The following is a 285,288-nucleotide window of genomic DNA, read 5'->3' on the forward strand; positions in this document are numbered from 1 at the left end:
AGAAATAATTTCTTATATTAGAAACTCAAATTTACGGTGAAGTAACTCTCATGTCAGAAAGATAGTCTCTAATGGAGAGTTTCTTACACTTAGAAACTCACAAAGCACCTCCGATTGGAGATGCTTTAATATATTTGGCTTGAATGACAATGACGTCTATTATAAGAAGACAATATTAAATGAGATGTATATGTTATGTTTCATTTTTTTTGTTTAGAGCAATTTTTTAAATCTAATCAACAATGATTTGTATAAGTAATAGGATCATGTATTTCTTAATTAAGTAATTTAGGGTTTGAATCTTGATTAATTATTGAATATGAAATAAATTTTGTTGAAAAAAAAAAGTTATTGAATAATTATTTTGTACCAATGATTCGGGAAAAAAATAAACATTGTCAGGACCTAACAGAATCAAAATTAATTTAATTTTCTTATCAGGCCCATCCACCAAATTATTGACAAGAAGAAAAAAGCCTTCTTACCGAACATGACTTGAGCTTTCCATGGAAGAAGAACACGCTGCAAAGGCGCCACTGCCGGACGCTTTCCTTCAGTTCCTGGAGACCAACGGGCTCGACCCTTCCATTTACACTGCTATTGATTCCACCCCACGATACATTCGGTAATTCCAATTTTCGCCATTTTCTCAATCTCCTTGCTTCACTTCATGCCTTTTAATTTGAAACTTATTTTTCTTCTTATTGTGCCTTCAAAGGTTGAAACCCGGTTTCGAATCATGTATTGAAGAGGTTGAAGCAGAGGTGAAATGCAAACTCGAAAAATTAGAGTGGTTACCGGGATTTTACTCTCTTCCACCTCACGTTCAAATTGCTGGTTCTAGGGCATACCGAGAAGGGAAGGTAACTGATCATGGAATATTAGTTTGGCTTTTCATAGATCAACCAAGTAGTTTGGTTGCTACAAATTTTATTTAAAACTCAGGTATTGTTGGATTTTTTATGTGTCAGATATATGGAATTGATGCAGCTTCTGGAGCTGCAGTTATGGCTTTAAATATATCACCTGGGGATCATGTTCTCGACCTGTGTGCTGCTCCTGGTACATATTTCTTTCTTTACCCACTCATGCTTGTATTCTCTATCTTCTTATTGTTGAAAAACAAATGAGTGAGATTAAGATTGCTTTATTTCAGGAATAAAATGTATAAAATGGTTATGTTTCAATGATGATTTTTCATTTTTTTTTTAATTTTTTGCAGGATGTTGTTTTGTTTTTAGTTGAAAGAACAGCTTTGAATGTAATTTATCAGTTTCCTCGAGAAACAATTGAATGTTGATTATTATGGTATTTGTAAACTTCTTTTTTTTTTTTTTTTCAGGTGCCAAACTTTGTATGATTTTGGACCTTCTTGGTGATTCAGGCTCTGTGGCTGGAGTGGATGTTGCAAGGCATCGTTTGGCAGCGTGTAGGACAATGCTGCAGAAATATATGATTGGTGGTCGGTGCCGGCTTTTTGTTGCTGATGGAACAGCATTTTCAGTTATTCCTAGCGGATTTTGTTCTGACTGCAAATCATGTAATTGAAGTTTATGTTGTTATAGAGATGGTCCAGTCTGAAATGTGATACTGCAAATTTAATATCATTTATTTATTGATCAGTATTTCCTGCTTTTGAAATGTTTTCTTTCTATCAAGTATCAAACAGGTGAGTCTGGATTGGAAGGAAGAGTGGATGTGTTCAAGGAGTGGACATCTAGAAGACCATGGAAAGAGAGGAAAAAGGCAAATAAAAGTGGGACTGCACAATTGGTGTCTAGGTCTCAGCCTCCTGAGCTCATTTATTATGGACAACATTCTGGAGTTGTTGGTCTTACTAAAGGAGAATTATATAGGACTTTATCTGACAATGAGATTGCAAATCATGGCTATGACAAGGTAATGTATACTTTCTTTTTGAATTTATCTTGCATAATGCTCTGCTTTCTTCTACCCTGAAAATTTGATTATCTGTTGGGATTTGCGGCAGGTCCTTGTGGATGCAGAGTGCACTCATGACGGTTCAGTTAAACATATTCAGAAGTTTGAAGATTGGGGCTGGGGAACTCTTCAGCGCCGTGTACTAGATGCTGAGAGGACTGATGACTTGCATACTCTTCAGGCAAATGACTCATTTTTCTCTTGAACCATTTATACTTATTCTCTACAATAGAACACTTAATTGGAATTATCATCATTCTTTGCTCTCTCTCTCTCTCTCACATATTCTGACAGAATCTTGTCCAAGAATTAACACAAATAAATTGGCTATTGATGAGATAGTTCAGGATTACTGATTGCGTCAGTATCAAACACTGAACTTTGTATTTTTCCTTTTGGATAGAAAGTCTTCTATGGGGTAATGACATACCAATGGTGAACTGGGGTACTCTTTGGATTTGCATGAAGTGTAATGGCTAAAACATGTTTTAAAATCTGGGTGCTCAAGTGATTAATTGTGGGTATATATATATATTACTAATTCTTTAAACATATGCTTGGGTGATTAAGAGTATGAAATCATGAAACTAGCTAACTCTCTGCAACCTTACCTTTGAACCTCAAAAAAAATGAAAGCCTTCATTTCAAAGCATTGTATGGCCAGGACTATATGAGCATCAAGTCCATCAAAGCATTATAACAAGTGTGTATGAATTTTAAGTATGTACTTGTAAATATGACAAATCTCATTGTCTGTAATATGATAGTATACTATGCTTTCAGTAGTTTCATGTTCACGTAGTTAAATGTTTTGGCGATATTTCCACCCAAAAGAAAAAAAACAAAACGGGATTTCTGAAGAAGATATTGGAGATTGTTCCTATTGCCATTTTCGGCATAATCCATGGGATGCATGCCAATAGTCTTAGATATCACCTTAGTTTAACACACACATACCTTTTGTGTCTGGCTGCAGTTGAATCTTCTCACCAATGGTTTCCGACTGCTAAAAGTTGGAGGGTCCCTCGTCTACAGCACTTGCAGGTACCTTTTACATTTTAACTTGTTGGGCTTTTTTAAATGCAGTCTGCTCGCAGGTGCCAGTGCCATATCATTTTTCATGTCATTTTATTCTAACAAATACCTTGTTGATTGATTAGCTTAACTATTGCACAAAATGAAGATGTGGTGGAACAATTCTTGAAGGAAAACGAAACTGCTGGTAGGATTTTCATGCTTCAATTTATTTCCAGTGTGAAAATGATCTGTTTTGTCAACTATTTTTATTGGTCTATGTTTATTATTTCATGTTATCCATTTCAGTAATATGATTAGCATTTCTACTATGCTTGTGTTTTGTCAAATTTTATGTGCTTCTCTTGTAGAAATTCTCCATTTAGATTCATATTGCCTCTATCCTCAAACCTTTTAACCCTCTTTCCCCCAACCTGATTTTGTCTCAGATTTACAAAATTATCAACTTTATGTAGTTGACCTTTAAGGAACCACGACATCTTTCTCTTTCTTTCTTATTTTGGTAGACACCATTAACTTGCAAAAGGTTATGTCGGATAGTAACAGGCTAATGCTGTTTAAGCTAGGAAGAATTTAGCTGGTGGGAATATTTTCTATTTTCACTTTTTTATATTAATTATTACGAGAATGTCACACGATTTATGCTATATATCTTGTTTTCAAAGATCTGTACAATAAATGATGAAAAAAAAAATGAATTATTAGTTTGCAACTAGAAAACAATAAAATACTGGCATTTTTTGTAGTTATCAGTTAAAATTTAAAATGGACACAGAATACATTTCTAGCAAAACATGCGAGCATAGTTTTTAGCAGTGGTACTCCTTGGATCATATATGCTTGTTGCTTCACGTCTTTGAGTTATAATAACATATTATGTCTTGCGAGCATAATATGTCCTTGGATCATATAATAACATGTTTTTGTAGTCTTAGGTTGTTTTATACAGAATAAGACAAAACATAAATGAATGAAAGAGAATAATAATTTTATAAAATTAACCTTATATTATCATTAATTCATTTATAGATTTTGTTGTCTATCATTAATATTATAAGAAATACAAGTAACAAAAAGTAATTAATATTATATTGAAAAACTAAAATAACAATTATTTTGGGATAATTTTTTTTCTCTTACACCATAATTATAATAATGGAACTAACATATATGCCATTGACATCTTTGTTCCTCATGTTTTTGCGTTCTTATTTCAATCTACAGAGTTGACGGAGATAGATGCTGCCAGTGATTGGCCTTGCAAGGGTGGTCGCATACCGAAAACATGGCGATTTGACCCTTTAACATCACAAACCAGTGGACTATTTGTAGCAAAGTTCACAAAAGTTGTCATTTGATTTTTTTCTTCCGTGCTCAGAAAATATTCTTTTTAAATGCCGGACAGATTTAGTATACTCCTAATACATTAGAAAGTTTCATACAATAGATAATTCTTTCACTATTATTGTTGTTCTTCTTCTTTTGTAGTCAAATACTTATATTTAATTTGTCAAGATACATGAAGATGTTTGTCGACTTATTTAATTTATCAAGATGCATGAAGAAGTTTGTCGGCTTAGAATTATTTATACAAGTTTGTCAATAGAGTGCTCAATTAATTTGGATTGGCACCTGACATATGAATCTGAGTATGATAAAACCAAGTTTGAAAAGAAGTAAATATGGCAAAAAAAAGGATAACGAAGGTCCAACCATTCAGTTTTACAGGTGTTCTAACAATGGAAAGAAAAAAAAACTCATAACATGACTCAAGTAGATCCTAAAAGGTGTATTTAAAGAAATTGATAGAAGACCTGTGATGATCAATTTTTCCCAATGTGCAAGCTAATATAATAGTGTGTTAGATGAAAAATAAATCAACAAAATAAAACGTACTACTGACATAAAATGTGAGTAAGGGAGATAGTGATTGCTAGATACTAGATAGTTGTCAAGGAGATGACTCTGTAAATAAATAAACATTATAGTGAATGAGTTAAAGGCCACTATACAATAAATAAGCATGCCACTATCACCTTTGGATCTTGCTCTATTACAGAACAATATAAAAAAATTATTCAAGGTGTTTTACTATCACTCATGTTGTAGAAAAGGTTAATAATTCAAGTCTGGTGAGCGATTAATATCAAGGCAATTAATCCAAGAACTTGAAGGTTTCAGTTTCACGCCAGAGCAATTAATAACAAGGCCTTCTATCTTCATCACTTCTGCAGTCACAAAACCAATTCAGACCTCATGTATATATCAAATCAAGTTGGTGAAAATTCTATATTAAATGCATAATTATATTATTCTGCTACAATTCTATATAACAAATAAGTAAATTTAGCATGCTTAGAGATATTAAATACAGAATTATTTCAGTGGCCAACTACATTTTTCTTTTTCTTTATACTTTTTTGATTTAAATACCTTCTTATTCCAGTAATTTAGTTTTTTTTTGTTCCGGTAAAAAAATATCTTTATAAAATATGTTTGTTTTATTTTTCGTCCTTAAAGTTCTTTAGATAATACTTTAAACAATGAAAAAAAAACATTATTTAAAGTATATTAAGGACGAAAAAACAAAACAAACATGTTTTAAGGATTAAAATGAAAAAAAATAGAGGAACAAAAATGGAAAAAATATTAAATTACAATGAAAAAAGTGTTTAAGCCTATTTTTTTTATTAGTTGGAATTCTCTTTGACTTAAAAGTCACATGTTCAAATCATATAAATAGTTTTTTTTTATTCACAAAGATAAAGTTACACGCAACTACCCTACTAAAATTGGCCATTCGTATCCTGGAATCATTGTAGTTCTAGCCACATTTGATTAAATAGCAGTAGAGCAAGAGATAGGTGAAGGACTGAGCAAGTGTATGTTTTTAGAAGGCCAAAGGAAAAGTTTACCCATTGTATCACTCATTGGATACTCAACTTCTATGATAGGTATGTTCCTCTTAACTGCATCATTCTTCACAATGAATGTGCTACCAACCTGAAAAACAAAGTTTTAAATCATGGATGCATAAATTATGAAGCCAATATTCTAAACTCATTCACTAAGTGGAATGTAAATACCAAGATGAGATGGAAGGACAAATATAGGCATGGATTGGCATATGAGAAAAATATTCTTAAGCTGAAGGCAACGGTCAGAAAAATATGCATCAAAACCATTCATGCATAAATTATGAAGCCAATATTCTTAAGTCTAATATCCAAAATTCACTTTATGTCTATGCTACCAAAAGGATGGAGTAAGCAAATGAGAAGTTTTTTTTATACCATGTAAATGGGATTCCATGATTCCATTTTGAATGAGTTCATTAACCAAGCAATGGAAGCTGTCTTTGGTACATATACCAATTAACTTAACCAAATTTCTAATGTGAAGACAACTAAGTAACTTAACCAAACAGGTATAATGGTTCTAGTACAAACTATAAATTAAAATTAGAATAATTGAAATTAAGATTAAATTATCAAAACCAATGTGTCTTTTAGATCAAAAGTAGTGATCTGTGTTTGGCCAAAATCCCAAAAAAAACAAGAAAAATATGCTAGCAGTACCAAGTGTGAACTGAGAAAGGATGAAAAAATAAACCCACATTAATCTTATCCCTCAGTATTTAGAAAAAGAAGAAAAATAACAGATATCAAATCAGAATACAACAATTAACAAAAAGAAGTGTAGAAGAATTTTTTTTTTCTCTCCTTGTAAAATTGAAAGAAAGAGAAAATGCCTATAGCAGTGATATAAGATAAGAGAAAATGGTATCTTATTTGAATTGGATGAATGTCTTCGTCATATCTGTTATCTATTCTTCCAAAAATGCTGAAATCATAGAAAAACACTAAAATATATATGTCAATCAATGCACAAAAACACTAAAATGGAACCTTGATATGGTCTTAAATAGTGGTATGTCCCGGTATATCAAATAGAAATTTTATTGTTTATTTCATTAGAAAATTTTTACAGTCTTTTGTGTTAGAATCAGATTGCTTGTAATTTTACACATATAACTTATTTCACAGTATATTTCTATGAAAAATGGAATTAAGGATAAGCATACACTCTCAAGATAGGAGACCGAAAATTAGGACAAACAAATAGATCTAAACTCAAGTTTTTAGGCGAAAGAAAACTTATCAATACAAATTTCTCCAACATTTATAAGAATCACAATTGAATAGTGAACTTCATTTCTGGTTCTCCTTCGTGGTTACCGACACACAACCATAAAAAAACAAAAACAAAAATGAGAAAATGAAACTTTATAAATAATGCACCAAAGTAAACTATAGAGCATAAATACTAAATAACCAAGGGTATGCTACCAGATACCCCAACCGCTCAAGTGCAAAACAAACAGGTTGGGAAAAACTAAAAAAGTCCCTACAAAATAATCAAATAACCAAGGTATGCTGACATAACATTTTTTTCTAACACTTGGTTTATGTCAATAACCGATAACATTTTTAATGGTGAGGACTAATAGAAAAATAAATAAATTCTAGGGACGATTTAAAAAAAGTTTAGAAATACTAAAATAAAAATTTGGATAAATTACAACAACTAACTATATATTCAAGTCTAGTTTTTTCAATTAAAAAAATAACTTTTGATTGGATTTTTTGCTTCACTCCCCTCTAGGTGGAAAACATAAATATAATTTTAGTTCCTTAAATTTGAAATACTTTTAATTTTAGTCTTTCAATTAAAAATTTATATTTTTAGTCTATTAAATTTGCAAAATGTTATTTTTAATCTCCAAGAGTTAATTTAAATGACTAAAAAGAACATATTTTAACCTTTTTATAGTACTGAAACTCAAAAGGGAAGTTTGACTAAAAATAATATTTTACAAATTTGAAGACTAAATTATTTTTTATAATTGAGAGTTCAAAACCGAAAATACCTCAATAAGAGTAAGAGACTAAAAATATATTTAAAAGTCTGTAAAAAAGAAAAAATAAAACTTCTCATATCCATCGAATGTATTTTGCCTATAAACAAGTCCAAATACGAAGCATTATCTAGTTTATTTGGGACAACAGACAAATCCTTTGAACGCCGAGAGTAATACTGTACCATACCAAAATTCAAACAAAGCCGTTCCGAGATGAATATGTCCTTCATTTTTAACAAGATTCAAATCCTAAAATACAAAAAAAGGGAATAGTTTTTTTTTTTTTTCTATTTACTGCAAAAAGGGAATAATCTTATTAATACATTACTAATATTACTTCCAATATACGTTTTTCGCTATATAGATATTATATACCCTTATTGAATAAAATGTATATAAAATTTTCTAATTATAAAAGAAATATACCATGAAAAGTATTTTGCCAATTAATTTTAAAAGTCAAATGGAAGACTTTCTCCGGGAATAATACATAAAGTTTAAGTCTAATCATTATTATTCTTAGGAATCTGATATTTTGGTATAAACATTTACATTTTTTTAAGAATAAGAAAAAAGAAAAGAAAAGCATAAAACAAAAAAAGCAATCTGAGTCATTTTTTTACTGCAGCAATCTGAGTCATGTGGCGTGTCATCTCTCTTTTCTTAAATATTTGTCCACATAATCAAATCGACACATGCAAAAACTATACTATATTACTATATGAATCAGAAACGTCAACGGCGTTTAAGAACAACAAAAAAAAAACACTTTGGTTTTCAAATTACAGCACCATGGCTAATGATCCTGAAATCAACTCACCTCTAAGTTCGTTCCTTCGTTTTCTCTTATTTTTTAAACGCACTTTCGATCTTTTTTTTTTCTTTTGAAGTTGAGCCGCGCATGAGTTGTTGTTAATTTCTGGGAATTATCTTCGATTCTTATTGATAATTTTTTTTAACGCTGCTTTCCTTTGTAATTGGCATATTCATTGATTGATTTTCTTTTTTCAGTTAAAAGGCATGTCAACAACGCCGACGCCAACACCTCGAGCTCGCCGGACGGCGGCGAGAATTCTCCGATCGAGCAGGTGGCGCTGACGGTTCCGGTGGGCGACGATCCATCACTTCCTTCCTTCACTTTCCGGACATGGATTTTGGGAACTCTAGCCTGCGCTCTCCTCTCGTTCCTGAACCAGTTCTTCGGGTACAGGCGGGAGCCGCTTTCGGTGACGGCGATCTCGGCGCAGATAGCGGTGGTGCCGGCGGGGCACCTGATGGCGGCGGCGGTGACAAGGCGCGTGTTCATGAGAGGCACAAAATGGGAATTCACGCTGAATCCGGGGAAGTTCAACGTGAAGGAGCACGTGCTCATTACCATCTTCGCCAGTTCCGGAGCCGCAAGCGTCTACGCCATCCACTTCGTTAGCGCCGTTAAAGTGTTCTACCGGAAGGAGTTAACGGTTTTGGCGGCGTTATTGGTAGTTATAACGACGCAGGTTTTGGGCTTCGGTTGGGCCGGGGTTTTCAGACGCTACCTCGTCGAGCCCGCTACCATGTGGTGGCCCCAAAATCTTGTTCAGGTCTCGCTCTTCAGGTACGCTCGTATATTTACTTGGTCATTGGCTCATTCTCTGTTTTATTTTATGCCACTGTTTTTTTTTCCTAGTCAAACACTAAATATACACTGTTTCTTTTACTTTTACTTTCCCACGTTTCTCTGCTTAAAAAATATCTATTTATTTTTCATCTCATTAGTTTTATTATATTTATCAATTTCTTTTTTTTATTTTTTAATGAGTAGATACGCCTAATAAACTTTCAAAACATCATTAGATTTCTTTAGATATATTATTTAGATAGATAAAAAATGAAAAATAAAGTAGGAACTATATATTATTTAGATACATAAAAATAAAAACGATACCTAACCTATGTTTTTGTTTAATTTTGATACCTGTCGTGCAAATCACCTGAATGTTGAATAATAATTTAAAATGATTTGATCTTGCTAATGTGACACTTTCGTTTCTCACATGAGTAATCAATGAAAATTCATAACGATGGTAGTAAAGTCAAACATAATAATACATGAGATATTAAAATAAAAATAATGATTTGGGTAGCAAAATCAAAACTATTTATTTTATAAGTAATAAAAAGTTTTTTAAGCCTAAATTATACTAAGACTTTTTTTTCTTAAAAAAATTTCTATGAACTGTATATCTTATTTTTCGGGAACGTTGTTAAACATGTTCTGTGGTTAGAGTCCACTGGAACACCAGGGAGAGACGGAGTGAAACATGCTTCCATAAACAAATACACTATAAAATTTCAGAAAAAAAATAAAGAGCTCACAATTTTATATAGAAGACTTTATGGATGAAAATAAGGTAATTGAGTGAGGAGAATCACACTGATGGATATAAATTTTTTAAAGAGAGAGAAACTTTGCAACTCAAAGCAATTTGAAGAATAAAAATGCTGACTAAAGATTATTTTCGTCATTTAACTTTTTTTTTTTTATTTTCATCATTTATCTTTTAAAAAGTTTATTTTAATTATTTATCTTTATAAATTGATTTAAAATGGTCATTTTCATTTTAACACAGTTAATAGTACTCAAATGATGGTTTTTAGTCGTGACATAATATATTTTTCTAAAGATAGAGCTCTTCTTCTTCCACCTTTCTCCCTCCCAAGAAGGACCAAATTCAAACAGTTATAATTTTAGAGGGATCTACAACCTAATTTACCCTAAATAATATGTTAAAATATATATTAGTATCTTTTATTTTAAATTATATGTTTATAATTGTGCATGATAACATGAATTTTGAGAAAAATTATTGATTGCACCAATTACTAGGAGAAAAGAGTTTTTTTGTTTATTAAAATACTCTTATTAAATAATTAAAAATAACTATGCGTTAACTAAATATTTAAGTTACATACTGAAAAATTATAATGTTATTAGAAAAAAAAAATACTTCATATTTTTCCATTCGAAAATATTTTAAAATAAACCAAAACTAGATGGAAATTAATGATATGAGTGTTTAATATATTAGCAAGAGAAACTAATTGAGTTGAGAGATGTGAAAGAATTTAGACAAATTTATTTCAACATATTAAAACGCCTTCTATATATTTTAATATATTTCTTAGTGAAATTTATTATAATAATTTTTTAAAATTTATTTCAATAAATTTCATAGTCAATTTTATAAAAAGAAACTTTTATATGATAAGACTTTATTGAATAAATAATGAATTAAATTATTACACTCTAAACTAGGTTTTCTAAAGTAGCAAAATCTCGTCGCCACAAATGCTAAGTTTTTGTAAATTGAAAACTTTCGATGTATAACTAAAATGTAAAATATCAAGATGCATGGGTTGGTTTAAATTTTTTTCTTATTTATTTTTTATTTTTACGGATAAAAAAATATGTAAAATATGATTCTACGAATTCATTATTAAGTAGGCTTGGAGTCACCTTGCATTTCAGATTTCCATAGTTTCATATACTCGAGCTTAAGCTTAAGGTTTTGTAATCTCGGCTCATTTAATCCTATGTTATTTGTGAACAATAACAGTTAATCACATTACTTTTAATCAAGGGAGGCTAATTTCGTTACTTAAATAATATGCGTGAGTTACTATAAATTTTTTTATACTTGACTTACGTCTTTATAGATAAAAAATAATCGCATGGCTTTTAATTCTACATTGGGTAATGATTTTACAATTCATATACTTCATAATTGATTTCAGGGCGCTGCATGAGCAAGAGAAGAGACCAAAGGGAGGGTTAACTAGGAATCAGTTTTTCCTTATAGCATTCCTTTGCAGTTTTGCATATTATGTCTTCCCTGGCTACTTGATCCCAATGTTAACATCAATTTCGTGGATTTGCTGGGTGTTTCCCACTTCCGTTATAGCACACCAATTAGGTTCAGGGTTGCATGGTCTTGGACTTGGTGCTATTGGCTTTGACTGGTCAAGTATATGTTCCTATCTTGGTAGCCCTTTGGCTAGCCCATGGTTTGCCACGGCTAATGTTGCTGCCGGTTTTGCCATTTTCATGTATGTCATCATGCCCATTGCGTATTGGACTAACCTTTACAAGGCAAGAAGTTTTCCCATATTTTCAGATGATCTATTCATGTCCAATGGTCAAAAGTACAACATCTCAGCTATCACAGACTCCAAGTTTCACCTTGACATGGAGGCTTATGAGCGTGAAGGCCCTCTTTATCTTAGCACCATGTTTGCTATGTCATATGGCATTGGTTTTGCTTGCCTTTCTGCAACCCTTGTTCATGTATTGCTCTTCCATGGGAGGTAAGCCACAATGTTAGAACGAGCAGCACACTCTATAAGACATTCCTATTAACACTTTTTTTTATTGGTTATAATTTATTGAAAATTACAACATTAGAAGAAAGACTCATTAAATAAGATGTGAGACTTGTGTGATTTTCAATGAATTTCAACTAAGAAAAAATAATGTGTTCAAAAGAGTGTTTTGGTGTGTTCCTAGCTTTTCTCAGGTTATAATAGTTCCATGTTTTTTATTGGAACTTTGAATTGTGTGAACTAATGTGACATTGGTTGAAATACGTGTTTTAATGGTGCAGTGAAATATGGCGGCTAAGTAAGTCTGCTTTCCAAGAGAATAAGATAGATATACACACGAAGATCATGAGAAAGCATTATAAACAAGTTCCTGAATGGTGGTTTCTTTGCATTCTTCTGTTCAACATCACGGCAACTATATTTATATGTGAATATTTTAACAATCAACTCCAACTACCATGGTGGGGTGTGGTGTTAGCTTGTATTGTTGCCATATCATTTACTCTTCCGGTTGGAGTGATTAGAGCCACAACAAATCAGGTATAGTCCCACGTTATACACAAGTCATAAAAGTATTGGTAATAGTAAAGTTCATTAATGAAATTTGTGGTACAACCTTGCATTGATGCCTCACATTGGAGAAATTATTAGGTAGTTTAGTACCATTACAACTAAAAATAGTTTGGTTGTTTTTCCTTCATTATCAATCACATGGCTTAACACGATAATTAACTTTCTTTTATGTGAAGGCACCAGCTTTGAATATAATAACAGAGTACATAATTGGATACATCTACCCGGGATATCCTGTTGCCATTATGTTGTTTAAAGTGTATGGGAATGTGAGCATGAAGCAGGCGATTTTCTTTTTACAAGATTTTAAGCTTGGCCATTACATGAAGATTCCTCCAAGAGAAATGTTCTTTGCACAGGTTCGCAAATTGCACACCAAGCCTCCCTAATCAAAACCATGGAAAAAACAAAGAGAAGTGATTTTTTTTTTTACATTATACTATTACCATTCCGCATCTAAGGGCATGTATGGTTTTCAGTTGAGACTCCCAAAATTCAAAAAGCAAACTGAAAAAGCCTCTTATTTGATTTTAGTCCGATCGGGCTATAAACTGAATTTTACAACAATTTTGTCTTGGAACTCAATTTGAAATTAAAGGAAAGGAAGAGTTGTTTTGCAGACTAAATTTATCGATAAAGTTCATTCAAACTTAGGTTTGTAAACTTTAATCCAAACATGCACTAAATAGTCTGGTAAGTACTAATAATTATCTTATTCCCCTACTTGCCCTCTTCCTCTATAGGTACTTGGCACCTTAATATCTGCAGTGGTGCATTTGCTAACAGCATGGTGGCTGATGAACACTGTTCCAAATATATGCGAACGAGAATTGCTTCCAGCAGGTAGTCCATGGACTTGCCCTGGTGATCATGTGTTCTATGATGCATCTGTGGTATGGGGTTTGATAGGACCACGTAGAATTTTTGGAGATCTTGGACACTACTCAGCCATCAATTGGTTTTTCTTGGCTGGAGCTATTGCTCCTTTCTTGGTTTGGCTAGCACACAAGGCTTTTCCAAATAAGCAATGGATTAGACTTATCACTGTGCCTGTGCTCTTGGGAGCATTAGCTGACATGCCTCCAGCCACAGCAGTAAACTACACAAGTTGGGTTCTTGTTGGGTTTCTCTCAGGGTTTGTTGTCTACCGTTACTATCGCGATTGGTGGAGCCGACACAACTATGTCTTGTCTGGGGCACTTGATGCTGGATTAGCCTTCATGGGTGTTTTGCTCTACTTGTGTTTGGGGATGAAACAGATTAGCCTAAACTGGTGGGGTAGTGATCCTGATGGATGCCCATTAGCTTCATGTCCAACTTCTCCTGGTGTTGAATCTAAAGGGTGTTCTGTTTACTGAGTTTGTAAGTGATGTATTGGTATAGTTGCAGCCATGATTTTAAATTGTGGTTGAGGTTGTGTGCGATTTGCAAATATATACACAAATGCTGGCATAATTCTTTCTTCTTCAATGCATGTAGAGGTTGTATATAAATTTTGTAAAATATTGGATTTATTTATGAATAATGATGTAAATTTACATTATATCCATGAAGATGTCTAATATTCAAAAGTGTATGTATGCTTTCATTATGAGGTAAAAATGTAAAATAGATGATGGTTAATCTTTTATTATTATTATTATTGAAGAAAAGTAGAGAGCAGTTGTAAAATATCATTGGGACAAATTTCTAGCGTGTCTAATAATACATTGGTGGAAGTTTTCTTCTTCGTGAGAATATTAGTGTAGATATTCGTTTCTCATAGAGAATGGATGATATGAATCTCTTATTGGAGGTCAATAATGACTTAATAGATGTAACTATCGTCGCAAATGGATGGATGAAACAAACGTGGTTGTTGCTCAATCAAGTAAATAAAACTAAGGAATTTGTCTTTATGATGATATGTCTAAATCCATTATTCCATGCATGATGCATCCCATTGAGGATAATAAGGAACTCAACATGCATGTTTGGAGGACTAAAGTTTTTGAAAGTCTCATACTATACCTCCAAAATCGATAATCCAACAATATTCAACTTGACAAAAGAAGAAAGAGGTAAGATCATACCACTTACACAAATCTCTTGTGGAAAAAAGATTCCTTGAAGTAAATCTAAATGAATTGACATTGACTTGTAAACTAGTTTATAATGTAAATCTATGTTTATTTCTCACTTTGAAAACAACATTACTTACAAACTTTCTAAATGATCCAACATGGAGTTTCAAATAGGTGTTAATCTATTCCTACTTTACATAATACTATACATCACTTTTAAGAGAGAAAATAAAAAAAAAATTATTACTCAATCATTAGTATATAATATGATTAGTAAATATTCATGTATGATGAAAAATCGATAAAAAAAAATTCAATTGACATGTATTTTTTTTGGTAGAAATGTGAAACTTATTTAGGCCTTATAATTAATTTAAAAATATAATGACATGTTTTAATTGTCACAATTTTTTTTAATTTTGTAAATACTAAACCTTAGAATCCTTTAGGTAAAAAAAAAAAAATAAACCTTAGAATCCTTCTTCTTTACAATCCAAAATACACAACACAAATCTCCTATATAAAATCAAATCCAACAAAATTTCCATCCAAAATTCCCGATGGAGTATATATATATTTTTTTCCTTCTTTTTCCTCAGTCTAAAATCTAAACGGCTGTCGTTGAAAAACAAAACGGGAAAATCGCCTTAACTTAACGCTTTGTTCAGAAGAACTAATGCGGGCATCATCATGGACAACAGAACAACGAACGAAAAAGCTTCCTCTTTGAGATGGAAAATCCTTCGCCGCGCACTTCTCTCACGCTCGTCTCCACCACACCCAGGTAATCTCATTTCCTCTTCCGAGATGCAAAAATGCTTCTACTCATGTACATTTTTATTTTTATCTTTTTTTTTTGCAGACGAGCAATCTCAAATGATTACAAAGAGCATTTCACGAAGGACCGGCCATGGATTCAACTTGATACTTTCTCACGTAATCGCCGATAGTTCTTCTTCCACCAGAGACGCTCGCGTTTGTTACACTTTACCCATCCCTGGCGCTCCTCAACTCTTTTTGACGTCAGTTTTCTAGTTTCCTTTTCATTTTTCGTGCTCTTTATGTTGGGAAATTTTCTGTTTTTTTTTTATTTATAAAAAAACTATAATGTTTAACAAAAGAAACTAAACTTTCTTTAATCAAGGATCTAGCTCGGTCCGTTGAGAAGCGTGCGTGAATTGTTGTAATTTGTAATCTTTCAAATACTATGTCTCCCATTCTTACGGATAAAAAATTAAAAGAAATTAAACTTGCTTTTGTGTTTTCATTGTTAGTTTGGTAAACCAATATTATAATTGCTTGTCTTCTTTCGGTCATGCATTGCTTCAGAAGTCATAACCAATATTAGAAATTAGGAAAAATAGTTTTCAGTAGGTAAATTATGTCAAAACAGACATGTTCTGAACTAAATTGATTCTGGTTTTCCTATTGCCATACCTTACATTACATGAGAAATGCTAGCAATTCGCCCTCTACTATTTGCTGAAATTTGTTGGAAATCACAAAATTGTGTGGGTATTCTTATTTAATGCACCTCACTCATGATTTTGAGTTTTCAATAAATTTTGACTAATTGGAGAAAATGTGTTGGAAGGGGTGTGCTAGAGAGTGTGTTACTAGCACTCTTCTTCCTTACATTTAGTTTCTACAAAAGTAAATGACAATCTCATTTCATGTGGGTATATTTTGTTTATGCAGACAAAGAGTGGACAACCGTGCTGACCTCAGTGATTTTGAGATATGTAACAGATACAACATTGACAACACTGGGCTTGTCTGTAAGTTTCTCTTATCATCATCGTCACAACTCACAAGTACTGACTCTAAGGTTACAGGGACCGTTGATATTTGCATAAAATATTTTCATCAATGTTGACTAAGATTTTGTGAATGATTTGCACTCTTCTATTGCCAACCTATTGAAAACAAGATTTTAAATTGCGGTTGTAATTGTGACTGTGTCTCAGTCCTTGATATTGCAGAAAGTTATGGACAAATGCAGTTGATGCAGCCGCAATTGTGGATGCGGAGACTGCAAAAACCTTGACATTGTGGTCAAAATCATGGTCGTAAACTGTTTTTTAAAACCTTGGTTGAAAGTATAAGGTTTAGCATGTTTCAGAATAAAGTGATACATGAGCTACAAGCTTGTTGCCACTTGTCAAAGTAGTTTTATATATTCTATATTGAAGGAAAGTATTTCTTTTAGGAAATGAACAATTTCATTTGGTCTGCAATATAAGCTGCAATTTGGTGCATTTGGTTGGAGCATAACTCTGTATTTTTAACTAGGTCCCTTTCTCTCGGTAACTGACTTGGGATAAGATTAGTGATCAGCTTGTATTTGGTTAGCACATGATTTTTTATATTTTCCCTATGCTTTCTCTTTTCCTTTTTGTTTTTTTGGGTGGGTGATCAGCTTCTATTTGGTTAGCACATGATCTTGTTAAGGCTTTCCCTATGCTTTCTCTTTTCCTTTGTTTTTTTAGGGGGGGGGGGATGTGGGGTTATGAGGTCCACGTAGTTACTTGTCAAACAAAACTTTGGTTGTAGTGATGTAGATAAGGTTCTTTTAAAAATACTTTATTTGAAGTCATTCTCTATGCCAAAATGAATAAAATTTTGTCTGCTGTTGAGGTAATTTTTCATTTCATTCACTAGAAGCAGCATTATATACAATAAGATTTCTACTTGCAGGGGTAAGACTGCATCCACTTACCCTCCCTAAACCTCACTAGGCGGGAGAGCCTTGTGCATTGGGTCACCCTTTTTATTTAAAAGAAAATGAATTGTATGTTATCTGCTCCTAGATTTTGGATGAAACACTTTAATTGATCGTTTCAATGACTTGGGATTTTCATTATTTCTGAATATTAATTCTGGAATTTTTATTTTCAGTGTATGCTTATAAATTCATGATGTCTTCTGCAGGTAATTGGCCATCAGAAGATGTTCTTGCTCACTATTGCTTGTCACATGCAGATATATTCAGGTTTGACCGTTTGAAAACTGTATTTTGTTTTTTCTTGAAGATTTTATTCTGAGAATAGCCAGCATCTTTTCACTGTTATTTTTCTGTTACCTTTTGCTGGTATAATTTTTATTTTTATTTTTTTATCATTGGTATGCATTCAAATTCTTTTAGGTCTAAAAAAGTTATTGAGCTTGGTTCTGGCTACGGCTTGGCTGGATTTGCTATTGCAGCTGCTACGGAGGCATCGGAGGTTGTAATCTCAGATGGAAATCCACAAGTAGTTGATTGTATCCTATTGGTATAGTTGTATGTATGAAAATAGTTTTGAATTTGTGTATTTAAAGGAAAGAATTAATTGTATTTTAAAGAGTTCAATATCTTTGCCAAAACTGGATGTGAGGTAAGGTACCATACTACCATAGTGCCTTCTGGGTATAAATTTAAACAAGTTTCTTTTTCCTTTTAAGCTTTCTTCATGAATTAAAGATCAGGTGTGTTATATATGTTAAATCTAATTTTAATTTGTTAATACCTGTGATGTGATCATTAGTGGATATGTTTGTTCCCTATACCTTGTTTAAAGTCATTTTGCCAAAGTGTTTATTCACTGCAGTGATATTTGCGGTTAACATGGCAGATAGAATGGTTAGTGAGAAATGAACCTGGTAAGAGGCTTTGAATGTTTTACCAGAGAGTTGAAGTTGACCAATCAGATGACTTTAGTAGCAATTTTTGATATCTTGTTGTGCTCCTCTATAGATGTATATGTCCTACTCTTGACAATGGAAGTAATTATCCAAGTGTATGCACAGTTATTATAAATCTCAATTGTCAGTTGTTTTTGTTTCTTATGTAGAGGAAAAAGGTCACTTAAATTAGATATTGCAAAAGCAAAGCTAGTATGTAACAAACTGGACAAACAGGTTAGAAAGTGATAGAAAACTTGGTGAGGGGTTTCTTATTCCTGTGCAGTTAATTGCTTGCTTAGTTTTTTAAGAAGGCAAAAATTTATTACTAAGAGTTGTGACTAGCTTGTCTTTGCCTTTTGATTAGGGAAGATGAACTTTTTCTAGGAGGGGTACAATCAGATGTTTTGCTTTGCTGTGTAATAAACAACATTCTGGATTTTCAGTAATAACAATATCTTACTAGTATAATAACCAGTATTAAACGGTTTATTTGAATCTATGGCGACCAATGGTTGTTTTTGCCCAAAATGTTCAGAGATGCGTTACAAGAGATGGAAGAATAAAAGAGGAAGAAAGATGTGCCAAGGAAGTCAGGGAACTTACCCAGGGCAGCAGCTGTAGATAGATGAAAAGCTGCAAGAGGAAGAGAAGGGCTGGGAACACAGTAGAACATTAGGGTCTAGGGATGGAAAGTGCAAAATGTACAGCATTACTAAAGACAGAAAAGCAATGAAAAAATAAAAGAGCAATGAACATTGGCTAGTTTTGTGCCTGTTCAATTACATTTGTTATTTTCTGACTTATGCATCATAAATTTCCCTACTTAATACAATAATTTGAAGTTTATGCATAGCGATCAAACCCTAAACAAATTCCGTTCCAAAATAATGAAGTGACTAATCATATCATCTTGTACTGTGCACCAAGAAAAGTTCCTTGCCACATACTTAACCATACCACAAACCATTTAACAGATAAAAACCTTAAATCCAGAACTGATGCTCAATCTTGTGTTTAGTTATGGTATGCATTAAATTCAGTCCTAATGCACTATCTTAGGTATAGGTATGGTTTTTATATACTGTGTTTAGAAAATTTAAACCATGCAGGTAAACTACAACAATATATCTTATGAAACTTATTTCTATTTTCAGTGACTTCAATTTGGATGTTTGCAAGATTGGTTTGTGGTAGTATTTGTATGTCGTGTTATATTGGCTTCATCATGCATCAAGATAAATTAGAAAACTACTTGTGAGATTGTATTGTTTTATTTAAGAATTTTTCATTTTCAATAGCTTTTTTCTATTGAAAGAGGCATGTAGAAAGAAGCTTCTGGGAGTGCTAGGTGTAGTGCTCTAGTTTACTTGATCAAAATGATCATTCCTCCAAGGATGAGGGGGGAAGACTGTTAACAAGTGATTAAATTGGTTATTCTAATAGATGTTATTTTGGCACATCACATCTGTTAAATTTCACTTTCATTACATAAAGATCGTTATATAGGTGCAACAGTTATAATCAACTTATGCACTTCAACTTTTATAGAATTTCTCATTTAACTTATGCATAAGTTAATTTTAATTTATAGGAGAAAGCTTAATTCATTTTCCTTTCTTATTTTATTCTTCTATAAGTATTTATTTAGTATTTATTGAGAAGTTTATTCAAACAAGACTATTGGAAGTAATTACATATTTTCAAAGAGCCGCTGTAGTCTGTTGGTATTACTCCCTGCTTGTGTGTTTCACCATCCTTTATTCGGCTTTTGGGTTGAACACCACTTGCTTAATGTTTCTCAATTTGCACTTAATGTGAAGTTCCATCCCCCGTCCCCATTTTTTTTCATTGTAATCAGCACATTAAATAAGGCTCTATCTTTCAAAAAAATTGTTTGCGGCAATATCCTTTCAGAATGTACTGTTATTAAATATTTCCTAGTTGAATGGGATTGCTCTTCCATGACCATCAGATACTCAGCGTAACATTGAGGCCAACTCTGGAGCATTTGGGAATACAGTTGTAAAGTCTATGACTCTTCACTGGAATCAGGAAGATACTTCTAATATTGCAGACTCATTTGATATCATCATTGCAAGTGATTGGTGAGAAGATGCTTGATATTTGGACTATTTCATAGCTGGTTTGAATGCATTTTTCCATCTTTAGATAAAATGATTATTTGCAGTTCTAGTGATATAGCTGTAAGCCTGAAACTGCTTAATGGAAAATGTCATTTCTTGTCAATAGCATTTTTCTCTCCCTATATAATTTGGATAAAGATCAGAGTCAGACTAAAGGATTCAGCATTAGGTAGTAGTAGTTATGAGACACAATCTCTTATTTATCTGGTTGAAGCTTTTACATATATATAATAAACAAATTTTTGCATTCATGTATGTCGGTTGGCAAATGCTGTTACTTTTCTTTGTTTTCTGTAGTTAACTTTTTATCAGCTTCAATTTTTAAAGTTGGATATATGTTCAGATATCTATATTTATTCTTGAAGTGGGCAAAAGGCAGTTATATCTTGTACGAGATGCATCAGTAGATTCACATGCATGCAGCTTGACTTGCTTTTTGTTTTGGTCTTTATGCTAATCTTATCTTTATATTACAACATTGATGGTGTCATTTTGACAGCACTTTCTTTAAGGATTTCCACAGAGACCTTGCTCGTATTGTCAAACATTTATTATCAAAAGCAGGATCTTCTGAGGCTATATTTTTAAGTCCAAAAAGAGGCAATTCATTGGACCTGTTCTTGGAGGTGGCCAAGGAAAACAGTTTGCATTTCAGTGTAATGGAGAACTATGACGAAGAAGTCTGGAAACGTCACAAGGGATTCTTGAATGAAGATAGGGACTCTTGGCCCAGTTATGACAAAGGTCACAGCTATCCTCTCTTAATCAGAATTACCCTTTGAAATTTCTATCGAACATTCTCATGGGGCCTCTTTCTATTGTTGGTTGACCCTTGCTAGACAAAGTTCAAACCTATTCCGAGACAGGAGTTGTCCTAATACAGACACTTACCAATTGCATGTTTTCGTTGTGTCATATATTATTTTGTTGGGGTCACATCTTCAGTAGACAGCACTATTCTCAGCCACGAAGGCTCAAATGAATATGTATGTATGCAGTGATTCACCTCTAAAGCGAAGATTAATACTAAAAGCACTCGAGATAAGCAAAACCTTTTTCTTTTTAGGCCAATCCACTTGGTCATAGCAGCTAAAAGAAGGAAAAAAAGTAGTAATTAAAAGTTCTGCGTCTGATAATAGTATGCTAGTAGTGATCAAAATGTTTGCTCTACTGTGCCCCATTTATGATTAAAAAATGGCAGGTTAGATGAATCATGTGTGGATTTGTTGTGGACTTGTGGTTTTATTATCTGTAACGGTATCTAGGATTTGCTATTGGTTTCTGCACTTCAACTTTTGACAGAAAAAAGCTTCCTTATCTTCGTTGAAGCATCATACTTACAAGCTTTTAGATGAGCAGAGTCCATTGGGTAAACAAAGCAACTCCACCAGTGGAATGAAGTTGCACTGTGTGAAAAGCTAGCAATTGGTTCAATTAAACTAGAATTTAATCGCTTTTTCTCTCGTTGTAAACAGTAATGGGATGTGCTTTGTCTTTGTAGTGAGATTATGTATGTACATGACACGGGATTCTTAGCTATTACGGAAGCAACTATAAGTATTAATTTCCATTTATTGCTTTGTCGATTGGACTTGACTGAATGTCTCCTTGGACCCTTGTCAAATTTGCATACTGCTTTCTAAAAAAGGATGATCTTGTAGAAAAAAGAGTGGGGGCCAGAGACAAGCTTGAGACAGTTCAAAGTCGGTTATAATAGTTTATACTAGGTGCTATTTTAGTTTTCATCAAAATAAAAGCAAGGTTTCCAAATTATTGGATCAAAGGTTTCCTTACCAGATTTGACTTTTCTGCTGTCCCTTTTTATGCTGTCCCCGTGTTGTCCCTTTAAAATTATATAGTTTTCATGATTTTTAAAATTAAATGTCACCATTAAATATCGTTATTTTGATGGGGTAGCACGAGGACAACAGAGAAGTCAAATCCTTTCCTACCCCATAGCCTTCCTTTGGACTCTTGTAAATACTGTTAAATTACTTTTGCTTAAGATAAGATTTCAGATTCAAATTTTGTAGATGAAAATAAAAAGTGACGTGTGATTTTAACGATTTCATAATTGACTGTGATGGAGTTGATTTATCGGAGAAACATGTTAACCACGAAAATATTAATTAACCATGAAAATATTAATTTTTACATATTAAACCAAAATAACTGATTTAGTTTGCCATCAAGAAACTGTGAACTACTAACGACCTTTAGGTTTTGAACTTTAGGATTGTTTTTACTTTTAATGTCTTCACGATTACTATAAAATGGGGGTGGAAAGCAGACATTCAGAAAAATGACTGCCGAAAGTAGATTAGATATTCAATGGGGGTTTGAATAGCGTATTGAGATGGAGGTTCCGTAGTTGGCATTTGGTATTTGGGTACATTAGATATTCAATGCATTGCCTAACTCATATTTTCTCAAGTTCTCACATCTCACTCTAAGTTACACAAGCCTTGCCTATATAAAAAATAAAAAAGAATAAAAAAAAGTTACACAAGCCTCCATTAACACTTATGCCCTGTTTGGTAAGGGTGGATGAAAATAAAAAAAGGATGAATGAAAATAAATGAGAAATCAAAATTATTAGTTTTATAATAATTATTTTAAAAATCATATCTAAAATAATTTTTAACTAAACTCAATGGTGTTTGTTCACATTATCTTTCGTGTGTAGAAATATATATTAAGGAAAACATGAAATTGGAAAGTAAACCACAGTGAGGAATGAACTTTAATTATCATCTTATCTTGGCCTAAAAGCTTATCTAAAAGTGAGTTGATTTCTTTCCTTTGTACTACATTGTTCATCTACTTTCACACAAACCCCAAGTTGATGAAAGAATCAGTTGTACTCCAATTCCTTGTGTGCTAAACTGGAATCTCGTAATCACTGGGTTGGCATTTTCGATTATCATCGTTTGTGCTTCAATGCATCTTTATTTCTTTTTGGATAACCACATTCACGTCTGAAATGTTTCTACGTAGTGCATTAAAAAAAAAAAAACCCACCAAACTAAAGTATTTCTCCATTATTTTTCATCTGTATATTTCATTTATAGAATGACGATTTTTAGGATGTCTATAGTGATTATACGCCCTATTTTGTTAAAACTTAAAAGTAACATATTTATTGTACCATGAAAAAAAGTAGAAGAATGTTTTACATGCAAATAAAATTCATGATGATGATAGTGATACAGACCCAATATATGTGGGATCAATGAATTTTATATTTTTTTGACGTATAAATTGACTTTACCATGATGATCACTTTATCTCACAAATAAGATAACATAATAAGCTCAGATAACCAAAATGTGGCCCTTTATTTGTGTTACATGCGCATTCACATATAAAAAGGAGAAATTAAATTATTTGAAACTTTTGCTAAGCATATCTTCATCAGGGCCATCATTAATGACGAAAGCAAGGAAAATTATTGACATTACTGAAATTTCAAAGTAGCTTACAACTAAAGAAGTACGAAACGAACAAGAGTTTTCTTTGTGACCTTGCTATTCAATTTGTCAATTCTGTTTCTTGTTATCTTTAGGTGGGATTCAGTTTGCCAATTATACTCGCTACCAATCTTGATGACATCAAAGTTTGGCCTGATTCAATTATATAATTATTTTTTGGAAGTTATTGGCCCTTGTTTATTGAATAAGGAACGATATATTTTACAGAGTAATGATAAATATATATGGGTCAAATAAGTTTTCTCTCTCAACTGGTCCAAATTTTGATTTAATCTTTCTTAAAAATTTGACCCAATTTTAGTCCCTATCAAATTTGATATTACTAATTTTAATTCTTCTTAATTTTATTTATTTATTTTACTCATTTTTAATTTTTCATATATTTTTATTGTTTAAAATTAATTCTTATAAAAAAGATTTAACTTAATTGATTGAACAACATACATGATGCATAAATTATTATACATTATCTTTAGTTCTCATGCATAAAAAAAAATACATCAAAAAATAAGATTCACTTGCTTTCATATTTTATGGTCGAAACATTTATTTATAAACAAGATTAAAAGAATCAATCACTAAATTATCCACTCTCTTTTTTTTTTTGACAGAAAATTATCCACTCAATTATTTAAGGGTTAAAATTGTTTCTCGCGCATTTTTTTTCACAAACTTGTTCTGTTTGATTGATAGTGATACTAATGGGGCGGGATTGATATATGTATGTAATAACTAAGAGCATCTCAAATGGGAGTTGCTTTCATGATTTCTTAGGCTAAGAAACTGTTTCTTGTGAGTTCTTCTGCATTGGAACATAGTGACGTGGTAAAATGAGTTCCTTTATTGTCAAAAATAGTTTCTTATATAAGAAACTCTAATGTTTAGATTTTTTACGATTTCTTACGATTTTTTGTTATATAAGTTTTTTATGAATGACATGACACTGACTATAAAAAGATGATTAAGAAACCTATATGAATTTTTTGTATTGGAAATACTTTAATAATCCTTGTCACTCACTCTATTGGATGACATAATTTATTTACAACATAATAATATTATTTATGAAAGAAGATGAACAATGTAGTACAAAAGAATATGCTTACCATGTCAGTCCTTACCTAATGATTTGATTCATCGTTGATCTTTATTCTTTAAGTACGTTTATTTCTGCTGTAAAAAAAGTACGTTTATTTCTACCATGATTTGGAGGTATATGACAGCAGCAACAAAAATCACAAGATAAATAACTCATGTGATGTCATTGTCCCTCACTTCTTTCTAACTTTAAGCTTAAAACTGAAAATTATAAATATTTACAGAATGGATTTAAATAGTGTGTTTTAAAGTTAAAAAAAATGTATAATGTCAAAAAACACATGTATATTTATAACTAATTTGAAATAAAATATTTCATAATTTTAATTAACTTTAAATGAACGACAAATACGCCTTTATTTTATTTTTTAACGTTATACATTTTTTCAATTTAGACTTACAACAGTTGTTAATTATTTATTTGCTAATTGCCAATCGTATTTTTAATAAAAAATATCATGAGACCGATAGTTATTAGATATTTACCAATGCACCCAACATATAATATTCATAAAATGTAATAGCAGCTCCCCTCAAAGTGTCACTTTAAGCTCTCACCTCACATATTTCATACCTTTTCCTTTTTCGTCACCTATAATATCTTTTCCTGGCACTGAAAAGAATGTAGGTTGGTTTCCTTCTTTATGACATTTCACAAAAGGGTTTGAAAACATATTATTCTAGCATTTTGTCTGTAATTATCATATCCTTCCAGCGTGTTAACTTTTTCTGACGATGGATTAATCAACCCATCATCCAACTCAAAGATTAAAGCACGATTCTAGCCAAATTAGATTAATTTCTTGGAAATATCTTCTATGTTTAACCATTGGGATTTGGGACTCGCAACTAAAGTTAAAATTTTACACAGGGCTGGTCACCATGTTCCATTGATCAATTATTGAGTGCTTCAACATGCATCACTCAGAATAAGTATTCTCAAACTAAAATAAACCTTCTTTTCATTTCTCTCTCGATCTTTCCTTCTAAAATCTACTATACCAAACACAAAATTATACAAGTCATAAGTTTAAATAAACGGTAAATATGCTCTTTCAAATACACCCTTAGTATGTTTAGAGTTCATTCACTTTAATTTTAAATATAGAAATAAAAATCAAATTGAACTAAAAATATATATTTTATATATATTTTTTTTCTATTAACAGTTTATTCGATTTCTAGTTTTTCAAATCAATTTAGGGATTTTAAGGTTTTCCGAGGTATTATATATATATCACCTATATCTTTTATGAAAAATAATTTTGTTTAAGTTGAATAAGATTATTATAAATAACAAAAGCTTTTCTAATTACTTTATCCTTTAATTAAATATTCAAATATAAAAAAAAAGTTAAAATTAGAAAATATAATATTACTTGTTAATATTGTATATTTTTCACTCAAGGTGATGGAAAGCAAAAGTAGAGATGAAAATATGCCTTTACCAAAAAAAAAAAAAACAAGTACTTTTCATTTATCACGGGTGACCTTTTGTCTTTAGATTGTTTTTTAATAAGAAAGTATTTGAGACTCGTTATTTGACACTTAAATAATATATAATGTTTCTCTCATTGATTCATTTTTAAGGTAAAATGATACTTGTGATTTCATACCCAAATTAATAATCAAACTCAAACCTTAATCAAGAGATTCAAGTATCAAACCATGTGCCAACAACATTTAATTTTGCCTTTTGATTTTCAAAATGGCCTTTCAATTCTTCTCTTGATCTCTTCTTTGTCAGCCTTTTTGTGTGTGTGTGTGTGTGTTTACATTATGGGGTTGTCTTTCTGGTAATTCGTTAGTACGACTGAGTCAGCAAAATGGTAATGGGCCTCAACACCCACTAGAATCAGTTTGTTCTTACATATGGAGAATGATCCTCATTCCCTCACCCCACTTCTCATGATTATAAAATGAACAACATAAACCACAAAATAAATTTTAAAAAAATGATACAAAACAAAGCCATAAAAAAAACTGCCAACAAAATTATTACTAAAATGCTTGTAATTTACATAGATTTCAACAATTAATCATGATGGTATTTTTACACCAGTTAATTGATGCTGCTGATCCTACTTGAGTTGTGTGTCTCTTAAAGGAGGAAGATGTCATTCTGAAAGGGACACACAGCACAAAGTCTATGAGACTAAATAGGAAAGAATTAAAGTGACAGCCACAAAAAATGCAGAGTTGGAAGCTGAAAATGGTTGGCTTCTGCTTCTTGTGGAGTCCCCTGTGGCCAAATTGGCTATCCATGATGTAGTAGCTACTGCTGCCTGCTCAACCGATGATCCTGGCCCTGATTCCATTAATGACTTCAAACTGCAAATAAAATAACCCACAATTTCATAAATAAATGGGGGAAATAAACAATATTTCTACATGTAAATTCTTTATAGAATTCGGAAAATGTAAAAAAAAAAAAATTCTCTTAAAACAATATTTATACATCCCTTAAAAATAACAGTATTTCTACACATCTAAACATTCTTACGCTTGAATTTCTACATTTTTCTTTTACATTATTTTTTGAAAACTGAAGATCAAACAAATACACTTTTTTTGGCTAAGTGTGAGAGTATTATGTTAAATACACTTTTAAAAGAAAAAAGAAGAACATGTTAAGAATGCCAAGAATCTCTAATTGAGAGAGTAGAGATAATAAAAACCGCACTTGTCAAACTATGTATTCTAAATTATAGTATAAGAGTAAATTACGTTTTCTATTTTCTAATATTTGTAATTTGGGCGTCCATTAGTTAGTAACTAGATAAATCCGAAAAACTAAAAATAACTAAGTTAGGTTCCATTTAAATGTCGGGGTTTCAATAATTAAACTAATGAATCTTAATATATCATTTTATGAATAAATATTTAAAAAGAAGAGACAAAACAGAAACAAAAGAATATTTTTATGACTACATATAAAATTAGAACAAAAAAATTATTTCTCAAAAGACATTCTCACACACCTTTTCTTTTTGTAACGGGGGAGTATACAAACACAAATGTAAGAATTATTTTGTTGAATTGTTTTTACGAAACTACTGATTTTATGAAGTATGAGTAGTTATCTGCACGTTCACTTATGCATCAATCATTCTTGACTTTTTAAAAAATAAACTTTATCAGGAAGTTATTTGCTGCTTTTGACATTCACGCTCCTCATAAGAAAGGGATAGAAAAAAATATTGAAAAAAAAGAGATAGAACAAAAAGAAAGAATAAAAAATGAGACGCCAAAAGAATAAATAATTATGAGGATGGGTGTTGCAACCCATTCTATTATGGATTGAAATTAGACCCATATTTTTTTAAATAAATTGAAACTAATAAAATAGAGTATTTTTGGATAATTAAATAAGAGAGGGTTGACGATGAAGATTGGCGTGAATGTAAGCAAGTGCTGAAAAACAGTGAAGCACAGAAATTGTTTATAGTTTTTAGTTACCTTGGAGAAGAAAAGGGACAAAATGTGACAGTGTAATCCGCGGCAGTACACGTAAAAGTGCTCGTAGCATCATCAAACGCATAGCTATAAGATTTGGGGCACGCAGCCTTAAAAATCTGCGAGTACATCGACGGCGCGCACGCCGCCGGTGAATTAAACGCCCCGCTGCAGCAAAACTCCGGCTTCCCGAAAGCGCGGCACGCGCTCTGGCAAGCGTCGCCGCCGTCCACCCTCAACTCCGCCGGACACCGCCGGTTCAGGTCGGCACCGCACCCCGTGGCGGCGCAGGCGCCGGAGCCGCCGCTTGCGTCCACCATCATGGGGAGGTTGTAGCCGTCGACGAGGCTCACGTCGTAGTAGTCCGGGGCTCCCTCGCCGAGCGTGAACTCGGCGAGGGTGGCCGGCGGAGTGGCGCCGGCACCGTTGCAGGTTACCTGGCCGGAGCCGCAGTCGCCGGTGGCGCACGTGCCCTGGCCGGATTGGTCGAATTGGCAGCCGGTTCGGCCCCAGAAGCGGCCCGACCAACCAGGCGGGCCGTCGAAGGTACGCGTGCTTCCTCTCTTGAGCTCGAAACCAGTTGTTCCGATGTCCGGTTTTCCGAGAATACCTGGCCACACCGTGTGGTCACACTTGTTCACGAATGTGAATGTTGTGGCTGAGACTCTCACCCCTGCATACCACAAACAAATATCGTGCTTTATAACTTATAAAGAGATTTAGTTAATTTGCACAGGATTGTAAATAGGAAAAAGATAAGAAAAGTAAACCTAGCTAGCATTTACTTAATTTGAGTTTGTAATTTGGTATGTGTACCTCTGAAAGCCAGGATGAGTAGGAAAATGAAGAATCGTTGAGGAGAAAGTGGATGATGTGAGAAGAACGGAGACATGGTTGGATTGCTCGAGTACACGATCTTTTTTTCTTTGGGTGAATTTGCGAATTGAAGTGAAAGAATGTGTGTGATGAAAGGGCGAATATGGTGCTGAGGGGGAATCTAAATGCTAGTTCATGCATCCATATATATAAGCACACCTGTGAGATGAATCAGGGAAAAGGGTGATGTCAAGTTTCCACCTCACCTACCCATGATTTGTGTTTAATTCATTGGATCGTTTTATTTGTAATTACTTATATGATAAAATAAAAGTAGCATAATTAAATAAACTTTTTTCTTATAAACAAACCAGTTTATCACTTCAATTTGTCAAAAAATTAAATGATATTAAAATTATTTTTAACTTATGGAAAAATATATTTTATTTTATTTTCTTATATTTTGTTTATAAATTTATCCAAATATTTCTTTACTTATTGGATCAATGTCGTGAGAAAAAGTGAAACAAGTAAAATCGTAGGCGTTAGTTAAAAAATCTGGTGATTCTAAAATGAGTTTTTCTGTTTTTCCTGTTGCAACTAGATGAGGTTCCAAAATACTGCTAGTTCTTGAAGTGACGTGTACATGATTTTCCCATACACTGTTAGGTATTCGAATGAGCTGTTATTGTCTATTTGTCTGCAAACCTTTTTTTTTTTCGGTGGCCTTTATTATTATATAAAATTAACTTTAATTAAAATTGAGTTTAAAGTGAAAATATATATGTTTAAAAATGATATTTTAGAAATAGATTTATAGTAAAAATTAATATAAATTTTTCAATTCAAAATAAAATTTATGGTGGTTCATTTATAATAACTATCAGATTTATTATTATAACATTTAATGGTTAGGAGGAGTTCTTTGCAACCTTGTATACAGATAAATTGATTAAATAATATATATATATATATATATATATATATATATATATATATATATATATATATATATATATATATATACTTGCATATAATACATATAATACTTGCATCTCTCGGGAAGAAGACTGTAATTTACTCTAAAAACAAAAAACAAAGGAAATCTATATGAAAACAATAATATTTACTATAATTAAGTGTTCAAACTAAAATTTATGCAATCGGTTATCCATTCTTCCAAGGTTTTAATTTTTTATGAATTTTCTTTAGTATTTATGGATATAAATTTCATTAAATATAAATTTAACAATATTAAATATAGCACGTCATGTATGCAGAACATATTCAATCAAATATATTAAACTAATCTCATGGCTTCTCTCTGGTTTTAACAATGTTAGATGGATTTGTTATTTTGTGTATTTAAAAAAGTTCTATAACACATTAATTAAGTAATTGATCTAATCTATGTAAAAAAAAGTAATTGATCCAATCTAAACTCATTTAAAACTAAGAAACAAACTGATTAAATGATATTTATGAGAATGTGATTAAATGAGTTCATTAATTTTGAGCTGGAGAGTATAGAGATTGGCTTTTCTTAATATATATATATATATATATAGGAATAGTAGAGATATTACAAATCAATTGGATTTCGATAGAGTAGGAGAAAGATGAACTATTTCTTTCCTACACTATATTTCTTAAAAGTATTATTTTTTTTCTTTTATATCACATGAAAATTCACTTTTTTTTGTCTTTTTTTTCCTTTTGAATCGATTAAACATCACTTTTCCTTTTAAAGAAAAAACATATAACAAATATTTGTTCGTTTGGTATAGAAAACAATGTCATGAAAGGGAGAAAAAGTTTTAATTGAATGAGAAATATTATGAAAACTCAGTACTGTGGTGTGTGGTGTTAACATATAATTGGAAGGGCGGCATAAAAACACTACTACACGTGTCAACCAAAACATTTTCTTGTGTGTAGCCATGCAAAATAAAGATCGTCTACGTGTTCCATCCTCTCGACCTTACCCTGGAGAAGACAAAAGAACAACAGATATTGTAACGTCTCACGTGTGGTGCCAAGGCTGCTTAGGTGACATAATTTGATTTTAAACTAGGAATGGAAAATAACCTCCCCACGTATATGTCAGTATGTTTAATTGTTTATGATCCACACGTTCAAAGTAATATGTTTAACACTAGTCATCATCAACAACGAAAACCATGTTAATGAGCTTCCTTATATAAACGAATAAAGATGGAAGCTCTTAATTGGTGGTTTGGCTTTCTTTTTTATATTTTAAATGTTCAATGTTTTCCTCTATATATCCTAAAATGTTAGCAAAATGATGGTAAAAAGTGAAATCTCTATCTTATAAATTTCATTTGCTTCTTCCCATTATTTTTGACATTCAACACAAGCATTTCTCAAAGAAATTTTGTTCTTTCTATTTTTTATTTATCACATGCATTTTAATATCCAATAAATCTCTTCACTTTCAATATTTATATGCTTATTCTTTAAAGAATCACGGAATACCTTTTATTAGACAAATTATTTTTTTTTGCTTGGACTATTATAATAAAAGGGTCCTCATTTAACTTTTTGTAAGATCTACTAATGCAAAATTTTGAGTAATTTATTATTATAATTATTGCCTCAATTATATTTGAAATCAAATACTCTAAATTTATGAATTGACTGCTAATACTGAATGTTATCTATTACAAAAATATCATCACCTCATATATTACATTAATTATAATTAATAACCTATATAAGTTACTAATGTTAAAAGATTTCTTTTATAATTGTGTATGTTTTTTATCCTATTATTTATTTATTTTAATTTAAGCTGTTCAACTACCTAATTCAACCCTAAATTGGGGTGTATCAATACTTCCGGCCAATCCAATTTTGAAAAAATGAAACAGGCTAACCTTATTCATTATTTGACATAAATTAATATTAATTTTGGATGAGTTGATCCACTTTATCATCCTTAACCATATCTTTTGTTCAATCATTTGTCCTTTTTTTTTTTGAAAGATCATTTGTCCCTTCTATATATATGTTTTTAACAATATTTCTCATAAATTTATAAATAGAAATGCTGGGAGGCGTCCCTATTTTCTCGTTTCAACATTTGTTCTTATAAGTGTGGTTGATATATTCAGCTATATATTTTGCAAATGCCGGCCGGAAGCATTAATTTTTCATTTCTTTCGGATATATATAGGCATGACTGGAACCTTCAATAAGAGTCTATTGATAATCCACCTTCTAAATCCCACGCTAAATTCAGTAAAAAAAATAAAATAAAAAAAGTTAGACACTAACAAATCGAAAAAATAAATAGAAGAGAAATCCGGCTTTTTGCATGCATATATTGGTTCCACGACTATACTTAAAAAAGATAAGTTGTTTTATTTTGCGTCCACGTAAAAATATACTAGGGTAACCATAAAATGAAGATCATGACCGCAAATAGGGGAACAAGACGAATATTGTGTTCGCCACTACATTCCCCTTAACAGTGCTAATAATAATTTGCAGCAGGTTTGAAAGACAATGTGTATTGAAATGTAAACATGTGCTTATAAATAGAAGGAACTATAATAATACTGAAAATTCTGGAAGGATAATTAATTAACTATGGTGTAATCTCTAGGTTTAAATTATATATGGAGTCATGTATATTCTTTTACCCTTTTCATTTTTAAATTGTACTTTATATTTTTATCTAATAATATTTTTTTAACAAGACCTAAATGAAGTATGGCAATATTAAAGTTTTAACTTTTTATATAAAAATTTTACTTTTTATTCATTCATTTTTGTCCTTGTTATCTATTTTATTTTTATGCAATTCACTAAAAATAATTTTAAATTTTTCATATAGTTAAATTATCCTATTATTTTTTCCCTCTACTCTATCAGTTGTATTTTCAAATTATTTTTTATGCATATTTAATGTAAATGATATTATTTTTTGTTATATACTTCAATATTTTTTAATTATTAAAAAACACTAAGATATAAATAAAATTTAATTATTTTTTAAAACTACATTTCCGAACATAACGGAACCACGAACTAATTTATCTGGATAGTAAAAATTAATAAATCAGTTACGGTAAAGGTAATGAATGACTGGTTAAATGACTCTTTTAGGCACTCTTTTTATTTACATTGTTCAAATTAGTTTTGTAATTTTAAAATGTTCATTTGGTCCTCTAAGTGATGCTAGTAGCTACAACATTTTCCCCCTTCCATATATATAAAGTGTTAGTTATTCCCTACAACATCATATAGGTCCAATTCAAATAAATCCAAGTAAAAGTTCAGAGCAACAATAAAGAAACAATAAGAAGAGCCGAATACAAGCATAAAATTCAAACATTTTAGAGCAATATTAAAGTAACAACATAGAGAAAGCTGTTAAAAAAACATAGAGAAAGAATCAAACATAAAATTATAATATCATAATTCTAGCATATGAATTTTGGAGCAACATTCAAGCAACAACAAGACAAAGTAGAAATTCAAGCATGAAATTCCTACATCAAAATCCAACATAAAATTTAACTAAGAATAATATCAAAATCAATTAAGAACACAAAACAAAAATGACAAAATTTCAGCATTAATAATCATAGCAACCACAAACAAAACCAACATTACATAAATCAAAATTCAACTAATTAATTAAAACAAAGCACCACAGAGTAACAAAAACCTAAATTACATAAACCAAAAACAATAGTAAATGATAACTAAGGGGATTGATTATACTAATTGTGGTGGCGATGCGATGGTGCGACAATTATGACATGTTTACATAGTGACTACGATACCGTGGCAATGTAGAATTGGAGTGGTAGAGACAAGGAGGTTGAGTGGCAGTGGAAGGAGGAATATAATGTGGTGGAAGAGGTGCACCTTTAAAGAGGGCAATGCAATGGAAGGGATGCGACAGTTGTGGGGTGGGGGCAACATAGCAAAAAGGTGTGACAATGGATGAGGAGAAAAGGGTATCCTTCGTAAAGTATATAGATGTAGCATTAGTTAGGTTAACGCTTATATATGCACTAGAAGTCTAAAACACATTAATGTACTGACGTTTGAATTAGTTTCCATTGTAATATTGGTTACAATTGACACAAAGAGGCATATTTACTTATCGTCGATCGTCGACCTAAATGACATTAAATTAATTGGAATGTATATCATAATAGTCAAGTGCATTAATTGCAATTTATTGACAACCGGCATGACGTTACGTAAATACGCCTCTTATGTGTAATGTGGAAGCTTATTCAAATGATATATACATTAATACACGAGCATCATTGTTGCACTGATAGGGTTGCGGCTAAATTCAAATTAGTGGTGACTGGCATCATGCTAAATATTGTCTTACTATAAAAAAATAAAAATGAAATACAAAATTTTGCGCCCATTTTGTGTTGGCCTATTAGCGTATAACGTTGGTGTCGAGCATGATGCAATGTAGAGGATATTATTTTAGTCATTTTGCTTAGTGTTAGTGTTGGGGAAAAAATGTGGATCAAGAGCGTGAAAATCTCAAATTCTATAAAATATGTACCTTTTTTATGTCAGTGACACCTAATCTTACCTTGCAATTTGTCCCCAAAAGTGGTCTTTAGACATGTGAAAGTCACTGGTTGATGTGTGCAAAATGCCAAAATTGACGTGGCTAAATTGAAAAATGCGTGGATAATGATTGAGACAGGAGTAACCTATGATCTAGCTAGCTAGTGAAACCATGACCTAGCCATTCATTCTCTGATTTGTGTCTACACACCACCAACACCAACTATGTTAAATTACAGCCGCAATCATACTTGAGCCTAACAGTAGTCTCAATGTTTAACCAAATCGACGTTCTTATTTTTCTTTTATATATTTGTGGCTCGCAATTAAGCAGGATAGAGGTCGAAGATAGATCTCTAGTTAACTGTTTCAATCCAACTCTTACTACATATTAATGCGGCCCACATAGGAAAAAAAAAGTCATCTAAAACTTGGGTAAGTAAGTGGAATAGTATGACAAAGAACTACATATTACATAATAATTTTATTTTGTAGCGTTAGGTGGTATTTATTTTTAGCATATTGTTAAAGTAATAATTGAATAAATATATATGATAACCTCTTTAAGCTTATCAAGGAATAGAATTTATAATATAAGAAGACTCTCTCACAGCTTTTGCTAGCCTCCGATAGTTGAATTTCACGACGTCTTGTTCCTTCGATTGATTCGCTTGCATGTCGTGTAAAGTATTGATGTGGATAAGATTTTCTTTATTTCTTTTTTTTAACTTTATTTTATCGTCACACCCCTTTTTCTTCTGGGGTTTTTCATGCACTCTTCATTCTTTAATAAAGATTTGCATCAGCAGCAGATCAGCATGTTTGATATATAGCAAAAGCAAAAAAATGCTTTTCGAATTGATTGTTTTATTTAGCCTCGCTAACCTAAGGTTAGCGATCAGCAATTGGTATAATTTATGTACGAATATGAATGTTTGATCTTGGAATGGGGATAGGGACGATGATGCGGTGAAGAACAATATGATGATTTAAATATGAAAAGGTTTCTATTGCGTAGTATTGAATAAAAGATGAAAAAAATAAAAACGCGTAAGATCAAACAACGTACAAGGGGAAAAGCAGGGTCAAAGGGAGGAAATGAAAAGGTGAAAAAGCAAAATCGGAGGATATAGAAAAAGTTGCATGGATTTTTTTAATTTTTTATATTGCTGTATCAAAATAATTAAAATATCATTCATTCTTCTTTAAAGTGCCTTTCATCTAATTTTCCTTTGCACGAATTTATTCATAAACGTTTTTACTTCCTTTTTTCAAATCCATGATTATTTATGAATAAATCATTAATTCGAGTGTAATGAACTTAATCTTCTAAAATAAAATTTTAAATTTGAGTCTGAATTTCCCAGCGAAGATATAAGTCATCACTTAAGCAACTATTTTGATATTATTTTCACATTTTAATTTGAGGTATATATAAGAAGAAAAATAAGAAGAGAGAAATTGAAGGAAAGAAAGATGAACTTTAAAAAAGTATTTAAGAAAAAAGATAAATAAAAAAAGTAAAATATGATTTATCTTGAAAATTTAAGAAATATTAACAATACAATTAAAACCGTAACAACTCATCAAATAACAAAAGTCAAAACTCACATTTCACATAGTAAAAAAAAAAAGCTAAGCAAATCCTATTTACATATTGTTATTACTAAATTTGACAAGACCTACTTACAGTGATGTTCCTTCGTGAATCTCTCCACGAACTATGATGAAGGATACTTGTAAAGAGATTTCGACCCTCAAGTTAGAGACGTACAGATAAGTAAATATCAATAATATGTGAGTTGGAATCAGAATTTTTACCCGAGTTTCAATAGTCTCTTATATAGAAAAAGATTGAAATATCTAATCTCAATCTTTTTCTTTTAGGTAATGTAAATAGAAAAAAAAAATAAGGTAATTATCTTATCTTTCCTCTAGTGAAAGATATTTTCTAGTAGTGTGTGTGTGGCTAGAACAATTTAATGAATAAAGAAATGAATTTTAAAGTCATCCACTAGATAATTTTATTAACTTACTCAGTTTGACATAAATATATACTTTAGAGTTAATTCAAAGCGATAAATGATGTAAGAAAATATTATATTATTTTTTTCATTTGATTCTAGTAAGAAATATTATTTCATACGATCTGGACGTCAAAAAATATTAATACATGTCTACCTTGATTAATATATTATCGTCTTAGGTTTGAATATACAGGATGATATAAATGAGTATTCTAATCTGTTAAAGAAATTATTTTAATATTTGATAATTAAATAAATTAGAAAATTTAATATGATCAAATGATTAATCAATTTTTTAAGTGGAATATTATTATTATTTTTTGCTAATACTGAAAATATAAATAAATTAAATATAATTGAAATATTTTGGTGAATAATAAAAATGGACGTGATGACCATTTCATGCGTCATGAGAGAAGGAAAAAAAACGTGGAAGACTTATGTTTATGTTTGGAAACCGAAAGCATAAGTGAGGTGTCGAACTTGGTTTAGCAACAGAAAGAAACAAATATTACCGGGTAGTACTGGATAGTTATAGGGCTCGTACTGGATAGTTGTTTCAGATGTTATTGGAAATTAAGTTGGTTTTTACCGGGTGTTATAAACACAGGCTTAGGTTGCATGTTAAAAAAAGACACAGCTATCACTTCTTTTCTTCTTCTCTCACAACACACCAATATTTTAAGTTTTTTTTCCTTCCTCTTTGTCAAAGCGGTTAACAAATAGAGGTCAATCTCATGAATACACGTAAACTCTTCATAATATTAAAAAAATTTATATTTCAAGAGCTCATAAAATAACCGATTCGGTCGACTATCAAATACGGAGATTATCAACTTCGAGCAAAACATATATAATTCTTATCGTTTCTATTGTCTACCTTGTCTCACACTTTCTATGTTACAAGTATAATTCCTTGTTTCAATAATATACACCAAGTTGCATGCATGATGCATTAGAAACAAGGGCATGCAGATGCTAGTGACTCGGTGTATACAGGTAAAAGTTGGTGAAAAAGTAATGTACGAAAAAAAAAATGAAAATCGGGAGGGGAAGAAAAGAAAGCTCGGATGAGGATTGAGGCGATTAGCATTGTCGGAGCTTCTTTTTGGCTTTGGGCTTGATTAATAATCTTCGTGATCGATCACATACAAATAATTTGAGAAAATCTGGAACGATAGAAATTGTGTTTGAGAAACATTGGAGCTATTAATAAGTACTGTATATTTTATTCATGTGATGATGTGGACATTGAGGGAAGTAAGAATGATTTTAGGCAGTGACAGGGACATTGATTTGTTTCAAAGAATGCAAAAAAGAAAACGTCGTCGAAGGAAAGAAGTCACAGTGACAGCCCTAGACTAGGAAGTAGGAACTTTTAGAAAATGGGGTTGGGGTTTATCCACGTCAAATGTTGAAATGGTCAATTGTTGGGGAGAATTTGTGGCTGATTGTGTTAATGCTAGTGGACATTTGAATCCTCCACTCTCTTATTTGAATTCTGCATATTTCGTATTGTACTATGGAATGTTCATTTCAAAGAATGTAAATTTATATTTCAGAATAAGCTTTCGAAATACAAATGAAAAGTGCAAGATTTAATAGTAGGACTGCAGAAAATAAATGTCATGCCAAGTGAGTTTTGTTAATCCGGTAGGTGTCACAAATTAAGCTATCGCTCCCTTCACCCAAAAATTGTTTCATGCACTTTTTCGGAACGTTTTTTTCCCTTTAGAATTGGCCAATTCCAAATGTAAAAGGAATAGCCAATCCGAAATGTAATTTTACATTCTGATCCAGAAGCCCAAAAAGGATGCAGGAAGCAACTTTTGGGTACTGGAAAACAACTTTTAGAAGTAGATGCTCTGCAAATTAGTATTTTCCACTTGTTTTATATTCTGCAAATTAGTATTTAAATTGTTTTTCAAAAATTAAAAATTAATTTATGAAATGTAAAAAAATTAATTAGGAAGGTGCAAAGATAAAAAAGTACAAATGGAATTTCTCGGAATAAAAACAGAAAAGAAAGAAAAGGAAAATATGTACAGAACGTAAAAAAAAGGAAGAGAAGCCTGAGAAGGTATGCATTTGACAAGAAGGAAGTAAAGGAGGCAACTAAAACCTGTTACATTAAGCCCAACTAGTCAATCTAATTATTTTGGGACTAAGTGCAAATTGCAATCTTTGTTTGAGAAAATATGAAAACCTGTTACATAGATTTGACCCAAACTTAAATATTTATAACGTAGTATTTTTTTGTAAAATATTATTCAAAAAATTATTTATATATAATTTTATTTTATGCAATTCAACTAATAACCCATTGATTGAGACAATGACTCAGTAACAGATCAATATTGATGCAATCCTACTCCGCAAGGGCATTGGATAGAAAAACTCTAAGTAGATTGGGTCAGAGATGCAAGAGAAGGCCCTAGGGTTCTTATGAGCCTTAGGGTAGATTTCGGGCCCATGGGCTAAGTACGAGCCCGCTTATCTTTGTAAATATTAGATTAAGGTTTCATTATTGTTGGGCCTTGTATTTAGGGCTCCATAATGTAGGTAGGGTACTCTAGAAATATAGGATTTTTCAGCCCTTGTATTTTAGGGCACCTAGACTAGTTTTTGTATTAGGGGTAGTTTTGTAATTTCACATGCACTAAGTGGATATTTGATGTGTGTGGTTGGAAATAAATTTAATTGAATTGGTAGAAGCCCAATCCAATTAAATTTTAGAGGGGGAGGTGAGCATTTGCTTACTACACCCCATTGCCACATCATATAGTCACACTTTGTGCATGTCCTTCATGCTTTTCATGTCTCATGACACCTAAGCACACTTAGTGGAGAATCTTGGAATTGATCTTGGATTAGTGGGCTGAACCATAACTAAAATTCACTAATCATAATTAGTGAAATTTTGGCTCTAAAGTTTGGCTCCACAAATTCAATTTCAAATTCAAGTGAAATTTGAATTTCCCTCCAATTGTGTGACACTTAGGCTATAAATAGAGGTCATGTGTGTGCATTTTTTTGAACTTTGATCATTTGAATATTAAAATTCAGATTTCAAAGCTCATTTAGAGCACAAAATTTCGTGCTCTTCTCTTCCTCTCCCTTCATTCATCTCCTTCTTCCTCCAAGCTCTTATTCATGGCCTCCTATGGTGGTGAGCTTCTTCTAGACTCATCTTCTCTTTGAAGTGGCGTCTCCTCTCTCTCTCCCTTTCTCCATTCCGCTGCCATTCATATTCCAAGAAGCAAAGGAATCCATTGATGAAGAAGATCCTAGGCCTACAAGCTCCAATGGAGCTTGCATCAAATATCCTAATTGAGAAAAAGATTCATTACCATAACAGAGTATTTAGTCCTCACATAGCACTGTAATATCCCCATTTTTGTCCAAAGTTTTAGGCTTTTTATCCAAAACAACATAGATCATCCACAAACTCCACACATATGATCATATATCACTTGGAACAGGTAATGCAACCAATATGGCACGCATAAATCATGTAATTCAGCAGCTATTTTGCGAGATTAACAAGCCAAAATCACCAAGAACACACCTTAAACAAGATAGAACATTCATAAAAAATAACATAACTCTTCTTTTACCAAAATATCTAAGAAAAATATAAGCTTTCTTCAGGATCCTAAAAAAAACCACCAAACTCACCAACAAAGCTCCAATCCTTCCATTTTGAACCAAAAATTAAGAGCTTGAAAGGAAGATGAAGAAGGGATGGAGAAAGAGCTTTCTTGTACCAAGCAAGAAGAGAGAAGACGAAGAAAAAGAAGAAAATAACTTACCTTGACGTGGAGAATGAGAAGAGAATGGAAGCTTTGAGTTAGAATCCAATTATTAAAACAGAGCCAATAGCTACTAGCATGACCTTGGCTGATTTGTCAGCATAAGCGTGGCCAACTGAGATGTCTACTGCTACTGGGAATTTCCCATTGCAGTGCAGTTCCCGCCGCCGCCGTGCGCCTCCACCTCATGGGGAGGTTGTAGCCGTCCACCACGCTGACGCCGTAGAAGTCCAGTCCACCCTGCATTCCACGGCGGAGGAGCCGCAGTCTCCGGTGACGCAGGAGAATTTTCTGGCAGAGTCCGTGGAGCACAGGTTCCGGCCCCAGAGACGGCCGGACCAGGCGGTGGGGACCGCGACCGCTTTGGACTCGCCCGGTTGCAAGGCGAAGCCGGTGGTGGCAAGTTGTGCCGTTCCGGCGCCGGACAGAATCCCCGGCCATACCGGGTAGCTACATTTGTTTACGATTGTGAATGTTGCTGAATTCGACCCTGGACAAGTACAACAAAACATGTTACTAGCTGGTTATCATCTATCATTAAATTTTATAACATGTTATAATTTTTTTTTAGATAAGTATCTGGGAGTAGAGTATCTTCAATAAGAGTTGGTTAATAAAAAAATATTATTTTATTATATTACACATAATTTTAAATTTGAGTGGGTTAAAATTAAAAAAATTATTTATGTAAGTTTAATTTTGCATTAAATATAGAAAAGAGAAATATAATATTTGTGAATTAAGTAATTTGTTAATAAAAATATTCATTTGAGAAAATCAATTGAGTTATTTAAAATTACAGTGATATAAATTGATTACTTATATCAATAGTATTAGAGATGCTCTAAAATAAGAGTATGTCTTAAGGGTTAAAAAATATTTACATAATTATTTACGGATCTCTATAATTTTAAATTATATATTGCTGCATGCACGAATCATTTTAACCTTGATGCTACTTAACAGCAAAAGAGAAAAACAAGTAGAAGTGAGTTGCTGTGGAAAAGAAAATAAAAATGAGTTGTATAGGTATGATAAGTGATATATAATGTGATAAAAAGGTAAATAGAAAAAACAAAAAATATTAATGAAATGTTTGTAAAACAAAGGTATTCATGTATTACCACTCATTGAATAATAACATTTACATGCTCTTAAAAAAAACATTTACATTTTACGTGACATGATATCTACAAGTTTATGGACACATCATTATTACCTCTTAGAAAGTGAGACAAAAATAGGAAGATGAGAGTGGCAGCAAATTGTTTATGGACATATCATTATCACCTCTTAGAAAGTGAGACAAAAATAGGAAGATGAGAGTGGCAGCAAATTGATCATGAGTTGAAGCAATCATGGATTAAAATTGGCACACTAGTCAGTGAATGTAAAATGATGGAAGGACTGATTTGCTTTTCCTAGTAGTGTTGGAGGTGTATGAAACAGGGTTTAGTGGAGCGTGAGCGAGGAGTGAAGGGAATATATAGAGATTCTAGTGTGGGGGCATGGTATAAGGTATCGGTCAAGTCCCACTTTAGCAGTTACACATGCATGGTATAAGGTTCACACGGATTATTAATACGTATTATTTATACACATGACAATCTATAAGATTCATACGAATTGTCAACATGTATGTTTCTTAAGAATTATCAATCCGTATGACACAGATTGTAGTTGCAGATGAAAAAAATTATCCTCTTCCATCGTTGTACTACAACACCCACCATGACGACAATCATGAACTCAATGCAAACTACGAACAAACCACCACGACAATACACCTCAACCAAACCAACCACAACACGAAAAGAGGAGTTTGACAAAAAAAAACACAACTTCATGGTGTAAAAAGAAAACAAAGAAGGAGGGAAGGAAGAAGAAGTAAAAAGGGACAAGGTTGGAATTTTTTAAATTATGTTGGATCCAGGAAGTAGGACCCCTAATTAATTAGTTTGGTATAAAATATGGTGGGGCTAATAAAGTTTAGGCCCAAAATTATTTTGGCCCAATTCAAAATGAATAGGCTTGATGCAAGCTGACCTGTGATGAGTCAATCTAACTTCCTGACTCGAAATTTGAAAAGTAAAACAAAAATAAAAATTGTATATTATAATACACTCTTTTAATTGGTTACCTAGATTTTTACAACGTGGTAAAATATGTTTTAATAAAAGTTTTCCAAGTTTAAGTCACATATAGAGAAAAAAAAAATGCATTGATTTTATGTAAATTTATTAACTTTTACAAAATTAAAACTCATTAACAGGATAAGTAAACCATTTTACACGGTAATTAAACTCAAACAGTATTAAAATTCAGATCAGTTATTGGATAAACAACTATAGAATATCCTTAACATCTATCGATTTATGTGATTTGTGAAGAGAAAAAAATGCCATACTGACTAAGTCAATGGAGGAGAAAGGTGATGGTTTAATAGCCATAATAATTTGTGTCGGTGTCTCGGTGATTAATGGTTACGGTTGATGTTTCCATCAATACCCTCAAAAGCAATAAAAAAAATTGGATATGTGCGAATCGTTGAGTAGATTTAGTAGAAAAGATATAAAATAAAAATAAAAATAAAAAATAACTTACGAGTCTACCAGATGACCCGGATCTCCAAAGCTGCGCACTACTTTCTAAACATATCACTGGATCAAAGTGATCTTGCCAATTCTTAACCCAAACCATTGTCCTCTAGATTTTGCACAGATGGGACTAACTTGGTCACAAGCCCGACCAAATATAGCTAAACCACAAAACAAAAACTACAAGAAAACAACTAGGATGTGTGTTTCAATAAAAAAACTAAGTTCTTATTTGAACAAACTTCCCGAGGAACAAGTTGACAGCTGAGCAATAATTATGAGAAACAACTTCACAGGTTTGGAATTCAAAAGTGCAATTTGGGGAATACCCAGATCCCACTACTAAGTGAGATGGTCATTTTCTTAAAATATCCTATACCCGGATCAGGGGAAGGGATCAGATTTATCTTGACGGAAGGAAGAGTACTAATAATGTGTATAATGCTACAGCAGCAGCAGGTAGGGTAAAAAAATCATACAAAAAGAAAACAATGATACGAGATATAAAAAAATCATACAAAAAGAAAACAATGATACGAGATAACTATAGTGGATGCATTGGATGGACGTCAAAGATATACCTCCAGGACATCACAAGGTGAATCTATCAAACTTGATCAGTCATTAACAAGTAATCCATGTGGGTGGATTTGGTCGGGGGGATGTGGAAGTTGAAATCACATAATAATAAGCCAGTAGAAGTAATGCAGAAATCCAAATCTAGTAAAACTCGTATGAGATGCACCATAATCTCACTAAAGAAGCTCAAATGATTTGCAAGAATACAACAGCCAACTAGCCAAGTAACCAATCAAGCCAGCAATATGACGATCGATCAAGCAACAGTTATGTTACTGCCATTCTATTAATTCGGATAACAATTGAAATGGTAAGCAATCTCAAAATGGTGACAAGGTGAGGAATAATATAGTTGAGTTTAAATAAGTAGAAATAAGGTAGATGTAGAAATCTGTGTGATTTTCTTTAGGACTATATGCAATCATTAATCTTCGTTCCCATTGTTGCAAGTTTCAATTCAAATAAATGTTCAAAGAATCTTGATCAAATCCAAGCACACAAACCATGCATCATTAAAAGGAGGAACATTCCACAATTTCTCGAGAACTTCGGTCTCATAATTATAAACCTTTCAGACAAACAAATCAAGATATATAATCTCAACGGTTCTGGAACAAGAAAGACAGTATTAACCAGAAACAAGGTCTAACAGGAGGCAGTAACAACTAACAAAAGGCAAAATCGCCTGCTAAGCAGTACCATAGTCACAAAAAACCAAAAACATCTTTTTTTTGCCATATGTATAAACTTCCCCGAAATTAGATGAATAATAATAATAACAATAAGAGAGACTAATCATAAGTTAATAACTGTTAAAATGTGCCAAAAAAGAGAATATGTACTATTCCACCTTTTTTCTCCCTTCGCAAAATGTAACAAACCCTTCTTCACCTCAACCTGAAGCTTCAACACATTCCCTCGCAAAATGCCCTGGCTTCCCACAATTAAAGCAAGTGCTTTTTCCACCGCCGCCGCCGCTTCCGCCACCACCACCAAATCTCCCTCCTTCCATGCCGCAATCCCTAGCCAAATGACCAACCTCCCCACACCGAAAACAACCTCCACCGCTTCCTCCACCGCCAATGTTGCCCTTCCCGGTGGCGCAATCCCTCGCCATGTGTCCAAATCCGCCACACCTAAAGCAAGATCCGCCTCCGCCACCACCTCCAATGCCTACACTGCCGCCGCCTCCGCGCACGCAATCTCTCGCGAGGTGGCCGAACCCCCCGCAATTGAAACAACCACCGCCGCTGCCGCCTCCGCCGCCACCAGAATTACTGCTCCTGTTGCAATCCCTGGCGAGGTGTCCAAACTCGCCACACTGGTAGCACGCGGCGCCGCCTCCGCCATTGCGCCTGGCGCCGAAACCGAAGCCAGAGCCGGCGGCGCGGTTGTTGTTGCCGGCGGCTGCGCGGGGCTGGAGAGGGGCGCCGTCGACGCCGGTGACGTCGACGGCCTTGGTCTTGTCGTTGTCGCCGGTGGCGATGGCGAACTCGACGCGGTCGCCCTCGAGGAGGGTGCGGTAGCCGTCGGATCTGATGGAGGACTGGTGAACGAAGAGATCCTCGCCGCCGTCGTCGGGCTTGATGAAGCCGAAGCCCTTGCCATTGTTGAACCACTGCACCACGCCCGTGAATCGCTCTTCCGCCATCGAAATCGCTTCGATTTTTTAGACCCAACAAACCCTAGAAACAGAGCCTCACGCGGTGGAATGCCAACAACAGAGCACTTTCTGTGGAGTCTCTATATATATGTTCGAGGTGAACTGAAATTCCAAGGGATCTATAAATCAAATCCAACCCTGCCTATTACTGTTAATCATTTTTTTAAAGGATGTTAATCATTGATTATTAACTCATTAAAATAAATTGAACATTTTAAATCATCCGCGATTAATTGTATACTTATTTTAAAGATAAATAAATAATTTTAATTTATTTTTAATTTTTGCTGTAAAAAATAATTTTAATTTTGTATATTCCTTTAAATGTTTATTTTAATTTATTTTTATATTATAAATCTTAAATTTAATGTTAATGCACCAACCGTGTGAAATAAATCTAATTTATTTTTATATTATAAATCTTAAATTTAATGTTAATGCACCAACCGTGTGAAATAAATCTAATTACAAATAAATTATTAATGAATTTTAAAGCAATTATTTTATCATAGAATGTGATTATATGATAGTGTAATTTGTTTTTAAACTTTAAGTATATAATTTTTTTCTCTAAATCTAAATTCTCATCTTTAAGACTTATCTCCTATCGAGAGTTTTTGTTTGAGAATAATATTTTTAGAATTTTTTCTTAACTCTTATTTTTTTTTTTTCAATCTATGACTAACATATTTGTTTTTAAATTTCAATTTCGTTATTTTAAAAAAATCTTTTTTCCTGGGTGGCATTTTAAAAAAATAATCTTATGTCATAATAGAAATTATTTATTATAAATTTAAATTATAATTTACGTGACAAAATATTTCTTTATTATAAATTTTAATTTTCATATAATTTACATGTTTAAAATTATTTATTTATTATAAATTTAACTTAAAAAATAAACATTTAATTCTTGAGGCTAAAATGCTAATTTTAAGGCTCATTTGATAAAATAAGATAAACTATAATTTTATCTAATGTTTGATGTTAAAGAAATAACAAATCAGAGATGACGATAACATAGGATATGTTTATATTTTAAAAAATATTGTAGTGATGAGTAGTGGGAAAAAGATTTTTTTCAAATTTAGAGTTTTGAGGGTGTTAGCTCGTGGGACTATCTTTTGTGCACAGAGGGTTCTTACTTATGTTGGAGGGGATCACATAGCTGTCAACCTATGAAGCATCGACTTCGACATGAACACTGAACGACACGGACATGGACATATGAACATTTGTAATATTCAAGATATAGAACGTAATACGGATGTCGTGTCGATGTCAGACATTGACACAGACGCGTGTCGGACACTGGACATAACAAGAGAATGGAGTGTCCGTGTTTCATAGCTATCAAGTGCTAAACCTCTTAAAGAGAGTAATCTAGTCCGCGTCTCCTACTTATTTTTCTGTTTGTGTGTTACATTTGCAGCAACATTTTATTTTTCATATTTGTATTCGATATCTGTACCAACAATACCTAAGTACTTCTCATCAAAAGATAAAATTTAGAAATGACAATTGACACAGTGAAGTTGGATTCATCTATATTGCATCATCCCTCAAAAATAGTACTAGTAAAACTGGCAATGAAGTTGTTCATGAACAGTATAAAAATCGTCAAAGAAAAATTACAGGGTCGTCATATATCTACACAACGCAGGAGGGTTGATAGACTTGCTGCAGCATAAAGTAGGAGATGATATTTGTGCAAGTGAACAGAAATTAATAGACTTCGACATTCCATTGCTCTGCTTTCTTCAATTGCCTCTTGTACTCAGTCCAATCAATGCCTATAGTACATAATGAAACACAAGATGTAGTTAATGAAGTTACTCAGCAAATGATGTACCAAGACATAAAATGGTTGTGGGAGATATAAGGTTTGGCCCAGTGGTTGGAGAAGGAAAGGAGGAGAGGTTGCGGATTCGAATTCTCCAACCAACATTTCTAACAAAATTAACATTTGTTGATAAAAAGACAAAAAAGGTTGTGAAGAAAGGAAAATGTATTACCATCTTTGGCAGCCAATGACACCATAATGTCATCAATTCCCTTTTCCATTCCTTTTAGTCCACACATGTACACAAAAGTGTTATCCTTCTTCAGTAATTCCCAAAGCTCTTCTGCGTATTGAGCCATTCGGGTTTGGATGTACATCTTCTCCCCTTTCTCGTTTGTTTGCTCTCGACTCACAGCGAAGTCAAGCCTGAAGTTTTCAGGACTTTTCTCTTGCATCTTCTCAAACTCCTGCTCCATACAATTGAAGTTGTATCAGTATATATTGCCCCGGAAAATCTACATAAAAGAAACTGTATAACTGAAGTTTTGAAATAATGTGAAAAATCTGATTCTTCTTACCTCCTTGTAAAGCAATGAGCTGCTTGTAGGGACACCCAAGAAGAGCCATGCCAAACCATTGAACTACATATATGTCAAAACATGGTTAATAATCAAATTTGTCCACTTACAAGCACATGCTAATAATGGTAGATTTTTGTAGCTTCACATGCAGCAGTCAAGTCAGTTTGTCAATGCTTACTATACAACAATAACAAAAACCTTATCCCACAAGGTAAGAATGGCTAAATGAATCACTTGAAGCCATTAGATTCAATTAAAAACTAAAATCTCAGAGACAAAGAAAGTTTGTAATACTTGAGGAACAGCTCAGGTACTAAACCTGTGTCCCACCAGGCTCAAACCCCATCTGCCCTAGCTAGCAAAAACTAGCTCCCATAATAAATAGAAAAACATTGCCATTATTTTAAAAGATCCATACAGATAAAACATCGGTTTGCGTAGTCTGATCCTTTGAAATTGCTACTGGCAATTTAATAGAGTGTCTCATGGTGAATTTTGATGTTAAGGACTTAAGGTTAATCACATTCTCTAGTAATAATAGTCTTCCCTCCAACACTTGAAGTTAACATTTATCATTAGTGTCCAGTGTCCAGCCATCAAGTTCGTTATGCACTCTACAATCTACATACTATTGTCCTTGTTATGGTTTCTGATCTACATACAAGTGAATAAGGATATTAGTTTTGGGGAACACTTACCTTGTAATCTTCGTGCTTCTCAAAGAACATTTTCCATAAAAATGAGCGAAATGGGGCAATCCCGGTTCCAGTTCCCAACTGTGAAGAAAATTTCAATGATCAATGGTGAAGATCAGAGCAACAATCATGACCATCACATATACCATATTCGTTTTCTATCAATGTACCATGATGATGGTGGCATTTGGATCTTTTGGCATAAGCATTTCTTTCCCAACAGGTCCAGTTATTGTTACTTCAGCTCCTGGCTTCAGGTCACCTGCATAAAGAGGAATATAAATAATTGGTAAATGAAGGGTAGATACCATTAGTATAACAAAGTAAAATAACCAAAAAAGATATAGCTAAATTTCTTGTAGCCTACATTATATAAAATCTAAAACTACTCATCCTTACACAAGAAATTTGAGCAGACTCCCTTGACAATTTCTCCATTTTCATTTGTGTACACCAGCCGTTTCACGCATAGAGAAACCTGCATGGAAGCAATCATATCAGATCTTAACTGAAGTGTCGGGTAAGGAAATGAAAACATGTTGTACAATAGATAGTCCAGTTAAATTGTTGAGTTTAGTTAGCAGTTCAGCACACAAATTTGGACTGAACAATAATATATAAACACTTCGTCAATACCTATCATTTCTCTCTATCTCTCTTCCTATTATATCAAATACCTATAATACCTAGATTTCTCTTCTCTTTTTCTTTTTTTTCCCTCTCTATCTCTAACTAGGTGTCAATTGGCATTAGGTATTTATGGATAATTTTCCTTTTGGACTCAAGTCTCAAATTAGTTCAGGTGTACAATAGACAAGCAACTGAAGGAAGCTTAAAACAGGACTCAAGTATGAAAGCAACAAAATTGATAAAATAAAAGCTTTATATTGTTTAAAAAATTAAACCCCGGAAAGTAGAAACAATAATGTAAAATATGACATGATACTCACAGTTTTGGAATCTCCAAAATCACCAATGGCACTGCTAGCAATAGAATACAATCTCAGTTTATGAGGTTTGCCATTCTTGTCAATACCATCTGGAATTACCCCAATTGATTGTCCTTCTCTGTAAGGAATCTCTCCTGCAATAATAACACTAAATTTGCTCAAAAACACAAATTTTATCAGCAATCTACTTTACAGTCTATGGAGGGTATAGGAAAATAAAAGAACAAAAAAAGGAAAATAGAGGGAAAACGAATGAGCATCCGACCCTCGGTGCTGAAGACCATGTGCCAAGTTTCTCCTGGAGCATCATCCCCAGTGATCTTTGTGTTGAGCAGGCATCTACCAATGTAAGGGGTCTTGGGTTTAAACTTGTTCACAACCACACCTTCATCCTGTTTCTTGGACTCTTTTTCAACCTTGGCTGGTGCCTCAGTGGTGACTTGAGCTCTGATGGAAACTACCCGTCCACTGCTAGAAACATCTCTGTTTTGCAATGAAGCCTGAGAGACAAACCATGATTCACAACCCAGATCATCCAAAATTGTAATCTCAATCCTCAATTGCATTAATAAATAAAAGGACAAAACTTAGACACAATAAGATACATTTTTTTAGGTACGTTTAATACACTTAAGTAATCCGCATAATAAAGATTTGTATTAAAAGTTAACATAGATTATCTAGATGAAATTCAAAGACAGGTACTACAAATAACTCCCGCAATCTGCTTAACCAACTGAGTTACACCTCATTGGTGATCGAGATGAAATTCTAATGGGAGAAAGTTTGTGCTAAAAAAAAGAAAACAATAATGAAATGTTTGTGAAACATTACCTTCTTGAACACAACTCTCTCTGGGGCAATGAGGGAGGTCCTGCTTGGAAGAGAGGTAGACTTGGTGGATGGAAAAGAGACTGCAGCACTAACCGCAGCAGCCATTGGTGAAACAAGCTAAGGGGAGAAATGTTGAATGAAGTGATGAAGAATGTGTAGTAGGCAAGGAAGTGAGTATGAATGAATGTTGTTGTTTTGATTACACAGACAAGAGAGGAGTATAAGATTTGAGTGGACGAGATTTGGAAGCAAATGCAGTGGCGGATATTATATTAGGATAAGTGTACGTGGTGTGACACTGTGATGGTATCTCCGGCTTTCAACTATCACCTTACATATGTGTACGTTGGAATGCAATAAAAAAATATATGTGATGGAATAGAATATAACCTGAAAACATGAAATGAAATTACTTAAAATAATATTAAATATAATTGACTCTGTTCTAATAATTGTCTCTCGTAAAAAGATGCATATAGTCTATATTAAATAAATAATAAAATTTAATTCACCTTTTTTTTCTTTATTTGGAATATGAGGCAAAATAGTTTATTTCTCTTAAAAAGATTTTCTTTTTATTACAAAAACTCCATTTCTCACATAATAGCAAAATAATTCTTTTTCATTTTAAAATAAAATATTTAAAAATTTAAGATACTTTATTGAATAAATTCACCCCTGCAACTTTTTTATATGATTATAAGACTATCTAATACTACATTAAAATAAATTCAACTTAACTATAATATATCTTTTAAAATATTAAGTAAATTTTCATTATAATATTACATAATTACAAATACCTTATATATCTAAAACTTATTGTGTGTGATCATTAACATAATATTGAAATAATTAATGGTTGAAATAATAAAATTTAATATTTATAAATAGTTATTGATGAAATGTTTTTATCAAAAAATTATTCCTGAAATAATTCCATTCCCTCTCTTTAAACAATAACAACCTATTCCAATATTATAATGAATATTTCACATTTATAATGTGATAAAAAAAATAGCTTACACAATTTTATTCTGTTTCCTTTCCTTCCACTGCCATCAAGTAATATAGTATAGATTCATGATTTAGAGAGAAAACACAAATATATGCGCAAAAAGTCGCCATTATATATTTCTTTTCATTTTACCATATCGAAACACAGGTTTCTAATTAAAAAAAAAAAAACTATTTTCAGGACATTTTGATCAAATATAGGGAACGAGCCAAATATCATTAGAATCTTGAATTTTGCTTCACCACAAAAAAAAAAATTATAAAAATCTAGACTGCTTTTGCTTTATTTTTAAATAATATTTCTCCCCTTTGGAAAACCAACTTGACTGGGCAACTATGTTTGCATCTAAGGTAAAAAAAATGGGAAAAGAGTTGTAGAAGAAAAAAAAATGACAAGATGGAAAGGGATTAAAAATGAAACTTAAGTCCTTATTTTTAAAATTAGCTTAATTAATAAAAGGAAAATATCTGAGAATGGCCGTTCTCAAATCATTAGTTTATTCATAACATATCAAAAAGTTCAATCTTTATGCGATATGAATGTAAATTTTTTACAGAACTAATTAATCAGAAATCAAGGTAAATATGTATAATTTTCAATAAAATTGTAATAAAAATAAATAAACATGATAATTTATTATTGAATGATAATATAAAATCTCTTTATGCTATGACTTGGTATATTATTTCCTCATTTATAAAATAATCAAACTTTAATTGAGAAAATTTGCATTTTAACATTTTTGGGGGGATCAAAAGGAACGAAAAAAAGAGTATATGTGTTTTATGAGAAATCAAAATCGTTCTCTTTTTTTAGTCAACAATGTCAATCATTCATTTCCCTATTCTTTCGAAAGCAGTGTATAACACCATTGAGACTGCATAGCACATGGAAAGTGGTTTGCAAATTCGGCCCAATTTTGTGACTGAAAACTGTCCAAAGCCCAGCCCAAAATTGCAAGCAATTGGGCTCAAACAGCAAAATAAAAGCTAAAAATGGGGGCGGTTTTTACTCAAGATGCTGAAAGCTTTTTGGACTTCGTATTTGGTAAAGAGAAGAGAAATAATATTGGAAAAAAATTATATTTTTTTGTGTGATCCACGCTTTTTATACTTTATTTTAAAAAAATTCCTTTATTTTTATCCTCACTATTTCAATTCTCTAATGTTTGATAAAACTAATTAAAAAGTTAAAAATTGGTAAGTGAGAGCTCAAAAAACTCATTTATTAGATTGTAAGTATTTGAATGAAATGATTAAGAAATATAAAATGACAGAAAAATAATAAAATTATGATATTTAAAAAAAAAGTAACAAGAAAAATAAATATATATTGAAGACAAAAATGAAAACAAAATATAAAAAACTAGAACACGGTCAAATTGTCTTCTTATAAGGAAGGAATCACTCCTTTCCCATAACAATATCATTGTCATTGAACCACCACAACTATTTTACCCTTAAAATCGTTGAATTTTTAAAACCTCTGCAGGATATTCGTGGATTTTCCATACTCGGAAACTATCACCTTTTCTACTATTCCTAATATTTCTTTAAAAAAAAAAAAAACTACTTCAGATGTATAAATGTGGGTGTGATGTTATTCTCGTCAAAATTGACACAAAGATGCTTTTGTCCATGTTGGATTCAGATTTCAGATGCGCGGAACACTTCTCAATTTGGAAATTGGAATATATGATTTTGATTTTTCTTTTTTGTCTGATTGCTGTCTATCCCGTGGTTTTGTGTTTCTGTTTCTAATCATCATTAGCGAGAATACAAGGAAATGAATGCGATACATGTAGGCAATCAATTAAGGGGGAAATTAAAGAGAGTAATGAAAGTGGAGTTTGATAATAGAAAGATTAACTTTGAAGTAATATATAAATTATGTGTCTGAAACTGGTATCACATTAATTTGATTTCTAAAATTTAACCGTGTATATAATTTAACCCCCAAGTTTGATAAATTAGTCATTCTTTGCCAATTTAGTCTTTAAATCTATCGATTTTACGATAATTTAGTCTCTAGATTGAGCTTGCTTTATATAGAAAAGATAAAAAAAAGTCAGAAATTACATACTTTTAAAACTAAATTAACACAAATGAATAGTTTTGAAGACAAATTGCCTTTTTTACTGTTTAGTTTTCGATCATTATTGCTTGGTTGAAAGTTAAAAAAATCACTCTCATTCATCAAACTTGCATGCTACACGAGTGGCCAAACTTTGTGGTGTAGGAGTGTGAATGAGTTGTGCTTCACTTTCAGCATTCCCGAATGTTGGTTTTTGATAGAGTATCGTAGGGTAAGATTGATGCACGTAGCCAAACTACCCAGTGGGACGAGGGGGGTCTGCTGTTGTCGGAATGGGCTTAGGATAAGATGAGATGTGTAATGTGATGAAGATAGATAGAAAAATAAAAGTTACTATAGAATATGTTGTGAAAATATGAAGTAAAAATATCATTATTCTCAGTCGTATAAATTAAAAAAGAAATATGAAACTTTTTAATTTCTCAAGGAATGCTCTCGTTTAGAGACCTATTTCTAGCTTGATGGCATTTTTTTTTATTCTGACTGGAGGATTTTACTTGTTTTGTTGTGATGTTTTTGCCTACCGGATTCAAACCCAATCACTTATGGTGATTGTCATAAGACAATTAATTACTATGGACCAAAGCTGCCGGTTGTTTTGTTGTGATGTCGTATTGTTTCTCTTTGGTATCTTGATGGATTTTCCTGTTATAAAAAAAGTAACAATGTCACTTTCTTAGCTGTTGTTCTATATCTTAGTAGCTACGAAGCACGGACACTCCAGTCCCTTGTCGTGTCCAGTGTCTGACACGCGTCCGTGTCAGTGTCCGATACCGACACCACACCCGTATTACGTTCTATATTTTGGACATTACAGGTGTCCACGTGTCCGTGTCGGTGTTGGTGCTTCATAGCTTAGTAGTGGCTATCTTAAAATTGATAGTGCACAGCTAATTCGTTGTCTATTCTTGGAATATTTTGAAGAACCTTATGCCATTCCTTTTTAGTGTATTATGCCCCACTTCCTCGTGGTTTGTGGTAATGGCAGCAACACTTTCTCTAGATGATAGCAATTTATTCACCACAATGAATGGGTCTTCGGTTTACCTGCGTATGATACTTGTATTCATACGCCAAAAATGATCATTTTATTCTACTGTTGACCCCCATGCCACTGACTTCATTGGCGGAATATCATTGACGCAGAGGGTTCAGTTGCCCCCTCAATTATTATTATTATTTTCTGAATTGAAAGTCATAAGACTAATTGCTGAGAAAATAAAATACCAGTTAAGCAGCAACTCTTCTCCCCACAAATACTACTCTATTAGCATAGTCATGAATTGTACCTCTGTCATATGCTTAAAGAATTTAAGTTACTAGCCACTTCAACTACACATTGTGAATATTATTATTATGATTATTTTCTTTTCACTTTCTGATGGAAATTATCAACTTCGATTGGTTGTCATGAAAGCATTTGATTTTACTACTCATTCGGCCACTTTTTTTTTGTTCACCTTTTGATTGGTTGCCATGAAAGCACTTCATTTAACAAGGCATTCGGCAACTTTGTTTTATTCATCCATAACCAATATAAGCTTCCTGACTTTAAGATGGTAAAGAAAGTTGGAACATCTTTTAGAAGATGTATCAGCCTCAGTGTTTTTAGCCGTGACCTATATAAGTCAATACAACAAATAGGCCCTTATGAAAATTAACATCTAATGACCATTGTTGAAAACTAAAATTTGCTAATATTGAAGTTATCATTGTTAAATCCCATTAGCAATTGAAGTAGCGTTTTCTAGCTGACTAACCCAGAGGAAAAAAGTTGATAAGTACATTTTACTTTTCCATTAGAAAAGAGCAACTAGGGGCTGTTTACAAAAGCAAGATTACAAAGTATAGCTGTTGATATTGGCCTATAAGGTACTACATTCCATAAGTTAGAAGAAATGGATTAGGCAACAAACAATTCTCTTTATAGTTGGAAAAAAAAAAACAAATTTGAACAATTGGACAAGGCATTTGATTGTGTATATACACTCACAAGAAGAATGGATCAATACGAATGATTGACAAAGCTCACAACGACAACAATGAATAACTTACTCATGTTCCTAGTGATGTAATTTTTGGAATCCTCTTGAACCTCTAGACTGATAAAGCTCCAGCCTACCCTTGGAATCCTGCAACAATGCCTCGAGGGTTTGGTCCTGCGTCAGGTTAGGTTGCTTGGAAGCCCATTCAAGAACTCCGAGCACCTCGGCCCGAGCAAGTTCCTCACTGTCAGGCACATGCAATGCAATGTAGGAGAGCAGGACTAGTGCTGAAATCTGCACTGTCTGTTCTCCAAGATACACAAGCTGGACCAAGTGTTTGGCACCACTGGCACTTATGATTGCCTTGGAGTGATCAAGGTGGAGGTAGTTCTCCGAGCAGGCCAATTTCGTGAGAGATATGGCTGCTTCCCTGGACACTTCTGCCTCTCTTTCGTCGAGAAGCCGGACCAAGGGACCGATTATCCTGGTCTCCGTCGCCCGGAAGGTCCTGGCCAGATTCCCAATAGCCTTTACACAAGGAATCAAGAGTTTTCTATCTTCCTTCTCAATGATCTTAAGCACTTGATCAACAACCGCCTTGCAGGCCGGAGAATTCGGCTTGAACGCGGATCTTCTCAATTCTGCATCTTTCTCCGCCACAGCTGTTATCTCCTTCACCGCCAAGGCAGAGTTGTACATCACATCCTCAGTTCCTTTCTCAAGCAGTATGGCCAAGCACAACAGCGCCCTCGACTCTGTTATGCTCCGACAAATGGCCGCGTTCCCCTTTGCCAGCTGCCGGAGCGCCCTAGCCGCCATTGCTTTCATGTAAGCCTTATTATCAGGGTCCTCAATTTCCCTCCCCTTCATGTTAATCCCGGAATACGAATAGCTTTGCTTCCCATTACCACCATTAACCTGTTGCTGCTTCTTGTTGGCAGCATGCATTGCCATGGTACTTGTGACCACTCTATGCATCTGATTTGTAGACCTATCACCCAAGGGATGCTGCATCCTACTCTGCATCTGTTTTTCCTCGTCTTCACTCTCCTTCCTCGCACCATTGCCATTAGAATTATTACTATTAGCCATCACAACAGCATGGATTGAAGTAGGTTTGTTGCTAACAATGGCGTATTTACTATGCTCCTGAACGGTTTCAAACGCGAGATGACTCACAAGTAAGCGAACAATGTTATGCTGAGCGAAAAGATCCTGGCATTTAGGGTACTTGGCGGCTAATTCAGAAACAGCCCAAGCAACCACAGCTTGCACTTTCATGGGACCTTCTTTGAGGACTTTGGCGAAGACAGAGCAAACACCGGCGTGGATCATGAGTTCTACACTCTCGAGGTCACGGCCAAGAAGCCCAATTGCTCTCGCAGCGTTTTCTTGCCCTTCTTTCTTTCCTTCTTTGATGAGCTTCAGTAAAGGTCCGACGCCGCCTTCTTCGATGATTAATTTCCCGTAGCGGTCGTTGTCACGTGCGAGCGACACGAGGGAGGCGGCGGCATCGGAGCGGTCGTCGAGGGAGCCGGTGTGGAGGACGGCGACCTGCTCCCAGATGAGGCCGAGGATGGGCTCGTTGGCGGCGATTGGGGGGAGGCCGAGGTACTCGGTGTCGGCGCGCTCCTCAGCCGGAGTGGAGACGCGGAGGAGCCAGGAGACGTCGCCGATGGAGTTCTCGAGCTGGGAGGACATCTTGCGGAAGGCGGCGGTGGGGATGATGCTAAAGACGCGCTTCATGAGGCCGTTGGCGCGGCATTTTAGGGTTAGGGAGAGGGCCTTGTCGAGGACGAGCTCGGTGTCGGCGATGATGCGGCGCGTGGGGCGCTCGTAGAGGTCGGAGCTCGCACGCGCCGCCAGCCGCAGCAGCGCCGCGAGCTTGTCGGCCTTGGATTTGAGCTCTAAGCACTCTTGCTTGAAGGAGGAACTGGCCTCCTCCGCTGCCTTGGCCACTTGGTCCGCCAGCTGGATCGGCTTTGCCAACAGCTGCTTCACTATGTCAGCCATTCACTTCTCGGACTGTTGTGCTGGACGTGATTTACAATATCAAAACGCGGTTTCTTCTTCTTCTTCTTCTTTTTTATATTGGCTAATATGGACAAGAAACTATAATTATTTAGGAATAAGCTAGCGTTTCTTTTTCTTTTTAAGAATAATAAAAAGAGAGAGAGAAGAGAATACAGCTTTCCTTTTCATTCATTTTTTTTTTTTTTATAATGCTAAATACACGAACATGATAAGCAAAATGGAAGAGAAATGATAAATAGTTGTGCTTTATTAATTGCATTGAAGGGAAAATGATCGCAAATTAAAAATGGTAGGTTTTGAGATTTGAAAGGTATTATTAATTTGATGTCTTTTTGGTCTCTTCTGTTAAATCAGTGAATGGGATTTTCTAGAAAGAAAAAAAAATAGTAAATAGTGTTATCAGGTTGGGTCACCTTGGATTTATAATTAAAGTGTGTACAACTTATTAAAAAGACTTGGATTGACTTTTGCAGATGAATCAACTCAAAATATTTTAATTAAATTTAAGTGAAGTTCAAATCAATATATGGATTGCATATGTTTACTTTAAAATGTTAAAAAATATAGAAGGAAATCTATAAGTCTGTTATCTAAATAATGCCCAAATTTGCGTTAACAAGTCAAGATCAACAACAATAAGCAGGGAAGTACATCTTCTAAGGTTGTAACTTGTAACTTTTGGTGTCACTTAGGAAAAAAAAACTCAAGTATTGGATGTTAGAAGTTTTTGACCGAGTAAAAAGGCTAGTTGAAAGTGAATCTCGAAGTGCAGGTCTTTAAACTAAAATAAAAGTTGGTTGCTAAAGACATTTGAGAGTTATGTGGAGTAGGTGAAAAGAACTTCTACTAAAAAAATGCATTCCAGGATTAAAACGAATTTTAGAGAATTAGAATTGAACGAAGAGCATATGGAAGTTCTTTTGAAAATATTAGTTGAAGTTTAAGACAAATGAGGTTGGAGATATCATTTAATAAGTTATAAGTGATTATTGAGAAGACATATATCACGATAGATAGCATTATCATAATAAATCACATCTAACAAGTTTTACACATTTTTAAATCTTATAATGTGTTCAGTAGGCAAAAAAAATCTATAAATAGAAAACTAAATAACTATTTTTATTTGATCAAAACACTTACATAAATTCCTATAAAGTCACACATTATGGCTATTGGTTCTAGAAGCAAAATGTATGTTTTCATCCTTTTTTAATATGATATGTTAAGTCATAAGACAAATCATAATTCTTTACTATTTTCATTTATGCAAACAAATAAGTTATGAAATATGCGTTTGAACGTTTATCAGACGAAAAAAAGTGGTGTTTGTATTTATCTTGATTGGCAATGATTTAAGGCTGTTTTTGTGCATTTGTATACACCGAATGCTATGATGTTTTGATCCTTTGTGTGGTGAATATATATTTTATTCTTCATAAGATTTATCAAAAAGGATGAAAAATAAATAAGTAAGCAAAAAAACTTCCTACCACATTAAAAAACATGTCAAAGCAAGTTGAATTGTACTATAGTATGAAAAAGAAGATATGTCTACTCACTAGATTTGAATGCAAAAACAACAAAATAAACAAATTGTTTTATCATATCAATTTGACAAATTTGTGATATATATTAAATGTTTCAACAAACACTTCTCACCAATAGACGAAGACAAAGGCATTGCAATCACAACTGTTAGATCGTCAAGAATCCTATAAATAGTTGAAGATTTAAAATTCACAAGTTAGAAAAACATACGTGCGAACCAGCAATATGAATATCCAAATCTCCTTGTAACTTTTCTAAGACATAACTTTAGCTCTCAAAACCATTTATATATATATAAGAGTGATAGACTTGAGTTTTTCCTTGTATTTGTTTATAGGAAGATAGAAGTTTGTGTGCTCTTGAAACTTTAAACAAATATGTGAGATTTTTTTAAGCCAAGAAAGGCTTGATTCAAAGAACACTTGGATAATTTGCTTGAAGAGACAATTGTAAAGTTACTTGGGTTTGAGTCAAAAGTAACTTGAGAAAAGAATACTTATTACATTGATTAGTTATAGTAGAACTTGATGGATTGGTAAAAAATTAGACATATTGTTAGCAGTGGAAACAAATCAGTATGAAATTTTTGTATTTTTCTCTTTACACTTATTTGTTTATCTAACCTTGAATAGTGATTCTTTCTTATGTTGTATTTTCAAAAAAGTTTCAATAAAATAAAGAATGTTATTATATCATTTGTTATGTTTATATCCATTGCTATTAAACTCATTTTCATAAAATCATATCCGTTTTTTAACAAAGGTTTGCCAAAGATTTAAAAAAATACAATTCAACCCTCTTGTTGTTGTGTTTCCTTTTTCTCTACATAATTCCTTTACTTTCTTGCCAATTAGAATTCAATTTACTGCATATACATTTATGTTTTCGTAGTATATTGTCTCACCTCATTTTCTTCTTTAAACTTAAAACTTTTCACTTTTTCACCTTATTTTCTTCTTGAAACTTACACTGTTTAATAATGTTATCATTTTAATCTACCAGCATGTTTAATAATGTTATCAAAATCAGAAATGATCATTCTTTTGCTCCTTGATTAAATTTGTTATAAATGCAGTCATGTGGGTTCAAAGGTAATAAAAGTCTTTGACTTAAAAGAATAATGGATTTAAAGGTATTATAACATTCAAAATTCACTAAATGTCAACGAGGTTGTAACATTGATAATAAGGAAGACTATAGGTATAAACATTGGAGGTCATGAGGTAAACTAATTAACAACTTTCAAATTTTAGATTTGCATATAAAATCTACCACTGTTGCAAAAATTTGGGAATCTATTAGCACAACCAACTTGAAGCATTTTAAGTCATTTTTGTAAAGAAATTTCAGTCAAGCTTTTCTAGTATTGTACATAAATCCATTCAAAATGAGGGGAAAATATCAAATCAATCAATCTATGGAATTAACAAAGACATATTTGCTTTATAAGATATCTAAATAAAATCATATTGGGAACTGAAAGTGTCCGATAAGATTCGATAAATTTTAAAAGAATGTATGTATTTACATCAAAATGCCACACACTTATAAATTGGTGGCAAAAGACACGACCTATGGCATTTAATTTGGAACAGTTCAGAAGCTTTTGCCGTTGTTGATTACTACTAAAATATTGGGCAATGAGAACTTGTATTTTAAAAAGTCGAAGGATTAGCCAAAAAAAGTTGAAGCAATTATTTTTCGTAGTTGTTATATCGCTTGCACGTGGATATTCCGAGACACTTAACCTGTTGACGATGATCATCCTTGAAGAATGTTCTAAAGGAAAAAATCCGAAAACATATTTTTTTTGTTTTTATAAATATGATTAAATTTAATGTTTTTATTAATTGCTTTACAAGTTTTAATATTTTTTAAAATAATTATTACTTTTACTTATTAATGACATGACATATTTAGCATGTCATGTTATATGTAACTTTACAATGATTGTAATGGTCATTATGATTAGATATATATTATGGCAGCATTAAATAATAACTACATAATTAAAAAAAATTTAAAAATTAAAATTTTAAAAAATATAAATTAATAAAAAATGTTTTTGAAAATTTAATATCAAAATTAGTGCATAAAAATATATTTAAGTCAATCTCCAACAAGCACAAATTTAGAATTCATTTAGTGATAAAGTTTTTTTTATAAAAAAACTAACATAATAATTATTTAATTTTGGAGTATTAATTTATAATTTTCACTTAAAACAGCAAATGAAAAAATTTCTATAAAGTATTATTTATATTAATTAAAGAGTTAATTTTACTGTCCAGCGATCCATGGCCATGGATGGCCAAGGTTTCCTTCCTTGCTTTTGTTGATTCATTCATTAACACCATGTAACAAAACTTCATGGAATCATATATATATATATAACGTAACATGTGAAAATCTATATATATAACATAACATGTTCAATGATTTTCACGTTGTTAATATATATATATATATATAAAACGTGAAAATCATTAAACATGTTACGTTATAGAGATTTCTTAGCATCAAAATCATAACAGTACTGCTGCACTTTTTTCACGATACCGTATGGCTAGTCTTGACATTGGGAAACCGAAAAGTACACCAACGTTGTACAGAACAGCCAGTCGTAAGTTTACCTTATCATTTTTAGATGTATGGACAGAAAGAAGATAAAGAGGAAAAAATAAATAAAATGAAAGTGAACTAAAAGAAAAAATAGGTATATATTAAGCTTTTTTATTTTTAATATGCTATATTATTAGGTAAGTTTAATCAGACTCTTATTACAACATCTGAATTTAAAATCAATTAAAAAACTATTCGATGCTAAAAAGTGTTATAAAAATATATTACAAGCATCGAATTACATTACACGTGGGTGTTGAAATACCAGTTGACTGGTTTCTTTATTATAGATTTTCATGTGTTTATTTTCATATTATAGACTTCATTATGGGTCTAGTTAAAATAATTTTAGATAAATTTTGTATTAGATTAAAATATCTATAAAATTTTTACTACTAAGATCACTTTAAAATTAATTTTAAATAAAATTTATTTTATTTAAAATTTATTTTATCAATATTCATCAAAACACACATAATTTTGTCTAAATATATGTCGTAAATTCTAAATTTGATCCTTATACACAAAAACTTATTGAATAATTTTTTATGCATTTAAACATTATCAATTTGGTCATTATCTCAATTAAGTCCCTTGTGCATTGTTGATTAAGCTCCTATATGTGTATTGCATTCTTAATTTGGTTGGTATTTTTATTTTGTAGATATCAAATTAAAAATGTATTACACATATAGAGATTAAATTAAAAATATATAAAATTTTTTAAATGAATATATAAGGATGAAGTTATTTTTTAACATATAATGCTATAGACCAAATCAATAATGTTTGCATGTATAGGAATTAATTTAATAAATTTCTACTTATAAGGACGAAATTGAGAATCCATTACACATATAGAACTAAATTATATATTTAACCAATAAAAAAATTGTAAACACCTGCTTTTTTACCTTTGGATAATCCTCTTTTAAAATTATTAAATCTGATATGTTCGGATAAATTTGTTCATGCATTGATAGCAGACAAGAATCGAGCTGCAATTTCAGTGGTTTAGATAGTAATATAAGTGTATAACTAAGCAATAATCAGATTTGTTTAAAAAAAGCAATAATCGCATCATTCATTGCAACATAATAAATTTAGTGTTTATTTTTTATATTAGTATTTATTTATTTTAAAGCGGAATAAAATTATTTTTTATAAATTTTTTTGGTGAAACTAAATTAGAACCAAACTCAGATTGTTAGATAATATGAAATTCTTCTTAAGAATTGTTGTTGAATTTATTGAGCAACTTAATTACTATCCAATTGATTATGTGGCAACATGCAAATATCAAATCTGACAAATCTTACACTCAAAATATTTAATCCTCAACATGATGTATGTTGAAAATTTCACATTATTATCTTATAAATAAATTTTGTGGGATTGAATTAAGTCAATTGTGCAAACTCAAATTCTAAAACAAAACTTTAAAATTAGAATACGTCTAATTAACTTTAAAGAATTTTGTTATAAAAAACTATAAAGACAGAAGAATATAATCAGAATGAGACCATTTTTTAAAATAAACAAATTATAAAAAAAAAACTAAAAACAACTTAATTTGACATAAATTATAAGATAACATAGATGTAAAAAACTAAAAATTCTGAATCCTTTTTAATAACGTGTAGATGTTAAAGCACCAGAGATCTACAAATGTATACGCAACTTATCCAATATAGGGAAATCTACCTCGATCGACAAAGGGTCACTAAAAGAGCAACTTAGTGGCACCATCAATGCAAACAAGCTAATCGAATCGTTTATTCTTACTATGTCTACCTTTTAATTCCTTTACAGTGATACAATCTTTGGGGAAGCTTCAGCCTTTTGGACTATCCATGAAAATACTACTATGGAAAAGTAAGATATCAAGGTCATGTTGTGCATGCGCACATTCACACTGAATCTGACCTTTTTTGCTTTGCATATTATCATGGTTTGAGACTTTGAGGGTCCCTTTTTTCTATTTAAAATAAGAGTAATGATATATGTGTATTGTGTACATCTTAAAATGGAATGAATTGGTATAAAAATAAGAGATAGAAAGCAAAAAAAATATAGAAAGTAATATATGTGACATGTGATGTGATAAAAAAGAAATCAGAGATAGAAAGAAAAAATAACAATTTCTTTCAAAATAAATTGTAAAATATTTTCATCCTAAAAATATATTTCTCCTGTTATAAAATAGAATAAATTACCTTGACCTTCTTTGAAATTTTGTAAGATTGCATAAACTTCTCCTATTTATTCTACCTCTACACTAAGACACTAACAATCTTAATTATTTAAAAAATATTATTCCAACACTCCATGTATATTACACTAATCATTTAATTGTCCGAAAAAATAAGCTAAAGGAGAGTTTGTGAAATCTCAGTAAATCTAAAGGAATGCCATTATCTCTATAAAATATTGAGGCAAACATAATTCAATAAGTTTTGCCCATTGAAGAAAGAGCAGTGCCACCTGCAGGGTTTTTTTTTTTGTTGTTATGGACTGCACGAATCCGGTCCCGGTGTCATAAAAAATCATGATACACGTGTCTACTCGTTGTGTATATTTTCGTGGTATTCAATATTATACAAAATAGTCCAAAACCATTCTTCGAGTCACGGACAATAAGATAATTGCTAACGAGTATCTTCTGTTGCAAGTGCAATCTCAATTAATCTGCTATTCTATTTATGTGTTTGTCATAGATAGATCTCATGACAACATGATAGAGCATACTTTCTAGGGTAAATTTACCCTTCCTAATAGCGTTTCTTTGAAAGGAAATTGAAAGTTGAAAGCGTTGGCCAAAACACCTAGTGACAAATTCGGTTTAGTCTGGTCGGTTGATTCATTAGCCTAATCGGACTGATTTCATTATTGAATTGATCATGTAATTGACTTAGGATGATTCGGTCACACCCGGCCAGTTAGGTCACTGGATCCCAGCTGTACTAGTTCGACCCAATCCATCTTACAAAAAAAAATGGATTACCTCTACAACATTATTTTGATGTTTCATTATTATCAATTGTTATTTTAGATTTTGGGATGTAGATAAACCTTTCTTACTCAAATAATGTTAGTTATATAATTATATATAATAGATACATATACAATTTTGAATTTTTAATATATACTAAGTCAAATCAAGCCAATTACTGACACACCGGTTAGACCACTAATCCACTGATGCATTGTCTCAACCAAATCAATGACCGAACCAAATTTCATAACTATGCATGGTGGTGCAACGTTGCCTAGAGCATGAAGCTGAAAAGACAACCATGTATAGAATATATAGTATAACAAAAGATATTTTATTTAGAAGTTTCATTTTCTATACTATTCATGGTAACATCTGGAAAAAAAAATATTTGAAGTAGCCTCAACTTTTAATCATGATTTTTTTATTCACAAGATTTAAACTTAAAACTTTACTTGAGAAAATCAAATACAATGTTACTCAGACCAATAACTTGTTAACTAGTGTAAAGTGTTTTGATTCAGGTTATGTTGAACAAAATTAGTTTAAAAATTAACTTGTTAAATTACAAGTATTTGGTAAAACTATCAATTGAAGTAATTGAAAAGTATAAAATGACTAAAAATAATAAAATTATAATTTATTTAAAAAGGACAAACATAAAATTTGATAAATATATTAAACATAATATATATATATATATATATTAGAAATTAACATTTAAAAAAATATTATTATCAAAAAATTATTAAAAAACTTATTTATTAAACTATCATATGAGTTTTTTAGCTAATAAAAAAATTATAAATTAACTGAAATATTTGAATTTATTCTCAATAAACATGATTCCAGTATAAAATAAAGTGTTTCTTTATTTTGTAGTGGTTGAATTAGTCGTGATGTTATATATTTTTATTTATGAAGCCTTTTACTTTCTATTTTGATAATTTATGGCATATTTGATGGAAATCCAACTGATTAGCCTTTCCTTTTTTTCTTTAACTTATCGTAACACCGTATACTTTTAGTAATAAAAAATAACACAAAAAATACTAAATACGTTTTGAGCTCATATTTTAACAAAAATATGTAAGTTATATAAAGAATAACAATTTAAAAATTATAATAGTAAATATTTTTGTCATAAGATGATGTGTGTGAGTACACACGGTCATAAAAAAATTTTATGACAAATTGCACATATCTAAATTATAAAGTAAATACTTACATGATATAGGAATAAAATTTGAATTTAAGTGTATTAATTTATAAATTGTTGTGATAAATGTTTGAATTAAATAATGACCAAAACTAATACATAAAAGCATATTAATATTTAAATTACATGAGATAACACTAAAGCTCAGCTTTCAGCTTTGATTTTTGGATTACAGATAACATGGAGACTGCAGTATATCGCGAGGTCTTGTGTTGTTCAGACTCAAAAACACCTTATTAGAAGCAATTTTATTAATATTCACAAAAAATGTGGTTATTTGGGCTCCGTCTTCAAATTCTTTTCTTTCTCAATCCATTTTGGCTGATTTATCAGGTGTTTTACCCCTGAGAGTTTAGTTTACTTTGTCTTTTATTTCCAATGTATAAATAAAAAATTACATTAATATGAATTAATTACAAAATAGATATAACTCAAGCGTTACACAGGTTTATATGCTAGCAAATGCGGGGGGGAAATGCAACGGTAAATATTTTATTGTATAGTATAATAAAAAAGAAAGCTTATGGCCTGTTTGAATAAACTTGTTTTCTTCTCCTATAAATGCTTATGGATAAGTAAGCTTACCCAAACAGAGCCTTAGTAGTTAGTAGGGGGAGAAAAACAATCTAAAAGGGAAAATAGCTGTTAAACGGAGGTTTATAACTTTCGTGATGGCCTACAACATAGTATGCATATAAAATCACATAGAAAACATCATCAAAGTGTATTTCCTTAAAGAACTCCTATGTCCCCGGTAGGACAATACGTTCCGCACACAATGTTGCAGATTTATGAGAAAAAAGATTATGCAAAAGTTTTACAAAATCACATAATTACAATTTGTTTATTAACTTTTAAAATAATTATCTTGAAATAATTTAAATAATAATTTATAATTAAATGACAAAGTAAAAAAAAACTCTCCATGAATATTAAACTCTTTTAGAATTTGGTAGTTTAAATTCGATACCAAAAGCTGCTAACGATGCACACTGTACAACATAGAAGGCCTCACGAAAAATATATAAATTTCCAGCAAAATTTTGAGAAAATGGAAGACTTAATCTGTGTTCCTTTTTCCATTCCCAAGTCTCAAACGAACATTCAATGTAAATCAACCCACTCGCACAACATTGACGTTAAATGGACCTCAACGGAATCAAACGTCCTTAAAAATATTGGTAACCGCAAAATCCAACTATTAAGTTGCGTTGAATCATTCAAGATAGTACGCAAATAACAATACAGTATTCAATAGCAACATGATCCCTTACTAAGTAATTATTAAGGCATTTCGTTTGAGTGGACTTTAAGTAATTTTATCCGACTAAACTACATCAATACTAGGAAATGGAAAGATTCCTTCATGAACATAGAAGCCGCAATAAAAAGTTCTATAGAGCATTTAAGAGACGAAATTCAGTGGATAAAATTTCAAGACAAAATAAATTAGAAACCAAAACCATTAAATAAAAACTACCAAACACTCAAAGTCTATTCATTTCCTAAAGATTTAAGCAGCAGTTGCTTGTTGGGCGGCAATCCTTTTCCTAGCTTCCTCAATGATTGATAGTTTAATACCTTTACCCTTGGGAAGAGATATCCATGGTTTTGTTCCCTTGCCAATGGTGAACACATTGCCCATACGAGTTGCAAACTCGTGGCCAGTGGCATCCTGAACATGGATAGTCTCAAAGCTTCCCTTATGCTTCTCTCTGTTCTTGATCACTCCAACACGACCCCTATTCCTTCCACCTGTCACCATGACTACATTCCCAACATCAAACTTGATGAAATCGACAATCTTGTTCTCCTCCAAATCCAACTTAATGGTGTCATTAGCTCTGATGAGAGGGTCTGGGTAGCGGATAGTGCGACCATCGTAGGTGTTCAAGTATGGGATACCTTTTTGCCCAAACTGCACTGAGCGAACTTTGCAAAGCTTGAACTGCCATCATACAAAAGAAAAACATGTGAATCATAACCACTAGGTTGGAACCAAGTAGCAAAGGCTAAATTCAAAGGACTACACAGTCCAAAAATTGATGCTTCAGAAAAGCATAAACTTCAACACCAAGTTGATATAATATAACTTCAACACCAAGTTGATTTAATATAAAACATGAACTTAACACAATGAATCCACAGAGAATAATGTAATTGGGGGTAGGAAAGGATGGAAAAATTCAATGTAACCAAACAAAAGTACCTTAGCCTCGTCATCTATGACTGAGTGAAGACGGAATCGGCCTTTGGTGTCATACAGCAGGCGGAAGTTCTCATTTGTTTTAGGGATTGATACAACATCTACAAAAAAAATATTTTAGTAAAACAACAGAAGAAAAATCATGCCTCACAGCAAATCAATAGAAATTGTAAGACTAGAAACACGAATTATTGCGCTGAACAAACTTTCATGTACTATAGGGGTAGCTAGGAGTCGTATTTCTTTATATAAAGGAGAGTACATCAGAACCCATTAAGCAAAACAACAACAGTAATAATGTAGTACAAGTAACGTAGAATAATATGTAAACACCCCCCCCCCCTCTCAACACACACCAAAAAGAAAAGAAATAGCATATTGACTTAGTAAAATGAAGGGAGCAGTAATTCTTAAAATTGAGAAGCTACACACATATTACATACCCATGAAACCAGCAGGATATGTCTTGTCTGTCCTGACTTTGCCATCAACAAGGACATGTCGCTGCATCAGAATAGCAATGACTTCACGGTATGTCAGAGCATACTTCAGCCGGTTTCGCAAAATGAGTATGAGTGGCAGGCATTCCCTGGATTTGTGTGGTCCAGATGAGGGCTTAGGAGCCTAAACAGGAAAAATATATATCAGTCTTTTAAAATGAAATGCACACCTGAAAACTGTTAAAAAGATAAAGCAACTTTCACTTACAAATGCACCACCCAGTTTGTCAAGCATCCAATGCTTTGGGGCATTAAGCCTCTTCAAATGCTTCTTCAATCCTCTCGCCTGTTACAATCATATATTGAAGTTCAAAGCTCAGACACAAATTAATTAAAAAAACCTTCAATATCAAGTCTAACAATAAACAAATAAAACTCAGCATTACGACATAAGAATTCCTACGCTGCCAACATAATTTTTATTTTTACAGCATACACAGAAACCACATCATATTCATATTCAAAAACCAATCCTCTTCCAATTTCATGTGCAAAGGAAACCAAAAGAAGCCCCTTAAGAGGCATGAATCCCCATTGCTAAACGAATAGCAACGGCGTGATTTGGAACACGGATCTGAATTCTAAACGGATAGCAACACTATGATTACAAAGAACTAAACTATGAGTTCAAATATAACAAAAGTTGGACTAAAAACAAGTCATTTCGTAAAAATTGAAGATTTATTTCGAGTAAAATGCCAAAAGAAAAAGGATCGAAACCATTGTGAAGAGGAGATTCAAAAGGCATCAAAGCTCACCATTGTGATTCGCTGCCCAAGCTAGAGCTTCCGCTGCTGCTACGGCTCCTTCCACCGAACTGAAGAAAAGAAAAGAGAGGGGTTGGGTCTCTTTAAAACCCTAATCCTTTATTGATGAATTCGTTTCTCCTTATATTTTTTTGGTCCATGATAAAACTCCACTGAACAAGGCCCAACAGGAGGCCCAAACAATAATACAACAATTGCCCATCATGGCCCATATTTCCAAAACTTATTAGTCGGTCAGTGAATTAATGAAAGAGTATTACTGTTGGCATCCCTCAATTACTTTAAAAACCTCACGCCTTTTCAGATTATTTTTTTTACTAAAATACTGTTGTGCATCTATACTGTACCATCCGGTTGAACCCAAAAAAAAAATTGAGATAAAAATTTTAAATTAAAGTGTAAAAATATGAAACATATACCAAATTTTAAAACTTTTCTCTCATTTCTCTTTTCCTTTCCACATAAGATATTGTCAAGATGAAAAGTATTTGATACACACTCTTTCAAACGTATTTTCTCTAGTTAGTTAAAATTTGTTGAGAATTACAAAATTAAAAAAGAAAATTATTAAATATGAATTGAAACTCATAAATATTTTCAAAGATACATTGAAGAAAACATGTTTTTATTGTATATACAGAGAAGACAATATCTCATCCAAATATGCAATGGAAAGAAATGTGTTTCCATTGTATATGTAAAAGAAATAAAAAATGATCCATCTATGTTGCATTTGAACTAGGAGGTTTAATCCACGAAAGCTGCTGACCTTGATCCGATGTCCAGTAGGTGGATTAAAAATCTTCTGCTGAGCCTTAATCCAGTCTTGATAGAAAAGATCACCATGATGCACATACGACTGAGACATCCAGATTTTATCGTCCCACTCCTTATCATTTCTTCTAGATGGTGAAAAACTAACCAATTTTAAATTTGTATAATTTAGTTCCTAAAACTTTGAAATCATTGAAGTTTTAGTTCATCTGTTAATGGAAAGACTAAAAGAAAGTAATTTGAAATTAAGATTATGCTTTATAAAATTAATCGAAAAATAAGAAGTTAGTTAGTAATTCAAAATTGATAGTGATAATTAAATATTGTCAAATTAGTCTATTAAATTATAAGTATTAATAAAATTATATGTTAAAGTAGTTAATGTAAAATGATAAAAAAAAATTCACATGTTAATATGGTATTTGTATGCAGTTTTAATATTATTTTATTGATAAAAAATATATTTGGGGAATTTATAATATTTTTTGTTAATTAATTTAAAGTCTTTGTAATTTTTTATGTATAGCTCGACTATTTTAATTACATTTTTACTTTCAATTATCTTATTTTTGTTCATGTGTATTCTATTGTTCAACTTATATTATATTTTAAAAAAAATTTAATCAGATTTTAAATAAAGTAAAATTAATATTTTTAAGTAAACTGTTGGGAAATATCCAAAGTTTCACATTGACTGTTTCACTCCTTCGAGTGCAACTTATATATTTGTTGGACACAATAACAATATAAAAAGGCTATCATCTATTGATATTTATATGATGTTGAGGTATAATGCTGGAATAATAAAACAAATATTGTAAATAGTTTAATGGTTAAAATAAACCATACAATATAAAAGCATCCAAAAAAACAATAGTGACAATAAAATAAATTATTTACTATCTAGTATTATCAATATCTTATGTAATAAAAGAGTAAAAATAAGAAAATTTTATATTATTTTTGTTGATCATCATATTGGTATAAAGTATTCACTGTATTAATTAATTTTTATCGAAAATCGTAAATGCATATAAGATAAATATTTAACATAAGAAACATAAGTTGTTATCATTGTGTCAACCAACCAATGTTGGTATAGGAAGATTTCATCTCATGTATAGAAAAAAGGTAAAAGAAACTAATAAAAACTCTACCTTTTGAGTATAAGAATAAAAACAAATCTCACCTTATGTGCAAAAAGGGTTTAAAAAAATAATTATTATATGTTAAAAACAAAAGGAAATGAAAGATGTAAAGTTAGAAGTCAACCTTAAAAAAAAACAATAGTACTTGAAGTAAGGTTCAAAAACATTGGCAACTTCTAAAAACCTCAAAGTCCAAAGTTTATGAAAAAATTTTAAAAATTATGGATTAACTGTCTAAAATAACTTTATAATATTTAATAATACTAATAATGCATAACCATTAAACTAAAAAAGTAATATTTAATAAGTATCCCTAAGATCCAATTGATTGCAATGTGGTCTCACTTGAACAAGTCAACTCATTATCGACACTGTTTTGTTTCCCAATTTGAACCAATGTGGCCTAAAAACCCTGACGACAACATCATGAGCAGTTGCTCGTGGCATCGGAACAAGCTCCTATCATGGTTGGTGTGCTTCTCAGGATCTGATAACGTGTGGTATGTAGCATGAATCTTTATGAACTCACTTGTAGAGAATTTCTTTCCCTCCACTGATGCCACATCAGGGTGGTAGACCCTTGCCAATCATTGGTATGTTTCCTTGATTTCCTCATCAGATGTAATGGCACAGATTCCAAAAATTTTGAAGCCATCTTGTGAGGGCTCAAATACGAAACTATTATGTGTTGTTATTGTTGTTGCTTCTCCATCCAAGTGGCGATGGCGAAGGATACTATTGATTAGAGTCTGAAGTGGCGCGATGACAAGGAGATGCTTTCATCGGAGAAAGTGGCAATGGTGGTGGTGGGAAAAGATGTTGTGAGCATGTTTCGACCTTGTTAGAAGTTGAGGTCCGGGAATAACCGAAAGAAGAATGAATTGGTTTATTGGATTCTATATAGAGAAGTCAAGGTGTGGGTGTGGGTCCTAGTATAAGTAACTTTGATGTGCTTGTTTCATTTCTACTTGTGTTGGCTCTTCCACAATCATACTTGTGTTATACTACCATTTGTGATGTTAAATATATAAGTGTTTTTATATGGTAAACATTAATTCCACAGAAAAAAGGATAAATATTAAATATATTTTTATATTTTAATTATTATTTACATTTATTTTATTATTTAATACTAGTATTCTTTATAGAAAAAATAAGATGATTTGTAAGGAAATTTGTAAAAGAATTACTCGTCACTTTTTTATATTTGTGTCATCAACAATGTTTTTTTTTCTTTTCCTTTTTTTGAGGAAATCTTTCTCATTTTTAAGGTATGCTAGAGTGTGTGTTTGGGTTAAATATTTTGAAAATATAAATATTTTTTAAAATTTGTATTAAGAATCATTTATCATTAGAGTATAATATTTTTAATTATTAATTATTTTTTGTTATTATTATAGATATATGATTGGTTATACATATCATATTTTTTGAAGAACTTATACACATGATTTTAAAAATACAATAAATGAAAAAAAGTAAAAATTAATTATTTGTTAGGTAAGCTAGTAATTTAAATTATTATTTGTGAGTTTGTGAAATACTAAAATTCATTTAAGAGATCAATCTCTTTCAACAAATATTTTTCACACTTACAAATCAAATAATAAATCTATAATCACATATTTAAAGGGTAATGTTATATATCAACCATGACACACCTTATAGGTAGGATGATATAATTTAATACCACTGTTTACATTTCACAACTTTATTACATCTATTTTTTTTTCTTAAATCATTGGGTTAGATAGTGGTCTAAGAATTTTTTTAATAAATGAACATTTTTTCCACTACTTTGGTCCTTCAAAAATTATGATCAAACTCTCTCTCTATATAAGCATAAATCTCCCCAAATAATTTCACAGTCTAAATTGTGGGTTAAGTCAATAAAAAAAACAAAGTTATTTAAAATACATACACTTATATTTTTGTCTTTCAACTATTGTCTATCCTTTTTGCAAGTAAAAGAAATAAAAATTACTGCTTACATAAAGACTCTAAAGCATTAAATAAGTACACCCTAGATCCAATTTGTGGACTCACTAGTCAACTCGCTACCAACATTGGTCCGTTTCCCAGTTCCGACCACCATAGCCACAATACCCCGACGGAGACATTGTTAGCGTCCGCTGGCGCCGCCGGAACAAGCTTCTATCATAACTGGCCCGCTTCTCAGGATCCGATAGCGTGCGGTATGCGGCGTGGATCTTCATAAACTCTGCCGCAGAGGAATCCCTTCGCTCCAACGGCACCACGTCAGGGTGGCAAACCCTCGCCAGCCGCCGGTACGCCGCCTTGATTTCCTCGCCGGATGCGACGGCGCGGACTCCCAGAATCTGGTAGAGCGTCGCGCTCGAAGCCATCCCGTGAGGGCACGGATACGAAGCTGACCGGAATCTGACGTGGCGCGGCGGCGAGGAGACTCCTTTGGTGGAGAAAGCGGTGGTCAGTGTAGGGAAAGATGCTGTGAGTATGTTTGGGCACCATACGCGACGACGTCGTTGTTAGAAGTTGAGGCTTGGGAATTATTTGAAGAGGTGATTGTGATTGGATTCGTATATAAAGATGCGGTTTCTACTTGGACTGTACGGATTTTGATTGGATTCGTAAAATTGTGCGGTCACTGCTGTGTTTGATTTCTATTAGTGCTCACTCACACGTGTTTGTTATCCCAATGTGATATTAAATAATATATATATTATTTTTATATGGTAATTATTAAATTTATACTTTATATATTTAATTATTAATTTTATTATTTGACATATTTTTTTAGAGAGCTTCTATTGTATTGTATCCTAAAAAAAATTGAGGGTTTTGATACTGTTGATTTTGTAACCAATTAAACTATCGTGTTATTTATCTTTTCATTGATTAAAAAACAAATTAAATCAGTCCTTGATGAAGAAAGTTGTTTTTTTAAAAGTACAATTATTTTAAATTAAAAATTCTGATTAAATATTGTTTTAATGTCATTATGGATTAACCTCTAACTCGTGACGTCTTTTCAGTTGAGATAATATAACAATTCAATTGCAACTTACTACACAAGACTCTTAGAATTTTGTAAAAGAAAACTAACTCATTTATATAATCGCACTTGATTTGAATCATATTTATACTCTTTTTGTCTTAAATATAAAAAAATGAGTTTCTTAAAGTCTTTGAACTTTAAGAATATTTTTTTAGTTGTTGAATTTTAACGAATTACTTTTTTAAGCCTCTAAAATGATAAAATGTCACTTCAGGATGATTTTTAGTATTTTGTAATGATTTTTTTAGTATATAGTTTTAAAATATAAATTCAAATGACTAAAAATAAAAATTGATTTATGACAGTCAAGAATTATCATAAAATATTAATTTATTATGCTAGAGATTAAAGTGAATAATTTATCAAAATTTAAGAAAAAAATAGTTTTAAATTTTAAGGACTAAAAAAGTACACATATAATTTAATAATTAAAACAGTAATTAAGTTTATAAAAATACAATTTTCTTGATCAAATATAAGAAAATATTAACTAATTTTATCTTATTTAATGTTATTATATCTAAAATATCTTTCAATTTAATTGATATATTAATTTTAATGACTTTTCCTATCCCTAATATCAAATTATAATAAAGGGTTAAAAAATTATTTTTTTAATTAAAATTAATACAATTAAATGTGATTAAATAATTTTTTTAATTAACCTATCATGTTTTCTTATAAGTTTTAAAATTATTTTGAATTACTAGTGAAACCCACTCTTATTTCTTTACCTTGTATCCTTCGACCTTCTCGTACCTTACTTAAGTTATCATGGTAATAATAATATAATAATAAAGATAATATTACCATAATAGTATTTTACACATAATAATAATATCATCATATTATAAGATTCATGACTTTGAAGCCTATTAAAATAATAATAATAATAAGATTCTGAATGTAAAGTTTAATTCTATTATTATTATTCTCATTTTAATATATTAAGTGGTATCTGAGTTGACCTTTGGACAAAGATTTGATACAGAAAAGAAAATTACAACCATACCCTCTGTCTCGTACTGCCGTCCAAATTCGTCAATGGAAATGTAATTAAGGAGAGCTTAATCAACGGACACTGAAATTACAACGTTAGCTGGCAAATGACTTGTCTTCTAGCTTCTAAAAACTTTGTCGGTGCAAATAAATTCAATCAATCTAAACCTTCTCGAAATTTAAATTCTTTACGAATAAACCAATTGACTTTGGTACTACGATCAAATGAATGACGATTAACACTATTAACATACTTTTAACACACAGTTTAATTTGTTTTCTATTTTTATATAAAATATGAAGAATAAAAAATATATTGAAATTATATTTTCCATATTTGGAAAAAAATTAAATAATTAACATTTTTTTCTAAACTGATTTAAAACAATTGAAAACGATGAATTATTATTAAAATGTTTTGTAATTATATTACACTTTTATATTTTAATATAATGAACAATTTTTAATAAAAATATTAATTTTAAATGCCTAAAATAAGCCCTGACGTTTAGCATCAAAATAACTAAATATATATTTCAATGAGTTTAATATCTGTATTACTATTAGTATAAAAAATATATACTATAAACTAATATCAACCATTATTAATATAATTTCTAAGTTAATTATCATAAAATGTTAACAAACATATTATAAATAGTATTTTGTGATTAAATAGTAATATATAAATTTAAATAAGTTTTTAGTATCTATAAAATAAGTAACTTTTAATTTTTAGATTCTATAAAATATTTTCTTGAATTTTAAATCTCTAAAAATTAAAATTGTTGCTTTTGGTCCTTGTAAAATAAGTGAACCGATTTTTTACTTTGAACATTTTTTTTAAAGCACTTTAGAAATCGGTTCTGATTCCTAAACTAGTTTTTTTTTTTTAAGAACCGAGTTTTTTTATTTTCATTTTTTTTGCTTTCTTAAATTGTTTTTATTTTTATTTTTTTCTTACAGTTTATTTTTAAAATTTAACTGGTTTTTAGTTTTATTTTTTTATTTTGTGAATTTATATATTAATTTATAAAAATATAAATTATCTAGAATATTATTTAAGAAAAATACATATATTTAAGTGATCTAATTCTTTCTTTTAAAAAAATTAATTAAATAAAACAAGTTCAATTCAACTTGTTGGCTGCATATATTTTTTAAAAATTTCAAATATGTATTTTAATAATTAAATAAAATGAAAATGCAAAAGAATTGAAATATATATTAGGATGAGTTGTCCAATCTTTTTATTTTAAAAATGTAAAAGTAATAGAATACTAAATATTGTTATTTTTAACGAAATGGTTTTTAAATCAACTTTATTCCATTTTAGTAAAATATTTTAAAATAAAATATATGAAAGGGATGTGTTCAACAAAATATGTGTTAAGTATTTCTAATAATTTACCTATTATTTTATATCCTTAGTTAATATTTATAATAAATAATCACAATTCATTTTATATTTAATTATATATAATATTATATTATAACTTTTTTTTATCCATATGCATATTATAACTTTAGTCACATTATTTTATATATAATGAATATAACCATGAAATTAACATTTTTAATGCATAAATCTTGCATTTTTTTTTACTTAAGGAAACTTAGTGAATGATGTTGCTTTAACTTCTATTTCTATTGATCTTTTGTGTCTAAATATGTTTATGAATTTAAAATTAAATGAACCTAAAAATAATAAAAAGGTCAAGATAAACCAAACAAAAAGAGAACTAATTAAATTTTATACATAACGAATAATTACATTTTTCTACGCTTGAATAATTACAATGTAGTAAAATAAAAAAAGTGATTTAGTGAAAATAAAAAGTGGTTTGAATTATTCAAGGTAATCAAATAACAATGTAACATTAAGAAAAAAAGTGTGAAAATTATATAAAATTTAATTTAACAACTTATGATAGTTTTTTTTTATACCAACATATAGATAATGAAAAAGGAAAAAAAATGTTAAAAAACAGAAAAAAAAACAAAATTCATTTTCTAAGCTGAATGTTTTTTTTTTAAAGAAAAACCTAATTTAAAATTTGATTCTCCACAAACCGATTTCTTAGACAAAAAAAAACTTTAGAAATCGGTTCCCTAATAACCAATTTGTAATGTGTATTTTTTTTTAAAATAAAACCATGCAAGTAAAGAATCATTTTGTATGTAAGAACCCATTTATCACCTTGCATATTATTTTATATCATCTATATAAACGTTTTTCACGTATATTATTTGGGTAAATAGTCTTTTTTGTATTTTTTGGAGTGAAAAATTTGGTACCATGTTTTTGGTCTTTAATATTCATTTGGTGAATTTTAAAAAAGTATACTAAAGTTATCACATATTACTGCTATGATAACAAACACACCTAGATAATATTAGTATGATCACTTTAATCTAAATACATATATAGTGTAGAAAGTTTTATCTAATTTTTAAATCACAATGATAAATTTGTTAACTTTTAAAATAATTTTAAATTAAGTATGATAAATTTATTAATTTTTAAATAATTATCTTAAAGTAATTTAAATGATGAGTTATGATTCAAATAATGATATAAAGTTATATTTTACATGAATAATGTATAAACATTAAATTCATAAGAATAAAACAAATTATATTTTTTAAGAATAAAATTCAAAAAGAAATTTAGAGAAACCAAAGTTAAATTTCACTCATTTTGAAATGACTAAACACATACTATGTAACTTTTTTTATACTGTAAAACCTTTTTCTTGTTTTAATCCCATCACATTCTATTTATCTTTTAATATGTTTGATTAAATTTTAATATTTTATGGAAATAATTTTTAAAATTCAAAATAATTTTCAATAACTTCTCATGTTCCATGAGAATATTACTTTATCATTTATCTTTGAAAGGAACTGAAGTCACAATTTAACCTACAGAGGCCACAATGTGATTTCCGACAGACTTGTAATTTTATTTTTTACTTTTTTAATAACTAATCAAATATTTACACGTAGCTGAATCCGAAAATTAGAAAATTCAACTGGAACCCCCCGACGACGTCGTTGTGAGCGGTCGCTGGTGGCGCCGGAACAAGCTTCGATCGGAGCTGGCGCGCTTCTCGGGGTCCAAGAGCGTGCAGTACGCAACATGGATCTTCATGAACTCGCTCGCAGAGGATTCCTTTCGCTCCATCGGTGCCACGTCGGGGTGGCACATCCTCGCCAGCCACCGGTACGCCGCCTTGATTTCCATGCCGGACGCGGCGGCGCGGATCCCCAGAATCTCGTACAGCATCGCGCACGAAGCCATACCGTGATGAGGGCCCAAATACGAAGCTGTCTTATGTCGTTGCTCCTCCGTGCAAGTGGCGATGGCGAAGGACACTGTTAACCGGAATCTGACTTGGCGCGGCGGCGAGGAGACCCTTTTACCGGATAAAGTGGCGGTGAATGTAGGAAAATGTGCTGTGAACATGTTATGGTATGATACGTCGTTGTTGTTTGAGGCTTTGGATTTGGAGGAAGATTGGGTTTCGTATATAAAGAGGGAGAGTGAAAATGGAGAGAAGGTGTGGGTCCCACCATAACTGTGCTTCTGTGATTGTGCTCTGTTTGGGTTGGTATTCAAGTGAAAAACCAATCTTTTGCACATTTTGATTTTTATTGGCGAAACTGAAAACGTGTAGTAGGACTTATCCAATTTTTAGTTTTGATACTACTCGTGTCGTTTAAGGATTGTCTTTTGCCTCTTTTAAGGTACACAGTACATTTAATTTCACATTTATTCACGGAAGTTTTTTCAAAATTATTTTTATTATAATTTTTTTATCAGCTAATTTTTGGTATGCGGGCTCATTTGGTTTTGGAACCCAAACGGCCTTGTTCATTCAAAATTATTTTGGATAAATAGTCAATTTTATCTTTAAATGTGTAATTTGTTAATAAATATGTGTTTGAAAAATAAAAATACAAAATTTAATATCTAAAAATATAAAAAATGTGACAAATATATTTGGTCTTTAACTTTTGTCCATTAGTACAATAACCTACGTAGCACAGATGAACGAATTTGTCACTGAAATGACTGTCAACATAATTATATCTCATTGTCAACATAGAGACATATCGGTCATATAACATTTTCTTGACTTTTCGTCTTTTCACCCCGATGACAAATGTGTTTCTAAAAGATAAAAATACAAATTTTAGTTTATGAATGTGTAAAAAGTGTGACAAATATATCCGACTGTTAACTTTTGTCCGTCACCATTAATAAAATGATTAGGATTCAAATAAGTGAAATATGTAATAAATTTATCTTTTATTTATAGTAGATTGTGACTAATTATTATAATTTGGAATAATTTATAATGATTGATACATTATTACAATTTTTATTTTGGTAAATTGATACAATATTTATTTTTGATGATTTCTATTGCGACAGACAAATTATGGTATGTTTTAAATTATGTTTGCCAATATTTTTTAAAATGATTATTGTAATGTTATAAAAAATAGTGAAAATTTATCCTAAAATTATATTTTACTCTTAAATTAAACAAAATTTGGGATCTAACAAATTAGACCAATAGAAACATGTAGATATTTAGGTTCAATAAAAAATTAGTGACATTTTTGTCTAATAATAATAATTTATTAACATTTTGGTCTAATGAAACGTCCTGACATTTAGGTCTAAAACAAATTAGTGACGTTTTTTTCTAATAAAAAAATATTGACATTTTCGTTCAACAAAAAAATTACTCACATTTATGTTACAAAATGGTATCTTAGTGACATTTTCATCAAATCTAGTCAATATAATCATGTTAACAATCATTTCAGTAACAAAAGTCCCTTTGTACCACGTAGGTTATTTTATTAACGCTGATGAATGGAAGTTAACGGGTAAATATATTTGTTGTACGTTTTATACTTTCAGGGACTAAATTTTGTATTTTCATATTTCAGTATACATTTGTCAATGAATTACATATTAAAGATAATAATGACTATTTACCTAATTATTTTCATTATAGTCTTTTTTTTTTGTTTTCCAACTAATTTTTAGGTATACAATGTTTTTTTTTGCAAGACGCAACCTCCAAACGACCCTTATTCACAAGCTCTTTCAAAATAGTTTTTGTTATAAGCTTTTTTCTAGCTAATTTTTAGGTATACAGCTTATTTGGCTTTGCGAATTGCAAACCCGAAAGTGATTATAAGTTTTTGATTTTTAATTTTTAAATGTAATTATAAAAACAAAATATGTTCCATAAAAATGAAATTAAAATGATTTTTAACTCAATTTTAAAATAGTTTTACATTGATTACCAAAATGAAGATTTTTTTTTTCCGAATTTGATTGTTTTAAAAAACACATTCTTACGCATTTTATTTGCTGACGATTGTTTTTTTACAGGACAGATGATACAAAAGTCTCTCAAGGAGATCTTTGACCAAACGAGTTTCAAGTCAAATCATCAATTTTTAAAAATAAATTTTTTTCTTCAGATCCAATACTCTAGCATCAAAGGCAGAACATCTCATCTTTTCTTGGAGTAACTTAAAATATTGTATCTAGTAGATACCTGGGACTACCATCCATCATTTGGCAAAAGAAAGAAAGTTGTCTTTGGTTTTGATAAAAGATAATCTCTTGAAGTGAATCAATCACTCGACTAGCAAGCAATTATTAAAAGCTGGTAAAAAAATTCTCATTAAATCAGTTGTTTAATCCATCCCTACTTAGTGTATGAGTATATATATATCTATTATGATGACTTGCAGAAAATGATGGGTTCCTTCTAGTGGGATTCAAACAACCAAAACAAAAGAGGAATCAATTGGTTGAATTGAGACAAGATGACGATGAAAAAAGAGTTTGGAGGCCTTGGATTCAAAAAATTTCATGCCTTTAACCTTTCCCGTTAGGAAAGCAAGGTTAAAGATTGATGATCAACTAAGATTGCTAAAGTTTTCCATTATTGAATTTCTTAGATGCATGATTGTGACACAATTCAAGTTTTGTATGGTGCAATATCCATGATTCACGGGTAGTAATGAAAGAAGGAATGCAATGACGAATTGACAATGGTAATTCTATCCAAGTTTAGACAGATCCTTGACTCACAAAAGGTAACAACAATTATGTCTTACCCAACAATTCCAACGTGAATAATTTTTTAGCAGCAAGGGAGCTTATTGATCAAAGTACACGAGCCTGGAAGAGAGATTTAGTGGAGACTACATTCAATGCAACATATGTTGCAGACATTCTGTCAATTCCCCTTCTTCACACAACAGAAAATGACAAATTATTTTGGAAATTTTCTACAAATGGAGAATACACATTACGTAGTGCTTACGACAATATCATCGACAAATTGTTGGACACGAGCAATTTCAAGAGTGAAGGTAATTGAAACTTAATTTGACAACTTAATTCTCCTCCAAAAATATAACATTTCCTTTGGAGACTCTTGAGGGGTTGTCTTCCTACTCGTGCCAATCTTAGAAGGAATAATGTTCTTTCCTCCTTGAGTGTGTTTGTTGTAGCTCAAATATTGAAAATGAATGGCATATTTTTTTAGCTTCTGACCATGCAAAAAATATTTGGATCAAAGCTAACTTATGACAGATCATTGAGCAACATTGGAACGAAGCTGAGAGTTTCTCTCTCCTTTCATTTTTCAGCTTCTGCATGTTCAAATCCAGAAAATAGAGCAAAAATGAGAGTCATCTTATGGAGCATTTGGAAGAGTAGGAACACAAAGCTTTGGGATAATGTTGAAACACATCCAGCAGTAGCTTTCTCAACATCAATATAATGCAGTATTTTTCAGAGTGGAAGCATGCCGAATTATCCTCCCAAGCGCATACATCACCCTTGTATAGTACTTCCGGGAATAATACAACAATAACATGAATCCCTCCTCAGCAAAACCACTTGAAATGCAACCTTGATGCATCCATATTCCAAAAGTTGAACTCCTTAATTTGAGGGATTCAAATGGGAGTTTTATCAAAGCGAAAACAATCTCTGTATCTGGTGTGCCCCTCCCAAAAGTTGTTGAAGTTTGGGCTCTCAAACAAGCCATTTTCTGGACAAAACAACTCAACCTTCGAGCTTGATTGTAAATTGGTGGTCGACGATTTCAATAGCTGTCCTTAAGGTTCTACATACTATCATGTCATTCTAAATAGTTGTAGAGCATAAATTTCACATTTCTCAAACTCTAGGTTAGTTTTGTAAAGAGAAAAAACAAATTTTATATTTCACAACCTTTTAAGGGTTTCAAAATTTTATACTAGCTCTCATGATTTAAATTATGTTTCTTCTTGTATTATTTCACTTATTATGAATAAAATAATATAATTATATTTCCTTTTAAAGAAATTAAATCATTTGGGTCTAATTTTTTTTCAACCCTGATGCAACTCTAACCGAGTTTACTTTTATAGTAAATAAATATTAAACAATTTAGAGTTATTTAATTTAATACATATTAATAGCCGCAAATAACATAAATATTTTTTTAGAAAATAAATATTAAATAATTTGGAGTACTTAGAACACTACTTCAATCTTTATTTTTATTTTTATTTTTTATTTCTTTTTCGGTGAGCTATTTAATGCTTACTAAAATAACATAAATATTTCAAAATTCTTATTAAAGAAGAACCGAAGTGTAATACAAAAGGAATAAAGGACTATTGTTAATTTTTTTTAAAAAAAAAAATTGCGAAGCCTGGAAACGAAGCGTTTAGATTTAGAAGAACAGAAGATGCAGCTTCGTCGATCTTGCTTCTTCTTTCATCATTCGGCATCGCGTTAGGGTTTGCAGATTTTCAATTTCCCTTCTTTTCGCTACGTTTCTTGCTTGGAATCTCGCTATTCCTCCGTTGTTCCGTTTCCGCAACTCATCATTTCGAAAGATATCGCTTCACAAGGTAAAATATTTCGTTCCCTGAGCTACAATTTGATGGTGTTCCTTGTGTTACATCCTCGATTCCTCTTCATCAGTTTCATCGAAATTCGATTAAATACAATTTCCATGCATCATTTAAATGTTTTCGATTATTATTATCTGTGTGGAAAACTAATTGGAGTGTGAATTAATTTTTCTGTGCTTGTAACCTACATTGTGCGTTGTGACATGTACCTGTATTCAGCAATTGTGATCCCTGTTCCTCATAACTTGTGATCCTGTGTTGCGGCTTAGGCCTGATTTTTGGTACTTTAATAATTGTAATTCTCAATGAAACTGAACTTTTGGTGAATTTGAATTTAGGAGGAAGAGCATGTAATAAAGGAAAAAATGGAGGTGGAGGTGCCAATCTCGCTTGATTCGAATAATCAACTTCAGCCAGAGACTGTAGTTTCAGTTCAAATTGGGGATCCTGGTGTTTCCTTATCTGTTGCAAATGCTGTTAACCCGCAGCAACAAGGTCAGTTTTCGAGCTTCATTCCTATTTTTTGTTTGGTGTTCAGTTGGGTTTTGACGCGTGTCATTGTTGAGATGAGAAGTTAAAGGTTTAATTGCTTGATATCGTATATAGCTACAAAAAAACCGACCAGGCAGTGGGCTGCGTGGACTCGACAAGAGGAGGAAAGTTTCTTCACCGCGTTACGACAAGTTGGGAAGGTACATTTATCTTTCGTGTTGTTACATTTCTGTGTTTGTTTCTTATGGTATCATAATGATTGCTGATCGAAATATTCTTGAATGTAGAATTTTGAGAAAATCACTTCCCGTGTACAAAGTAAAAACAAGGATCAGGTATCCATTACAACTCCCATTTATTGCAAATAATATCATGACTTGTTTTAGTTTTCTTACGTTTTTTTCCGGGTGGGGGCTGACTTGCAGGTCAGGCATTATTACTACCGACTTGTGAGACGGATGAACAAACTTCTTGGTCCAGGATTATGTTTGGATGCCAAAAACTCTAAAGATACTAATGCTGCAATGCTTCGCTGGTAACAATTTACTCAGAGTGGTTGTTAAAATGGGTTTATATACATGTAGGTGCGGGTGTGACTGCACACTCGTGTAAGATGTAGACTTGCTTTTTGTCTACCAAGTTAAAAAAGTTATTTCTCTAATGGTGCATTGGTGAAGAACTAAAATGTAGTCTATTTTATTGTATACACGTAAGGAAAATCATGGAAAGAACAGGTTGACAATGGGAGGAGAACATGTCCGTGTATAGATATGGATGAATGCTTCAGATATCTAGCCTAGACCATAAGGGTGATCATCTTTGGTAGTAAGAAAACATTAAGGGGTGAAATTCCTGACTAATATTCTTAAAGTACATAACATCCCCTGTTTAAATACCCTTTTTAATTTGAGGATAGACTGGACTGTTTAGTGACTTGGTAAATGACATTCAAATTTAAGACTGAGATTGACAGTGCATTTTATAATTTTATCATATTATGGTAATTTCTTGAATAAGAATAGGGGTATATCACTATTGTTATGGGAGTTTTTTGCGTTGAAAGTTTCTCACTTTTACATGTGACACAGGTGGTCTTTATTAGAAAAGTATAGCTGCAAAGCCTCAAAGCTTCACCTGAAGCCCCGGAGATTTAAAATTTTTTTAGAAGCCTTGGTTAGTAAAGGCTATTTATATTTGTTTGGATTTTTTTTTAATATCTTATGTATGTGCTGGAGCTGATCTACATTTTTTGTCAAAGGAACACCAATTATTGAAGGACCGGAAGAAGAATGTGAGGAAGCGACCCTTACAGGGGGGGAATTGTCTTCCTTCTGCGCCTACCACAGTCTCAAATCAAAGTAGAGCATCAGGAAATGATGCCTATGCAGTTAAACTGGTACTTGTTGACAGTCAAAATATTTTAAAATTGGGACCTTCTAAACCATCAACGAAGCGCAATGTAAACATGGGTGTTAACCGTAGTAACACTAAGGGAGATTCAAATACCATGAAACCAACAAGGCAACGAAAGAAATCTGGTGATTCTTTTTCAATTCCCTTCAAGATCTCTTTTACCAGTTTTCTGCTTTGAACTAGTTTTTCCTCATGATAATCGGATAATATATATTTAAAATTTAAAGTAAATTTGCATTAGCCAAAGTTTTTACTTCCTTTAAATTAAAAACTATGTTCTCTTTATTTCTCAGGTACGATTTCAACGGCTGCTTATAGAAAATGGGAGAAGGCTGCAATTGCTGGTGTTTCTTTAGTTGCAGATGCTGCTGAGCATTTGGAGCGAGCTGCAACTGTTAAAGGAATTGAACAAGACCAGGAGAATCCAGGTAGCTACCACACTTGAAGTTTTATCCTATCCTTGCTTCCACAAGAGCTTTCTCGGATCTTCTGTAACTTCAACTGATTTTTCTATGTTCATTCCAGGAGAAAAATGTTCTGATCCCGCTGATTATGTCCTGCCCTCTTTACCCACATGTCCACAAAATCAATTTGTTGATAACAATGTGAACAATATTATGAAACTTAAGCTCCAGTTATTTCCAATTGATGAACCTACTCGAAGAGCATTGGAAATGGTGAGTATAAAAGAAAACCAACAAGCATCTTACTTTAGAAATGTAAAATTGCTTTTGGAAACTATCATATCTTTATCTTTTTTCCCCTTCTCAGGATAAGCATAATCCACACCTGGAGCTTACACTTAGTACTCGAAAGAAGATATCATCAATTTTAGAACATCTAAACCGTAAATGGGGTAATTCAAGCATAGCAGCTGGAGAAGTAATGCTTTTTCCTTATGGTATTCAAAGGGAAAACTTGGTTAATTGTCCGAGATGGACCCAGGAATCTACTCTTAGTGCAGCAGATATATATGCAATGATTGGAAGTCCACCCATCTTCCGTTTAAGGTACCTCTCTTATCTTGCCCGTCTTGGTTTGTTGTTATATTTGAAGTAACTAGACAGTGACATTTAAGAAAAACTATTTGAGTGTGTTCTTAATAATTGCTTAGATAAAAGAACCTGTGAAAATTTATTCACTTCATCACTGATTAATTTATAATCATGCTTTCTGTGAAAGGTTGAATCGATGAGGGAAAAGTAAACAAAATGGTTTTTAGATACTGAGTTATATAAACCAGCATGTTTCAGGGATTCTATACATACAATAAATGCTTTAAATGTAAAGACATCTGAGCTACTTTACCTTCGTTATTGTTATATTTGAAGTAATTAGACAGTGACATGTAAGAAAACTATTTAATTGTGATGTTCTTAATAATTGCTTAGATAAAAGAACATGTGAAAATTCATTCAAGTCATCACTGATTAATTGGTTAATTGATAAGCATGCTTTCTGTGAAATGTTGAATTGATTAGGGAAAAGTAAACAAAATGGTTTTTAGATACTGAGTTATATAAACCAGCAAAATGTTTCAGGGATTCTATACATACATAAATTAACTCATTGATGGAATTTGGTGAACATTCTCAAGAAAAGTAAACAGCATGAGGGCTTGTGTGTGCAGAATGGGAAGGTCTATTTAATTAAGAGACAAGGGATAGATTAGGAATAATAAATATGGAATAGAATTCATTTTTACTATATCTACATTGTAATGATCATATATGCTTATCTTTGTGAAGGTATGGCTGGTTCTCCAATACTGAGCTTGGGTTATTAAATATGCAAGTGCCTGTAGCATCTGGCTCCATGCTCAGACAATACAAAAGTACTGTGGACAATGCTAAGGATCAGATTGTGAATTCAGTTTCATTTCCTACACCATTGACTAATACTCATTCCATGGAGCTCTCTGAAGATTGCAGAACATCCATGAACAGAAACCGTACTCTTATCACTGCTTCAACTGAGGAATCTCGTGATCCTACAGCCAATACACTGTGGCATGGAAAAGATGTTAGGGATGGAGCTGTGTCTACACAGTTGGAAGACATGGTAATTGTCATTCTCTCTATTTTTGTTGCTTTTATTAGCCCTATAGTGTTACTTTAGGCTTTCATCTTGTGTCATAGGATCTTGAATTGTTACCTTATTGTACTTTGTTGGCACATGGTATATCATTATCAGCATCCGTAACTTTTAAGTTCTTTGTATATATTCAGGATGAGTTGAAAATAAGCAGTGGAGCAGGACTGTCAGCTGGAGAGTGGGCTGATAGCCTTACCAACATTAGTGTGGGGGATCTACTTTCAGGAGTGTCCCAGGATCTTGATAACTGCATCGATCCTCCTATTGCAGAGAATTTTCATGATATTCAGCAAATTCCTTTTAGTAGTGATTCTTTTGATGCTGCTATTGCTGCTCACATATCTAGACACCAAGACAGGATGGGACAATCATCTCTGGCATCCCATATGTCTTCCATCTGGGATGCCGAAGAAACTTGTGATGCCTTTTTATTTAAAAAAGATCCTATTCTTCACGAAGATCATCCTCGTTTATCTCCAGTTGCTTCTTTAGAGTCTGAGAAAAAGGTTACCAAAAGAAGCTTTGACAAATTGGACGAGGTAGTATATCTTAATTGTTATTACTAGACATTGCTTGTGAAGTGAAACAAGGTTTAATTTTCAGAGTATTTATTGCAGCTGTCACCTGAAAGAGAGAGGCTTGTGGATGATTGTGCTCAAACAGACCCTAATCCTATGGACAGTTCCGAGTCTGATGCAGATATCCAGGAGCATTTAGGAAAGGATTTTAGTGCGCTAGCAGATATGTATTGGGTATTTTTCTTTCTATACTCCAATTTTTTCTGTCAGAGTCCATGGCTTCTTTACAGTTGTTTAGGTTCACTTACGGACATTTAGTAGGATGCTTATCTCAGGAAGTCATTACAAACATGTTTACATTCTGTCCCTCTGAGCTACAAATTTTTTTTGAAGTGTTGAATTCATTACAAAGATTGAACTACTATTTTGTGATTTTGTAATGTATATATGTACATACACAATGCGTCTGACTTTATTTCCTACTCTGTCTTTCAATTCTATCATGTTGCAGCCTGATTCCTTGGGACCTTTGGATTTGGATATATCATCATCAACTAAATACCATAGCGAAGATCTAATTTTTAGTGATAGTCTTAGTGGATTGAATCGCTTGATAGCCAGCAGCCTGGATGCATTCCAGAATTGTTCCTTTTTTGGGTTTGACAAGAAGGAAGCACCATCAACAGTTGAGGCTCGAGAATCTGCCGCCCTTTCAGATTTTAAAATTGGAAGTGGTATCTGAGACTCGTCATGATCGGATCTTGGTGATGGTTTTCCATTTCTTGCATGAACACAATTGAAGTTTGTTAAGAATTAACATTTTTCCTTATACTGACTGGAGGTGTGCATGCCAAAGAATTGGATTGAGCCACTTCCAACTCTTCCTGTATATGTTTCTCTAATCTGCGTCTCTTTCCTTTTGTACAAAAAAAAAAAAAAGGATCATGGAAGAATCGATCTCCTGTAGAAATATTCCTATTTTTAGGTGAACTATATCTTTTTTTATTCTCTGCTTCGGATGTTGTGTTTTAAGAAGACCGTCTTGCAACTCCGTGGCATGGACTTGTTTTCTAAGCTAATGGACCCCACCCCCCTCTCTTTCTATCATGCAAGCTAAATATCTGATGGACAAAAACGTTCAGTTTTATGATTAACTTTTTTCATATTCTTTCTTTTAAAGTGATAACTTGGGCCAGATACGTAAACAATACATTATCTGATATAAAAGCAGTCAATTCTCTTTTAGAACAAATTGTGTTTCATTTTGAATTTGCTTGAGCTTTTAAATGATGAGGGAAAAAATGACCTTACGGGATATAGCTTGTTCGGTTCATATAAAATTCGAGATATATGATAGCACAGTAACTTTCGTCCCCTTACAGCTTGTTTTTAGATACTATCGAGGGCAAAGAATAATCTGACGCACAAAGTGAACTCCCATTCTTATCTAAGTTTAAGACCATGAACCAACATTGATGCTATTAGACTCTATTCCTAATCCTAATCGCTAGTTAGAAATTTACACCCTTTAATGCAAATTTTTTATTCCCTTGCCGTAGAAAAGTTACCATATCCATATCCATATATGATTACATTTTAATATGATTTCATGTAACGTGTGGGATGGATAATACCCGATTATTTAAATATTAATAAGCATATTTACCCATATTTTTTGGATATAGAATGAAATAGAAAAGAAATAAGCAAGAGGGATAGGTATAAAAAGGAAATAAATCGGAAATGATGTGTTATTTTGATGAATAAAAATAGGAAGACAAAATATAAAAAAAAAATCTCCATTTGCTTGGATGAATAAAAATTTGTAAAAATAGTTCCAAAAAGTTTATTTATTTTTACCTCAAATGTTTTTTTTATATTATAAAAAATATTTGATTTTTAAAATTAAAAAATTACCTTTTTAATAGCCATCAAATTAATCATGATAAAAGGTAATTTATATTACAATTAGTTCTACTATTATCAAAAGAGATAACGTGTTGTCAATAAGATAATTGTATCTTAATTACACAATTAAAAATAAAAAATAAAAATATAACAAAAATGCAATTCCATTGTGTGTTTAGATATGTAGTTCCAACAAAAAAAATACATAATAAAAATGCAATTCCTTTATGTATAAAGATAAAAGAGAATTACATTTCCATAAAATTTGAAAGAAAAAAAAAGTGTTTGGATATCGTGTAGGAAAAGAGGAAGAAAAAAGGAGGGATTACCAAAAGTTGCTGATACAAGTGATTGGATACTTAATTACACCCGCTAGTTATGCCAAAAAAATAAAAATAAAGGGTTGGAAGAGTATTAATGGTGGTACAAATATCGGTCCCGTTTAAAAAGTTTGTAAATGCAAGATTTTATATTGGCATAAATATTTTGAAAATACAAACTTCAGTCAGAGATCGAATTCACGCCTATTATTCAAATAAGATATCCAGTATATATAATTTTCGTATCAACAAAATCCTAATATTTGCCCGATAACGAGCTCGACAATTTTTTTAATTAATTAATTTATTTTCTCCTTTAAAAGTTATAAATCTACTCATCCTTACCAACGTTATGCTCACAGCAATTTGTATATAAAAAATATAAAAAAATTGATTAATAAAAACTACTCATTAATACATTATTGTTATCATTATCAATAATATGGTTTATAGTTATATATATACGCTGTTTTACCCAATAATCAGTTTTTTTTAAAAAATAAAATTTATCAGTAAACCGGACTGGGATTCACAAAAAAAGAGAAAAAGAAAAAAAAAACCCAGTCCTTTCAGAAAATCATGCTAAAGACAAAGTGAGATAACATTGGTAGCAACAAAAAACGAAATTAAACCACATAAAAGGCAGTGTGTAGCACGGTAATAATGTGACAGCTTTCTTCATGTGGCCTTTACCATCTATGCATAATCATGCAGACCCACATAATTAACAAAATTCTGACACTTCAAATGGCTATTTTCCCTTTAAAGGTATTTAAGCTCTTAGCCAAAAGAAAATATGGGGAAAAGGGAACTTAATCTCACACTAAGTACAACCCTCACTTGTTGGAGCACATCTCAGACCAAACATGCTGAGAAGGAACAGTGACAGCAGGACTAACTTTTTATCCAATTCGTTTAAGTTTACACTTTAATTATTCTCCTCTATGGAGAAACATGCCTACTATTTTACATAGAGAAATGTTAGCACACCTTTTAACACACTTTTTACTGTCAAAATTTGTTGAAAATCATAAAATTATGAGGGTTCCACTTATTTAATAAACCTCACTCACCATTTTATAATTTTTAATAAACGTTGACCAATAAAAAATTGTGTGTTGCTAGCACTCCTCTTTTACATATATGATGGCAACAACTGAATGTGCCAAACAAAAAAATTCATAATTGTAGCAGGAAGCTACAAGGATATTTGTCAAAAGGGTGGGTAAAGACTATGAGAGGCCAGCTCCTTTGGGGAAGTTAGTAATGCTAATAACCATTCAAAACTGGTATTTCAGCTCCATATTGTCATTATGAAAGAAACTTGGATGAGGAGGGCAAATTAATCATTCTTTGATTAAAATGTCATTCTCTCCCATTATTTATTCCTAGACTTTGAAGAAGCCCATTTGAAGTAACCGCAGTTTGCTTCCGGATTAGATGCAGGGCCCTGTAAGTGGAAAAACACGTTAACATTCTGCATAAGGCGAGTGATGCATGAATTCCAAAACGACAGACCAAAGGAAGACAAGATGTAAAACAGAATACGATCTAACCTATCAGAAGTAGTGGCTATAACCTATAATAACTCATGCAGATGCATGACAAGCTCTAGTAAGATAGCTTACAAAACCCAATCCCAACCTTAAAACACATGCTCCTTATTACTTTTCTTCGGTGTTCCAATATATGGTGCAAGTTTGGTAGTTCTTACAAGACAAACCTTACTTTGATCCTCAAAAGAAAGACTATCAATTTAGCACCTACAACTGAATTGCCGTATAGTGGTAAACTCGTGAGTTTACGAATCAAGCTTACCAACCCTCAATGAACTTATAGAAACTCTTGAGTTTGACAAGCTTACAAAACTAGAGATCAACATTGCTCTAATTTTAATGAGGGACTAAATTCCTTTGATGGGCAGATGGATGAGTCCTCATAAAACTATAGTGTAGTGCAGAAGAATAATTTTAAAGTTACTTAGAAGCACAATGCCCAAAACCACTCAATGGAAACAGATTACCTCAGCACGGGCACAAACATAGAATCTGCGGCCAAAATTAGGTCCTTGTTTCTTCACCACCCGAGCAATACAAGGTTCCTTATGGCCCTTGCAAATAGGTATACTGTTCTGCATCAACTGTTTTATTCGTTGCCACTCTAGTGAAGCCACATTACTTTTTTCTTCTTTTGTGGAACTACCATTTGGTCCAGCTAAATCCGGATCACATGTATCAGTATCCAACTCATATTGCTTGGGACTGCCATTATGAGCACATACTGTTGGAATTTCCTGTAAACGAGGGCTTGGTTGAGAGGGTTCTGCCTGATTATTATTTGAGTAATCAGTACATGAGTCATTGACTACTTCTTTTATGGAACTACCTTTGTCAAGATTTGTACTTTTCTGAAAAAATGACCGAAGTGAGAGCTGGGACCATTGACCATTTCTAGCTTTTTTGTTGGATCTGTTACATTGCCTGGTTGTTGATTTTTTATTTTCACTTCCTGATTTAGAAACAGACTCCTGAGAAGAACCTCCAGAAAGTTTGTTTGGTTTCAAAATGCTACTAACTTCAAAATCCTGGCTTGGAGGAAAATGACATTCATTTGGACTTCTTGTGGATGAACCAGCTCTGTTCACTGGTTCTTCTCTCTCACAAGTACCATCCATTGCAATGTCTTCTTGTGCCATCTCACATGATTTCATTAGTTCAGAAACTTGTCTTTTCATCAACACTGACACTGCAAGAAAAGGTTCAGAAACAAATACACATTAACAATAACCTCATGAACAGAGAATCTCATCCAATGAAGAAACAATGTTTTGTACCTAGAGTTTGCTGTATGCCGTGAACCATGGGAACATATCTAGCAGATAAGGAAGGAGTACTGTGCAGAGAGACATCAGGAATTTCATGTAAAGACATTAAAACTGGAGCATGATCAGATCCTTCCAGTTTAACGCTATGCCCTCCCTTCCACCTATGGGCACTGAGCAAATCAGGAATTCAGTTAAAACCTACATTCTTAACCTCGAGGAAGACATGCAGCATTGAACCATTTGACACAGTAGTGGTGAAGAACCACACTAGTAGTGAGAAAAAAAAAACAATTTCTGAAAGTAGGCATACGGTTTTTGCAAATTTCATGTGCAATGTAAAATGAAGTAATCCAAAACATAGGGCATGTTACAGTATCACTGAGTATCTAAAATTTACATTAAAAAAATAACCGTTTAGTGTCAAAGACAAAATAGCTTAGGATTCCCCATACAATGCTTGTATCTTACCTCAGTGTGCTTTCTGGCTTACACCGTTTATACTGTGTCAGAATATCACATTCCTTGACATGGCATCTTATAAAACTATGGCATTGCAGGTCATCCAATTCATGTAAGCATGAACCAGCAAATAGAATATGGTCAATTCTACTCCCAAAGTTAAATACTTCAGCACCTGTATTTTGTGACCAACAGGTGTATGCTTCCCTTCTGCATACAATCTCAAAATATACAAATACAAATTAACAAGATTAATACTGATCATATTGAAGGTGTGACCACAAAATATGGAAAACAAAATGTAAAATTAGAAGAAACAAGAAGGGAAAATATGGAGGTATATAGTTCACGCACAGAGAAATGTATCTGACATACAGACTAAAAATAAGATTTAAAGTAGATATATAGTTCATTACATTCAAACAAAACATTTTCATAATCCGAATTTGGAAAGTTGAAAAGGTGACTTCAATTTGAAAGCAACATAATCCCATATAAACTATAAAGATGAAAGCTATTATACCTGGAAAAAAAAAGATGACAAGATAAAAAGATTTATAAAAAAGATAGAATTAAAAGATTCTCCAATCTCCATTTTCTGGCAAGGCAATGTTCATCAGGTATCAAAATCAGGAATTAAATTTCCAATCAATATCTGATATTTAACAAAACTGGTAACTCCAAGATCCTTACCTATCAGGATGTTTTGCTCTGAAGACATCAGAAAATCGACCCCCATTTTCAATTAACATTGATTTGAACCATTTTCTAAACCTACACATGAATTCAGGCAAAAAAGTTAAGATAATTATCAGCATATTAGATTAGACATTAAAAATACTTCATAGAATTCTGGCTGTAAGCTCACTCGTTATTTTCAAAATCAGGTCCGGCATCACATCGATCAATTGCAAATGGTGCAATATTGAGATCACCAACAACAAATATTCTCCTTCCTTGATGCAGGAGAGACTCCCATCTTTTCTATTAAAGAGACTATCAACATCAATCAAACAGAAAACAAAAGAAAAAAGAAAATTTTCAGCTCTATACAAGAAAACAGAGTAAAAAAAAATGAGCACTGTACACAAACTATGATATTCATGTCCCATTTATTAAAAAGTTTTTTTTTATCAGCCAATGTTAGTTTTTGCTAGAATGTTAGTGGGGAGATTCGAACTCACGACCTCTAAACATATTGAGACGGACAAGCAGTTTTCAGGTCACAATTTTCTTAGCAATGATACAATTGGATGAACCAATTCAAACTTTTCAAACATAATCAACATTAACAAGTTCAGAGAATCTTAAACTCTAGCTCCGAATTATCAACTTGTCTAGTTGTCTTATAATTATTTATCCAATAACACACAATTGAAGCAGAAAATACTACCAAAATCCAAATAAGAACAAAAGCCACCGTTTGAAGCATGGAAAAAATTCTGCAAAGCAATGACTTTTGGATTTAGTCATCATTCACTGATTCTATTAACATATAAACATTTCAAATACCTGTAATATCCTGTAAAATTTTTGTTTAAACTGAATCCTTTCTGTGTCATCACCTCCAGCTCGGGGCCCATACAAATTGAAAAGAACTACACAAATTCAAACACAAGTACACAACTGTGTCAAAACAACTATAAATTCCTTCTTTTTCAAAAAGAAAAAAAATAATGAAGATGATTAGATTAATGCCTTAAAAATATATACATCATTCTTTCTAGTCACACTCATGTACACCCCTTCACAGAACACCTGGAGAATGGAACTTGGTAAACAAGGGAGCCAACTTTCAAAAATCTCCCCCCCCCCCCCCCCCCCCTCCTCTCTTCTACTAAATAAAAGGCATATACAGAGAATACTCACCAAAGTGAGTGTGATCTGTGATTATGCAGCGCCCCTCACTATCAAGACTTAGAAGCTCATCTTTTGAAAATTCCTCAAGATCTTCCATCAAGAATGGCAATTTGTCGTTGCTAGTTTGAGAGTTTCCCAAAAGACCAGTAAACCCTTCCTCTGCTGCCAGCGGCAACACCACTTCATTACTCGAAAATGCAGACTTTACACGACAAAATGTAATGACACCTGCACAGTCAACACAATTTATTGCCTAAGAAGCATGAATGAGACACTCTAACACACTATTTTAAACATGTTTGTTAATGATTTAATTACTCTTTTGGTCCTTCTAACTTTACAATCTTTACATTCAATTCTTACGGCTAAAATCTACTTGTTTTAGTTCCTTCATTTACACTTTTTAATCCATTTTAGTTCTTGCCGTCTAGAATTATAGGGACTAAAACGAATTAAGAAATGTATGCGAAGAGACTAAAACTAGTTAAAAAAATGTGTAGGAAATAAAATTAGTTGTTAATAGGTGTAGCCCCATACAAACTAAAAGATAAAGATTGTATATTTATTGAGATCAAATGAGTAATTAAATCTTTTTTACTAAGGGAGTCTAGTTCAATTAGTTGAGCAGGTGCGTGAGTTGTTGTAAATCTCCCTGGTATATGTCTTTTTTATTTTATTATTATTGATAAAAATTTAATAGAAACTGCATCCCAGTTCTTATTTAACGAGTCTCACTCATATTTCGTAATTTCTAATAAATTTTAACCATTAATAAAGAGACCCTTAGAGGGAATGTGCTAAAGAGCTTGTCGTTAACAGTCCTCTTTAGAGTTTTCAAGGTCAAATGATAAACAAAGTCTAATATCTAGAACAAAAGCAATATCCTCAGGAAACAAGATGAAGGAAACTAACTAGATTGGGCATTTAATTTGTTTATATTCCATTTAGTTGATGAAAGAGAGGGGTGGGTTACCGGAATAGCCGGTTCGGCCCTTCTGGGAGGTGCGGGTGCATGAAAAGAACGATTCGTATCCGTCAGCCATGACCAAATCCGCTGTGACTTCCTGCCTCCGCAGTTTCGTCTCCTGAAGGAAAAACAGTGGTGAATAAAATGAGAAATTGAGAATAAAACGAAAAAACGATGAATTGGGAAAGCACCTGAAAACAAATGATGTCGGCGTCGAATGAATTTAGCAGGTTCCGGAGAGACCCGAACTGCGCTATGCGCTGTCTCAGACCGTTCACGTTGTAACTCACTATCTTCATTCTATTCTTCGCTCCTTGCAACTTGGAAGAACCCTCCTCTCCTCGTCTCCTTCAACGTGTTCTTGTCATAGCATTAGCTTGTAGTTGTAATTATTCCCGTTCCCTTGAAACAAATTGCAGAAGCAGTTTATTGTTTTATCGTGAAAATTATAAAAATAATTTAATTCCAAATATTTTGATACTGTTTTTTTTTTCTTGAGTAAGATAGCAGAGTGTCGCTGGACACTTTATACAGGAAGAGATGGAATAAATAAATTAGGGTGTGTTTGGTTTGCATTTTTATTTTTATTTTTTGAAAATTATTTTTATTTTTAAAAGATTAGAATTTTAAAAATATGTTTAGTTTGATTTCTTGTTTTTCACTTTCAAGAAATAAGAATACTGAAAATGTGTTTTTAAAAGAAAATTTATTTTTATATTTGTTTAAAATTAAATTCCTTACCACTGTGTTTTCATTTTATTCAAAATTAGGTTTCTAATTTCAACTGAAAACATTAAAAATGAGATTTTATTGTTTCCAGTTTTTGAATCGTTTAAAAAAATATTTTTATTAAAAATATTTTCAAAAATCCAATCAAACACATTTTCATCACTATTTTCTATTTTCAATAAAAAGAAAAAAAAAATAGTCAAACTAAACACTCCCTTATTTTTATTATGTGTAAATGAGAGTCTTGCATCCACTGTGTCCAATTAGATGAATTTACTATGTTGTCTTTCGTGAACATTTTTATTCATATATTTTTTTAAATATTTAATGCGCCGATAATAATTATAGTTCATAAGTAAAAGGGAATTTTTACAAATTAAAAAGTGATTTTAATATAAATACAAATTCAAATGTTAATCTTATTTCTTGATCTGTAGACTGTAGTATTTACAACGGATGGAGAGCGTATTAAATAAAAAACTTATAAAGACTGAGGAAAGAACAAATGTATTATAATTAGATAGTATAATAATTCTATAATCTAAATTAAAATAACCGCAGAAATTAAAACAAGAATTATGTTTAATTGTAAATATTTTTATTAATCTTTGCTATCATGTTTTAGTCAAGAAATATATTTAAAAAATTAGCTACATATTAACTACATAATTAGCAAAGTAAAGCTTGCAAAATAAATATCAACAAAAACATGCAATATGTCGTTTGTAAAAATTTATGGAACTCTAGAAATGATTTATAAAAAAGTGAAAAAAGACAAATTTAAAATTTAAAAACATCTTAAAAAATCAAACACAATTATGAAATTATTAAGTCACCACTTATTTTTCCGTTGGGTTTATTTTTGGAGAAGAAAAGGAGAAGGAAATAGAGCATGTTAGCAACATCACTATCAAGCCATTATCCTCATTTACAATTACAATATTTGTTAGTGTCTTCCTGAAACAAAGAAATTGCAAAGGAATTGATACAGTATTTTGACCATTTTCAACTCTACATATTATGTTGCAGCACAGGTACGGGGAAGCTCGTTAGTTGCTTGTTGGGATACTTCTATTTGGTGCTTAACATTGGCTGTGTTGGGATCGTTATTATGCGGAAAATTAAGAGTTTGATTCATTCTTAAGCAACAAGTGTCGTATGGGATGTTGCTTTTATATATATATATATAAAATTGCCTGTCATGCAAACAATTATACGTGTGAAATAAATTAGTACAGTTGTAAGATAAAATGTATGATAAATTATGGCTTCAGATACTCTGCGGTAACATTTTAACTCTTAGCTATTAAAAATTTTGATTTTATAAAAATACTATAAATTCATTTGTCAACGACTCAACTGGTTTAAGACTTTTTTGTTTGCGTTTAGTACTACAAATTTAATTCATTCCTGTCGAGAATTCAGCTTTCCGTTGCTTTTAAAATCGGTTCACTTTATATGCATACTCATAGCAGTTCTTACGCATGAGTATCATATTTTTTTTCTGGTACATGAAGAGAACAAAAGAAAAAGAAAGCAAAGGACTACGCATGAGTATCATTTGACAATAGGTTTTGTCATTTCTAAAGCAAAATTATCAATGCTACAGTTCCTCTCCTGACAACATAAAAGAATTGGCTTAGACAATAAAGGCATCATATAAACTCTTGTAGTGCTAGTGCACAATCACATTATTTGGACTAGTTAAAAATAAACACAAGTATATGCAGAGACTCGTCATGATGGTTTTTGGGATTTATTAATTATACTAAAAGTCTAATAATGTTTTTTATGTGACGCTCCTGTTATTCAATTTCGTGAGAAAACTCATGTTCCTTAATGCATACTCCTATACTTTTCAGAAATGAATTTTCCATAATAAGAAAGCCTTGATGCATGAAAAATGCATCATTCGTCCTAGCCACTTCTCGCTTCAATTGCTATTACAAATAAAAACCTATCATATCATTCTCAGCAAGAGCACATACCCACGAGTGACCTCCAATGCAAATCATCAAAGCCATCAACCGCTCCCTTAAGTCATCAATCCACAATCACATAGTTGCCATGTCCCCCACTCTTCAAAGAGAACTATATATAAATAAATATAAATACATTTCAGACTCAAACTAGTAAACCAAGTTTATGCAAACAATTCATTAGTATCTACTAAGAACAGCAGGGTGCAATTGCTTTTTCTGCAGGGAAATAAGAATGAGATGGAAAAATAGTGAGAACAGAATTTGATCCACGTATTTCATTTCATGTTCATTTATGTTCGTTTTTTTTTTTTTCATTTTTGGCTAGAAGATTTAATTTGTAGTTACACATTACTTGCATGGCACAACCAAGAAAACCCCGACACATAAATGATACTGCTGAAACTGCAATATACCTGAAACCAGTCCATGCAGGGTCTACATAAACTCTACCAAACACCTCTTGATGTAGTCCTCGTGACATTGAGGACATAATCCCCGTGCAGGGGATTACCACAGTCAAAAACTGGAGTTTTGAGTTTCATAGATTGTCAGCATGGATGAGTGGCTAAAATCTGCATAATAGAAGATAGTCTTAAGAGACTCAGCACAATCACACAATAAGATACTTATAGAGGAACTCCACCACTCGTATCTCCAAACTTATCTCAGCCTCTGAAGCACCTCTAATCTAGAATCTCCGCCGCCGATGAACAGATGGGCTTGAAACATTTTTAGAACTCATGCTTGCAGTTCTTAGGAGTCTACGAAACTCTGGTAGGCTTATTTTTCCATCTTTGTCAATATCAGCTTCCTCTAGCAAAGGATCAACGGAGCCTCTCAAGCATGTATGCTGAAAAGCCAAAAAGGAAAATTAGCTGCAGCAACTATGTATGTAAATTATTTTTAACTTTTATTTTTACAGATATTCACAGCTCAAACTGAGAAGCAGATCTTCTAGCAAGGCACTTACAACTGTCGCCCTAAATAGTAAACTTACGGATGCAAATTTAGGTAAGTAAACTAGAAGACAACAATTTCAATTCTTTTAGAAAATTTTTCATAGAATGTTTAGAGCTTGACAAATGATGTGAGACCAACCATTCTAAGTTCTTCCGTAGTAATATAGCCATCTTTATCTATGTCAAATTTCTCAAAAGCAGCCTGTGACAGTTGCTGCCACTTGTCAGAGTCTTCCTCCAGTTGATGCACGTGTAATGTAGCCGCTACAAACTCCCGGAAATCCACTAGGCCATCAGTGTTGCTGTCTATCTGCAAATACTCGAGATTATTTTTGCAAGCCAAAAAGTAGAACAAAGCAACATTAGAGGAAAAGAGTGATTTTGGGAGACCACATAAATTGTCATAGAAGTAAAGTAATATTATCAATCACCAAATTTCATGCCTAACAAAATTTAGACATTGAATATAGACTGAGAACCAGCAAACAAAACAATGTGTGTTTTTTGTAAAAAGATCAAACATACTAACCGCTTGCAATATCTCTAGTACACGTGATTCTTTCAATTTCCAAGGAAGATCTTTGGCAAGAGCCTGCACAAAATCTTCCCTTTAGACTAAAGTAGGGAAATGATATATAAGGGAATAATTTGCTAAATACCAATAAGTAAGCGATGTATATAGATTTAAGTTAGTCACAAAGCCAGTAAATTAAATGCTACCTGTCTCATCTCTTCCAGGCTAATAGAACCATTTTTGTCCACATCTATAGCATCAAATTGATCTTTTATATCAGCCAACTCTTCTTCATTAAGTGTGCTAGCCAATGTCTGAAGGGTAATTGTTGAAATTATATATGTTTGATATGTTCATAAAACTTGTATTCTAGCAATAACCTTAATTAGTAAATCATAATCCTAGCCAATTAGGGGGAAATCATGATAAGATAAAGAAGAAATAGGGAAATTAATTCTAAAGGATAAAATAGGGATACGGCAAGATATTTCCATATATTCCAACAGTAATCAATTATAAAAAAAGCTGGACATCAAACAGGTTCCATGCCTTCTAAACTGAAAAGGCTAGAATTAATTTCTCTTACCCTCAGTGCAAATTGTTTCATTCGACTATATTTCACAAACTGCCGCATGTTGCTGAGGACAGATATATCAATAGGAATCTCCAATGCTTCACCTCCTTCTCTAACCCATGGATGTGCTGAAATATTAGGTTTAATCAAAACAGTTCAACATAATGCAACACAATTACACATAAAAGCACTTTTGATTACATATAAGAAAAAAAGAAGACAATAAGTATAACTTAAATTATTACAAATAATTGAGTAATTACTTGCCATTAAAAGACAAATTGATCTCAGCAAGAAAAGGTTAAAAGCAAAATTTTAAATGTACTCACATTATAGAACTACAGAATGAGGGGTAATTAGACAATAGCATTGTCTATGACTTCAATATTAGGTATCATTAAAACTTTATATAATTGCATTAAATACAAAGTTAAAAATATTCTAAGTTCTAACAATGAATTTAGCATTTAAACAAGGATGTATGTTGAATTCAATAAATTCAATGCCTAAAATTTAGGTTCTATATAGCACAAGCCTAAATTTGATTCGATGACAACAACCTAAAATTATTATTATTATTATTTAATATTATTATCAACATCATCAATTCATCATCATTGTTATTATTATCATCATCATTACTATTTTTATTAACAGCCAAATATCACTTAAAGGCTCAAATAACATAATAAACAGGTTTCCAAATGTAAGAAAACAAGATACATACATAAACCTTGAGCCGCAGTTAATCTCGCCCGAGGATCCTTTACTAGTAATCTTTTCAAAAAATCTTTTGCGGCATTACTAATAGTTGGCCATGGTTTCCGATGAAAATCAGGCTTCTTACGTAAGACCTGCATATATCAGATCAGATCATAAATTATACACAACAACAAAAATAATTAAAGCAAATTCCTTAGTAATAACTCAAAATCAAGTGGAGAATTAAAGTAAAGGTCATAGACTTATCATGTCATTAAGATACAAGAATAGATAACGAATACCACATAAAATAGAAAATCAGAAAATTACACAATAAAGTACTGTACCTCCTTGAAGATACCATCCTCAGTCTTATCCCAAAATGGGCGTCTTCCACACAACAATATGTATGTAATAACACCAATACTCCACACATCTGATTGAGGACCTGACTTGCGTTTTAACACTTCAGGTGCAACATAGTAAGCACTGCCAACAATATCATGAAACTTTTTTCCTGCATTTTTTTTCAGATAGAGAAAAATAAATCTCAAATAAAATTACAAGAGCATGCTTGATAACTCAACCAAAGAAATAGAACAAGCCTGCAACAAAAAATGGAAGAAAAGAAAAATAAAGAAATTGAGCATGAAAATCAAGACTTTCCCTCACCAGGTTTTATGAAATCTGACAAACCAAAATCTGTGGCCTTTAAAGGTGAATCTTCTTTGATTGATTTAAAAAGAAAATTCTGCAAGAATAGGTAAAAACATTAATCTATTATATAGCATCTAGTAGTATAGATCTCAGTTCACACAAATTTGGCAGATATGCAAATGTGCTTGATCATACCTCTGGTTTCATATCCCGGTGTACCAAACCATGTAAATGACACTCAGCTGCAACCTTGAGCATCTGCCTTACAACCACCGCTGAGTCTTTTTCAGTATAACGACCGTCCTTCCTGATTAAAGCAAAGAGGAAATAAGTTCGGGCAGTGGCGGAACCAAGACCCTAAGTCAGTGGGTGCAAATTATAAAAAATAAAATCAGTGGGTTCACTTATATAAATATAGATAAAATATAATATAAAAATATAAGATTTTGTTTACAAATTTAATGAATTTTAAAAAATGAGGGGGTGCAAGTGCACACCCTCACTCACATGTAGGTCCGCCACTGAGTTCTGTACACAAAAACAGCTTTCTGCCAAACACATAAACATAGAATAGTACCAAAAATCATTGACCCTAGTTCTGCAATTTCAACATAGAAATTCTGACACATAACCATAATGAGTAAACCTCCACTCTAGTCCTTGAGCCCTTTAAGGGTTAGTCACTAGTCCCTGACTTTACAAAACTTTCGTTATGGTCCCCAACTTAATAAAATGTTTAATTAGCTTTAGGGGGAGGATTGGATTGGATTCAATTGGAATTTAAAAGACTATTTTGACGTAAAAAAATCTTGTGAAATTTAAACGACTTTGTAAGAGTATAATGACTTTTAAGATTTTTTTAAAAGACTTTTATGATTAAGATTTTGTAATTTGAATTTTAATAAATTTATAAAATATAAATATATAAGATTTGAAAGGGTATCATGGAATTTTAAGAAATATTCAAAATTATTGATAAAGATCCATAAATTTTTTTCGCTTAACACTTTAAATAAAACTCATCTTATACAAAGAACACTAAACTTGTTACATAACAAATCAATTTTTCCCAGCATATTTACAAGCACAATAGGCTCATTCCCTTTCAATCATCAATCATGTTAATTTTATAAAAACTATATACCGCAATGTTCCCCAACATAACAAATCAACTTCTCACATTCATTAACTATATATTTCTCATGTTCATATATATTCAAGCTCATTTATATGTATAAGCACGTTAAGATGACCAAATTGCAAATACAAAAAATTGAGAACATCTCTCATATCACATGTTCCAAGGCATGTTATCCATTGGTTGAAAGAGTAAAAAAAATTATAAATGTCAATCGCTTTCAACAAAGAGACAAGGGATTATGTATGATGGGAAAAGAAAAGCATGTCAATTTGTAGGAAAATAAAGTAAGAAAGTCTCATGAAATCTCAAGGGTTTGGGTGGGATTATTTTATGTGTATTTTCTACTAAAAAGTCTCATAAAATCCATTAAAATTCATCCTAAAAAAGAATCCATTGAAATTTGTTTACTTTTGAATACTAGAGGACTTTTTTTAAGTTGTAAAAAATCTTAATTGAATACCAACTATTTTTATTGAATTCCTTAAAAAATCTTATAGTCTTGATTGAATACCATAAGACTCATTTTTATTATTTAAAAATCTTGATTGAATACCTAAAGACTTATTTATAGAAAAAAAATCTTTTAAAATCTTTTGAAATCTTAATTGAATACACCCCCTTGATCCTATATTTCACTAGCATTAATGACTAAACTGAATAATATTTTGTAACATTAAGGCTTAAGCAAAGTCAGGACTGTAGTTAAAAATGTATAACGCAAAGGACTCTAGTAACCAAATCTTTCAATCTCAGGGACTAATAGTGTGTTAGGATTTCAGTTAGAAACCCTCAAAGGAACTTTCAACTCAATCCTTCCTCTCACAACTTTTTCCATTCAATTGAATTGGAATGCGTGCAAACAATAAACCAAACACACAATTCCGTTCAACTAAAATGTTGTGATTTACTCCAAAAATAGCAATCACATCCAAAATCAAACAATGCTTACTTGGCCAATATCCGATCTAGCAGTTCTCCACCCTCGCACAACCTAAGAAACACATATAAATACACAGAAAGTAAATAAACCAAAATTTGATAGAATTGAGCTCCCAAAGATAAAAATCAGAGCAACACAAACACAAAAAAGAAGCAACCTACTCCATAACTATGAACACATAAGAATCATCTTCAAAAGCATTATAGAACTGAACCACATTCTCATGGCCGGTAAGTGCTTTCAATATCTTGACCTCTCGCTTAACATCCTCAACGGCAATAGGCAGAACCATCTGCCACCAAATTTAAAGCACAACTAATTAATAATTCCTAAAATTACAAACAAAACACGATGAATTGAAAACATTATAAGATTAAGGACCAAAACGAACGCCGATGGCATTGACGGAAATAAATACCTTACTCTTCTCAAGCCTCTTAACGGCGACGCGATCGCCATTGGCTTTGTCAATTCCAACGTAAGTGTAACCAAATTGGCCGTGTCCGAGCAATTTTCCGAGCGAGTAACGCTGATTGAAATCCTTCTTGTAACCGAAATCGGTGCGCTTCCCGCACGGCACGTGGCGCGAACTTGCCGCCTTGTGCCGTTGGGGATTCGCCTTCGCCGTCTCTGATTTCGGCTTCTTCGTGGTCCCCCTGCGCTTTTTGTTGACGTTGACGCCATTGCCGTTCGAGCCGCTTACTTTGGTGGCGGAAAAGCAGGCTCCCATGGTCGGAGAGGGTCGAAAACGCCTCAAAGATGCAAAACTAAAACACGAATAATGATAAAAGATCACAAATTGAGATCTTATATAATTTTTTGGTAGTAGTATCACGTAGAAAATTGAAGATGTCTTTCATTTTTTATTTAAATATTTATTAAATTAAATTAAATTAATAAAACATGTAAGGCATTTTTTTTATAAATATTAAAAAATAGAAAAATAAACATAAATTTAATTTTTATTTATGATTAAATGTTAAACAAATAAAAAAATACATAAATTTGATAATAAAAAATACACCACATTAATGTTAAAAAAATAAATTTATTATTATTGCGATTATAATGTTTGCAAGTATGTTCCATCAAGTGTGTCTAAGGTTGTTGATGAATTCCTCCTATATGCATACTATGTGTTGTTTGCGAGTATGACATTACCTAAATGTATCTCATTCGTCAGCAATAATCATATTATGCAATATAATGCACACCAACATTATATCATTCGTTGTATCCATGTTTCAGGCACGCAATAGACCACATAATTACGAATCAAGATTTGAGCACACCAAATGCTCGTTACAAATACTTTCTCATTGCTTCTTAATATTTTGTAAATAATTTTCTTCTAGGATCTTGTGACATTGGTATGATATTGACAAATGTGGTTCAATCAAGATAAATATCATCCACAAGATAATATCTCATATTATATGGAGTTTCATTAATTGTAAATTGTAATGAAGGAACTTAACCTTGCTTTTCAAAAAATTCGTTATACACAAAAACTCAATTCCGACGTAGGTTCTGAATGTAGCGACAATTTTTCATTCGAATTGTCAACGCTTTTACTAATCATAATGAGTATTTCCAAATGAGGCATGATGTTGCTTGTAGAATGGGTTTCTCACCAATGCAAAAGTAACTACAACTATTTGTATACTGACATATGAATCATCTGCCAATTGTGTGGGAGAGTACGTTAGAATTGGTGAATGCACTGCAACTCAATGCTTACAAAAATTTATAAGGGGTGTCAATAAGATATTTGGACATCTTCACAATTGCAATTAATAACTCTTTTAGGCCTTCTGCGTTGACTGTTGTTGCCTCTTTATTGTTGCATCGCATGTAAGTAGCTCATGATTTGTTTATCACTATCCTCGTCAAGTGTTTCATAAACAATTTATTTCCAAACTCTGTCGAAGTCATTATTTGGATTTATTCTATGAATGATTGATTGCATAAACGAGTGAAAGAAAAAAGAGAAGAAGATTGCTTGAAGAAGACGTACAAGAATGAATGAGAATTGAACAATTAAATAACAAATTATACAATGCCTAGTTTTTTAACGACTACTAATGCAACAATTAGTTTTGCAACGACTAGTTTTATAACAGTGAAGTTTCACAAAGAAGAAAAATTCAACAAATTAAAAGACAATTACAAATTTAAAAAAACAAGACAAATAAAACATGATTCCTAAAAATACAAATTAAAAGACCGTTACAACAAATTAATACTACATACCTAGTTTACTCCTAATTATTTTACAAAAGCTTTATGGTCTTCAAGTTGCTTTTTGGACATTGTAGATATGTCCTTTATTAGAATGTCGTAGTACTCATTTTCCAATTCTTTCTCCCTTAAGTCTGCTAATATGGTGTTGAGTACATTTCTTTCCCTCATTGCTTCCTCCACATCAATCAACTTCATATGATTGGTAGATGTTCATACTCTTTTCCCATTACTCTTCCTTTTGGTTGCCTTTTGCTCCATTAGACAGACAATTCGAGACGGTGTGTCAGTTTCAAAATCTTTTATTGGAGTTTCTGGATTAGATAACAATAAATATGCCCTAGATGTGAAAATCTTTGTCTTTTTAGAGCAATTTTTAGTAAACTAGTCTAACCATTTCGGTTGATCTTTCAGAAGTCATCAAATATGTTCTAAACCAAAATCACTTCGTTTGTCTTCCTTCCAAATGGCATATGTATGAAGCATGACACCATTATCCATGCAACCACTTTTCTTTAATGACATCGTTTGTTTGTAATGACCTTGAACTTTTGCATGTCCAGATTAATTTTTTGTCATCATGGTTTCTATTGATTCATTGCTCTTTTGCCTAGTTCACCTCGAAATTTGTTATAATTTTTTGTGACTCTCAACCAAAATGTTTCTTTTCCTTGACCAACACGAACAATTGGATCGTTGAGATGTTGAGCCATAAACTAATAAGGTGCGTATCTTCTTCAATTGCAAGGTGAGTCAATGCTTCCTTTTGCAGAAGACCCTCCTATTTCCTCAACAACGATATCTTTTAGCCTAATTTGGGTAGAAAATTGTGAACCAACTTCATCATTTGAAAACATGGTAAGATTGTTTAGTGGGATTAAAGGAAATGTTTGAGAACTTTGAGAATTTACGGAGGAAGGCATTTAAGTGTTTGACATAAAATAATTTGATGATGGTAGTGGGGTAAAAAAAGGAGGGGGAAAAGGGGGGGAAGCCGATTTTGTGAATTTCGGGTCGAATGTGACATGTGGTAATTTAACAAAAAAATTGTATAAATTTGCCAATCAAATTGATTTGGATCCATTTCGCAAAAATAAAATTTAACTAAGATTAAGATTGGAGAATTGAGATTGATAAATAAAGAATAAAAATGAAAATTGTATATAAAATTACGTGTGTATTGAAGCAATTTATAAAATGTTATTACCTAATATTGTGTGTGTATCACCTAAACAAGTCTACAAATTCTACTCTTTTAAAGGTAAAATTTTGTACAATCTATACTACCAATGCAGATGTTGTCAATATTTACTTCTTAAAGACATGAAAGATCACACGTGGAATAGAGTTTATGATAAGTGTAAGTGAGGCTGAATGGAAAAAATGAGAGGGTCAATACAATGAGGTGTGTTGAAATTGAAATTCACATAAATTGTCAACTCCGTGGGACTTACATATTTAGGGACCATATCGAGGAGTTTGGAAGCAGTCACACCGAAGCCATTTAATTTAAGATTCAACAGAGAAATAGAAGCATCTCGGCTAGACAGAACCTGCAACACAAATTTGTTATGATGTTGAACACTTCTAAAGTGTGTTTGTTCCAAAGGTTCTTCTCCTTCCATCGTTTGGACAAGACACGAGTCCGAATAACATCTTTTACATGGAGTAGAAGACACTCAATCTGTCCTTCCTCTCTTGGCGTCATCCATTGATGATATCTGATAGGATGGAAAACTGGTTGATAAAAGCTCTGAAATCTGCAGTTAGAAGCCTATCTCGAGATGCTATTTTAATTTGTATGGGGGGAGTCAATTGTTATTTTCTATGATCAAATATTTTTTGTCTTATCATATCATAATTATCTAAATCTTACTTAAGTTTGAAATTTTGTTTTAATTTTTTATGATATAAATACAGATATAAATGTAGATATATTTTTTCTTAATTTTTAAGTATGAATATATTAACAATCAATATCATAAATATTTGAAAAAACAATCATTAAATTTTTTTGTGTCATTAAGTTTAATGCAAGAATATTATAATAAATTATGATTCAATTTTAAAATAATTATTACTATTTTCTTTTTCATCTAGCATTAAATTTTCAAATATCATCTCATCTTTTCTTTCTCATGAACATTAAATTATTAATCATCTTTTCTATCTTATAAACATTAAATTAGATTATATATTTATTTAAAAAAATAATATATATATATATATATATATTATATGAGACTTGAGACTTTTCTTAGGCTTAAACATTTATGTTTCTCCTTATTTGACCCAAAATAATAAAACCCATAATTTGTCGATTGTGGTTTATCGTTAAGAATCGACGAATTTGGGCTTGCAAGGTTGAACTTGGATACTGCGAGGTTTGAAATTGAGGTTTGGAATGTCCATGACTGTTGATCAGTGGAGTGCTCACAGTGCTCATAGTCAACGATGAGCAGAAAAGGAGGAAGAGGTGAGAAAAATTATTTAATATTTTAATAAAGTGACAATGTTTCATTTGTTGTCTCCAACAACTTTTTCAGAGTGTGTTCACCCAATAGTTTCTCTTTTATCTACTATCTTCTTATATTAAATAATAATAATAAATATTAACAATAATAAATATTAGTAAGAATAAAATAATAGTAAATATTAATAAAAATGCATTTTATTTAATATTTATATTTTTATCAATTAAATAACTTTAATTTAAAATGTTCATTTTTTACTTCAAACAAACTTTTCACTTACTTTTTATTCTCTTTCATTTATTTTCATTTTTTATTTTGTTTTACCCAGCACCCCCTTCCCTCAACACTCTTTATGCTTATGTATAAGAAAAATAAAAAATATTTTGAGAAAAATCCATAAGAAAAATAGGATATTAAGTTAATATTTATTTAATTTATTTATAGCAACGAATCTATTTTAAATTTTACATATAAAATTAAAAATAAATATTTTTATAAAATTCATTATTTATTAAAAAATAAATGTTTCAATACGCATACCAATGCAAATTTGTTGTACGGGTCGACAAACGACTAGACATGGTAAGAAAATCTGTATCCGTGGGTATCCGCCCGAATCCGTCCCGACTTTGACGGGTAATACTTGAGTTGATCGGATATGGGTTCGGGTTCGGGTTTTCCCCGATAATCAAAAGTCGGGTACGAGTACGGGTATGGGATCACTGGACTCGTCCCGACCCCGAACGTGAACCCGCCCCACCACTTAAAATCTTTAGAATTTTTGCATAATTTAATCAAAAGGCATATAATTTTTATTACTAGTTAATTTTATTTTAGAATTTTTACATAATTAAATATTATTTTCTTAACTATTTATGTAGACACACGCGTTATAATAAATTTATTGATATATAAGTAGTTAAAAATAAATGTTTAATAATCAATTTATTTTTTTCTAAAATCAAAATTTTAATATTTTTTTACAAAAAAAATATTTTTCTAAATGGCGTGTGAAACGGAGTTGGGGATACCCGATGGGTACGGGGATGAGACAATAAACTCAAACCCGTCAGATATCGAATACTGAGATATATTAAGTAATCAGGATAAATGATTGGAGAGACAATACCCATACTCAACCCGCCCCATTAATGTCTACCCGCCCCATTAATGTCTACAAACGACCGTTAGCGTCAATCCAAATATAATAATTACTTGTCCTTCATCTTCTAGAATTTGAGAGTTGCATTCAATCACATGGGGGGAGTTAGGTATATTCAACGGTTGAGATTCGAGCAATGTAGATCTCCACAATTTCCATCAGATATGTTTCTAAGATTAAACATTTTTTAAATTAATATTTTAATATTGGTAATAAAATTCATGGAACATATTTTACACACATGAAACATATAAGCTTCTTTGATTATTGACTTCTTCATTACTTATTATTTATGATTTTAATATGAGATTTTTTAACTCATTTTATTCTCACTCATATTTTTTTTTTGAAAATTTCTTAAATAAGCTTTACACCTCCACAACGAGTTTTCAAAAACTAGTGATTGGCATAAAATGAGGTTATATATTTCTTTTTTAAGTGTTATATTCATTCACTGAATGACTGTAATGATATCCACGACCTCTTTAAGCCATGACATATAATAGGCATAGAAATTATTTAAAGTAAAATAAATAAACATTTAACTCAAAGTTAATATTAAATTGGAATTAGTACATTTAAAATAATATTAAAATTATAAAATATAACTTACACTTGGTAAAATGTTCAATAATAGATGGATACGCAATTTTTTTTCCTAACATGAGAATACTTTTCATTTAAGCTCACTTCCGCCCATAATTGGTTTTGTGCATAAACAGTTTTAATAGTTATCTCTTCTCTATCAAACGGATACTTAAAGATATGTTGACAACCGATGTATATTAAAAAATGTATTATTAGTTTGTTACCATCTTTTCTTAATAAAGGCACAAAAATACTTTCAAATTCGTTGTTATGTCAAATATTAACTTAAAACATTTAAGAACGTTTGATACGCTTACAAATGCTTCTACGCATGACATTAGTTTTACAAAGAAAATTTAACTAACAATGTCTCGTATCACAAAAGTTAGGTGCAAATATAAGAATTTGTCTGTATATAAAAAAAAATATATAAGAATTTGTATTTTTTTGACATCCTTTAAACCTAAGCACTTTTGACTGTGATGGTAGACCATGGATGCAGCCAATAATAAAGACAGTGCCACTTATTTTCATTTATAATAGAGGCAAATATAAGGTATACATAGATGAGCCAGCTAGCTAATAAGACATAGGCAACTGAACACAACACATGATATCCCCACAAAGGATAAATCATAAGACGTACAAAAGCACAAAGGTAAGGACTATTATTAATTCATGGCCCTTAAAAAATACTAAAAACACCAAGGGGGCATGCAAATGATACATATGTAATTATTATTAATTAAGCAAGAATCTCCTTCAAAGGCTTGGCCTCAAGTTTTGCCTTCTGATCAAGTTCTTGCAAATGCTTTTCATTCTCAAGGTCCTGCAAATGCTTTTCCTTAGCCAGCTTCTTCATCCTTGCAATCTCAATGTCCTTGCTCATCTTCCTCCTGTACATTTCAGCAAAAGTGATTGGTTCCTCCATCACAGGCTTCTCTCCTTCTCTTATCTTCAGAGGGTAAACAGTTGCATTTGGTGCTGGGTTTTGAAAAGTGGCTATGGACAAACGGCTATGGTTTGAGTTCACCACCGCTTGGTGATCAGCATTCTTGAACCTTCCATTGCTCAGATACTGCATTCATGTGCACCCACCACAAAAAAATGAACAAATTTAAATTATGAAAAACAAAGTACACGGTCAAACCAATAGACTTGCTGCTTCATAAAAATAAAATAAATCAATTGCTAAGCTGGCTAGTCTTTCTAAAAGCTTCTTGAACTTCCCTTCACATCTCAATATTTTTATTTTAATTAACTAATAAAAACATATCACTGGCTGATATATATATAGTTAATAATATCACTGATAAAAAACATATAGGGTGGGAAAAAAAATCCATTTGAATTAAATCATATTATAATTAAATCTAAATTAAATTGATTTTTTTTGAATTAATTTAAGAAAAAAAAGAGTATATTATTTTATAAAATTAATTCAGTTAATTTGAATTATTTAAATAAAATTGTTAATCAAACTAGCTTTTATTTGAATATTTTTTTTATTTGAAAAAAAATAATTTGAAAATCAATTTTAAACTAATTCAACTTTTAGAATAAGTTAAAAATTGGTTTAAATCAGAATTAATTTTTTAAAATCATTTTTGATTTTGAACACATCTTTAAATTAATTTAACTATTTTAATATAAAATCGAATAGGATAAAACAATTTAAAAACAACTGGATTAGATTTTATTTTTTTTACGAAAGTAATTTTTACACATCCTATTTTGTAGTAAATTGAGAACGGAATAAAGGCCATAAAATGAAAATGAATGAATTGCACACTGACATGAGCATGATCTCCAAGATTGACGACGAAGGCAGCCTCCACAGGCTGAACGGTGATCCATGTTTTGCCATTGTCCCTGGTGGCTTGAAGTCCACCCACTTGGTCCTGAAGCAGCAAGGTGATAGTGCCCGGATCCGTGTGGCGCTTCAGGCCAAGAGTGAGGTCAGGTTGAGGGCATTTGGGGTAGTAATTAACCACCACCTTCTGGTCCATGTCAACACATGCTTTGCTTAAACCCTCTTTCTCTAACCCCATTGCTTCGGACAACACCTCCATGAGCTTGCAAGCTAGACCCATTACTTTGTCGCTGTATTCCTCAGTCACCGATCTCCACCCTTCTGGCGTGTCTGGCCACCTTGAATAGTCCCTCTCTCTTTTTGGGTACGAAAAGTATGTCACTATTTCTCTCCAGTCCTGCACCGATTCCCCCTGTCATCACATGTTAATTAATTTAATGCTCTGGTTGGATCATGCACTTTCTAGAGGTGTGTCTACATTTGAGGAAATAGGCAATAATGCACCACTATAAATCATAATCATAATGTATTCAATCAAATATATAAATTGAAGTACTCTACTTATGTCACCAAAAGGAAAAACATATAATCACGAGAATTCTGTCAAGAAAGGCTTAAAGTAAGAAGGCTTCTGGGGTGGAGGGCGTCAAGAAATCCCCCACCATGGGAAACAAACAAACCTATGGCTGAACATAGTTACACGCGCACAGCAAAAAATATATGGTCTTTAACTCTGTACAATTTTTTAACTGTTTCGTCGGTACATTTATTTGCAAATTAAATGCAATTTATTATATTTTCTAAAATAAGGTTGTGCTTTCCTTTCTTTTTGAAAAACTACTTTAAAATAAAAATTAAAATGAAAAGTTTTTAAAAAATAATATTTTTATTAACTTAAAAGATAATTTAAGGGATAATACGAAGAGAAGAAGGAGACAGTTCAAAAAGAGATGAAAATTTAGCTGTGCCTTCAACTATTTTTTTTTAAAATAATTTTCTTACAAAATTAAACTGCTCATTTTTTAAAAAAAGTTTTTAGAAATCTGTTTGTGTCCTACACGAAGTCAACAAATAAATTAGGCCAACCAGTGCCTAAGTTTAGGTATACTTTAATGCATGCAAGAGCTCTTATAATAGCAATTCAATTCACTACAATACGAATTTTCCGTAAGACTTGATTGGGAATAATGGTGTTGCCGTGTTGGCATGTTATGGGTGGTGAATGATATTTAATTAATTAATTTTAATTGACAGTAAAATCGCTCGCATCATTCCATTCGTCTCAAATTTCTACCATCCACTTTTCCCCTTTCTTATTAAAATACATCTTACTATATTCGGGTGTTTCCGTGGAAGGAACAGATAAGTAGAAAGAATAGAAAACAGGGAAAAAGATTCACACAATAAAACCGAAAACAAAATATAGGAAAAATGAAGTGACAATATATCTATGAGAGAGAAAAAAATGAAAAATCTAAACTTTCATCTCAAAATAAAATAAATTAGGATGAATGAAGAAAAATTTAAAAATAAATCATGGTATAAAAAAAGATGATGAAAAGTTGTTTGTAAAAATTTAAGGAAAAGTAATTTCAAATGCATAATTATTTAAAAGTGTTAGCAATTCGTTAAATAATTAAGAAATGAGTCACTAACTTTTATGATAGTAATTAAGAGATATTGATATCTAACATTAAGTAAGCATTCTATATCTCTTTCTGTAACTTTAAAAATCTTCTCTTTTTTATTTTTTGTAAAGAAAATAAACATGTAATATTGAAGAATTAATGTTTACTTGGAGATGGCTGGAGACAATGAATCCACCCTTTTTGGCGCCGGACATATCAAAACGAAGCTTCTCGTCCGGTGGCAAAGCAAAGAACTCTTTGGCGAGACGGGTCATCTCGGCCACGAGTTGTTGATCCACACCGTGATCAACAACCTGGAATATACCCCAATTCTCGCAAGCCTCCACGATCTTCTCACAAATCTCTCTTCTGCGTCCATCCACCTCGTCGATTCCGGCAAGAGAAATCACTGGGATCTCGTCGCTGAATTCGTTGTAGGCAACCTTGGGACGCTCCTCCTCGTCCCGAACGAAGCTCGATTCTAGGGTTTTCTCCTGGGCCAGGTAAGTCAGAGTCTTGGCTGTTGGTGCCATTGTTGTCTTTGAGGAGAATGTGCGTGTACGTAGTGGAATTAAATAGCAGAATGCAATGCTTCAAGTTTGAAGGATGGGTAAGAGAATGGAAGATTGGGTGGTGTTTTATAGCGTGGCATAGAGTGGTAGCTCTTACTTAATTACTACCTACGTGTTCCGATGCATTCCGCTCAACTCTACATGTCCCTTTCACGTTGTTACCTAACTTTCTTCGCATCTTCTTTTCTCCCTACCCAAGTCATTAAATACATGAAATTAAATATGTTTTTTTTATTTTATCATATTAATTTAACTAAAATGCACCTCTCATGAAATTAATATTTTTTTTTCTGATTGTAAACAAACATGAATTCATCACTTCTACTTTTTTAAAAATTCTAAAAATTAATGACTAAATCATTTTATACCAAAATCACTTTTTTTTTTAATAAAAACTTAAACAAACTGTTCTGTATCTAAATTCATATCCGAATAGTTAAAGGAATGTATCATAATTAAATTCATTTTTAAATTTTAATTTATTTTAGAAAATATTATTTTCTTATCTAGAAATTTAAAAGCTCAAGATATAATATTCAAATTTTACTATATTAATTCTCAATATTAATTATGTGGCCTATTTATTATAGAATTGAAGAGAAAGAAATAATAATAATAATAAACTAAAAAATATTATTAAAAATTAATATTAATTTTATGTTCATTTTAGTTATGAGGATTGTTTGTCTTTCGAAGGAGAGTGAGTTGCTTAACATTGGTAGGCAAAGCTTGTAATATAGACTTTGCAAGAGTCAGTCTCCCAGCAAAAGATAACGTATTAGCCTTCCACGCATTAAGTTTTTGGTGAACTTTGTCAATAAAAAATTGGAAAGTCGATTTAGAAGGCCTTTTATGAAAAATAGGCACTCCTAAAATACTTTCCAAGATTCCTCGTCAATTCAATTTCCACCTTTGAGCTCAGTTGTTGTTTTAAGTCACCCCCCTCCCCTCACATTCTTAGAGAAGAACATGGAAGATTTATCAAGACTAATCTTTTGTCTGAAGCTCTAAAAAGATTCATAATATTATGAATAAAGTGGACCTGATCAAGAAAAGCCTAAAATAAAGGATCAGATCATCTGCAAAGGCAAAATGATATATGGGATCATTATGTTTGCTCAAAGAAATAGGACTATAGAAACAAATAACAGAAGAATGGATTTGAATTGTGCTTTTAGAAATTTTAACTTTACTTTGATAAAAAAATATGTTTATCGTCTAATGTGGATTTTATTGAAAGCATATAAGAGATCTTTTTGAGAAAATTTCTATCAGATGACAGAAAAATAATTTTTTTAATAAATATAAGAATTAAAAATAAATTCAAAATTCTTTTTCAGTCAACAAAAAAAAGTAGTAAAGAATAACACAAGAAGTTATATTGATTAGTCTCTATCCCAAGTTCAGTTCTTAGCAATCCACGAGGTTTTCACTAATTTATCAAAAATTATAAAGTATTTTTCATTGTCACTTCTATCTTTTACACATGCAAACTTTACCTCAAGCTTAAATTTAACCTAGTATTTTGTGTCATACGAGGTCTTTGCTAACTTTAGACAAATCAACAAGATTTGTTGGAAGTTTGCACAATGACTAATACGTGATCATCTTACAACAGATATATCACTCAATACTTTTGTCTTTTCTCTTAAGGTTTACAAGGTGTTTTAAGACCTTAATATCTATACAAAAAATATTTTACAAGAAAAAATGAATGAATAATTCATAATTAGGTTCATGACTTGTTTTTTCTTCAAAGCTTCTTCTGTATATAACCTTCATCTTCGAGTATCAGTTGTCTCACAACAATCACTTTGTTTTTCTTCTGAAGTCTTGAGTCTGTTAGAGCATGTCCACATTAAATGCACGTCTCTTTTTCATGCAAAGATCACGTTGGTAGACTAGTGTGTCTTGTACTTCAGCAGAAGAGTCACTTATTTCATTATAGCAGGTCTACACCAATAGAGCACGTTTAATGAGGATCAACGCTTCCAAACTGTGAACTGTACTTATTCTTCATAGGATTTTGATAGATTCTAGGAGAATATTTTCTACATGAAAGAATCTCTAATACAAAGTATTAAATGAAAGTCTTAAATGCATTACTTAAATGTTATGTCAAATTGTCTTATGATTGTATCGTTTAAAAAAAAAAACAAACACAAAGATGTAGACCTTGATTTATTAGCACATCATACAACTTTAATCATTTGTATTTATTTGCATCTAATCAAAATAATCAAGAGTCTTAATTCGTTTTAAGACATAAATGCCTTTTGACTTACAAGGACTCTACACTCCTTGATCGACTACAATAGAGATCAATGAGAAAAGTCATTCAATGCAAAGCACAAATAAATATGGAAAGAATGAATCCCCTTGTCTAATGCCTCTGATGGGACAAAATTCCTCTAGGGCTTCACCATTAATATTCTAAAGAATTCTCATGGAAGCTATAGCCATACAACAACCAATAATTTTCTTAGAAATCCCAACATCATGTAATGTATCCCTCTCAAAATCCCTCTTTAGTCTATCATAGGCTTCTTCAAATCAAGTTTAATAGTCACCCAAACCTTTCTTACCTCCCTTGTTGGTCATAGAGTGGAAAATCTCTCGAGTCACAATGTTATTATTCCCACTCGGGCTATTAGACACAAAATTAGATTGGAATAACCCTACCAACTTTCCCATGACTGGTTTAAGTCTTTGAGAAATGAGACGAGTTAGAGCTTTGTAAACTACATTACACAAATTTAGAAGTATTCACGAATACGAGTCATTTATGAATTTGAATTGATCCAATCTGAATAGTTTAGGTCAATTTATGCTTCGAACATTTGTTTATTTTGGAAAATAATAATTATTACAAATAAAGAATACTGAATGTATTTTGTATTTCAAATAATTTTTTCTTTTATGCATTAAGTACGTATATTAAATTATATATGTATAATTAATATGCTTGATATAACAAATATAAAAAAGTTGTTTTAATTTAATATTAAATTTATTTATTTATTATTATTGTCTTTAATTATTTAATATTAACAAAATTATTATAAAGAAATTACTCAAGAATACAGTGAGAAACTCTTTTTGCAGGTTCCATCATGTATTTAGATTTTAAGAACCGGTGAACAAGTCGCCGTCCTTTTAATTAATAGCATGTTACATTCTGTTTCATATAAAACCAAATGATCCGCTGGTGGACCATTAAAAAGTTCTTATTTTAATATATACACAATTTTGGAATGACATTTTAACTTAGGTCAACTTCAATTGTGGATTGACATTTTTAACAAAAAAAAGAAAATGATATTTTTGGAATAACGATTTCGACGATCATCAACCTCCAAGTCCACCACTAGTTCTCTTCTTGGATGTTTCAGCCGCAATTACTTGAATCCCTACCACCTCAATTTTTTTTTATTGGTCTAAATTAACTACCTGCATGCATGTTTTCTTCTTCAACCATAAAATGATACAAATATTTTAGTCCCGAAAACGCACGGCTATATAAAGTAGGTTTATATATATCTTGACAAATTATCAACTTGTAATAATCGATTTCAACTGTCAAAAGATTCATTTGTATAGAACAAAACCAAAACAATACTACTAACGAACAATTTGACTAGCAAATAATTAAATATTAACTCAAAATTCATTAACATTCAGCCGAAGTACATTTATTTCCGAAGCAAGTCCATTTTGGTAAAACGCCCTAAACTAAGGACATTTGGGAACTTGATTGCGGGTGGTGAGATTGGCGTAGCAAGGACAAGAATCTAGGTTTACGTAAGTGCCAGGAGCGACACACTTCCACACCGCACAGCAACTCCCACATGCCCTCTTGCACAAACTTGGCCTTGATGACAGCTTACACCTTCCTTCACAAGCTACTCCACAATCTACCCATGTACTTGCATGATGAATAAGTTTGTTTAAATTTATTTGTTTTAAAAAATATTTATTTTAATAAAATAAGTAGTTTTTTTTTTGTTTTTATTAATGCGTTTATTTAAATTACTTTTGATTAAAAAAATAACTTTTTGTTTATTTTAAAAAGTATATCCTATCTACTTCTTAAAAATATGTTTATATAAAAAATTCTTATTTAAAGTTTTTTTTTAAGTTTAAAAAAATTCATTTTTTTTGCTAAATACAAACTCATCCTATATATCTATTAATTGAGGCTAGTTAAAAGAAAAAAGTTAAATATTTGAGGTATGTTTTTTTAATCTCTTAAATTAAAATGTTTTTTTTACTGTCTCAAATTTGCAAAATATTTTTTTTATAGTATCCCTTGACTTTTTTTTTTTACAATTTAAATACATAATTTGTGATGGTTTTTAAGTGCAATAAGAAGAACTTAAAAAAAAGACTAAAAGATATTTAACAAATTTCAGATATTAAAAAAGGATAGACTATTAATTAATTATTTTTACAAGAGAGACTTATTAAATTTAAAAGAGTAAAAACATATTTAAGAATTAAAAAAAAACATTAATTATACACCACTAACTATACATCAGAAAAATTAATGTGGTAAAAGTAAATAACCGTAGACTCTCACCTATTATTAGTTAAAAACCGTGCATGTGAAGGTCAAACAAAATAGTTCTTAGGGGGATGCTATTATTTAAAAGGACAATGCTATAATTTATTTAGTTAGGGGGATGCTAATTTACCGTCTGGTGTGCATCTGCCACATGAAGAAGGACTTTTTATATTAAATGAGAAATTTAAGAAAAAAAATTGTAATCTTCTTTCATATGTATCCTTTTAGTTAATTTATTACCATCTTTTCTTAATAAAGGCACAAAAATACTTTCAAATTCGTTGTTATGTCAAATATATATTAACTTAAAACATTTAAGAAGGTTTGATACGCTTACAAATGCTTCTACGCATGCATGACATTAATTTTAGAGAAAATTTAACTAACAATGTCTTGTATCACAAAAGTTAGGTGCATATATAAGAATTTGTCTGTATAAAAAAATATACAAGAATTTGTATTTTTTTGACATCCAAAACCTAAGCACTTTTGACTGTAATGGTAGACCATGCAGCCAATAATTAAGACAGTGCCAGTTATTTTCATTTATAATAGAGGCAAATATAAGGTATACATAGATAAGCTAGCTAGCTAATATGACACAGGCAACTGAACACAACACATGATATCCCCACAAAGGATAAACCATAAGATGTACAAAAGCACAAAGTTAAGGGTTATTATTAATTCACGGCCCTTAAAAAACACTAAAAACACCAAGGGGGCATGCAAATGATACATATGTAATTATTATTAATTAAGCAAGAATCTCCTTCAAAGGCTTGGCCTCAAGTTTTGCCTTCTGATCAAGTTCTTGCAAATGCTTTTCGTTCTCAAGGTCCTGCAAATGATTTTCCTTAGCCAGCTTCTTCATCCTTGCAATCTCAAGGTCCTTGCTCATCTTCCTCCTGTACATTTCAGCAAAAGTGATTGGTTCCTCCATCACAGGCTTCTCTCCCTCTCTTATCTTCAGAGGGTAAACAGTTGCATTTGGTGCTGGGTTTTGAAACGTGGCTATGGACAAACGGCTATGATTTGAGTTCACCACCGCTTGGTGATCAGCATTCTTGAACCTTCCATTGGTCAGATACTGCATTCATGCACCCACCACAAAAAAATGAACAAATTTAAATTATGAAAAACAAAGTACACGGTCAAACCAAATAGACTTGCTGCTTCATAAAAATAAAATAAATCAATTACGTACTAAGCTAGCTAGTCTTTCTAAAAGCTTCTTGAACTTCCCTTTACATCTCAATATTTTTATTTTAATTAACTAATAAAAACATATCATTCGCTGATATATATAGTTATTGATTATTAATATCAGTGATAAAAAAACATATAGGGTGTGAAAAAATCCATTTGAATTAAATCTAAATTAAATTGTTTTTTTCTCGAATTAAATTTAAAAAAATATTATTTTATAAAATCAATTCGATTATTTGAATCATTTCAATAATCAGTTTGGTGAATCTAATTAATTTTCACTTGAACATTTTTTTTATTTAAAAAAAATAATTTAAAAATTCATCTCTAATTGATCGGACTTACGGAATCAGTTTAAAATTAATTAAAAATTACTTCAAATCAAAATTAATTTTTTAAAATATCATCTCAAAATCAATCAGTTTGACTATTTTAATACAAAATAAAAAATGTTAAAATAATTAATTTTTACAGGTATTTTGTACTAAATTGAGAAAAAGAGAAGGCCATAAAATGAAAATGAATGAATTGCATACTGACATGAGCATGATCTCCAAGATTGACAACGAAGGCAGCCTCCACAGGCTGAACGGTGATCCATGATTTGCCATTGTCCCTGGTGGCTTGAAGTCCACCCACTTGGTCCTGAAGCAGCAAGGTGATGGTGCCCGGATCCGTGTGGCGCTTCAGGCCAAGAGTGAGGTCAGGTTGAGGGCATTTGGGGTAGTAATTAACCACCACCTTCTGGTCCATGTCAACACATGCTTTGCTTAAACCCTCTTTCTCTAACCCCATTGCTTCGGGCAACACCTCCATGAGCTTCCCAGCTAGACCCATTAGCTTCTCGCTGTATTCCTCAGTCACCCATCTCCACCCTTCTGGCTTGTGTGGCCACCTTGAATAGTCCCTCTCTCTTTTTGGGTACGAAAAGTATATCACTATTTCTCTCCAGTCCTGCACTGACTCTCCCTGTCATCATATTTTCTACATAAATTATTCATGCACTTTCTACTATACATCATAATCACGATAATTATGTCAAGAAATTAAAGGCTTAAAGTAAGACGGGAAACAAACCTCATGCTTGGGATTAGGATCTTTCTCAAGATAAGTGTGCAGTGGCTGAACAAAACATATTTCCCTTAAATTATGTGCAATTTATTATATATTCTAAAATAAGGTTGTGCTTTCCTTTCTTTTTGAAAAACTACTTTGAAATAAAAATTAAAATGAAAAGTTTTTAGAAATCTCATTGTGTCCTACACGAAGTCAACAAATAAATTAATTAGGCCAATCAGTGCCTAAGTTTAGGTATACTATAATGCATGCAAGAGCTCTTATAATAGCAATTCAATTCACTGCAGTAGGAATTTTTTTCCCCTAAGACTTGATTGGGAATCATGGTGTTGGCATGTTATGGGTGGTGAATGATATTTAGTTAATTTATTAATTTTAATTGACAGTGATTAAAATCGCTGGTCAACATCATTCCATTCGTCTCAAATTTCTACCATCCACTTTTCCCCTTTGTTATTAAAATACATCTTTCTGTAAGAAAAGAAATGAGGCGAAAATAATGTTTACTTGGAGATGGCTGGAGGCAATGAATCCACCCTTTTTGGCACCGGACATATCAAAACGAAGCTTCTCGTCCGGCGGCAAAGCAAAGAACTCTTTGGCGAGACGGGTCATCTCGGCCACGAGTTGTTGATCCACACCGTGATCAACGACCTGGAATATACCCCAATTCTCGCAAGCCTCCACGATCTATTCACAAATCTCTCTTCTGCGTCCATCCACCTCGTCGATTCCGGCAAGAGAAATCACTGGGATCTCGTCGCTGAATTCGTTGTAGGCAACCTTGGGACGCTCCTCCTCGTCCCGAACGAAGCTCGATTCTAGGGTCTTCTGCTGGGCCAGGTAAGTCAGAGTCTTGGCTGCAGCTGGTGCCATTGTTGAATTTAATAGCAGAATGCAATGCTAGCTTCAAGTTCGAAGGATGGGTAAGAGAATGGAAGATTGGGTGGTATTTTATAGCGTGGCTTTCCCATGCATTCCGCTCATCCCTACACAACTCATTAAATGCATGTAATTAAATATGTTTATCATATTTTTTATTATTAGTTTAACTATAATGCACCTCGTGAAATTAATAATTTTTTTTCTGATTGTAAACAAACATCAATTCATCACTGCTACTTTTTTTTAAATACTAAAAAATAATGACTAAATCTTTTGATACCAAAATCACTTTTTTTTAATAAAAACTTAAACAAACTGTTCTGTATCTAAATTCATATCCAAATAGTTAAAGGAATGTATCATAGTTAAATTCATTTTAAATGTTAATTTATTTTAGAAAATATTGTTTTCTTACCTAGAAATTTAAAAGCTCAAGATATAATATTCAAATTTTACTATATTAATTATGTGGCCTATTTATTATTGAATTGAAGAGAAAGAAATAATAATAGAATAGTAGTAATAATAAACTACAAAATATTATTAAAAATTAATATTAATTGTATGTTCATTTTAGTTATGAGGATTGTTTGTCTTTTATGAAAAATAGGCACTCCTAAAATACTTTCCAAGATCCCTCGTCAATTCAATTCCCATCTTTGAGCTCAGTTGTTGTTTTAAGTCCCCCCCTTACATTCTTAGAGAAGAACATGAAAGATTTATCAAGACTGATCTTTTGTCTGAAGCTCTTACTAAAAAGATTCATAATATTATGAATAAAGTGGACCTAATCAAGAAAATCCTATATAAAATAAAGGATCAGATCACCTGCAAAGGCAAAATAGATATCGGATCATTATGCTTGCTCAAAGAAATAGGATGACTATAACACAAGAATGGATTTGAATTGTGTTTTTAGAAAGTTTAATTTTACTTTGATAAAAAACATGTTTATTTTCTATTTTTTAATTCATAGCGTGTTACATCTGTTTTCATATACAACCAAATATAATGATCCGCTTAGATTCACATAATACCTGCACTATTATTTACTATTTTTTAATTAATGCGTGTTACATTCTGTTTAATATAAAACCAAATGATCCGCTGGCCTGTACCATTAACAAGTTCTTATTTTACTATATACACAATTTTTGGAATGACATTTTAACTTATGTCGACTTCAATTGTGGATTGACAATTTTTTTTAATGATACTTTTGGAATAACGATTTCGATGATCATCAACCTCCAACTCCACCACTAGTTCTCTTCTTGGATGTTTCATCCGTAATTAATTGCTTCATCTAGAGTCCAATTACATGAATCCCTACTACCTCAATTTTTTTTTCATTGTTCTAAACTACCTGCATGCATGTTTTCTTCTTCAACCATAAAATGATAAAATATTTTAGTCCCGAAAACGCATGGCTATATAAAGTAGCTTTATATATATCTTGACAAATTATCAACTTGTAATCGATTTCAACTGTCAAAAGATTCATTTGTATAGAACAAAATCAAAACAATACTAATGAACGATTTGACTAGCAAATTAAATATTAACTCCAAATTCATTAAATAAGGACATTTGGGAACTTGATTGCGGGTGGTGAGATTGGCCTAGCAAGAACAAGATTCTAGGTTTCCGTAAGTGTGAGAGGGACACACTTCTACATGGGAAAGACAAGGAGGCGGGTGGGGTTGGATTTTACTTATTTCATCCTTATTTTTCATTTCTTCTCAATCAAAAATATAATTTTAAATGATAATCATAACATAATTTTAAATTATATATACAAAATATAAAATTTACTAATTTCATATTTTAATGTGTTATATATATATATATAATAATATTTTTATAAATTAATTATTAACGAAGTGAATTTGATGACGAGTTCAAAACGGGTATTAATATTTTTATAAATTAAAATGTTTTCTTACTGTCTCAAATTTGCAAAATATTTTTTTATAGTATGTCTTGACTTTTTTTTTTACAATTTAAATGCATAATTTGTGATGATTCTTAAGTGCAAGAAGAACTAAAAAAGACTAAAAGATATTTCACATATTTAAGAAATTAAAAAAAGATAGATTATTAATTAATTATTTTTACAAGAGGGACTATTAAATTTAAAAGAGTAAAAAAATATTTAAGAATTAAAAAAATATTAATTATACACCACTAACTATACATCAGAAAAATTAATGGGGTAAAAGTAAAAAGCCGTAGAATCTCCCATTATTAGTTAAAAACCGTGCATGTGAAGAGGGGTTGGCGCTGGAGTTCCGTAGATTCTCACCTATTATTAGTTAAAAACCGTGCATGTGAAGGTCAAACAAAATAGTTCTTAATTAATGTGTAGGTGGGTGCAATTATAAAAGGACAATGTTATAATTTAGTTAATTAGGGGGATGCTAATTTACCGTCTGGTGGGCATCTGCCACATGAAGAAGGACCATGCATGTAGAGCAGAAGAAGTGATGAGAAGGTGGAAGTTCTAGATAACGCCATGGAAGGTAAAATTGATATATATATAAAGGATGAAAACATTTGTTATGTAATGTATAACTTACCCAACAAATTTAAGAATTTTATAAACGAAGCAATATCGAATTTATGTATGTAAATTAATTTGATCGATGTTGGTATGCATGCACATGCATCCGTGACAAAAATGGGACAAAGAGAAGATAGAGGCTAGGTAATTCGTTCCTGATCAATTTGACAGTGGAAAAGAAAGACAAATCACCTCTATTCTACAAAGCTATATAAACTAAGAACTGAGTGACGTTATTTCTATCTAAATTTATCACATTGGTGTTTAAAATAAGAACAGAGGCAAAGGGAGAAAAAAATGTGATACAAGAAAGCAACGTGATATTGAGAAAAAATTATGTTGGAAGACCAAAATTACAGTTTAGTTTTTATTTTATTTTAAATATTCTCTCTTTTTTTTTTTAAAAAAAAAAGAACTACTTTTCAAGATGTGTTATTCAGCAAGTGTTAACCATTTAACACATTTTGGAAATTTTCAGAAGCCAATTTTTAAAAGAAAACAAAAATAGGATACCAATTTCATTCTAGTTGTTTTACATTTGTTATGCGTTAGTGGCTCATTTTATCATTTTTTCAAGATAAAACTGTATCAAGAAAAATGAAATTTTGGAAGAAAGACACAAGATTATGAATCTTGTCATGCACCAACACCGAAATCATAATGATGACAATTTTTTCAAGTGAAGTAATTATTGAATTCCGTCTGTTAATCGTGGAGTTAAACTACAAACATAAACCTCTTAATCATATAACGTTGAGGGTTTGGACTTTACACTTTGAACTTGAATTAAATGCTAAGTCTTTTTAGTTTGATCTGATCATGATTCGATGTAGACTTAGGTATAACTAATTGTCAAATATCCTGAATAATTGAGTTTTTAGAGGGTCAAATAAAATTGATGTTTTTTTTCCCATACCCCTGTAGGCTATAGGCTGCAACCCACATGGACTGGGTAGCCCATTTTTTAACCTCTATTTGTTCATTGAGAAAAATGACTAAAAAAATACCATTTTGTACTCTTTCAATGATTAATTTTGTAACTTCCAATTTTCTGTACTCTTTTAATGACTTAAAATCATTAGAAATTAAGGGATAAATAAATTTGAAGAATATTTGAGAAGTCTGTAGAAAACCCTATTGATGTCAAATGAAATTATTAATATTTTGTAGAATTTTTCGGGTTATTAAGCTCCTCCATTGAACTTATAGGCCAATTGATTTGTTTAGAGGCCTTACTATGAAATTAAATTTTAGAAATACTTTTAAGACATGTCTAACTTTTAAATAGGCAAAATGAAATTTCCAAAAAAAAAAAAATTACAACTGGTATACAAAATCTATCCTAACTTGGTCTATTTCCATTCCATTAAAACATTTTACCAAACTATTAATAATATGGTTATTCCCAAGACAAAAATCCAATAAAGGAAAATATCATGATTGTCCGCAACTACACACAATTTTCACCATAAATAATATTTAATTTGTAACAAAAAAAAAACTTATAAAGAAGACTGTATTAGTGTCCCTCAGTCAGATTTATCATTCATTTCCAATGGGCTAATCCCACAACCAGGCCCGCTATAAAGGCCCATATTCTAAACCAAAACCAACGGGCCGAAACGCAAATAAAGAAACAAACCCACAATTCAAAAACCTGGAAGCCAACGGCTAGTTGATTGTGCATCGTTTTATTTTAGGTAAATATATAAGCAAATAATCGCACGCGCCAACGGTCAAATTTTGATGCCACCACCACCTTTTTATTATAAACCCCGCAGTTTTATGTCCAAAACGCAAATATTATTCTCTGTCTCCATTGAATCTTGTTCTCTCTATCACCGCAATGGAGACTCCTTCATCCACAGCAAGAAGAATCACAAGATCCCAAACCGCCTCCAACAACATCCCCGTTTCAAGTAAGCGATTTCCCTTGCTTTCTCTTGAGAAACCCCACCACCAATATTAATGTTTTTTATTTTTGTTTTGACAGGAAAGAAGAACGAGGAGTGCTCAGGAAAAAAGAGCGTTTCGAAAACGCGGCAGAGAAGCAGCGTGCAACAACAGCAGGATAATCGGTGTGCGCTGGTGGACATATCGAACGATTCGCCGATCGTGGGGCTGGCGAACGGTAAGGACATGATCGAGACGCCTTTGTCATCGACGGCGAAGAAGAAGACAACGATGACGCCAGGTTCCGGGGAGGCTCTATTGAGGGGCCAGGTGAAGACCCTCTTGCAGAGAGTGGAGGAAGAGGCTGTCATTTCCAAACTATCAATGGAAATTGTTGCACCCTTTCTCAAACTTGCCAATTCTTCTTCTGTTTCTCCAATGTCGCTTCTTGCTCCCACTCCCGCAAACACCCCACAAGTCCCCAATCTTTCTGAGGTGTCTCCACCTTCTTGTGTGCTTGAAGAACAATTGTTGATCTCTCGGGTTAGTACTCTTGCTTATAATCGTCATTTTGTCTTGTTTTCTTCTTGCCCCCCAAGAAAATTGAGAGAAGTTTTGAAATTTGAAATGAAGGAAAAGACACATTTTGTTTCTTTTTCTAATTATTTTTTATTCAATCAAATGGATTAAAAAAAGAGGAAAATGCTGTTTTTTTCAAATAAATAAAAATCTATTTTTTCTTTTTACTAAAATTGGAGTGTAAATCTTGATTATTAAAGGAAAAGGCATGAAATTAAAATGTTTTCTATATTTCAAAGATATTAAAGGTATTGTTTTTTTTATGGCAGGCGATGAATGAAATACTTGAAGGAAAGAACAACGAGAATGCTGAATGTGAGAAGAGTGTGATAACCAGGTCCTTGCTGTTGGATTTCTCGGACAAATCCGAGGTATCAGAATGCTCTTCTGAGGTGACTTATCAGGAAGTGACACAAGGAAGTGTTGGTAGCGGGTCCAGCGAGGATGATGGTGCTTCCATTTGGTCGATTCAGGTGAATGCGAGCACACATGACGAAGATGAGGACGATGAGGAAATGGGTGAAGAAGAAGAGGATTATTACGAGGATGACGGTGATGATGATGAGTGTTATGTTGATGGTGTAGGGTTGTCACTTGATGAGCTATGTGCTGGGATGAACAACATTAGCGTGAATGAGAACAAGAACAAGGGTTGTGGGAAGCACACGAGGTTTGTGTACGACAGTGAGGATGATGAGATTGTGGAGAAAGTAGTGGAATGTTGTGCTGAGTCTGATGTGATGCGTTTGAAGGGGTTGCCTACACCCAAAGGAAAGCACCTTCGTTTTCCTGAGGAGGAAGAAAATTCTGACTTGTGATTTTGATGCTGTGAGTGTTGTTTGCTTTTGGTTGTCTTTCTTGACACCAATGTTTTGGGTTGGGCCATTGGTTAATGATTGCTGTGATTGATTGGAAGCTAATTGCTGCTCCAATAAACCATTGTTATTTTTCATTATCAATCAATAATAAAACATTGCTGCTGAATTAAACATAATTTGCTTTGCCTTCTTCCATTTTCCCTTATAAGCGCGCACATTTTCTTTCAATAGTGCAATTCGAGTTATCGATATATAATTGAAGGAGAGGCTCATATGTAATGTGGCGTTCCCTCAAAGTGTGGTATAAAGGATAATAAAATAAAGGCTTTTAACTATCTGTTTGGTTATCAAATTATTTTAAAACATTTAATTTTGATGTCCCTGTTTTTAAAAGATTCAATTTAGTTTTAAATTCTTTTAATATAATCAATTTGATTTTTTTCATCCAATTAAATTGACATCCTTGGGATTATAAGGATTTTAGCGGTTACTTATTATTAACATTTTGTCTTCAAAAAACCTAAATAATCAAAAGTAAATATTTTGAAAAGAAAAAAAAAACCAATAAAAGTTTTAATTAATTATTATGAAAATAATTGAATACTCTCAACTCTATCCTGTGGATGAGTTTTTTTTTTTTCTTTTGTATAAAACATTTCAATTTTCATAAATGCTTGGGGTCCAAAACCATAGCCCATTTCAATTCTCAAGTGAGGTCCAAACCCAATAAAGAGGACTAAGAGAAGATCATAAAAGGGAAGAGGATAAGCAAAATATAATAACCACACGTTATATTCTAGTAGGAAGCCATGGAAACCTTCTCCATAACTGGAAACTCATCTTCCTTCATCATTCTCACTAGACCATCAACGAGGCACAAGCCAATCTTCCTGCCACAGCGTCACACTTTCAACCCCATCAGATGCACCAATACTGATAATAATAACAATAGTAGTAGTAGCAGCAGCAGCAACACAACCAATGATGATGCAAACTCGGTTCAAGTTCAAGCACCAACCACGACACCAACTACTCCCGTAGAAATAAGCTTCCGGAGAAGGTCGAGAAGGCAAGCCAAACGACTGCGAGAGAACGAGAACAGCGGCATGCAAAAGGCGAGGGTGGAGACTCCCCCCAAGAAGTGGGAGGACATGTCTCTGAGTGAGAAAGCAGTAGAGCTGTATGTGGGAGAGAAGGGTGCTCTCTTCTGGCTCAACAAGTTTGCATATGCTTCAATCTTCATCATGATTGGGGGATGGATAGCCTTCAGGTTTGTGGGTCCTGCATTCAACCTTTACCAGCTTGATGGTCCTCTACTCTCCCCTTCTGATGTCTTCAAGTGATCGATCTTCTTCATCTCAAGTTTTTGAGTTTGATCAATATTCACTCTTTTAGCTTCTGAGCTCAGATGATGCTCTCCAATTATGTTGCTACTATAGTGCGTCACAGATATTATATGTACCATTCCAGGAGAGCCAAAACCAACCATTTTTTTTTTTGTTAAAGAGAGAGTTGTAATGTCACTGCAGCATTTTTTTTTCAGGCATTTTTCGTGTTAGAAATCAACCCTATGAATGATCCATATACATCAACTTTGTTTAGTGGGATAAGATTATTGTAATTGCTGTACATCAACACCTTTTCAAGTAAACCGTGTATTAATCTATGAAATTGTAAGATCAGTTTAATTCTTGACATTTTAAGTCCTTTTAGTTCTTGACTAAGAAAAAAAAATTGTAATCTTCTTTCATATCATTTTCCCCTAACACTAAAAATTAAAGTGAATGACTTTTTATATTAAATGAGAAATTTAGGCTAAGGTAAACTTATAATCTTAGAAATTAATGTAATGGTTTACTCCATATTTTACCACTTATAAATACTGCTACTTGTGAAGTAAAACACTAGCAGTGCTTAGTATCCAAGTAAAGCCCTGGTTTCATGCACAGAAAAGTTGGAAAAGTCTTGTGAATTTTATGTGAGATATGCTAATTCTCCAGCTTGCAGTTACTGACATATGGCATTGAAACTCACCAAACACCAATAATTAAATTCGCCCAGGTGAACAGAGAGGCATGTAAAATGTACTGTGAATACACATCCGAACTCAAATGTTATAACTTCAAACAAAATAACTGAAATTTGAAGAGAAAAAAGAATAATGAGCAAATACGCAAAATACTCACAACTCACTCACAATCCTCTATTTATAGTAAGCAATACACCTTTCAGAAACTGAAAAATACGATGCCACTAAGGATAAACCACTTTATGTCTTACGCAAATATAATGAGCCTGTCGAGAATATCAACTGTTTTTTACTGGCAAAATACACGCTAGAGAATCAAAAACAAAACTCAGCCAAACTAGGGGCACGTGACAGTAATATAACTAATGAATTCATCACTACACAACGTTAACAGGTTGCATGGGGGCCATCCTTTGAGTTTTGCACCTGCAAATGATGAGCATTGGTTATTCAGTGAAGCGTGCAACAGAAAATGTGAACGTGTTTGATGGCTTCAAAATGAGTTAATAACGGGCATAATTTTGTCTTTGCTTTAAGGACATTCAATTTGCTCCCTCTAAACATAGAAAAACCATATGGATGAGAGAATGACCTGTTACACTGTAGTCTTGAAGCATAATTATGATTGTTGCAATTTGAGCACATCCAATCTCCACTACGCCATTGCTTTGCTCTAACAGGTACAATAGGTAAAAATGTATTTAAATTGTGAATCTAGAAAAGTATGATAGCTCTTTAAAGTGTTTAGATGGAGTGATGTACAATTACAACTCTTCAATAATATTACATGAAGCTTGAGGGAGAGGAATTAGTTACCCTTTTCCAATGAGAGCAGGTGTAGAAACTTGAGGTGGAAGCAATGTGGCCAATGGCAAACTTGGAGCTGTACTTGAGTTCATGCTGGGATAAGAGGGGAAGACTCCAGGTTTTGGATCTGCACCGGTCCCTACCACTAGATCTAAACTTGTATATGTTTGCTGCTGATCATTTGTCTGCAAAGTAAGTAAGACTGTAAGAGGATTTTATAACTGTCAAAACAGAATTTTGAAACCACAGCAGTGGATCAGAAATTAACTAAAAAGCAAAGTCCTTACAGTTCCTACATTCAATCTCTTGTTATCCCAGTCATAAACCAACTCTTCAGAAGCTAACCGCTTTGTCCCAAGTGCTTCACACCAAAAAGTGGAAACAGCATGAAGTTTAACATCAATTGCTACAAATTGATAATCAATCTTGATATTCTATAACCAAAAATATTCTTATAAGTGCAATGAGCCCCAAGAGGATTATCTATAGACAACAGAGCACCATAAGAGGGTATGTTCTATGACTAGTGCACTGGCACATAGTATCTATTGATAGAAGACACAGCTTAGGAATTTTGCAACTACAAGGCTACAATACAAAGGAAGGAAGCCATACCAGGTGGAAAAGCATTGCATTTTTTACACTGCAAACAATTTCAACATTGAATCAGAAAAATAATGAATACTTCAACTCTTGTATAATGTAAGCTCAACATCATTTTCAAGTAGAATTCAAGACATACCTGAGAGCGGGATGAGTAATTGTGGAAGCCACAGTTACAGATCCAGTCCCCATTGCGCCATCCCTTTGGAACAGACAGGTTATGGTTGGTAGAATTTTCATGAGGATGTCCAGAGCCATAATTTCTGCTTGGTAGCCATATGGAAAGTGGCTGGACACCATACTTATCTGCTCTGGGAACAGGCCAATTGGAGTTAAAATGCAGTGACTGCGACGGTGCACTATTGCCAAGCAATCCAATATTCATCTTTTGTTCTGGTCCTCCTGGGGCCCTGGAAAAATAGTGTGAATAAGGGGGGAAAGATGCTCCGGTCATCGCAATTGCTGGCATGGCTGCTACCTCCTTTGGTTGTCCGCACTTCTTGCACTTCTCTCTTGATGCATAATTGTTGTTAGTGCAACCTATTGTTCCAATGCATACATACCCAGCCCCACAAAGCAGCCAGAGGGAAAGGAAGCCAAGCATACGCACACCAACACGTCCATCCCACACAAAATACACATACAAAAAGCGCAAACATCTCAACCTAGGTGATAGCGAGTTTTCATCTCAATTTGAAACAGAAGATCATAAACCAAAATCAAAATGCCATGCTAAAGTCGAGCACCTTTTTAACATCAATCAGGTGGGAAAACCCAAACAGGTCTGCAACTCAATGCATGGTGGCATATGTCTATCCTTGAGATTAGTAAATGTTTTGAAACAGAACACATAAAACTGGAAATACTAATGAAATTACAAAATAAAAAACTCACTATGAACCAATCTAAATACACTTCTCAATAAACACTTATAGAAGAACAAAATAAAAAACAAAACGAACCGAACTTCTTCCATAACTAAAAATTAAATTTATCTACCTCAGTTATTGGAGAAATTAAGATGAAAGACCTTCTATAAAAGTTGATGTGCATAAATTAATTTTAACTTACGGAAGAAGTTTATTTCATTTACCTTCTTGTTTCCTTCTCTTATAAGTATTTATTTAGAAGTTTGTCGAAACTAGGCTTATTTTGCAGTAAGGTCTCCTACACCCCACATAGAGCATGCGAAACTAGGTCGTCTCAGAAGCATATAAGTAACTAGTAAGCTTAAATAAATATGTTCTTGATCCTGAAAATACATGTAATGAAGTAATGCTTAAGAACAAATAATATTTAAAAAAGCCTAAAAAAATAGTATCTATCCACTTTGCAAAAGAATGCTTAGTGACTAGTGAGTGTTCCATATATGAGCCAAAAGGAAACAGCAAGACTAGGTCATGTGGGAACAGATGAGATGACTAAACACAAAAACAGGACCTAAAGCCCAATTCATAAAGCATAACCATGAATAAACGAAAAAGAAAAGAAAAGAAATTGATTGATTTGTAGGTGGTTGGGGGCAAAGTAACTAACCGGTGCAGATCCAATCGCCAATACGAGGGAGCCACTTGGAATCAGAGGGGGTTTTGGTGTCGACGAGGAGGCGGGGTTGCTTGCATCGGTTGCAGAATGATCTGAAGGCGTAGTTCCTGTTGTTGCAACTGCTGCACTCCCAATCCCCTTCTCTCCCTCCTTCTCCTCCCATTTCACCTCCTTTTGTTGTTCCCTTCAGCATGCTCACAGGAGAGGGATTTTGATTTTGGGTTCGCAGGAACAAAATATATATCCCAGTTTACTCGTGTGGGAAAAAAAAAAAAGGTAAACTTTATATACTTTGGTAACATTTATAAGTATCTGGGCTTCCATCATTGCTTTGATTAGATACCCTAAGTATGCTTTAATCACATTAATGCTAGAAATAAACAACACGGGTTTTATTATTCAAAACCTTTAATTATTATTGAGACCCCTGATTTTAATGAGGAAAAGACCAAATTACCCTCCTTTCCCCATTTAAACCCTAGACGTTTCTAACATTGGGCCCTACCTCTCATCAAGTCTAAGGTGAGCTCTAATGTTTTTTTTATTTTTTATTTTTATGATTTGATGATATGACCAAAATTTGTTTTCATTGGGCATTTATAGATAACAGAAATAAGTTTTCATTGAAGTTTGTCAGTCATGCAAGTAAGATCATCTACTTGCCTACATATGAGGCTACAAAGAGGTATGTTCTGGAGTCACGATGTCTCCTTTCTTACTGCACAATATGGCATAGCAAATAAAGCCATATTGGCAAGATACACAATGAAAACCAATTTTTGCTATGTTGTCAAGTTATTTTCATTAAAAACACATATTTTGTAAAAGGGGCTTAATAACCATTTGGAGGTGTGAAGAGTAATATATATGAATGACAAACAAAAAAAATTATAAGGATAAAAATGAAAAAAAAATATTATAAAGGGCTAAAGCCGAAAGATCGATCCTACTTTAAGGGATAAAAAGTTATATAACTTTTTTTTTTACATGAAAAGAATTGAATCTTAAGAGTAGATTATTTGGAGAAAAGAGAACATTTGATTTTGTCATACTGAAGTGACTAAAAAAACTTAGAAAGAGAAATTGCGGTTTGTATTTTAAAGTCATATGTGAAGTGAAGGTAAAGCAAGGGACAAAACCAAAACCAAAACCTCCGGTTGCAGTCGCATCATTATCACTGTTGGCTATGCCACGCCACACTCAAAAACAAGCAGCAAACATGGAAAACACGAGACAATGGCACAAAACTTCCCACAAGTCTCCATTCACCCCGGTTTCAGATAAAACATCAAGCCGTCTCATGACATGCATTTTCTTTTTTATAGTTTACGTACTAACATTATTTATATGTTCTATCCCTTGGAACCAAAATGTATGAGCATAAGATGATAGTTATATTTGAGTGGCCCTCAATTATATCGAACATGCATAAAATTTATTAATTGAACTAATCAAAATTTAAATAATTAAGAAAGAATTAATAAAAAATAGATAAATATTTTGCCAAAGAGAGTTACATATTTTCAGCTTACCAAACCTACAAAAAATCAGTAGCAGAACCTCAAATCTTTGTCTGCATCTTTTAAGTGGCACCATTCTCCGGCAGCACAATCACCCATTACGGTTGCTTCTTGGATTTTCATTTTTCATACTTTATTTGATAAAAAATTGTGTTGCTTCACTATCATTCTTACAACATCAAAGAAGAATAATACCCTCTACTTGTCTCATTCTCCACACTCTCCTCAACCTTCAAATATCCATAGTTTAAATCACCATGACTCTAACTAAAAAAACCAACATAATTACCATATTTTCAATTGAATGGAACACAAGGTTAATGATAAAGAACCCAACAAAAAGCACTACGTTAGTGCTTTGTGTTGGTGGTTAACAGTGTCCATCATCGCAGTCCTCGTAGTAGTTGCTGGTGTTCTTTCTCTAATAACCAAGTTTAAGTTTGGTCACTCTAATTCACCTGAATTCACTTCTCACCCCACCAACGTTGTTCAGAAATATGCTTCAGCTCTTGAATTGGCCTTGCAATTTTTTGACGTCCAGAAATGTAATTGTTTTTCTTTTTTTGGTATAAACCACTATGGTCCAAAAATGTAATCTAATAATACATATACATATACTATATAGCAAGGACTTTATACTATGATTAATATGATTTGCAAATAACTATGTTTTTTTTTATTATTATTAATGTGGTTGTAGCTGGTAAGCTGGAGAATAAGAGGGTTTGGTGGAGAGGGGATTCGGGGCTACGAGATGGGAGTGAAGAGAATTTGGATTTATCGAAAGGAATGTATGATGCTGGTGACCACATGAAATTTGGTTTCCCTTTGGCTTTCACTGCAACCGTGTTGTCTTGGGCGATTCTTGAATATGGAGGTCGCATGGATGCGGTGAAGCAGCTACACTATGCACTTGATTCGCTGAAGTGGATCACGGATTATCTTGTCAATGCACACCCTTTTCCTGAAGTGCTCTACATTCAGGTCAATTATTTGCTTCAACTTTGTGCAATTGTGCCTACTGCTTTCAGTTTACTTTTGAGAAATATAATAGTTTTTTAACTGTATATAGCAGATCTCATCTAGTGGGATAAGGCTTTGTTGTTGTAAATGTAATAGCTTTTTTTTTTATAAAAAATAACCTCTTAGGATTCAATTGCATGATATGAGACTTTATTCTCGTGTTGAAACTATGGGATTCTAGTGTAGGTTTTATGAAGTCTTAAGCTTTCCAATTACAATGACTAGTTTTGTGGTATGATTCTTGTAAAATTCATATCAATTGATACCAGAGCTTTTCACTGTATCTTAATCGTAGATGGGCAGTTTTATAAGGTTTTGAGCTTTCCAATTATAATTACTAGGTTTATGGTGCGATTGTTCTAAGATTCTTATCAATTGCAAGATATGAAACTCGAGTTTAACATTGGAAGTGTGAATTTTTAGTGTGGCTTTATAACTTGGCCTCTCCAATTATCATGGATAGGTTTTGTAACATGATTTTCCCAAGTTTCTTATCAGACAATAAAAGAAAATAAATTAAACCAAACATAAATTTATTGTTCTTGCCATTTTTTTCTCTGTTAAGCTGAATCAAACACACGTTTGTTTTCTTGATTGAAGGTGGGGGATCCTGAGGTGGATCATAATTGCTGGGAAAGGCCTGAAGACATGAAAGAAAAAAGACCACTCACTCAAGTTAATTCATCTTTTCCAGGAACAGAAGTTGCGGCAGAAACTGCAGCTGCATTGGCCTCAGCATCTCTTGTTTTTAAGGAGATCGATTTCGCTTACTCTAGGATTCTCCTACGACATGCTCAACAGCTGTTTACTTTTGCTGATGCATATAGAGTTTCCTACAGTGTCAGCATCCCTCAAGTGGGGAAATACTATAACTCATCTGGTTATGGAGACGAACTCTTATGGGCAGGTACCTGGCTCTATCATGCAACTAAGGATCCATCATATCTAAACTATGTGACAGGGCAGAATGAGAAAGCATTTGGTAGTTTAGGAAGTCTATCATGGTTAAGTTGGGATGATAAACATGCTGCAACTCAGGTACCAAGTATGATGCAGTGTTTTATCTTTTGAGTATATAGTTCATGCAGTTTTTTACAATCAGAAATTACCATGTATGTTAAGTTTGTTGACTTTTACCAACTACCTTAAAAACTATGCCTACCATAAATTTTAATTGATTGATGGTGAAATTAAACTCCTTTTGTTTACCTTTCCTTGGTAGCTCTTGAATGAATTAGGCATATTAATTTTGTGTGATAGATCTTCTCTTTATGCATTTTGTGATGTTGAACTAGGTTCTTTTGTCCAGAGTGAATTTCTTTGGTGAAAGTAACATCCCAGATGCGGAGAATCTCGACCTTCAGATGTACAGAGAAACTGCTGAAATCCTCATGTGCAAGCTTCTACCTGATTCACCAACAGCCACCGCCAACAGAACTGAAAGTAGGATTGATTTCTTCCCTTTAGCATTTGCATAACCTGTGTCTGTCTATTCTTTTTCATTAAATTCAAGCAAAAGGGTAGCTAGCATTTTAAGTTAATAATGCTATAGATGATAAAAGATATCAAATATTAATGCTCCCTTTGGTTGAACAAACTATCATTATGTAACAGGTGGGCTGATATGGGTGGTACCATGGAACTCTTTGCAACATTCAGTAGCGTCTGCATTCTTAGCTGTTCTTTATAGCGACTACATGCTGACATCTCAAACTGAAATACTATATTGTAGTGGGAAATTGTATAAGCCAGTAGATCTTCGCAAATTTGCCATTTCTCAGGTATGAATGCAAGTCTTACAAAATGAAATGAACATTGTTCATTCTTATAATCATCGCTGTATTTAACTTCAAAATTTCTTAGTCAATCAAAATTTATGCATCTGCTCACTTGGTTTAGCAGTTTGTGTGACTTGTTGTAAATCTATTATCTGTCTTCAATTCCTAAGAATAAAAAAAATTATACATTTGTATATGATGCTTCATAATGCACTCATGTGATGCTGTATTGCATTTTTGCTTGAACAATTTCAGGCAGATTATGTTTTAGGTGAAAATCCTATGAAGATGAGTTATCTTGTGGGATATGGAACTCAATACCCCAAATACATACATCATAGAGGGTCTTCCATTCCAGTTAATGCTACAACTGGTTGCAAAGATGGATTCAAGTGGTTTGACTCACCTCACCCTAATCCAAATGTAGCATTTGGAGCACTAGTAGGTGGTCCTTTCTTTGATGAGACATATAATGATTTCAGGAACAACTCAATGCAGGCTGAACCAACCACTTACAGTAGTGCCCTCTTTGTTGCTCTCTTATCTGGCTTGGTTGCCAGTTCCTCCGTAGCGTGGTCTTTTTAGAATTTATATGTATTCTTTATTATCAATAAATGACTTTTTTTATTTAACAAATGTTAGTTGTTAATTGTTAGAATTTATATGTATGATCCAATTTTGTTGTGACATATGTAAATACCCCCTAATGTATATTACCTTCCTAGATAGCAATAGTTTTGGAATAACCCCTTCAAATCGAGGTGCTCTCCTACTTGGTTTGTTAAGAGAAGCAACAGATTGCGCAATGCATTTAGAGCTTCTAGATTCCGTTTCTGAAAATGCATGCGAGTAAATTCTTTTTGTTTGGAACGTTTCTTGATCTTACTTCAATAATGACCAATATCGAATGAAGCTAATAATGAAGCAACCAGACGTGCTTCTTTTAGAGTGACATGATTAAAAAATGGTATTTAAATTGTTAATGAGAAAATTAATCATTGATATTTCAAAACATTCATAGTTTATTAAGCATGTATATGTAATTTTTGTTTAAATTGTGTATTTTAGTGTATTTTTTAATAATATATTGATGTCTCGACTGAACTTGTTATTGATTTACAGCTTCTTCTTTTTTTGGGTTGATACTTAGGTATACAGTTTTTTATAGGAAACTAACTTTGGTTAAGAAAACTAACTTGCATAGATTGAAATTTAAATGAGTGTATAAGTCTTTGGTTAAATCAGTCTCTGGTTAAATAAATTGCTTCATGAAATAATTACTAATTTTTATAAAATATTTCTTTTAAAATCGTTAATAAATGGGTTGTTCTGCTTATTACATATCAGTTTGTGAAAGAAAATAATTTTAATTTTTATTTAAGTAGGTTATTACCAGTTAACTCAGATTTAATAAAAAATATTTTAATGTGAAATTTAATGCTTAATATTTTTTCCTCCAATAAATATTTGAATCTTGATTCATTAAGTGTTTCATTTTGTCATATCTAAATCCTATTGATAATCTTAATATAAAAATATTATTTTTATTGGAAAAGTAAATTATTTATTGATAATGTAAAATAATTTTATATTATCATTTAAAGGTGTTTAAATTCAAATCAAATTCAAAATAAAACCAACAACCACAAAAAAAAATTGATATTTTTTTTTAATTTGTTTGAATGATTTTCGGCTCAAATTAATCGGCTTGATTTTGTTTACAATTTATTTCTTTCAAGCTGATCTAAATCAAACCAAGTGACATATGATTATGATTGTAATGTTATTGTTTTTTTATTCTTAATGGCTATATACGACACTCAATTATTAGTTTGGTACTATTATCCTTTTACTATAATTTTAGTATTCGGTTTGTGTTTAAGAAAAAAAAAACACCAAGTGAATCAGGATTTAGATATTTACTGGAATAAAATATATTATATTTGTTCTCATATATAAGAAATAAATGTATAATTTATTAAGATCAATAAAAATAATTAAATTCATTATTTTATATAATATTATTATAAATTTAAATTTTATTTAAAAAATATCTATAAAATTAATGGATTTAATGAATTAGTGAGTATGAGTTACTAGTTATTATTTACCACTCAATAAATGCATTACTTTCACGAAAACGAATAATATTTATTAATAGACTTCTTAGCAAATCAGAGATATAAAAAGAAATTATTATTTTCTTTTTATTTGTAGGAATTTAATATAGGATTTACAACACTCACATGCTTATTAAAGAAACTACTAATTAATACATTTAAAAATAATCATATATTTTTTATAATTAGGTTAAAATATTATCATTTATTTCTTTTATAAAAAAACAAATATAATATTTTTTAATGAATTTAATGTCTATATGTAGTTATTATTTTTTGTGAATTCTACTAAAAAAGAGGAATGAAAAGCCTTCAGGGAAACAAATTTGAGCTATATCAGCTCTTATAGCCTTAAGAACAAAGTTAGGAACCAAATCAAAGTCATGAAAATTAAAATTTTCTTCCGTAGCATATTTTGTCATATCATTCATTTACTTGGTTGATTTATGGAAAATATGATTTTAACTAATGTCTCTTTTGTGTGTCTGTGTATAAGAGTGTAAAGTAATTTTATATTTATAAATTATTAATTGAATTATTTTTAAATAATTATTTTAAAAATCAATAAATTTATACATAATGAATTGTAATTTGAACAAGGATTATTAAAAATATTTTTTTACAGCAAAACTGATAACATAAATGAGTAAAAAAAAAATATATTGTTACCATTCATCCAGATTCCCAGGGAATATCATTTTCTTTGTACAGTCAGCGTCTGCACCAAAAAATTTAACTTGAAGAAAGGAGGAGAGAAAATAAAAATTAAGAGAGAAAAAAAAGGCAAAGGAGGAAAGTGGGAAAAGGTGGGGACAATGAATAAAGCACCTGCTGCTTATCTGAGAAAATGGGTTTTCTTTTCTTTTTCTTCGAAAGAAAAGAGGCACACCAGGCGTGTGCCGTAACACCTTCATCCAACTCATCATCATCTTCTTCTTCTTCTTCCTTCAATTCGCTTTTCATCCAACCAGGTTCTCTCTCTCCTCTTTCATTATGTGCTCCTTTTTACTATATTCCTCTTTCGATTCTCTTTCTTTGTCTCTTCCGTTATCTAAAGCCTTCAATTCTTTTATCTTTTCCTTCGTTTTTTGTTGCTTTTCAGTTTCAACTTTTCCTATTCGACTCTGGGTTTCGCTTCATTTTCGATTTCCCTCCCTTCTTCTTCTAGATCAGTTTAAAAATAAAATGTTCCTTTTTTAAAAAATAAAATAAAATTGGGAGAATCCCAGTTGTTACTGTTCCCTACCGTGATGTTATCTAGAGTTGTTTTAGCTCAATTTCTCGAGATAACCGTTTGATGCATTGCTTTGATCTTGAACTGGTAGATGCAATTTCCTTAACCATGAGGGGTTTTCTTATTATTTAACAAAAAAAAAAAGAAAAAGAAAAAGGGAAATAAGAGAAAAGAATAACTGTTGCAGAAAACAAAGGTTGTTCAAGATGGCTATAGCTTACAAGAATTAGCATGTAAAGGAATTAATTTTAATTTTGTTTTTTCTCGGTTGTCTTGAATTTACTGACGCATTTAAATTTTAGTGTGTACTAGGGTTATCCATTTGCTTTAGTTTTCCTTTGTATTGAATCTAGTTTCAATTTCAAACATAACTGTGCTTGATTAAACAACTCATGGGTATGTATTATCGTAAAGTAGGTAGTTGCCTTGTCAATAGTCCCTGTAGGATAATAGCTCAGCGTAGCTTAAACCAATTCTATATTATGTTCTGTGACGTGAAGATGTTTTCAAGTGCTAACTAGATTAGGTTTGATTAGAAGTTCAGCTGTTTGGTTGCATGATATCTGAATACAAATATCTGTAATTTCCGCTATTTGTCTGCGACACCATCTGCTATATGATATAGCCGATTATTAGCTTTCCACCATTTTCTGCGATCTGTCATTGATAACTCTGCTGTATAATTTCTTTGGTGAATTTAGTATATATGATATATGAGATTGAAAGGGGCAAACTATGTTAGATAAGATTAAAATGTAGACTGATTTTCTTTTGAAGCGTGCTTTCATTTTAGTTTTACTTTAATACTTGGCATCTGCTTGCTTGTCTGCATCCTTTTAGAGTCAGTCCTGGAATTTATTCTTAAAATTGAAGCCCTGTTTAAGATGCCTTATATCTTTTTGCTTACTCTTTGATGGAGTTTTACCTTATATTTCTAGTTACAATGTTGTTAAGGATTTTCATATTTTGAAATATGAGGCTTATATCTCTATCGTAATGGACATGTTTTATGATTACATTATTACAACTTGACTTCGTTGTTATTTTCTCACATTTCTATTCAACATGGGACAGGACATGGCGGCAGATGAAGATATGTCTTTGAAGTCTAATCTGAGTCAATCAAATGAAACTTGGAAGCAGGAGATGGAAAGAAGTCAATCTCAAGTGGATGTATTGCAGGCAAGGATAATGGAGGTAAAGGCACAAATACAAGGCTCAAAGGAAGATGCAAAAAAGGAGTTAGAGGTTCTATGGAGAAGAGTCAAGACTACTTCTACCCTGTTGACCTACTTAAAATCAAAATCTAGAATCATGGCTGTTCCTCATCTAGCCCACACTTCTTGTGGCATAAAAAAGTTAGATGGGGTAGGGCTTGTTGACAAAGATGGGATTCCATTATCAGGTTGGTCTAGGAATGTTGATCTTTCTTCATTTGATGATCCAGATGAAGAATCTTGGATAGGAATTAACCGTCAGCATGGTTCCTTAGACGAACAGGATGCAGTTTATATAGGTGAGATACTGAAGTCTGTTCAGATGGTCACGGATGTGATGGAATCCCTTGTCAAAAGGGTTTTATTGGCAGAATCAGAAACTACTATTGAGAAGGAAAAAGTGATTTTAGGTCAGGAAGAAATTATGCAAAAGTCTGCTCAGTTAGAGAATATGTCCATGAAATTAGAGGAGATGGAGCGCTTTGCTTTGGGTACAAATGGTATTTTGAATGACATGCGGCAAAGAGTTGCAGATTTGGTTGAAGAAACAACTAGACAGAGACAGCGTGCTGCTGAAAATGAAGAAGAGCTTTCTAGAGTGAAACGGGAATTTGAGTCTCTGAAGTCATATGTTAGTAGTCTAATCACAGTAAGAGAAACCTTACTGTCTTCAGAGAAGCAATTCCAAACTATTGAGAAGCTGTTTGAACGGTAAACATATATTATGCAATTGCTTCTGTTAAATGTCTTGATAATTATCTAGTGTTTGGCCTGGCATTGAATAGTTTGACATAGATGCAATGGCATGCTTCCTGCTTCTTTGTTACGCTTAAATATAATTTTCTCTGGTATATGTATTCTTCATGGCATGCCCAACAGTGGATCTAGAATAGGTTCTTATACCATCTTTGGATTTGAGCTTAGGGCCTAATTGGCTAACTCAACACAAAATCGACTTGTAAGGTGTTCATTGTCTAAGCTTTATAAGCTCAATTGAAGCCATGTCTCTAGTCGATGTGGGACTAAACCACCACCCTTAAGGCCGCAATTTCATCCCCCAAGAGGCCGCAACTAAGGTGGGCTAGGGGTGACCACAATTAAGGCCACATTCCAACAGTAATTCCCATTCAATTTGTCCAGGTTGCTTACTAAAATTAGTAATTTGTACAAGTACAGTAGAGGTCATCCTAAAGAGTTACTTGTTTTATACGTTAAAATATCACCTTATTGGAAGTTCACATGCTTATTATGTCTGTTGATATGCTTGTTCTATTATGTTTGTCAGTTTGGATATTTAGTTTTAGTATGCAGTTTTCCTGCCACTCTCCACTGTGGCAAGCTAAAAATATGAATTTTTAATTTTTCTTTGGGTGAATACAGATCAATTTGAACAGTTTTTGTATGATTGACATCAGCTACTACATAAAATTTAATTAGGATAGATAAATATCCCATTTTATATTTGATATTTATTTACCCAGTTTCCTTTTTATGTTTCCCTTTTTCGTTTAATAGGTTTAGTCATTTACCCTATAAAAAAGTGATTAGAGCTTGTATTAAAAGTTCACAGAAATATTAAAGTTCTTTTTCTTTTCAAGTGATAATTAAATTTGTCAAATGTCCTTATATTTGTTGGTTTTTTCTTGGGGTATGATAGATACCCATTAGTTAGTTAGGAGATTGGAGTTAGTTAGTTACGAGTTGCCTATAAATAAGAAGGGTTGAGAGCGAGAGTTGTTGTCTTTAGATTTGGGAAATTCTTGGGAGAGAAACTAGGTCTCTTGAATACTTGGAGTGTAATTCTGGTTTCCATCAATAATCTGATCTAGTTCTTATCAGGGTGTGTACCAAGTACCATCGCAGGCATGCTATATGCACACAAAAGCCAAAAAACTTTTTGAAAATGGAGTGGTATAACTGTTATTACCAAGTCAATTGAAGCAAGAGTTTTAGGTCCAAAATTATGTTAAAACGTCAGTGTAACTTGGGTAGGATGGGATGGTCTGTGTGTTGTGTCCCAATTCTCATGTAACACAGGTATTAACATATTCACATTTTCTTGCTAATGGGGTTTAATTTTTAATTTCAATTCTCATGTAGTAGGTTTTTTTTTTTCTTATTTAAAACTAGAGATGTATTTGTCTTGAGCAGGCTAGTTGGAAAGACTACCCAATTGGAGGGTGAGAAAATGCAGAAAGAGGCTGAAGTTCAGAAACTTATGGAAGAGAATGTGAGGTTGAGTGCTCTGCTTGACAAGAAAGAGGCTCAACTTCTAGCATTGAATGAACAATGTAAAATGATGGCCTTGAGTGCTTCAAACATGTAAATGCCATTGCACTCTACAGATTGCTTGCTTAGCTCTTCCTTGCTGACAGCTGGAGTCTTCAAAGTGAAGCTTTACTGGATTAAGAATCATCCATGGATGGCTCCATAAACATCATCAATGCCTTTATCTTTTTTTCTGATTCCCATTTTAATGCCTCTTTCAAGATTGAAACGGGAAATAATTTTCCTTAGAATGTAAACTTGGCGTGCTCTTTAATGAGAAAAACAAGACGTGTCTCTTCACTGTACATGTTGCAAACCAGAGACCGAATCATCAAACCCCACATCTATATACATATATATACCCATCAAATTTTTTTGAGACCAGCAAAAGATTTCTCTTGTTCTGTTCTGGGAAATTCTTAGGTTCCCACGTAACAAAAGAAATAGTTTGCTATGTTTCAGCCATAGATAGCGTTAAAAATGTAGTAAGAGATGTCAATGGCTCACAAGACTGAGATGATATAGATTCAATGATATAAAGAGATTTCTCTTGTTTTGATAACATCCAAGAATTTCTCATTACATTGAATGTGTATCATTAGTGCCACTGACATATTTTATGATATATAACAAGAAAGTATTCTCGTTCCTTGATCACTTAAAATTTCTCTTACTAGCTTGAGGGGAATGTTGTGTGTTCGTTTGGTCACAACACAACATAGACCGTAGTGTCATTAAAATTTAACACATTCTTTCGTTTGTGGCATGTTCCCACAATTGAACTGTGTACATAAAGTACTTTACGTTGCAAGAATTTTAACATAACTGATGGTGACATGATCGTTTTGGTTGGTCGTGAGATAGATTGAGAGGTGTTGATAGGTCTATCAGAAGTCGCAATAAGGACCTCATAATGAAAAGATGTTTGTGAGACCTTATTGCCTACCGGTTTTTGTCTTGTGCAGGATTTCGGACGACAAGAGTAACATGGCATCACGTGTTTGTGCTTTGAAAGAGGCAAAAACCTTCTACTAATTGGCCATGGTTGTGTCTGTTTTTGACAATGAGGGCCAATCTTGTGTGTACCGTTTTTTGTTAGTGACAGCTCCCCTCTCTCTTGTTGCTGGATTTGTTTGCAAGGTCGCTTTTGCGGCTTGTTCGAACATGAAAATGGCATTTAATTTTTGGTCGTTATTTTGATCCAATTTTCAGAGATTTTGCTACCCAAAAGAGTTTGCAATCCCAAGGATGCAGTGGTGTATGTTCTTGCAGATATCTTTGGATCTGTGAGCATGAAATACGGAAGGAGTGAAAGGAACAAAGATGAGCTAAGCTTCAACCATCTTGAGTCTTAGAACATGACTACAAAAGAACTCCTTACATCTCATATTATTTGCCTTTTCATGTATTACTTCTTAAAAAGTTACTATTTACTACAAAGTTAAAGTGATAAAATGAATTTTCTTCCCTATAAAAATACCCTTTTATTGAAAAAAGTTAAAAGTAATTATGAATTTATTCAAGTATTTAGGAGAAATACTAATGAATAAAGATATTGGAAAAATAATTGATGTTTTTTAATCTTTTAAAGTGATAAATATTTTCTAATAAAATATTCAAAGAGACATATAATGATACGAAATTATATGTTCTTGTAAGGTTGAGGTAGGTATTAGTGGTTTTTATTTTAGAAGCTATTGATTTTTCTTGGTGCTCCTTGTAGAGGTTGAAAATGTACTTGTTTGATGTATATTCTAGTTTTTTAGTGACACCAAATGTAGGTGATGCTATAGTCATTAACGTGAATCCAAACTCATAAGTCAATCTGGTTTATCTCGGATTAGAATTGGATTAAATTGAACAAATTTAGTAGACATATAGAATGATATTTTAAGTATCTGTACTATGTGATATTATTTTAATTATACATAATATTTTTTTTTAACTTACATTGAAACTAATGCAAACGCTCTGAGCAAAGGATACTCTGATTCACCGAACTAATACAAAAATATTTTGTGAGAATCGTATACTAGAAATCAATTTTAATGCCTGTGTATTTCTACAACAAAATAAAATGATTTGAATATAATGTTGTGATTTACATTTGGTAAAATCAATATTAAATATAATATTTCTAGAAATCTTGATATGTATTAAAATTTTACATAATATATATATATATATATATGAAATATTTTTAGTATGTATAATTCTATAAAAAAAACTCATTATTTTCAGAATTAAAAATATCAAATAATGATATTAACTAAATCATGATATCGAGAGTAAATAATATTTGATTATTTTTAATTTGTATTTACTATTAGAAAATTGATGAAAAAATATTAATACGGCAATAATCTGGTAGTAATAAGATATAATACAAGTTGTTAAAATGTTAAATTCTAAAAGTTCAAAAGATGTAAGATAAGATAAAATTCATCCACATATATGAATCAACAAGGACCCCAGCCATAGGGTGGGGATAGTGTTGGGGAGGTTGATGAGGGTCAATTTTAGTGATCCTGAGGAATAAGTATTCTCATTGTCCTGATTGCCTCAAAATAGTAGTTGCCAATGCAACCAAAGGGACAATACATTTGAATGTTCCATTATTAGGTAATTGTCATGTCTAATGTGCTGTAAATTTTAGAAGAATGCTAATAATATATTTCAACTCACTTTTTCTAATGAATATTTTTTTTTTGCAAATATTTATTAAGATGTGTAAATCAATGCAAATTTATATTTGCAATATTCTTTAAGTTTCGCTTATAATTTTTTAAAATTTAATAAATTTTAGTTAATAATAATGCATTAAAAATAGTGCGTTAATTTTCATATATTTTAAGCTCCAAGTTCTAATTAAGAACGATTTTCCTTTGAGAAACTTCTCACTAAGTATTTTAAAAGAATAAAATAGGAAGGTAAAATAAATTAAACCTATTCTATAAGTTAAATGAAATAGTTTCTATAAATTAATTTATACATAAGTTAATTCTAATTTTTGGGAGAAGTTTTATTTATTTTACCTTCTTATTATTTTTTTTTCACAAACGTTTATCGAAAAGTTTATACAAATAAAATTTAAAACCAAATTTTACTTGTGGGTTTATTATAAACCTCCTTTTGTTAACCGTTGGAATTGAAGATTTAGTGGGTGTTTAATATCAAATGAAAACATAAATAAAAGATGGAACATCTAGATTTAAATTTCTGGATCTATCCCCATGTGTAAGTGTCAACAAAATCTTGTTTGTTCAATGATAATCTAAGGCACCTCTATCTATATATTGCTTCCATTATGCGGTCTATGCCATTGGATTTATTGTTATTGCAATCTTTCCAAGTTCACATCGTGTTTGCACAAGTGGGATTTCATTGTACTTTATGCATGAGACACTCGAACTTTTGAATGGTAGATTTGCTTATTCTTGTCGTTGAAGTAGATGTAAGGAAACTCTTTTCCATAGAATTTGCAATAACACGAAAACTACACATTTGGTGAGTTACTACTAACTAATACAGTTTAATGAGGGTTAAACATAGGGATCCAGTATTGCAGTACTAGATAGAAAACCCATATTTCTAGTTATTAATGTTATCCACCGTACTATATATGTCATTAATAATACGAGTTTATTAATTAGTGGAGGCTAAATTTTGTGGAAAGAAAAAGATAATTCATCTTTTATAGAAAAGAGATGCTAAAAAAAAGAGTGAAGGTTATTTGATTTCTATTTTTAAAAATTATTTAATTCTTAAAAGTTAACTAAAAGGCTAGCTCAGTATGCTGGAGGAGGGTGGTGAAAAAAGAGTGTGAAATTGAGGAAGAGACACGAGTAAATGAAAATAGAAGATGAAGAAAAAAAATCTTTTAGTTTTGTTTTTATAGTGCTTAAATAATTGTTTTGGGAAACATTTTAAAAACTTAATAGATTTTTCGATGAAAAATTAGTTGTTGATTGAGTAGTGTGAAATTATTTTATAAAATAATCTTCAAAACAAAAAGGTGAAAAAAAATCAATCGTGTGCTAAATCTTTATTTGAATATCTAAAATAAAAAAATATTATTTACTTTTTTATCTTTGATTTTATTTTTGTCCCTAAATCAAAGACTATGATAAACTCCTAATTCAATTCACTAAATATTAAAGATTAATTTTACTCGTAACGTATAAATATCATTGATCCAATGAAATTTTACATAAAATAAAAATTAAACATAAATTTTTTCATTAAATAAATTGATATTACTCATATAAATGTAATAGAATCTTATACAAGATGGATCCTTTGAAAATCAAAGATTGATCTATCAATATATAAATATCCATTTAATGATATGATTTCTTTCATTAGATCCATTTAATATATATTTTTTACTGCAGATCCATTTAATACTCGACTTTGCAAAAAATTACTTTTGATTTTAATTATATAAAATGTTATAAAATCTCATTCTGAAAAATCTACTACAAAATTGAATGATACTTATAATTTTATAAGAGATTTGTTCAAATATAATATAATGTTTGCAGTTCAGATTTGCCAGCCGGATAATAGGACGAGTGATAAGAACGAAGTGGCAAAGAATTGAGTCTAAGAAGGAAAGTGGCCCACATTGCTTATTTGGGAAGCAACATGCTAACCAAAATCCAGTTGTGTTATCTGCTTAACTGAACAAGTTGGATTTTAATTAGGTGTGTCCTACTTATATCTGCGTTGTTTTATAACAACATATGGACTTGGAACAATATCAAAATTTTCAGGCACATGAATATTTATTTATTTGAGAGACAAAAGTTTGACAGTACTTTAAATATCTGCTACTACTTTTTAATTAAAATTACTTTCATTTCAATGCTAATACTAACTCTGCTGAGTTTTATTATATATTATTGAGATGGAATTTTAATTAAAAAAACAACATAGAAAATAATTATAATATTATATCTGAATTAGTTTTACATGTCTGATATATTTTCTAATCGAATTCCAAGTTATATATTTTTATGATAATTATTTCTCTTGTTTCGATGAAGGCTAGAGGCAAAGGTTGAAGTATTTGCAAAGATACTTTGAAGTTGAATATCAAGGAGTTTAGCTTAATTAATTAAATATGAGGTATAAGTTATAATAAATTTTTTGATACATATTTTTAATTTTTACGGAAAAAAAAATCTAAAGTTGAATTGAGAAAGATTTTTTTTTATATAGAATAACAATAAATATCATAAAAGCATACCTCACATCGCTATTGAACATAAATTAATTAACATGAAATTATTTTAACTTAATTATTTTTTTAACTTAACCAATTCAATTTAATCACTAATGATCTCAAATTTAAATCTTAATTATGTTAAATACTCAAAAGTTGTATTATGTGATTATTGTAAATCAAAATGTGATTCTCTATTTTAGGTATATTCTGTTCACCTTACAATTAACTCATTTGTTGTGAAATTTAGCCTAATCACACCTTGGGTGGGAACCCTTAGACTAGCATAATACGATGGGACAGGGTGAAGTGAGTTGTATAAAGCATACGACTTTTGTTATCCATCACAACAATACCTAAGTTTCATTCTATCCATTTTCCTGTCCTCATTTTCTAGATCCCAAAAACAATTATTAACTACATATGAATAATTAAATATTTTGAATTTGTTGCAATCCACCATTAAAAAAAAAAAATCTCAATCTTTTCTTTTCAAGCTTGCAACTCTCGCAGACATGTACGAAGAATTTGGGTGTGGTCTGCTACATGTCCCCACATCCACGTGACCCTGTTTTCTCTAAAACTCAATTTCTATTTTCCACACATACCAATGTCCCAATGATAAATAAAGCCTCTCCAAACTCGCCCCATGAATCACACACTTTCAGCACCCTCAAGAGACCCTTTCAAAGTTAACAACTTGAAGGTGTGCAAAGAGTACTAACAATCAATTTCACAATGGCCATCAAAAAATCCAATAAGCTACCCCAAGCAGATGTGATAAAGCAAATTGTGAGAAGGTGTTCAAGCTTTGGGAAGAAGCAGCAACAGGGCTACAATGAAGAGGGTGGTCTTCCAGAAGATGTGCCAAAAGGGCACTTTGCAGTGTATGTTGGTGAAAACAGGACAAGATACATTGTCCCAATTTCATGGTTGGCTCATCCACAATTTCAAAGCTTGCTCCAAAGAGCTGAGGAGGAGTTTGGCTTCAATCATGACATGGGCCTTACAATCCCATGTGATGAAGTTGTTTTTGAGTTTCTTACCTCAATGATTAGATGAGAATTAAGGGAAAGTTGAAAGAAGTACACTTATTGGCATTTTGATCACTCATATGAGGCTTATCATCAACAACTAAAAGCTAGCTAGCCCCTTTTCAAGTGCAAAATTCTAAGGGACTAATACTGTTTTTTTTTTTTTTTTTTTTACTTTTTGGTATTGTAATTGTATATATACCTTGATGCCAAAGAAATTTTTCTTGGCCCATGCCATTTGTTTTCTTGATTAACAAGTGGAGATTTCAATGAACCAATGGTATTCTTCGGGGTATTACCCCGTTCAAATTTTACAATCTCTCTTTGCTTTTACTTTACTTGATTACTTGCATTTGCTTGCTTGGTAAATGTAAATTGAAAGAACAGTGGGTTTCTTCAAGGAAAGAGTTTTAATTCATACATTCAAATGTGTCAAGCGTAAAAGAAATCTTCTTTCTTCTTTTTTTATTCAAAGTTGCAGGTCTACGAGTAATTGAGTATGAATGCGACAATGGATATGAGTCCGTGTATGATACGTGTGTACTATAATATATTAACGATGTAAAATTAAACAATTTTTACAGTAATTTAATTACAAATCTTCAGTTAAATAATTGGCTTTAATAATAATTATCTTACAATCACACTAATGATATTTTTTTTATTAATAACACTATAATAACACTATAAAACTATCGTACACGCAAGATAATCATAATCAAGTTGAATAAAATTATTAGTAATAAAAACTTCTCTTCTGCCTTAAGAAAAAAAAAACTTATCTTCTAGTATTTAACCAAGTTTTTATATCCAAAACTCAAATCGGATAAAATTAGTTAAATTGAAATAACTTTGTAACAATGATACACATACTTGGTACTATATTGAATGTTTTACATCTTAATCAAATAATAATGTTTTTTAAAATCCTAAAAATAACGAAATATTTTTAGTTCACAACGCCCAAATTCCGCCAAGTAGAATTTGGAGTTCCAACCCGTGTCCAAGTTACAACTAGTACCAAGTTTTAGCTTTGAAGTTACACTTATTTCCAGCACAAGGGAAAAAAAGCAAATTAATGGAAATTGCTAATTAAGTCTGAGATTCTCTTACTTACATGGATACCTGAAACTTATTAAACTTAATTAGAATCCACTGGAACTTAATTACAATATTGTGAATATTTTTATAATATCATTAAATATATAAAAATAAAATAAACTTGAGATGCAAAAAGTTAGTTTTCCATATAAAGAAACGGAGTGGAGGGAAATTATTGTTATTTTACAAGTTCCAGTTTCAAATCCCAACAAGATTTTGGTGGCAATAGATACCATTATTGATTTTATTTTTGTTTCATAATTGTTTATGTGTCAACTGCTTATGGATCATCTAACTGAGCACATGTTTACGTCTCAGACTTAGCACTTAAAAAATTGTGGATTAATTACTCGCGAGCAAGCACACCTTTCATGCAAGCTTAATGATTAAGGGGTTGTGAAGCATTCAATAATTAAGGATGGGTGAGCCTTATTCTTAATCAGCGCAATATAATAACTTTGAGAAACCACGACACACTCAATAAATTACTGGCCAAGAGCTTATTGTTCAATGCATATATTCTATGTCGTGAACAGCTTCATTTTCTTTTATCAAACCAAAATGTACTTTGTAAAGATCCCAAAGGAACTGATGGACCATAGCTTATACTTTTTGTATTTGGACAGTATGATACACCATTATGAAATTGTAACTTTTTATTAGCATCACGAATTGCAATACAAAACAGCAGGGGTACATAAATCGAATTGGTAATTTGTGAATAAATATCGGCTTAGTTCATGGCCATCACAGTGTACGTAGTGATTAATCATGCATCATAATTGATACATAATTGACCATTATGTCACATTCTCCTTTCTCATTGAAAGGAAGTTTTATTCACCAAAGGAAATAATTACGCAAATATGGGAGTAGTAGCCTAGCATTGGAAAAGATGGCTCCGAGTAATGACATCAAGCATTAATTTCCTGCTTTCTCAGATAACAAGTGTGACATAAACTCCAATGAACTGAAATAGTACGAGTTTAAAATTCTCATCCCAAGCATGATTAAGGAAGTTAGAGAGTCCTAATCCAACCATGAACATTCTCAATTAATAATAATGTTTCATTTACTCTCCCACCCCACATATAGGACAAAGTTAATCATGTTATTAGTATAATGTATTACTAATTTTTCCACCAAAAAAAATCACTAATTATCTCTGGGAGAATTATTCTTTTAACCACATTTTTTCATCTATAAAAAATTAAACTCAAGATTTTATTTAAAATGAAAAAATTCAATATTTTCTGAACCAACAATTTATTGATGCAGTGACATTATTTCTTTCTTATCACCTGAGAATTATGTGCATGAGATTGGACCTATATTAGTGCCAACTCAACAGTCCGTACTAACTTCATAATTGATGATATCACAGTTAAATAATAGGCCTCTGATGACAAACACATGCTTAATTTTGTCCATTTGATGTACATGTAAATGGGACCTCATTGCCTATGGTATGAGCCATCTGGGGTCTAGACAATTAAATCCTCAATCCTTTTGTCCTTCCTTTCTTGCCTAACAAATAACAAGATGTGAAACCATAGCCCCATAAATAGAGCAAAACTTTTTCTTTCTTATTTTAATTTTGATATTTTAAGGCTGCTATGAATGTGTGAGTTTTGTGGTAGGGAGTCCCAAAGAGTCCATCCAGAATCGGACTGCGTTCTATACATGCATGGCATTGTTGAGAACTTTAACTTCGCTCACTAATCTTGATTTGGTTATATTTGATTGATGTAGTTGAAAGTTGTACACCAAAAGTTGTTATACTCATTTTTTAAATTGTAAATGTTTAGTAAAATTATTTATTAAAATATTTGATAAATATAAAATATTATTTTTTTATATTTATATGATATTTTTATATAATGTTATTTAAAGATAAAAATATATTTTTGATAATTATGTTAGTTTATTTTTTAATTTTGAATTATTGTAAGATCAATTTTTAATTATAATTTTAGTTTCATATAACAATCTTATATTATATCTTAAAATATGTTGACCATTTTTTTAAAAAAAACAACATATAATTAAGTAGACCATAAATGAGTAGAAGTATAAAAATTAAAAATTAAAAATAAAACTCCATCTTATGTAAAAGATTAAAAAGTAAATTTAATAAATATTTTTAAAATAAAAAATAGAATCTAACACGTTATTTGAACTAGTAACGTAAAAAAAACCCACTACGATATTAAAATAAACTTATTTATAAAATATTATTAATATGGTCCAAAACAAGATTTTTAATTAATAAAAAAAATTAAAAATAGTTAAAATATTTTCCAAACATACACTTAGTTTTAGAGGTATTCTCATATGGTGGACAAGGTATTAGGAAAGGATTTATTAGTTTATAGTTATCTAAAGTAGTGGCTATCAATTATTTAGTTATAATAATTGCATGAAAGAAAGAAAAGACTACACATTCAGATGAGAACAACACTTTCCAAGAAGTTTCGTATCGACTAGTTAACAACTTTAAGTTCACATGTTAAAGTTGCAAATTCAATAATGAATTATTGAAGGTAATCACGGAATTCTTGATTTTTGCTATATTTTGCATTACCTTTTTACAAGACACTTGACTGGTGGAATATTCCCTATTTTATGCAACTTCTATGTTAGAATTCTATCAAGGATGACTTGTGGATGGGAACACGAGACAGGGGTAAAGACGTAAAGCTATATTTTTTTTCCCCCTGAAATGGTTCATATCTTCCACCACCCAAAGTGATGAATAATTTTTTTCCGGAAATTTTGCAAGGTGAATATCTTTCTTTTAACTTATTTTATTTTGTATTCAAAGATTAATTAGAATTAGAATCTAAATCACTTACATATTAAGGAAACATAATTTGTTATTATTATTTGTATTAACCGTTGTTAAAATATAGTTTTCTCCTTGTCTCTTTTCACCATATTCATCCATCTTATACTTGTGGAGGATATAAAAATATATATTTCGTATTTCTTATCACTCTTTGTTAAATAAACAAAATGCTTCTACAAAAATAATTTCTCAAAGAATATAATGCAACAAACATTCCTCCTCCCCCGGCCACCCCAATTTCGTGGCAAGTTAGCTAGGAAGAGTTTTTTTTATATATACGAGATAGTAAAAAAAAAAACAAGACTTCTTTCTTTTTTTTACTTTTTTTCTCAAATAAATATTAAAAACTGATATTTTCACCTATCATATTCTTTTCTATTTTTCCCTCTTTATTTAGACAAGAAAAGAAATCATGTTGATCAACATAGATTTTAGTCATTAATTCATGATAATTTTAAACATAACCCTTTCTATTTTTTTTTTATATATTTTTGTTATCCAAAATACTCTTATAATTGGTAAACGTACCCTTCAACTGTAGAGTGGGAAGATTTGTCCACACAACAAATATTTTAAATGGTTCCCACCATTATTTGCAATCTTTTTCTGGTGCAGCAGTACTGAGATTAATGAGCATGAGATAAAACATACACAGCACTCACATCCCATCTTGAGTACTTAAAACTTTCCTACAACATGTGTAATGGTGCATCGATCCCCAGGTCTTGGACCATAACGACAAAATAGCTTAGAGAAAACTTTGAGCAAGAGTTATGTTGTTGGGGTTATAGGAAAAATTCTAAGGTGGAGAAATTATTTTGGGTAAGTTATGTTGATTAAAGGCAGTGTAAATTATTTTTTGCGAAAGAAGAATGTCACTAGAAGGAAGAACCAAATGATCAAACTTCAAAGGAATAAAGAAGGAAAACACGAAAAGTGTCAGATAATAAGAAAGGGAAGAAAAATTAATAGTAAAAAGAAAAAATAAGGGATATTTAAACGAGTGAAAAAATAAAATAAAATATATTAAATAAAGTTATTAATAAGAAAATATATTTTTATTTAGTTATTAAAAAAATACGTTTAACAATTAGCCTAAGGAGTAAGTACCCCCCAAACCAAAAAGGTTAGGGCCAAACTGAGAAGGTTGATGGGATTCTGTTAAGCATTGGTTTTTACCACCCAAATGCTTTCGTTCTAGACCTGAAGAATTTGGTATGTAATCCACTCTTACGTATTAAAAACAATTTTTTTTTTTGGAGAGAAATAATATTTTCTTATATATTTCTTAAAAATGTATGATTATATCATTGTTTAATATATTTAATTTTAAAAAATCTTAAATTACTAATTATTTTTTAAAAAAAATTAAAGTCTAAGATACTTTATTTTGAAGTGTTTGTCTAACTAACCACCAATTAAAAATGGGATTAAACAATCCCATCCTATGTGATCCAATAAAATTATATGTATTTGTTTAAATTTTTTTGTGCACAAAATTCTATGTAATTTTGTTGGACCAATTAATTCCATGAAGCAGTTAGACCACCCGTATTTTGAATGATTACTTTCTATAAAGTTTAACTACGTTTTACTATTTGGTATACGGAGCCGATTTCCTTATTCCAACTAAATTGGGAGTATAGATACTGTTAGTAAATCTAGAGGGTGAGAAAATAATGGTTAAGATTTTATTTTGCTAAATAATCCCTACACTATGTGTTAAATGTTGTTTAAATTTGTAAAATAAGTCTACTTATTCTTTTTAGTGTATTCTTTCAACAACTCACAAATCACTATCAACTTACACTATTTGGAAGAAGAATCTTTATTAGCAGTTCTATTCCAAAATCCCTAATATATTGTAACGATTTTTTTTTTCTTATTTTTACCAACTTTTTATTTCCGTAAAATCTTTTATTATTGGTTTTGAAAGCGAAATGATGAAAGCAATATTTATTGTTGGCGACATTTGTTTTTGTCGAGAAATCATTGGATTAGTTTAGTTCAAAATAGGTTTTTGGACACCCTGTTGGCGTCCTACTTCACAGCCCAAAATGAAGTCAAGAAGTCCACCGGTACATTTTGAACTGCTTTGCTATTGCACTTCCTCATTGCTATTTAAACCTCTATCTTTGACAAAAACTTATTTATGATAAAAAAAATACTCCCGAGTTTCGACACTCTTGTAACACAATGTAAAATTATTTTTATTATGAAATTAATTTTATATATTAGTTACTTTTGTTTATAAAAAAAATCATCTTTTAGCATTAATTGAATTAATTATGATACATGTTATCCTTTTTAATAATAATCGATTATTATGGGGGAACTAAATTAAACTACCAAAACAAGTTTCTGTTTTGTTAAATTTCTTTGAAAAAGTAACATTATAAGGTGTCAGGTCGGGATTATTATTTGAAAAACCTTACATGAACACCTAATGTGCTATTTGACACCTAGAGAAAGGAAAAGAAAAAAAAATAATGTATGATTGGATTTATGATGTGATAGAAAGAGAAAAATAAAAAAATAAAAAATATTGAAGGAATATTTAAAATAATAAGGAGTTTGTGTATGAGTGTATCATTACTCTTATTATTTTTGTCACTTTTTGTTTTTGGAGAAGATGGGAGTTTAAATAGCAAAGCACCATTGAGAATGATATTGGGCTTGGACCAGCACGTATAGATTCAGTCGAGTACGTCCTCCTATATATACGCCTCTTTCCCACCCGAAAAAACCCTAGAATCCCCATTCCAGAGCCAAGGTAGGTTAAACACTCTTCTTCATCGTCGTCGCAATGGGACGTGTGATCCGTGCGCAGCGTAAGGGAGCAGGCTCGGTCTTCAAGTCCCACACGCACCACCGCAAGGGCCCTGCCCGCTTCCGGAGCCTGGATTTCGGAGAGCGCAACGGCTACCTGAAGGGTGTCGTCACTGACGTCATCCACGATCCTGGCCGTGGCGCGCCTCTCGCTAAGGTCGCCTTCCGCCACCCGTTCCGCTACAAGAAGCAGAACGAGCTCTTCATCGCCGCCGAGGGTCTCTACACCGGCCAGTTCATCTACTGCGGCAAGAAGGCCACCCTCGTTGTCGGCAATGTGTTGCCTCTTCGATCCATTCCTGAAGGAGCTGTCATCTGCAACGTCGAGCACCATGTCGGCGACCGCGGCGTCTTCGCTAGGGCGTCTGGAGACTACGCCATTGTTATCAGTCACAACCCTGATAATGACACCTCTAGGTATCGATGTTTAGTATTAATTGAATCAGTTATTAGTGATAGTAGTAGTTTTGTTTGATTAGTTTTAGATCCAGGTTGAAAGGTAAGATGTGAATTTGTTTGTTAATTGTGATTTTTTTAAGTGCATAGCTTGGTTTATGATTTATTGGTTGAGAATATGGGTGATTTGTTTAGTTTATTTTTAATTGAAATGTTAGGTGCAGTTTAATGGTGTTTTGCTCTTTGTTTCAGGACTAAGGTTTAACTGCATAGCGTAATTTTGGGAATTTGGACGAATTGATTTAAGGGTTTAATTGAAATGATAAGTTTGGCTTAATTGTTAAAGTGTCTGGCGTAATTTATGATTTATTGATGAGGGTTGGAGGTTTGAGTAAATTGGTTTCAAGGGTTTTTATTAAACTGCTAGGGCATTTGGGTTTTCAATTCGTTACAGGATTAAAGTTTTTGTTGAAGTGGATAGCATAGTATATAATCTATCGAAGAGTAGGGTTTGGAATTTGGATGAATTGGTTTGAGGAGTTTTATTGAAATGTTTGGCATGTGGGTGCGGTTTAATTGCATTTTGTGCCTTGTTAAAGGATTGAGCATTTTATAGAAGTGAATAGCATAATTTATAATTCATTGATGATGATTGGGTGTTTGGCTGAATTGGTTCAAGGGTTTTTTATTGTAATGCTTGGGCATTTGGGTTTAGTGTAATTGTGTTTGTTTCAGGATTAAGCTCCCATCTGGTTCAAAGAAGATTGTTCCAAGTGACTGTAGGGCCATGATTGGTCAAGTTGCAGGTGGAGGGAGAACTGAGAAGCCTCTTCTCAAGGCTGGAAATGCTTACCACAAGTTCAGAGTGAAGAGGAATTGCTGGCCCAAGGTTCGTGGTGTTGCTATGAACCCTGTTGAGCATCCCCACGGAGGAGGTAATCACCAGCATATTGGTCACGCAAGTACTGTCAGGCGTGATGCTCCTCCTGGACAGAAGGTTGGTCTCATTGCTGCTAGGAGGACTGGTCGTCTTAGAGGACAAGCTGCTGCAACTGCTGCCAAGGCTGATAAGGCTTAAAGAGAACGTTGTTAGGGTTATTATATTTGATTGCAAGTTTTTCAGTTTTGTTTTTCTTTTTTCTGATAGTTTGTTTGTTAAACTATTTGGGCACCTTCTTCAGAACCATTTTCTTCCCAACATATGGAGTTTTCAATAGACGGTCTTCTATATTTGTTTGGTTGCATGTTCAATGCTGCAGATTATTGCTATTTTATCTAGTTCCTACTGGTTAAATTAGTTCTTTTGACAAATTGAATTATATCATACCATTTATTGATTAAATTTAATTGATAGGCTTCGAGGGTGATATTCATGGTCACATTTAAGTAATGTGTGGCCATGAATATGTACTTGAAATAAGTGTTTCACTACGCAAGGATGCATATCACTTGTCTTGTATCTTCATGGTGGTTAAGCAATGGTTATTTACTATTTATTGTTTGTGATTTGAGATTTCCAATAATTTTAAAGATGAGTTGGTTAACGAATTTTTTTTACTGAACTGTTGTTTTGGTTATGTTGTCCCTATAATCGAATGGTAATTTTCATTTTTTTTAGAGAAATTGTAATTTTTTAATTGATTTTTTTCAATTATTTTTAAATTTTTTTAACCAATAGAATCAAATAAGCAATGACTATAATACCAACCTTAGAACTATAAAAATTCAGATTAAGGGGATGGAGTTCATGCAGAATTTCTTTTCAACGAAAACTGTTTTGCCATGAAAGTATATCAAATAAATATTCTCATTTTGTGATTAACAAGCTTTCGATGCTGATATGTCCCTGGCTTCTTCTGGACCTAGCTATGCTTTTCATGTGTTGGGTTGTTTGGATTGAGAGATGATTGATGAATTCTTTTACCACCCAGTCTCTGCTAGCTATTTTTATATAAAAAAAAAGTTCAAAGCTTTTTTCATTATTGGAAGACATGTCTTCTAACAAAATTAGGAAATATTATTAACAAAGGATTTTGTTCATTCCTAATCTTTTTTGTTTTAATTTAATTACAAAAGAAAAATCATACCCATACAATGTGATTACACAAGCGCATCCTCTCTTACAAGGCAAGCTCTTTGAATGATAGATTTGGTAAGGGTAAAAATTCCTTATATTTAAGACATGAGAAGGGGATTTTTGTTTGGTTTAAATCTGAGAAAATTTAAAAAAAAAAAAACTACTGCATGAGAAGTTTAAGGATATGCAACTGTTTCTTAAAGAAGAAAAAAAAAAACACACAAATCAGCTTTCAGAATTAAAACATGGAGTACACTTCAAATAATAATGTGCAAATAATAATAATAGCAAAATATATACAGAGCGAAGTCATGTAAATATGCATAAGTTATTTAATACATTTATAGATTCAACACTTTAACAAAAAAAACACATAATTTTAGTTTTTGAAGAGAAATTAAAATCATATCAATTTTAATACATATAAAAACTAAATACATATTAAATATTTACAGAAACCAAAACTAAATTCGTGATATTTTAAGAAACAAAAATATGTTTTAATCAAATTTAGATAAAGAAGATTAGAGAGTAAATAATCAAATAAAATTAATTATTCTTTTAAAAATTAAAATAAAACAAAAACATCATACTACATTGATATACTCTCTTTTGTTTTTTTTATAATAAAAATCACATAATAATCTAAATGTGAATATTAAAATTGTCATGTTCCTTTGACTATATCGTCAGATTCTCTAATGTATTTGTGTCGTAAAAAAGTGTTGTAAATATATTAAAAACTATAAAATTAAGTTTAAAAAAAAACCTTTAAAATTAGAAGAAAAAATAATTAAACATGCGAGACCTATAAAATGATTTTGTTTTTTTTTTAATAAATTTCAATTAACAAGATATAGATTAAAATAGTAGTTGTAGTGTGTGGTATCATCAAAACGACGGATTGGTGGGGGTGGCGCCTTCGGCCATTGGCACGTACACCTCCTAAAAACGACAACTTGTGTCCCGCAGCTTGGTGGCTAAATGGCAGTTCCAGAGAGGAACCATAACCATTATCATCATTTCTCAGTGTTGATCGTCCTCATACTCGTCGACAATGCTCTCTGCATCAGGTTCCCGGATCGGATCGCCCAACCCGCCCTCGACCCGGGAGACCAACACCGCCTGCATGTCGCCGTCTTCGCCCTCGGCAGCTTCTGGAGATCCGAAGCGGTGTTCGGCTGCTTGCCCGGCGTCGTTCGCACCACCGTCGGCTACGCCGGCGGATCCAAACCCAACCCCGAATATCGAAGCCTCGGTGACCACGCCGAGTCCGTCAAGGTTCTCAATTGAATTCCTTAATTTCGTTCCGAATTGATAATCAATGTTTTAAGTATAAGATAGATTGGACTTACTATCATTTAATTGGTTTAAATTGTCATATCCATGTACGTGACCAACTGTGAAGTTGTTGAAATTTTTTCAGTTTTTTTTTTTATTGGTTATAGTATAGCTTCTATTTATCCACCAAAGTGCATCGTCATCTTTACTTTACAGAGCAGCTAAATCCCATTTCTAATTAGTAGAGCATGGTGACCAATGGAGGTAGTGAACCAAGGTTTGGATCTCTGTCAGGAGAGCTATCCACATTTAGTGTCCAACCATGGACAAATAAAAATAGCATGGAATGGGGATAAGTGCTAGAGATGAAGATTTGAAATGACTTTGTTAATTATCGTGGTTGAAACTACTCTGAAACTAGAGTTCGTTTCCCCTAATAGCCTTTCTTTTCATAGTTGTCTTGGATGGTGAGTGAGATTTGCTCAACCGGCAATTTTAATTGTGGTGTTTTCTGATTGTTACATCCTTACCAACATTTTCTAAGTCACAGTTCAAACAATAAGTTTTCTAGCTATCCATTTCTTATCCACTTTTCCCTAGACGCGTTATTAGAGAAAACAAGCAAATTCTGTTTGTTTAGACACTTGATTGAATTTTATGTTCTTTCACACAGTGATGCAGAGTGCTTTAGCACCCAGAAACTAAAAGCTTAAAACAATCAAATAATCTCAATATCATGGTGTAGTTTTGATTTTGGAGCTGGTTGATTTATTGCAAACACCTAATCCTTTCATATTTATTTGTGGTTATTAGGATTGGTAAGCAGTTATTCTATTTTTTATATTTTTTCCGAGGTGTATTTGAGTATGTTTATTCATGTTAGTGTTCTCACACTGTCATCGTATCTGGGTTCCCTAGTTAATTAGTGAACAATGAAATTTTGAAGTATGAGATGAAAACATCTAAAGAATCCAAGTTCAATTACAATTCAACGACTTCTGTTTCCAAAGAAATGTCAAGTCCTAACATGTGGTAAAGGTTGCATAAAGGGTGCCCATTTTTAGGCCTGTGCCAAACCAATGTCTGGGAGAAATCTACTTGTTTTAAGTCTGCAAACCCCAAAGGCCATCACTTGATTTGATATGCATAGATCCTTATGCTTTTATAAAACATGAAGTCGTTGGCATGGACAGTTGAATGTTGAAGTTGTGAATGGCAGGGACTGTGATCTGCATTGAATAGTTTGAAATCATAGGCCTGTGAAAGAAAGTTTTCATTTATAGATCCTTTGAAGATATTATTGTAACATGCTTTATCATAGTGTAAGTGTGGTTGTGTTGAATCTGGAATTCATGTAGACTACTATATGTTAATAATTTTTCATAACATTGAACAGATGGTCTTGTTGGACAAGCGACCTTAATAACTTAAGAGGAGGGGTGAATTAAGTCTTACAAAATTTCTCACTAACAAGTTTTAACCCCCTTTTAAATGATAGGCTCAGAATGCAGAAGAAGAAGAAGTAATCAATTTAACAATGTTCTTTTAAATGCGCAAGATAAAATAATTTGCAGTAAAAATAACTGAGATAAGGGAAGGGAGAATTGCAAACTCGATTTATACTGGTTCGGCCACTTCCCGTGTCTACGTTCAATCCTCAAGCAACCCACTTGAGATTTTTCCACTATCTCTGTAAATCCTTTACAGACTTTGAACACACCTTGGGATCCCTCATTCTTGTGTTCAAGATTCTTACAATCCAAGAGACAACCAGTTTCTTGATTACAACTGAGTTTATGAGATGAATAGAAAGATTTTTCTCCTCTAGAATAGATGATACAAATTGATGTTCCTAGAAGAATTTTCAATAAATTTGCAAGTGTTTGACAATAGTTGTTTAGAGAGGATTTGACAATTAAGTTCTCTTTAAAACTCTCTATCTTGCTTTTCGAAATCAGACACTCATATATATATATATATATATATATATATATATATATATATATATATATATATATATAGGTCCATTGTGTCTTTTCAAAATAGTTTGAAGAGATGTGTCTTTTCAAAAAGCTTTTCTGAAATTTTCTCATTGGTAATCGATTACAAGTTTCTGATAATCGATTACACAGTTATATTTTTGAAGGGTCATGACTTTTTAAAGTGTTTTATAAAGTGTCGTTACTGGTAATCGATTATAAGATTCAAAATTCTAATTTCAAAATCCTTTTAAAAAGCTTATTTTCAAATTTGTCTCTGATAATCGATTATACTATCTAGTAATCAATTACCAGTGCCTTTGATCTCTTGAAAATAATTTGTTTTGAGGTCAAAACCAATCAACCAGTGAGATTGTTTGAGGCCGTATCTTTTTTTTGATCTTGTTTGCTTGACCTTGAATTAATCTTTAAGCAATGCTTAACCTTTGAATGTTTGTTGAAACAACCTTGTTTGATTCTACTTTGGCATCATCAAAATCCTGTATTCATACATTCACGGGTGCAACTTTCTTTTGTTTTAACTTTTACAAACAAACTAAATTCAATCCATGTAACATCTTAAAATCCAGATTTAACTGCATTAATTCATTAATATGATGAATTGAAGTTGGATGATTTTGTTGAATTTGCTGTTATGGCTCGCGATTACAATGCAGGTCGAGTATGACCCACAGCTGATTAGCTTTAGGGAACTCCTGGATGTCTTTTGGTCAAGTCATGATCCTAGGCAAGTGTATGGCCAAGGTCCTGATGTGGGTAATCAGTACAGGTAGGAGGAGCACTGATGCCAACCACAATTTCTTGTGATCTTCCTTCATATCCAGCCTCATGCTGACTGCTATGTACTGAACTATACCTATATGCTGGCAGATCTATTATTTTTGTTAATGGAACCGAAGAATCAAGAATGGCTGCTGTCAGCAAAGAACAGGAACAAACCAGGTCAAGAAGCAGCATTGTGACTACTCAAATTCTGCAACTTGGAACATTTTACCCTGCAGAGCCAGAGCACCAGGTATGTTTCCAAAATAATGTTTGATAGAATACCAATTTGAAATAGATGGAAATAGGATTAAGTCACAGCAGATTATACAGATATTTCAGCAATTTCTTGCTTTCCCAGAGTTCAAAAACTCCTTTAGAGACTACTTCTGTCAGAAAAGCTACCGAAGACATGACTTAATAGTCCCCCCAAGATTACCACACCGATATAAACCAAATACATAATTATTCGCCACAGAAACTGTCACACGACACTTATGAAAACTGCAGTGATTATTAAAACTAAGTCCTAACATCAAGTTATTAAAACTGCAGTAATTAAAACTAAATCCTAGATTTTCTAGAATAGACCTCCAATCTGTGGGTAGTCTGATGCCTTATCAATGTTTCTAAGAAAAGCATTTCCTGCTATGTTGCTTGGATGTGGGTACAAATAAAACTAAGGTCCCCGGTGCCATGGAGGCTCCTTGTTGCACAAAGGTATGAGAGAGGGTCATTGTATCTAGCATTTCCCTTGTGTATGCAAAGAGGCTATTTCTGGATTCAAACTTGTGGCCGACTGGTTACTAAGGGAAACTTTACCGTTATGCGATATGAAGACATCCCCAATTTTGGCACATATGTGCATCATAAAGATTTAATCTCTTACTGTTCCATATTCTTGGTACTGGGGGACTGGGGTTGTTAGATTTCATATGCATATCATTGGTAGTTGATTTGTCACTTTCTAGAGAACTAAAACCTCCAGGTTGTCTTGTGCATATCATTGGTAGGGGGCTATTAACCTTTTTGAAGATAGCAAATACTCATTTTTCTTTGAAGAGACATCAATCATGAGGGTTAAATTCTAGTTCGAGCTGCCTTAAATTGATACAATCTACATATTTGTAAATAATATGCAAGCATTACTTATTAGAGTTCTTATTCTGGCCATAAAAACATACCATTGGAAATTGAGTTGATTTTTGTTGTCTACTATTAGACAATTTTGCTAAGTACAATTCTATTACTCTCGAAGTTCTGACCCATTAAATTAAATCAAATCACTAACCGAAATTGCCTGTTCTGTTCTAAAATATGCAGAAATTTGAACTCAAGCAAAATACCATCCTTCTTCAGTTAATTGGGAACCTTCCTGCAGAGGAGCTTGAGAGGTCTAGCCTGGCAACAAAATTGAATGGATATGTGGCCGAGCTTTGCCCTCCAAATATCCAAAAGCAAATTGATGCCAAGATCAACGATATTATTAAAAAGGGTTGGCCTATTTTGAGGGATTTGTAGTTGGCCTCGTGGGAAGTTTGCTCAGATTGTCAACTTGTCATTCTTCAACTAGCTTGCTTCGCTTCAGTTCCTATAGGTTTTGTTCAATAGCTTGCATCAGTTGCAGGGCTTTGATTAAACGATTGTGTTGTAATTACTGTACTTGTAAAGTCTTGAGTCTCCCTCTTATCCTTCAAAAAAGAAACCCTTTGATTTTTTTGTTCTCTTACATTTACCTTTTTTATTTATGAAGACAACGGAAGAACTTTTTATTATTTTATTAGTATTATTCAAAAGAGTGACAAAGTAAAAAAACTAGTAATTTTAACTTGCTATTCGTCAAGTGGAAGACGAACCTATTACGTTTGTGCGTGTTAGAATCTTACAATATTTTGAAAAGCTTATATTATTGGCTAAATTGTAATAGAGGTCTTTTTTTAATTCTTCATATGTAATTTTAGTTTTTATATTTTAAAAACTTCGAAAATTTGGTTGAATTTTTAATTTTGCATTAAGTTTATTTTCTTTTATATATTAATTAATTAAATTGTTTCTTAGTGGTACTTTTTGAATGAATTTGTTAGATTTAGACTTTAGAGAACAATTAACCAAAATATAAAAAAAAATGTTTACAAAATTGATGATTGAAGTAAAATTGTAGGTTTTTTTTAAAATGTAGGGATTAAAATCAAATATTTTATTACTTTTGTGAAGTGCTAGTATATAGTTAAATTAGTCTCTTAAAAATATTGAATTGTTCTTTTTTAGGAAATTGAATTAAACTTATTATTTTTTTTGAAAATGTGTTATTTATATCTATCTAAAAATCGTCCGGTCGGTTGGACTCTTTTTAAAAAAAATTATTCTTTTTTTTCTTTCTTACATTATTGAAAAGTATGATAATAAATTTTCTAACTATAAAACAAGATATAAGAGCTAATTATAACCAAACAATTCTCAATTTGGTTTTCGGAATACAAAAATTTCATTTTTTAAAAAGTAAATAAAAGGAAGCAACTATGATTTATGAACTGCTCTGCTTCATCCTTGGACCTTTATCCGTACAAATACAGTCACAAACACAAAGATCTACATTTATGCCATATGAGATGAGAAGAGCATCATCATAATTAATTAAGTATAGAAGCCAAGAAACCAATCATATTTTGACACGCGGCGCAAACAGAGCTCGGGCATTTGGTTTTTTCCGAACAATACAGAATCCACAACGAATCTCGACCGCACGAACGGACGTCTCAGATGTGCACAACAACGAGCTCCCCTTGATTTCGGACCACTGTATAAATACCGAAGCTTGAAGAGTTCAGCACTTTCACACAGTTTCCTTTCTTCTCTCTGGAGCTAGGGCGAGTGACCGGAGCGGCGAAGATAGAGTCAGATCGGAAGCGGAAGAAGGCGTCGACCTCGGCGGCGGAGAAGGAGAAGGAGAACCGCAATAAGACTAAGAAGTCGAAGATGTCGTCGTCGTCGTCGAAGACTGGTGGCGGTGGTGAGGTTAGGGCTTCGCACATATTGATAAAGCACGAAGGTTCTAGAAGGAAGGCCTCGTGGAAGGATCCAGAAGGCCGCATCATCAAGAGCACAACCAGAGAAAACGCGGTTTCTCAGCTCAAGGCCCTCCGCGACGACATCGTTTCGGGCAAGGCCACTTTTGAGGACATCGCCTCTCGCTTCTCCGATTGCAGCTCCGCCAAGCGCGGCGGTGATCTCGGTTAGTCGAAAAATGAATGTTTCTTATATAATAGCAAAATTAAAAGTTTTAATTGTGTAAAGATTTGGACGTATGGTATTCTTATGAAGGATCTGATAATTGAAAATTGTGTTATTCTTGAAAAATTCTATTAGTTGAGATTCGTAAGTATGAAATTGCAGTGCAGGATCATAATAATAGACTTGCCATTAAGACATTTTTTGTCGTCTTCTTGACTTGTGAGGTGGTGGTTTTGTTATTTTAGGGGTTCTTGTCTGTTTACTGTAATAGAACAAAACAAGAATTATATGGACTTGATTTGATGAAGAACAAAACTTAGATGCGGTTTCAGAGGTGCTTTTGGTGCTATTTTCCGGTTAGAATTTGAGTTTTACTTCAGTAATCTGTGTGTTAATACTGCATCTAACTTTTGTCGATGCGGATTATTGGGGTGAAACTTCGATTCAGAACAGAGAAAAATAGTACCAAAAGCACATATGGCACTGCATCTAACCTTTTGTCCTTTGATGAATTCAGTTATTACCGTGTCTTCTCATTCACTAACGCTAGTTTGGATTTTTCTGCTCCCGTCCTCAAAAAAAAAAAAAAAAAAAAAGAGTTAGAATAGGTTCATAAATTTAGTTATCTGAGAATTTAGTTTAATAGTTTGGGGGTGGTTGATGCTGGATCTAGCACCTCTTAAATGAGCAAGTATTTAAAATGAAAGAGTAAGGGTGTGTCCACTGCTGACTTTAACTTAGTTAGGTTTACATGTGCTGTATATTAATCAAATTTCCTGGTGCTACCTGACTTTGTGTTTCTTATTAACGGACTTGCAGTGTTTAACAGAACATCAAACTTAACTTTCAGTGACATTCTTTCTGTTGTTGTTGCTGCATTGTTAGTTTCATAAGAATTCCCCATATTTCACCAAAGCTCACATTTAATGTGTTTCATCATAACCAAAACTGGCAGTTTTGCATCCCAAACTGGTACCTAATTACTAAAACTCAAATATTTTAGCTCCTCCCGTCACAGAAGGTACCTAATTAGTACACATTTCATGTCATTGTGTTTAATATAATTATGAATTGGAAGACCTGAAAAATGATGCCACTTGTTTGAGAACTGAGAAGCGCTTTATAAGTTCCAAGTTAGTGTCATAAAATAGCTTTTGATTTGATATAGTGATAGTATATATTCGTTATAGATGTTGCTATGGCAATTAGCATTAGTTAGCCTAGCTGTAAGCGTTTCAAATGTTGTTAGAATACGATTTAAAGGGCTACTATTCAATTGCTATCAAGACAACAGATCTTTCAATCTGTGTAACTGTCTAGTATGCTTTATCTGGTTCTGAATGTAAGGGTGTCTTCATGAGTGCCGTTGCCCGAAACTCCAAACTTGTACGTTAAATTCATTTGTACTTGCTGTGTGTTTGGATCAGGGTCACATAACTGTGGATATGTCACTCTTGAAGGTGTTATTGTGAAATTTGATGTGAATCTCACAGAAATGTAAACATAGACCTCAAGACTTAGAACCAATCTCACCCTTGGTCATAAAGAACTGAGGATCTACATTTAGTTAGCATTCATTTCTGAAGTGAAATACATGTCTGAATTTTTCATAACTAATTTTGTCAATGAACTGAAATAACTTTCTTGGGTGCAGGTCCTTTTGGTCGTGGCCAGATGCAGAAGCCTTTTGAAGAAGCAACTTTTGCTCTTAAAATTGGTGAAATAAGTGACATTGTGGATACTGACAGCGGAGTCCACATTATTAAGAGAACAAAATGAGATTATTACGGAATAATCTCCTAATAGGGAGAGACATTAACATCTGTAGAAGATTTCCAGGATTCTTGTTCAACTCAAGATCTGTTGATATATGTTTGAGACATGGCGGTGTCATGTTTTTGGATGATATATTGTTTTCTGACAATTAAAAACATGTGGTATGCTTGTAATTTTGAAAGACATTTATAAGGTTTGGATTCTATTGTCTTTGGGCTGGAGCTTCTCTCTTGCTGGGGACGGGAATTTGTGGTTAAACCAGGTAATTGTGGTCTTACGGTAAAAGTAGAATTTAACACAAGATAGATAATCCGTCTTGCCATTTTTATCTGCAAGACGCATTCATTCAGCACTGGCGTCTGTCATACTACTATTTTTTTTTTCTTCAAGTAATGATACATGAATCTCTCTTCATTTTAAACATCCTGTCCATACTTTTCATTTCCTTCCATCTTTTTTTCTATCACATCATAAATCATATTATACATATTATATTTCTCTCTCGATGTATGATAGCATTTGGAATGTTTATGAAATATTTTTCTTATAGAAGATAATATCTCTTTACTAGGAGATCCACCACCTTTATCATTATATTCTAGGAGCCTTTAGACACAAAAATGAGACATTATCTCCACCTTTTTATGTTTGAAAGTTCCAAGAATATAAGGATCGAGGAGGTTACACTCCTAGTAAGGAGACATTATCTTTGGTAAGAAAAATATTTAATAAACATTTCATATGTTATTATACACTTAGCTATAGAAAAAAATATATAATAAGATTTATGATGTGATAGGAAGAGAGAGAAATAAGAGGAGTTGATGGGGTATTTAAATTGAAGAGTGATTAATGTAATGATAAATGATTGTTTTGGGGTCATAAGCTTGACTTTGGTGGAAATATTTAGAAAGTTGGTAAAAAAATGTGTTTTGTCAGAATACATTTACTATTTTTCGCAAAGGTTTAAATATGTTTTTGTTATTATAAATTAGTATTTTTTAAGTTTTTATAATTTTTTTTTTTTACATTTTAATCCCTATACGTTGAACATATTTTAATTTTGATTTTTATAAAAAAAAACATTTTTAGTCATTGTAAGTTTGTATTTTTTCAATTTAAGTTTTTTTAAGATTCATATTTTTTATTTATAATCTTTATAATTTTGTGTTTATAAGGATTAAAATAAAAAAAAACTTACATAAATTAAAAATAAAGAAAATATTAAAAATAAGAAAAATATTTTATAGGGATCTAAATTAAAAGGTACAAACTTATAGAAGACTAACTCTAACCCATGCATGGGCTAAAGCCCAAAAGTTCACATATATAAATCCACAGGACCTAGTAAGCTAGGGTCAGCCCATGGGCTAGTCTACTTTTAAAAAATTAATTTGATTATATTTTTAAAAACAAATGAATGAATTGCATTATTAACTCATTATTTTTTATACTATATTTTTTTAGATGTTTTAATTTTTTTTTTAATTTTCAACATTTAGAATTATTTTTTTAGAGAAATCATATAATAAAATATTAATTAACATACTTAAAGGCAAATATTGTTCACGTGTTAGTGAGTGATTAAAGTTTTTGTCTTGTGTATTATAAAATATAAAATTTTAATTATGCTCATAAATATGTTGAATTTTGTTAAAATTTACAAGTGTACATGTTATGAAATTATTTAATCGGATTGATCCCTAATTCAATGATTGATTTGATTTGAGTAAGATAACATTGATAATAACTAATAAGTTAAAGTTGTTATGCTTCATGATTTTAAAAATTTTTTAGATCATAATTTCTATAAAAAAATTTATAAATTCTTGTGTTAAAAATTTAAAATATTTTATATCATTGTTCATAAATTAGCATACATGTTGTGCATGACACATGACACTTGAATTTATGTTTTAATTTAAAAATATATAATTGATGGACATTACATAGAAGTATTTTGTTTTAATTTTTTATTGTAGCCAAGAAGTCTTACTTTACATTGATTTAACTATTATTTCACAGTAATTATAGAAATTATGAAAAATGTTATACTTTACAATTCATGGTTAAAATAAATTAAAAAATAAATTATAAATAATTCCCAAAACATAAAAAACATTTATATTTAAAATATTTTACAAAAATATTCAAAACACTCAAATTCATTTGAAAAAAAAAATATTATATTCGTTTTTTTTATACTGAATTCACCTCATAATTTCATTTAAGATAACCTCTGAAATACATCATATTCTTAGAAGTATGTTATTCCAATCAAGCATAAAAATAAATATATTGTTCCATGTTCATAGCATTAATGTGCTCTGAAGCAGCTTTTCAAAAGCATTAACAGTAACCATTACTTATCCTAGATTATATGTCTTGTTATTTGATCATTAAATTAATTGATCTTCCTCAAAGTTAAAATCTTTACATTATTTTATTCTATAAGCAAGATATCCTCATAACCAAAAGTAGTGAGATTAATCTTGAAAGTATAGAGATTATCAAAGTAAATTATATTTCTCTCAACAAAATATTTTTATATGTACGACCCAAAAATCTATCAGCATACTTAAAAAAACCGATCATCTATCAACTAAGCCGGATCTTGTTGGTATCTTTCCATTATTTTATCATTTTTTTTCATGATTTCTTATTATGCACTGAAAATGAATTATTTATATGGCTGGGTACCATCCGCCCACGATGGCCAACACTTGACCGAAACCGCACAAATCTCCCCAACCTGCAAAATCGAAAATACAACTCTGACAAAAACACTAATGTCAAATTCTCAAACCAACTACTGAGTACTGCCCCTGGAGGACCATAAAACCCTCGACCCAATTGTAGGAAAATTACTGCAAGCCCGAAATCCCGCCACCAAAAACACTTCCAGAAAACTTAGTAAACCACCAATTAATCAATGTCCCACTTTTTACTCCTCCTCCCTCTTTCCAACCCCCACTTTCTTATGTTCAAGTTCTGTACGGTGAAACAAAAAGAAACATTATATTTTTTACCGTCAAGATATGCCTCTTTAAGATTTAGTTCTCCCCTCCCAATTTCAATCTTTTTGCACTCTGTGCCCTTAAGACGTTACCAGCTCCCTCCTGAGCTGAAACATCATGCTGGTAGGAGCAATTGGAACCATTTCGGCACCCCCTTGGGCTTTTAAAATATATGCATGGTTTCAGGATTTTGGGTTTCACTTCTCTTTGTTTAATGTTATGTACCGGTTTCATATCTTGGAAGTTACTATGACGGATACCTATGTGCGAGTCCTGGATGTCTTGCTTGTCTGCACCATGTTGCCTGATGAGGTTTTTATAGTAGTTGGCTCGCTTTGGCCCGGATGCCATAGCTGTCTCTTGCTGAGACTGGTTATTTAAAGCAGGGGGCATTCCACTCGACACATGGTGAAAATTTTTGCTGACGGGCCTGTGCATATCAGGTGCAGGTGTATGATGAGTAAGCATTGAAACTGAGGGAGTTACTGGCATACCAGGAACGGGCCTGGACAATGGAACCGATGCAGTCACTGGCTTATCATGTGAAGAAGACAATAGTGAAACTGATGGAATTGCAGGCACTGACAGAGTGGGTGTAGGATTCAATAAAGAAACTGATGGATTTGAAGGCTTCAACCCAAACCCAGAAGGTAATGAACCCACTGCACTTGTGGGTGTAGTCCATGAAGCTGTCACATCAGGTGTAGGTGTAGACACCAGAACTGATGGAATAGCAGGCTTCAACCCAGAAGTGGGTATATCCACAGTATTTGAGGAAGCACTTGCTGTGGTAGCTGCAGTTCCATGTTCATTAATCAACTGCTCAAGTATTTTTGGATCAGTAAATATTTTACCCAGTAAATCCATATCAATCAGGGTTCCTTGCTCATTACTCCTTATAATGGTTGCAACAACTGAAGAGGCTGCTGCTAAATCAGCTTCCATACCAGAAGATACCCCAGCCATGGGCCTTATACAAGGATCCAAGGAAACGGCATGTGCAGCATTAGAGGCTGAACTAATGGAAGTTTTCGCTGATATATATTGCTGAGAGTTCTGCGACTGCACATTGGGGGAAGGCTTCAGTGCTACTGCCAATTCAGGCAGAATATCCGTAGATTCTTCCTCTTCAATGGGAATGATAGGGATGAGAGGAGTTCTGCCATCATCATAATCTTCCTCTTCTACATCCAAAGAGACAGAAGGGCTAAACACCCAAACACAACTCAACAATGTTAGCAACAGAACAAAAGGAAGTTACCACAAGGCTTTCTCAACTAAGGGGTGACATTTTACCTAGGAGGAATGGCAGAAAGACGGGGATAAAGTGCTTCAAGCACCCTCATTTCTCTCAGTTTCTGATTCTCTTTCTCCCTACTTTCTTCACCTGCTGCAACACGCCATTGAGATCTGACAACAACCTGTATTGAAAAGTAAATAAATCAATATAGGGATAAAAAAATTATCAACAACCCAGTTGGAGATGATGGTTAAAAAACACAATAAATATTCAGTAAGGTTGGTCAAATGCAAAAGGAGGTTCTAACTTCTAAATAACATGTGACAGAGAATTACCACCGGAGGGCATTCCCATTTTATCTGGGGAATGTTGGAGAATTCAACCTTTGGTTGGTTTAGGAAATGACTGCTTTCAAACCCGGGGGGCAAATCATTAGGTTCGTTAATACTAGAATGTAACATTGATGATGTCTTTGCTTGAAGATGATCTTGCGATTTCTGACCAACTATTGAGGGAAAATCCTCAGACAAGAACAATTTTACCTGCCAAGTCACTTGCATTAGTTTTAGAGGGGGATGAAATGAAGTTATAACACTACATAATTAAAAAATCACTGTATAAATAAGCAGTCACAGAAATACTCATGACGGAGCATCAAGATTATATCTACAAACCCTAAGTTAAGAAATTCTCTACTAACAAGAACAATTTTACCTTGTCTAATAGGGGAAAGATTGGCTGACAAGAGGCACAGACACAAGTATTCAGGAAGAGAGATTTAGGGCTCAAATAGAGAAAGGCAGGGAACGATTCATGAAGAGGGGGAAAGTGAAAATCATGGGTTTGAGAGGTCAAAGGAAAGACCTGAGCAATTTTAAATTTTTACCCTTCAAAAAAACCCTAAAACTCTCCACCAGAAATTATAGATCTACTATCAGAAAACTCACAGGAAGTAGAAAGCCTGGCCGAAAATTGAAAAATAGGGTCAAGGTATGCTAAAAGGAGGCACAAACACAAGGATTCATGAAGACAAATTTAGGGCTCAAAGGGAGAAAGGATGGGAGTGATTCACAAAGAGGGAGAAAGTGAAAATCATGGGTTTGAGAGGTCAAATTAAAGACTTGTGCAATTTTATATTTTTTCCCCATAAAAAAACCGTAAGACTCCCCACCGGAAATTATAGCTCTACTATTAGAAAACTCACCCGAAGTAGCTTGCCAGTAATTGAAAAATAGGGGCAAGGTTGGCTAACAAGAGGCACAAACACAAGGATTCAGGAAGAGAGGCTTAAGGCTCGAAGGGAGAAAGGGTGGGAGTAATTCACAAACAGGGAGAAAGTGAAAATCATCGGTTTGAGAGGTCAAATTAAATATAAAGACCCATGCGATTTAACATTTTAACCCTTTGAAACGTTGCTTCACATGTATTTCTGTCATTTGAGTAAAACATAGGGAGTGGCCCCGGATCTAGATTTGGGCACGGTTTTATGCAATTTTAGCCACAATTTGCGGCATGACAACCGTTACTCCTAGACGCAACATGATGAATTCACACCTACACTTTGTTTAGGCTGAGTTAAGAAGGATTGAAATGGGAGGAAATGATGAATTTGGGTTTTGATTGGGAAGCGAAATGAGAAGAGAAAGGGATTATTTCTGTGAGACCAAGCAAATTTAATTTCCATCCCACCATATTTGTTGCACTCTTTACACATTTGATCTGTCATATTTCAAAACAGCCATCTCTTCTTCATAAGCATCTACTCATACTTTCTTCCCCATATCGGGGTACTTGAACTATTTTGTATAAAACAATCTAAGTTATTCTTAAAAGGGTAAAATATCTTTTACATATCTCTTCTTCTTTCCCTTCACTTTTCAATATAACCAAATAACTAAAAAGGAATTACTTCATTTCATTCTTTCATAAATCCATCCATTCAATATACATGGTTGAAGGGAGTTTTGGGCATTTTAGCTTGTTTATGAGGGGAAGAGGATGAATGATAGTGCATGCATGTGAGTGAGAGAGGGGGGGGGGGAGAGAGAGAAACAACAGTTACTAGTATCCACACCACCCACTATTGCACTCTCCAGGCCACTAGACTCATCTATGAGCATTCTTCAACAGCCAAGCTATGTGCTAGGATGCTATGCCACAACAGAAGCCATCAGCCCACCACATTTGCTATCTATGAAATAGATGACACTAATTCGAACACTGTGACATGGCTAATATCAAAATAAAACCTTACAAGATTGAGGATATATAGCATTTCCTTTTCATGCAGTTCAAGAACAAATTTCAAGCACAAGTTGAACCACCCCTAGTTTTCCGCATACAAAGTTTCATTAACATAAAAGGATATCTATACAAAAATGTTCTGGGAAAGTAGTTCACAATGACATGGCTCATACCATTCAGCTGTTTATCATTTAAAATTTAACTAATGGTAAAATATTTCAAATGAAGAAAACTACAGTTCAACTACTGTAACTAATCATTCTAACTATTTCTACAAAAAACAAGCTTCCATGATAAGATACAATGCAATGAACATGTCTTCGCAAATATTTCAATCGATAAGGACACTATTAAAACACGTTGGTAGATAATTTGTGCACTATCTTTACTTATTATTGTTCATGTTCTTCAATTTTGTTAGGACAAAGATATACAAGACAGGTGTAATATTTGTGATATGGTTTCTGAATTTTTCATTACTTAGTATGACAATTTTTTTTGTTTGTGTCCATAACAAAAATCACATTTATTTCCGGCAATACAACATCAAATTCATGTTTCAATATCTAGACAAATTACAATAAATTGTATGATATTTGAATTTAATTGCATGCCTTTATTACTTTTACTTTTTTAATTTCTTGACATGGTTTAACAACATTACTCTGATGAGTTTAATTCCATTTCCAACATGATATTTTACTTTATATACTCTTTTTTGGAAGTGGATTTATGAAATTTTATCTAAAAAAAGAAATCTCAGTAGTAATAGTATCAACTATCAACCTAGTCAGTTTATCTCAATTACATCAGGTTAAGTAAACTATGATGCATGGATTCTCCCTAGTCAAGTATCTCACATGTCAGTGAAAAAAAGTTTTATTTCTGTTTTCACTATTTCCTATTCAATATTTGAAAACAGAAAACAAAGTGATTTTTTAGTAATTAAAAGCGGAAAAAAAAAAGAGAAACATTTTTCTCAAATTAACAGCCCTAGCTTTTACCCAAAAACACAAGACTTTCTGATCAAGATACTTATTTTTCAAAAAAATAGGTAAAGAAGGGTATCTGTGGAAACTTTCTGCACAACGATCTTTTTCCTCTTCTGTTTGCAATAAAGAGGGGCTGAATCACAAAAGCTCAGCATATACCACTTTTGTTCTTCATGAACTCCTTGATGTGGGTGGTGCCAACAGTGTGGTCACCGGTGAGGGCAACAACAGATCAACAGAGGAAGTGAGAGCTTCCTGATGCTGTGTATAACACAGGAACAGGACCCCTTGTAGCCAAAAATGATGGCAATGATAATAATGATGGGGTCTAGGCTGCTTGATGGGTACAACTGCAGCCGTTATTTTTTAGTATTTTGTATCAAGTACAGATATGATACACATATATCTACCATATTTTCATATTCGTGCATTGAAGGTGAATAACAGCAAATAGTGCTGGTATAACAGCATCGCCATGGTGTAGCAGTTAGAGGAAGCTACGTGGTTCTGCACTTTTGTATTGTGCTTTATGCAGCCATTTCACATCTCTATTTAACACCATTCCTTGGCTCTGTTTCAGAGCACTTCTTAAGGCTAGGTGTTCTGTTTCATTATTCTTATCATTTTTTAAAAAAAAAACAGCATTGTGCTTATCATTGTTATCAACTTATTGTTATCAGTTATGCCTTGACTGCTGAACTATGTACTCAAGCTACATTTTCTAGTATTGATGATGAATTTGTCTTAAACCTTGAGTACTTTTCATGTTTGAGGATTAGTCATGTATAAAAATTAATTGCATTTGATTTGTTATCTACGGTGTAACATTTTTGGGCTGCTCTGCTGCTTCCCATCTCTGTCCAAGATTTGTCACCAATAAATTGCAACAAACTTTGATGAAATCTTAAGGGCATGGCTACCAATGCAAAAAATATTAAATGACTTCAAATATTACTTCCATTTCTTGTTTTCACAGATAATTAAAAATGGGTCAAATTGTTTTCTAATGTCACTCTTTGAACAAGAAATCATTTTGTAACTATTTGGGAAAATAACATATGACGGTAGAAATCCTTTACTCAAACCAAACAAACACCTATTACAAATGAAATGGAGGTACTAGTTTCAAGGTTATCAAAGAAAGCCAAGGACATCTTCATAGATTATAATCTGTAAAAAAAATTTGAAGTTTAGGGTTATGTTACGAATTTCTGCATGCTTCATATTAACTGCATTATATATAATTCTTCAAGTATAGTGCCAATCATCAACTCCCAATCGATCATGCACATTACGCCTCACCAACCAATCCAGATGACTGTTTTACACAAGTTTTTAAAGTTTTCTTTCGATCTCTTACTTATTCTTTTTCTTCTTATTCTCATGATTTCCACTTTTTATGTTATCAAATCCCTTTAAGTACAACCTTAAATCTTATTATTTTTTTTTATTGCATTTAAATTAATAAGATTTTTAAAACATATTATCAAGATTTCAATTTTTTCTTCCATGGAAATTCTCAGAGTATTCTTCTCCTTCTCATTATTTCCAAATTTGTTTCTGTAATCAACCACTATTTAAGTATTCACGCAATAAAATTATTGAGATTTTTTAAACATATTATCATGATTTTAAATTTTTTCCATTGAAATTCTTTTTCTTGTTTTTATTATTATTTCCAATTTTCTCTGTAATCAACCACTATTTAAGTATTCGATCATTTAAATTAATGAAAATTTTAAAAACATCTTGTGTCTAGATTGTATTTATTTTTCTTCTTCTTCTGATTATTATTATTATTATTGACAGCAGTGTCCCCTGTTTCTTCGATAGCTGCCAGTGCCTGAAATGTCAAGGCAGAACGCAGAAAAGAAAAAGCAGAAAAAAAAGGGGTATGACCGACATCGAACAGCGAAAAATCAGAAGAAGTGAAAGAAGGATCAATAAACGAAGGAAAAATCGAAAATTGGAAGAAGAAAAAAAGATCATTGCAGATATATATACCTGACACAGATTATCTCCAGTAGCCCACGAAACCCTGTTGGATTTCCTCGCTCGCTTCATATCGAATCGAATCAAAGTAAAAACACTCAGATTCACAATCGACGTTGAATCAATAGGATTCGCAAAGAGAAAGGTTAATCTGAGAACAATAAAATTAAAATCATTAACCAGCGAACAAAAGCTTCCGGTTTTTTTTTTTAATTTCGTATTTCGCAGCAAACACAGAGAGAGATTGAGAGAGAAAACCCTAGAAAAAAGAAGAGAGAAGTGTATTTTTGGGTGGTGGCTAACCTTTTATAGTTTTGATGACAGCGCATAGATGCAACAACATGACGAATGACGATACGATAATCAGATGTGTTGGGACCAACTATTAAACCACCAAAAATGTTATTTACACTATACAGCTGAGTGAATATTAAAGTAATTCAAAAATTATCTTTTTCACGAAAATACGATTAATTTAATAAATATATAATAGAATTATGTTTTCATAGTATATAATGATGGTAAAAAAATATAAATTTAAATATATTTTTTTCCTGTAATTTAACGTTTTGTTTTTCAATTTCATCTTTAAATTTATTTTTTCATTTTAATCATTATAAAATATATGATTATTTTATTTTTTGTCCTCAATAGTAAAAAGCTGTTTTGAAAAATAAAAAAGTATTATTTAAAGTGTTTTAGAAAAAAAAATCATTTTATAAGGACTAAATAAAAAAATTACTAAAAATGAAAATGAAAAAAAGTGTCAATTTACATAAACTAAAAATATATTTAAGTTAAAAATATATACCATACAAATATATATTTTTTTAAATTATATTAATTCTTCAATTAAGAAAAAAGTTTATGAGTAATCTAAAATTCAATAACAAAGTAAAATTGTTTTAAATATATAAATATATATATTTTTTTAAATTATATATTTGAAAAATATATTTTTTTAAATAATCAAACTTACTAGTATCAAAATTGTTTTTTTACACTTACACAATAAAATTGTGTTTTGTTTGAGTATATTTTTTTCACCCCAAATATATATCAAGAAAACATAATTTTTGTTTGTAATTTTACCAACAAAATGACATTTTGTTAGATCTATCTCTTCCTACCCGAATTCCACCTCTTGTTCATTTGTTGCGCATATTTGATTTTGTTTGCACAACTAACAAAAACTCTCCAAGAGTTGCCAATGATTGAGGACCTCTTCCTTGTCTTCCACTGGTTCGATGAATAGAGGACGCACCGAAGATGCCAACAATGGATCTCAATCGAGGTAGAGTGCACACGATGCAGCTATATCTCAACCAGGGTGGAGAGCTTGGACGGAAGAATGACACGGTGGTGTAGGCAAAAGAAGAATTTCACAAAAATTAGTAGTAGCAATTTAGATGGTGCTAATTGTTGCTCCCTAGTGTTTTGGTGTTGTGTTGGTGTGGCATGGGCTTGTTATCCTGGGTTGGGGTTGGGCCTAATGTAAATGCACATGGTTGAATTGGACCTACTTTGTTAGTTTCTGGTTTCTCATTCATATGCTTGTGATAGTAACTTCTTATGCTGATTAACATGTTCGTTTTGGCCTTCAAACAAAAAACATTTTCTTTTTGGTTATTTGGTGCGTGAGTTTTACTTCTACCTCAGCAATCACCAATGACTTCACTTGTTTTATTGAGATAATTATGTATGTATATGTGACATTTACTGGAAACTAAGTCTAGTTTTGATATAGCAATCTACTGAACGTAAGGGAATCCCATTTTTTTCATCCAAATTTGTAGCCCACCTAAATAATTATTGCATTTGATTGAAAAGGAAACATTGCATCCATGAAAAAGAGATGGTAATCAGCTTACATTCCTAAAGAGAGAAAATAATATAAAAGTTAATATTCCATGAAAGGAGATGTTGGAATAAAGGAAAAAAAAAAAAAAAAGAGAAGATAATTTAATGATTCTTGGGCATAAATATGATATCCTTTACTCCTCCTACGTACTACTATAAATTAAAAGGTTAAAATTCTTGATCATTTCCAAAAAAGATAATATGCACGGAAATTTAATGAATGTTGGCTGAAGAAAATGAGCCACAGGTTAGTGTGCACGAAAAAATGAAATGCATGGATAATGGATTGCCATTGTGATCTCAAGATCTCAATTCCAGCAAATGCTTCTAAAACTAATGGCATTTTACAGGATTTTCTATGAGAAAAATTTACAAAGCAATATATTCAGATTCTTCTAGCACAATGGTAGAAGTTGAAATTGAGGATATAGAGAAAAAAAGACAAGCCTGTTGTAACTGTAAGGTTTTACTGAAACCATTTTGAATTTTTTGAGTTAATTCGGTCCATAACTCCAGTAAAGAACATCCTTTGTGTTCTGTAACCCAAGCCATCGGATTACTTTTGGTGGATGAACGTAAGAATTGTTGTCCTCTGGAATATGGGAAAAGGAGAGTATAAATAAATTTTGGAATCTAATTTCTAGAAAGAGGGTATGGTTGGAATAAAAAAGTGAAAGGGGAGAACATTAGCAAACAGGAGGAGTGTAAATAGCAATTGCCCCGATCGGATATGACCAATGCGCTTTTTAATTGTTTTTCTACTGTTTAATTAACCCTGCTTTTTTCTACTATGTCATTAGAGTAGATAATCTTAAAAAACACAGAAACTATACTGCTTTACGTCTCTTATTTAATTTTTAATATTATACGAGTTTCTCTTAATTTGTATAATATTATGCCTTTATTATTTACCTTTCTTGTTCACGTAAATTTCTTTTAATAATAATAATTATATATCTTTTTATTAACATAGATTTTTCTTTTCCGTAAAAAAAAAACAGATATTTTCATATTTTATTATGTGGCTATTTAATATTTTAATTTTGTTTTACATAAATTAAGAAAACATAACTATTTAGAATATTGGAAGTCATGATTTATCTGGTAGTGATAGGATAACTATTAGATCATGTTCAACTTAGCAAAAAAAAAAAACTATTAGATCATGTTGTAAACTATTATTGAGATAAAAATTGTTATTGTTATTTGTATATTATCAGTTAAAATAATTACAAATAAACCTAAAATCAACAATATATTCAAACCTTGAATTAATTTACTGATAAAAAAACCCTTGAATTAATTTGGTCCAACCATATATCTCTGTTGAATCAAGCAACTGCCATCTTTATGGTTATAATGTGCTCAGAAGCAACTTTTCAAAATCATTAACTGTAATCATTACTTATCCCAGATTATATGTCTTGTTATTTGATCATTAAATTAATTGATCTTTCTCAAAGTTAAAATCTTCCGATTTTTTATAGGTTTTTTTTCGTGATTTCTTAATTATGCACTGAAAGTGAATTACTTATGGCTGGTTACCATCCGCCAATGATGGCCACCACTTGACAAGGACCGCACCAACCTCTCCAACCTGCAAAATCTAAAATACGATTTTGACCAAAACACTAATGTCAATTTCTCAAACCAACTACTGATCCTGTCAAACAACCATAAAACCTTCGACCCAATTGTACGAAAAATAATGCAAGCCCGAAATCAAGTAAAATCCGGCCAGAAAACTTAGTAAACCAATTAATCAATGTCCTCACTTTTTACTCTCCCGGCTCTCTTTCCAACCTCCACTTTCTTATGTGCAAGTTTTGTACGGTGAAACAAAAAGAAACCTTATAATTTTTACCGTTAAGGTATGTCTCTTTAAGATTTAGTTCTCGCCTCCCAGTTTCAATCTTTTAGCACTCTGTGCCCCTAAGACGTTACCAGCTCCCCACTGATCTGAAACATCATGCTGATAGGGGCAATTGGAACCATTTCGGCACCCCCTTGGGCTTTTAAAATATATGCATGGTTTCTGGATTTTGTGTTTCACTTCTCCTTGTTTAATATTATGTACCGGTTTCATATCTTGGAAGTTACTATGACGGATACCTATGTGTGAGTCCTGGATATCTTGCTTGTCTGCACCATGTTGCCTGATTAGGTTTTTATAGTAGTTGGCATCCTTTACTGCAAAAGCTGATGAACACGTACTTAGTTTATAAGGCATTGTGGTTGCAGCAGATTGCGCCTGATTTATAGTTGCGCGCAAGTTCCCGGCTGCAGAAGGCAATGGACCAGAGCTTAATTGGCTATAAGGTATGGACGCCAATGATGCGGCTCGCTTTGGCCCAGATGCCAGAGCTGTCTCTTGCTGAGACTGGCTATTTAAAGCAGGGGGCATTCCACTTGACACGTGAAAATTTTTGCTGACAGGCCTGTGCATATCAAGCGCAGGAGTATGTGTAAGCAATGAAACTGAGGGAGTTACTGGCTTACCAGATACGGGCCTGGACAATGGAACTGATGCAGTCACAGGCTGATCATGTGTAGAAGACAATAGTGAAAATGATGGAATTGCGGGCACTGACAGAGTGGGTGTCTTACAAGGTGTAGGATTCAATAATGAAACTGATGGATTTGAAGGCTTCAACCAAAACCCAGAAGGTAATGAACTCACTGCACTTGTGGGTGTAGTCCCAGAAGCTGTCACATCAGGTGTAGATGTAGACAACAGAACTGATGGAATAGCAGGCTTCTGCCCAGAAGTGGGTATATCCACAGTCTTTGAGGACGCACTTGTGGTGGTAGCTGCAGTTCTGTGTTCATTAATCAACTGCTCAAGTATTTTTGGATCAGTAAATATTTTACCCAGTAAATCCATATCAATCAGGGTTCCTTGCTCATTACTCCTTATAATGGTTGCAACAACTGAAGAGGCTGCTGCTAAATCAGCTTCAGCCAATGGCCTTACACAAGGATCATGGGAAACAGCAGGAGAGGCATTAGAGGCTGAACTAATGGAGGTTTTTGCAGATATATATTGCGGAGAGTTCTGCGACTGCACATTGGGGGAAGGCTTCAGTGCTACTGCCAATTCAGGCAGAATATCCATAGATTCTTCCTCTTCAATGGGAATGATAGGGATGAGAGGAGTAATGCCATCATCATAATCTTCCTCTTCTACATCCAAAGAGACAGAAGGGCTAAACACCCAAACATAACTCAACAATGTTAGCAACAAAACAAATGGAAGTTACCACAAGGCTTTCTCAACTAAGGGGTGACATTTTACCTAGGAGGAATGGCAGAAAGACGGGGATAAAGTGCTTCAAGCACCCTCATTTCTCTCAGTTTCTGATTCTCTTTCTCCCTACTTTCTTCACCTGCTGCAACACGCCATTGAGATCTGACAACAACCTGTATTGAAAAGTAAAGAAATCAATATAGAGATAAAATTATCAACAAACCAGTTGGAGATGATGTTTAAAAAAATATATATTCAGTAAGGATAGTCACTTGCAAAAAGAAATTCTAACTTCTAAATAACATGTGACAGAATTACCAGAGGAGGGCATTCCCATTTTATCAGGGGAATGTTGGATAATTCAACCTTGGGTTGGTTTAGGAAATGACTGCTTTCAAACCCGGGGGGCAAATCATTAGGTTCGTTAATACTAGAATGTAACATTGATGATGTCTTTGCTTGAAGATGATCTTGTGATTTCTGACCAACTATTGAGGGGTAATCGTCAGACAAGAACAATTTTACCTGCCAAGTGACTAGTATTAGTTTTACAAAAGAGGGAGTAAACTTCACAAATAGGTTGAAAGGAAGGAAGTTATAACACTACATAAAAAAAAATCACTGTATAAATAAGCAGTCACAGAAATACTCATGATGGAGCATCAAATATCTACAAACTAAGATAAGAAATTCTCTGCTAACAAGAAAATTTTTACATCGGCCTAGGATTTAGATCGACCATTATGAAGAGAACAAATTATGAGAACTAAAACCCCACCAAAGCACAAACCACAAAATAAATAATACTATCAGATGTTGCAACTAGCTAAGTAAACAGTTAGTTATTTTGGAATGTAAAAATGAGACTGCAAAATGAAAAAGAACTCTAATCAAACCACTGAAAAATAAAGTAAAAACACCTAAATATAAGACATTCTGATTAAAATATAAAGTTGCATAATCAAAACAGCAAACAGCAAGTCAAATTGTCAATTACTGAATTACAATAAACAAAACCATCAAATCAAATCAAACAAAGTATAAGCCTCTAGGCTAAGAACAACTACTAAATATTAAAACCATTCAAATATCATCATCATTATCTTAAGCCTCTAAGGCTGGCCAGATGAAGCCATTGTGACTGAACAGAAAACAAAGAAAAAAGACAGACGTAGAACAGAACACAACAGAAGCCTTGCCGGAAGCTGCAGATCTCACTGGAAATAACAGGCCTCACCAGAAATTGTAGCTCTGCCACCAGAAAACTTGCAGGAAATAGCGGGCCTCACCAGAAATTGAAAATTAGAGGAAAGATTGGCTGACAAGAGGAACAGACACAAGGATTCAGGAAGAGAGGTTTAGGGCTCAAATGGAGAAAGGGCAGGAGTGATTCATGAAGAGGGAGAAACTAAAAATCATGGGTTTGAGAGGTCAAATTAAAGACCTGTGCAATTTAAATTTTACCCTTTAAAAAAACCCTAAAACTCCCCACCGGAAATTATAGCTCTACTACCAGAAAACTCACCACAAGTAGCAAGCCTCACCAGAAATTGAAAAATAGGGGCAAGGTTGGCTAACAAGAGGCACAGACACAAGGATCCATCATGAGAAATTTAGGGCCCAAAGGGAGAAAGGACGGGAGTGATTCACAAAGAGGGATAAAGTGAAAATCATGGGTTTGAGAGGTCAAATTAAGGACCTGCACAATTTTAAATTTTTACCCTTTAAAAAATCCCTTAAACTCCCTACGAGAAATTGTAGGTTTGCTATCAGAAAACTTACCGGAAGTAGCAAGCCTCACCTGTAATTGAAAAATAGGCGCAAGGTTGGCTAAAAAGAGGCAAAGACACAAGGATTCACAAAGAGAGGTTTAGGGCTCGAAGGGAGAAACGGTGGGAGTGATTCACAGAGAGAAAAAGTGAAAATCATCGGTTTGAGAGGTCAAACTAAATATAAAGACCCATGCGACTTAACATTTTTACCCTTTAAAACGACATCGTTTCACATGTATTTTTGTGCTTCAAGTAAAAACAAAGGAAGCGGCTGCAGATTTAGATTTGGGCATGATTTTATGAAATTTCAGCCGCAATTTGCGATATGACAATCGCTACTCCCAGACACAACATGATGACGTCTTCAAGAGCAGGCGGTGCCTGCTCTGCTCCGTACCTCTGTGGTTACTAGCATTTGACAACTATGCAGTAAACAAAAAAATTATTCTACTAGGTGAGGTCCACCATATGAATTACACAATGTCATTGGGCAATTTGATTATAGTGGGATTTCCAACCAAAGAGAAAAGGTCATTTTCGTCTCTCATGGATACAACTTCTATCAATTCAATCTTTTAGAGATTAATTTATGAATGCAATCCCTAAGTATAATTAATACACACCTACACTTGTTTAGGGTGAGTTAAGAAGGATTGAATTGGGAAGGAAATGATGAATTCGGGTTGTTTGATTGGGAGGAGAAATGAGAAGAGAAAGGGATTATTTCCGTGGGACGCAGAAAATTTAATTTTCATCCCACCATATTTGTAGCACTCTTTACACAATCGATCCGTGTCATATTTCTCAACATCCATCTCTTCTCCGTGAGCATTTACTCATTCCTTCTTCCCCATATCTGGTTACCTGAATTGTTTCGTCATGTATATAAAACAATCTAAGTTATTCCTGAAAGGGTAAAATATCTTTCACATCTCTCCTCTTCTTTCCTTTCACCTTTCAATATAACCAAACAACTAAAAAGGAATTACTTCATTTCATTCATTCATAATTCCATCCATCCAATATACATGGTTGAAGGGAGTTTTGGGTTGTTTATGAGGGGAAAAGGATGAATGAGAGTGCATGCACATGAGTGAGAGAGAAACAACAGTTACTAGTATCCACACCACCTACTATTGCACTCTCTAGGCCACTAGCCTCCACTATGAGCATTCTTCAACAGACAAGCTATGTGCTAGAATGCTATGCAATAATAGAAGCCATCAGGCCAACACATTTGCTATCTATGAAGCAGATGACACTAACTCGAACACTGCAAAATGGCTAATGTCAAAAAATAAAACCAAAAAAAATTGAGCATATATAGCATTTCATTTTCATTCAGTTCATGAACAAATTTCAAGCACAAGTTGAACTACCCCGTAGTTTTCTGCATACAAAGTTTCATTAACATAAAAGGATATCCATACAAAAATGTTATGGGAAACTATTTCACAATGACATGGCTCATACCATTCAGCTGTTTATCATTTAAAATTTTAATGGAAAAATATTTCAAATGAAGAAAAGTACAGTTCAACTACTGTAAGTAATCATCATAAGATACAATGGCATATGCATGTCCTAACAAATCTTTCAATCAATAGGACACTATTAAAACACTTTGGTGGATAATTTGCACACTATTTTTACTTATTATTGTTCATGTTCTTCAATTTTGTTAGGACAAATGATATACAAGACTGGTGTAATATTTGTGATATTGTTTACGAAATTTTCATTACTTAGTATGAATTTTTTTTTGGTTTGTGTCCATAACAAAATCGCATTTATTTCTGGCAATACAACATCAAATTCATGGTTCAATATCTAGACAAATTACAATAATTGTATGATATATGAATTTAATTGCATGCCTTTATTACTTTTACTTTTTTAATTTCTCAACATGGTATAACAAAATTACTCTGATGAGTTTAATTCCATTTCCAACATGAAATTTTACTTTTTATACTCTTTTTTGGAACTGGGTTAATGAAATTTTATCTCAGTAGTAATATTATCAAATATCCCCTAATCAGTTTATCTCAATTACATCAGGGTGAGTAAACTATGATGCATGTCAGTTCTGTTTTCACTATTTCTTATACAAATATTTGAAAACAGAAACAAGATGATTTTTTAGTAATTAAAAGTGAAAACAAAATAAAAAGAGAAAACATTTTCTCAAACTAACAGCCCTAGCTTTTACAAAAAAGCACAAGACTTTCTGACCAAGTTACTTATTTTTCGAAAAATAGGTAAAAAAGGGTATCTGTGTAAACTTTGTGCACAACGATCTTTTTCCTCTTCTGTTTTTGTTTGCAATAAAGAGGGGCTGAAGCACAAAAGCACAGCATATACCACTTTTGTTCTTCATGAACTACTAGAGGTGGGTGGTGTCAACAATGTGGTCACCAGTGAGGGCAACACCAGGGAATAACAGGAAATGAGAGCTTCCTGATGCTGTGTATAACACAGGAACAGGACCCCTTGTAGCCAAACATGACGGCAATGACAATAATGATGGGGTCTAGGCTACAAGATGGATACAAATGCAGCCATTATTTTTTAGTATTTTGTATCAGGCATTTACCATTTTTTCATATTCGTGCATTGAAGGTGAATAACAGCAAATAGTGCTGCTATAACAGCATTGCCATGGTGTAGCAGTTAGTGGAAGCTACATGCAAGGTTCTGCGCTTTTGCATTATGCTTTATGCAGCCATTTCACATCTCTATTTAACACCATTTCTTGGCTCTGTTTCAGAGCACTTCTTAAGGCTAGGTGTTTTGTTTCATTGTGCTTATCATTGTTATTGTCTTATTGTTATCAGTTATGCCTTGCCTGCTGAACTATGTCCTTAAGCTATTTTTGTTAGTATTGATGATGAGTTTGTCTTAAATCTTGAGTACTTTTCATGTTTGAGGATTAGTCATGTATAAAAATTAATTGCATTTGATTAATCCAAGATTAATCATTTGTCATCAATAAATTGCAACAAACTTTGATGAAATCTTAAGGACATGGCTACCAATGCAAAAAAAAAATATTAAATAACTTCAAAGGTTACTTTTATACATCTATGCCAATTTTGAATTAAGAAAGATTAAGGAACTGTTTGGTTCGAGAAAATATTTTACTTCCATTTCTTGTTTTCCTAGATAATTAAAAATGGGTCACATTGTTTTCTACTGACAGTCTTTGAACAAGAACGCATTTTGTAACTATTTGGGAAAATAAGATATGAAGGTAGAAATCTTTTACTCAAACCAAACAAACACCTATTTACCAATGAAATGGGGGTACTAGTTTCAAGGTTATCAAAGATAGCCAAAGACATCTTCATAGATTATCATCTGAAAAAACATTTCGAAGTTTAGGGTTATGTAATTATGTTGCAAACTTCTGCATGCTTCATATTAACTGCATTACATATAATTCTTCAAGCATAGTGCCAATCATCAACTCCCCAGCGATCATCCAAATTACACCTCACCAACCAATCCAGAGAACTAGTTTATCCAAGTTTTTGAAGTTTTCTTTTGAAACAATAATTTTTCATACTCACAAAGTACCAGTAATTAAGATTTATAGTTTAATTTTGATTTGAAGTGTTTTACTTTTACATCATCAATTAAACTCATAAAATTAATTAATCATGAATTCCAATTTTTCTGTAATCAAGCACTACAGTATTCATCTTAAATTAATGACATTTTTAAAACATGTTATCAAGATTGTAATTTTTTCCATTGAGGTTTTCAGTATTTTTCCTTATTCTTATTCTCATGATTTCCAATTTTTCTGTAATCAGCACCATTTAAGTATTCATCAACTAAAATTAATGAAATTTTTAAAAGATATCATCTAGACGACTGTAATTTTTTCCATTAAGGTTCTCACAATTCTTCCTTATTCTTTTTCTTCTTATTCTCATGATTTCCAAATTTTCTGTAAAATCAAGCCCTTCAAGTTCATGCATTTAAATCAATTTGATTTTTAAAATACATTATCAAGATTTCAATTTTTTCCATGGAAGTTCTCAAAGAGTACTCATTTTCCCTTATTATTTTCCTTTTTCTTCTTCTTCTTCTCATTATTTCCAAATTTCTCACCCATTTAAATTAATGAAATTTTTAAAAACATATTATTTAGATTGTATTTTTTTTCCATGAAGCTTATATTTATCTTCTTCTTCTCATTATTATGACTATTATTACTAAAATTATATATTATGATTATTGACAGCAGTGTCCCCTGTTTCTTCGATAGCTGCCAGTACATAAAATGTCAGGGCAGAACGCAGAAAATAAAAGAAAAACAAAACGCAGAACAAAAAAACGGAGTATGACCAACAACGAACAGCGAAGAACCAGAAGAGAAAGAAGAATCAATAAACGAAAAAAAAAATCGAAAACAAAAAAATTCGGTAAAACAGAAAATTGGAAGAAAAAAAAGATCGTTGCAGATATATATACCTGACACAGGTTCTCTCCAGTAGCCCACGAAACCCTGTTGGATTTCCTCGCTCGCTTCATATCGAATCGAATCAAAGTAAAAAAACACTCAGATTCACAATCGACGTTTGAATAGGATTCACAAAGAGAAAGGTTAATCTGAGAACAATAAAATTAAAACCATTAACCAGCGAACGTTTTTTTTTTTAAATTTATTTCGTATTACGCAGCAAGCAAAAACAGGGGGAGAAGGAGAGAGAGAGAGAGAGAGAGAGAGAGAGAAAACCCTAAAAAGAACAAGAGAATAGTGTATTTTGAGGGTGGTGGCTAACCTTATATAGTTTTGATGACGGTGAGGGTTAAGGGGTGGGAATAGGAAAATCTATTATAGGGAGAGAGAGAGAGAGAGGGTGATGGTGGTGACAGCGCATAGATGCAAACACTGACGATACGATAGTGTGCGTGGGTGGGTTATTAGGCACTACCCGTGGCCCAATGTAAAAACAGCGGTGCCTACCGGATACGACCAATGCCCTTTTTAGCAGTTTTTCTACTATTAATTAGCCATGCTTTTGACACCGACGAATGTCATTAGATAATCTTAAATTGCTTTACGTCTCCTTTTATATAATAATACTAATACTAATATAACTTTGTCGTATACCTTTCTTGTTCACCTAAATTTCTCTTAATTTATGTAACAGTAATAATAATATAGCTTTATATATCTTTTATCTATAGTCTGTACATAAGAAAATGATTTTTAAAAATAATTTTTAACGGAAAAAAGAGCAAAATTTTACACGTATCACTTTCCGGAGTTCTAAACAATAACTTTGTATTAATTTTAAATTTTATTTTTTATCATTGATTCTAATCAAATATTTTTTGTTAATTTTAATGAAATTATAATAATTGATCTGTCATTAATTTAGTTATTGAATTACAATGATTTGGTTTTGAAATCATATATTTCCTTAAATACTTATAGTTGTATTATAATTCTATTGTAATTTTTCATGATTACTATTTTTTATTATAATAATTTCTACATTCTTAATTATATTCAAAATACATATAAAAAATCACAATCTGTAAATATAATTTATAATGATTGTTATAATTGATTGATAGGAATCAGATCTTTAATAATTGCATGTTTTTTCAAACAATTTATAACACTTTAAGCGAAATCGATGTGTCACAATTAAATTAATTTATGAGTATATCAAATAAATTGATGTCGCAATTAAAATAATTAAATTATGGTGCAATAGATTTTTTTTATATTTTTCATTTTTCTTTCAAATTTGAATTAATTGCAAAAGAAAAATCATACCATACATTCTCTCTTTTCCCTTTTTCGCACTTCTTTCTTTCTCTTCTTCTTCACCCTTTTTTTCAATTCTATGGTATGTGGTCATTTTTTGATAATATGTTGCAGTTTCTTTCTCCTTTATTTCTCTTTTATTCAATTCTGGTGACATCAAAATCTTGCTCACAATTAATTTTCGTATGATTGACTTTATTTAACTTATATGTTGTAGCTTTGGATTGTATTGTAAACATGAGTGAAGGAATAGAAAGATGACAATATCATGCATTGAAGAAAAAAATAAATAGATTTGCTTAAGATGCATCTTTCTTCGTATCTGATCGACGGATGATAAAAATAGATAGGTGTTTTAGATTTATCAATTAAATTCTTATATTGGTAAGTTATTATTATTTTTTGTTTCTCTTTTTGTTACGAATATAAAAAATGACAGATCTATTTTTTTTTCTTTTAATAATTTTGTTATAGGAATTTAGCATAAGAAAAAATAATGAAATTGTAAGAAGCTTTTCTTAATTGGCTATGCCACTAAGCATTGCTTATATTTTTTTTCTTTATATTTACCCAACTATTCTCACGGCCATTTTATATTAATTTTTTTAATTAATAAACAAATTTATGATTTCATTGCTTTATAGAAAATCTTAGGATGTGCTTGATATATTGAAGATGTTTCATATTTTGTATGCTTTATTGGATTTCAGGTTTTGGTAAAGAAAGATGAGTCTTTTTGAAGAATCTAAGGATGTGTGATGCATCTTCTTATTATGTAATTTGATTTTTTTTTATTACAAAATTATGTTTGTGATATGCCTAACAGAAAAATAGATTGGTGACTATTTGGAATATACCCAAGTCACTTTTAAAAGACATTTTTGAATTCATCTGTTTGTAATAGAAAAGTAATATTTTTATTCTTTAATTTATTTAAAAGCTTGAAGCAATTTGTAAAACACTTATTCAATATTTGCATTCTTAAGTTTCAAACGAGAACAATTAACTCCAGGTATCAATTGAAGTAATTGAATTGTTTAATTACCATAATTTGAAATAAATTATCGTTTATATTTATATTTAGTTAAATTAATTAAATTACCATGATTTGAGTAATAAAGTTAATTAAAAATGAGTATTAATTAAAATAATTTAACATAATTTTTTTATTTGTAGAAATTGAACACTAATACCAAAAGATTTACAACATTTACACATCAATGTTACCGAGTCTTTGATGTGTAATCGTTGAAAATTTAAAGAATTTTTTTTATCATTTTTAATGATCTTGAGTATAATTGTCTCCCATGAATAAATTTTGTGAGTTCTACTTCTACCAAAAAAATTAAAAATTAATTTAAAACATGATATATTAATAAAGTAATTAAGATTATTTTATAAAAAATATATTTAATAAATTAATTTTAAACAGAGTCTAATTTATATAAAACATTAAATAAATTTAAATTAATTTTTAATATAAAAATCTCAACCTTATGATATAAATATTAATCAACCAATTTTTTATTTATAAAATTATTTAAATTTATTTTTATATAATATCGAACACATTATTATCTTAAATGTTTTAAAATTAATTAAATATAATTAAAAAAACCATAATAATAACTATGCTTATGATTATAGATGCTTGCATAAATTATTGAATATTATTTTTTATAAATAAGTGACATAAAACAGTAATATAATATAAATAAACGAGTAATTGTTATAAAAAATATTGTAAGTATAAAGTAATAAAATGATAAGAAATAGATTAATAGATAGATAGAATAATAGGATAGATAAATAATAGGAGTAATAAATAGATACTATAAGATGGAAATCAAAAGAAAATTAAAAGTCATTATTTTACAAGACAAAAAGTTTATTTAAGCCTAACCAAAATTACAAGGAAAAACTATTAAAAAAAAACACAAAAAAATTACAATGCAAAATTAAAGTGAGCAGGGAGGATTGAATTGTCCCCGCTATTCGATTTGAGAAATTCGACGTTTTCAAAGAATTGGAAACTGGAAACTTCACTTTCATTCGATCAATCATGAGAACTCGAAACGCCGATTCCGCCTCCAAATCCGCAACCCCTAAGAAGACGCCGCCGAAGAAATCCCCTGCGGCCAAGCGCACCACCGCCACCAAAACCAGAGCCACCAAGAAGAACGAGCTCTCGCCCGCACCCGATTCCAACCCCGATCAATCTCCTCGTAAGCGTTCTTTTTTTCTTCTTCTTTCTTTTATCCGTCTCCGAATTTTAGTTTGTGAGGAAGATGAAACTGTCTCGATTGGATGAGAAAATGAAAAAAAAAAAAACAAGACTTTACACTGAAACCCCTATGTTTTCAGGATTTCAAGTTTCTTTCATCCATGACGATGTTGTAATTGGGGAGTTCGTTTTTTCTTTTATGATTTCCCTGTAATTTGTATTTATTTATTCCTTTATTTTTTGTCTGAAACTGTTGATTCTTTATTTATTTTGACCTTATTTGTTCTGAATAACAGTGGAACAGAAATCGTTAGGCAGTGCTAGCAGCGCAAAATCTGTGAAAAAGAAGACTCCGGGGAGATCGAGAAGTAAAGCAATCAATACTCCGAATTCGGAAGAACAATGTGAGGCAGTAGCTGATGAAACTCCAATTGAAGATGATACCGAGGTAGCAGAGAAAGTGGAAGATGTTGGAGTGGTTGATGCAGATAATGTTGAGGGTGAGAAGGAGGGGGGAAAAGGTGTTGGTTCTGTTGGATTGTCTGATGAGACGGATCGTAAGTCGATGGAAGTGGATGAACTTGTTCAAAAGGTTTGTGAATCTGTGGGAAAGGAAAATGATGTAATGGAAGTTGAAGTAGCTGCTTGCTGGGATGCTTCTGTTTCTTTTAGGCGACCAGGGCGACCTATTGTGGATCTCAATATATCTGCGGATAATGAAGATTGTACTGGTGAAAAGGAGGGAGAGAAATGGAAGGAAGAGTTGAAAGATCAAGAGGGGGACAAAGGGAAGGAAGAGTTGAAAAAACAGGAAGGAGACAACGGGAAGGAAGAGTTGAAAGAACTGGAAGGAGAGAAAGGAAAGGAAGAGTTGAAAGAACTGGAAGGAGAAAAAGGTGAGGAAGAGTTGACAGAACTGGAAGGAGAGAAAGGAAATGTTGAATTGAAAGAACAGAAAGGAGACAAAGGAAAGGAAAAGTTGAAAGAGCAGGAGCCAGAGAAAGCAAAGGGAGAGGAAACAAACCTTTTTGGACATGAAGAGAACTCTGAGTCTTTTGGTGTAGAAGGTGAAGCCCAGATGCAAAAAGAAGATGCTAATCCTATTAAAGATGGCGGTGAAGGACCAAAGATTGGTGAAAATTCAGATCTTGGAGAACAAGGGAAGGTGGAGCTTGTTGAAGATCCAGAAGAAAACCCTGAAGAAGATCCAGAGGAACCTCCAGAAGAAACTTCGGCATTGGAGGAGGAGCATAGGGAATTGGAGGCTATTGCAAATCAGCGAAAGATTAAAAAAGAACACGAGATTTTTGTTGGTGGATTGGATCGTGATGCTACAGAGGAAGATCTGAGAAAGGTTTTTCAGAGGATCGGGGAGATAGTTGAAGTCAGATTGCATAAGAATTCTTCAACAAATAAAAACAAGGGCTATGCTTTTGTGAAGTTTTCTGATAAGGAGCATGCAAAGAAAGCTTTGTCTGAAATGAAGAACCCTGTTGTATGTTTCTTTATGTGATTGTTTATTTCTTTGATTTTATGCTCTCTTTGCTTTCTTTTATGGTGTGTTTTTATTTTTTACCTCCCATTTTTTACAGATACATGGCAAACGGTGTGGCACTGCACCTAGTGAGGATAATGACACATTATTCTTGGGAAATATTTGCAATACTTGGACCAAAGAAGCTGTAAGTGTACAGCAGTTTTTTCTGTTGCATGTATTCACTTCCCTGGCTTGGTTAACTTATTTCTTAATATATGGGTGACAGATTAAACAGAAGCTGAAGGATTATGGTATTGAAGGGGTTGAAAACATTACGCTTGTCCCAGATGTTCAGCATGAGGGCTTGAGCTGGGGCTTTGCATTCCTAGAGTTCTCTTGTCATGCAGATGCCATGCTTGCATATAAGAGGCTTCAAAAGCCCGATGTTATGTTTGGCCATGCTGAGCGAACAGCTAAGGTAGCCTTTGCTGAACCCATACGTGAACCAGACCCAGAGATAATGGCACAGGTGAAGTCTGTGTTTATTAATGGTCTCCCTCCACATTGGGACGAAGATCATGTGAGGGAGCTGTTTAAATCTTATGGTGAAGTTGTAAGAATTGTGCTAGCACGGAATATGTCTTCAGCTAAGAGGAAGGATTATGGATTTGTTGATTTTTCTACACATGAAGCTGCTGTAGCTTGTGTTGATGGCGTAAATAAATCAGAATTGGGTGATGGGGCATCAAAGGTATATAGTCTTGTTTGCTACTTGACCATGATTTTATATTCGTACAGAATTATTCTTTCCATTGCTTACCCTTCTGCTGGTTTTCAGCAATGTAGGGAAGAGTCGAATCCTATCAACTTCAACTGCTTTATTTTTAAATTGTAGTGATTTGGAAAGAAATTGCCTTTTAAATAAGATTGTCAAACTCGAGTCTATGTGGTTTGGTTCAATTTATTTTGGAGATATAAAGACTTTCTAGACTGTTTTTGAAAAATAAGTGGTTATCTCCTTGGAAAAAATCTCATCCAAACTCGTGTTAAACTCTTGCGGTGTTCGTAGACTCAACTTTTAAACTGATACAAGTTTACATGATATAAACTTAACATTTAGAAAACCTAATGTTCTCAAAGATGTTTTTTTTATTACTTTTCTTTTTTATTAATGTTTGATTGTAATGAAAATCTTATTGTTTATTTCTTTATAAATATTGTCAAACAATATATATAAGTTAAACCATACCTCGAGTTAGCTTTTATGAGTTGAGTCCAGTCTATGGAAGTTCCACAAGTTTACATAAACTCTTGAGTTTGATTACCTCGCTTGTTCTTAAAAGGAACCGAAGTGCTGTTTCTCCACTCATCTGGCATCTTTGTAGATCTCAAAATTTCATTAAATATCTTAGGTGAGCTAAATGATCCCTTCTTTTCCTATACACTTCCAAATTTCAATAGAAATACCATTTATTCTGGACCCACAATTTTACCACTGTCTATTGTCTTGAGGATTTGTTTTACCTCTCCAATTCAAATTCCATGGCAGTAAGCCAAATTTTGTTCATTCTCTTGGATTTATAGTCCTTTCATATTACGAGCCTATCCTTGTCCATCATTGAAAAGCTTATAAAAATAACTCTCCTATCTCTCTTGAATATCTTGATTTGAGATCAAAACTTTCCCTTCTTGATTCTTAATACATCTTGATTAAAATTTCTTGTTTTTCTTTCTCTATTTTTGGCAAACAAATATATCTTACATTCTTCATTTTTTGTGCTGAGCTCTTTGTAAAACTCATCTAAAGCTTTAGGTTGTGCTTCTGACCAAGTCTATTCAATTCTACCAGGAAAAGACTAATGAGTTTGAGAGTGAGTTAAATCCATTTACAACCTAGAATTTGTCGACCATGTTGATTTGAGAGTTTGATGACCATGTTTATTGATATTCTTGGCTCCCTCTCCACCCTCAGTCTATCTCAAAAGCTTAATTTTTATGACTGTATCTGTATCAGTATCACTATTTTGGGATTAATTTTCATTCTACTTACACCTATCTAATATTCTATATTTTATTTTCTTTTAATGTTAATTTGATTTTGCATATTTTCCATTTGGTCAATAAGAACAAATTTTTTGCCATGCTTTTCAGATAAAAGTGAGAGCTAGACTTTCAAATCCTCTGCCTAAAACACAGGCTGTCAAAGGTGGTATGTGTGGTGGGTTCCAAATAAGTCATGCTAGGAGTGGAGCCTTTTCAAGACCAGGTTAATAATTTTTTTCTACACCAATTAACTTGGAACTTAAATTATCTTGTTGACACCATTATTTGAATTATCTAATCACAATCCCTACTACAGGAAGGGGGTTTGGGCGGGGAAGACAGCCCTTCAACAACAGGGGGAATTTCAACTGGAGCAGGAGTTTCTATCGTGGTGGGCACAGCCAAATTGGAAGAATGGGTTTTCAGGATGACCATGATTTTAGTATGCATCCAGATTTCCGTCAAAGGCAATTTGGTCCACAAGGTTATTTGTTGAGCTTCTTGCTAAATATTTTAGTTCTAGTTTATTGTGGCATGTAATGTATTGATGTGGAGGTTTTGAATGATTTTAATATTTGACTATACTGTAAAGCAGGAGCTGTGAGGGGTGGACATTATGCAGGTAGCCGAGGTGCTGCATTTGCTGGACCATCTAGACCTTATCATGATAGAGCATGGTATGGTATTCCCGATGGAGGCCCTATTGAGCCTATTCCTCCAAGGAGGCCCTACTCCCCAGGTGGACAGTTTGACATGCCTTCTATGGGAAGGCATTTTGATGATCCATATCTGTATGATGACAATATGCATGGAATGAAACGTCCATTTTATATGACTGTAAGATTTTTTTTTGTTTTTTTTTTGTTTATACTTGTGGTTGCATTTCCATACAAATTTTATGTTACTTCTGTTTACTGCTGGAAAATACTTATTACTTTGAATTGATTGTATTCCTGTCTGTTAGGACCCTGAGCCTGATTACATGGGGCCTAATAGATTACGTCCTCGATTGGATTATGCAGATCCACCTATATTTCATGGAACTCATCACCATGGTCTACCCTTTACTCTCTTTTTATCCTTACTTAATTACATAACATCATGTTTATATTCTTGATAACTTTTTTTTTTATAGATTCTTTTGGGGCTGGCAGCAGACAGTACCCTCCTGACTATTACGGTTCTGATGTGAGTTAAATTGTTCAAACCTATTTTTTTGTTCATTTAGTTTAATTGTGATATTAGTTACGAATTATGCTACTCATGCTACAGTATGGTAGAGGTTCATATTTATCTTATTATGGGGGTGATGGCTCACATGGGCATGGATACTATTATTAGGGTGATGAATCTTTGGTAAGGATTATTTTTAAGAATTTTATATTCTAATTTGCAGCAGCGAATTCTCTTCTAATGTTTTGTGGATTTTTATTCTTGTTTAGGAGGATCTGGAATTGTGGGATAGACATCTTCAAATATAAGCTTGCGGCTTGAGCATACAATTCTGAAGTTGCATATTTATTTTATACACTTCTCTGTTATTCCTCTTCCACCTGGTTTTTTCTATATATCTATATCTATTTGGGCATAGGTGGTATAGACTAAATTGTTTAATGATTGTAGGGTAGGTTGTCTTTCAGGTCCTGGAGTAAGGTATTAATGAGATTTATATAGAATGGGCTAGATTTTCTTTAACAACTTAGGTATGATGAGATCAGGGACTTGTATTTGAGGATGCTTTGTTGAATTTACAATATTAATCTTTGACCCATCAAATATAACTTTGGTGATTGGAAAGCTTAAAGGACTATTGGAAGCAAAAAAACTTTCGAGTGATGGATTTATCTTTTTATGAAGTGATAGGCAAGGTTTGATATTTGAATATGAATATTGAGGCTCTTGTGATTCTTATGGATGACTTTTGGAGAGTTTAGCTACAGTTTACTTTCATTATTAGGAGCCAATTTTGATCTGAACTGAAAGCTTTACCATATTTTGGAGTTCTTATGATTGGCCGAGATCCTTCAAATATTTATTGATATCCATACAGAAGCAGCCTTTATATAGAGAACTTTATGTTCACTGAATATACTGGGAGATGAGACTAGGGACTAAATACAGTGAAAGGCTGACTTTCATTTGGCATGATGTTCATGGATAATGTTATGGTTATGGAGCAAATGATCTGTATGATTGATTTGATTCCTTATGATGCTCTTGAGTAATTACTAAGTTGGGTTTCCTTGAGGAGATCTCCATATTTTTTACTTTCCAATGTAGCTTTGGTGTGGACTGAGAATAAAATTGCTGTTGATTTTGAGTGTGAATACCTAATGCCGAGGGCAGCTAAGGATGTTTCTGACTGTTTTAATTGTCTGAAATTTATTTCGGACGGTTTTGTGAAACATTGTGAACCATGAATCAAATGGAACTGTTGAAAGATCTTCGTTTTGCTGTGACGATTACCAGGTTACTTCTCTTTCTGTAGCTTTTTTAGAATTTATTTTGCAGTGAATAGGTGGTGGGTGCAACGTGATTTGAGTGCTTCTTTTGATGTAGCATGGTCAGTGCCTGCCTCTTGAATATTAAATGATTAAGTTATGTAATACCTAGAAGTTCGAGGTGTAATATAATTTATTCTGAGCTCTACCAATTTGTTCAAAAATCACAAAATTCACCAAAATCAGTCTAAGATGTAATGTGTAATGCATATAGGTTGTGTTAGAGATACTGGAACAAAACTTGGTCTGAAGATGAGTAGGATGCAGAAGATTTGTTAGTCATGCATTCCATTTTCAGTATAAATTTACTAGGATTTTCATGGGGTCTTATTTTAGAATATATAGAAGTGTTTTCTTTTAGCTTCTTAGTTTTTAAGCTGCTGCTTCTACTGCTTTTTTTGTTGTTGTTATACTTAAATTCTATTGTATGGTGAGCTGTGAATGCGATACAGATAAGAGACAATTATGTATATTATTGTAAAATGTGATACTGATAGGAGACACGTATGTTTTTGTGTGCGTGTCTTCTGTTTAAACACTTGCAGTTATCCTCTTTGTTTGGCTTGATATGTATGTATATAAAGGGGAAATGCTAACCTTCTCTCCACCCGAGGCAAAGGTCAGGGATAATTCAGTCTTAGTTTGACAACAGTCCATTTTGTTTTGTCCTATTCAACATAAATAAAAAGGCCATTTTAATACTTTCGAATAAAAGTCTATTAAAAAATATAATCAGTTCAAATTACTGGCATATAAAAAAGTACATTAGGTTTCGAATATGACTCTGATGGATGTTTGATTTTTTTTAAAAAAAAGACATCCCTTGTTTAAGTTCTTCAACCCCATATTTTTAAACATGTCCTCTTATTTATTCACACCTTACCACCACCTGTTTTCTTTCCCGTGACTCTGTCACCTGCCACCGTTCGCCCCGAACGAAGATGATTTTTGGCAACAGTGCACCCTCCACACCACAATCTCGACAGATCTGGAAACTAAGCTACTTGCATCATAACTATGCATCGTCGGCTTGAACTTCGACAGTGGTGTTTGTTAATGGCATAGAGTGGTGGGCATGAGTGGCATAGAGGTGTTGGCGAATCTCATTGAAGTCTAGCTCTGGAGTGTTGAACTTGTCGATGTTGGCGGTATAACAGTATAACAATCGTACGGAAGAGAGAGGTCATAATGCCCTGGCAACAACGCCACAAGCTGTGTTTTTTTGGTTGTGTCCAGACACATCATCATCATCATCATGCACCACCGGTCGGTGTCGGAGTTCCAATGCATCACGATCGTAAACCTCTTCTTTCCTCCCTTCAATCCAGATTTCACTCTGTTGAAAACCTTCGTTGAAAATGTTGTGGCGGTGTCCCCTTCCTCTATCTTGAGTTCCAGTCTAATTATCTTCAAAATGCAAACCCCCATAAACGAAATCAATAGATCTAGCTAGATTGGAAAGTTACAAGACACTTTAAAGATGGGGAAAAATGTTACAAAGAAATCAAACCCAGATCTGGGTTACAAAGATGGGAAAGATAGCTTGTTTTGTAACTCGTTTTTTCAAGTCACTCTAATTTATTTAGTTCTAAAATGTAGATCTAAAATGTTCAAGAAGATGCAAGCTTGACCCAAGTTATACAACTATGCATCGCTGTAGTCGATAATGATGTAGAAAATTGCGTCACACAAACAAATATGAAACTAATTTTGTTATCTAATATGAAATATGAGATAACTTTAAAACGTATATTGACCTTATAAATGTGCAAAAACTGATTTCAATGCGTGCAAAAACGTATATTGACCTTATAGATCATGTCCAGGCTATGTTCATGTGAATTTCCTCACTCCTGGGGATTCATTGAATTTCTTGTGGCTAAACAAAAAAACATGAGCTTTAATCGTGAGCAGAAATTGCAAAACAAATGTGAAAGTAATCCTCATTGATTTTTCTGTATGTACTAAAAATTTGTATGGAGTGAGCACTGTTGTCAGAAATTATCACTGGTGACGACGAACGGTGGTTGGTGGCAGAGTAGTTGGGGAGTATAAGAGCATACTTTACTCATGTTTTTTACTCTTTCTGTTGTATTCTAGATGCTCACTATGGTTAGTAGTGAGTTCTTTTTCTGTTGTATGTTAACTAACTCAAGTTTGTTAGAATTAGTTGACAGTTAGCATAATTGTTTATATAAACAATCTTGTAACAACTTTTTTAGTTGGATTGAATAATACAAGATTTCTCAATCTCAGATTTCTCTTCTCTTTCCTTTTCTCTCAGCTCTATTAGGGAGAAGAAGAGAGGTGGTGGTAAGATGTAAATGGTGCACCATAATAACATGGAAGAAGATCAATCTAAAAATCATTAATTTTTATGTACCATACACAAAGAAATTTATTTCCCCACTATACTCTTTGTCCATAGAAAATTGCTTTACGTACGTATACAGAAGTGGCTGAGACTTATTTTGACAAAGGATTAGTTTCTATCTGAACTTACAAAAATTTGCCTCCTTTTTGGGCTGCATGATGTTCCCTAAGGAGATTTGGTGAGACACCTTCATCAACTAGCTAAAAGATGATTGGCTTACCTATTAAGATGGGTGTTTTGTTTCCTGATTTTAACTAGCTTCCTTCAACACCCTATAATCCAGAGTTTTCTTTGTTCTATAAATAGAACCTCCAGGGACATCGTTTATTGGATTTACGAGAATGGTCAATGCAATGTTCACGAAAGGATATTGATAATTTTTATAGATGCAACATGAGATTGTAATTTTTTATTTTATTTTGTGACATGAGTACATGACTTACTCGACCTATGTGGCAAAGCCAAATGAAAGTTGTCAGCCGCATCCTCATTTTTGTAACAAACATTAAAAGCAGGGACTAAAAATGGAACATCTATACATTATAGGGACTACAAACTAATGTTTATGGAGGGACGAAAAAAAAGTAATATATTGTACAGATGAAAAAATCAATTAAGCCTTATATATTTTAAAGAAATTAAAAAATGTAACTGCTATATTTAGTAGTGTTTACGCCAACAGTTATCCACAGTCGGCGATTTTTTCTTCCATTCTTATAGCGCTTTTTGTTTATTAAGTGCTGTTAAATGACTTCTATATAAAATTATTTTTGTAGTACTATAGTGATTATATATGTATATTCATATTCCATTCTTCGCGAGTTGAGTTGTGTTCTCATAATATAGGCTAACCTTCTGTATGGGTTGGGTCATACTCCCCTTATAAGATGATATTTAAAATATATTATTTTGTTAATTTAAATATTTTAAAAAATTTATACTCTCTTAATAAAGTAATTCACAATATGTTTTAGTTATTTTTCATGTGAATAAGTTTTATAGGGATAACACACTCTGTCTTAGCATCATTGATAGACAATTTTGAAATTTAATATTGATTGACAATTCAAACAGAAAATGAAGTTTTTTTTTAGTTCTAAACTTTATAATAGGAGTATTTAAAACATTTTAAGGATCCTAAACTTGAATGTAAGTTATTTAAAATCGGTTACCAATAACATTAAAAGATAAAAAGTGAAAAAAATTCTCTTAGAAATTTGTGGTGAGTCATTCATCATCACTAAAAAGTACACACATATATATTAAAGTGTATATTTTATCTTTCCAAAATTAAAAAATAATTATACTTAAACATTCGTTCAGAAAAAAATTGTAACTTATTTTGTATTAAAAATATTAGTAAAACATTTTATTTATTATTAGTGAAAGATGATGTGAACCTTACTATTTTAAAAATAAGCACTCAATATAACCAATAGAGTTCAACATAGTTAATAGATAATTTAAATTTTTGAACATCTTAATAAAGATTTAATTCCTTGATCTTGCGTATGAAGAATATTGTTAGATGAGACAAAACTACCACTCAATATAAACTGTGACACACATATTTAATGAGATTTATATAAATTTTAATTAATAATAAAGAATATTTTGAGAAAACGTGTTAAGTACTAATATTTTCTCAAACTCTTATTTTTTTATTATTTAAATTTTCTTATCCTTACACACCATGAGAAGGTTATGAAGGAGCATAACTGCGTGCCATCATAGGCATCATTTTTCTATTTTTGAAAGAAGGCATTATTGTTTTGGTCACTTAGCCATGTTCGTCATCCTTTTTCCTCTTCACCCTATTCTCCAAAAGCGAGAACGTGGACACTCACTGTTGGCCTCCATATATGAGCATATAATATCCCTTTCAACTGAGATCGAGCCGGCATGTGTTCATGACAATTACTTTTTCATTGTGCTACTGCCAATCATAACACAGCATGTTTCGTTTCGTATTTTGGGCAAGTTCTCCAAAGGTGATAAAGTATTAAGTTAATTTCTTATCACACCCGATATTATTTCATTTTTAATATTACTGAGACCCTTAAGGAAGGGTTGATATAACATTTTTTAAGCCTAAAAGGAAGGATCGGCATACCAAAGCCAAAAATCAAAAGATTTTTTTTTAGGAATCGAAGATGGAAGATATCGGATGTAATAAGGATAAATCTAAGAGAAATTAATAATGTATCACGGAAATTTTTTATTGATTGAGCATGTAAATTTTTTTTACATTAGTAATGTATCATGTATGACTATCAAAGTCAAACTCAAAGAAACTATTATTGATAACAATTTTTTCCCCCCACGTTGTGGTTTCCTTTTCTTCGTTGATGGAGAGGTGAGGAAGACAAATTGATATGGCTTTTATGTGCATTGGATATGAGGGGGATCCTACATAAACCCTGGAAAATATTTTACCGTGATGAGTTTTCTGAAATTTTGTAGCACTGAATTATGTGATCAAGGTACTAGATTCCCCTAAACTTGTTTTTTATTTTAATCCATTCATCGAATTTTATAGATTTGTTTTCTTTAATTGATTTGTTGGACTCTGAACTCTTACGTAAATTGGTTATTTTTCGGGTTCTTTAATTGATTTTTAATCCCCTAAACTCTGAACTCTCTTTTATTTTTTTATTTTTTTTTTCAACTTAAAATAACCTGTCACTTAGAACGGAGAAAATATGTTTTTGAAACCATTTCAAGACAAAATATTTATCACTTTATAGAGTAATAAAAATATAACTATTGGTAAGATTAACAGGCATTTCTAGGGTTAATCAGCACGAATAAAGTTTCCTAAAAAAGAAACACGAATAAAGTTATCAAAATTTAGCTATCATTATATGGGGAAAATGGCACAGAAGTATTGGGAGATATGGTGCTGTCGTGAGTTGCGGCTATTCTCTCTCTAGTGGCAAACAGGCTGAAATGTTTAGGAGTACAACTAGACTAGTTTTCAATGTTGTCCATTATCTTGGAAGCATGATGCCTCCCTGGGAAATTATTTAAACATAAAATTGAAAAATAAAAATATATTTCTTTAATTTTTAAATGTATTTATATAAAATAAAAAATAAAAAATATATAATGTACGTGTCATACTACAGTTCATTGATTTTTTTTAATGTTTGAATAATAAATTATGCTTCCCTAAAATTTAGTGAAGGGTGATTTAGGATGTCAAATTAAAAAAGGATGACACATCCTTCGGTGAGAGTTAAGCACTTGGTCCTCCTTGTTAAAGAACTACAAATGGATCATGCAACCTAAATTAGTCCCTGAAGTCCTCACTAGTAGTAAAAATTAATACAAATACTAATACTAGACAATCTTTTTTTTTCTTTCTTAGAGGGGCCGATGCAAGGACTTCAACTGCTTCAATTATGCTTGGGTCGGCCTGAATATTTGTTGCAAGAATTATTTGATGTATTTCTTGAAAAAATAATTTATCTCTATAAAGAACCAGTGAAAGGAAGATAGAACTCATACAAGTTCAAGTATTTTTCTTTTTTTGTGCATGTACGTACCATAGACTATAGAGACAACCAGGCTAGATTCTACCTCATGCGAACTATCCAACTTCTCTATCACTAAGGCGTAAGCTGACCCTAATGAGTAAATTCTAGTATGTAAGAAAAAAAAATGCTTAAATAGGTTAAGCTTAGTTCGTTGTTAGAGATTTTAATTATGTGTTTTGTTCCTTTAAGGAAGGCTTTATCTGGTTATCATATTTTGAACCGAAATTGCGCTAGCAACTTAATTACTTCTACATTTCTACCTTTTAAAAGATAAAAAGACTCATTTATCTTTTCTCTAAGAGTGCGTTTGGATAGATAATTTTAACGGAAGAAAGTAATTTATCAAGAGAATTTAAATTTTTGTAATCTAAAATTCATTGTTTGAGTGTTTTTTCATGAAAAATTTAAATTTTTGAAATTTTAAAACAAAATTTTAAATAACTAAAAATATGAAATTTCAATTTCCTTCTAAAATGTTAGAAATTGAAATTCTATTTATGATCGAAAAACCTTCCAAAACATTTATGTATTTCCTTTATGACATTCATTCTCTCTTCCACCTAAAAGTTTCAAAAACTCTGTTCTCGAACTCGCGACTCTTCTCTCACGTTGATGATCCTCTTCTTCAAAAAACATCGCCTGAACTCGCGGAGCGTCGATTGAGTGTGGTCGTGTGGACATAGGGGGCACGTATATATATCAACAGCGCATATAAAAAAAACAATTTGACGTTTTCATGAATGTTTATATATATATATATATATATATATATATATAATGTTATTAAGATACAGTATACTATTAATATAAGCTTATAATATCCTTATTAAAAGTTAGTTTTTTGTTAATTAAAAGCTATATATATGTTTATGAAGATAATCCTTACACTTAACCTTTTTATTTATTTAAGAAATGAAAATTGTTTTTGCAGTTAATGAATCACTTGGCAAAAAGGTTTACAATAGGAAAAGAAGTCAAATTTTCTGTAGTGTAAATATGTTATCGGCTAGGTTGTATAGCTGTATTTTGATATACACTACTTCAAATTAAACAAGGTTTATATATATATATATATATATATATATATATATATATATATATGCACACTTGTAAATGGGTGTCTTGCTTATAAAAAAAAGGTTTATTACAAAGGGGCTGGTGTAAGAGAGATTAATAGTAAAGAAAATGAACTTTTGAACAAGGGGAAAGAAAAACCTATGCATGGGATGGGACTAGGAGGGGCAATTTGTGACCAATAAGACAAAGCATGCGAAACAGGAACCATAGTGCACAGCGCATGCTAGACAACACACGGACCCACCAAAACTCTCACCGAGATATGCCCATGCTGACCATGACTATGATCAATCTAATTCATGCACCATTTTGTTCATACACTCCATGCTGAGGATATGACAACGATCAATCTAATTCATGCACCCAATTTCTGTTTATACATTCTAAATGTGATTGGTGCAATACTTTTCAACTTCAGTTCTTGAGCTTATTTTTAACCTTTCCCCCACATCCATTTGGTTGTTTTCCCCCTTTATGCTTGTCTGATCATCAGCTATATATAATCTAATGTGAGCTTATATTTTAATAACAATTATATTAACTATTTATATTTAGTGGATTATATTTTAAGTGACTTATTTGAGTTTCTTAGAATACCAATTATTGGAACCAAAATAGATTCTTAGATGAAATTAAAAGCATCATCTATAAATACAGAATTATCATGTTAATCATTAAAAAATAAAATGGAAGCTTACTTAAATTTATGGCGCCACCAAATGCTCTCAAGAGTTGTGTGATTTGGATTTTCAGATCGTTATGTATTTCCTTGAGAAAACTCTTTAGCTTTTTTCATGTCTCTGGTAATAGGATGTCAAAAAAGATGAGAATGCTATAAGCATACGTGTTACGTGAGGATCATAACCTATTTAATAGATGATCCTAGGATTATCTTTTAAGTATTTTTATCTTAATCCATCATAAAGATAGAATCTCTACACATTAAATGCTCATACCCTATTAGATACAATAAAGTCTAAATTACCTAAACCTTATTAGATCCTTTTTAATTGAGCTTAACCTTAGATGTCCGCAACACATATTATTTACATATAAGGTAAATGCTTTTTTTTTTTAACCAGAGTATCCTTAGGTTAAAAGACTAATTCTTTGAAGTGCTGAAATTTATTTAAGACATTGATCTTTCTTAATATATTTTTTTCGTATCAAACTTATAACCACATGTATTAAGAACAAAATTACCTACCAACCATGTTAGTCATATAAAGTCAACATTGGATTAAAATTGTAACATCCCTAAAATATAAATATAGATATTTATCATAAAAAATATTTGACAAAAATAGAAAACATATATGGTTTAGATAAGATGGGATATTTTTTTTGTCTTCTAATTTTAAACATATTAGTTTGACCTTATATTTATAAGATAAGATATTAGTTTTATTTTATATTTATACCTTATATGCAAGATAAAATAAGAGAGAGAGTTGAGATTAAAACAATCAAAAGTGAGAATGCATAGGGAAGGAACATGTTGTGACGATAGGATATGTTACAACGATAATATCTAGAGACATAGAAAGATCTTCAATCAAGAGTGAGTGCAAAGAGTCCACTAGGGACATGTAGTGGGTCCTTGGTGAGGCATAATTTTTGTAATATCTTTATCAAGACTTAGATATAGGTTAAAATAGGAGAAACAAAGATACAATTTAATGAAAATCGTCTATTAAAGTACACGACAAACATGTTTAAATAGATTAATTACACATAAATAGAAGATATTTTTATTTCCTCTAAATCAGAAATTATGTTCCTATAAATTACAGTTATTAATAGAATCAAAATATTAATTATCATTTTCAACTCACATATTGAGTGTAAAATTTGAAAGACTAAACATTTGTTGATGATAGGATAATGGCTTGATAGCACATGACATAATAGACCCAATAATAATTATTAGAATAGACATTGATACTACTTAGAACGTGAATAAGTCTAACTTAATTCTACAATATTGACTTATAAGCTAAGATTTAATTACACCTCAATTATATAAATTAATTGATGATATTAGTGGTTAATGTCAAATCTCCAACTTTTATAAATAGAGAAAATATTTGTATGTAAGAAATATACCATTTTAATACAATTACATATCTAATTTTTCACAGGAATATATATTTATATTTTATAAAATTTGTAGATAAAAATTCCTTGTATATTGATTTGCTTTAAGTCCATAAAATATCAGAGCATGTTAATTAGGTTAATGGGGGTATTTGCATTCGTTTCGAAAAAGACATTTGTTTCTTGTCCTTCCACTATTAAATCCAGTACCTCCTGTTAAATTCCGAAATATAAATTTACATTTAAAAATCAGCATTTCAGAATACAATAAAAAGTGCATGATACAAATAAAATTGCAGAATTCAAATGCCTTCCAAAAAATATTTGTAGACGCATCCTTTCAGCATATGCAAGTGACCTCTAAACATGAAAAGCCCAAGAACACAAATAGCTATCAAGACATTAAGCAGCGGAATGTTCCAACATGCATGCTTAACGAAAAGGGCACATGATATACTCTAAAGTTGAATACAGCATTCTGTAAGAGCATGGAATATCACTATTTTGTGCAGTAGCTAGGCACTAGAGGACTTATTAATTAAGCCATATATAGCACAATATTATGTTTTTGTGATAATTTAAATGTTAAACTACTTAGGTGCTGGAGTCATATTAGGTGCATGAATCTCAATTTACACTGACACACCGCACTCGTGTCTCACGCTGGTGGAGCAGAGAGAGAGAGAGAGATTATAAATTCTCACTCCTCCACACATTTTTACAAATTAAAATTATTACATATGATCACATGTCTCAACATCCATAAAACCATTTATATAGTTACTACAATACTACCATTGCAACAAATAAATTAATTAATCCTACACCCTTCATTTTTCAAATACGCATATCCCAATGTCACAGTCTGATGTTGAGCTTGTATTCAAAAACGGGTTGAACTTGTAATTCCTTTCATTTTCCCTACTATTATTCTGCAGTAGCAACAATGCCATGTCCGAGCTAGTAGTAGTGTGATGAGTTGCAAAGCTTGACACACCTATTAATTCATGCCTCTCTTCATGACTCAACTGAGAAGCCACAAACTTGTCAAGAGCTCTCCAATCAGTAGTCACTTTCTTTGCAGTGTTGTGGGATAAACCCTTTTGAGAAATATTATCAATATCTTCGTTATTAATAATATTCTCTGCTATTAGGGACATTACTGAGCTTTGCTTCTTTGCTAGTGGCAAAGAAGGACTTTCTAGCTGAGGAAGCTGCACCAAATGTTGTTCTGCATGCATGAAGCTCAAATTATTATTACCTTCTTCTATGATCTCTTCTTGCTTGTACAGGAAATTTTGAGCTGCTGAAAACCTCTGAGGTTGTTGTTGCCTTACCATAAGGTCAATATTATGGTCCACCACAGTGCTGCTGACACTACCACATGCTTGTTCATCGTATAAGTAGTTTCGATCCCATCGTTCAATAGTCTTTGTTTGGCCGTTTGTTGTTCTTTTCTTGAATGCTCTGCATACCACCCATCCTTCCTCCTGCACACACACACACACTCGATTACATGTTGTAAAGCTAAGATGAGACTTTTGTGGACTTAATTGGTTTCACTTTTCTCTTGGAATGTATTATGTTTGACTTGACTAGGTCAACTTATAAGTGTTTTGAAAGGGGAAAAAAGGGAAAGTTTCTGTTTATCTTTTTAGGAGTGTTTTTCCCATTAGCTTTTGCAAATTTTCAGTCTGTTTGGAGAGAAATAGTAGTCAGTTTAGTCAAATAATTAAAAAAAAGTATTATTGTGGCTTATGACATGTTTGATAATGAAATTCTTTATCTGTTCCCCTTTTGTCCTCTTAATTAAAATTGACATATATATTAGCCAAAAAAAGGATTGTAAGTGGTGACATTTTATTTCTTAATCATTAGTTTTTTCTAGCTGATGTATCAGTTTTCAACCGAAAAGACGAGAAGAGACATGCAAAAAGGACACGTGGTTTGAATCGATCCTACAGGTTTGACTTCAAAACGATAATAACCAGAAAATTCTTACAAGTTGTTTGAGAAAGAATTTTAGCTCTGTAATATTTTCTTCCTCTGAGAAAATATTGGCTATATTGGATGCTGCTTGTTACGTACACGAAGGGTGTAGGGGTGGGGTGAGAAAAAATTCATTGGGGTAGCCAAACAAACAATAAGATTAATGAAAAATAAAAAAATAAAAACAGAAAATATTAAAGTTAATTCTTAATTTCTCAATGTTTTGTATGTTGATAATAAAAAATAATTAACAAGGTTATATAAAAAACTAACAAGCAAACGAATTTGAGGGTAGCCAATAAAGTTATTAGGAGTAACCTAGGATATTTATCTAAGCTACTCTAAATTAAAAGTTTGATAAAACATTTGGGGTAGACACGGTTACCCCAAGGCTGATCAATATGTTAGACTAGAGTCAAGGTAGAAATTCTCTTCCTTTCTTCCACAATTTTTCTTTTACCATATAAGGGTAAATAACGAAGAAGATGGGTTTGTACGTTTCACAAGAAAAATGGCAAGAATTAAAAGTCCAGCACAAAAGAAAAAGAAAAAAAGTTCAATTATACGCTTTTGAAAGTAGTGACTTTGACTTCTTGTTGGTAAAAGTTCTGTAGCAAATAGGTAGAACTAGAAAGCTTGTACGTGCCTTGGGAGAGAATACTCACTTAGTGGTCTACGAAAGCAAAAGTTGTTAGGGTCTATTAAATTATAAAATGAGTTTCGGGGGAACCAATCAAGTGCTTAATCTGCACTGATGCAGAAACAAAAGGCACACACGAGACCAAACTAAGATGAAGGAATTACTTGATAATCGGAAAAACCCTTTGGAAGTGGTTAAGACTAAACTAAGTTAGAAATAGTGATTCATCTCGAATTCCAAAAACTATCCTTGTTTGCGTGTGTGAAATAGGACAAGGTTGGTTAGGGTAGTGAAATCTATGTGATAATTATGTGTAATTGACTAAATTGGGGGCCATCTAAACTCACTCATCAAGTGTGAACTTAACATCTCAAATTCAACCGCACAAACACACAAATAATTAATAATTTAATATAGTTTAGTAAGCAACAATTGACACACAATACGTAAAAGGGTATATGTTAATGGTATATGTGCACTATGTATGAATGTATGTTAAATATATAGAGATGCTTATTACCTGTGGAGGTCCATTCTCAACGGTTTCAAGCCTATACTCGTGCATGATCCAATCAGTTTTTTGTCCATTAGGGGCTCTTCCTTTGTAGAAAACGAGGGTCTTTCTCATGCCAATAAGTTTGATGCTTTCATACACCGATTTGTCTCTTCCTGTCGCCTTCCAAAACCCTGCCATGGTGGCTCTGTTGGTTCTTGTCCCAGTTGGATATTTCTTATCTTTGTGGCTAAAGAAATACCACTCATTCTGCTCCTCGTACCCAATCCTGCATATCTCTGCCAAACCCAAATCATTCACAACCATCTCTCCAAAATTAAATTAAAACCATAAACTAAGATCTAGCTTTGCTAGACCATATTTCTTTAACAATATGATCAATTTTACAATAAAAACCCTAATTTGATTCGGAAAGGAGTGAAGAAGCTGTACATGGTAGTAATTGTTTCTTTTTTATTTTAAAAGACTACTAATTAGCCGATACAAATAGAAGATTATTTCTTTTAGAATAAATTGAAGTAAACATGAAGTATATATCTTATGCATATATACTTTGTAGTACTATAGTCTATACGTAATATATATATATATATATATATATATATATATATATATATATATATATATGTTTAGTTATGTGTGCGTACCTTGTAGATCCCATGGTTCAATACGATATAGGTCGATCTCTTTGATAACGTCAAGATCAATCTTCTGAGAAGCAACTTTCTTCCTCAGATAGTAACCCACAAGCTCTTCATCTGTTGGGTGGAACCGAAACCCCGGTGGGACACATGACTCCATCATATATAGCAATTACTGGAACTGCATCAAATTCACCACCACCATTAATACCTTCCACCCTTGACTTTCTCCATCATGTATAAATTATAAGCATGGAGAAATAAATCTAGCAAGGTCTGTGTATATATGATGAATATGTATAATGTGAGAGAGAAAAGAGAGGGTGAAAGAAGAGAAACCAATGCAAGAGATAACATAACACTTCAGTAACCAAAAAGCTAAAAAGGCAAAGCCCAACAAAAGAAAATATATATAATAGGAGTTGTCCTCTTGGTGAAAAGGTGACAAGTGTTATCAGAGATAACCATCATCTCATTTGGTGGATAGCAGTACTCATCAAAGGGAATTGAATTGAAAAGGGAAATAAAAATATATAAGCGCGTGTTTAATTATAAACAAAACCCATAATTTGAGAAACAATAATGATTTTTTTTTTCTACTACGGAGAAAAGAAAGAACCAAATCATGAGAGTTAGGTTTTGATGAAAACCATGAGGAGGAGTTTATTAGACCTCTGTTTGTGAAGAGGGTCTGCGAGAAAACGGACAGCTAGAGGCTTGTGCTAATCATGCTGTCTTGTGTTGGTGAATGGCGGGAATCATTCATCAAGAAACGGGGTTTCCCTATCCACGTTACCATTCATAATTATGCATATTCGTGAATTAATAATCGGAACATATTATAAATTTGTAAATAAATAAACATGATAAGCTAGGGTTAAAAAATTATGTTTCAAAAAATACCTTTGATATATGAAAAAACACTGAACTTTTCAGTAATGATATTATAGACTTACATTTTTGCACTATCCTTATTATATACCTTTTTCATGGTATATATAAAGGAAGAGGGAGTTTAAATTCTATCCTTTTATTATAAGCCCTTGTATACTAGAGCTCATCTAAATCAAGAGAAAGGAGAAGAGATAAAAAAAAATATAAAATAATAAGTGATATGATGTAGAAAAAAATGTTAAAGATATATATTATTAGGTTATAGATAATATAGGTGCTGGAGTAGTATTGTAGTTGTAGGAAGTGGGGGAAAGAAGAGAAATAGAAAAAGAAGTGTGATAAATGATGTAAAAAAGAAAAGGTAAAAAGATTTTTAAAAAAAGTACTGTAGAAATATAATTAATTATAAGAGTGAAAGTGAAACTAATAGTCTAATAAAGAAAGAGAATGTATAGTGTAGTATAAAGGGTTGATGAGATGACGTTATCAGAAATTGGCACGCGTTTCTCGAAAGGGAAAAGCTTGAGGGACAAAAAGAGAGGCACCGTTCTATTGGATCAAGGCCTGCCACGGGAGAAGGAAGGGATAATAATAAAAAGGAAAAGTTGAGGTTAGATTCATAGCCAAAGTGTGTCTCATTGTGGAAGCTGGCCCTCTGACTCTGTTGTCCCTTTGTCGAGAATTTTCACGGCACATCTGAACAATTACCTCGACGGGACTGTAAGAAAAGACTAACCCTAAACTACTACAACTTTTGGATTTGGGGTACCCTTTGCCCATTGTGTCTGATACTTCTAGTTCTAACTTGCCTTTTCATTCACAACAATTTCCACCCATATATTTATTTCTTTTAAACCTTCTTTGTTTTATACCATAAGGAGGAATAAATAACAAAGACATTTCCAAATTTCCATGTCTTGGACGGCTAGTTATAGATGAATGGATTCATCATGACGACCAAATTAAACATAAAATAAAAAATATAAACTTATAGTTTTAACTAGGTTCATGAACCAGTTTGGGAGAATGTATATTGAGTTTATCTGTTGGTAAAAAAATAGATATAAATAAAATACAACAGCGTGCAATATTAATACTTTTATTTAACACTAATATTATCAATAGTGCAGCAAGGATTGAATGAACTATGCACCGGAAAGAGCAAACACTGATGAGAAAACAAACCAAAACAAATAATTATAAAATCCTTTCAAATGTAATTTTTTTATGAATAACAATAACCTAGCTTTAAGCTGCGTGTCTTGTGAGGTGGAATTAAAGCACAAGGGGTGAAAAATGCATAACATACAATTGGTGTTAATTATTGGTTGAACGATGAAGTTGGTTGTTTATGTGATGTTAATTTGGATTTGGCATGTAGAGAGTAATCAGCTCACCTGATAATCAGTGTTGTTAGTGTTTAGAGAGAAGTGAAATGACGAAGAAGTGCACAAAATTAATGATGATGATGAGGTGAAGGACAAAGTAATAGAGAAGACGAATATTGAAACAATGAGGAAGAGAACAACATGATGAGAGAGAGAGTGACAAGAAAAACTCTGTTATAGGAGAGAGAGCAATGGAAAGGGTATAATCCATATATAAAAGGAGGAAGGACCACTAGAGTTGCGCATGACTTGATGGTTGTTCCCCCCGTAGGTGATGTCATTCCCTAGCTTTTCTTTTCTCTTTTTGGTCATGTTTTTGTTTCTTTTCTTTTTGTTGTTTTTGTTTTTTACCTTAGGCAAAAAGGTAGGTTTCTTTCTTCTCCTTCGCACCCCACCTTGCATTACCTATTTTTATTTTAGTTACTCGTCGAGTTTATTATGTTTTGGGTTTTAAACAGCTGTTAAGTATCGTAGACTCAAAGTTTGCAGAAACTTCATAGCTAGGTATGATATGGGAAATATGGATGGAACCTTCCTTTCTATAGATCATATCTCATTCCATGACTGACTTGATCTACTTCTTCATTTTTCATATATTTTCAGTTATTAAAACTTAAAGCCCCCCATTTTATTAAAATGAAACTTAAAGTCCTCTATTCTAATATGCATAACCAAATTATAATTTTTTTTAAATGTTAATAACACACTTTTTAATATTATCTTTTCAACATTTTTTTCTTGTTAATTAAAATTCAAGTGAGATTCATTCATTATTTTCAGAACGAGACTCGATGAATTTTAACCAATATAAACTTCCGTCATCAAAAAGAGATTGTTAAGAGAGGAGTTATTATATTTATACACATAAATGTTCTTCCATCTCACATTCTTTTCATTTTTCTTTAAATTTCTCTCTTCATTTGTCATTGTGTTATATCGATCAATTTTCTCTCCTTTTATTTTTTCCTATCTCTTTCTCGTTAAGAGTATATGTATATATGTTACTACCAGCCTATTCGCAAAATTGGGTTTACTCTTCTTAATTACTATTTCCAATTTAAAAAAATTTTAAAAGTAAAAATCTTGTTAATTAGTCTAGAGCTATATTTACAATGTACATCTTATTGCATGTGTGCCTATATGTATGAAACATTTGATTAATTTGGATGTGATGTGTTGAGGTGACATAATTAATCATATATAAATGCATTTTTTTGGATGAGCGTAACTATCTTTCAGCTGATATCTAAGAAATTGATCTCTTCCAACATATATTTTTTCATATACATGGAGCAGAAATTGAACTCCTAACCACATGCTCAAACAAAAAAGATAATCTACCAATTATGTCACACCTTGTTGGTATGCATTCTATTTACTTGTGTTTCCTTTTAATGTCTTGAATGTATTTGTGAAATGTATGTCTTTGAATTGTTTGTGTGGTTTGTGATTAGGTTGAGCGTCACCCTTTAAGGTGAGTCATTACACGATCATGATGATGATGCTAGAGGGGTGATTTAGATCTATGAGGGTTGTTTTCTAGCAAATGTCATTCAGGGCTTTTTGGTTGTCATTGGCTAGATTATTTTTGGCTGACATCGAAAAAAAAAGTTTTGCCTAACATTGACCCAAAAATACCCTCGATTGATGTCAGTAAAAAAAACATGACTAATTTCGATCAAAAGCAGCCTTAATCGATATTGATCAAAAAATATTATTGACCAATGTCAAATGAAAAAATCATACTCGGCCTAGGTTGAAGAACGCTTCCAACCAATATCGATAAAAAATACCCTTGACCAATGTTAGTTGAAAAAATCTTAGCTGACGTTGATAAAAAAATACTTTTATTTGATGTCACCTGAAAAATATCGTCGACCGACGTCAGTAAAAAAAACATTAATATGAATTTAAAAATCCAATAAAATACTTAATCCATATACAATTATTTGGATTGGATTTAAAATAATTTAAAAAAGCAAATTTTGATATAAAATCAATCCATTAAAATAGATTTAAAGTGATTTAGATATGATTAGTTATGAATTGATTTATATAATTGGATTTTTTGAACATGCCTAATTCTCTCTCCTTTCACCGGTATTAGAAGTTGTCATTACGTCTCCTTTCTCATTCTACTTTTATAATAATAATAATAAACCTTAACAATAAAAATAATAATATATAATATTAATAATAAAATAATTAATATTAATTTTGTTATTTTCTTTTCTTACTTATCAAACCACTTTAATTTAAATATTTATCATTTATTTAATCTTATTTATCTTTAATCAAAAAACCTTTTCACCAAAAATTATTGGCACAAGTGATTTGATACTTTAGTTTTTTTTATCAGTAAGTAAATGTTAGTAAGTAAATGTTAGTTGTTGATGAGAAAAATATTAAATCCATAACTTATCTTTTCTCTTTTTCTCCTTTCAATTGCCAACTCAATTTTATAATTTTTTTGACACTTGGATTCTTTAACCAAGATTTAGGGTTTAATCCTCAACTTATGTATAGAATCACAATTAAAGATATTAATTTACTCCAAAATGAATTGACCTAGTGAGAAAATGATTACTTAAGTACCAAGTAAAAAAATCTCAAATATCTCTTGTAAAAAAAAAAACCCAACCCATTTTTCGCCTATTTATCTTCTTTTATTTTCTCATTTATTGTCTTCCATTTCTTATCTTTCCTTCCTATATAATCAAGCATTCCCAAAGTACGAGAACTAGTATATGTACAAATGCCAATTTAATTACACAGATGTTAAATGAAAAGGAATCTCTGCTAATTCGACAAGTTGAACTCGATGCAATCCCTTTCATTACGTTTTACAGTCGCATATATAACAAACTTGGATGTAATGATTTGTGACAATAGTCATGTCAAATGATACTCTATTCACTATTGATCACCAACAACACCTTATTAGATTTTGCTGCCGCAGTTAGAACAGTGGGATTTTGAAACGAATCTTGAGGTAGTCCATTTAGGAAAATACGTGGCTCAATTGGTGGCAAAATTACAATGCAGGCGTCACGGTAGATGGTTGGTGGAAACAGGAAGAAAGCAAAGTGAAACAAACGCATGCAACAAAGCTTTAATTTGTTCGCGAAAGCCGTATGAGCTTAGTCATAGTGGCTAGTGAAATCACATCTTACTACTAATTAGTAGTAATTTTGTGATCATAATATTTATGATGCACGTGTCACTCTAATATTCTAGCTTGGTTGCAAATTATTTACCTTTATTTTCGGCTTACTTTATTTAGTTTGGCATTTGGATCAAAAGATAGGAAAGCGTATACTAAGCCATAATTTACCCTCTTATGTTCCATTCGTAAGTTCTAAAGTTGTCATTTACTTGTTTATTTTTATTTGATCTATCTATTTTCCTCTTTAATTTTTTTGGAGTGCATTTTTTTTTGCTTATAAAGGGGGTCTAATATAATGTAAAACAAAGTTAAGAAAATGCAAGCAAAGTGATTCAAGATTTGAACTTCAGGAAAACAAAGTCATCAAAAGTAATTTTATAATATTTTTACATAAAATTTTCGAGTATTTTCAAACAAAAGACGATCCTAGCAATTTTGGTTGTATTAGATCAATATGGACAAAATCTCTTCTTCTTCTAAATATTTAACTTAATTAGATATCTAAATTTAAACTTCAAACTACTGGATAAAATTAAAAAAATTCTACATCAATTGAGTCATACATTTACCTTTGGAAATAATATATATATATATATATATATATATATATATATATATATATATATATATATATATATATATATATATATATATATTCCTAAAACAAACTAATACAACAACAACATAATCTTATCTCACTAGGTGAGATTGATTACATGAATCCCACAACATCATTTAACACAATTAACAACTAAAGTGTCATGAATATTATTCAACATCAGATTCCATTTGATATTTTTTATATTCTTTTTTCATAAAAATTACAAATATCTTCAATGAAAGATAATTTTGTTCCAGTTGTATGTAACATTCATATGAGCATGAAATTAAGGTATTCTTTTAAGTATTTACTTAATTGCATATCCAAATTTTAAACTCAAAACTACTAATCAAACTAAAATAATCCTACATTAATTGATCCACACATTTAATGATAAATTTTTTATCTTTTGAATACAACTATTTATCTTTGCACATAAAGTATATATTCTGTTTTTTTTTTCCCTAAAGCTAACTAATACAACAACAAAGTATTGGTAGACTACATGGATCATATGATGTCATTCAACACCATGAGCAATCTACTTTGTTAATTATCTTCTTCTCACTGGTGTTGCACCAATCATTTTTTCTCATATATAATAATTTTATATGCTTATCTTTCTGGTATGGTCATATATAATCATTCTATATTCCTTTATGTTGTTCCTTTAAAGTTCAACATACACTCCATATAGTATAATTGGATGTATAACTTCTTTATTGGTATGTATTTGCCATCATAGATAACCCCTAATGTTGTCTTTCTTCATTTTTGCCATCACACTTGTATCTTGTGTATAAGATCTTCCATTAATTTCTCCATCATTTTGTATGATTTATGTAAACTTAGAAACTTTTGATATGACATCTATCTTTTCTCATTTTACTTTCAAATCATATTACTTTTGCTTCTAGCTAAAATTGAAACACATATACTTTGTCATACTCCTATTAAGCAAAAACCATTTGTTTTCAAAGTATATTTCCAAAGTTCAAGCTTAATTTTAATTGCTTCTCTTATTCCTAAATCAGAACTAATCATTCGCAAAAAAATGTAATTAAGGATAATCCTTTGCATGCCGTTCGTAAGTATGTCTGAAACTATATTAAATAAGTACTTAAGGTTAAGCCTTAATATAATCTTATCCCAATAGAAAAGTCATTACTCTCATCAATTGGAGTTCTGGCACTAATGATTATTCATTCTGTTTTGTATAACTTAAATATAAGACATACACACATATAGGGTTATGCAAAAAAAATCCAAATATATAAAACTAATCTATATCTAACCCGATCTAATCCACTTGAAATCCATTTAAATGGTATGATTTCATATCCAAATCTATATTTTTTTTAATTTTAAATCCAATCCAATTAATTGGATATGTATTGGATATTTGTTTGGATTTTAAAAACCAATACAATTGTTTGGACGATGATGGTTAGGTTTTTTTGGTCAACTTTGATAGGAGCTATATTTTAATGGATGTCGTCTAATGTTATTTTGAACAATGTCAACTAATGATATTTTTAAGCCGTAATCGGTTGAGACTAATTTTTGGTTAATGTCGGTAATGATTTTCGGCCAACATTAATCAAGATTATTTTTTAATTAATGTCATACAAAGTTTTTCTGGCCAACTATTTAAATTAAACTATCCCTATATCAAAATATTTTGTCCATATTTTCTTGTACTGACTTGACAGATTGAATACAATTTTAAACTAACAAACTAGCTAACCGGAAGCTTAACCATTTAATTGATAATTGCTACTTAATTAGTAAATTGAATTATCTAAAATAGTTAAACATATTTCTGTAAAAAAAGTTAAACATATATAACGGTTTAAATCATATATAGATACATTACATTTAAGTTCATTAAATAAAATGATGTCGGATTTCTTTAACTTAATCAATAATATTAAGTTTAAGTTTTAAATATGTAAATACATTAAATATATATATATTTAAAATTATCGTCTATAATAATATTTTTTTAACTCAAATTAGATTGTTTCAGAAGGAAAATACATGTTTTTATAAAAAATCATTTAATAAAACAACACATAAGCCATCATTATTATTAATGAGCCTTACATATAATTGGTTAAACCTGTGTTTGTGTGAGCTACAACACTTAACTAGAATTGTAAGTACGCATGGGAAACTGTCATATTATGATTTACATCAAGCGACTCACTGTATGCCATATGGATTATATAATCTATCAAAAACATTGATGACTTGCACAATTAATTAATGCAGTGTAATGTAACAACATTATGACATACAAAAAAACAAGTTTATTAGAATTTCACACGCTTTAGACATTGATGTGGACAGGCTTAGTCCACGTAGGACGGCGGTGTGGTGCATGGTCGGCCGTGGGTCGGGAATCATGCGGCGGACCACATCATTGAAACTGATAAGAGAGCCCTTTGTAGACCCTACCATAATCTTTCCTTCTCCAAACCTATGTAGTGTGGTAAGCAGCAATGAATTATTAATTTTTTTTTCCTACGAGTATTTTTTCAGCCCATTATGCAGAGATTAATTTTAAGGTGCTAGTCTGAAGGATTTTCACTTTGTGAGGATCAAACGTAAAATTTTTCGTTAAACAGATTGTGCCTATCACATGATATACCTAAACACTACCACAATCTATCAGGTTAGCTATGAAATATTTTCTAACATGTGTCATGTGAACATTTTAGACCAAGAGATAATTGGTAGATATTCAGCATATTTTTTTTAATAACTATATTAGTTTTTTCTTGTTTTGTTTATCTCCAGATATTTTTTTAATTTAGACTAATTTTTTTATTTAAAATTTAAGTCATTTAATGTTTTTTACCTTTGGTAGGAATTGAACTTTTTCTCCCACACCTTATATATCCACTTGTATTTTATTTTTATTTTTGAAGAAAGAAGTTAACAAATTATAATTAAATTTTCTTAAGATACACTTAAGTGTAACTTATTAACTTATTATTTCTAAAAAGTAATATATTAACCAATGCATAAAAAATTTACTAACTTACGTTTACTTATTTTTCAGAAGTAATAAGTTAACAAGTTATAACTATAAATTTATTTAAAATTTCGGTGTAATTTGTTAACTTATTGATTTTTTTTTAAAATAAATAGAGGTAAATTAACAAATTCATATATATATATATATATTTGATGATCTATCATGTGAAAAAATTAGTATACCATTATTAGGTAAGAGATTTCCTTGATGAAAAAACAAAAAAGGAAAACATTTATGAATTATTATTACTATTGGCATGAGAAAAAGGTAGACAGAAACACAAAGCGTAACCGGCTAAAGGAGATCCTCGATGGGTCCTTAAGGATCTTCACCCTTTTGACATGGACTCATCTGCTCCCAACCCCTTGTATCTCTACCAATTAATTACACTTCACCCTTTTATTTTATTTTTTGTTATTTGTGGAATTTTAATTTATGCTTGACGGGGGTTGGTGAAGAGAAATCACCATATTCAATTTGAATTCCGTAGCTTTACATGAAAAGCAAGATTAGAAAAAGAAAAAAGAAGAAGAAGAAGGAAAATGCTGCATGGGGTTCACCAAAGCCTTCAACTCCACTCCCAGTTTGTATCTAGGTGTGAACCACAAGCTTCATTAAAGGGGGGCATGAACTATGATTGCACCCCTTATAGTTGCTAATTTTTCATTTTACTGAAAGGGCTATTAAAACATGTATGTTCACTTTCTAGAGCGCAGACCCTAACATGTTACTCAATACACTATCATTAAAACGAATTTTTAGACCCCCTTGATGGGATTTCTCTGTGCCCTTTTCTACACTATTTGAGGGAGTGAAATTATAAGCACGCATTAATCACCTTGTGATTTTTCATTCAATGAGGTGATGATTGATCATTATGTTTATCAAGAGTGGGCATTCCTGTTCCGAATGTCTATTACAGTCGGATTGGTTGAAAATTCCACTAATGTTATCGAAAATTGAGACATCATGTTGTACCGATTGAGGTTTCTTAATGATTATAGAATGAGATCGATAACATTAGGGGTAGAACTTCGGGACCAACGTTTACCAATGGAGTTATAAGAAGACGTAAGACGTGATATACTATAGTAGAAAGTTACATTCAATACATACTTTATGAATTCAGTTACAATTTAATCCTCGAGTGATAATTTTGTCTCAAGCTGTTGTACTTGTATCTATACAATTAAATCTCTATAAATTTATTACAAACCTGTACTAGTATTTCCGTTATTGATTATTAAAATTATTTAACAGAATGTCTGAGTTGGCAAGTTAACAAATATGAAATGAGTCCGATGATATCACATGTATACAATTTAAATGTTTGTCTGTGCACATACCTAGCAAAGTTTGATGGATGCAACAATATAAGGATTTAACAACTTTTTTTTTATCGAAACTGAGAGGTTGATAATAAGAAAGTGAAGCAAAATATGTTTTCGATCTTTATAATTTTTATTTTGTAAAAATTGTTTGTCTTTCATTATTTTAATTTTGAAATATAATACTTTTGGTGCTTGCAAGTACTCTTTAAACCACTTTTTATCATTTTATAAGAGGATTATCTAAACTATTTTAAGATTTGTTCGGAAAGATCCATATTTGATGGATGACATTGAGGACTCTTGTGGTAGCAATGGCGGTTTCCGATGAGTAGCAAGAACTGCGTTAACCTGCGCAAACACTCCGATGCCAGTCAGAGAGTGTAAGGGGTGAATAATGAGGTTAATACGTAAGACTATAACATAAGATGTCTTATATAATGGTAGGACATGAGGCATGTGTTAGGTCCAATATACCTCGAGAACAAGATCAAAAGTGGTGTATTCTAAACGATAATTTTAGATAGACCATCTGTGATCAACTTTGCACTACATCAAGGTTTGCAACGTGTGCCCTGAGAGTGAGTAGTGAGGATTCATTCCTAACAACATATGCCATCTGTTAGAGTACCTTTCACAAATTAACATTCATTCAACTGGAAAATACAAAGCACACATGTTCTACCAAATGTCACATATGATTCGGTTTGTCCCCAACATCAATTTGGTATAGGAAAGCAAGAGAAGTATATATAGGAATTGAAAATGGTGGATAGTTATGTGTATCATTTGAACAAGAACTTTCCAGGCATGTAGTATAACTGGGGCAGAATAAGGACCTTTGATTGAGAAAGAATGGCGAATATATGCTACTACTCTGCCTTGTGTTCAGTAGAATTTTCTAAGGATTCAGTGGAGGGTCCAACTCAAATCGATGGTAACGCGTTTGGAATTGACTACATATATATCGTGTTGCTTCTTTTAGTTATAGATGCATTTTTTCCATTGATTAGGATTTAGGAAATTTTCTTTTAAGCTACTTTGCAAAAAGGTATAATTCACGTTGAGTTACCTTTGTTTTTTCTACTTTTATCGTCATAAATTATGGTCATAGAACTTTCTTGCCAAAACTTGTCACTCATAATTAATGAAGATCATTTACTGCTTCATGAGATTGATAGCTTAACTGCAGAAAGAGTATGCATTCGTTTCTACAGTGTGTTTGGTTTAGAGGATGAAAGAGAAATTTTTAATTAAAATAGTGTAAAAAAGGTGTGAATTTAAAAAAAAAAAAATTCTCTCCAATATTATTTATCTCCAATCTATCAAACACATCATACAAGATGTCATTGTGATTCAAGTCTAACTAACTTTTAGGTGAACTTGAACGATTTAAATATAAAATCCTTATGAAAGCAACGTGAATAACTAAATCAACTTATGTTTTAAAAGTTAAAGTACAAGTGTGGATATGATGTTTTGCACTGAATAAAAATGAATAAGTTGACCAAAATATAAACCAAGAAGACCCACAAACCTTTAATGTTGTTATGACATGCTCATTCAGTCAGTGTTCGAATGAAGGGATAAAATTTTGGTTCGGGCAAAAGTGCCTCAGACAGAGTGCTGATCACAGTTTTAATTAGGCAACAAAAATCTCCTCCCAAACAAGGATATGTGAATGTGAGCACTCAGTATCTTAAGATGTGAACGTGCTAAACATATGCCATTTAAGTAATGGCAAAGAAAATCAGTCAAATATAACGTGACCTAATCGTAAAAAAGGTTCATAGATAAATTTCTTCCACAATTTTTATTTCATTTGATAGCTATGCACGGCATAAGCACTGATGATAGAAAGGGGAAAAAATGTATCCTTTTAAATTATTGTAGAGTTATTATATCAGGAGACCTTATAACTTTCACATCTTATGATTCACTTTATAATTATAAATGAAATTCGTTTTGTTTTTTTTTTTTAAAAGAGGATGAATTGAATTAGAGAGCCCAATGTAGATGTAAAAAATAAATAAACCATCAATTTAATTTCTAAAGTATTACCCTCTTGTAAATAGTTCTTGGAAGTAATGAAATTATATAAACAATCCTTAAAGTATTAAATATTCATTAATTTAATCTCTATTTTAATATATTTTGCTAATGTTGGGACACTAATTTTGATTATTTTTCAATACTTGAAAGATTTTGTAGCATGATTTCTTTTTTGCAAAGAGCATGATTTTTAATACTTTAGAAACTATTTATATAATTTTATTAATTTAAGGACTATATATATAGGAGAGTGAGGCGACATACTTTTAAGACTAAATTGATGGTTTATTTTTAAAAGAACGAAGTTTGGTAAAGAAAAAAAAGGAAGACAGGAGTATATTTTTTCTACCTTTGAATAATATTATAAATGCGACAAGATTTGTTGACTAACAAGTTTTAAAAGTTTATCAGATATTCAAGTCATGATATATTTTAAAAATAAAAAGTAAGAAAAAAAACTCAATTAGGTTAAGAATAGGTTTGAACACTTAATTCACTTAATATTATTATAAATTTAACAAATATAACTATTGAAATGTATATGCGATATTATCTTGATTGTCATGCATATTAAATTTTAGATAAATTAAACATTGATAAAAAAAATGCAATTACATATTGTATTGTAAAAAATTAATTATTAATTATACATGTTAAAATAAAATTAAGGAATGAAGTGTCAGTTACTTTTGATTTACTTAAAATTTTAATTTTAAGGGTTAGATTAATTAAATTCAATCTCTGTAAATGTTATTAAATAAATTAAGTTTAACAACAATTATACTTGAAGTAAATTCTTGCCGCAAAATAAAGGAAGAATCTGGTTTGAATTTTATTGTCAATATAAAAATTTTATTTATGAAATACATATTTCTATTTCTGAAGTCTTCGGTGAACATGAAAACATTTTTTATTTTTGATAAGTTTCAAGACCTAACTCACCTGTGCTTTAAATAAAAATACTTAAATAGACGTAAAGCCCACTTGATTATAAAAACACGTTGAAAGAATAATTATACTGCCACAACGAAATGCTAATGCCTATTATAATCATATTGATCGTGCATGGATGCTTCTATTGCACTTTTTCATACATATTTTCGGCCCCTTATCGTATCTGAAGTAAACGTGTAGCGAATTCTAGTTCGAAATACGAGATGACGATCAAGATAAACATTATTATTAGAACTCAGCCAATATGGTAACAATATTTTTACCTTAGTAAAAAAAAAGAATTATTTATTTATTTTATGTTGTAAATTAATGTTTAATTTGTTCACAGCAAGTTTAGATAAATTCAATGATGAAAGAAAAAGTTCGCTTTCATCCCTTTCATATAAAATAACATATCAACCTGCACTAGTTTTGAAGCATTAGGGTTGTTGTTAACAAATGGTGGTTCTTATATATGATTGTTGGTTTATTCGGTGTTCAAAACACGCACAAATAATTAACAATAATTTAAAATGATCTATGTTGGGTTCAAAATTTATTCAAGAAATAAAGTATCAAATTAGTTTCTCACTTTTGAAGGCGTTGTTAATTTGGTCTCTGAGATTTAAAAAATGTTAAAATGATCATCGACTTTACATTCCGTTTGTCACGTTAGTCCCTGTCGTTAGTAGTCTCTTAACACCGTTAGTAAATGTGTGATGTGACACGTTAAGTGCCACCTGAACGTACACATGGAACTTCCACCTTAGTTTCTTCTACTTGTCATGTAAGAGACTAAATTGACATTAAATGGACTAAAATGACATAATTTAAGTGATTATCTTTTTCCCCAAAATGTTAAAACCCTAACGGCTACTTTAGCATTCACGCTTTCATTCCATTTTTCCTCCTACTCATACTCTCATCCAATTTTTATTCTTCTCCTATTCATCGTTCTCCATCTTTGTAGTTCTTCTTCTATTATTTTATGGTCTACCACGTCTGCTAATTCAAGCACAATGAGGAATGCCACGTCAAACCGTCTTTGATATTGTCATAGAAGAGCTACCATTCAAACAACAAAGACGACAAGGAATAATGAGAGACTGTTTTATACTTGTCCATTACCACAAGTAAGTACTGTTAATGGTGTTTTTTGTATTCTAATTTTTGTGCAAAATTGAACATGGGTATTTTGTGTTGTGCAGCAAGATGCAAATCAAAACTCGAGATCAACTCATTCACCCCTAAAGCCCCTCTCATTCATTATTGGAACATACGCATCTCAAACAAAGAACACTTACTTCTCTCAAAAGCTTCACATCTCACACTACACCACTACGCTATTCTCAATAACCTCTTAAACCAAAATTTCAAACCCTTCACTCTCAAAAACTACTCCAACGGTTTAAACGCAAACAACAACGCGTTTGAATGATATAGTACCGGTTCAACTACGCTGGTTCAACATGAGAAGATCAAATTCAATGAAAAACAAAACCCTTACCTCTACTGGAAAGCACCGATTGTTTCAATCAACACTAGAGGGTGACGATGATCGATGTTGAACACACAAAAACACTGATTGCGTCAATGAACAATGAATGGTGACGAAGAACGGCAACCACCACCACCACTGGGAGAGCAATGATCGACATGGACCTAGCACAAGAATGTTATCCTTCAATCATAGGAGGAAGAAAATGGTGAGAGAGAATTCATCACGTTTTCAATTAGACCGAAAACTATTAGGAATTAATTTGACACTATATAAAAAAAATTGACTCTTCATTTTCCAATATAACATTTAAAATTATGTCATATTAGTCTCTATGACGTGACATTGCTTATTTTTACGTTTGCCACGTGTGCGTCTAGATGACACTTAACATGCCACATAACATATTTACTAACGGTGTTAGGAGATTACTAACGGCAGGGACTAAAATGACAAACAGATTGTAAAGTCGACGATCATTTTAATATTTTTTAAATTTCAGGGACCAAATTGATAGTGCCTCTAAAAGTGAGAGACTAATTTGATATTTTACTCTTTATCAAATAACAAAGGTTATATTTAAATAGTACTTATAGTGTTCTTTATTTTTAAAAACAAAAAGTCTTGGAAGACTCAACATGCATTCACATTTCACACTATCAATAGAGTTTGGCATTGTTTGAAGGCAAAGTTAGCTCACACGTGCCTCCAGCAAAAATGGGAAGGAGTCACTTTAAAAGACTCCAAAACTTAAGTTAGTGAAAGGCCAAAGAGATATGGTGGCTAGGGTAGAGGCCGTACTTAATACACATGACATGAGGTCTTCTTGTTTATAGAAGCTTTCTTTAAGTTGTTATAATAAGATTAGTTAGGATGATAAGGTAAAAATCTTATATGTGATAGAAGTACTGGTGGGTTCCCGTATAATGGTATGGGAGCAATTGTCACTGGATAGTATTTTTTTACTATTCAAAGATAAAATAAACATAATTTATTAACTACAAATAAAAAAATATATTTACAAGAACAAAACTAAAAAAACACTAAATTTAAGGATTAATAATATATTTAATTCTTTTTATATAAACAATTTAAAGACATTTTCGATTATCATTATCATAACATTTATCTAGTTAGGAAAAGAAAAAAAGTAAAAAATAAAATAAAATCAAAAACGTCTTCCGTAAAATTGCAAGGCTCTAGTATGAGTTGGTCATACTGTTGGAGTCATGTTTAAAGACTTTGGTTAAGTGAACTGCTATTCTCAAGTTCGATTTTACTATTCTCACCCCCTAGTTTTATTATTGTATTTTTTTGTTCTGAAAATACCTTTTTAGCATAAATGAATTTTTGTTTATTTTTTATCAATGAAACTATATTTTATTTGTATATTGGATTTGCACCTGATAAATGGAAACTTGTTTTCATTGATCAAAATACTCAATAGAATCGCATTTTATTGTGTATTTTGATCTACGGAAAAGATTTTATCCTGAGTTATCTTATTTTATGTGTCATAACTAATTATATTACAATTAAAAAGGGTAACTTGTATTAACATTCATTCAAATTTCAATTAAAAGAACTAAGGGGGTTTAACTCAGTTTATTTTATTGAATAAGATGTATAAGTGTTGTAAACTCGTTGTACCTTATTTAATTCTTGCATGTAAAAAATTCAATTAAAAAGGAAATTATATTACAATTAATCAAAATTTACGGGGAGTTAAATAGATTGCAAATATCTCTAGGGACTGCTATTGTCACAGCCAACTTTCTTATTAGTACTACTGGGGTTAGCTTTTACTTTCTATTTTTTATTTCTTATAACTGAAAATGCCCTTGCAGCATAAATACAACTTTCTATTTTTATTTCTTTTTACTAAAAATACCCTTACAACGCAAATACAATTCAATTAAACAAGTCTATAACTACAAGGAAATCACATTTTTTGTTGAACACATGAGAGTAAAAAAAAACTTAAAACAACAATAATATGTTTTCTTTACATAATAAAATTGTATTTTGGTTACATATGAAGAGGGTGAGAAAAATAAAGTAATGAAAAAATGATTTCATTGTACGATCTTTATTTCTATTGTGTATCTTTATTAATTTCTATTGTGTATCTTTATTAATGTGTAATATTATTATATTATTTGTAACTTTCTAATATTATTTCTTTCTCACTTAAAATAAGAGCATAAACAAATTTTTAAAATTAAATAAAGAAAACATTATAATTGACACGAAAATAATTAATATAATTTATATTTTTAATTAGATAAATAAATAAAAGATAAAAAAGAGTATTTTCTGAACATTTATTAATGACTAGAAAAGCCAAATCTCCTTTAATAGCTACCCTTATTTTTTAAAACCATTTAAGGAAAACATCAAACAAAAATTAAACTCATAAAAATATCAAATGTACACCCCTTTCTGCCAGTATTTATGTATTATTAAAAGTTAACATTTTTTTTCATATTTAACAAATTCCAAATATTTAATTTTGAAAATAATAATTATCAAAAAAAATATTTATCTTTACTTCTTTTATGTATTTATGAAAAGAAAAATTACTCAAAGGCAAGGCAGAAAAAGGAAGAAAAAGTAAAACACAGAGAGCAACCACCAATCGAAGAAGAAACAACCGTAACAGATCTCCGTTTCTCGCCAAACAAAAAACAAAAAAATGGCTGCCTTCAGCGGTGACGAAACCGCTCCTTTCTTTGGCTTCCTCGGAGCCGCCGCTGCCCTCGTTTTTTCCTGTAACTAACTAACTCATCAAATCAAAGAGTTTTTTTTGTCTCATTTCCCGAAACCGTCGTCGTTTTATCTTAAACCGTGTGTCGTTTTTGTTTTTTCAGGTATGGGCGCGGCGTACGGCACCGCGAAGAGCGGCGTCGGGGTTGCGTCGATGGGCGTGATGAGGCCGGAGCTGGTGATGAAATCGATCGTGCCGGTTGTGATGGCGGGTGTGTTGGGTATCTACGGTTTGATCATTGCGGTTATCATAAGTACGGGAATTAACCCTAAGGCCAAATCGTACTATCTCTTTGACGGTTACGCGCACCTCTCTTCGGGTCTCGCTTGTGGCCTCGCTGGCCTCTCCGCTGGCATGGCCATCGGCATCGTTGGCGATGCCGGTGTTAGGTATTCATCATTCAAATTCAATCAAGCTTCGAGTTGTTGCTGCTGCTTTATGCTTTCACTAATGCTGTTTGATTGATGTGCTGGTGTGTTTTGTAATTCATGCATTGCGTCAGTGGTTATTGATACTTAGTGTGTGTTTGAGTGAGCATTGACAAAATTGACTTTGGATGAAATTCAATTTGCTAAATTGATTTTTGGATGAAATTCAATGCATGTTTGGTTTGCAGTTGAAATTGTTATCACATGTGCTTCAATGCAGATCAAACGGATAAAAGCACAATGAAAGCAAAAACAATGGTCTCGATGCTTTGACAAAAGTACTTTTGCCTCAAAAGTAATTTTTCAACGGATTTTCAAACATGCACTCAATTTGCAAAATTGATTTTGAAGTAATGTGAATTATGTCGGGATGTTTTTTTATTCTAAATAAAAGCAAGTTAATAGAAAAACTCATTATTAGGTTTTTGATCCAACGCAAAAGCTCCCTAAAGTTGTTTAAACTCAATCAATTCTCTGAAGTGAAACCAAACATGTGAATATTTATCTCAAATCATGTTGACTGGTAATTCAACTTGATTCTGGAGAACGCATTTAGTTTTAGAGAATGTTTTATGTGGTTGCTAGTTTACAACTTACAGGATTAAAATGAAGAAATTAAGAAGCATTCATTAACCTCTTCAAAAGTTCTTAGGAATGAATACATATAATTATTTTTCTATTATTGATTTTATTACTCGTCCAAAACTTACAATTGCTACTTCTAGTTCTAGTATCATTACTACTACTGTTGTGTTCAAATTTTCAATGCTTTGTTCCGTAAGATGTTTTTTGACTCTCATCTTTGTACAATGTGCCCCTGCTTTGGTGCCCGGCAAAATATCTTCTTTCTACACAGTTTTTAGCAATTGTTCTTGATGTCTAGATGTGTGTATATTATTAGTGAATCCGAAATCATAATGGGCTTTCAAATTGTTGAAGAGTGTGATGAAGAATGTGATGAAACTGTTGAAGAGTGCTTTACAATATAAATTGGGCTGAAGAAATATATGGTTAAACAGTTTTTGAGAATTTTGTTTGTTCTAAGTGCCTTATCTGTCGAAGATAAATGATTACCAAGTTGGCAGGCAAGTGTGGAAGAAGATCGAATGATTGCATGTCTTTATTTTATTGTTATTAAATGCATGTTCAGAACTGGCATCGCACTTATTTACCCCACTGCAAGAAAGATTGTTGATTTCTTCAGATCCTGGAATGATTGTATGGTATCTCTAGTTTCGAAAAGTTTGATTTGGTTAGTTTTAGGCTACACGTCATGTTGGTTCTCTCCTGTTGATTATGAATTTACTAATGGTATTTTAAGCTTCATTTTAACAAATTGAATATGACTTGCCGGTAACTCTTTTGCAGAGCAAATGCTCAGCAGCCTAAACTTTTTGTTGGAATGATTCTCATCCTCATTTTTGCTGAGGCATTGGCATTATATGGTCTCATCGTTGGCATCATCCTCTCTTCCCGTGCTGGCCAATCCAGGGCTGACTAATAAACTTTCCAGTTGGATGTGGTACACAGCCACAGATTGTGAATGTTACTGTGGAGTCCGGGTGGGTAATGTTAGTACACAGACTGCTGCTTTGGCTTGCTCATGTGATTCTATTTATGTCCGCATTATAAAATTGAGGTTATCCAGGAAGAGAGTCAGTCGAACTTTCCTTAGCCATTCATTATTTTTAGTTATATGCTCAAATCCAAACTAGAATAGAGATATGCACAATAAGACTGATGTATGTTTTGATTCCATTTACTTTCAATATTGTTTTCTACTCTTCAAAACGCCTCCCACCTCCCCTTAAATCTATTCTTATTTGATTTCTTTGAGATGTGATATGTGGAAATGGGTTTCTTTATAATCAACATGATAGTATCCTTGCTCCTATTTGGTGCATAGTAAATAGGATAAATATTGGGATTTGGGATAAAAAATAAAGTTGTCATTTGATGTGGTAAATTGACTGCATGCATGGATGTGTAACATAAACATATGATAGCATAATCTGCAAATAGAAATGGAATTAGCAAAAGTGTGTTAGTATTGACTTACACACACACCTGTGTCACCTACATTGTGTGTTGGAACTATCTTATAAGTTGTCACTCCCCCTTAGCAAAAAAGCTTTGCCTCTTTTTATCACTTCCTACTTGATCGTTGCTCATGTCCTTCTTGTTCCTACATTTTGTTAGGTTCTTTTTTTGAACCATTGTTATAGTAGTTAGGATATGCTCCCTTAGTAGTTCCATTCCACAAAGGTTTTAGAGGAAAGTCCTAATCTCATTCAGAAACTTGATTTTCCTTCTTTCTTTTAGAACCCTCTGTCCAGGTTTAACGACACTAACCTTTGTATCTGATTTGGTGGATTTTCCCAAATAACAATGTCATCCCAATCCCTAAATTCCTTCAAGAATTATACTTTGGGTAAACCCCCGAGGTTCTTTTATATGCTTCTGACTTTGTAGGTTTGTCATCTATCAAGAGGTTAAGGAAGTCCATTTCCATATCCCACAAGGTCACGAAAATATTTTATTATGCTCTCCGTGCACTTGTATCAGATCTCGAATTGACTTTTATATTTTATGTATGAAACTAGGTTTTCCTCATTAGTTTTTCGTCTTCCTTTTACTTCTTTCATATTAGACCTCCAGTTTTTAATATGACTCTGACTCGGCTCCCACCAAATAGTTAGGCCTTTTGAAAATTCGTGTTCTCATTTATATGATCTGGCTATACAAAACGTGGCTCCCCTCTAAAGGGTCAAAGATTTCTTCAAGCACTTTATACTTTTGCATTTTTTGTAAGTGACTCTATTTTGGGTTACTTCGTTTTAAGTATTCTTGATAGCATAAAGTTATCCTATTCTATTTACCTATGAAGCACCGACACGAACACGTGAATACCTATAATGTCCAAAATATAAAACGTAGTACGGGTGTTGTGTCAGTGTCGGATATTGATACAGACGCGTGTCGGACACCGGACACAGCAAGGGACTGGAATGTCCGTGCTTCATAACTATTTACTTACCAAAAGTCACAGGGTAGACATGAGAATTATTCGAGGAGGATAAACTAGCTGCTAGCTTTAAGAGCATTATTTGTGGAAGAATGGGTTCTTGAATGAATATAAAAAAAAAAACTAATTTCTGGGAAGAACGTGTTCCATGGAGCAGGGTTCCTAATCTCGTGATAAATGGAGATATGATGCGAGTGAAGAGTCACCATTGTCCCACAGCTTCTTGTGCACGGTACTTGTCCCCTCCTTTCCTATTAAAAAGTCTTTGGTTTGACTCCGGTTGAAGCTCGTCTCTTTTCATCAGTAAGCAAATAATTCACACACTCTTCCCTTACCAATCTTTTTCTGACTTTTAATGCTTCTTGTTGAAGCTCGTGGCATATCAGTATCTGACCTCCTTGAGCTGTCAAGTTGGTAAATTCTACCACTTTTAAAATCAAACAAACTTGGTCCCTTTTTGAATTTTTTTAACAAAAATCTTTGAATTCTCATTTTTATGCAAATATTTTAGAGAAATTTGAAATGATTTTTAAAAATTATAAGTTACAAATGTAGTGAAGATTTGATAAAATTTGAAGGATTTTGTAGGATGTGATATTAGGATTTGAAGAGGAAAATAAATGAGATTTTCTTTTCAATTTTGGATGAAATTTGATGTATTTGCTTGAGTTTTGAGTAGGAAATTTAAAAAATTTAATCAATTTAATTTATGAAGGTAAATAGAAGGAAAACAAAATTGATGGGAAGACCAAACTTATTTAATTTTAAAAATAAAGATACTTAGTAAGTTCCAAAAATGGTCAAGAAGTGTGATTAAGTTATAAAGACTGTCTGCTTTAGTGATTGGGCAATGAGTATTTTTTTTATATTTTTATTTAAAAAGTGGCATATAAAAATCAGGCAAGTAAAGAAGAGATTAGAGTTACTTAGTTAAAACATTTATATACAGGATTTACGCAAGGAAAAAAAAGTATAACTATAATATTATGATAGTAAATGAAATTCACTCAATTTACTTTGGTTCAGGCTTATTATTTTGCTTAATTAGATTAAACGATCTGAGGTTGATTTCACGTTTTAAGGCTAGCCTTTTTGTTCAGCTCATTCATCTAATTTGTCAAACGAACAAAGCATAGAACTGATAGAAGTTCTACAGCTTGGCGAGATTTGCGCCTTAAAATTTCAAAGGTAAAAAGGGAGTCAATTTTCCGGCTTGTTATTATGAACTTGGACTTGTGATGCTCTGGATGTCTCTCACTTGTCCCTTTTGATTTCTATATTCTCTTCTGCCTCGGCTACTTTTAAATTTTTCTCCTTTCACGTAAGAAATAAAAAAGACAAGATTTAAACCTTATTATATAGATAATGTATAATGCAGCATGGGAACCAAAAGACAAGATTAACCTTAGATACCCCATTAGTTCAACAACTGCGGTGCTTACAACATTGAAATTGATGGACATAGTCAGTAGTCACACAATATTTTACCATAAGAGGCAACCTCAGTTTAATTTGTGTTTGATGATTTTTTATTCAATTGGAATTGACCAAATAGAGTACAACTTAGAGCGTGACAATGGTGTTGAAAGCTTTAATTTTGCGGGAAAACATCCCTACTTCATTTTAACAAAATAAACTTACCTTTTTACAATTAATCTCGTTATTATGTTTCCATTAAAAAAAAATAGCCACTTAGAACCCCATCAGGGCATGATGTAAAACGATAAAAAAAAAAAATAGGCTGATGCTAAACAATCACTGATTTTCTTTCCTCTGGTCTCTCTGCATACACACACATATTTCAAAGTGTAGGCTAAACGTTAGAATATTCGTACCAGCATTCCACTTCTTCTGTTCCACATAGCACGAAACAGATGCAGCATTATTCGATCTACAATTTGAATTTTATCTGTTCAAAAGAAATTAGATAAAGACGATTTCACTCATTGAGAACTTTGAATGAGAATGAGAAGAAAAAATATACAAAATAAGTATAAAAATAGAATAATTTAATTGAAACAAATTTGAATGAACAGAGCAAAAGTCAGTGACAAATGATTACTTTTTCCTTCCTGAATCCTGTTCCAGATTCACGCCCAAAACCAAAAAAAATGGTCAACATGACAGATCACATTGCAATAATCCAAATCAAATAAATCAGGACCCACTATAAACACTGCCTAATAATTGAGGCTTCTAATCCTTTCTTTCCATTTTTTTCTCACTACAATTCGGACAACAGTAACAGTGAGGGCCACGTGTAGCATCAAGAAACTCATATCCCCGTATACATTCCACGACACTCTATCCTTGGTAACAGAATCAACCTCTGACACCACAAAGTTTTCACTATGATCCCACGTGTCAAAAGGACATTGACTTCACCAGTGGTCCCCACACCCCCACCTCAGATTCCCAGTTCTTCACTTGAAGCAAAACACCGAAGTGTCCATACTCCAAATTTAAAAAGAAATGTTTTTTTTTTCATGCAGAAAAGAATTCCATTCCAGCTAAGAAAACAGCAAATTAACCACCAAGAGCTACTGTTTCATTTCTAAAGTCGAAAAGTAAAGTTATTTCCTGAAAGAAAAATGTTAAACTTCAGAAGAAAGATATTTGTTATCTAACTTAATCGATTCAACAGTGTGTAAATTGTTGTTATAAACTCAAGCACGTGTCCATTTTCTGGGTTACACCGGAGAAGGTTGCGAGGTGGGATCAGCTGAGGAAGCAATATCGGGTCCAACACGACAACCTTCAAGCATGAACACGATATCAGACATGGTTGGTCGATCAAGAGGATCCGGTGCTGTGCAAAGCAAGCCCACTTTCACACCCAACAGAAACTCTTCCCATTCAGAAGACTCTGGGTCAAGTTCAAACAAACCAGGCTCTAATAACTCCGTAATTTGCCCCTTCTGAAGCTGTTTCTTCACCCATTTAACAATATCCTCGTCCTGCGTGAACATCATGGGCCTCTTCCCCGTGAGAAGCTCCAGCAAGACGATGCCGAAGCTGTACACGTCACACTCCTTGGTGGCCTCCCCGGTTAAAGTAGCTTCCGGTGACACGTAGCCCAACGTGCCAACCGTAGCAGTGCTTGAAGTAGAGGCTTCAACTGCGTTGTTGTTGGTAACTGTTAACTTGTCAAGCCCGAAATCTGATAAATGGGCTTCGAAGTCTGCATCAAAAAGAACGTTTTGCGGTTTTATGTCGCCGTGGATAAGAGAGGATTGATGCAAAAACGCTACGCCGCGAGCGATTCCTAATGCAATGAGATGTCGCATTGGCCAATTCAAAACATGGCCATCTAAATGAGAAGCTTCTTGGAGCAGCGTGGCGAGGTTTCCATTGGGCATGTAATCGTGTACCAAGAGTCTAACATCTGGTGGTCCAGCGTAGTAGCCTCTCAGAACTGTTAAGTTTCGGTGCCTGATTTTGCCTAAGGACTCTGCTTCTTTTCTGAACATGTTTTCGTCTAAAGACCCATCTTGGAGCTTGCGAATTGAAAGGACCATTCCGTCGTTGTAGCAGGCTTTGAATACTAACCCGTGTCTTGTTCTGCTCAGCACGTTCTCTTCGTCGAATTGTCTTGTTGCTTCGATTGTTTCCGCGAGTGTGATCTTGGTGTTGAACATGACGAGTTTTGGACCGTTGGTGTCAGTGCTGCTGCGGCTCTGGCTTGTTCCTGAACTCGTTCTTGGACTCTTTTTCTTCTCTCCGGACACTGCCGCTTTGATCCTTCTTCGCCATCTCAGAAGACTGAAAATGTAGAAGCAGCAACATAATGCTAATAAACAACCTCCAACTGCAATGATAATGATTAATACAATTAACCTATTTCTCTCCTTACTGTCTGTCTCTTCACACTTTCTATCCAATGGCTTCCCACATAGGTTCTGGTTGTTTGCAAACACAGAAGGGTTGTTGAATTTAGAACCCAACATTGGTGGAATCTCGCCTTCTAAGTTGTTACCCGAGACATTGAAGTAAACCAAACCAGGGATTGTGTTTAGGTTACTTGGGATTTCCCCACTCAAATTGTTGGCAGAGAGATCCAGCATTGTTAGGTGTGATAACTCTGCCAATGACTCTGGTATAGCACCAGAGAGTTGGTTGTGATCTGCTAACAAAACAGTTAACCATGAGCATTTGGAGATATCCTCAGGCAAAGCTCCAGTTAAATTGCTGTTGCCCAAATCAAGCACTTTCAAATGGGCAAGGCTAGAGAGATCCTTGGGAATGAGACCCTCCAAGTAATTTGATCCAAGCTCGAGAATTTCAATGTCGGAGCAGTTTCCAATTTCCGGGGGAATTGTTCCTGTGATGCGGTTATTGGACAATGAAAGAGCAACCAATGATCGAAGAAAGCCATAGTTCTTGGGAATATGCCCAGAAAACTCGTTAGAGCTTAGGTTCACGTGTTTCAAACTGGTCAAGCTGCTAAATCCTTCGGGGATCACCCCAGACAACTTGTTCTCTTGAAGAGCAATAACTTGCAAACTGGGAAGCCCTGAAATTTCAAAGGGCAATTCACCAGAGAGATTCTGTTTGCTCAAGTCAAGTGTAGTGAGACGGAAAAGATTCCCCAATGTAGAAGGAACTTCACCGTGGAAGCCATTGCCACTCAGATTCAGAACCATTAATTTACTCAGATTCCCAACTTTACCAGAAACATGACCTGAGAATTTGTTTCCACTGAGGTCTAATATTGTCAAATTCTTCAAACCCAGCACCTCCTCTGGCATTGTACCATTCAATCTATTACCCCTTAGACTCAACGTCTCAAGAGACGCAAGCTCACCAAAACACACAGGAACAGAACCAGAGAAATGGTTCACACCAAGAGACAGAACCTTAAGCTCTGTAAGATTACCGAAAAACGAAGGAACCTCGCCGGAAAACTTGTTGCCTTCAAAATCAACAACACGCAGGGACCAGCACTTCACGATCTCCGGAGGAATCACGCCGGAAAATGAGTTGTTGGCTATCTTCAACTCCTCCAAATTCTCGAGGCGTCCAATTTCCGGCGGAATCTCGCCGGAGAGCGCGTTGCCGGAAACATCGAGGACAGACAGCGTGGTGACATTGGTTAACCACAGGGGAAACTTGCCACGCACGCGATTGCGCTGAATGATGAAAACTTGGAGAACGCTGAAACACGTTGTGGCGGGTTGAGGCCACGCAAAGTCCGTGAAACCGTTAAAGCCTAAATGAACGATGCGGAGCGACGGCGTTTTGAGCGAGACGTTGCAAAAAACGGAAGCGGGAACTGCGCCGGTGAAATTGTTCTGCGCGAGGGACAACACCTGAAGGTTAGGGAGAGCCGCAATTGCCGCCGGCAACACACCGGCGATCGCGTTCCCTTCAACGCTTAAATGCACGAGCGAGGAACAATTCGCGAGAGACGAAGGTAAGGTTCCTCCAAGAACATTATGATCGAGCCAAAGGTATTGCAGATTCTGAAGCTCTCCTATACGGGCCGGAATCTGACCAGAGAACTTGTTGTAGGAGAGGTTTATAAGATGAAGTTCGGAAAGAGCAGCGACAGTGCTAGGAATATCGCCGGAGAAAGCATTCGCGGAGATGTCGATGAATTTCAGACGGAGAGGAAGTTCGGCGGGAATTTCGCCGGAGAGGTTGTTGCCGGCAACATTGAGAATCTGGAGGCCGGCGAGGTTTGCGATCGCCGGAGGAAGTTGGCCAGAGAGTGAGTTGTACTGTAGAAACAAGGCGCGTAGGAGCGTACATTTGGCGAGCGAGTGAGGAATGGTGCCGTTGAAGGAGTTTGAGCGAAGGCTTAGCCTTCGAAGCATGCGTAGGTCCGAAATGCGGTCACCGAGTTGGCCACTGAGTTGAAGGCGAGGCAAGCGTAACTCAGTGACTCGGTCGTTTTTGCATGAAACTCCACGCCAGTCGCACGGAGCTAACGGAGTTGAAGGATCCCAGCCGTTGAGAGCGCCAAGAGGGTCGTGGAGGTTGAGCTTCAACGAAGTTAAGGCTTGGATCTCTGTAACGGAACCGCATTGGGCGCATGATAAGCAGCGCGCGCACAGTAGCACGAGCATGAGAAGGATAGACATGGTTGTAATGCTAATGCAGAAGGTGTTAGTGTGTGGTGCACTGATCCAAGGCAAGGAAGAAGCATAGATGACTCTGTGCTAATGTGCGCATTTCACTCCAATGTCTCTTCTCTCACTCTGTCTATAATTTGTGTTTGCTCAAACATGAAATAGAGTTGCCTCTTCCCTCTCAGATTTCTTCTTTTTTCTATTTGACTTGTAGTATTCGTACCACAATAAGTATCTTTTTATAATGATTTTTTTTTAAATATTTCTCTCTTTTTCTTATTTTATTTCAGGGCTTTGTTTGTTTATGAATGTTTTACTATTTCCTTTTTTTTTTAATAGTGATTATGAAAAAGTGTAAACGGCGCCAAGGTGTGATATGGCCCTAGGTTCTCTGCTAAGTTTTGATTATCATGTGATGTGATGGAAAAATAATGCAGTAGGCTCTGTCAATAAAAAGAATTTAATTTTATTTAATATTTAGTTTAGTTGGATTATAGATATATTCATGTTTCTCCTAATGTGGTGGGTTTTCAATGAATCCGCGTAGTTAAAAGTTTCTCAACGATGTGATAGCATGAATCATTGAGCTATGTGTCTGTCTATCTTATCTTGGCATGTTTAACTTTCCCTTCTGTTTTGTTGTCGAGGGTTTTAATCAGTACATGAAATTAATTCCTATTCTTTCACATCAATTTTAAATCACGGTTGATGCCTCCTAAGAAATTCTCTTGTTCGATTGTGGAAACATGCAAATTGCAATGGTTCTGCTCTCGGATGTTTCATTTTACTTCCCCTCTGTGTTCACTAAATTCATAAAATTTATCCTTCTTACGGTAATACATATTTTAATTGAAAATTTGTAATTAAAGTTAATTTCCCAACATTTATTTTATTGAATTTAATTTTACTTAATGAATATTTTGAGTTTGTTCTTATTCTTTCATATCAAAATTAAATCTCTTGGTCGATCGAACGTGGAAACATGCATTTTATTTTCTATGATTTAATGTTGGAATTTAGATTTGGATATGATCCACTTCTAGTCTTCTACATTGGTTATAACTCAATTGGAGCTATTCTATGAATTTTTGAAGGTACCACCAAAATAAAGAACAATGGGACGATGATTGAATTTTTGAAGGTAATGTTGTGATGGATAGGACACATTTTATTTGTTTGGTACTTAATACTTTCATCCCCAGATTTTGGCTGGAAGTTCAGTGTTCCCTTTAAAATGTTGAGTTTGGTTCATTCCTTTGGGCTGGAATGGTCAAACACATCAGCCGAAGTTGAAAGCAGAAAGAGCCAAGTTTCCACTGTTTTCTTAGGCTTTTGAATCTATTTCGGCATAAAGTTCTCATAAAGAGAATGCAGCAAATGCTAAATCTATCTCCAAGGATCAAATTAGATTGACGTCATTGAATTGTGAGGACCACAAAATAGATAGTTACGTTGATACTTTAGTTGAAATTTTTGACAATTCAAAGACAACGCATACGACAAAGTTTCAAATCAGCGCAATGTTTTTGGTTGGTTTGGACATGAGATTAGAGCTACTCTAGGGAAAAATACAAAAAGGAAACAACAAAGAGAAAATGAAATATTACTGTTTTATTAATTTTTGTCCGGATCACACATGGAAAAAATATTTTTTAATAGAGATCATCTTGTTTTAGTCAAATGAAATTATTATAACTAATAAAAAAATTTCTTTAAATATTTAATCCCGTTATATATTTAAGACATATAATAATTTTATGTCAGACAACCCCGTGTTTATTGATAAAATGTGACTATTGTTGTGTGCTCCATTAATCTGGGCCAGACATTTTGCCAACCAAAAGGGTTTCATTTTATAACATGATCCTTTATTCGTAATTATGTAGTAATTGAACAATAGTCCTGTCAGCGATAAATGGCCTGGCACTGGCAATGCAATAAATTAATCACAGCCCTATTGAGCTAACAGGAGTGCCTATTTGGTGCAGTGGTTGAGATATGGAATGTGGTTCTAGCCACTCTATTTCATGATTTAAATTTGCGTTAAGAAAACTAATGGCTAGAGATGGCTAAAAGGCACCATCCATGGCATGTAGAATTAATATGAGCACAGTGGCAGGGTTATTGGCTAATTTATGGCATTTGGTTTTACCTTTTTGTGTCTCTTGTGATTGAATTGAATGTCAACAGGTCATATTTTAAATGCGATGTTTGGTCATCTAAGTCAATACACTTACCTTTCGGACACTGGAAATAATACATCCTTCCCATTTTTAATGTATATGGATTAAAAAACTATTGAATGGAAAATTTTTATATTTAGACTAAAGTATTTTTGTTTAATACTTGAATATTTGATGATAGACCCGTGCATAGGTAACTGACTAGTAATATCTGAACTCAAGTCCATTGATATTAATGCACGATTGAGAACAAACCCACCTTTTCAACGTAAATTCCATGCAGACAATATAACAATTTCTAAAAACTGATGATCACCACTTGACCTTTAGATACAATATCCAAAGTCCATTGTCACTAGTGCAATAAGGTACTCATACGACCCTTAAGCATATTTCAAACGTATCAGTAGATCCGAGACCGTGGTTCTAGACTAAAAATAAAAATTCATATTCAAATTTATCCATCAATAATTGATCACAATAGAAGTAGGTTATAACGTAAAATAAACTTTACTTATGGGAGTCCCTGATCTTGGGAGGTTTTACTTAATCACTACCCCTTACTTGAAAGTTAACATGAAGCTTTCTTGAAAAAGATAAAAACCCTCTTAATTAAATTTGAATATAAAGTTGAATGTTTTAACTCTAAAAATAAATTTAGATAATTGTTTAGGTTCAAATTAAAAAAAAATCCTTTATAGTTATCTTCCTTTCACTAAATTATTATTACTATATTATAAATTTTAAGTTAGTGTATTTAATAAAATTGTGCATCATACAGAAATAAACACACACCATTGTTAATGATAAAAAAATATATATTGTTAATGTAAGAGTCCACTAGTAGTGGACCCTTATAATAAAGAGTGCACCACAAACATACTTTATTAGTATGTACCGTAGTCTATCATTAAACACAATCATATAACGCCTTCCAAGTGCCCTATAACACAAAAGGACTCCATTAGATGACTATTAGCAAACTTTGTTGATTCCAAACAAACTCAACCACGAATTCCTTAATGTAGTGAAGAGACATCCATGTGTTCAATGCTCTTAACATAATCACTGGCTGGAATGGTACACACCTGGCTAGTGGGTTGTTTGTTACAAATAGATGGATAGTCAATTCTACATATTGTCTACACACCAAGCAGAGTGACCATGCATCAACACCTCTCATGCATAGGATTTTAGCGACAGATAAGAGAATTTATAAATAACCACTGTACGAAAAACAGCCAACTCTCAATATAGCTTGATTTTCCAACTAGCCACACTTTTCTTATCTTCAAAATTTTCAATTGATTGCAACTCATGAATCATAGAATAATTAATTAATTAGTCTATGACATTGTATTAATTAAATATGCAGGTAATTACTTACCTGTTATGAATTAGTTTGGAAGAAGCCGGAAAACTGAGTCTTCACTCTCTCTTCAAAATAACCCAAAATATATACAAGTCCAAGTGTTATTAAACACCAAAAATAAAAGCCCAATTGGCCTTGAGAAGAAGGGTTGCAAGTTGCAACCAACGGGCTTCTACGGCATCAACTTTACATCCATTCCCTATTTTTTTTCTTTCTTTTGATAATTCCATTCCTTACTTATATCTCAAATCTTTCATGAAGAAAAACCCTTATATATAGCTTCCAACATACTTCTCCACCCCTGGATGGTTTGGATCCCACTATAGTGTTAAGGAAAGAGCAAAGTGGAAAATATTTATCCTTAAATAGCCTAAAACAATATTCATCGATCTTAATTTCTATATCTCCAATTGTGCTTGTATATTACAAATGATATGAAAGCAATCAAATCTTTGCATGCATCCCTAACCCACATAACGTTTATGAAGACACAAACTTCCAACCAACTCAACATATTTTTAGTCCTATCACTTTGTTGGTTCCACCAAAACTTATGTAGGCAAACTTGAGAGCTCAACACAAAGATCCTCGATCTGGCGTGGTTTAAAGTAGTCCATTGAATATGTCGGTGTTGTTGTCGCAACAGACTTGATTGAATTTCCTTATGACAGGAGTTCCATTCCTGCCAGCCACTAAGCCTTAGCATAACCTTCAATTTAACAAAAGAGAAATATTATTATTGTTATTATTATTATTATTATTACTTTTTTGGATTACTTAACAAATGAAGGTTCAAAATGCCCAACTTTGGCAATAACTCTGTAGTGTGATAACTTGGTTTCCAACACGAGAAAACTCATAGTATTTGAGCTGTTTGATAACTCTTTATGTGAAGAGTGTTTGCAGTGAAGAATAAGGAAGATTTGATTTTCTACCAAATTACTTGTTCATGTTGAGTGAAAATTTGTTCAAGATTTATAGCTTCATTATGCCCAGATTTGTAGAAAAAGTCATTTGCAAACAAATCATGATTAATTAGGGAGGCAATGTCTTCCAATTTTCAGTCCCCGGGTACGTAGTTCCAATCTTCAGTGTTGAGGAGATAAGAAAAACCTACCCTCTACACACAAATGAAAAGTAAAATGAATAAAGAGGGTCCTCCTTGTATGACCCTAATTAATTTGTGTGGTTTGAAGAAATCATTGAGCTAGAAATTAATTAAGCATCAATACACTCCCTATTTAATCGAACCTGTTTTGAATTAACCTCTAACTTTTGCAACATAACCACACATGATCCCATTCAATGTGCTCATAAAGCCTTGGTCATATCAAATTCGCCCGTCACATGGTTATTGTTCCCTTCGTTTTTCTGTTTTTCAGATAGTGCTCCAATTCGTGTCCCACTAACATGTTATCAGTTAATAATTTATCCTCCATATATGCATTTCTAGCTAATATTGTTAGGATATAATATGTTTTCCCTCACAATGAGGTGTATTGTGTATACTTTGGCAGATAAAAAGTGATAAGAAGGGATTGAAAGAGAGATAAAGTAATAGATTGGATAAGTAAAACAAAAATTGAGAGAGAGAGAGAGGTGAAATGAGGGTAAAATTAGGATGTGAAACATTTGCAATTGTTATAAGTGTGGTTAAAATTTATTGTCTGTAAACTTTGATTTTTTTATTTGTAATTTTTTTATACTAAAAACTGGCTTTGTACCGGTCAGATAACATAGAGCAAAGAGCAATTGACATGACTTGTTTGTTGGAGAGAAGAACAGTACTGCACTTAGAGGATAAGAACTAGTACATGTTAGCGACGCAATCATTGATAATTCGATATTCTTTTTCCAGGTAATTGGGAGTTAAAGCTTACAACACTGAATTTAATGACTTTCAGTTCAGTTGCAAAAAATATCCTCAAACTAGATTGAAACAATAATATACACATAATTTTACGGGGGAAAAAGGAAATATTTCTTTCCAAACATGGCTTTTAATTTAGAAAATTAGGCATCCATTTATTTTTTATTTATTTATTTATTTTAATGTGTGATGAATAGAAATTATAGATCACTCCGTTTTAGCTTCGAATAAAACAGTGTACTCTACAACGTGGGGTATGAGGATTTCATGTTCTCTTTCCCTAATATTAGGAACTCCGAACTTGTTTTTTTCTTTATCTGCGGTTTGTTCTTGGACACTCCCTTTTGTTTTTCTTAGATAACAAAGGCATAGGCATGTGCTTATGGATTGGCGGTTCTTCAATACAGCGTTATGTACTATGACATGTTGTTAACTTGTTACGTGATTGAGGTATTAAAAGGAGTTTCAAATGGTAATGAAACGGTTAGGCGATACGTAATAATTATGTAATAAAAGGAGTCTCTAACTTTTTAAAATTAATTTTTGTGTCATGTTGATCCTTTTTATTAACTGTATTGTAATGTAAGAGACACATCTTGCATGGATGCTACATGGTTCTAACGACATTAATTAAGTCTTATTGCATGTTTGAGTAAGTCTAAATTAATGTAATGTATTACTTCTAAGTTCTAACACTCAAGTAACAATATGATTTTTTTTATATACATGGAGTTTTGAGTCTTAGGTAACTTAAACATGCATTTTGTTGACAACACTCCACTGAGAGGGGTCTAACTTACTCGATTAAATATAATATGTGAATTATTATAAAGTTTATGGTATTTGTTTATGATTAGTGTAGATAAAAAAAATTGACACCTCCTCATCTTGACTAACATGGTTATTGTAACTAGAGTTACATTTTTCCCTCACACTTTTCTTCTCATTCACACCCACCAGCAAGGCAGCAACAATGCCCTATATAAACAACTATTCTTCGTCTTCACTCCCCAACATTGCCCGACATGTTCAATTATATCATATTAGAGAAGAAGCAAATTGATTATGAGTGCTTTGATCATGGAAGTAGATGTCTATAGTGGATGTGAGCCTGTGACATGGTTCGTGACAATTATTTGGGTGGTTCAAAGATGATTGAGATGAAGGGTCGTGATTGGATGAAGAAAGGTGTGGCTTAATGCAGCTTGTTTTTAGGCATGCTGAAATAATTGATAAACAGGGGTATGTTGATCTTAGGACTCGACTATATGTAGAGGTTGTGATAAGGACAATTGAAGTTATTGCAATGATAAGCGAATCTAGTGTAATAAACTTTTGAGTAAATTTTATTAACTACTCTTGAGGTTTAAGGTAATTATACAAACAATTATTATATTTATCTCTCTTATAGAGTGTTAGTTTAACATATGAGAAATGTTAGTGTAATATTTTTAAACATAAAATTAAATAAGAATAGTGTAAGAATAGAAAAAAGAATGGTGTTTATATGTAATTTGAGAAAAAAATTAGGGTGTGAATGTAATTTGCTCTAAGTTTTTCATTGGTTGAGGCAAGGATGAAGATGGGTAAAGGTTGAACAGTGGTAGACATATAATGAACTTTGATGGAAAAGATTATGGCTTTAGGTCACAAGTGAAAGATGGCTTTATAGTAATTTGCTATAAGTTTAAAATGGTGGGCTTGTAGAGTTTATGGGAATAAAATTATGGTTGTATAGGATGAAGTCTGGATGAATTTTTAGTGGAGGTATTTCATGGAGGTTTTTTAAAGAAAGATGATTGCTTTGGGCTGAGGGAAAAATATACAATAATTATAAATTTATCCCAAAGTTTATGTGACATTTGTTTCGTGAAATGCTATTGAATTTTTGAAAATATAAAAATAAAATATCTATTTTCATGTTTGTTAGAAGGTAATAAAAAAATATTTTCAAGCATAACTTATTCTCAAAAATTCATTTTGTACATATTTCTCTATCATCCTATTCTCATGTAAAAGGGTGAGAAATTTACATTCCAATGAGAATGTTTAAAATAACTTTTTGCTTTCTTTTTATTTAACCTCATTTATTTATTTGTTTGTTTTTAAATTAAACATTCTCAATAAAAGCATTCTCAAGAATGTTATTTTTGAAAATATAATTAAATCTATGAAACAAACATCTCGTGTAAAGAACAAATTTTAAAAGAAGAAAAAGATGTTATATAATTTGAAATTAGAAATATACCTCCATTTTTATTTATTAAAATAAAAAATTATGTTAATCCAATTAAAAAATAAATATTTTTCTTCTAAATTATCATTCATTGGAATTTGATATCAAGCATAAATTTCTTAATAAATGAAGAGTATTTTAAGAAAAATCTTATTAAATGTGGCAAAAGTAATTAAAATTTGTTTATATTTGAGAGAAAAAAATATTGATTGATTTTTTTTAAAAAAAATAGAACTGAGGTTGTATAGAATTATTCTTGAAATTTTTATAATAAAATATAGAAAGTTGTTATCTATTTATATTAATGGTTCACAAGTTATTGTGCATTCTTTTGTGCACAGTAAGTTATATAGAAATCACTTCTCTTGTAACAATTTCTTTTCCAGGTTAGAAATTCTTCAAAAGAAAAGGTTGAGATTTGTTGAAGAAAAGGATACAAAAGAAATAGACAAGACTATAGAGGTAGTAAGTTTTCAAAATTGGAAACAAACCTTAGTTTCTTGCAAATAATGCTAAATGCAATCTAATCATTCATTTTTTTAATATTATATTAATGGTTCACGAGTTATTGTGTTTTCTTCTGTGCACAGTATGTGCAGTCCTCAGTTCTTAGGTAAGCATATTGTACAAAAGAAAACTGTAACCTTGGAATTGCACATCCTTGATAAAACCTCTTTACAATCAAGTAGCAATCAGAGTTAGAAACATAAAACAGAGATAAGATTGTTTGTAAAAGGTGGAAAAAAAAGAATGTCCTATGTTAAAAGGAGCCAAAGGGGGATTTTTTACATGGCCAAATCAAACTTCCTATAAAATAATTCGCTTAGAGAATCAAATCAACCTCACAAAATATTCTTCATACTGGCTGTCCAACCAAACGATTTCTTTCTCGTGCGCCTTGGGGCAAAGTTGAGTACAAACATCTCCTTAAAAGCCTGATCTGGCTCTACTGAACCAACCAACTTTGCAACAATGGTAGCACTCTCTCTAATGTGCTCTAAGTCTTCTGTTTCTGACCACAAGCAATGGGCCAAGTGCAACCTTCTATTCTTTGAACTCAAACGAATTCCCCATTTAATGTATAGGCTCTCTCTTTCAGATCTTGACAGCTTCTTCTGCATTTGCCTACTCAACATCTGTCTCTCTCCTCTAAGATGCCTCTTACTGTTTGCAAAAGAAACGCATCGCAGGTTTTGTAATCACACAAAATTTTAACCTTGTAGTTGAAATAAAAACTTGTGAGAACTTTTAAAAGAAACTGAATACTTGAAATCTTACCTTGATTCAGGGGTAAGTCCATCTTCCACAGTCTGATTCCCATGATCAAAATTTTGCTTGAGATAGAACAGCCTTCTTCGCTCTACTTCCATATAGATAGAATCTGAAGGGTCTCCTTTGAACAGAAGGAAAAAGTAAGTCCTGTGAACCAATGAAACATTACAAGCATTCCAGAGTTCAATAATCTCTTTCTGCAGCCGCTTGAATTCTGAAGGCCATTCCAACTGTTTTTCTTCCTCAGATTGCAATGGGTCCAAACCAACATCTTTGAACTTCTTTGTATTAATTTTGGACTCCATTCCTGTCTCTTGAACCTGCCATGCAAAACAACTCAAAAGAATCACTGGCTGAATTTTCATTATAAGAAGGGTTCGTTAATAATATATACATGTTAATTGCTACTTCCATCAATCGCATGATTAACGAAACACAAGTGAATCAGTATAGTAGATTAGAAACATTTTCAGTTAGATGAAATGACTGATATTTAGCCATCAACGCTCGCAAATAAGACCAGAGGAAGACACAAAGAAAGGAAGGAAGATGAACATTAGAATTTAGAAGCATACCTCAGGGTTCCCTTGCAGATTTGAACTTTCAAGATCATTCTTTCCGTTTCTTCCCTGGGGTAAAGAATTGTCTTTATAACTTCCATTATCGATGGAGGATTTCATATTCTGTACATCAGAAGCTCTTCCCAGAGAATTCGCGTAGCCAGCCCATGATAACCTCTTAGCATTGGCATTAGAATGATGTGTACAAGTCTTCCTTTGAAGGCCCTCGGGTCTTCTTGTGAAATCTTTTTCGCTTCCTATTGGGGGTGCGTTCTGAATCATTTCTTCCTGGTCAAACCAATCTGAAGATGGATATCTCATGAGACTTGCTTTACAACTTCTGCTTCTGGTTAATTTCGTGGTTTTGGAACTAGATGCACTACTTTGTGTCAGACCTGGAGATATTTTCTCTGAAGAGGGAAGAACAAAGTGTTCTTGCAAGAACAAAGAAGGAAGAACTAGATCCGCTACTTCTTTGTTGTTCTTTAACACAGATGAGCACAAATCTAGATTTTCTTTGTCTGTATTATCAACATCAGTTAATCCTGAGACGGCTGGAGATGATGCAGTAGAGAATGTATGTGTGTTTGAATTTAGATCATCTGACTCGATGCACCTAATTTCCCTACAACGGTCCCCTAAATTATCTTCAACGCTTTTCTGATCCAAATCATTCTTTGCAGCATCATGACTTACAATAGAAAGCGCAGGGGAAGAAATCCTGACTGGAAGATTCTTTTCCAAATCAGGGAGTTGGAAATAGTTCTCATCAGAACTAAGACTATGTCCATCTGAATATTGAGATGCATCAAAAGATCTGACACTCTCAACGCAGTCAAAACTTGATAAATTTTGTCGTTCGGCTGTTTGATTTTCAAAGTCAAATGAACCTCGCACACGTAATTTGGGATACTGATGACCTGAACTGTCCTGAAGATTGGGTTTGAACATAAAATGGATTAAAAAGGAATGCCAATTACTACTTTTAAATGCTTTAGAATAGGCAAATACAGTACACTTACTAGCTCGGTTGAGGACCCATCGTCTCCAAGCACTTGTAGCATGTCCTTAATTTGAGATTGAGCAAGGTCCCGCTGCATCGAAACATCCATTACCTCTTTCTTTAACTGCAAGCACAGACGGACAACAACGGGATTCATAATTAGAATTACAGCTTAAAAAAAAACACATGCTCAGACATAAGGAAATTACAGTGTCCTCATTCCTCATGCATTCTAAAACTTATGTGAATACTTCAGGGCAGGGACTTAAAATGAGAACCCCCGTGCCAAAGCTCACCCTTTTTCTCTAAGAATAATTCAATATAAAAAGTTAATATATACAGAAGTATGTAGCTAAAGAGATTCTACAGAAGGGAAGGTGTGGAATAAACCGTCAACTGCAGAACATTAAAGGACCAGTTGAAATGAAACAACAATCTGATGAGAACATCAAGTCATCTACTACCGTACAAACAATGCAATGTACTCTTTTTTAAGGAAATGCAAATACTTCATGTAACATTGTGGCTGATATATTTCATTAATTTATCAATAGCTATTTTAGAAATTTTCCTCGATGTCAGAGATGTAGAACAAAATCCACTTCAAAGCATAATAAACGCAATTAATCTTTGTTGTGAAAATGTTGATCCTTACCATCTCAATTTGGAGGTCTTTTTCCTTCAGCAATGCTGCAGAATCAAATTTAAGGCGGGTTGGCCCTGAATTTTTCAACTCACTTTCCAGTCTAGCCAACTCTTTTTGTAGTTGCTTGACCAACAACTTATCAGACACCACTACATTGACTTTTGCATTAGTTGTCACTTCTTTAGCACAACTTGCAAATAAAAGGGTGTTTCTGGTTTGTTCAACATGGCTCCTTGCAGGGCTCATGGTGCAGATGATTGCAGTTTTAGCATTGCCTGCTAATGAAGACTGCAGTATGCGGGTTAGCTTTGAATCTCTGAAAGGAACATGTCCATTTCTCCCCTTGCTGCCATCAAATTAATTATTTTTAGATAAAATCGAAAAAAATATTTCCCAAAAGTATATCAAATATTGATAATTTTTACGGCCAAGTCTCGCGTGCGTCCACGGTGCGGGACGAATATTTTGGGAGGGGTTGCATGGTGCTTAAGTAATTAGAACCGTTAGATTTCTTAAAATTTTAATCAATGGCTGATAAACTTTTTTACTTTGTACTTTTTCTTTTTTTGATTTTCTTTCATTCCTTCCTAATTTACCCTTCTTTCTTTGGTACCTTCTCTATCCTTTTCCCTTTCTCTTTCTAGGACACTAGCATCCCGCGTGGAGGAACCAGCGCAACACTGTGACAACGACCCACCGCACGGCATCGATGAACCACCATATAACGACGACAATCACCGCAGTCAACTACACCGCACCACCGCCACATGAGCTAACGACAGTGACACCACTGCAACCACTAGCGACATTAAATGAAGACAACGACGACAACATCAAAGTGCAACGATTTTCCCTTCCATGGCAACGACGGATACACCTTTTTTCAGATCCGGAAAAAACCGCAAACCACAACCCATTTAGCAGATCTAGAACAAAAGGCAACCATCTCAAACAACCAGCTCCGATGCTGCAACCACAAGGAGAAAGTAGAGAGGATGAAGAAATAGGTCGCACCTTGGGCGACAATGCGGCGGACACCGCCGACGTCGTGCAGTGAAGGTGAGACGGGCGGTGGATTGTCGACGTCTTGCGGTGGGTCATCGTCGCAGTGAACCGGTGTGGTGGAGGCTGGTGATCGAGTGGTGAAAGGGAAACGAGATAGAGAAGAGGAAGGGTAAATAAGGAAAGTGAGAAAAAAAATGAAAAAATAAATCAGTCATCGATTAAAAATTAAAAATATCTGAGAGCCTCAATTACGTTTGTATGCTGAAACACCTTGTAAAGAGTAGGTGCTCGTGGTGCCTCTCTCTCATAGAGAGGACGCACGCGAGTCTCGGCCTTGTATGGACACATTCAGTAAATTTATGAAGAAAAAAATTCTGTCTGAAAGAGTTTCACTTTCACCTATTCATAATTCCCAAAGTAATAAACTTGGTAATAACAGAATCAGTTGGCCAGATTATTGCATAATAATGATGTAAAATCACGATTAAGGAGCATCCTAGAGTTTGGTTCATTACATGTAAATATTTGTGTGTTTCTTTCATTAGTTGTCAATATTTGCACCCTATAATCTATTTGTACCAAAAGTATACGTATAAGAAAGAGAGAAAGCTGACCAGTTAATCAAGGGTCAAGATCGTGCATAAAAGTGAGCAGTGAAATGGCAGAGACAACAGAGAAAAAAGATAGAGAGAAACGACGGAGAAACTTTATGCAGGTATCCTTTTTTGTATTAATACAGTTGCTACCGTTAGAAAGATCAGTAAATCAAAATCACCTCATATTTTGAATTTTGTAGAGGAATTATTAAGCAATCACCATATACTTTTATTATTATAAGAAAAATAACCTCACGTAACCAAAAAAAAGTCATATATGTTTATAGAAGTGAACAGTCTTCGAACTCTAAATTCAGCACGTATCTTTACTATTTCAAACTTACCCAAAACTCAGTTTCATGTGGGTTAAAGTTCTGGGTAAGGCGAAAAGGATATCGAAACGGTGTGCATTTAATTGAGTAAAAATAAATATTGAAATGCAAACTTTATAAGCTAACCTCAGTTTGCGTATGACAGTTCCAAGAGTTAGTAAACTACGATTTATGTGGCAACCCTCTTTCAACCTCGTACCAGCTGAATTAGTTTGGGATGCGCGCTCACTCCCAGCAAGATCAACGAAATTCTGTACCCGGAAAAAAAATATCATTTTGGTTTCCAATTATTGTTCAAGTAACAGAGTAATTCTTTTATATTTTTCTGTAATCTGAGTGACTCAGTAGTACCACAGAAGCAGAAAGGGAGCTCATTTTGTCATTTCCCAGAAATTCACGTGCAGAACTTTCAATTGTCTGAAAGAAGAATCGCATTATTTAGGAATCGTTAGCAATGAGGCGCTGTAAGATTCTCTTCCTTTAGATAAAATTAAAAAAATAGGAACATAAGTACCAGTCTGAGAATCTGATGAGATCTGGAGCTCACTTCATTCAGAGCAGTCTCCCCTATCTGCCTTTGAGCTGAAAGTAATGAGGAAAATTAAGCAAAAAGAAAAATAGACAAAGAAAGTAAATCTGTACAACTCAATTGAAGCGAGTTCATCCAAATTATCCTTAGTCCTTACCTTCGCAGAATGAAATAAGTTCTTGAAAATGGTTCCAGTCCCTTAAAGTTTCCTCTGTGAGTCTCTCAACAACTGTCCCTTTCTGTTTAAATTGCAAACTGTTAAGTAAAATGTAGAAGCACCAGCTTTTTGAAAAACACTGATAAAGATATTTACCTCTGGATCATCAAGAAGTCTGAGAGGTGTACTGTCAACACTAAGGAGGTCCCTGACAGATTCATTATAGATCTCCAATGCTGAAAACTTCAAAACAAATTCCCTTTCTGTGCGCTGTGAAAAGTGAAAATATAATCGATATAAGGATTTTGAGAATGACAAAGCAATGCAGTGATTCATTGATGAGTTCAGATTTCATTTACCTTTTCTATGTAGTTGAAAATATCTGCTATGGCGAAATCTGTTATGCCACTCATGGTGTATGTTTTTCCGCTGCTTGTTTGTCCATACGCAAAAATGCTTGCTGATCAAATATGCCCGACCGAAGTTGTTAATGTAGAAATTCCATGGACGTTCATTCTTATGAAGGAAGAAAAACAGATAAAGGGAACAAAGAAAAACTCACAGTTGATGCCACTGAGAACTGAAAGAGCAACTTCCTTAGCTGCTTCTTCATACACCTGCTTTGTGGGGCTGTCATTCCTAAATACTCGATCTACAGAGAAAAAAAAAAAACTCAAGGTGGATCAACAGAGGGAAGAAATTTTAGCTTTTAACCCATGTTGGACTAATGGAATAATAAAACCCAAAAGGATGGTCTCCTTCTATTTTCAATTTTTCATGTATAGAAACAACCAGATTTATGACATATATAATAATTTTCTCCTAAGCAGACTGGTCATAGCTGACAAATCATCTTAACAAACTATGACTAAATAAAAATCCCAAAGAGCCCTTGATTGAACCCCACAACATTCCAGCAATTTGAGTGCTCAACATCAATTATGGTGAATTCTCACCACATTCTCCACGTTAATTCATTCAGCCTTATGTTATTGATAAATGACCATTCTCAATAAATAAATAAATAAATAAATAACCATTCAAACACATGAAAACATTTTCACATTCCAGGCAGCATTATAGGAAGCAGAAGCAAATTAAATTAACCCCATGTTTCCACTATTTTATTTATCACTTCAAAAAATGTTTTGTTTCATACATAAACCTAACAGTGAAAATGTAAGATTAGCCTTTTTCTTACCAAATGTGTATGCTGTTGGATACAGGGACCTTTCTGTAGCTGAAAGATTGTTCCTGTACATGATGGTTGTGTCATTAATGCATTCCCATTCAGACAGATCATTTCTTGTGAGTTCCTTTTCATTCAGAGGTCTCACACGAACAGAAACAAGAATCCTCTCTTCACTGCCTGCTAGGTTTGACATTGCCTCCTCCTCTGCAATGGAACCCATTTTCTCAACTTTTCTCCTCTAACAAACCTTCAATTCCACCAATGACAACGCGACCATGTCCCGAATTCAAAGCATCCCAAAAGGCCACTTCAACATTCACTTACTTTATTTACTTTTCAGTTGCTTTTTTTGAAACTTATATTGTACTATTGCTTGGATGGTGTGGAACACAAGGGCCACCGAAGCCTTCAACCCCCAATCATTATCTGCAGCAACAAATTAATCAAAGTTTACAACTCCATAAACAAGCAAGGAAAATCAAAAGATTGATCTTGTTCTGCACAATTTTAAATTCAAAGGTGTCAGAGAGGGGCAAAAAATAATAATAAACCAGCATGGCTTGCTCCTATAATTTTGACACAAAAATGAGGTGCTCTACGTATACTAATGGAAAAAACTTGGAGCTTTCTGAGATGTTCCCCGAGACACAGAAACAGACTGTCAAATTCTCCCTCACATGGAACATTGAAAATTTTAGAATTTGTTAAAGAAGATTATTACCGTCGGCGACTGGGGAGTCAAATTATTATTAATTTTCAAAGAAAATTCTTCACCAAATTGGTGTGCTGAGAAATTTGGAAACAAATTTTCTAAGAAGGATTGTTAGAAGAAAAGAAAAAATTGAATGGACTTAATTATCTTACTAAACTAAAAAAATCTTAGCTGTTTCTTTTCTGTTGAGTTTCTAGTTCCCCTAAATTTAGCATGTGGAGGATAATCCAAACAAATCCGATTACACAAATAGGATAAATTTGAAATAAAACATTATATTAAAAATAAAACAAAAATTGCTAAGTGCCTCATAGCTGAACTGTTAATGTGACGCAAATTTTGCCGTGTTTAAGAAGAAACCTTTAAAAATTAAAATTAATCCCGAATTAAAATCTGAGCTTCAGATAATGAACATTAATCTATCATTATCGATCAAACGCTGGGAAACTCACATTTTCAGCATAAGCAAAACTCTAGATCAATTTTAAACAAAACAAAACTAGTTCTCATAAATTATACCAATAAATTAAAAATGATAATAATAATAATCTTCAAATAAAGAAAAACTGAGAAGTTTTCTGGCCTCGGTAATCTGAAAAAATTGAAAACAGAGTGCGGAAGTTTAAAAAAATCAGCATCTGAAAAAGAGGAACGAAAAAGCGAAAAGAAGTTGCACGAGAATTTAAATAAAAAAAAAATAGAAAGCGAGCGTTAAAGCGTTTCTTCACCTGCGCAAATGCAATTGCAAAGGAGAAGAGTGAGAGAAGAAGGTGATGAAACGAATAGTGGAAGTCGAAAATGCTTGAGCGGCACCAAGATTCGTAGTTAAAGAGGAAAATGAAAAATGAAAGCATAAGAATGGTGAGTGTGTGTTTGTGTTGTGTTGCTTTTGAAATAGTGAGGATAATGGCTTCTCCTTCTTAATTTGTTAGTTGCAGCTCACTCTACATTTTCAGCTTTTTCAAACAAATTTAACGACCACGCTAAAGAAGAAGCATTCGTCTCCCGCAAATTACCGACCTACCCCCGACCCTGTACCGATGTACCTGCCCCTGCTGATTCAGTTCGCAACTAATGCCTATAATTTCAAAATTCCAGTAAGATAGTAAGATCGCAGAAGAAATTAAAGAGGATTCACTCAACTTCAGTGCAAATACATAAAAAAAAAAAAAAAGATTCAATTAATTGATCCAAAAGGAAAATTTAAAAGCCCTCTGAATTAAAATTATTATAAGTTTCATGAACTAATACAAAACAAAATATTATTAGTATTTTTTTCAGTTATAAGGTTGAAATATGGTGTCATTGTTCATAACATTAAGGTGAAATTGGATTTGAATTTCTTACCAAAATTTTCATTTCAAATCTTGTAAATGAAAAAAAAATTGTTAAAAGATATTTATGATTTTTTATTTGAAATCCAACTTAAGAATTCTTGGATTATTTTGTCTGGGTCTTATAACATCATGTAAGATTCAAAAACCTATATTATTTTTACTCTAATAATAAAATTTAATTTGAGTTCTTAAATTTTACTTTCACTAGAAAAAATAAAACATTTCTTTTCTCTCAAATTGTATTAAAAATAATATTTTTTGACAAAAAAAAAAAAATTATTAAAAATTCTTTTCCTAAAATCCAACATTCAATATAAAAAATACTTAAATAAAAATAATAATAATAAATATAATGAAATTCAACTCAAAAATTCTTATTAAAAATATTCTTATCTTTCCCCGAGTCACTGCTGGATGATAGAATAAAGTAGTATTTTTAATTGGGACTTCATGTCAAATGACTAGTGTAAATAATTTTTAGTATTTTATATAGTATTTTTTAAAATACTCCTATATTGAATAATAAATCACTAACTCTTTTTCAAATTAAGATGTGTCCTAATAAATGCAGATAAGATACAGAGCCAGTGAGAACCTAAGAGAAAAGAAAAAAGGAAGGCTTGAATTTATGTAGAAAGAGCATAAAATCGGTGAAACACATGCACGTGGTGCTTTTTTCTAACTTTTACAGGTTGAGTCGTTGACGTGTGTGTGATAACCAGTATATCACGGCACCAGACTTGCCACCAATATAATTTGAAATTCAAGACTACGGTTTACGTACGAAATATTATTAATGGAAAGGTTAATTTTAGTTTATGAATTACTTATTATATTTTATTTTATTTTAAAAAAATGTTTGTTTAAATTAGTTTATGTATAAGTTAAAAATTATTTTTGAAAAAGTCATATGAAAAAGTTTTTACAGATTAATTAGTTTATGCATAATCTAAATTTTTAGCTTATGAAATTTATTTTTTTCAATTTTTTCTCATAGGAATGTTTTTAAAGAAGTTTATCTAAATATAAATTTAGTGTGTTCAATTATTTATGCTTGCTTAAGGTATGAAAAACATTGATTTGTAGAAGTTGTTTGTTATTCTGAATATTTGTTTCAAAATATAAGTAATAACAATCCACTATTTATAGAAAAAAAATTTCATACGATAATTTATATTTAGTTTTCATTTTTTAAGAGAATTTATTTTTCATTTAAAAAATAGTATAAATTTTTTAAATTATAATATAAATGATGTAATATCATATAACTTTATATAGCTTCACCTTAAAACATACACACAATGACACAATGTGCTTCCATATAGGTGGTGGAATGGTAGATTGAGACATATATTTATCAACAAATGCTAGTTATTAATTGTTAATTGTTAATTTTTTATTAATGGAAGAGTTGAACTCGGGATCTCTCATCTATATATATACATATGGTCCATGGTTGAAATTCACGTACCTAGAGTGTGTGAAGCTTGTCAATCACAGCATGTATCAGTATTATAGGAGTCCTGTCAAGGGTCCTATGTATGTATAATCTTAAGAAGCCACAAGCTTATGGAAGAAAGGTTTGAAAAAATTAATCATTGAATCAAAATATTTAATATACAACACGTATGTTTGAGATTGAGGGTATGCCCAAAATTCAGACATGTCAAAGGGAGTGGCGCCAAAAAGAAATGAAATGTAACATAGCACAAAATGGTTTATGATTATGAACCCTCTGCTGCATTACATTCCCAAGGCTAAACTTATAATCAATGAGGTATTAATTTAATAATTAAAAAAAATTATTGCCTTGGGTCGGACTTACGGAGGCATAGCAAATGCCACAAAGATGAACGATTTTGTGAGAGTACTGCAATGTTTATAGGCGTATCAAACATCAGTTTCTCGTGTTTATAAACATAATAAAAACATAAGATACATCAAATAATAATTAAATTCACATTAAATTTTACACTAAAATTATTTGAGAAAACATATTGACAATCAACAAAAAGGACCATGCACAGTAACTTTATTTATTTTTATAATAATAACTACCTTAAAGTTATTTCTAGTCTAATTTCTACCTAGTTAATAATGTAAAAAATTAGTCTGGTTTCTAATTGATTGATAATGTAAAAAAAAAAATTATACTATCAAATATCAATGAAAAGAAATTACACTCAAATTGTTTTAACTTTTTTATTGTGTTGATAATACATTAGTGTTCTTGCAAAACTACTGGAAATACCAAGAGGAAACAAAGCAAGCTGTGAAGTTATTTTGTTGTTGACTTGATGGTACAAATACAGGGGCTAAAGTCCAAAATTAGCCCAAGACGATCGATCCTAGGAAAAGAAAATCCTATATTGTTGCGAAACGATTCTTCTTGTTCCAATCTATTAGAGGCTGGTTGAGTTGATTGATGCAATCAAATGCAGAAACGTATGGCCAAATTAATCTAGACATTTTCAATATAATTTGATTATCAATTAGCCTCAAACATGTGTGAGGAGTGGGGACTTATCCTAGTTATCTCACTCTTGTAGAGATATCAACATGTCAACTAATAATGTTCTAAACATACATTGCTAATTCGTTTGAACATGCTATCTTGTTGTGGATCAAGCTTATTAGATGTTCTCTTTCACTTTCTAATGTACGAACTCTGAAACCTAATCATTTTTTATTTTATTTTTTTAAAGGTGAGAATGTGAGATGAATATTATTAGGGAAAAAAGCTTAAGTGAGACTAAGAAGTCTCATTCCAAACTCTTAATCAACAAGTTGAGTCTGGTCACACGCTACACTTACTTCAAGTTCTATCTCACTTAATAGATGCATGACTCAATCACGCAGATTAATTACGAGACTCCAAATATTATAGGTGGATGGATGGTTCTTGTGGGCTACTTCTCATATCTCATAATATTTCTTTTTTTTATATTATTAATTACACAAATCATGATAAAATACTTATATATCTTTAACAAAAAAATAATTTGATGAAAAGAATTAGAATACAATTGTAAATCTATTTAAATATTTGATATATATATATATATATATATATATATTAATAAATGCAAATATTACTGAAAAAATTACGTATACTTTCTTATTTTTAAGTGAAATATTTTTGAGAAAAAACAATTTTTTATTAAAAAACACTTACGATACGAAACGGGCATAACAAAAATAGCTGGATGGTTACTGAGAGAAAAAATCTATAAAAAAAAAAAAAAAACTTGAATACGAGAATAAGAGAATACTAGGATGGTCAGAGATCATCAATTTGGTAATCATATGAAATTATGAATAGCTGTTGCTGAGTCTGACGTGAATTGCGTATTGCTTTCACATCATTCTCCCAATCAATTTTTAAGTGTATATGCCATTTGTTTCCACAGCAAGCCGTGCCCATGTTTGATTTATTTTTATTAGTATGAAACTTGATATTGATTAGAAAATCTTGTTAGTTGTTATTTCTGAATCCATACTTTTTTATTGCCAATAAGGATTGGACATTTGGTAGCTTCAGCTCTTTATTTACCAAAAAGTGTTAGAGGTGATGTCGCTGATGCAATGCGTAGAAAATAATCAACCAATGCATTTTTTTCCCTTTCAATTTTAAAATAATCCGTGCAAACACACATTCACTTACTTATAATTTATGTGACCAACTACTAATGACTTATGAAATACTAGAAGGTTGTTATTAATTACTTTTTGTCTTCAACAACTTAGTACGAATAGTTGTTATGGTTTGAAACAAAAATAGGGATTAATTGTTTATTCTGTGAACGACCTTGGTCTTCACCATAATGAAACTGAAAGTTGGTTTTCATTGAAAGGAAAGTTAATTATTGCACTTAGGTTTAAAGAATAATAAAGGAGCATAAGATGTGTGTTGCAATGGAAACAATAATTAGAGAAAAAGATATAATAAGGATGAACGTATATATATGATTGATGGCCAGTGTTTGGTGTTAGTTAAGGTGCATTGGTTTGGGGGAGGAGGGGGTCATGTTATGATCATAATAAACAACAAACAAATCCAAATGGTTTGGCTTGAGTAGTTAAATGGTTTCATTAACAGCGATTTATAATCTAACAATTACTATATATTGGCCCTCCCAGGGTGGTTAATTTATAGGTTAAGTGAACGTAAATCACAAGTCAATTTGATCAGAGAAATAAAACATACATTGACATTTGAATTGCATTTTATTCTATAATAATATCTGGGTGGTAGTGACTTTTTATTATTATTATAAGCAAATATTATTAAGAATCAACAGAGTAAAAGTGTACTCTAATCCATACAAAAGTCTTATAAGACTAAATCAAACGGATAAAAATCAATAAGTTAGAGCATCAATACACCTATGAGCAATAATAAACACTATCCATATTATAAGTACCATTAATTATAAATACATAATTTATTAGGCATAATCTAAATAGATCATATCACTGACATAAAATCTTTAAATATGAATTTGGGTGTAACTCAATCCCAAAAGCTAGTTTAGGTGATGAGAGTTACCCTTCATTTATATATTTTAATTTGACTTTTATTTTTAACCGAGGTAGAACTTGGATTTTTTTCCAACAAACCACCTTAGGTTTAACATTTATTGGACTTGGTGTGTGAATAATGGTGAATGCCCCCTTCTTATTAATCTCAAACATGGATTAGAGTACTCTTTTATGTTCAAGTTCCATATTCAAGATTAATAAAGAATGGTCACTTACTATTTGTTGTTCATGCATCAAGTCCAAGAAATATTGAGCTTGAGAGGATGTATTAGAAAAAATTCAAATCTCACATGGACTAAAAATAAAGTCAAATTAAAATATATAAATGAGAGACAATCCTCATCCCTTGAGTTGGTTTTTGAGATTAATTTAAGGTCAAATAAGATAAAATGTTAACTAAAACACATCTTTTTTCTTTCTTAAGATAAATCTAAACTATACATTCACTCCATTTTATCGTTGACAATACATTTTTCGGATGATAATAGAGTTGGGACTTGGGAGTAATAATAGCTATAACCTATAGGTTACTAGATGAGTATCTCTCTCTAACTGAGAAATTCATAATGCATTTCACGCTTTAAGAAAAATTCAATTATTGGGAGTGATGGAGACAACGAGTCTGTCACCTTCTTCCTATAGGGTAGGGCTGCTCAAGCCCGTTTTCACTTTTCTGTCTCTTTAGTTATATGATCCAGCTAAATATGAACAAATCATATCAATTGCCTCAAATCAAGGCCGGTTGGTCCATATAAATGCTTTTATTTATTTTTTTCAAAATTTTTATTTTAAGTTCATATAAATTTCTCTTAACTGTGTTTATTTCTAATGCTCGGTTTGGTAGAGATTAAAAAGGATAAAAAATAAGTGAAATAAATAGTAAAATTTTGTGAGACTCATATTTTTGTTTTAATTCAAAGTTAACTTTCTTCGAACTCGCTCCTATAAAACTTGCGCGATGTATTTTTCTTTTGATATTTTGTTTTCGTCGCACGAACTGTTAAAATCCTTTTGTATATGAGCATTCTAAAATTTAACATAAAATTCATAAAATAATGGTCACATAATTTTATTAAAAGTATAGTAATAGTTTTTATTACACTGAGCAAACAATATAATTTTAACAAATATAAAAAAAACATATTACAGTTTTCATTTAATTTACCTATTTGTTACGTACCGTCAATCACCAACAAAATGCAAGTCTTAAATTAAAATTTACGTATAATTTTTGTTTTTTTTTACTAATATACTAAATTTAAGTTTTAATTCTTGTATAAAAGTTTTGGTCTTTGTTTCTTATACCAAAAAAGAGAACACTTTCAATTGCACATTATGTCTATTATATGTTAATAAGTCACGGCGTAAAATTTATTTAACATCAATTTATGAATGTATCACATAAAAAGTGCTAACAATTAAAATGATGATATTTTCTAATCATATATCACATTTTAATTTCAACATATAAAAGGATACATTTTAATTTTAATATATAAAAGGATACATGTAACATGATTTTAATCCATTTATTGCTCAGCCTTGGACCTAGGTCATCGCCCCTTCAACCTAGACGCAAGGTCGACCTTGATTGTTGAACACTATTAATAATAACAAGTGAGTTGTGTCACATTTGAAACTACTAGGCTAATGAGGCAATTGCCTTGAGCCCTAATTATTTTGGCGTAATTTTTTTCCACACTTCTTTAATAAATTATTTATAATTAATTTAAAGGAATAAGTGATAAAATTATTATAATATGACAATCATTTACTACTATTTTTTTACTAGTAAGATTATACAGTCTTGAGATATGAATATAAGTATAGCTATAAATCATTTAAGTGTAATTTTATTATTTGTTTTAAGAAAATTATTTTACATACTCTACTTTTCCCCTCCTTAAAGAAAAGCTATTGAGTATAGAGTTTACATTTTTTGAATGAATATATGATTTATATATAAAATATATTTTGTTGAGAACATTTTGTTTATTTTTTGTCAGCCAAAAAACATTGTGCTGGTGATAAAGAGACTCGAGTGTATGCTGCATGCCTATACATGTTGGGCTTATTGTTGTTAGATTAGCTTAGGATAACATGTAACAGGATTTAAGTTCTATAGTATTTGATACTTGATCCAATCCCAAAATGTGTGTAAATGAGGCTTAGTTTTAGAAAACTGAGAAAATGTGCTTTTGTTTTAAACTGATAAATAAAGATTTAATCTGTTAAATGTTCTTGCATATACTTGACCATTTATTTTTAATTAATAAATATCACTAACATGTACTTTATTAAGATTAAGATGTTTAGTTAATTTATTGACCGTCAAAACAAAGTTAGATTTCTCAAAATAATAAAATTTCCAATGCCAATTCCATTTATTATCAAGCGTCTCTCTGTTCGACCTGACTTTTCTGCTCTCATTTTTTATGTTGTTTATGTGTTGTTCCATTAAAATAATAATGAATAACAACAGATATGTTAATATTTAATAATGATATTTAATTTTAAAAATCATGAATTAAACAGGAAAATATTACAGCCAAATTCCTCTCTCTCAAGTCTTCACGTACAGATGAGTCTGATAAGCAAGAAGCAAGTAAGCAAATTCATTTTCTTTTTCTTTTCTCTTTTTTTTCTCCTACAGTCAATGTCTGTGTCTATATTTCAGTTTGGTAAAAAAACGCTGCAATATTCTATTTTCAAAGGGAAACCAAAAAACTGAAGCGCGAGGAAGCTAAAGTAGCAACGAGGATGAGAGAACAAGATTCGATGATTATGACAGCATTGTTGTCGGTACCGTTTGTTTCTTGTTTTCCGGCGTTGCTCCTCCTCGTACTCTCAATAAGCTGTCTAAGGGCAGTTATCTCACCACTCAGGAACAATGAATTGACCAACTTTGTTACTATGACTATATACTCACTCCCATCCTTTTTATTATAAGAATTAATTACAAATTTTATCATCAAAACTTTTATTATTTTATAAATTTTTTATGGCTCAAAGTTTTATCACTCATGTACATGGCAAATTTTCTGTTTCTCTCTGTCCTAGTATTCATTTGCTATGAGGAAACAGAATGAGCGATAAACACAAAATTTGTTAAGATCCATTCCCCCTACGAAACTGATTTCTCTTTTTTGTTATTGTAAAATAATGATGTGGCTTTTGTGGGGAAAAAAAATAGTAATAGTAATATAAATAAATTTCTATGGTACCGGCAAAGAAGTTTGGAGCAGCTATGGTTACTCTTGAACATCGCTACTATGGAAAGAATACTCCATTTAATTCTTTGGAGACAGAAAATTTGATATATCTTTCATCCAAGCAGGCACTTTCAGATTTGGCTGTTTTTTGCCAGTATTATCAGGCAAGCTACATTGTTTTGCTGTCGTAGTTGATAACAACTTGGTAGAAATGAAGCTAGTAAAATGGTAACCTAAGAAATTTTGTAGGAAAAAGTTTGTGGATAGTTCTTTGTTTGAAGTTTTCTAGATGACTAAATAAACCTAGGCAATGCAAGGCACTTACATTGTTAATCTATAAGTTGCTAAAACCAAATTTTGAAAAACTGTAAATGTTTATTGTAAAGTATTAGTGTGATTGTGGCTAACATTCAGATATAGATTAAGGTCAGCAATGGTCAGTGGCATTGAGATATTTGTCAAATGATGTTTTATGTTACTCAATTTACGTTACTTTCATCTATTTAAAACTTGTTCAATTGCATTACATGCAGTATAAGAAAGATATCTTTGCGAATCCATTCTTGCATATGGTGTTTATTGGATTGTCGGCTTCCTTCCCATTTTATTTGACTTTTTGGTGTCATTTTTATGTAGGACTCCATAAATGCAAAGCTTAATAGAACAAAAATTGAAAACCCCTGGTTCATTTTTAGTGATTTGTATTCTGGAGCACCCAGTGCATGGTTCCGTCTTAAGTTTCCCCATTTAACATGTGGAAGTCTGGCTAGTTCTGCAGTTGTTCTTGCTGTTTATAACTACACAGAATTTGATGCAGGTGAAGATAGTTTTTTTATTCATGATCATCTTTTGTTTCTTTAGCCTAAGGCTATAAAGTTTTCAAAGTTCCCTCTTATTTAATTTCCATCAAATTTTAAATCCTCTGTTTTATTTTTCACGTGCAGATTGGTGAGTCGGCAGGTCCTGAATGTAAAGAAGCGCTGCAAGAAATTACTCAACTCATTGAACACAAACTTGCAACCAGTGGAAAGGAACTAAAGGCCTCTTTTGATGCAGCTAATGTATGCTCTGTTCCTTTGTTACTCTTTCCTTGCAAAAGTATATTATAGTTTACCCCGGATCATGAATTATGTTGTTCACTAGACTTCCTAGTTTGATTGTCATGTTGCATGCTGACTTTTTCCCTCGGTTTTGTAGCTTGAAATAGATGGAGACTTTTTTATATGCTGCTGCTATAGGAGTGTTATGATTTTCGGTGCTTTTGTTATTAATTGCAATTACTTGTATTCAAATGCATTTTGCCGTCTTCTCTTTTTCTGGATCCTTGAATGTTACAGTTTCAATATGGAAATCCAGATAAAGTATGCAAGCCTCTTGTTGAAGCAAAGAAGGCTGGAGAGGACTTGGTGGTATGCTTTTCAACTTAGTTCCTTTTCCAGAATATTATGAAACTGCTCAATGTTTTTTTTTTTGTGGCGGGAGATTTAATATAACTTTTGAACCACATCTGATCCCCCCCCCTCACTATTTTTGCAAAGGCATAGTTTATGTATTTCTTTTTTTCCTTTTGACACTCTAAATTATAGTTTATAGTCATAAAAGATTCTTGGTCATATTATACAACTCAGTCAAGATTTGTTGTATCCTCAGATTGCATAAAAGGTAGGGAGTAATGTCTCAAATTTGAATATGATGTACACTATATTGTGTGATTCTTGGTTTATTCTGATGTATGCCACTTTTATCTGAAATATTGCCAAACAACATATCAACTAGTTTTCTCCAACTACTTTGTAATGGGCTAATGGCCACGCTAGCTCATGTATTCACCCCCTTAACCATGATCTTCACAACTTAACATGGAATTTGGTATTTTGTCATATATCAATATTCTATATTTTGAGAGTCTTAGCACATATTGAAAGAATTTTTTCTCTGTTTTTTTCTTTTGTCATTTGTGTCCTTCTTAAGTAATATGCACAGATATAGTCTTGGCACAATGGTAAGGTTGTGTACATCTATTTTACATTCATTTGTTAGAGGGCAAGCCTTGGCACAATGGTAAGGTTGTGTACATCTACCCTCTCCTAATTTCACTAAGTGGGACCCTTCTGAATGGAGTCTGTGGTTTGTTTCATACATCTGATAGGAAACTATATAATTTGACATGCAGAATGCTTATGCCAAATATGTCAAAGAGTACTACATTGGAACTTTTGGTGTTGATGTAAAGACTTATGATCAGAAGTACTTGATAAGAAATGCTATGAGTGAGGACAATTCTGCTCGATTATGGTGGTTTCAAGTTTGCACTGAAGTTGCATACTTTCAGTGGCTCCCTCAAATGATAGTATTCGCTCCTCAAAAGTTGACACAAAGCAAGTTCTTATCCAAACAAACTTCATCTCCTCATAGTGAGTTGCCAGTTACTTTTTATCAATTTAATCAATAACATTCGTTATCCTTGTCTTGTCATTTCTGTGGTGGATGTATCTGAACTATATTTCTCTAAAATCCAGAATGGATTGTTTATTTGATGGCTATCTAGGACAAATGAGTAGCTCATTTCCAATCTAAGTTACATTAAGTTATGTGTATTTTCCTATTCGTAGTTGCTTGACGTTGGTAGCATGATCTTAGGCTACAGCTCAAACATATCTAGTACTATTCTTTGGTTTGTTTACCTAATAAAAAGGGGGAAAAGAAGACTTCTGAATCATGTAACACATCGTAGAAAAATATATTGTTCAGCCTTGGTTGTGTAATGCTAGCAATACTGTTATTTTTTGGTTCACTGGAATGCTGCTTAATTGCTATTAAACATTTCAGTACCTTCCTACATTGTCAAATGTTACAATTGTGGCAACTGTTCCGAGGATGTCTTCAATCTCCTTTCTCCATTGAAGGTATGCACAAGTCATCATCTTAACGGCACACTCCAAGTCTCTAACGGCAGGGACTAAAACCTTAATGAAATAAAACTTTAAGGACCTTTAACCAGTCAAATATTTGTTTAGGGACTAAAGATCAATCTAAGAAAGTTCAAGACTAAAAACTTAGTTAATTTTACGTGTTATTTTAGATAAATTAAGTTTAGTTTATATTATCATCCATGTTGTTCTAAAATATATTATTTGGAAATTATTTTAGATTTCTAATCAATGTTATTGTTAAACAAATAATGATTATTCTAAATATATATTTTCTTATAATTTTTATAATTATTATTGAAAACATTTACATCTTTATATTATAATCATGGGTCGCACAATGCACAAGTCACTATATTAGTAATTAGTAATAATTATAAAAAGGGAGCAAGAAATAAATTATATGATATCATGATCAACGTTAAGTTGTTGTCATGCTACACATATCAACCAACATTCTAATTTGTGGATTTTGTTTTCAGGTAATGCGAAAAACTGCACCTCTCCTGATGCAGTTCACAAAGTATGGCAAAAGATTTTAGATCATATATATGGACTTGTGGTTATCTGAGTGCCTGGACACAGGCAACAGTTTTACATGATTAATTATATATGTTGTGAATGATGTACTATAATTCTGCATGAGTTTACTATTTACTAGGAGAAATGTCTAATTTAATTGATTGAGAAGGTGCGCAAATTGTTGTAAATCTTATATCTGTCTTCAATTCTTATAGATAAAAAAAGAATTCCAAAATAGTACTAGAAGCTTAAGTTTGACTTTTTAAAAAAAAATGAGTTATTTAAGTTTGGCTTATTTATTTACATAAATCTAACTAGATGAGCTTAACTTACTGAAGAAAATATAGCTTGAGCTTGACTTATTAAAAAAAATAAGTTTGAAAATCACATGTTAAGTTTATTTATAACATAATTAATTACGGTTTTATGAATTTTTTCTTATAATTTTTTTTTGAAACGGATATGTTTAATAATTCTAAAAATTACATTAGGTCACAACTAACTCGAATCAAGTTACATAGACTCATTTAAGGAGACAGATCTCTTTGAAACGGATATATGTAAAATTTGAAAGCCAAAACTTTCATATCCAAACTGAACAAAAAACACATTCATTTCCGCTTCTAAAACATTCCAGTACGTTTGCTAATTCAAATATTTAATCTAAAAAGACAAAACAACTGTTAATTCAACAAAATAATGTATGTCATTTTTTTTCTCCTTTAAGCTATAATTTGACATCTAAACAAGGTCGGCCATAAAATTTCGTGAACTTCTTCTGCAAAAACTGGTCTTCGGCTTTAAAACCCTCTTCACCTAAGATAGGTCGATGAAACCCATAATAGAACATATGTTATCAGTGATGAGATCACTTCAAATGCCCTTGGTCCCTTAAGTATGGTAATAGGAGGAATTACTGACACCATCAAGAAGGTTCCCAACAGCCACGAAATACCAAATGCTCCAACCCTGCAACAAAGCATCATGTCATATAAGTAAAAGCCTAAAGAAAAAAACCACTAATGCAACAAATTCTAAAGAAAGGGCACAATGATAATATGATATTAACATCCGAATGTAACACCATGGGAATGTGATGCTTTTAAATGAAAAATAACAAATCACGATCTAACACTATATATTCTAAACATATTTGAAAGAATAAGACGCATTGTATGTACCCATATAGCGAAGCTCGTATGTTGCTCTTCAGCCGTTCATGGATAAAATATATTGTGGCGATCAGAGATATTGCTACCTGAAGAGTTGGCCCTTCTTCAGTTGGAAAGAGGACAGTCAAAACTCCAAGTACCAAGAATGCTATTGAAGTTTTTATAATGAATTTTGTAGATGGAGTTTGAAATCTGCCTCTGACAGCCTGCACAAATTTGGATTGATTGACTTCCCTCATTTTTTTCTTAATGTCAATTTTTGGGTTTTTCCGTTCATAGAACTTTTGCATGATTATTTTGTCATGTGCTGACTCAATAGCATCCACACTTGGCTTGTGTCCTGCATATTTTTGAATCAGGAAGTTCCTTGCTCCTTGAATTTCATCTTCAGAAGCTTCCTTGCTTATTCCAAGTCGTTTATATGGGTCCCTCACATTAATTCTTGGAAAAACAGCTGCATATGCAGCAAAGGATCAGCAAAATGATAAAGCAAGCGATAATATATTAATGGTTTTATATAAGAGATTCAAGTATCATATGCATTAGGTGGAAAATAATCAATAGAGGAATGAATCATTCTGAATGCATTAAAATGGAACCCACTAAAACATGCAAGTAAATATATTTCACAGTTTTCTACAAGGGAAATAGGCATTCTGGGCAAACATCAAACCATAATTTTGTACCCCAAAATCAAAAGGCTGAAAAACAGTTTCCTCTTCAATCTCCAACAGTCAGGCCACCTAGCTTCCAAGCTGGTAAGGTATCACTCCATTTTTATCACATTCTAGTTCTGGTTCTCAGAAACACCAAGAACTATGAATGATGCGCTTAAATAAATGTAAAAGGATAATGACTTCAACTCAACAAATCAATAAATAAAGGCGAAAGAAAATTCCTAGCCTATCATTCAGGAGAAGACCAAACATCTACAATTATCACATGATCATTTTCCATTTTAGTTTTATTTTACCAACTTTTGCTTCAGGAAAAAGCACCATCAACCTAGTACCTAATATACTAGTTTTACATGATCGATGCCCTAGCGATGAAATTTTCCATATCAAGAAATCATAAGAATTGAGCTTCTTCAAGAAAGAAAAGTTACCAGCAGAATCATTTGACATATCACCATATGAAGCATCCATGGCACTTTTGACCAACTGAAGTTGTCTATTGCATTTTAATATAGGAGACAAAAAACTCGTTCTGTAAAGAGACAAGGCGAGGATAAAGAATTGTTCATCCATTCAACTTCGCACAAACCTTACATCAAGTTCCAAGTTCAGGAGGTAACAATCAATATCATATACCTTTCCACTTGACGAAATGCTATCCCTTGTTTATTTCTCCCAGCCACAGAGAAGGCCATAACCCGGGCATGGCGTGATCCCATGGGATGAAAAGGTAGCTGTGGACATCTTGTGGGACAACCACTCAACCCAGATGCAGTCATTATAGCCAAAATCCTCTGGCAATATGACCTACCTATTTACACTTTGTGAGAAATTGAGATTACAACTTGATGTTTCACAGTCAAAAGAAGAAAGAAAAATAGAAGAAAAGAAAACCAACAACGGCCCAAGACTCTAGCATCAGATATAAAAAGACAAGTAGGACAATTATCATGCATTACAAATACAAACCAATTGATATCATCATATAATTAACCCATTAATTCTTAGATTCCAAAATTTGGTCTCTAAACCTTCCGATTCCATACATAACCAATTTTCTTCTTTACTCGTGGATATGTAGATCCATGTTAATTGTTCTTAGAGTGTAGGTTACGACTAACTTAACCTCACAAAACCGGCTTGTAAGGTGAGGGTTGTCCCCCCTATTATATCCACTGTTTTGGTAGTTGACGTGGGATCTCCAACAATTGTCATGACTAGAAAACTTTTCTTGAATTGTCTCATTATCTACAATGCAACTTCATCACTAGCAAGGTAACTGCATACCTAGTATCAAATCACTAAAAGATAAGATTTTTTTTCACCAATTACTACCATAGGCCAGATCTTCCTAGAGTCATATACTGTTATTAAGTTGCAACCTGAGATTTAAAATTGCGGCCAACCACAATTGGGGCTGCATTTGACTTCACTTTTTTTCGCAATTTCAGCGAACACAAGCGCAATTGAAAACCTCCACAACCCCGAGTTCATCATAACAATAAAGATAATTATAAAAAGGAGCAGCAAAGACGTGAGGCACTGTAAGAACTAAGAACTAAGAAGAGAAAATGACAATATATCGACGCAATTGGGCACAAGCTAGAACTTTGTAAGAATCATTCAAAAAAGAAACAACAAGCATTAAATAGTATTATACTACAGAGGAATTAAACTAATCAGACACAATATAGAACTATTGTATATACAGAAATTGAATCTCAGAGAAGTTGATAGGTGGGATACCAGTGAAAGGTGTAAAAAAAGGAAAGGGGAGAAAAAGTGTTTCAGAGGGAGATGGGTAGCTTGAGGTTTGACATGTGAGAGGGAGGGTGTGAACAGCGGATAGCAATAAGAGTGTACCGAGCGAGAAGAAGGGGCTTAGGCGGACACCAAAACCTAGCTGCTCCACCCGATTTTATGAATGACTAATAAGGACAAAATCATTTCATTTGCCATCTCATCTCATGCCCTTTTTTTTTATTTTATATACTTGTTCACCGTTTTTTTGGAATTTAGAATTTCTCCCATATGAAAGTTCACACTTGATTGTTATGTTTTTTTTTTCTTTTCTTTTCATGGGAAAAAAAATAGAGTTGAGGCTAGGGTGAATCATCTATTGTGTAGTTCATGAAATCATATCTTGAATTACTTATTAGAATTTGTTATTTTGACCTGTAAAATGTAATTTTGTATTTATTGTTTAGTCCTTATAACTTTCAATGTTTACACCAATTGTTTTAGTGCTTTATTTTTGTGAATGTTTAGATGAAATTCAACTAGTTTTTTTTTTTTTTTCAAAATTTTGATTGTGGTGTTCATTCTCACAATGTGCAATGATGAAGATGGTAAGGGCAATTGCCATTGTGAGGTTGTCATGCAAAAGGCGAAGATCTTGATGATGGTATAAGTAAAGGCACAACAACTCCACTAGGGTGCACAGTGAAGGCAAGAGAGTGAGAGAAAAAGGGTAATTTGGTAATTTAAACAGATCATTATTACTGTCATATTAATATTTCCTTAATTGTTTGCCAAAATACTATTATTTATGGAAACTCACGTGACCCCGCATGTGAGTTCATTTCTGATTATCCGAATCCATTCTATCTTCTCCACATGCAATGCATTATTCGTACAGTGCAATTTCGTATCACTAACAAACTCCATAACGCACACAAGGGGAAAATGCATTGCATATTTAATCATGTGAGTGCTTGAATATTATTTAGCGATTATATTTTTATACATATACTTTACAGTTTAATAGATATACATTTTTGATATATTGTTATATTTTAAGTAATCAAATTTCATTTTTATATCTTTTAAAGTAAGATTTTTCAAAGTAAATAAACTTATAATATATAATAATTTAAATTGGATAACATTATTAAAAAAATTGTATTATCAATGCGTATATTATTTAAGGATGATATATATTTAAAAATGTAAAAAAAAAAAACACACAAAAACAATATTACTCTAAACTGATTAGCTCCAGCTGCCACGGTACTGTACACATGTCAGCTTACAACAGCAAAATAGTGTCATAATAACAGTATTACACTGCAAGAATTTATTATACCAAAGCGTAAATAATACAAAGGATCATATTCAGATAAAAAATCGCCTAATTTATTTAATTTATTGGCACAATTAAAATCTTAAATAAGAATAAGAAATGCCATAAACCCAATTTTAATTTTACCTATGAATATATATATATATATATATATATATATATATATATATCTTAAAACACTATATTTATGCGGCATTGATACGTAGTCACCCATGGCATGGCCCAACCAGGAATGCACTTTTGTCCGCAGTGATAAAAAAAACAAAATTCTGAAAATCTCCGGTGCGCCATGTAATCCTCCACGGCCTAGTTTTAAAAAATGCAAACATATTAAAGCCCGTTTCGTAATTCGTATCGCTTTCGGCCTTTCAAAGAAGTAACCAAGCACGCACACGTTACCAAATTTCAATTCCCCCTCAAACCGAAACCACGATCCCTAAGAAGAAAACGACAACTCATCGTCTTTCCAATGGCGGCACCTCCTCCTCCTACTACGCCGTCGTTTTTGTCGCCGACGCAGAGGTACGCCGCGGCCGCATTGTTCGGCCTGGCTCTTCACGAGGCCCACCTCAACCAAACCAGCCCATTTCCGTTACCCGTTTCGGAGGACTCGCTCTCAGTTTCGGAACAACGAACCAGTAACAGTAGCAGCTCCGGCAGCGACTCCGTTTCCGATGACCCGGATCTCTGGGTCCACAGCAATTCGGGTCTGCTCCGCCCCGTTTTCAAGTACGTCTTGTTTATACCTAATTGATGTGAAATCCGGTTAGTTAATTTGGATCTCTGAATCAAAATCCGAATCTGTACAGATTTCTAGATATTGATTCCGCTGCGTGGTCTGGACTGGAGGAAACCGCTGGTTCTTCTTCCGCTACGCATCATGTGGGACCCGTATGTGTCACTACTTATTCTTTCCTCACTCGTATAAAACTTACGCATTAGTGTTTTTATTTATTTATTAATTATAATTCGGTTTAATTATTAATTTTGGTAAATGGCCACTTTTTGGATTGTAAGACTGTTACAATTTAGTTTTGAAAGAACACAATTACAACTCAGCGTCAAATTGGTCCTAAACTTTACAGCTTAGTGGCAAAATGGTCCGCAAAAACTTAACGGCAACATAATTGTTGCACTTTACACAGTGAGGGACTACATTAAATCAAAATTTTCGTTCTTTCGGGGCTAAATTGTCACGGCATTAAAAGTGATAATTTACCCTTATAAATTTGGTCCATATGCACTTCACTGTTTTGACCCTGGACTGAAAATTTATAAGTTTTTAGTTCCTGGATACGTAAATTTAATGCATTTTGGTCTCTGCTATTGACACTGTTGCTAATGTGTTAAGACCAAACAAAATTTTTTGGGTGGTGTAGAACTGTCTGAAGTTTCTTCCACGATAGAAAATTTCTGGAGGTTTTACACTACTAGAAAAAATTTAGTAGTGGTGTTTCAGCGACTGAAGTTTAAGGAGTTAGAAGATAACTGACAACAGGAATCAAAATTCCAAATACCTTAAATTAGCTCGTCTAAGGACTAAAACTTACAATTTTTAAATATAGGGTCAAAATAGTAAAGTGCAGATTAGTATAGAGACCAAATGAGTAATTAAAGCTTATAATTCTAATATATCTCTTAATGAGAACAATGCATGTTAATGTTACAGTTCTTGAGATTACTTTCACAAGAATTGGACGATGGTTCTTCTCAAAGGTTAGATCAAGAACGTGCTTTGTCAAGTGCGGTTGATGGTATAGCACTTGACATGCAGAGAAAATCCGAGTCTTCTGAGTGTAAAAGAGAGAAGCTTCGTGAATATGAGCATCAATGTCGTGAGAAGATTTCAATTGATGATGTTCAGCCTCATTGTGAAAAGGTGGATGCACATTTGGAAGTTCAGAAGGAGACGGATGCTGCTCCTTTACTTGACTGTAAAGAGACGCAGCAGGGATCTGTTGATTGGAAAATTGATGAGAGACCGATTGAGGAAGTAATGATGCTGAGTGATCAGAGGAAGGTGACAGTTCTGTATGAACTTCTGTCTGGTTGTCTATCAAATTTAGGTGAAGATATTGGGCGGAGAAGGAAGGGCTATGATGCTCGACATCGTGTGGCTCTGCGGTTGCTGGCAACATGGCTTGATGTCAAGTGGACAAAAATGGTTTGTATGATGAATCTTGTAGTCTGGAACTTTATGTGATTGACTCATTGGTAAATAACTTGTCATATGTTGGAGATCATGAGATATGAGTGCCATGGTTTATGCTGGATTGTCGTGAACATTGCCTTCATTTCTAAGCTACTTGAATTAGAGTTGAATGTGATTGTAAATGTTTGTATGTTATAAGCTATGTTTTTGCATTGCAAATTAATAAAAATATCTCGTATTTACTGGTCCGATATCTTCTAAGGATGAAGATGGATATTGGCTTTGTAGGAGGCCATTGAGACCATGGTTGCTTGTTCTGCGATGGCTTTTCTTAAAGGGCAAGAATCAAAGAACGAAGAAACTCAATCAAAAGACAGCAAGTGGGTTAAATTGAAGCGTGGTGGTATAATTGGTGCTGCTGCATTAACTGGGGGAGCTTTGTTGGCTATTACTGGTGGTATGGATTGGAGACCTTGTTGTCTTTTCTAACTGTATTGTGGAATATATAATTTTCAGATGAATAAATTTTTACTGAATAGAATTTTTTTTTATTTTAACCTTTCAACAGGGTTAGCTGCACCAGCCATTGCTGCAGGTCTTGGTGCATTAGCTCCAACTTTGGGTACTCTGATCCCTGTAATTGGTGCAAGTGGATTTGCTGCGGCTGCTGGTGCTGCAGGAACTGTTGCTGGCTCTGTTGCTGTTGCTGCATCATTTGGAGGTTTATATTTGCCTATAATATATGTGATTGAAATTGCTAGAATTCACTCATGCCATGTTACTGTAGCTTCTTTCCCTCACTTTTTTAACTTTAGTGTGGAGTTCAAGCCTTAAGAATATTGTTAGAATCACTAGGTCATTGTTGACAAGTTCCCGTGTTATAGTTTTTATGTTCATCTTGAGGTTTAGAATATGTTCTCAATATGATATTTTCTATGTTGCATGCTGATGGAAAGGTTGGAAGGTGTTATCTGATTAAATATATTATGAAGGTTGTTGTATTGTTATTACCAATTTACATGCTTACACTAACTGCTTGAATAAGATACATTCATTCAGACTGAAATACAATCTTTAGTTGATCATCTTTTGATTGTTCAGAAGAGGATATGCCAAGGTTCCAGGAGAATTTGTGTTTACTTTAGGAAGTAACAGTTTACTAAGGGGAGGAGTGATGCAGGCTCATTAATATCTGATATCCTGATTTGTGACTACAGTACATTTGATTTCTTAACAGTACATGCTGGTTCTTAATTGTTATTGTGATAAAAGTTGCATCTGTTGGACAATTGACTCCTTGCATATTCCTTTTTTAAATTAAGAAATTTTTTATGTATCTCTTTGTTCTACTTTTGCCAGCTGCTGGAGCTGGACTTACTGGAAGCAAAATGGCTAGGAGAGTTGGGGGTGTTGATGAGTTTGAATTCAAGGCTATAGGAGAAAACCATAACCAAGGCGTAGGTTTTGATATCTTTCGCATCCCTGTTTTCTTGTGACATAGCTTGCTTAAATTGAGCTGTGAATTGTGATCTATGTTTTTGTGTGTGCATGTGTGAACTTTGTCTCGCCTTTCTTGTAGTATCAAATGATACTTCTGCACTTGGTTATTATTTCAAATTAGATTCTTGTTGAACTTCTTCTTGCAGAGGCTAGGGGTTGAGATCTTAGTCTCAGGATTTGTCTTTGAGAAGGAAGATTTTATAAGGCCATGGGAAGGACAGAATGACAACTTGGAGAGGTACAACAGTGAACATCTACCTTCAATAATACTAGTACCATTGGTCAAGGAAGGTGGTTTCACCTAGGAATTTTTTATGTTGATGCAACATGCTGATAGAAAACTACTGTTGCATTGAAATCAGCTTGTAATTTAGTTCAGTTTATCTTAACTTTAAAACCTGTGATGTTATTATTTTTATGATTGATGGTGATGATCCCTGCCAAAAAAATGACCTTTCACATGGTCTTGCCAAAAGTTAGGTATGCGCTGCAGTGGGAGTCCGAGAATCTGATTGCTGTGAGCACTGCAATTCAAGATTGGCTTACTTCAAGTAATTGATTTAGGCTATAACTTTCTGATAAAGCGAAGTTATTATTTTATAAGTAGTGCTGTGAATGATGTTCATATTGCTGTGACTTCAATCAGAACTTGCGATGGAGCTGATGAAACGAGGGGCAATGATGACTGTTTTGAGCTCACTCTTAACTGCATTGGCTTGGCCAGCTGCATTACTGGCAGCAACTGACTTTATAGACAGTAAATGGACAATTGCTATTAACAGGTGTATTTTGTCTCCTGATTGTGTCTAGAATAAAACATTTGCTTGGAAGTGGAGAAGAAGCTTCTGCTTGCTGGTGTTACTTAATATCATATATGCAATTCAAGGTGTTAGATGGTTAGAATATCAGTAATTTAAATAGTGTTATTGGGATAAGTTTGTACTAGTTGTCTAGTTGCACTACTATAGTGCTTGATCCTAGAATGTTATTATAAAATATAAATAGGTGTATCAGGTGAATTTTTAAAACAACACATCAGACAAGTGTTCAAATTTTCAGTTCAGGGTATTTGACTTGAATTAGAAGTCAGGGTGGGACTAATTTGAATTAATTTCATTTTCTGAGGGAATTCTCTTGTCATAAAACTATTAATTTACTTTAGAATCTTAGATTGTCAATTTTTTTTAAGAAAATCTAAGTTGTCCTTGAATTTAATTGATGGATATCTAAATTCAATCCATCTATATTTATTATAATTATTATTTTCTATTTCTATGGGATTAGAACTTGCCTCTCACTTTTCACCACTAAGAATCCTAAAATTTATTATTTGAAGATTGCATTGCTTTTTGATCATCATGTTCAAGTTTACTATGATTACGTTCTAATTTGGTAATTGTAAAAGTTATGTCTAGGAGTATTGATTTAATTGATCATTGATATTGAAGTTTATTAACATACAAAGCTGATGTCAAGGTGGTTTGGATTTGGCATTCCAAGGAGTATCTACCCCCGCCTTTTTCTTTATAAAAGGAGTATCTACTTTTTTTTTCCACCATCTCCATGAAAATTTTGTTATCAGCAGTTTCCTGTCTTTGTCTACTCTTAGATTAGATATACTTGCTGATTTATCTTGATTTTTAGATCAAACAAAGCTGGTAAGTTGCTCGCTGAAGTATTGTTAAAAGGATTGCAGGGAAATAGGTATTTTACTAATGCCAGAATTTCTTTTACTTCAGCTTCAAGAAAATTGTAGATGATGTACTATTATTGGTCTGTGAATTTCAGGCCCGTGACACTTATAGGTTACTCACTTGGGGCAAGAGTTATTTTCAAGTGTCTACAGTATTTGGCTAAAACTGAAAACGGTGGTAGGTATTACCAGTTTCCTCTTTTTTTTCCTTTGGTTGTCCTTGATGTGTTTTGGTTATTTTACTCCATATTAAATCTTATCCTTTTTTGTTTTTTTTCCTGTTCTTTTATGTTTTTAACTGCAGTGATGGATGCATATAATTTAATGTCCCTGCATACTCTTTTCATGTTTATCCGTTGAATGAGACGTTACCATATTACTTTTAATGTCTGCCCTGCTTATTATTGACAGCTGAACTTGTAGAAAAAGTTGTACTTCTTGGAGCACCCATCCCAATCATGGATGAGAACTGGGAAGCAACTAGAAAGGTTTGTGGGGGATTTAATTTTACTCTTAATAGATTTTTCTCATATTTTATTTATGAAAATGAATCTTTTCTAACTTCCTGGTATTCGGTATTCTGTAGATGGTAGCAGGAAGATTTGTGAATGCTTACTCGAGGACTGACTGGATGCTTGGAGTTGCCTTCCGTGCCAGGTATATGAAAACATAATTGTAAAATTTCTGCAAGTGTTAGATAATTTAAGTTTACTTGCACCAACACTAACAGGAACACTAACATCGCCTTAGAACCGTATTTTAAGTGGAAGTTGTAAGTATGGGCTGAAAACAGCATTTCTTGTGTTCATTAACACCATTTCATGTGTTCATCTGGAACCATATCTTTCATGGTTTGTTGTCAATTTTCACATTAAAGTTTAAACCTTTTTCGTATGTGGTAGTTGGCATTTGTCTCACCTAACATAACGTCACTATATGATAATTCTGAGGGGCCTGCCCTGTTCTTTTGTTGAAGAGAAAGCAGGGGAGGGATATATAAGGTGTTAGAGTCGCATATCATACAGAATTTTTCTACTTATTATATGTATAGCAAACCTGTGTAGAGTTATTATTTGGCATTTTCTTAGTAAAAATGTAAAACGATTTAATTTAAAAGATTTGTTTTAAATAGACAAAAAGTAAAAATTATTACTTAACATATTTGTTCATTTTTAAGCAGTTTACTCACGAAAGGATTAGCTGGAATCCAACCTGTCGATATTCCTGGGATCCAAAATGTAAGATGTTTCTTCATCCTCTTTAATAATGTATAACTATTTTTCCAAGTTGCAACCTTATTTTCAATAAACCGCAATGATATCATTCATAAATTATGAATATTTATGTTTAGTTGAATGAGTGTTTGTTTTTGTATTGCAGGTCGATGTGACAGAACACATCGAAGGCCATTCGTCTTATCTGTGGGCTACACAAAAGATCTTAGACCAACTTCAATTGGATACATACTATCCTGTATATAACTACATTTCTTGCATACAGATACAGTGACCTTTAATGGAGGTGTTCTGTTTCTCTGCTTACGTTCTTCTGCCAGCCGTTGAAGTGGTTGACCCTATTCAGAAATTATGTATGAAATATATTTGTTTATTACACTTTTTGTTTCAAATATAAAAATATATCAATATTTGTCAGCAGTACTATTTGTCAAGATAGAAAATAGGACGAAAATGTATGAAGCCATGATGTGTATCCATATATATTTTTTAAGTAAATCTCAATTTAAAATTTAAAAGGTATAAAATAAGATTTGAAGGAAAATAAACTTTTGGCATTTTTACGAAAACTGTTTCCAACGTGTACTTATTAGGATTTTTCTTAAATTAAATGTGTCTAGAAGAGCATTTCCAAAATTGATTTTTAATGAAATTAATTTTGTTTAAAATTGATTTTCAAGTGAAGAGATTAATGCTTAAAAGATATTTTTTTCCCTGTTGAAAGCAGGTTTGTTATAGAATTTAGTGTTATTTTTTTTTAACTCAACATTCTTTTTATACTCTAGTCAAATGGAGATTGAGTCTGAGTTAATTTTACTTAACAATAATTGAACACTAACTATTTTGTATAAAGTCAAATTTGATTGTGACCAGTATCCATTTTCATTGATACTAGCTTGATACCAAACACACTTTAATATTTTCGTATTATTTCTTTAGAAAAAGATATGTATGCATGTATAAAAATAACTTTATATTATTATCTATTAATAATAAATTTATTTATTTTATACTAATGACATGATTTGTGTACGAATGTTGTCTTTGTTCTCACGTGGCAATAGAAGATGCAGAAAAAAAAATGCAATATACTAATTATCTATGGTTAATTAAACTGGTTGTATCTGATGTTTAGACATTTGTTTTTCAAGCTGCATATGGTTAGGATAGATTTCAAGATCTTTAAATTAAATGGGCTCTATGTTGTTATGAAATTATTCATGTGTTTCTAGCAATGGTAGAATGCAAGGTTGTCAAACTTGAGACATTACCCAAATTGGTGGAGCTTTGGTGGAGCTTTTATAGACTCCGCTAGTAAACTCATAAGAGTTTACTTACTATGAATCAAAATTAATATTAAAAAACCTATTAATGGCTTATATGCATAACATAATACTCTTAACACATTCACCACTTCAACTCTGCAATAAGCAAAGTACTGAACCACAATAATATGTGCTAGAAAATTAGTACTACTACATAACATAAAACTACTTAATGGTCACATTATACATAAATTCATGAAAACATAAATTTCTAAAGTGAAAATATTTATAAAAAAGAGCCAATTTCTTGAAATCATTTGAGCCATTGTAAATTGTTACATTTATGTTGGCTTCAAAAATAATGCATGAGTAGCATAGAACACTGTAACTATGGGGCAAAAATTATATTTGATTTTGAACTCATCCACTTGCTTCTTGGCTCAAGTTTATGCAAGTTTTCATGAGTTTATCCTAGAAAGTTTGATAGTTAGTTAACTCATTGTACTTAGAATCATAAACTTGTAACTCAAGAGTTTGACGGTAGGATGTCTCAGGGAAATAATTGCAATCCTCCTCGAGGTTTTTTTAATCTCGTTTAATAATGGGGTAACATAAGATTTATTTAGAAACTGAATGATTTACAAAAATATTTTTTCATTTTCTGTTTTCACTTTTAATTTCAAAGTGCTTCCTTATTTTAACTTTATTTATTTATTATTTTTGAAATATTTGTATAGGAAACAAAGAAAACATTGTTTTCAAATGGAAACGTGGGATTTTTGTGATTACAAGTGAAAACAGAAAACCTTATTGTGAGTTAAAATTGATTTTAAATGAAATTAATTTTGTTTAAAATTGATTTTCAAGTGAAGAGATTAATACTTGAATGATATTTTTTTCCTATTGAAAGCGAGTTTGTTATAGAATTTAGTGTTATTTTTTTTAACTCAACATTCTTTTTAAATTATAGTCAAATGGAGATTGAGTCTGAGTTAATTTTACCTAGCAATAATTAAACACTAACTATATTTTTTATAAAGTCAAATTTGATTGTAATCAATATCCATTTTCATTGCTACTAAGCTTGATACCAAACACACTTTAAATTCTTTAAAAATCTAACTAATATTTTTGTATTATTTCTTTAGAAAAAAAGATATGTATGCATGTATAAAAATAACTTTATATTATTATCTAATAATAATAAATTATCATATATGATAAATTTATTTATTTTATAATAATGACATGATTTGTGTACGAATGTTGTTTTTACCGTTAAAACACTATTTTTTATATATGACAAAGACAAAAACATTTCACTGATAAATTAAAATTAAGATATAAAATTTATTAATATAATGAATATAATTGACAGCATAGATCTCAAAGCTAAGAAAGAAAATCGAGGGAGCAATTGTTCAATTTATTCTTAATGCATAAGTAAGTACCTAAAATCTGAAATGTAAGCTGTAAAAAAAAGTGAATAATATTTTTCACCAAAAAGAACTCTAATAATTAATTGATTAATTATGTAAATGCAATGCATTTTTTTTTTATTTGGAGAAATTGAATAATTGGTAAACCAAAGATAATTAATCATATATTTTTTATCAGTAAAATTAGAGAACACAAGGTAAATTTGCGACGTAACACTCACCAATTTTTGCAGTGGAAGAAAGGGCTAGTGAACCTGAACACAAAACATCACGCAACCTGTATTTAGGAGCTCATCAGATTTGATTTAATGACTAGTCACAACTCCACCACCACCGTTCATTTCACACTTCCCCAGGCCAATCAATCTTTTCATATTATTTTCCCTTTTTCATTCCCTCAACAGAAAAAAACAAACACCTGATTTTAAGGGTCGTTAATATGTTTGTATCTTCGCAGTATATAAGATACTGCATAATAATGAATAGAGCATGCAAAACCTTGATTCGAAATACTAACTGTTAGGAGGTGTGCCCTACCTCAAATAAAGCCTATCGCCTTCTTTTCAACGTTACCGTAACATTTCTCTTCGTGCGGATAGTAATACATCTTTGGGTTTTGTTGTTTGTTGTTCGATTTGTAGTTGACTTGCTGCGAAGGTTGATTTGAAAATCGTTGTGCGAGTTTTGAGGATTTGTTGGTTCGTGGAACTGAAAACAGCCGCGGTTCGGAGGCAAGTGTGTAGTTATCTTCAATCGCAGGTTTCGAAATCGAAAATGTCGTCATCGTTGTTTCAAAGAGTAATTTTCAATTCATTTCCTATTTCAGGGCAAGACATTTTTCTCAATTGGTGAAATCTAACGGCAAACACTTTTCCTCGTTGACACCTTAGTCCTTGTAATAATAATAATTTACACACATATTCCTTTCACTCTCATTTGTTTGGATTTCGCTTCTATTTGCAATTATGAAGAGGAGTGAGTGATTTGTTTGTTTGATTTTGGACGTGTATAAGTTAGGAGACGGGAAGGGAGAGGAGTGTTTTAAAGCAAGCCGAGGCAATAATCTCCGCCATAACTGAGTTTTTGATTGACAGAGATTATCGCCTCAACTTGCTTGGAGAACACTCCTTTCTCTTCCGGTTTCTCCTATACACGCCAACAATCAAATAAAACAAATCACTCACTTCTCATAAATAAAAGGGAAATTCAAACAAATGAGAGTGAAAGTAAATAAATAACAAGGAGGAAAAGGATATGTGTGTAAATTAATATTAGTACAAGGACTAAGGTGTCAACGAGGAAAAGTACTCTTTGAAACAACGACGAGTATGACGATACTTTCGATTTCGAAGCCCCGAAACCTTGCTTTCAATGAGAAAAAAATATCATTCAAGCATTAATCTCTTCACTTGAAAATCAATTTTAAACAAAATTAATTTCATTTAAAATCAATTTTACAAATGCTCTTCTAAACACACTTAATTTAAGAAAAATCCTAATAAATACAAGTTGAAATAAAAATGTTAAAAGTTTATTTTCCTTTAAATCTTATTTTATACCTTTTAAATTTTAAATTGAGAACCGGTTGGGCAGAAGAGACGTAAACAGAGAAACAGAACACCGCAATGCAAAAACAAGCACCCATTCTACTAAACATAAATATTCATAATTTATGAATGATATCAGTTATACATAATCAAAGAGGATGAAGGAACATCTTACATTTTCGAAATCCCAAGAATATCGACAGGTTGGATTCCAGCTAATCCTTTCGTGAGTAAACTGCTTAAAAATTAACAAATATGATGTTAAGTAATAAATTTTACTTTTTGTCTATTTAAAACAAATCTTTTAAATTAAGCATTCAGTCAGTCCTAGAATAAGCATTCACAAATCTTCCTGCTACCAGGAAGTTAGAAAAGATTCATTTTCAGAAACATAGATCACAGCTCAATTTAAGCAAGCTATGTCACAAGAAAACATGGATGTGAAAGATATCAAAACCTACGCCTTGGTTATGGTTTTCTCCTATGGCCTTGAATTCAAACTCATCAACACCCCCAACTCTCCTAGTCATTTTGCTTCCAGTAAGTCCAGCTCCAACAGCTGGCAAAAGTAGAACAAAGAGATACATAAAAAATTTCTTAATTTAAAAAAGGAATATGCAAGGAGTCAATTGTCCATCTATTGGCCATAAAAACGGAATATGCAAAGGAATATGCAAAGAGATACATAAAAAATTTCTTAATTTATTCTTGAGAACAACAAACATACTGGGATGTTACCTGCCACCATTGGCCATCTAACCAATTTAACTGATTTCTTTTTTGCAAACAATGAATTCAGTGGCAAAATTCCACCATCCTTTGACAATTTAATTAACCTTCAAACACTTGATTTGTCAAGGAACTGAATTTCTGGTAGACTTCCCTCTCAACTTGCTAAACTACAGAGTTTGCAAACCTTAGACTTGTCATTCAACCCACTAGGACTAACCAAAGTACCTAAATGATTTTCCAAATTGAGAGTTTTTCAGTTAAAATTGGCTAACACAGGAATTGAAGGTCAACTTCCAAAGTGGCTTTCATATTCATCAGTGGCAACCCTTGACTTGTCAAGCCATGCATTAACGAGGAAATTGCCATGGTGGATTGGAAACATGACTCATCTTTCCTTCCTGAACTTGTCAAACAATGATTCATGAAGGAGTGTGAAAATATTTTTATTTTCAAAAGTCATTTTCCTCAGTCAATCTTCAAACTTCAAACCGTGCCATTATTGATACTTTCTGACTTTGAGCCACCCACGCTGTCACTAAAGTCTGAATGTAAGCCTTGTACGAATCACATTAAAATGGATTTTTAATAAAATGAAAGAAGGAGCCTAGCATGGATCACTTTCATAAGTGGTCTATGATGCACAACTTTTAATGAATGTTAGATCCTTTCTATTCTTACCATTATATCATACATCATCCACACAAGATTATATTTCTCACTAAAAAATATAATTATTTTT

The 285,288-nt window shown here is 32.3% G+C and overlaps 32 protein-coding genes, 1 long non-coding RNA gene and 2 pseudogenes across 46 annotated transcripts; 16 read left to right on the plus strand and 19 right to left on the minus strand.

Moving 5' to 3' along the window:
- The first annotated feature begins 442 nt into the window (after window positions 1–442).
- Window positions 443–4,555, plus strand: LOC114381449. Its single transcript, XM_028340708.1, has 9 exons — window positions 443–625; window positions 719–863; window positions 972–1,062; window positions 1,343–1,540; window positions 1,670–1,899; window positions 1,991–2,122; window positions 2,918–2,985; window positions 3,102–3,163; window positions 4,201–4,555. Exons 1-9 carry the CDS (start codon window positions 507–509, stop codon window positions 4,332–4,334), a joined length of 1,179 nt encoding a protein of 392 aa, XP_028196509.1. The 5' UTR covers window positions 443–506; the 3' UTR covers window positions 4,335–4,555.
- A 4,043-nt stretch (window positions 4,556–8,598) lies between these two features.
- Window positions 8,599–14,405, plus strand: LOC114381453 (oligopeptide transporter 7-like). The gene is made up of 6 exons (XM_028340720.1): window positions 8,599–8,723; window positions 8,909–9,491; window positions 11,672–12,241; window positions 12,538–12,796; window positions 13,006–13,188; window positions 13,573–14,405. The coding sequence occupies exons 1-6, from the start codon at window positions 8,690–8,692 to the stop codon at window positions 14,185–14,187; spliced, it is 2,244 nt and encodes a 747-aa protein (XP_028196521.1). The 5' UTR covers window positions 8,599–8,689; the 3' UTR covers window positions 14,188–14,405.
- A 1,079-nt stretch (window positions 14,406–15,484) lies between these two features.
- On the plus strand, window positions 15,485–22,285 carry LOC114381465 (calmodulin-lysine N-methyltransferase). Its single transcript, XM_028340729.1, has 7 exons — window positions 15,485–15,676; window positions 15,755–15,914; window positions 16,591–16,670; window positions 17,824–17,884; window positions 18,038–18,153; window positions 20,528–20,660; window positions 21,199–22,285. Exons 1-7 carry the CDS (start codon window positions 15,583–15,585, stop codon window positions 21,479–21,481), a joined length of 927 nt encoding a protein of 308 aa, XP_028196530.1. The 5' UTR covers window positions 15,485–15,582; the 3' UTR covers window positions 21,482–22,285.
- Window positions 22,286–27,262: 4,977 nt separating this feature from the next.
- On the minus strand, window positions 27,263–29,756 carry LOC114381472 (thaumatin-like protein 1). Its single transcript, XM_028340739.1, has 3 exons — window positions 29,561–29,756; window positions 28,748–29,417; window positions 27,263–27,619 (listed from the first exon to the last, which is right to left on the minus strand). The coding sequence occupies exons 1-3, from the start codon at window positions 29,634–29,636 to the stop codon at window positions 27,436–27,438; spliced, it is 930 nt and encodes a 309-aa protein (XP_028196540.1). The 5' UTR covers window positions 29,637–29,756; the 3' UTR covers window positions 27,263–27,435.
- Window positions 29,757–44,684: 14,928 nt separating this feature from the next.
- On the minus strand, window positions 44,685–45,902 carry LOC114381479 (cold shock domain-containing protein 3-like). Its single transcript, XM_028340747.1, has one exon. It carries the CDS (start codon window positions 45,798–45,800, stop codon window positions 45,042–45,044), a length of 759 nt encoding a protein of 252 aa, XP_028196548.1. The 5' UTR covers window positions 45,801–45,902; the 3' UTR covers window positions 44,685–45,041.
- Window positions 45,903–47,333: 1,431 nt separating this feature from the next.
- On the minus strand, window positions 47,334–50,887 carry LOC114381487 (ferredoxin--NADP reductase, leaf isozyme, chloroplastic). Its single transcript, XM_028340759.1, has 9 exons — window positions 50,656–50,887; window positions 50,087–50,321; window positions 49,822–49,955; window positions 49,271–49,349; window positions 49,042–49,133; window positions 48,875–48,952; window positions 48,174–48,236; window positions 47,828–48,062; window positions 47,334–47,605 (listed from the first exon to the last, which is right to left on the minus strand). Exons 1-9 carry the CDS (start codon window positions 50,758–50,760, stop codon window positions 47,538–47,540), a joined length of 1,089 nt encoding a protein of 362 aa, XP_028196560.1. The 5' UTR covers window positions 50,761–50,887; the 3' UTR covers window positions 47,334–47,537.
- A 4,654-nt stretch (window positions 50,888–55,541) lies between these two features.
- LOC114381495 lies at window positions 55,542–57,862 on the minus strand. Its single transcript, XM_028340769.1, has one exon. It carries the CDS (start codon window positions 57,763–57,765, stop codon window positions 55,831–55,833), a length of 1,935 nt encoding a protein of 644 aa, XP_028196570.1. The 5' UTR covers window positions 57,766–57,862; the 3' UTR covers window positions 55,542–55,830.
- Window positions 57,863–67,418: 9,556 nt separating this feature from the next.
- On the minus strand, window positions 67,419–69,753 carry LOC114381503 (40S ribosomal protein S4-1-like). The gene is made up of 5 exons (XM_028340780.1): window positions 69,638–69,753; window positions 69,088–69,165; window positions 68,823–69,003; window positions 68,383–68,480; window positions 67,419–68,121 (listed from the first exon to the last, which is right to left on the minus strand). Exons 1-5 carry the CDS (start codon window positions 69,638–69,640, stop codon window positions 67,687–67,689), a joined length of 795 nt encoding a protein of 264 aa, XP_028196581.1. The 5' UTR covers window positions 69,641–69,753; the 3' UTR covers window positions 67,419–67,686.
- A 3,548-nt stretch (window positions 69,754–73,301) lies between these two features.
- LOC114381513 (chaperone protein dnaJ 11, chloroplastic-like) lies at window positions 73,302–74,225 on the minus strand. Its single transcript, XM_028340791.1, has one exon. It carries the CDS (start codon window positions 73,932–73,934, stop codon window positions 73,626–73,628), a length of 309 nt encoding a protein of 102 aa, XP_028196592.1. The 5' UTR covers window positions 73,935–74,225; the 3' UTR covers window positions 73,302–73,625.
- Window positions 74,226–78,488: 4,263 nt separating this feature from the next.
- Window positions 78,489–79,250, minus strand: LOC114369683 (chaperone protein dnaJ A7A, chloroplastic-like). Its single transcript, XM_028326929.1, has one exon. It carries the CDS (start codon window positions 79,248–79,250, stop codon window positions 78,636–78,638), a length of 615 nt encoding a protein of 204 aa, XP_028182730.1. The 3' UTR covers window positions 78,489–78,635.
- Window positions 79,251–83,318: 4,068 nt separating this feature from the next.
- On the plus strand, window positions 83,319–89,221 carry LOC114381521 (TSL-kinase interacting protein 1-like). Its single transcript, XM_028340798.1, has 14 exons — window positions 83,319–83,554; window positions 83,896–84,052; window positions 84,164–84,249; window positions 84,337–84,384; window positions 84,475–84,584; window positions 85,138–85,222; window positions 85,308–85,587; window positions 85,756–85,890; window positions 85,988–86,139; window positions 86,234–86,472; window positions 87,211–87,523; window positions 87,691–88,095; window positions 88,174–88,308; window positions 88,586–89,221. Exons 2-14 carry the CDS (start codon window positions 83,923–83,925, stop codon window positions 88,814–88,816), a joined length of 2,349 nt encoding a protein of 782 aa, XP_028196599.1. The 5' UTR covers window positions 83,319–83,554; window positions 83,896–83,922; the 3' UTR covers window positions 88,817–89,221.
- A 1,729-nt stretch (window positions 89,222–90,950) lies between these two features.
- Window positions 90,951–99,230, minus strand: LOC114381525 (DNA-(apurinic or apyrimidinic site) lyase 2). Its single transcript, XM_028340802.1, has 11 exons — window positions 99,130–99,230; window positions 96,604–96,814; window positions 96,419–96,530; window positions 95,455–95,673; window positions 95,098–95,183; window positions 94,454–94,569; window positions 94,279–94,359; window positions 93,595–93,795; window positions 93,136–93,296; window positions 92,326–93,047; window positions 90,951–91,752 (listed from the first exon to the last, which is right to left on the minus strand). The coding sequence occupies exons 2-11, from the start codon at window positions 96,709–96,711 to the stop codon at window positions 91,681–91,683; spliced, it is 1,878 nt and encodes a 625-aa protein (XP_028196603.1). The 5' UTR covers window positions 96,712–96,814; window positions 99,130–99,230; the 3' UTR covers window positions 90,951–91,680.
- LOC114381533 (calcium-dependent protein kinase 28-like) lies at window positions 98,865–105,395 on the minus strand. 5 transcript variants are annotated; one of them, XM_028340814.1, is made up of 14 exons: window positions 105,029–105,394; window positions 104,772–104,902; window positions 104,620–104,661; window positions 102,725–102,836; window positions 102,545–102,623; window positions 102,220–102,389; window positions 101,898–102,024; window positions 101,183–101,298; window positions 100,803–100,910; window positions 100,612–100,674; window positions 100,222–100,392; window positions 99,805–99,973; window positions 99,537–99,695; window positions 98,865–99,232 (listed from the first exon to the last, which is right to left on the minus strand). In XM_028340814.1, the coding sequence occupies exons 1-12, from the start codon at window positions 105,338–105,340 to the stop codon at window positions 99,812–99,814; spliced, it is 1,593 nt and encodes a 530-aa protein (XP_028196615.1). In that variant the 5' UTR covers window positions 105,341–105,394; the 3' UTR covers window positions 98,865–99,232; window positions 99,537–99,695; window positions 99,805–99,811. The 5 variants fall into 5 exon arrangements, with proteins under 5 accessions (XP_028196615.1, XP_028196612.1, XP_028196608.1 ...); XM_028340811.1 differs by having other exon boundaries at window positions 99,788–99,973; XM_028340807.1 differs by having other exon boundaries at window positions 99,537–99,973.
- Window positions 105,396–111,572: 6,177 nt separating this feature from the next.
- On the minus strand, window positions 111,573–115,130 carry LOC114381549 (naringenin,2-oxoglutarate 3-dioxygenase-like). Its single transcript, XM_028340827.1, has 3 exons — window positions 114,684–115,130; window positions 112,872–113,300; window positions 111,573–112,153 (listed from the first exon to the last, which is right to left on the minus strand). Exons 1-3 carry the CDS (start codon window positions 115,047–115,049, stop codon window positions 111,821–111,823), a joined length of 1,128 nt encoding a protein of 375 aa, XP_028196628.1. The 5' UTR covers window positions 115,050–115,130; the 3' UTR covers window positions 111,573–111,820.
- Window positions 115,131–120,161: 5,031 nt separating this feature from the next.
- Window positions 120,162–122,838, minus strand: LOC114381555 (annotated as a pseudogene). Its single transcript, XR_003660065.1, has 3 exons — window positions 122,446–122,838; window positions 121,402–121,830; window positions 120,162–120,742 (listed from the first exon to the last, which is right to left on the minus strand). The product of XR_003660065.1 is annotated as a naringenin,2-oxoglutarate 3-dioxygenase-like (transcript).
- Window positions 122,839–127,168: 4,330 nt separating this feature from the next.
- Window positions 127,169–128,852, plus strand: LOC114381563. The gene is made up of 3 exons (XM_028340837.1): window positions 127,169–127,305; window positions 127,380–127,822; window positions 128,128–128,852. Exons 1-3 carry the CDS (start codon window positions 127,233–127,235, stop codon window positions 128,674–128,676), a joined length of 1,065 nt encoding a protein of 354 aa, XP_028196638.1. The 5' UTR covers window positions 127,169–127,232; the 3' UTR covers window positions 128,677–128,852.
- Window positions 128,853–129,447: 595 nt separating this feature from the next.
- Window positions 129,448–130,373, plus strand: LOC114381578. The gene has a single exon (XM_028340848.1). The coding sequence runs from the start codon at window positions 129,486–129,488 to the stop codon at window positions 130,017–130,019; it is 534 nt and encodes a 177-aa protein (XP_028196649.1). The 5' UTR covers window positions 129,448–129,485; the 3' UTR covers window positions 130,020–130,373.
- Window positions 130,374–130,752: 379 nt separating this feature from the next.
- Window positions 130,753–133,935, minus strand: LOC114381572 (calpain-15-like). Of its 2 annotated transcripts, none has more exons than XM_028340846.1 (7): window positions 133,652–133,935; window positions 132,255–132,655; window positions 132,128–132,155; window positions 131,809–131,873; window positions 131,522–131,697; window positions 131,298–131,378; window positions 130,753–131,131 (listed from the first exon to the last, which is right to left on the minus strand). In XM_028340846.1, the coding sequence occupies exons 1-7, from the start codon at window positions 133,851–133,853 to the stop codon at window positions 131,083–131,085; spliced, it is 1,002 nt and encodes a 333-aa protein (XP_028196647.1). In that variant the 5' UTR covers window positions 133,854–133,935; the 3' UTR covers window positions 130,753–131,082. The 2 variants fall into 2 exon arrangements, with proteins under 2 accessions (XP_028196647.1, XP_028196644.1); XM_028340843.1 differs by having other exon boundaries at window positions 131,800–131,873; window positions 133,652–133,934.
- A 1,538-nt stretch (window positions 133,936–135,473) lies between these two features.
- Window positions 135,474–138,617, plus strand: LOC114381586 (endoglucanase 2-like). The gene is made up of 6 exons (XM_028340853.1): window positions 135,474–135,725; window positions 135,881–136,164; window positions 136,804–137,241; window positions 137,499–137,646; window positions 137,818–137,984; window positions 138,237–138,617. The coding sequence occupies exons 1-6, from the start codon at window positions 135,485–135,487 to the stop codon at window positions 138,564–138,566; spliced, it is 1,608 nt and encodes a 535-aa protein (XP_028196654.1). The 5' UTR covers window positions 135,474–135,484; the 3' UTR covers window positions 138,567–138,617.
- Window positions 138,618–140,887: 2,270 nt separating this feature from the next.
- LOC114381592 lies at window positions 140,888–145,136 on the plus strand. Its single transcript, XM_028340860.1, has 3 exons — window positions 140,888–141,072; window positions 142,410–143,263; window positions 144,704–145,136. The coding sequence occupies exons 2-3, from the start codon at window positions 142,413–142,415 to the stop codon at window positions 144,876–144,878; spliced, it is 1,026 nt and encodes a 341-aa protein (XP_028196661.1). The 5' UTR covers window positions 140,888–141,072; window positions 142,410–142,412; the 3' UTR covers window positions 144,879–145,136.
- A 5,530-nt stretch (window positions 145,137–150,666) lies between these two features.
- On the plus strand, window positions 150,667–151,398 carry LOC114381596 (auxin-responsive protein SAUR50-like). The gene has a single exon (XM_028340864.1). It carries the CDS (start codon window positions 150,786–150,788, stop codon window positions 151,107–151,109), a length of 324 nt encoding a protein of 107 aa, XP_028196665.1. The 5' UTR covers window positions 150,667–150,785; the 3' UTR covers window positions 151,110–151,398.
- A 6,366-nt stretch (window positions 151,399–157,764) lies between these two features.
- On the plus strand, window positions 157,765–159,533 carry LOC114381605 (60S ribosomal protein L8-3-like). The gene is made up of 2 exons (XM_028340868.1): window positions 157,765–158,276; window positions 158,991–159,533. The coding sequence occupies exons 1-2, from the start codon at window positions 157,837–157,839 to the stop codon at window positions 159,331–159,333; spliced, it is 783 nt and encodes a 260-aa protein (XP_028196669.1). The 5' UTR covers window positions 157,765–157,836; the 3' UTR covers window positions 159,334–159,533.
- Window positions 159,534–161,207: 1,674 nt separating this feature from the next.
- Window positions 161,208–166,185, plus strand: LOC114381614 (peptide methionine sulfoxide reductase A5-like). The gene is made up of 4 exons (XM_028340874.1): window positions 161,208–161,613; window positions 164,270–164,382; window positions 164,484–164,628; window positions 165,699–166,185. Exons 1-4 carry the CDS (start codon window positions 161,317–161,319, stop codon window positions 165,894–165,896), a joined length of 753 nt encoding a protein of 250 aa, XP_028196675.1. The 5' UTR covers window positions 161,208–161,316; the 3' UTR covers window positions 165,897–166,185.
- Window positions 166,186–167,192: 1,007 nt separating this feature from the next.
- LOC114381621 (peptidyl-prolyl cis-trans isomerase Pin1-like) lies at window positions 167,193–169,648 on the plus strand. The gene is made up of 2 exons (XM_028340879.1): window positions 167,193–167,607; window positions 169,261–169,648. Exons 1-2 carry the CDS (start codon window positions 167,352–167,354, stop codon window positions 169,383–169,385), a joined length of 381 nt encoding a protein of 126 aa, XP_028196680.1. The 5' UTR covers window positions 167,193–167,351; the 3' UTR covers window positions 169,386–169,648.
- A 2,355-nt stretch (window positions 169,649–172,003) lies between these two features.
- Window positions 172,004–179,234, minus strand: LOC114381643 (zinc finger CCCH domain-containing protein 30-like). Of its 2 annotated transcripts, XM_028340892.1 has the most exons (5): window positions 179,171–179,234; window positions 178,880–179,018; window positions 173,975–174,181; window positions 173,696–173,820; window positions 172,004–173,606 (listed from the first exon to the last, which is right to left on the minus strand). In XM_028340892.1, exons 1-5 carry the CDS (start codon window positions 179,194–179,196, stop codon window positions 172,436–172,438), a joined length of 1,668 nt encoding a protein of 555 aa, XP_028196693.1. In that variant the 5' UTR covers window positions 179,197–179,234; the 3' UTR covers window positions 172,004–172,435. The 2 variants fall into 2 exon arrangements, with proteins under 2 accessions (XP_028196693.1, XP_028196698.1); XM_028340897.1 differs by lacking the exons at window positions 178,880–179,018; window positions 179,171–179,234 and adding an exon at window positions 174,354–176,539.
- Window positions 179,235–182,344: 3,110 nt separating this feature from the next.
- On the minus strand, window positions 182,345–190,677 carry LOC114381630 (zinc finger CCCH domain-containing protein 6-like). Of its 2 annotated transcripts, none has more exons than XM_028340885.1 (5): window positions 190,540–190,677; window positions 190,229–190,366; window positions 184,293–184,499; window positions 184,023–184,147; window positions 182,345–183,933 (listed from the first exon to the last, which is right to left on the minus strand). In XM_028340885.1, exons 2-5 carry the CDS (start codon window positions 190,286–190,288, stop codon window positions 182,616–182,618), a joined length of 1,710 nt encoding a protein of 569 aa, XP_028196686.1. In that variant the 5' UTR covers window positions 190,289–190,366; window positions 190,540–190,677; the 3' UTR covers window positions 182,345–182,615. The 2 variants fall into 2 exon arrangements, with proteins under 2 accessions (XP_028196686.1, XP_028196689.1); XM_028340888.1 differs by having other exon boundaries at window positions 190,229–190,282; window positions 190,540–190,676.
- Window positions 190,678–193,470: 2,793 nt separating this feature from the next.
- Window positions 193,471–200,389, plus strand: LOC114381657 (nucleolin-like). The gene is made up of 11 exons (XM_028340903.1): window positions 193,471–193,762; window positions 194,058–195,256; window positions 195,354–195,443; window positions 195,525–195,989; window positions 197,390–197,504; window positions 197,598–197,765; window positions 197,877–198,118; window positions 198,246–198,336; window positions 198,417–198,469; window positions 198,554–198,637; window positions 198,724–200,389. The coding sequence occupies exons 1-10, from the start codon at window positions 193,600–193,602 to the stop codon at window positions 198,620–198,622; spliced, it is 2,655 nt and encodes an 884-aa protein (XP_028196704.1). The 5' UTR covers window positions 193,471–193,599; the 3' UTR covers window positions 198,623–198,637; window positions 198,724–200,389.
- Window positions 200,390–209,301: 8,912 nt separating this feature from the next.
- LOC114381667 (NAC domain-containing protein 37-like) lies at window positions 209,302–213,097 on the minus strand. The gene is made up of 3 exons (XM_028340909.1): window positions 212,660–213,097; window positions 212,019–212,290; window positions 209,302–210,359 (listed from the first exon to the last, which is right to left on the minus strand). The coding sequence occupies exons 1-3, from the start codon at window positions 212,814–212,816 to the stop codon at window positions 209,700–209,702; spliced, it is 1,089 nt and encodes a 362-aa protein (XP_028196710.1). The 5' UTR covers window positions 212,817–213,097; the 3' UTR covers window positions 209,302–209,699.
- A 17,043-nt stretch (window positions 213,098–230,140) lies between these two features.
- LOC114381676 (V-type proton ATPase 16 kDa proteolipid subunit) lies at window positions 230,141–232,587 on the plus strand. Its single transcript, XM_028340913.1, has 3 exons — window positions 230,141–230,327; window positions 230,427–230,712; window positions 232,120–232,587. Exons 1-3 carry the CDS (start codon window positions 230,252–230,254, stop codon window positions 232,250–232,252), a joined length of 495 nt encoding a protein of 164 aa, XP_028196714.1. The 5' UTR covers window positions 230,141–230,251; the 3' UTR covers window positions 232,253–232,587.
- Window positions 232,588–236,302: 3,715 nt separating this feature from the next.
- LOC114381685 (probable LRR receptor-like serine/threonine-protein kinase At4g36180) lies at window positions 236,303–240,109 on the minus strand. Its single transcript, XM_028340918.1, has one exon. The coding sequence runs from the start codon at window positions 239,857–239,859 to the stop codon at window positions 236,467–236,469; it is 3,393 nt and encodes a 1,130-aa protein (XP_028196719.1). The 5' UTR covers window positions 239,860–240,109; the 3' UTR covers window positions 236,303–236,466.
- An 8,021-nt stretch (window positions 240,110–248,130) lies between these two features.
- Window positions 248,131–256,595, minus strand: LOC114381691 (kinesin-like protein KIN-7F). Its single transcript, XM_028340924.1, has 14 exons — window positions 256,241–256,595; window positions 254,810–255,226; window positions 254,171–254,260; window positions 253,968–254,068; window positions 253,765–253,878; window positions 253,609–253,690; window positions 253,437–253,504; window positions 253,274–253,339; window positions 253,049–253,173; window positions 250,999–251,335; window positions 250,363–250,467; window positions 249,356–250,270; window positions 248,787–249,100; window positions 248,131–248,672 (listed from the first exon to the last, which is right to left on the minus strand). Exons 2-14 carry the CDS (start codon window positions 255,018–255,020, stop codon window positions 248,351–248,353), a joined length of 2,850 nt encoding a protein of 949 aa, XP_028196725.1. The 5' UTR covers window positions 255,021–255,226; window positions 256,241–256,595; the 3' UTR covers window positions 248,131–248,350.
- An 8,013-nt stretch (window positions 256,596–264,608) lies between these two features.
- Window positions 264,609–267,018, plus strand: LOC114369693 (annotated as a pseudogene).
- A 1,581-nt stretch (window positions 267,019–268,599) lies between these two features.
- Window positions 268,600–271,857, minus strand: LOC114381697 (protein CHAPERONE-LIKE PROTEIN OF POR1, chloroplastic). 4 transcript variants are annotated; one of them, XM_028340937.1, is made up of 5 exons: window positions 271,651–271,857; window positions 270,541–270,711; window positions 270,336–270,436; window positions 269,237–269,681; window positions 268,600–269,024 (listed from the first exon to the last, which is right to left on the minus strand). In XM_028340937.1, exons 2-5 carry the CDS (start codon window positions 270,681–270,683, stop codon window positions 268,868–268,870), a joined length of 846 nt encoding a protein of 281 aa, XP_028196738.1. In that variant the 5' UTR covers window positions 270,684–270,711; window positions 271,651–271,857; the 3' UTR covers window positions 268,600–268,867. The 4 variants fall into 4 exon arrangements, with proteins under 4 accessions (XP_028196738.1, XP_028196733.1, XP_028196729.1 ...); XM_028340932.1 differs by having other exon boundaries at window positions 270,541–270,715; window positions 271,651–271,856; XM_028340928.1 differs by having other exon boundaries at window positions 270,541–270,724; window positions 271,651–271,847.
- A 1,346-nt stretch (window positions 271,858–273,203) lies between these two features.
- Window positions 273,204–280,084, plus strand: LOC114381723 (transmembrane and coiled-coil domain-containing protein 4-like). 3 transcript variants are annotated; one of them, XM_028340952.1, is made up of 15 exons: window positions 273,205–273,715; window positions 273,796–273,877; window positions 274,656–275,150; window positions 275,427–275,595; window positions 275,707–275,859; window positions 276,498–276,595; window positions 276,785–276,876; window positions 277,119–277,189; window positions 277,285–277,420; window positions 278,283–278,342; window positions 278,427–278,509; window positions 278,743–278,819; window positions 278,918–278,988; window positions 279,509–279,569; window positions 279,712–280,084. In XM_028340952.1, exons 1-15 carry the CDS (start codon window positions 273,456–273,458, stop codon window positions 279,838–279,840), a joined length of 2,037 nt encoding a protein of 678 aa, XP_028196753.1. In that variant the 5' UTR covers window positions 273,205–273,455; the 3' UTR covers window positions 279,841–280,084. The 3 variants fall into 3 exon arrangements, with proteins under 3 accessions (XP_028196763.1, XP_028196753.1, XP_028196757.1); XM_028340956.1 differs by having other exon boundaries at window positions 273,207–273,715; window positions 279,512–279,569; XM_028340962.1 differs by lacking the exons at window positions 277,119–277,189; window positions 277,285–277,420 and having other exon boundaries at window positions 273,204–273,715.
- On the minus strand, window positions 279,647–284,904 carry LOC114381742. The gene is made up of 5 exons (XR_003660066.1): window positions 284,556–284,904; window positions 284,279–284,376; window positions 283,993–284,052; window positions 282,492–282,547; window positions 279,647–279,904 (listed from the first exon to the last, which is right to left on the minus strand). It is a non-coding gene; the product is annotated as an uncharacterized LOC114381742 (long non-coding RNA).
- Window positions 284,905–285,288: the final 384 nt, after the last annotated feature.

The sequence above is a fragment of the Glycine soja genome, chromosome 2, assembly GCF_004193775.1.
Source record: "Glycine soja cultivar W05 chromosome 2, ASM419377v2, whole genome shotgun sequence".
NCBI classification, from domain to species: Eukaryota; Viridiplantae; Streptophyta; class Magnoliopsida; order Fabales; family Fabaceae; genus Glycine; species Glycine soja.

Coding starts and splice junctions, on each gene's coding strand:
- LOC114381563 (XM_028340837.1), top strand. CDS start 127,233: ATGGAGACTCCTTCATCCACAGCAAGAAGAATCACAAGATCCCAAACC. Junction 127,306..127,379: donor CAACAACATCCCCGTTTCAA/GTAAGCGATTTC, acceptor TTGTTTTGACAG/GAAAGAAGAACGAGGAGTGC. Junction 127,823..128,127: donor AACAATTGTTGATCTCTCGG/GTTAGTACTCTT, acceptor TTTTTATGGCAG/GCGATGAATGAAATACTTGA.
- LOC114381453 (XM_028340720.1), top strand. CDS start 8,690: ATGGCTAATGATCCTGAAATCAACTCACCTCTAA. Junction 8,724..8,908: donor TGAAATCAACTCACCTCTAA/GTTCGTTCCTTC, acceptor TTCTTTTTTCAG/TTAAAAGGCATGTCAACAAC. Junction 13,189..13,572: donor GAGAAATGTTCTTTGCACAG/GTTCGCAAATTG, acceptor CTTCCTCTATAG/GTACTTGGCACCTTAATATC.
- LOC114381513 (XM_028340791.1), bottom strand. CDS start 73,934: ATGGCTTCGAGCGCGACGCTCTACCAGATTCTGGGAGTCCGCGCCGTC.
- LOC114381549 (XM_028340827.1), bottom strand. CDS start 115,049: ATGGCACCAACAGCCAAGACTCTGACTTACCTGGCCCAGGAGAAAACC. Junction 113,301..114,683: donor TTGTCTCCAGCCATCTCCAA/GTAAACATTAAT, acceptor ATGTGATGACAG/GGGGAATCGGTGCAGGACTG. Junction 112,154..112,871: donor ATCTTGGAGATCATGCTCAT/GTCAGTGTGCAA, acceptor ACATGAATGCAG/TATCTGAGCAATGGAAGGTT.
- LOC114381495 (XM_028340769.1), bottom strand. CDS start 57,765: ATGGCTGACATAGTGAAGCAGCTGTTGGCAAAGCCGATCCAGCTGGCG.
- LOC114381503 (XM_028340780.1), bottom strand. Junction 68,481..68,822: donor ATATCCTGCTGGTTTCATGG/GTATGTAATATG, acceptor TTTTTTTTGTAG/ATGTTGTATCAATCCCTAAA. Junction 68,122..68,382: donor TCATAGATGACGAGGCTAAG/GTACTTTTGTTT, acceptor GTATGATGGCAG/TTCAAGCTTTGCAAAGTTCG.
- LOC114381533 (XM_028340814.1), bottom strand. CDS start 105,340: ATGGGAGCCTGCTTTTCCGCCACCAAAGTAAGCGGCTCGAACGGCAAT. Junction 102,837..104,619: donor CTAGATCGGATATTGGCCAA/GTAAGCATTGTT, acceptor TGCTTTAATCAG/GAAGGACGGTCGTTATACTG. Junction 100,393..100,611: donor TACTAGAGATATTGCAAGCG/GTTAGTATGTTT, acceptor GAGTATTTGCAG/ATAGACAGCAACACTGATGG.
- LOC114381487 (XM_028340759.1), bottom strand. CDS start 50,760: ATGGCTGCTGCGGTTAGTGCTGCAGTCTCTTTTCCATCCACCAAGTCT. Junction 50,322..50,655: donor AGAGAGTTGTGTTCAAGAAG/GTAATGTTTCAC, acceptor TTTGTCTCTCAG/GCTTCATTGCAAAACAGAGA. Junction 48,063..48,173: donor GCTCATTGCTTTACAAGGAG/GTAAGAAGAATC, acceptor TGTATGGAGCAG/GAGTTTGAGAAGATGCAAGA.
- LOC114381586 (XM_028340853.1), top strand. CDS start 135,485: ATGGAACACAAGGTTAATGATAAAGAACCCAACAAAAAGCACTACGTT. Junction 135,726..135,880: donor ATTTTTTGACGTCCAGAAAT/GTAATTGTTTTT, acceptor ATGTGGTTGTAG/CTGGTAAGCTGGAGAATAAG. Junction 137,985..138,236: donor GCAAATTTGCCATTTCTCAG/GTATGAATGCAA, acceptor GAACAATTTCAG/GCAGATTATGTTTTAGGTGA.
- LOC114381521 (XM_028340798.1), top strand. CDS start 83,923: ATGGAGGTGGAGGTGCCAATCTCGCTTGATTCGAATAATCAACTTCAG. Junction 85,891..85,987: donor ACAAGACCAGGAGAATCCAG/GTAGCTACCACA, acceptor TGTTCATTCCAG/GAGAAAAATGTTCTGATCCC. Junction 88,096..88,173: donor GCTTTGACAAATTGGACGAG/GTAGTATATCTT, acceptor TATTTATTGCAG/CTGTCACCTGAAAGAGAGAG.
- LOC114369683 (XM_028326929.1), bottom strand. CDS start 79,250: ATGTGCAAAAGATTGGTTTTTCACTTGAATACCAACCCAAACAGAGCA.
- LOC114381449 (XM_028340708.1), top strand. CDS start 507: ATGGAAGAAGAACACGCTGCAAAGGCGCCACTGCCGGACGCTTTCCTT. Junction 1,063..1,342: donor CGACCTGTGTGCTGCTCCTG/GTACATATTTCT, acceptor TTTTTTTTTCAG/GTGCCAAACTTTGTATGATT. Junction 2,986..3,101: donor CTCGTCTACAGCACTTGCAG/GTACCTTTTACA, acceptor TTGATTGATTAG/CTTAACTATTGCACAAAATG.
- LOC114381525 (XM_028340802.1), bottom strand. CDS start 96,711: ATGAAGATAGTGAGTTACAACGTGAACGGTCTGAGACAGCGCATAGCG. Junction 96,531..96,603: donor CCGACATCATTTGTTTTCAG/GTGCTTTCCCAA, acceptor TTTTTCCTTCAG/GAGACGAAACTGCGGAGGCA. Junction 94,360..94,453: donor CCTGATTTTGAAAATAACGA/GTGAGCTTACAG, acceptor ATTCATGTGTAG/GTTTAGAAAATGGTTCAAAT.
- LOC114381667 (XM_028340909.1), bottom strand. CDS start 212,816: ATGATGGAGTCATGTGTCCCACCGGGGTTTCGGTTCCACCCAACAGAT. Junction 212,291..212,659: donor TGAACCATGGGATCTACAAG/GTACGCACACAT, acceptor TGGGTTTGGCAG/AGATATGCAGGATTGGGTAC. Junction 210,360..212,018: donor TTGAGAATGGACCTCCACAG/GTAATAAGCATC, acceptor GTGTGTGTGCAG/GAGGAAGGATGGGTGGTATG.
- LOC114381614 (XM_028340874.1), top strand. CDS start 161,317: ATGGCAGTTCCAGAGAGGAACCATAACCATTATCATCATTTCTCAGTG. Junction 164,383..164,483: donor GATGTGGGTAATCAGTACAG/GTAGGAGGAGCA, acceptor ATATGCTGGCAG/ATCTATTATTTTTGTTAATG. Junction 164,629..165,698: donor CTGCAGAGCCAGAGCACCAG/GTATGTTTCCAA, acceptor TAAAATATGCAG/AAATTTGAACTCAAGCAAAA.
- LOC114381676 (XM_028340913.1), top strand. CDS start 230,252: ATGGCTGCCTTCAGCGGTGACGAAACCGCTCCTTTCTTTGGCTTCCTC. Junction 230,328..230,426: donor CGCTGCCCTCGTTTTTTCCT/GTAACTAACTAA, acceptor TTGTTTTTTCAG/GTATGGGCGCGGCGTACGGC. Junction 230,713..232,119: donor GTTGGCGATGCCGGTGTTAG/GTATTCATCATT, acceptor ACTCTTTTGCAG/AGCAAATGCTCAGCAGCCTA.
- LOC114381605 (XM_028340868.1), top strand. CDS start 157,837: ATGGGACGTGTGATCCGTGCGCAGCGTAAGGGAGCAGGCTCGGTCTTC. Junction 158,277..158,990: donor CCTGATAATGACACCTCTAG/GTATCGATGTTT, acceptor TGTTTGTTTCAG/GATTAAGCTCCCATCTGGTT.
- LOC114381472 (XM_028340739.1), bottom strand. CDS start 29,636: ATGTCTCCGTTCTTCTCACATCATCCACTTTCTCCTCAACGATTCTTC. Junction 29,418..29,560: donor ACTCATCCTGGCTTTCAGAG/GTACACATACCA, acceptor TGTGGTATGCAG/GGGTGAGAGTCTCAGCCACA. Junction 27,620..28,747: donor TGTCCCTTTTCTTCTCCAAG/GTAACTAAAAAC, acceptor TTTTATTTGCAG/TTTGAAGTCATTAATGGAAT.
- LOC114381592 (XM_028340860.1), top strand. CDS start 142,413: ATGGCGGCAGATGAAGATATGTCTTTGAAGTCTAATCTGAGTCAATCA. Junction 143,264..144,703: donor ATTGAGAAGCTGTTTGAACG/GTAAACATATAT, acceptor TGTCTTGAGCAG/GCTAGTTGGAAAGACTACCC.
- LOC114381630 (XM_028340885.1), bottom strand. CDS start 190,288: ATGAAGCGAGCGAGGAAATCCAACAGGGTTTCGTGGGCTACTGGAGAG. Junction 184,148..184,292: donor AATGGGAATGCCCTCCTCTG/GTAATTCTGTCA, acceptor TTTTCAATACAG/GTTGTTGTCAGATCTCAATG. Junction 183,934..184,022: donor CTTTCTGCCATTCCTCCTAG/GTAAAATGTCAC, acceptor TTGGGTGTTTAG/CCCTTCTGTCTCTTTGGATG.
- LOC114381572 (XM_028340843.1), bottom strand. CDS start 133,853: ATGCTGAAGGGAACAACAAAAGGAGGTGAAATGGGAGGAGAAGGAGGG. Junction 131,698..131,799: donor AGAGATTGAATGTAGGAACT/GTAAGGACTTTG, acceptor CTTACTTTGCAG/ACAAATGATCAGCAGCAAAC. Junction 131,132..131,297: donor TCAAGACTACAGTGTAACAG/GTCATTCTCTCA, acceptor CATCATTTGCAG/GTGCAAAACTCAAAGGATGG.
- LOC114381697 (XM_028340937.1), bottom strand. CDS start 270,683: ATGACTGCATCTGGGTTGAGTGGTTGTCCCACAAGATGTCCACAGCTA. Junction 270,437..270,540: donor GCATTTCGTCAAGTGGAAAG/GTATATGATATT, acceptor GTCTCTTTACAG/AACGAGTTTTTTGTCTCCTA. Junction 269,025..269,236: donor ATACGAGCTTCGCTATATGG/GTACATACAATG, acceptor GCTTTGTTGCAG/GGTTGGAGCATTTGGTATTT.
- LOC114381479 (XM_028340747.1), bottom strand. CDS start 45,800: ATGGCGGAAGAGCGATTCACGGGCGTGGTGCAGTGGTTCAACAATGGC.
- LOC114381578 (XM_028340848.1), top strand. CDS start 129,486: ATGGAAACCTTCTCCATAACTGGAAACTCATCTTCCTTCATCATTCTC.
- LOC114381723 (XM_028340952.1), top strand. CDS start 273,456: ATGGCGGCACCTCCTCCTCCTACTACGCCGTCGTTTTTGTCGCCGACG. Junction 273,878..274,655: donor CTACGCATCATGTGGGACCC/GTATGTGTCACT, acceptor TTAATGTTACAG/TTCTTGAGATTACTTTCACA. Junction 279,570..279,711: donor ATATTCCTGGGATCCAAAAT/GTAAGATGTTTC, acceptor TTTGTATTGCAG/GTCGATGTGACAGAACACAT.
- LOC114381465 (XM_028340729.1), top strand. CDS start 15,583: ATGGACAACAGAACAACGAACGAAAAAGCTTCCTCTTTGAGATGGAAA. Junction 15,677..15,754: donor CTCGTCTCCACCACACCCAG/GTAATCTCATTT, acceptor TTTTTTTTGCAG/ACGAGCAATCTCAAATGATT. Junction 20,661..21,198: donor ATCATCATTGCAAGTGATTG/GTGAGAAGATGC, acceptor TCATTTTGACAG/CACTTTCTTTAAGGATTTCC.
- LOC114381596 (XM_028340864.1), top strand. CDS start 150,786: ATGGCCATCAAAAAATCCAATAAGCTACCCCAAGCAGATGTGATAAAG.
- LOC114381691 (XM_028340924.1), bottom strand. CDS start 255,020: ATGGGTTCCATTGCAGAGGAGGAGGCAATGTCAAACCTAGCAGGCAGT. Junction 251,336..253,048: donor ACTGTCATACGCAAACTGAG/GTTAGCTTATAA, acceptor ATTTGATGGCAG/CAAGGGGAGAAATGGACATG. Junction 250,271..250,362: donor ATGGGTCCTCAACCGAGCTA/GTAAGTGTACTG, acceptor CCCAATCTTCAG/GACAGTTCAGGTCATCAGTA.
- LOC114381621 (XM_028340879.1), top strand. CDS start 167,352: ATGTCGTCGTCGTCGTCGAAGACTGGTGGCGGTGGTGAGGTTAGGGCT. Junction 167,608..169,260: donor CAAGCGCGGCGGTGATCTCG/GTTAGTCGAAAA, acceptor TCTTGGGTGCAG/GTCCTTTTGGTCGTGGCCAG.
- LOC114381685 (XM_028340918.1), bottom strand. CDS start 239,859: ATGTCTATCCTTCTCATGCTCGTGCTACTGTGCGCGCGCTGCTTATCA.
- LOC114381657 (XM_028340903.1), top strand. CDS start 193,600: ATGAGAACTCGAAACGCCGATTCCGCCTCCAAATCCGCAACCCCTAAG. Junction 195,257..195,353: donor CTGAAATGAAGAACCCTGTT/GTATGTTTCTTT, acceptor CATTTTTTACAG/ATACATGGCAAACGGTGTGG. Junction 197,505..197,597: donor TGGAGCCTTTTCAAGACCAG/GTTAATAATTTT, acceptor TCCCTACTACAG/GAAGGGGGTTTGGGCGGGGA.
- LOC114381643 (XM_028340892.1), bottom strand. CDS start 179,196: ATGCGCTGTCATCAAAACTATAAAAG. Junction 179,019..179,170: donor TGTCATCAAAACTATAAAAG/GTTAGCCACCAC, acceptor TATTGTTCTCAG/ATTAACCTTTCTCTTTGCGA. Junction 173,821..173,974: donor AATGGGAATGCCCTCCGGTG/GTAATTCTCTGT, acceptor TTTTCAATACAG/GTTGTTGTCAGATCTCAATG.